The sequence below is a fragment of the Micromys minutus genome (assembly GCF_963924665.1).
Source record: "Micromys minutus genome assembly, chromosome: 6".
In the NCBI taxonomy this organism is placed as follows: domain Eukaryota; kingdom Metazoa; phylum Chordata; class Mammalia; order Rodentia; family Muridae; genus Micromys; species Micromys minutus.
Genome location: NC_137975.1, coordinates 39,893,742 through 40,182,099, shown reverse-complemented (window position 1 = coordinate 40,182,099; position 288,358 = coordinate 39,893,742). Strand labels below are relative to the sequence as shown.

General features: G+C 38.2%; 4 protein-coding genes and 4 pseudogenes across 17 annotated transcripts; 4 read left to right on the top strand and 4 right to left on the bottom strand.

Moving 5' to 3' along the window:
- Positions 1–13,019: 13,019 nt before the first annotated feature.
- ACBD5 (acyl-CoA binding domain containing 5) lies at positions 13,020–59,100 on the top strand (the record flags this gene model as incomplete). Of its 8 annotated transcripts, none has more annotated exons than XM_080918442.1 (13): positions 13,020–13,103; positions 14,248–14,416; positions 20,077–20,197; positions 22,561–22,633; positions 24,375–24,489; positions 30,740–30,874; positions 33,322–33,516; positions 34,418–34,524; positions 38,317–38,584; positions 42,026–42,228; positions 46,100–46,141; positions 46,712–46,821; positions 56,203–59,100. In XM_080918442.1, the coding sequence occupies exons 2-13, from the start codon at positions 14,341–14,343 to the stop codon at positions 56,213–56,215; spliced, it is 1,458 nt and encodes a 485-aa protein (XP_080774568.1). In that variant the 5' UTR covers positions 13,020–13,103; positions 14,248–14,340. The 8 variants fall into 8 exon arrangements, with proteins under 8 accessions (XP_080774568.1, XP_080774565.1, XP_080774562.1 ...); XM_080918439.1 differs by lacking the exon at positions 13,020–13,103 and adding an exon at positions 13,945–14,081 and having other exon boundaries at positions 38,356–38,584; XM_080918436.1 differs by lacking the exon at positions 13,020–13,103 and adding an exon at positions 13,945–14,081 and having other exon boundaries at positions 42,029–42,228.
- Positions 59,101–61,639: 2,539 nt separating this feature from the next.
- Positions 61,640–85,363, bottom strand: MASTL (microtubule associated serine/threonine kinase like; the record flags this gene model as incomplete). 3 transcript variants are annotated; one of them, XM_080918432.1, is made up of 12 exons in its annotated part: positions 61,640–61,797; positions 63,482–63,583; positions 63,929–64,042; positions 66,686–66,827; positions 67,769–68,884; positions 70,403–70,575; positions 72,824–72,971; positions 73,316–73,422; positions 77,251–77,339; positions 77,928–78,067; positions 80,041–80,178; positions 85,181–85,363. In XM_080918432.1, the coding sequence occupies 12 exons, from the start codon at positions 85,361–85,363 to the stop codon at positions 61,640–61,642; spliced, it is 2,610 nt and encodes an 869-aa protein (XP_080774558.1). The 3 variants fall into 3 exon arrangements, with proteins under 3 accessions (XP_080774558.1, XP_080774559.1, XP_080774560.1); XM_080918433.1 differs by having other exon boundaries at positions 66,686–66,824; XM_080918434.1 differs by lacking the exon at positions 63,929–64,042 and having other exon boundaries at positions 66,686–66,824.
- A 681-nt stretch (positions 85,364–86,044) lies between these two features.
- On the top strand, positions 86,045–128,876 carry YME1L1 (YME1 like 1 ATPase). The gene is made up of 19 exons (XM_080917618.1): positions 86,045–86,242; positions 89,648–89,779; positions 91,930–92,092; positions 93,299–93,397; positions 96,263–96,372; positions 99,795–99,945; positions 101,932–102,015; positions 105,006–105,088; positions 108,199–108,289; positions 110,919–111,071; positions 111,552–111,684; positions 112,437–112,499; positions 123,278–123,390; positions 124,428–124,583; positions 125,014–125,165; positions 125,765–125,891; positions 125,982–126,055; positions 126,518–126,604; positions 127,839–128,876. The coding sequence occupies exons 1-19, from the start codon at positions 86,210–86,212 to the stop codon at positions 127,980–127,982; spliced, it is 2,148 nt and encodes a 715-aa protein (XP_080773744.1). The 5' UTR covers positions 86,045–86,209; the 3' UTR covers positions 127,983–128,876.
- Positions 128,877–143,073: 14,197 nt separating this feature from the next.
- Positions 143,074–143,705, bottom strand: LOC308421932 (high mobility group protein B1-like; annotated as a pseudogene). The gene has a single exon. The product of its transcript is annotated as a high mobility group protein B1-like (transcript).
- Positions 143,706–149,912: 6,207 nt separating this feature from the next.
- On the top strand, positions 149,913–248,215 carry LOC308421986 (uncharacterized protein; the record flags this gene model as incomplete). Its single annotated transcript, XM_080918481.1, has 10 exons — positions 149,913–150,205; positions 153,923–154,037; positions 154,189–154,362; positions 170,947–171,053; positions 183,585–183,722; positions 202,301–202,512; positions 204,798–204,828; positions 209,009–209,057; positions 215,603–215,675; positions 248,178–248,215. 10 exons carry the CDS (start codon positions 149,913–149,915, stop codon positions 248,213–248,215), a joined length of 1,230 nt encoding a protein of 409 aa, XP_080774607.1.
- LOC308421661 (prohibitin 1-like) lies at positions 162,583–163,423 on the top strand (annotated as a pseudogene). Its single transcript has one exon. The product of its transcript is annotated as a prohibitin 1-like (transcript).
- A 41-nt stretch (positions 248,216–248,256) lies between the features above and the next one.
- Positions 248,257–249,291, bottom strand: LOC308421985 (EP300-interacting inhibitor of differentiation 1-like; annotated as a pseudogene). Its single transcript has 2 exons — positions 249,252–249,291; positions 248,257–248,742 (listed from the first exon to the last, which is right to left on the bottom strand). The product of its transcript is annotated as an EP300-interacting inhibitor of differentiation 1-like (transcript).
- A 441-nt stretch (positions 249,292–249,732) lies between these two features.
- LOC308421410 (SUMO-activating enzyme subunit 1-like) lies at positions 249,733–250,763 on the bottom strand (annotated as a pseudogene). The gene has a single exon. The product of its transcript is annotated as an SUMO-activating enzyme subunit 1-like (transcript).
- Positions 250,764–288,358: the final 37,595 nt, after the last annotated feature.

The window sequence follows — 288,358 nt, the reverse complement described above, 5'->3', positions numbered from 1 at the left end:
GGCTGTGCTTCTCCCCAAGACAATAATGGACTGAACCTCTAAAACTGTAAGCCAACCCCAATTAAATGTTTTCCTTTATAAGAGGTAACGTGGTTATGATGTCTCTTCACATCCAGGGAAACCCTAAGACCATGTTTTTTTTTTTTTTATAAATTTCATATTTATTTACTCTCTCTCTCTCTCTCTCTCTCTCTCTCTCTCTCTCTCTCTCTGTGTGTGTGTGTGTGTGTGTGTGTGTGTGTGTGTGTGTGTGTGTGTGTGTCTTGCATGCTGCATTTCCAGTGGCTATCAGAGGACAACTTACAGGAGTCAACTCTTCTTTTCCTCTTGTGGGACCCAGGATCAAATTCAAATTGTCAGGCTTTATAGCAGTCACCTACAAACCCTGTGACATCTCACTGGTAATCTGCATTTCCATGTCATTCATATTTGGTTAAGAATAAACTACGGTGGTACATGACTGTAACCTATCACTCAGGAGGTAGAAGCAGGAGGATCAGGACTTCAAGGTTGCTCATTAATGGTATACAACTTTAGTTCTAGCTCTCAGGAGGCAGAGGCAGGTGGATCTCTGTGAGTTCGAAACCAGCCTTGAAGTGGGAATGTAGTGCCAGGAAAATGTTATTGATTCCCCCAAAAAACCAGACAGGCACCAATCTGATGCAACTAACAGTGGGGTCTTTATTCTATTTGAACTAGCTCGCCCCCACCCCACCCAATGCACCACCATCACACATGATGCTTTTGTTGATGAGGAAGCCCCAAATGTCTATCAGGGAAAGGCTTTATAGTAAGCAGCAAGCAGGGAGTATGTGTGCAAGCATATAATTGGAAAGCTACGGTAGCCTTTAATATAACTGGCTGGTGCTGTGAGTCATATCATAAACAGTAACCAAAAAAATAAGAATATTATCGCAGATTCCCTTTGAGGTGAAAGCTATGTTTTGCAGGAACAACAGGAAGGTAGAAAGCTTGTGGTAATTAATTATATATAAAGTTACAATGTAATACATTATACACATGAATGTGTCACACTGAAGCTCATTACTTTGCATACTAACCAAAAAGAAATTACATCCTAGCATGGCTGCACATACCTGTTGCCCCAGCACTGGGGAGGCAGAGGCAGGAAGACCACTGAAAGCTTGAGGAAGGTCTGGCGCGTATAGCAAAGTCCAAGCCAGACAGTGTATGGGGAAATTATTGCTACAGCAGCAACAACAAAGAAAGAAAAACAACACAACCAAGAGAATGATGTGTGATTGAGAAGATTCACAGTCCGTTTTAATAAACAGTTCAGCACTCTTAGAAAACAAATAAAACCAAAAACAAAGAAAAGGGAGAAAATTATGTTCTATGGTAAATATGATCTATAATCAAGCAATACCATATGGGGACACCCTCCCCAAAAATGGTGCTGAAGGCTGGAGAGATGGCTCGGTGGCGAAGAACACTTACTGTTCTCTTCCAAAGGTCCTGAGTTCAATTCCCAGCAACCACATGGCAGCTCACAACCATCTGTAATGAGATCTGATGTCCTCTTCTGGTGTGTCTGAAGACAGCTACAGTGTACTCATATACACAAATAAATAATTCAAAAAATGGGGTTGAAGGGATGGGTCTGTCAGTGGATGGTTCCTAGTGTCCACACAGTAGCTCACAATTATTCCTAACTCCCAGTTCCAGGGGATCTGAAGCCCTCTTCTGATCTCTGCAGACACAAGACACAAGAAATTTCAAGGAGCTGAAGAGGTGGCCCAGTGGTTAAGAGCTCACACTGTGCTTGCAGAGAATCAAAGTTCAATTTTCAGCACCCACATCTAAGCTCACAGCCATCTTAACTCCAGTTCCAGGGAATCTGATGCCTTTTTCTGCCCTCTGTGTGTACCAGGCATGCACGAGGTATGCAGACCTAAATTTGGGCAAAACGAACAGTGAAATAAAATTGGGAAAAAAATTCCAACAGAATCCAAGCATTGAAGCCCATGATTGCAATCTCAACATTCAGGAGGATTATGATTTGCAGACTAGTCTGAGCTACTACATGGCAAAGAAAAAAAAAACAGTCAAAAAAATCCAAAAAAGGGCTATTAAGATGACTTGGTGGGTAAGAATGTTTCCTGTGTAAACATGAAGACCTAAGTTCAAGTCCCTGGGGCCCATGATGAACGCCAGCATGGTTGTGTAACCCCAGCATCAGAAGTCAGAGATAGACAGATTCCTTAAGTTTTTCAGCCAACCAGCCTTGTCTTAAACGGCCAGTATCAGTTTTAGTCAGAGACCTTGTCTAAATGAAACAAGGCGAAGAAGAATAAAGAAGGTCACTTGATGTGATGCTCTGGCCTCCCAATGTGTATACAAAGGCACAAGAGCTCTAATGCACTCCTGTGCATGCACCACACAGAGCGAGATGAGGATGGAGTAGAGAAGAGAAAAGGAATAAAAAGAAGAAAAAGAAAAGGAAAAAGGACTGCCATAGAGGACTGGGGAGAAAGCTCAGTGGGTAAAGAAACTGCTACAAGCATGAAGACGTTATCTCTAGATAAAAATATTTAACAGCAGCAAAGTGCCTGGGGGGAGGTGCTTGCTTATAATCTCAGTGCAGGGTGTTGGAACCAGAGAGATCTCTGAGCTCACTAGCCAAATGAACAACAAGGAAAAGTACAAACCAACAAAACTTCATGCCAAAAGGTGCCTGAAGTTCACCTCTGGCCTCCACTCATAGCAGGTATGTATGCACCCTAGGAGAATTTACCTACAAGTGCACACACATATACATACAGAAAATAAAAATAAAGGCTGGGGGTGGGGGAGGTCTCTGTGGATAGAGAGTTGATCCTGAAGAATGAGGACAGAGGTCTCAGTGGATAGAAAGTTGACCTTGGAGGTGTGAGGACAGAAGTCTCAGTCACCAGAACCTGCAGGAACCTGGGCCTCTTGTCAGCACAGCACAGTAAGACAAAGATAGGGAATCCCTGGGGCAAACTGACTGGCTAGAGCAGCTAGATTGGGGCCAGCAAGACAGCTTGGCAGGTCAAAGTGTTCACTGCCAAGCCTGCTGAGGTGGTCCATCTGATTCTCAGACCTATATGGTAGGTAGAGAGAAACAAAGTGTCTCTGACCTTCACATGTGCTGTGTGCACTCTCGAACGAACGAACGAATGAATGAATGAATAAATGAATAACAAGTAAATGTGATTTTCAAAAAGACAGGAAGAGCTTTTTCCTAATAAGTAAAATGGAATGTGATTGAGGAAGACATTCTACAGCCACTTCAGACCTCAACAGGGAAGAAAGTATACCTGTACATGTACCTACATATGATCACACACACACACACACACACACACACACACACACACACACACACCCCAGAATAAAAAAAATAAAAATAAAGAGTAACAGTGTTTGTGTTAAATTTAATGCCTTTTGCCAGTGTTCAACTTACAAATCCGAGCATTTATTTATTTACTTATTTAATGAGACAGTGTCTGCTATAGTCCAGACTAGCCTCAAACTTAGTACAAATCCAGCAGTAGCCTTGAACTGATCCTCCTGCTTCTATCTTCCTGGGACTGGGATTACAGATATGTGCCACCACATCTTCTTTCATGACGTGCTGGAGGCCAAAGCTAGGCTTTTATGCATATTAGGCAAGCAGTAACCCAGCTAAGCCAAATTCCCAGCACCTGTGCCCTTCTTTTAATAGACATAAGTAAATTAATTTGGTACTGAAAAAAGTTTGTCAAGTGCACATTCTGGGCATATGGGAGAAAACTTTACAGATTGAGTTTCAAGGCATTAAATTGCTGAAAATAGTTGCTTCAGAGAGATAGATACTTAATGTAGCTGAACCTGGTATAATTATATAATATATATACCATTATAATTCTAGCACTTGCGATGTTGAGCCAGTAGGACTGCCTGTTGGAAAGTCAGGCTGGGCTACAAAACAAGTGACTTCATCAAAAATCATGTCTATAAAAGAGATGTGAGATGTGATAGGCAAAAAGTATACTATTTGGTACATAAATTGATAGTATCATCTGGCATATTACACTGTGAAAACTTTAAAACATTTTTTAATTTCATAATTCTGTGTAGATAATTGACAGCACTGTGTACCAGGACACTAAGTAGGTGGTCAGCAAGCTAGAATACAGAATGGCAATGTGGTGTACTGGAAAGAAACTAGCAGTCAGGAAGCCAGAACCACTCCCCCATCTGTCCTTCACTCTTACAAATACTCCCACCATTCCCATTGCCAGCACCCCCATATGGCATAGTCTCTTGTACTAGGGAGGGTTATGTAGCGAAATAGACTCAGAGGTAATGTGTAGTGTGGTGTGGATCGCTGTCTATATGCAGGTGAGGGCAGGCAAAGGTAAGGCTAGAACCTAAGATTGGGCAGTGGAAAAGGAACGCGGGCTGAGAGTTTTAGGGATGGGATAGAGAGGAACAGAGGACAGAAGGACAGAGAAGATGGAGGAAGAGGACAAACCAGATTTGTGTGGCTTTAAATAGTCACAGGTAGCTATGAATATCATACAAGGGACAGAATAATATAGGACAATTTGTCCAATCTAGATGGGCAGCTTGTATCAATATCAATTGGCTCTGAGTTCATTGTGTGGGCATTTTGCAAATTGAGAATTCACTGATATAAATCTGACTGATAAGTTACAAGCCTCTAGTGTTTTGAGTTTACTAGGTTATGGGGATTTGTGACAGCTAACCACAGGGGGCAGATGGCTGGCAATATGAGTAGCAAGTGAACCTCTAGAAGTTGGGTTAGCCATGGGGGCAGGGAACCTTTCGGGGGCTGAAGAGTAGTCAACGAGAGGGTGGGTTGTTTTTTAATTATTACACGCTGCAGTGTGGTGTTTTGAATAAGAAGGCTCCCAGAGGCTTATATTTGAATGCTTAGTCACTGGGGAGTAGAACTGTTTGAAAGCATTAGAAAGATTAGGAGGCGTGGCCTTGTTGGAGGAAGTGTGTCACTTGAGTTGGGCTTTGATGTTTCAAAAGCCCAGACAAGGCCCAGACTCTCTCTCTGTACCTAAGGATTAGGATGTGTAGTTTTCAGCTACTCCTCCAGCACCATGCCTGTCTGCTGCCATGCTCCCTGCCTGTGAGGATAATGGACTAACTCTCCGAAGCTATAAGCAAGCCCTCAACTAAATGCTTTCTTTTCTAAGAGTTGCCATGGTCATGGTGTCTCTACACAGCAATGTAAGATTTGATTGACAGAGGACAGAAGTGGGGGTAGTGTAGCAACAGCTGTCCGTACAAAAGGGGAAGAGAACTCAGTAACTGCTCTGTCCACAAAGCTGAAGGCCTCGGCCCCAGTCTAGCCAGGAAGTTCCCTGGAAAACCACAAGGACTCAGTTCTTGTTGGAAGGCCAGAGAATCGAGTCTGAGGACAGCTTCAGTGATGCAGGCATTCACTCAGAGAGAAATGAGAGAGGCAGGTGACAGAAGTCTCCGGATTTTTTTCTATCTGAACCACACATTCTCCCCTCTGAAAATTAATCCTCTCTGGAAACACACCTGCAGTGATTCCAAACCCCAACAAGCTGACAAGACAAGCCATCACGTTTCTCTTCTATATGCACAGAAAGTGGACAAAATGGTATTGGTCATATGCTGATGGAAGGTAGCTCAGACAACAGAAAGGTGTCCCTCATAGTTCTGGGGGACACAAGTCCCGAACAAGCTTTCTCCGGAGGCTCTCACTTTGCATGACTATCTTCCCTCACATGACATTTGTTTTTTTTTTTTTTTACACATCCAACCCCTGTGTCTTTTCTTTTTTTTTTACAATGACACAAGACCTCAGCTGTATTTAACTAGGCGCTGGTCTAATTACTTCATTTTTACCTTACTTAGTTATCCTAAAGTCTAACTCCAAGTGTAGCCAAATGCAAAGTACACGAGGTGAGGTGTCCAAATATGAATTTGGGAAGGGTACTGTGGCAAGACACTTGAGAAAGATAATTTAAGGAGGGAAGGTTTATTCTGGCCCTCAGACTGAGAGGCTTTAGTCTGTGGCTTGTTTAGTTCCATTGATGTGAGCTTGTGTTGGGACAGAACAGCAAGGGGGAGAGCATGCCGAAAACAAATCAATTCCTCTTATGAGGCCAGGGCTGGGAATGTATGGGGGGGTCAGGGGATTGAGTAAGAGAGTAGGGAGGAGGGAGGGGAAAGGGGGGAAGGAGGGGTGAGAAGGGAGAGGGAGGGGGAGAGGGAAGATAGGAGAGAGAGAGAGAGAGAGAGAGAGAGAGAGAGAGAGAGAGAGAGAGAGAGAGAGAGAGAGAGTCACAATGGGGGAAGGATGGACATGGAAGGACTGGGACATGATTGTGATGGGGTACATGATGTGACCTTCCCGGAGAATCAATGAAAATGTTATGTTGGAAAAAAGTAGAAATGAGCTAAAAGTGTAATGTAGAATCATGTCTATGCAGAAAAATATATCTGTGAGTAAAATATTATTCTGTTTTTACTTCGATCCCAGGAGCCGCAATATTGGCAACATGGTTTGGATAAATTAATCTTGTTAATTTTGGAAGCTGCTCAAGCAATACATCCTCCTTCACCTCTCTTTCTCAACGTAGTAAGATGCGATTGATATTTGTGACAACTAGGCAGTTTCTGTGGCACTTGACCTGGATAGCCCAAACAAATACCTCATTCACTAAACTGGGAGCTATCCCAAAAAAGCCCTTAGCTCCAATCTTTTCAATGTTCTGTTTTGTGTTTTTATAAATCCCTTACTGTGTGAAGGTGCTAGTATAACTTCCCTTTTCCTGAGTGAACTCTGATAAAATTAACTAAGTCAGACTAAGATGTCGGTCCTGAGGTTGTCAGGGGATGTGCAGCGATGGAAAAGCATGTGCTTTGTATTCCTAAGGGTCTGGGCAGTGGGTTCAATACCCAGAACTAAAAAAAAAATGTTTTAAGGAAAAAATACAATCTGTGTAATATTTGTTAGCACTCAGGAGTCTGAGGGAGAAGGATCTTAAGTTCAAGAAGTTCAAGACCAACCTGGGTTTAGAGAGAAAGATACTGATAAAAAGAAAAAAAGGAAAGAAAATGGAAGCAAAACCACACAACAACAAAAACAGTGAAATAGGGTGAAGAGTTAAAAAAAAAACCCACAAAAATAGGGTTTTTGCTGTGAATTTCATTTCATATACAGAGCAAATCATTTTAAAGCATAGAAACTTGAGCACTACTCACAATTAATGTCTTTTAAAATCAAATTTGAAGATGTACCTAAAAGTCCCCGGTGGCCAGGTGTGGAAGCATGGGCCCTTAGTACCAGGATGGGAAATGTATTGGTACACTGGCGGAGAAGCAGCAGTGGGGAAGGTTTAGGATTATCAGCTCATTGGGTAAAATCTTTGTAGAAATGCCTATCAAGGTCTTTTTTTTATATGTTGGGAATGCCTTTTCCATTGTCGAATGTTAGGAAGGGGCTGTTTTGTTTTCAACTGTGATAGAGCGAGGTTGCCCCTGGGACCTCAAACTTCTGCTTTCAAGTGGTTCCTTTGCTGCAGCTCCTGGGCTCTTGGTGTCTTAACAAAATCTCAATCATTTGATTTTACCAACGAAGACTTGGGAGTCAGATGCTGGGGTAAAACCCTGCTAGCTCAGAGAAGCAGAGAAAGCACCCAGCTGAGCTTCTTACTCAACAGAAGGAGTCCCTCTCCTACTTCCCGTGTCTCTCTACCTGCCCTCCTGGCTCCTTTTTACTTAATATGCTCTTTTCTTAATGATCCTATCTCCACTTTCTGTCATTTGTTTACTTTCTCTGCCTCTCGAGCTATGGTTGACTTATCTTACTGTATGACCTCAAGCCCTACATTCTTGTCAGTGCAGTGAACCACAGGCCCGAGTGAGCCCCACAAAGGTTGAGATGAGATGGATGCCTTAGAATGGCCGTGAGCCTATACCAGCGCCCTGCCTCCGTCACTCCCTGGACTCTGTTTATGAATGCCTCCTTTATTATCCCATGAATATCTGCTTGTGGATCTATCCTTTAAAAGATTGCTTGAGTCCCTTTAAGGTTATTGTGTTAGCTCCAGAGAATGACTGAGACCCTAACCAATTACAAACTTTGGGTTTATTTCTGTCTCTGGTAGTCCTTTTCTCATTATCTTCGTGTCCCATGACCCCAACAAACACAGTCTTATGGTTCACAGTGTGATCAAATATCCTGCAACAGGCTGTAGGCTAACTAAAACTGTAGTTAGGTGTGCTATTACACCTACTTAAAAATAGTTTGTCTGTATATGCACCATGTGCAATCAGTGCTTGTGGAAGCAAAATAAGATGTGGAATTCTCTGGAGCTGGAGGGACAGGTGGTTGTGAGTTGCCCATTGTGGAGGCTGGGAATAGATTTTAGATCCCTCTGCAAGACCAGTAAGTGCTTTTAACCATTGAGCTGTCTTTCCAGGCCCTGAAACTAGCACTTTAAAAGGTATGAAGGATATCTATAATTTTCCAACTTGCCTCAAACAGCTTTTTATAACATGCTTTGTCTCATCTCTCATATCTGCGGTCTTAAACTTTGTTTCTCCAGCTTGGGTGCGTTTGTAGTTTTCCCCCTTTTCATAGAACGGTTCTTCTTCCCATACATTCTGCATGTAAATACCTTCCTGTTCTTAAAAAACTCACTCAACTGTGGCTTTAGCAGTGTGTCTTCCTAATCTATAACTTTAATCTAGCCATCCAGTTTCCATAACACTTTTACAAAATAAAATTTCAACATAAGCTTTTTATAGAATTACTTGTGTGTATGGGGCACATTCACCCACAGAATAAACGTCGAGGTCAGATCACGAGCTCAGGTGCCTTCAGATTTCACCTCATCTGGGACAGGTTATCTCTGATAGTGTTCTGCTGCATATGCAAAGTCACCTGGTCTGGAACCTCCAGATTCTCTCCTGACTCTGCTTCTCATCTACTTGTGAGTACGGTGGGATGCCGATTTGTACCATCTCAGCCAGCCTTACCTGATGATTCAAACTCAGATCCTCATGCTTGCATGGCAGGTGGCTAACCGAATGAGCTATCTCATCAGACCTCAATAGAAATGTAACAGAAACAGGACATTTTGACTGGGTTTCTATGCATAGGTCACTATGGCTGGCTTCCTGCCTCTATTCGAATACAGTTATTAAAACATCTTTTATGTTGGGATCATGTAATATTTTTATTTCAAATTTCACACATTTTTTTCTTGATTTTATGACTCAAATTATAATAGATACTTATAGTTTCAGTTCATTTGGTCTCCCTGTTCTTTATTAGTTCATATATGTCTATCCCACTGCTGATGGTGAAAGAGCTGTTTCTAGGTCTGGGCTTAGTTACTTGTGTTGGTACTGTAACAAAATACCTGACAAAAGAAAGAGAAGGAAGAAAAGATTTATTTTGGCTTATACTTCTAGGAGTTACAGTCCTTCATGGAGAGGAATGTACGGCTACATTAACAGAAGGTGGAAAAAGAGGCCATGAATTTTAAGGAGAGCAAGGGGTGGTATATGTGAGTGTGTAGAGGGAGGAAAGGGAAGGGAGAAATGATATAATATAATCTCAAAAATAAAAGGACCAATGAAAAGAAAACAAAAGAACCAAAAGTGCTCTCTCTGTCTCTGTCTCTCTCCCCCCTCTCTAAAATGAACTTATTTTATTTATGTATATGAGTCTATGTAGGGCTGTGTGCATGAGTGATGTGCAGGCTTAAAAATTTCAAAATCTACTTTAATAAGGGTTTAATGCTTTAACTTTCCTTCTAGTCCACACCCACCAGAAAAGAAAAGGTTATTAGGGCAAATGTGGACCTGTTTAAAAATAGTTCTTTTGGGTGTTTCCAGTCTTTCTTGTCAGGATATCAGCAGTTCAGATCACATGAATCAGCAGCAGTAGCTTAATCTACTCGCAAACACTATTTACGAATCAGCAATGGCAGTTTGATACAAAAGAAACCTCAAAGCTGTGCCTATTGGCCCGAGTCTGAAAAAAATAGCAACAAACAAACAATCCAACAGAAATATCATGAGAAGTTCTTTGGTGTATTTTTATTTATGAAGTCAGGACAAACAATGATCAGCGAAGAAGGCAAGGTGAACCAATGCCACACAGCATCATCTATAGTCTGCTGGGTTCTGTTTATACCCTTTCCAAACATCATACGTTCTCTCAAGTGTCTCTAGCAAAACAACATCACACGCACCTTTTCCAGGCTGCTTCCAGAAAAACACCACATCTGTTCTCAGCAAAACATCCTCTCCTAAGACAGTTTCCAGAAAAACATTACATGTTACAACCGAGTCTCTAAAAAAAATGCCAACATTTCCACTTCAGGGTTGGGAGCTTATAGAGGCCAGAGACGTTGGATTTCCTGGAGCTGGAATTACAGGCAGTTGTGAGCCACAGGACATGGGTAATAGGAATTGAACTCATGTCCTCTGGAAGAGCAGAGCACACTCTGAACTGCTGAGGCTTCTCTCCATCTGTCTTCTTTCTTTCCATCATTTCATAGAATTTGGCTGTTTCTATATCCTACAATATATTTATATATCTTCGTATTATTAGGACTACTACATTGTTTTAATTATCTTACATGCCTTGTTTACCACACTACAGTTTGCGTTTCTTGAGATTAATTAATTTTGTTTCTTTTTGGAAGAACAAAAAGCCCATTCTAGGGGCTCAGACATGTGGGAACACTCTGTCATAAGATACCCTCCACTCACATCAATTTTAAATCAAATACTTAAACATTATTAATAATTGTTTTTTAATGAGTATTAATGTTTTGGGTATGCCTATGTATCATGTGTGTACCTGGTGTCTAAGGAAGCAGGAAGAGGGTGTCAGATCCCATGAAACTGAAGTTACAGACATTGTAGGCCACCACATGGGTGCTGGGAATTGATCCTGGGTCTTCTGGAAGAGCAGTCAGTGCTCTTAACCAGAGCTATCTCTCTATTCTCTTGAATTATTTCTTTGTCATAAAAAAAAAAATCACACTTTGTTCTAGTTCTTTTTAATGTACCTCATATGATTGTCTAATATTTCTAACTTAGTATTATGAGTCAAATTCTCATACTTTTCTACCACTTTCTGCTCCATGCTTTGGTAATTACCCTGCTTGCAACTTCTCACAAGTAAGTAATAGGCAGCGGTGTTAAGGGTTCTTATTGCAGTGATGAAACACCATAACCAAAGCAACTTGGGGAGGAGAGGGTTTATTCGGCTTACACTTCACATCACTGCTCACCATCAGTGAAAGTCAGGACAAGAACTCAAATGGCGAGAACCTGGAGGCAGGATCTGATGCGAAGGCCATTGAGGAGTGCTGCTTACTGGCTTGCACACCTGCTTTCTCATAGAATCCAGGATCACCAGCTCAGGGATAGCACCACTCACAATGGGCTGGGCCCTCCCACATCAATCACTTAAAAAAAAAAAAATGTTCTGCAGGCTTGCTAAGAGTCTGATCTCATGGAAGCATTTTCTCAACTGGGGTTCCCTCCTCACAAATCACTGACTTTAACCTATGTCAAGTTGACATAAAATTATGTCAACCTCATTTAGTTTTTAAGACTGGACCATATCTTGTACCTTTAAGGTAGTATGTACATAAACTGCTTTCAACCTCTGAGATCAATGTTTTTTACATTCTATACGTGAGATCACGCAACACTTGTCTTCATATGCTCAACTTATTTGTTTAGTATAATCACCAGTTCCAGTAATACTGTCAGGAATAACAGGATCTGTGACTACCTAAGTGCTTTGTGGCTAAGAGAATTTGCTGCCAAGCCTGAGAGACAGACCACTTGAATTCAATCCTCAGGACTCCTGTTGTGGAAAGAGAGAACTAATTCTGTCAATTGTTTTCTGACCTGAGCATTTATGCCATACACCCTCCACCCTCTATACATACAAATAAATGTAATACAATTAAGGAATGGTTAGATTTCATTTTCTTAAAGATCACCAGTCTTCCATGTATATTTAAAAAAATCCATTTATCCATTTATACTTAGCTTGCTTCCACTTTTTGTTAAAAAAGCTACTTTAAAGGTATTTTACTCGACTAGACTAATTTTCCTTTATCCTTATGGTATTCCACAATCGGAAAGCCATAAACCGTTCAATAAAATTCAGTGCAATCAGTGGCAAAACATGCTTTCATTAGTACCTAAAGATCTACAGAAACCAGCAGGGTAGCTTATTACATAAGTCTAATTAACAGATGTCAAAATCGAGGCTTAAAAATAAACACCCAAAACTTTTTCATGAATATGCATAATAGTAAACTAGGAATGAGAAGCACCCAAGTTCAAAAAGAGCAGGTGAGGCGATGTAAACATACAAAGCATTCTCATGTTGAGAGAGTTGGAAAACTTGTGTCTTCATTCTACATGATTAGGATAAGTCTCACTTATAGCAGGTTTGATGATTTGACCGACACTTCACTTGCTGACTCATTACATTTTAGGACCTTGGGCAAGTCAACTATCATTTCCTCATTTATAAACACCTTACAGTGCTTTTGAAATAGGTCATACGTTTGCCAAATATCACAAAAATAAAGGTGGTGAGACACTTGGGAGCGGTTCTCTCTTGATGCCTGCGCTTCCTCTCTTCCAGTACGTTGTGTCTTTTCGATTACTTGATCAGGGCGTCCTGATTTTTTTTTTTTTTTTTTTTTCTGGGGTACTTTTGAGTACAGGCCGCATGAGCTCTGAAAGAACTCTTCAGGCGACACTGTCCGGAACACATAGGTGAACCTGCTATCAGGGTAGAAGCCAGTCAGAGGAACTAGGGAGATTCCTTTTTTTTTTTTTTTTTTTTTGCCCAAAGCTTACACAACCCGGAAAAAAGGAACTTCCGCCACACACAGGGAGGGTGGGCTATTCGGCGAAACTGAACCGGAACTAGAGGGAATGACGCCAGCCTACACTGGAAGGTGTCCGGAAGCGCTGGGGGACTACAGTTCCCATAAGCCCGCGGGGCAAGATGAGGGGCAGGCGTCGAGACAAAACCGGACAGGCCTTGCCAGTCATTTGGCTATAACAAGGTAAATGCCGACACCGCGGCTCCGAGGGAAGAGTGACTTATAGTTCACAACTAGATTTGTACGAGTAATCTTCCCAACCCATTCTAAACAGACAAAAATGATATCCCCAACGAGGCGTCCTTGAGATTTCCGGGCCACAGCACCCCACGCCCGCGGCGAGTCTTTTTAGTGCCTAGGACGCAGGCATTGCGCTCCTCACCGACCTTCTTCATCTCTAGCCTCCGGCGGTGCTGGAGGGGTGCAGTGCCTGACTCCTGGACGTGAAGAGTGGGTAGTGGAGGAGCTGAGCAGCGGGCGGCACTGCTCATCTTTGCTCGCTCCGCGGCTGCCCTTTGCGCCAGACAGTGAACGCTGTCCCAGACCTGGGTGCCAAGGCTAAGCCCTTCAGTCCTTGCCCTTAATTCCCCCTTCTACCCTTTAGTGTGGTATAAATCCACAGGAGAGGCTAAGCGATTTCACAGAGACTAAGTGTCAAACAGGACGTTTTGAAGGCAACTTTTTATGACTCAGTCCCTTCCACAGTTTAACCCCGAGGCCAGGCTAAGGACCACCGACTCTTGTGTTTTGTTTTTTTCCTTTAAACACTAGCGGTATCCAGGGGACACCTTTGGGACCTGGCATAGAATCCTAGCGCGTCATCAGGTTCGCTATCCTCAGCCCAAACATAAACAAGCACCCGGTTCTCCACAGACAGACCCCAGCCGAAGCGTCTCGCAGCCACTTTGCTCTGAGAACGCGCAGCCTGGGCACGTCACCGCGGCGGAGCGGGTGGGTGGGGTTTGCTGCACGGCGGCGGCGGCTAGTGGGTCCTCCGGTGACTCCGGGACGGGGTTGTGGGGACGGTGCCCGCCGACTGCTGGACTTCTCAGGAATGGGGGGTGTGGCTGGTCGGCCAGCATCTTCCGGGTGGGAGAAAGGGTCCGCTAGCACCGGCGGCGCAACCCCCAAGGCCTGGTGTTAGAGATGCTCTTCCTCTCGGTGAGTTGTTTGGCTGTTTTTGTTGGCTGGGATTTACTCTTAGACACGCCCCACGAAGGAGGAAGGAACCAGGCCACCTTGGTCGGTGTGGCCTTGATTGGGCAGGCAGAAGGGAATTGACCAGCTATGCTCCTGTCATTAATCCGCGGCTGCTCTCGGTGTTCAGTTTCATGCAGGCTCTTGGGAAAGCTGGTGCTGCTGCTGCTGTGTGATTCCCGCGGACAGACCTTGGGACCGGGGCCGGCGCTGGCAGCTGGAGATGGCGGACACACGATCAGTGTATGAAACCAGGTTTGAGGCGGCCGTGAAGGTGATCCAAAGTTTGCCGAAAAATGGTACGAGCAGTGGGCTCTCCGGTAAAAGACGATCAGTTGGTTCTAGTCTACCTTATTTGGCGCCCTTCCCATTCTGTCTTTAAAAGGAATGTAACTGAAAAAAAAAAATGATATTGAATGTTAATTACCGGCTGATTTTTGAGGCCAAAGGCGACATATTATCCAGGTTTTAAGTAGTTTCTATTCTTGAGGACAAGTCTTATTGGTTAAGTACTGTGGATTTGGGTAAGTTAACAGAAACAAAAACTAGGGAGAGATGTCTGGTGCTACCCAACTCAAAAGTGTAATGCAAACCTTCAGAAACTTTTGATATGAAGAGAAAGGAAATAACTATATTCACTTGTAAAATGATTATTTTGACTACCATGTGTCAAGTACAGTTTTCTTTGTATGTATCCTGGCAACAACTTTAAAACTTTCTGTAATTTTGTCTGACCAGTGCTAAGGAATTTTTTTTTTTTTACTGACACTGTTTTTTTTTTTTTTTTTTTTCTTTTCTTTTCTTTCAACGTTCTAAGTAGAGAAGCTTGGGAAGGGAGACTTTTACTTTGAAAATTTATATCCATTAATGTTGTGATTTACTTTTCATAATAAGATTAAAATTATCTTAAGCATTTTTATTGTATGCGCTGGATTTGTAGGCCAGGTCAAACCTAACTACTTTATCACTATAGTATTTATTGTCGTTCCACTTTTCATGTATCATCATTTGGCTAAGTAATGAATAGTCAGCATAGTTCATGTCAGTAAAAAGGTTTCAGGCGTAGTAGGGCATGTGTTACCATGTACAAAGCCCTGATTTCATTCCAGCAGCCCTTCAAAAACAGTGGCACAGGCTGTGATCCCAGCTTCTTTGGAGGATCAAGAGAGCTGGAGTTATGGCTTGGTAGGGGAGCACTTGCTCACTGTGTAGGAGCTCTAGGCTCAATGGTGATTTATATGTTTCACTTTGTATTGGAGAACACAGGGAAGACTAAAGGAAGGAAGGAATAAGACCAGAGTGTTGATGCACGCCTTTAATCTAAGCACTCTAGAGGCAAAGGCAGGTGGATATCTGTGAGTTCAAGGCCAGTCTGATCCGGATAATGAGAACCCATCTCAAAAAACAAAAGGAAATAATGTAGGGACTTAATTAGATATTTATTTAAAAGTGTATTAGATTTTATTTACAGTTATTCTGTCTCCATGTCTGTCTGTATTAGGGTGTCAGATCCCTTGGAACCGGAGTTACAGTTATAATTGTAAACTGCCATGTGGGTGTGGGATTTGAACCCATGTCCTTTGGAAGAGTGGCTTGTGCTCTTAAACCCTGAGCCACATCTCCAGCTTCAGATATTGAGATTTTTTTAAATGTTCAATTAAGAATATTTATAGGAAAGTATGATTTCAGAGTTTTAGGTGAGTATGTTCACTTTTCTAAGTTGTGCATTTTATAGGTCTTTGAAAATTGATAAGCTAGACTCAATCTTTCTATTCTTCCTACTTCATTATTTTACATTCTACGTATTAAGAAACCCATATATAATGGACTTCAGGCTAGCCAGTTTGGGCTATAAAGCAAGATCCATTTTTTTAAAGTATTGAGAAATTAAGATAAACATGTTAAATGGGCCTGTGACAGATGTGGTGTGCTATAGCTCAGTGACAGAGAGTACCTGGGACCCTGGGCTTAATCTTCAAAGAAAACGGGGTAGGGGGCAGGTATGGCTGGATGCCAGGGTAGGTATTTAGCAGGCACAAAGCTGTCAATAATAGACACAGTCCCCTCACCCCCAGGAAAAGGACAAAAAGACACTGTGTTAGACAACATTTAATGTACTGTCCCTAAAGCTAACCGATATATTTGAACAACATTTGGCACAATGAAATTGCATATTTTTGTAGCTTTTTTTGTTTATTTGTTTTTGTTTTTGAGACAAAAACTTGCTATGTAGGTCAAGCTGGCCTGAAATGTGGGAGATGCTCTTGCTCCTGCCTCTGAAGTACTAGGATTCTAAATACGCTCTACCATGCATGGCATATAATACTTTATTTAATTACTTGATTACATGTATTTATTTATTGACAGTATTGGGGATTGAACATTGGGCCTTCAATATCCTAAGCAAGTGCTCTACCATTGTGCTATATTTCCAGAGTTATTTTAAATTATTTGGTTGGCTTTGAATTATTTTGCAATGAGATCTTGAAACTTTTATTTATTGCCTAACTTTTATTTATAGTCTAAAATAATGAGGAGGTGGTTCCTTGGTTAAGAGTGCTTGCTGCTATTTTAGAGGACCCAAGTTTGTTTCCTTCCACCCATCCCACCTATATAACTTCAGCTCTGGGGGATGCAGTGCCCTCTTCTGGCCTCCTCCAGTACTGACATGCACATGGGTATATACAGGTTCACAAAAATAGTTACAAACAAATCTAAGTTAAATTATATAAGGTTTGATAGACTATTATTATTAGACATGTAAACTTAAACACATCTGTCGCATATGTTATAGGAGCATCTTTAGGTCAGAAGAAATGCTGTCTTACACTTAGTATATTTAATATATATTCTCAGTTGTTTATATACACTGTAATATGTATCATTTACCTAAGCCAATAAACTGTAAATTTTGTTAGCTTACTGAAGATATGAGATGACATTGTTTAATTAAAGTTTTTTTATTACATTTACATCTAGTGTGTGTGTGTGTGTGTGTGTGTGTATGTGTGTGTGTGTGTGTATCACTTGCGGATGTTAGAGGACAAGCTACAGGAGTTAATTTTCTCTTTCCATGATGGTTACAAGTGCCTTGGATGTGCTGAGTTGTCTCACCCACCCCCCTTTTACAGGTTTTGAACTTTTAAATTTAGATTTGTACTGTTAACTCATTTTAACTGTTTTACTTCTGTTTTTATTCTTTGCTGTATTGAAAATAATTATCTTGTTGGAATACTGTATCTAAGAAAAAACCCTAAATATTGATCTATTATATAGGTAGTTATTAAGGTAATTTTGGAATTAATTATATACTCTTGGCTAAACCTGAACTACTAGTTTTCAATTTGACTGTGTTGTAATTTTTAGTTAAAAAAAACCTATTTGCTTTTGATTACTGCATGTAATACTTGATATATAATATATTATAAACCATCTTTATAGTTACTGTTTTTATAGCAGTTTTTGCTTTCGAAAAACATTAAGTACTGGGATGAAGAGATGGCTCAGCAGTTAAGAGCGGTTGCTGCAGGGGCTGGAGAGATGGCTCTGGTTTAGAGCACTGACTGCTCTACCAAAGGTCCTGAGTTTAATTCCCAGCAACCACATACATGGTGGCTCACAACCATCTGTAATGGGATCTGATGCCTTTTTCTGGTGCATCTGAAGACAGCTACAGTGTACTCATACACATAAAATAAATAAATTAAAAAAAAAAAAAGAGTGGTTGCTGCTCTTCTGAGGACCTGAGTTCAGTTCCTAACATCAGGCAGCTTACAAATTCCTCGGAGTCTCTGGCTTCAGGGGAGTTTATGCCTCTGCCCTTCAGCAGGCACCTGCAGTCCCATGTAAATGCCCATGCAGATACACACTGTCTTAAGGTTTTGCTGTTGTGAACAGACACCATGACCAAGGCAATGCTTATAAAGGACAGTTTTTTGGAGGCTGTCTCACAGTTTCACAGGTTTTGTCCATTTTCATCAAGGCAGCATGCAGGGAGACATGGTCCTAGAGAAGGAGCTGAGAGTTCTCCATCTTGATTCATAGGCAGCAAAAGCCACTGAGTGCCACATTGGCATAGCTTGAGCATATTCTACCTCAAAGCCTGCTTCCACAGTGACACACTTCCTCGAACAAGGCCATACCTACTCCATCAAACTCACACCTCCTAATAATACCACCTAATAGGCCAAGTATTCAAACACATACTCAAACCACCGCACACACATATAATTAAAAAAAAAATCAAGTTTTAAACAGAAAAAGGAAAAATGAAGTAACAATCTCCATACTTACCTACTATCTCAGAAACATTTCCTCTTAACATTTTAATGCATATTGTGTTGTACTTGATAGGAGATAGAGTGTTGCTCAGTAGACTGTGCTAGCCTGGAACATATTCTGTAACGCTGCTGATCATCCTGTGATGGTCACCTACCTGTAATCCTCTTGCTTCTGTTTCCTGTGTGCTGAGATTATAGATAGATAATCCCACTTGGTATACTGTTTTATTTACACATGCACGAATACTTATTTAGGGGTAATTGCATATGGTGTTTTTTTTTTTTTTAAATGTGTGAATGTTCTGCCTGATTGTGTTCTTTTATGTGTCTAGTGCCCATGGCAGCTGAAAGAGGGTGTCCTATACCCTGGAGATGGAGTTGTAGATGGTGTGGGTTGTCATGTGGATGTTGGGAATCAAACCTAGGCTCTGCAAGAGCAGCCAGTGCTCTTAACTACTGAGCTGTCTCTGGAGCCTCTGCTTATAGCTTTTAAAGATGCTTCCTTCCTTCCCCCATTTATTATTAGGTCATGAAACTTCTTATGCTTTTATTTATATTTTTATGTAATATAGTTTTTAGAACTGTAATGAACAATTAGTCTTTTAAGAGGTATAGTAATTATACATTTTTAAAATATTAATATTTAAATTTATGGCTTTATTGAATATCTTAACTTACAGTACTTGCTTATATAATTTGAGAGTTTTAAATATAGAAACATTAGCTGGGTGGTAATGGTATATGCTTTTAATCCCAGAGCTTGGAAGGCAAAGGATCTCTGACTTTGATGCCAGTATGGTCTACAAATCTCATTCCAGGACAGCCAGGGATATAGAGAAAAACCCTGTCTCAAAAATCAGAACACACAAGCAAACAGAAACCATAAAAATATGATATTAGAAACATAAAAAAACAAAAAATTAAAATGCATAATAACATTTGGAAAGTAAAGCTGAAAGTGGGAATCTGAGTAGTAAAAAAAACTACATGGTTACACTGGTTATTAAATATCAATGTCTTGTCCAAATTTCAAGTTTTCACCAGATAAAGGACTTTGGGAGAGGTACTTAGTTTGGACACATTTCTTTTTTCTTTATTTGGGGGGGGGGGGTGGGAGACAAAGTTTCTCTGTGTAGCCTTGGCTGTTCTGGAACTCATTCTGTAGACCAGCCTGGCTTTGAACTCAGATCTATGTGCCTCTGCCTCCAGATTGCTGGGGTTAAAGGTTTGCACCACTGTTGGACCACCATTAATTTCTTTGAAAATAGTTTTATACATATTTTTTAATGTAACACTTGATGGTTATTTCAGTTACATCTTTAAAATGGTTACCATTTTTTTTTTTTTTTTTTTTTTTTTTTTATGAACTGATACTGTTGTTAAAAGTTTGAACTTCCAGAACTTTTTGAAATCAAAGGAGCTTTAGCCCAAGTGTGGTGGTTTCTGCTTTAATTCAGCATTCAGGAAGCTGATAATGGGACATTGCTGTGAATCTGAAGCCAGTTTGGGTTGCATAGCATGTCCAGGCATGTATTATATCTGAGCTACAGTGTATTATATCTGAATAAAACCAAACCAAACCAAAAAAATCACTAAGTGTGTGTGGCTTAGCTAATACAGGGCTGTATGTTATGAGTGATGGTCCCAAGTGACCTGTATTTAATATATGTTTCCTACAGGATCGTTCCAGCCAACAAATGAAATGATGCTTAAGTTCTATAGCTTCTACAAACAGGCAACTGAAGGACCCTGTAAACTTTCAAGGCCTGGATTCTGGGATCCTATTGGAAGATATAAATGGTAATTTCATTTATAGAGCTAAGAAAGACTTTTCATTTAAATGAGTTAATTATGTAGCTGTTACTTTATGTTTTGTGCATAGGTATTTCTCACAATTTTATTTTTAAAGTGTTCTTAATATACTTTTACATAATGAGGAAAATCTTGGGAAAGGTAGGAAAACAGCAAAATGTCATGAAGATAGAAAACTGAGTAAATGTTTGTACTTAGTTTTCTTTTTCTTTTATAGAGGTTCCTTCCTCTACTCCCGGATTAGTCCCCATACTAAGTGAGCAAGTTTGCCATGGGTAGGACAATTCAGTAATTCTAACAGTCTGAGGTAGAGGCAGAAGGATCAGGAGTTCAAAGCCACTCAACTTTGGCTACATAGTGAGTATAAGGTCAAAACCAAACAAAGAAACAAGCAAACAAACCCCAAACCAACCTTTTCTTATCTCTTTGAGCTGCCAAAGAAAATAGTGGCCTTTGTTTGTTAACTGAATTGTTTGCTTTGAGACTTGAAGGTAATGTGTAACAAGGTATGACTTGGGGACTGCCACATTAGCTTTGGTTTAAGATGACTTCTGACCCTTGAGAAGAATATTGGTTGTTAATGTTGTAGCTAAAAGAGTCATGAAATATCTAGATCCTCTTCTATTTTCTGAATCGACTAATACTTGTGAACAGCTTGATATGTCTAAATATTACTGTGGGTTTATAAATATCTGACAAAGATAAATTTTAGATTATTTTTTATCAATAAAGTATGGCGAATCATCAGATTCACAGATAAAGAAATTACTTCTTTTACTAAATTTGACCTTTGACACAGTTAACTGCTTCCAAGAAAAATGTATCAAGACAAGATTTGTGTTTTTTTTGAGACAGTCTCATCCTAAAACTCACATGTAGCTGAAGATGGCCTTGAATTTCTGCTTTCCCTCTCTGTCTTCCCAGATTTGGGGTTATAGGTGAGATTACAAACATTAACTACAATTGCTAATTTATTCTGTGCTTGGGATTGAACTCAGGGCCTTGTACATGCTAGTCAAGTAATTTACCACCTGAACTAGGTCCCTAGGTCCCTAGTCCTGTTCCATTCTTAGTTCTAGTACATAATTTGACTGCATATTTAAATCAATGGGGGAATTTGTTTACAACATGGCTGTCAGAGTTCTTATAATCTTCTAAACTATTTATTACTGATACTATTCTTTATAATGACATAAAACCTTTATTTTTTATTTTTATTTTTCTGCGGCTGGAGAGATGTGTCAGTGGTTAAGAGCACTTTGTACTCTTGTAAAGGTCTTGGGTTTGGTTCCCAGCACCCACACTAGATGTCTTACAACTGCCTGGGACTCCAGTTCCAGGGAATCTAATGCCTTTTTCTGGCCTGGGAGGGTAAATGCATGTAAATACATATGCATACACTCAGGCTCACATGTACACATCAATAAATACAGAAATGAAAAGAGATCTCTGGGGCTGGTGTTATGGTTCAGTGGTTAAGTGTGCTTACTTTTGCATAGGACCTAAGTTTAGTTCCCAGCACATATATTGTGGCTCATGGCTGCCTGTAACTCCCATTTCAGGAATTCAACAACCTCTTCTGGCTTCTATGAGTTCCTGCACACAAGTGGTACACATAAACTTCTGTAGATACATACACATGCAAATAAATTTAATAAAATTCCTAAAACCTTTGAGAGGGTCCTTAGGAAATATTTATGAATAGTTTATAGTCTTCTGTGCTCTACATATATGTTGATGGGTTAGTGCTTGATTATTATTATTTTTTTTTTACTATTTATATATTTTACTTATATGAGTACACTGTAGCTGTCTTCAGACAGACATGTCAGGAGAGGATATCAGATCCCTTTACAGATGGTTGTGAGCCACCATGTGGTTGCTGGGAATTAAACTTAGGACCCTCTGGAACAGCAATCAGTGCTCTTAACCACTGAGCCATATTGCCAGCCCAAAAATCTCTATTTTTTTTTATATATTTTCAAAAATTACTATAAAAGGTTCCATTTGGCCATTTGCATTCATATATGTAATGTACCTTGAGCACATTCCTCCCATACTCTGCTGGACTCCTCTCTCTCTTTTATTAGTTCCCTTGTTACTCATGTCACTTACCTTTGATGGCGTTGGCATAGACGTGAGCTTCTGTTCAAGCTTAAGATCTGTAAATGAGACAAAGCCTGTTGTGTCCTTTTGGGAGCTGTTTAATTCACTCCATAGGATTTTCTCTGCTCACGCTCATTTTCTGCACTTAGCACAACTGCATTCTCTAATGGCTTCAGGCATGAACTATGGTGCCTGAGTCAGAAACCAAGTACCTTTTGTTACTGTTCTTGTGTTTTCCTTTCTAGGGATGCTTGGAGTGCCCTGGGTGACATGACTAAAGAGGAAGCCATGATTGCATATGTTGAAGAAATGAAAAAGGTAGGGGAAATAATTTATAGCAGAGAGTAGAAACACTCAAAGGAGCTTGCATTTACTTGTCTCGTGTGTGATAGTAGCTGTGATTAAAAGCATGCTGTCAAGTCAGCTCCTGTCCCATCAAGCTGTATGTTCAGCACCTCTGCTTTTTTATTTTAGTTTCTTGAGACAAGGTCTTATGTAGCTTCAGCAGCCTCAACGTTGACAAGTGACATGCGATGGGTGACCTTATCGATGGGCACCACACAGCCCTGTTGTTTGTGGTATTGGAGGTACAGCCCCATGGCTTCATACATGTTGGGGAAATACTCTGTTGACTCAACTACATGCCCAGTCCAGTCTGATGATCTTAAAGAAATTGCTTTTGAACTTAAAGGAAATCTGTAATAGGGGAATTAGTCTCCCCAACCCCAGAGGGTTTTCAGCAGCTTCTATTGGAAAATTCAGATTTATTTATTTTTTTATATTTAGTCTTGTTCATGCTTCTCTTTCTGTGCCCTTTGTCACATTTCACAACTTCTATTTAGTGGACTTGGGCCCATAGGGCAGAGTTTAATTCGTCTGCGGTTAGCAGTATCAGGAGCATAAACACTAAGGAGCATTCAAAGCAGAGTGAATCAATGGCACTGCACTTTGATAACCGGTTTTAAAAACTTATATTTAGTTATTTGCGTGTGTGCGTGCGTGTGTGTGTGTGTGTGTGTGTGTGTGGTCATAGTGCATGGGAGACATTCAGGAGGCAACTTGTATGAATTGGCTCTCTTCTTCTGTTGTACGGGCGCTGAGTGTTGACCTCAGGTTGTCTGCCTTGGCAGCAAGTGCCTTTAGTCAGTGGGCCAGCTTGCTAATCTTTCTTACCTTAAATAATGTATAATTTTCAGGATACATTTATATGATTCAGTATAAAGTTGAACTGACAGTAATGTCTATTCATTTTTTTCTATCCAGTTTTATAGAGTAATGGTTTAGTTTAACGTGAGGAAGGGAGCAAGTAATTCCAGTTACTTGCACTTGCAATTGTGTTCAAGACCAGCCTGGCCTGCATAGGGAGTTCCAGCACAGTCAGGGCAACACAGTGAGATCTATGCACCTCCCACCCCAAACAAAAACAGCAACAACAAACCACAAACCCAAAACCAAACCAATGGATGATTCTAAATTTGAAGGTGTCAAAGTATTTATCAATTCCTGCTTTATGATCTCTTAGAAACTTCCTTAGTATCAAGCAGCGGATATGAGGGGATTTTGTTTTAGTGCCATGCCACACCTGTTTTTGATGTACAACTTAAAGGTTCCCACATAGTTTCATGTGAAGCCTGTGTAAAATAGTCTTTAAACAAGAATACTTTTAAAATAAGAAACGTTTTCTTTATGTGTATGTGTGTGCCTGAGTGTCTGTGGAGCATATACATGTAGGAGCCCTAAGGGGGTAGAGGTGGAGCTACAGATGCTTGTAAGCCACCATGTGGGTGCTGGGGTCTGGTCCCCTTTAAGAATATCAAGTTCTCTTTCAACAGGTGAGCCATCTCTCCAGCCCCAAGAAGACTTTTAGATTTTAGATCTTTGGTTTTCTTGAAAAAATGTAGTTTATATACATTTTATATACATTGTATTCCCTTTGGGATGTGTGCTAATGAATTTCAAGTCCAAAAATTATTGACAAACTTGAAAAAGTAGATTTTATACAACTACAAATCAATTTAACAGTTGGTGACTTTACGGTATTCTTTTCTCTTATGTACAGATTATTGAAACTATGCCCATGACTGAGAAAGTGGAGGAGTTGCTTCATGTTATAGGTCCATTTTATGAGATTGTAGAAGACAAAAAGGGCAGCAAGAATTCTGACTTGACCTCAGGTTGTATGATCTTTGTTCTTTTTAACACACACCATCTCATGAACAAGGGTTGGGACAGGCTGGTCTCTAACTCACTAACTTCCTGCCTCACTGCCTTATATCCTGGGATTACAGGCATGTTTAATCCATTTTATGATCCCTTACCTTAATTCAGCAGCTGATTATATATTAATTTTCTCTTTTACTTTCACATGCCAGTCCGATTGGAGAAAATCTCCAAGTACTTAGAAGGTAGGAATAATGAAATCCATGTAAAACTGTTGTTTAAAATTTGCAGGACAGGGGGGCTGGAGTGATGGCTCAGTAGTTAAGAACACTTCCTAGTTTGCAGAGGACCGAGTATGATTCCCAGCACCTGTGTCAAGCAGCCGACACGGCCTATTATCCTGGCTCTAAGGTATCACCAGATGCCATCTTGGCTTTGTGGCCATCCCCCCACACACATGGAATCCCCTCATATTCACGTACCCTCAAACAGATAAGTAATGGGGTTGAAGGGACAGCCACTGAGTGGTTAAGAGCACTGGCTACTCCTCCAGAGGTGCTGGGTTCCCTTCGTGGCACTGACACGTGGCTCGTGATTGTCTCTGACTCTAGTTCTACAGTCTTGTGCCCTCTTCCTGCCTCTGAGGGCACCAGGCACACAAATGGTGCACAGACATGTGCAGGCAAACCCCAAACATGAAGTAAAATTAAATAACTAAAAATACCAATAGAAAAAAATAAAAACACATATAAAATAAATTTATCATCTAGAAATTGATATCCAAAGCAAACATTGTATCAGGATTCTAAAATATTAAACTATATATTTTAGTCTTATTAAAATTTTCCAAGTGGTTCACTTTTATATTACAGAAATATAGATTTTATAGTTTTTTGTATTCCTAATTAAATTAGTAAACTTATGTTTCCAGTGCACTCATCCTGCTATGCCAAGGGCAGTGGTCAGAGGGCAAACTGTGGGACTTCATTGTCTATTTCTTCCTAGTAAGTCCTAGGGTCAGCCTCAGGCCCTCAGGCTTGGCAGCCTTTACCTACTGAGCCATCTCACTGCCCAGTTTTGTTTTTGTAAATGATATTGTCTTATGAAATATGTTATTTATAGCATGGATTAAATTGATTTTTAGCTTGTTTGTAAAATACTTATTTTATTTAGAAACGGTATCTTGTTACAGCCTTGGCTTTGAACTTATTATTTGGATGAGGATAGCCTTGATCCCTGGATGAGTCTGTTCCTCCTCAGGCTGTGGGGTTACAGGAGTGTGCGCCCATGCCACCTGCTCCTCTGCTCACTTACACGCTCATTTACTGTGACACAGTCTTGGCATAAATAGGTCCTGGTTGGCCCAAAACTACTGTGTAGAGGAGGCTGACTGGAACAGTTATCTTCTTTCTTCCACCTCCTAGTACTGGATTTTTCCCGAGACAGGGTTTCTCCGAGTAGCCCTTATCTATCCTGGAACTCCCTCTGTAGACCAGACAGTCCTCGAACTCAGAGATCCTCCTGCCTCTCTGCCTTGTGAGTACTGAGATAAAAGGCGTGTGTCACCACTACCCAGCATCATATTCTCTTAATAGTATTTTATACTTTTGTATTGTAAATTATTTTTTGTGTTATACGCTATGGTAGGTTGAATTATTTTTTAAAATTTACTTTTAGTTAAGTAATATCACTAAATATAGAATTGTTTTGGTTTATCAGTCTTATATGCTTCATTTGTATCTGCAATTTATTCTAATGGCTTTCTTTCTTTCCTTCCTTTCTTCTTTTCTTCCTTTACTTGTTTATTTAATGGCTGAGCCATCTCCCCTGCCTGTATGTATATATGTATGTATGTATGCATGTATGTATTTTTGAGATAGAGTTGTACTTTGTAGCTCTGGCTAGCCTAGAACTCATAAGAGATTCTGCCTCAGCCTCCTGAGTGCTGGGATTAAAAAATATGTGCCATTCATACCTGAAATTATTTTTTCTTCTTGTTTCTGGTATTGAGAATTTTCTGTACATATGAGCATGCCATGGATAGCAGATTGTTTTTACAAATTATTTTTTTTTATTTTGTGTATATGGATGTTTTGTCTGCAAGTGTTTGTGTACCATTTTTATGCCTGGTGTCCTTGGAGGCCAGAAGAGGGCATTCGATCCTCTGGAACTGGAGTTGTAGACAGATTGTGAGCCACTGTGTGGGGACTGGGAATTAAACCCATGTCCTTTTGAAGAGCAGGATATTGTTCTTACCAATGACCCATCTCTCCAGCTCCTAGATCATTTAGTGTAAAGATTTATGTATGGGTGTTTTGTCTGCACGTGTGCCTATGTACCACTTGTATGCCTAGTACCTTGGGAGGCAGAAGAGGGCATCAGACCCCTTGGGACCTCAGTTTGGGTGATTATCAGCAACCACATATGAGGGTTCTCAGCATAGTATCCAGATCCTAAGCAGCCAGTGGTATTAACAACGGTGCCCGTCTCTCAAGGTGTTTTGCTTTATGAGGTTAAGGAAGTTCTGTTGTATTCTTTGTTTCTTTACCATTTTTATTTTATTATTTTTTATTATTACTTTTACTTTTTTATAGTTCAGTCATTAGCCCCCCTCCCAGTCTGTTGTCCACTGACCCACAGTTCCTCATCTCATTCCTCCTCCCCCCATCTCAAAGAGGATGACACCCCTCACCCCCAGGCCTTCCCACTCCCTGGGACCTCAAGTCTCTGGAGGGTTAGGCAAGACTCCCACTGAGGCCAGACCAGGCAGTCCTCTGCTGTATATGTGTCAGGGGCCTTGGACCAGCTAGCATATGCTGTCTAGTTGGTGGCTCAGTGTCTAGGAGATCTTAGGTGTCCAGGTTAGTTGAGATTGCTGGTCTCCTTATGGGGTCACCCTCCTCCTCAGCTTCTTCCAGCTTTCCCTAATTCAACCACAGGGGCCTGAACATCAGTCCGTTGGTTGGGTGTAAGTATCTGCATCTCCAGCTGCTTATTGGGCCTCTCAGAGGACACAAGGGGCATCTTTTGGGTTTATGCCTAAGATTCCTTTACCATTTTTAAAAAATATTTATTTATTTTATATGAGTACATTGTTGCTATCAGAAGAGGGCATCAGATCCCATTGCATGTGGTTGCTGGGATTTGAACTCAGGACCTTTGGAAGAGCAGTCAGTGCTCTTAGCCACTGAGCCATCTCTCTAGCCCCTTCTTTACCATTTTTATAACAAAAAATAAAGTTGTGTTTTGTTTCTTCATCTTGTCTATGTGATAATCATGTGACTTCTATTTTAGTCTATTAATATAGTGTTTTACATAGATTTTTGAATGTTGAGTAGTATTCATAACATACCTGAATTGATGTTATGTTTTCTGCTGTCAGATGGTTCTGTTGCAAATGTCTATTTGATGGAGGTTTGTGGAGTTCTGATTACATTTGATGAAGATGTGCACTGATGTGAATTTCTCATGTGTGCATGTGTGCACTTTGTCCTCCCTCACACTTCTTTTTTATTATTTTAAAAATGAAAATGAAAAAGTGCTCTCATGCTTAGCATTTACGAGACCCTAGGAAGCTGGTGGCGGTGGCACATGTCTTTAATCCCAGCGCTTGAGACTAAGTTTTGTGGTTCTTAGTCTGTGTACCCTAAACCCTAAAGGTAACTAAAGGAAGGAAGAAAGAATGTGAATAGTGCCTGATCGAGCAGCATAGTGCTGATCTGAATTAGCACAGCTCCTGTGCAAGGATGGTGGTACAGGTTCCTGTAGTATTCTCTACAGAATGGAAAGAAATTAGCTGGGCTGTGTGCCTGTCATTCTAGCACTTTGGAAACAGAGGCAGGAGTACTACTACAACTTTGAGCCCAGTCTGATCTACGTTGTAAGTTCTAAACCAGCCACGGCTGTAGTGTGAGGCTTCATCTAACAAATGATTAAAATGGAGTCCAACTATATTATTTTTTTTTCAATTTTGTTGGATATTCTCTGTATTTACATTTCAAATGTTATGCCTTTTCCCCTCACACTCCCCTCCTTTCTCCCCCTCAACTTGCTTCCATCAAGGTGCTCCCTCTCCCAATCACCCACCCTCTCCACCTCAGTGACTTGGCTGGTTGATGATGTTGTTCTTCCCGTAAGGTTGGAAACCTTTCAGCTGCTTCAGTCCTTTCTCTAGCTCTTTCACTGGGGTCCCCGTGTTCAGTCTGATGTTTAGCTGCAAGCTTCCTCATCTGTATCTATATGACTCTAAGAGAGCCCTGAAGAGACATCCATATCTGTTTCCTGCCAGTAAACTCTTCTTGGCATCGACAATAGTGCTTGGGTTTGGTGGCTGCATATGGGGTGGTTCTTCAGGTGAGGCAGTCTCTGTAGATCTTTTCTTCAATCCCTGCTCCTCTATTTGGCTTTGTATTTCCTCCCCCTGAGTATTTTGTTCTCCCTTCTAAAAAGGACTGAGGCATCCACATTCTGGTCTTCCTTCTTTTTGAATTTCATATTAAGGGGACTGTTGCTAGGGCTAAAATAGTATATTGATGTTTTCAACAGGCTAGCAAATTGTTTTTCATTTACTATGTTTGAAGGTCATTTATCTCCAACTTTTTCAAGTGATGGCAATTTTAAAATTAAAATTTTCCCTTGCCTTTAAAATGGATAGTTAAGACAGTGTTATTATTTTTGCTATAAACTGGTAATTGAAGGAGTTTGTGTAGTTATAAGTGTATAGATTAAGAGAATACCATTATGTGTTGTGATAGTTTGTATATGCCTAGGGAGTGGCACTATTAGGAGGTGTAGCCTTGTTGGAATAGGTGTGTCATTGTGGGTGTAGGCTTAAGACCCTCATCCTAGCTGCCTGAAAATCAGTCTTCCACTAGCAGTCTTCAGATGAAGATGTAGACTTTCAGACCCTCCTGCACCATGCCTGCCTAGATGTTGCCATGTTCCCATATTGATGGTGGACTGAATCTCTGAACCTGTAAGCCAGCCCCAGTGAAATGTCTTTTATAAGACTTGACTTGGTCATGGTGTCTGTTCACAGCAGTAAAATCCTAACTAAGACAGAAGTTGGTACCAGGGACTTGGGTATTGATGTGATAGTCCCGACCATGCATTTGATTGGAAGTATGTGTATTTGGGGACTTTGGATTTGGAAAGCAGTGGAATGCTTTAAATGGGGATTAATGGGCTATCTTAGTAGGAATATGGAAGGCATCATTAATGAAATTGATTTGAATTGTGAGGACCTGGCCCAAGAGGTTTCAGTGGAAAAGAATTTCAGAATGTGTCCTAGAGACTGTTTTTATGGTATTTTGAAGAATATGGCTACTTTTTGCCCTTGTCTGAAACATCTGCCTGAGGCTAAGGTGAACAGACTTAATTACATTGACAAAGGAAGTCTCAGAAACGCCCATCACAGACTTTGTTCTCTGGTTAAGTCTTATGAAGAACATTTTAAGCAAGCATAGCAAGCTGAGAAAGAAAAAAATATAAAATATATAGTTCAAATATTAAAGGGGCACCAGGAAGTGAAATGAAGCTGAATCTTGGGGCAAGATCCCACCCAGCTAAATTTAGGTCCAAGCATGGCAGTACAAGCCTTTAATCCCAGGAAGCAATGAGAAGCAGATCTCTGAGTTCAAGGCCAGCCTGAGACAGAGCATGTTCTAGGTGAAGAAAAGCTTAAATCCAGCCTTGGTGGACCATACCTTTAATCCCAGTGCTTAGGAGACAGGCATGCAGAAATTCTGAGTTTAAAGTCAGTCTACAGAGCACGTTCCAGAACAGCCAAGCTTAGGCAGTGAAGGAGTTGGAAAACAGAAAGCAGGTGATAATGTAATAGAACAAGGGAGCCATGTTCCAGCCGCAGCAAGCAGCAGATCTGGGGAGCTTCGACCATGTGGCTTTGGCTTAAGAGTGAAAAATAGAAGGGACTACTGGGAAAATTGGTGTTGGTTAGCTGGAGCTAAGAAATTAGCTGTGATTAAGAAGAGACCAGCATTACTGAGGAGAAATTTTCTAGAAAGTTTTTTTAGAGCACACAGATAGCCAAGGTTGTACCATGTGCTGCAGCTGTACTGTGTAAGAGTCACCCAGGTGGTACTGTTGTCTACCTTATGTGTGTGAGTGTTTTGCTGGTGTGTAAGCAGAACTGGAGTTATGGACAGTTAGAAGCCACCATGTGGGCACTAAAAACTGAACCTGGGTCCCTTGGAAGGACAGCCAGTGCTCTTAACCTCTGACCCATGTCTTCGTTTTATGTTTTAGATCTTGGTAATGTTCTGACCTCTTCAAATGCCAAAGCTGTTAATGGTAAAGCGGAGAGCAGTGATAGTGGGGCTGAGTCTGAGGAAGAAGAGGCCCAAGAAGAGTTAAAAGGAGCAGAACAGAGCGGCAGGAATGGTAGGTGTTAGGTAAATGGTTAATGCAGTTAATCATTCATTTTGTACTTCATAAAAGGACAAGAGAACATTTGTGCTGATTTAAAAAAAAAAAGTTGTATATGATTAATGCATGTGGCAGCATTTGTGGTATTGACTTTACTATTAAGGTTTTCATGGATCAAAATGTTCTGCTATGGAATATATACGCAGCCAGCCTTAATCATAAATCACATAGGAGTTAACTGAGGGTGGACAAGAGTAGGCTACTCTTCCAAGTGTTCTGCATGCAACGATGTACTATTACAGAATTAAGAAAGGGGCATCTGCTTTTATTTTATTATGGGTATGGTTGTTTTGGCTGCATGTGTGTCTCTGTGTACTATGTGCATGTGGTACCCTCAGAGGCCAGAAAAGGGAATTTGGAACTGGATCACAGATGGTTGTGAGATGCTCTGTGGGTATAGGGAATAGAACCCAGGCCCCCTGAAAGAGCAGCCAGTGTTTTTAACTGCTGAGCCATCTCTGTATCCCAGTATTTATCATTTAAATGTTTTGGAAACACCACCTCAGTTATTCTAGGCTGGCCTTGAATATGTTCTGTAGCTGAGGATGGCCTTGAACTTCTGATCCTCCTACCTTCAGGCTCCCTGCTGGATTACAGGTCAGTGCCGTCACGCTCAGTTTGTGCACTGTTGACATCTAAGCCCTGGTTAACTATGTTTGGCAAGGAGCTACATCCCTAGCTCCCTACATATATTATTTAAGGTTTTATTTGTAGAATGGAATATGTATATGTACTCTAGCATTCTATCAGAATTCTTTAGCATTGTATGAAAAACAAAATGGAATTTGGAAAATAGAACATAGGCGTACACTTTTTTTTTTTTGCTTGCTGAGGATTGAGTGCAAAGCCTTGCATGTGCTAGTCAAACATTCTTCCACTGAGCTATGTGTGTGCTCAGTTCCAAGTATTTTGAGAGTGAGTTTTACTGTGTAGCTCAGGTTGATTCCAATCCTCCTGATTCTGACTCTAGGTTTCTAGAGCAGTTTATCCGAGATGTAAAAACATTATGACACTATTCTAGGGGCTAGAGAGGTGGCTCAGTGGTTAGGACCATTGGCTGCTTTTCCAGAGGAACTGTGTTCATAGCCCAGTACCCACATGGAGGCTCACAACCATCTGAATTCCCATCTTCAGGGGGGATCTAATACTCTTTCCTGGCTTCCTAGGACATCAGGCTTGCATGTGATGCACAGATGTACATGTAGGCAGAACACCCATATATATAAAATGAAAAGAGATTTCACTTTGGCATTTTAGAGACAGGTTATCTTGTGTAGTCCTGGCTGTCCAGGTAGGTGTGTGTGTGTGTGTGTGTGTGTGTGTGTGTGTGTGTGTGTGTGTGTGCGCGCGCATGCGCGCGCGTATTTTTAACAAATTTATTTATTTATTTTTGTATGGACATTTGTATGCACGTGCCCATGTATGCATGCATAGGTGTCTGTTTTTGTGTGTTATAGTGCACATAGGACATCAGATAACAGCATTTTGGGGTCAGATCTCTCCATCATATGGGACCTGGACACTGAATTCAGGTCATCAAACTTTACAGCAAGTACATTTACTTGTGAATTACTTATCTCCAGATCAAAAGATTATGTTTGAAGCCAGGTTTGTTGATTTAACCCTATAGGCTTGAAGCCAAGGCAGGATTGCTATGATTTCAATCCAGGCTAAATTACAAAGTGAATAATCGACCATTTAAAGCTACATAGTGAAACCCTTTCTCAGAAAAGTTAAAACTGGGGCTTTTCATGGTGGCGGATAACTTTAATTTCAATGGTTGGGAGGCAGTCTCTGTGAATAATGAGGTTATGTCTTAGCAAAACAAAATACCCACATACACCAAAGAAAAGAGCAAGATAATATTCTTTTAAATCTTTTTTTCTAATTTTGAGATTTATTTTATTTTTATGTGAGTCTGTGTGAGCATATTGTGTGAGCCAGCAGAAGGTACTGGATCCTCTGGAGCAGAAGATCTAGGCAGCTTTGAGTCTGACATGGTACTGGATAATCTCTGGAGCCCAAGATGATGAAGATGATGATGATAATGAGAAGGAGGTGGGGGAAGAGGGGTTTTTAAAGGATTTTAGAATAGTCCCAGGGAATGGGGGCATTTTGAAAAGTTAATGTGTATTTTGAGTGAGCTTTGGTCTATAGTAGTTCCTTTTGCAAGGAGCCACCCATTTCTCCTATGCAGATAAGAAACCATTCAGAGGATTGTAGTAGTTTGGGAATTAACTAGTGATTCTAGAAAAATATTTCTTTTTCTTTCTATGTAGACCAGGCTGGCCTTGAACTCAGAATCCACCTACTTCTGCCCCTTGAGTGCTGGGACTAAAGACTGAGTCATTATGCCTGGCTACTGGGCACCTTTGTACATCTCCTTCTTTTTTTCGTATAAGATAAGAAAATGATGAAGAAATCCACCGAGAAGAATTTGGAAATCATTGTTACCAACGGCTATAAAGATAGCAGTGCTCAGGATACACACAGTGACGTTCATACCGATTCTTCCCGGAGTGCCAGGAGCAGTGAAGACAAGCCGGAAGGTCAGAGCTCTCAGTGGACAGGAAACACCGCTGTCTGTGTTCACCAAGGTACTGTCCTCAGGCGCCCCTCTCTAATCTTTTCCTGACAGTTCAAGCACTCTTAAGAGTTCTAGAATGCTTAGGAATTACTAAAGAACTTAAAAATGTCATGTTTAGTAATGTCTTCTTAGGGTTTCTTAAAATTGTTAAGGTTAGTTACTTTGAAGCACAGTGAATTACAGTCAGAACATTTCCTTTTTTAAAAAAAAACATTTATTTATTTTATGTATATGAGTATTCTGTAGCTGTCTTCAGACATACTGGAAGATGGTACCAGATCCCATTACAGATGGTTGTGAGCCACCATATGCTTGCTTGGACTTAGGACCTCTGGAAGAGCTGTCAGTGCTCTTAACTCTGAGCCATCTCTCTAGCCCTGTCAGGACATTTTTTTTTTACATTTGTTCCTTTTTATTTTATTCATAGTGTGTGCTGTGTGTTCTATGGTAAGTCTGAGGAGGGTCTGTGGAGGTCAGGAAGGGCAACTTGAGTTTCTACCATGTGAGTTCCAGGGATTGAATTCAGGTTGGCAGGCTTGGTCACCAGTTTCCCTGGTCTCTGAGCCATGGTGTATTTTATTAGGACCAAGCTCTGTAGACCTGGTGACCTGAACTCCTGATCATTCTCCTGCCTTTACTGCCCAAGTCCAGCTGAAATTTGTTCAGTTAGGTAGATATAAAGTTTTGGAAGCTTATTTAAAAAAAAAAACCATGATTTGGAAACAGGTATAGTGGAATACCTGTAACTTCAGCACTTCAGAAGCAGAGGCAGAGGCAGGAACCTTATGGATTTGAGACCATCCTGGTAGACAGGTTTCTCTCCTAGAATGAGTATAATATAGGACTGTGGAGTTGTCTTTTTTCTTGTCTTAGAGTATAGTTATAGTGTCTGGACACTTGTTTGTATTTAGATACAAATGAAGATCCCAGTGAAGACACTTCAGGAATGCATCATCTGACAAGTGACTCAGATAGTGAAGTATACTGTGATTCTATGGAGCAGTTTGGACAAGAAGAGGTAAAGATGACATTTTCTATTAAGAAATCTTTAAAACAGTATTTCCAGTGCACAGAATATAGTATGACATTCAAACACGGAAATGCCTTAGTAAAACCCATTACTTTGTGTGTTAACAAAAACTAGCAAAGACAAGAAAAAACTCTAATGCATAACTTCAGTTAGTAGCTAATAAGCCTCTTCATTGCTTTGGAAACATGCCTGCTGTAGGGCAAAGTGATTGCTGTGCAAGCCTGCAGACTTCAGATCCTCAGAACCTGCATAAAGCTGGAGAATGTTTGTAATCTTAATACTCCAGGAGTGAGATGGGAAATGCTGATGGGGGAATCCCCAGAAGGTCACAGGCCAGCTAGACTGCTATATGTCTTGATGTAGGACGAAAGACCCTGTTTAGTGGAAAGCAAGGACAGATGTCTGAGTCTGTGGTCCTCTGACCACCACGGTGGGCTGTGGCACTTTAACTGCTAAAATGACAGCCATGAACACATTGAAGTACATATACATCTCACATGCAAACACCTCTCTCTCTCTTTCTCATATACACACGACTAAAAAAAAAAAACCTTGAAAATACTTAAACATATTGTGTGTGTGTGTGTGTGTGTGTGTGTGTGTGTGTGTGTGTGAATTAAGGCTGAACAAGTATGTGAGGACCTAAGTTTGAATTCTCATCTCAGCATCCATCTCAAAAGCCATGTGTAGAGGCCAGCATGGTGGTGCACAACTTTAATCCCTGAACTCAGGAAGCAGAGGCAGGCAGATTTCTGTGAGCTTAGTCTAGCCAGGGCTATATTGTAAAACTGTCTCAAAGGAGAAAAACCCATTAGTGGCTCTGTGTGGCTGCCCCAGTACTATGGGGAGCAGACAGGATGGCCACTGGGGTTTTCTGCTGTCGACTCTAGGTTCAGTGAGAGATCCTGTATTGAGGGAATAATATGCAGTACAGAGTAGGCTACCAGATACTGTCTGACCTCTGCATGTATGTGCATGGGAGTGCCTGCCTGCACTAATACATGGGCAGATCAAACACATGCTTTCACACACACAAAAGAAAAAATATACTACATAATTTTATCAGAATATTACAGTAGTAGAATACAAATTATTTTATTAGAATACATTAGAATTAGAATGCTAATATAAATAGTAGAATAATATAATAATCTAGCATTCCATTATAATTTACTACTTGTGTATTTTATAAATATTCTGTAGCCAGAAGAATGGAAGTGAAGAGGGTAAACTGTAGCCACGAGCTTTTCTGCCTGGCCTCTTTGTTTCCAGAATAATGACTCTGAAACTTAATTATGAATAAATGCCTAGGCCATAATCCCTGACTTATTTTCTGACTAGCTCATAACTTATATAACTCCTGTTTATTTTAGTCTGTGTCTGCCACATGGCTAGTTACTTCTCAGTTTCATTCGTCCATCTCTTCTGAGTCTGGACAGAGTCTCTCACTTCTCTCTAACTTCCAGAGTTCTAATCTCTCTCTACCAGAACTCCCATCTTTTATTTCCTGCCTCACTAATAGGCCATCAGCTTTTTATTGACAGGTGATGCTTCCACATAAGAGATTCTCATAAAGACTGTTAATGCTACTTACTGTCCCTGCTAAAACATTGAATATTGAAGAAAACTGAATGATCTTCAGACATACATTTTTCATACTGACTATATTCCAGTCAGTGAAAACTTTTAGTTCAAGGGCTGGGGAGCTGGTTCAGTAGTGAAGACTCAAGTTCTGGTCCTAACCTCCATGTCAAGACAACTCACAATTGCATATGAACCCAGCTGCAGGTGATCTGATGCCCTCTTCTGGGCTTCAAGGGCATTAACTCTTATTTGCAAAAACGTCCAAACAAACCCACATAGAAGATGTTTACTTACAGGCACACATGCACATGCACACACAGAACTAAAAATAGAAATTAAGCCTTTAAAGTAAAAAACTACTTTTAGTAAAACTAATATTCAGAGTTCAGTAAAGATTCAGTATTGGAAGAACAAATTAAAACAATGGTCTGTGGTTGGATGTGGTGGCCTACACCTTTAATTCCAGCAGTTGGGAGGCAGGGCAGTCATGTCCCCGAGTTTGAGGTCAGCCTGGTTTACATAGAAAGGTCCAGGCCAGCCAGGGCTACCTAGTAAAACCCCCAAAACAAAACAACAACAGAAAACCCATGCAAGTTGGTGATCAGTACCTTTACTCCCTTCGTCAAGATAAAGTTGTACTACGTAGCCCAGGCTGGCTCAGAACTCCATGTGTACTCATGGCTGCTGTTGATAGAGATTGACCTGTGATGGCACCTGCCTGTGCCTCCCTCATGCCTCCCCCGTGCACCACAGTGTACACACTTCATGCCTGTGCCTCCCTCATGCCTCCCCTGTGCACTACAGTGCACACTTCGTGCCTGTGCCTCCCTCATGCCTCCCCTGTGCACTACAGTGCACACTTCGTGCCTGTGCCTCCCTCATGCCTCCCCTGTGCACTACAGTGCACACTTCGTGCCTGTGCCTCCCTCATGCCTCCCCCGTGCACCACAGTGCACACTTCGTGGCAGTCACCCTTTTTCTGTTGACCCATGGATTTAATCTTCAGGAGTCCAGTCTTCGTACTGCTTCTTTGGTTTCATCCATGATATGGCCGAAAACTGTCAAAGACATAAGCTCAGTATTTTTGCTCTTTCTTTGCCTAGTATGCTGGCAGTAGTTTTATGTCAACTTGCCTGAAGCTAGAGTAACTTTGGGAAGGGGACCCTCAGTTGAGAAAATGTTCCCACTAAAATATTCATGTGGAGTCTTGAGACAGATGTACGTGGGCCCAGATTACTGTGGATAGAGCCACCATTGGGCATATGCTCCTGGATGGTGGAAGAAAGCAGGGATCAAGCTTTGAAGAGCCAGCCAGTACTCCACACCCCTTCATGGGTTCTTCCTGTCTTCCCTCAGCGATGACTTACACGATGACTCTTTTCTTCTCTGTGTTGGTCATGGTGTTTTTAGCACACAACAGAAACTCTGAGACACCCAGGGTTTCAGTTTTCACCTGCCTATACCTGAACCACTTTGTCTGTTCTCTAGTCTCATCTCCTGTGTGTATCTTATCTCCACACTGTCTAGTCTGCAGAGCTCTCCTGCTCTCCATTCTCAGCTTTTTCAAGACCAGTGTGATTCTGTTGGAAGTTTTTAAATCAGCTTCCATCCGACCACATTGCTGGCTGGCTGCCATTATGAAACCTTTGATTTGGCTTATACTTATTTGTTCTTTGTATCAGTGGCCGACTGTAGCTCTGGCTGCTCTGGAGCTTACTGCGTAGACCAGGCTATCCTGTGACTCACAGAGATCTGCCTGCTTCCGCTGCTGAGTGCTGGGATTTAAAGGCATGCACCACCACACCCAGCTTTGCTCATTTGTTCTCAGTTGAAACCTTTTCTGACCAAAGTCACTACTCAGCTCCAGGAAGGGTCAGGTACCAATTTGATTGACCTCTGACGTCTGTGCTGCATATTGTTTCTCAGGAATCTCAGCAGACAGTGGAGCAGTGATCTCTTCTGACTCCTTACTAAGTTTGTAAGTAAGGGCTCTCTTTCCTTGAAAAGGAAGTTCCCATCTCCATTATTTCTTGTCTATGGAAAGCCTCACATAAGTTGAAGAATTTTTTTAAACAAAGGAATATTTTCAGCAGGAACATAACAGGGCCCTTTTAGAAAAACGGTATTTATATTATTATGAAAACTTTGGTCTATCATTTATATTTTAAAGTTTTAACTGTCATTTTATATTTGTAGTCTTTAGACAGCTTTATGTCAAACAGTGGACACTTTCAGTATTACTTAGGTGGTGATCCTACTCAGCACTTGGAAACTTCTGGTTTTTGTGAAGATGCTCAACTTTCTCCTGGAAATGGCAGCATTGGGACAATGCAGATGGTGGCAGTCAAGGGAAAAGGTGAAGTGAAGCACGGAGGAGAAGATGGCCGAAGTAGCAGTGGAGCTCCACACCGTGAGAAGAGAGGCGGGGAGAGCGAGGACTTCTCCAGTGTCAGGAGAGGGAGAGGTGTGTCCTTCCTTCTTCACTGACTCCTCACACAGTCTAATTGTCTAGGCCCAGACATGGCCTGGGACTTGTGATCCCTTTGCCTCTGGTTGGCAAATACTGGTGTGACAATGCCCGGCTTTATTTTTTTAGTCTTCTGTGCTGAAAAACTGTGTGTGTGTGTGTGTGTGTGTGTGTGTGTGTTTGTACACTCTACATACACTGGCATGCATGTGGAACTCAGAGGACAACTTGTAGGAATTAGTCTTCTCCATGAGTGGCTCCCATGCATCAAAGCCAGGTCGTGGGCTAACAAGTATCCCCGTGTGCTGAGCCAGCACCCCATTATGGAGCATTTCTAAGGACTCGACTTTTCTTTTGAGCAACTACTGGCTCAGTGCTCTGTGCTGCCATGTTTGTTCCCTGTATAAGCCAGTCTGAATCTTCCATCTTTCCTTACAAATCATCTAGTGAGTATGAAGGGAAATGATTGGAGCACTGCGGGCTCGGCCAGGCCGTCAGCGGCAAAGTGTGCTCAGGGTTTGGTCCCTCCACTAAAGGGGATATAATTGACTTCCATTAAGATGTCCACTGACCTAATGCATGCCTTGGCATGAGCTTTCCTCTGACACACCTGACTCTAAGTAAATGTGAAAAGAAGTAATAGTGATGTGATAAGGGAGTAGACTAGATATGAATGAGAAAAATGTAAATTATTTCTGGTAAGAAATGAAGATACTGTTGAAAGATGATGAGAGAGAGGGGGGAGGAATGGGGGAAGAGAGAGGACATAAATAAATAGAATTGTAGTGTAGAACAAGAGGTATAGCTCAGTCATAGCTTGAGGTCAGTCCCACCACTGATGGAAAAAGGAAGGGAGAAAAAGAAGGACTGAGAATAAGCATTTGAACAAAGTATGGGCACTTCTCAAATTTCAGTAGGGCTGTGGCCCAGTACATCCCTTATAAATTGTGAATTTTATAAGCTAAATTGTCATAAAGCCTAACATTCGTCACTATACCATAAGTGTTCTTGTGTCAGCCCGCTCTTAGGCAGTCATCTAATACAAAGCCTGTTTATGTTTAAAAATATACTGTACTTTGGGGTTGAGTATTTGTTGCTCTTGCAAAGGACTTGGGTTCAGTTCCCAACACTCATATCAGAGGGTTCAGAACTGCTTGTAACCCCTGTTCTGGAAATCGAGCACCCTTTTCTGGCTCTGTAGCCATCTGCACAGACAAAGTTTTCTCTTTCTCTTACACACACACACACACACACACACACACACACACACACACACACACAGGGGGGGGGGGGGAGGACAAAAGGAACAAGATAAACCTCTTGTTAGCTGTCTGAAAAAAGTTGGCAGTACTAAGTAAGAACCTTGAACAGGTTGAAATCTTGTGTTTCAGTAGTATTATATTACAGTCTGTACTAAAGGCTGTGTGATGGTTAATAATTGGTTGTCTATCTGATAGTATTTAGTGTTGCCTAGGAGTCAAGCCACTGGGCAGGCTTATAAGGAGTGTCTAGTAGGTTAATTGACCTAGGAAGACTTTTCTAAACTGGGGTTCTAGATTCAGTAAAGAAGAGGAACTGAGAAGAGCAGTGGTATTCATTGCACTCGGCGTCCGAACTTCAGATCCACTGTGATCCATAGCCCCATGTTGAGTGCTGTGCCAGTCCTGCCAAGACGTACTTTTTTCCTTCCTTTTCACCCCTATTTCTCTCCCTCTCTTCCCCCATCTTCCTTCCTTCCTTTCTTTCTTTTTTGGAGACAGGGCCTTTCTGTGTAGTCATGGCTGTCCTGGAACTCACTCTATAGACCTCAAACTGACAGAGATCTGCTTTCTTCTGTTTCTCAAATGCTGAGATTAAGGGCACACACAATTACTACGTGGATGAAACTTTCCTTTCTTAAGTTGCTTTGATTAGGTACTTTGTTCAGCAACAAGGAAAGTAACTAAAATGAGAGTCCACAAAAGTTTAGAGATAGATTAGTATACAAAGACATTCATTGCAATATTATTGTATTAGCAAAAATTTGGTTTTGAAGTCTGAGATATGGTAAAATTGCTTGCTGAATACACCTGATAGTTCAGTCCCTGGAATCCACAGTGGAGGGAAAATGATAGTTGTCCTTGGACTTTCACATGTGTCACGGCACGCACAAACACATCACATCCATAGTTACACACACACATTTAAAAATAATTGTAGGGTTTTTTGATTTTGGTTGTTTTTGTTTTTTTGTTTTTTTTGTTTTTTTGTTTTTTTGAGACAGGCTCTCCATATATAGCCCCTGGCTATCCTTGACCTCTACATAGACTAGATTAGCCTTGAACTCAGAGATTGGCCTGTTTTTGACTCCTAAGTGTGCACTACCACACCCAGTCTTAAAATAATTGTATTCTGTTATTTTTTATTTTCGGCAGGGTCTCTTGTATTCTAGGCTAGCCATGACCCCTTTCTGTAGCCCAGGATGACCGTAAACTTCTGCTACTCCTGCATCTACCTCCCAAGTGCTAGGATTACTAGCATGTGTCACGCAGTGTACCTGGTTTCTGTGTTAATGAAAATTTATCATCTCTAGTCAGGTGTGCAGAATGGTCGGGTCAATAACTTCAGTGTTTATATTAAGAAATTGTGTGTTTTTAGTGCAAGAGTCAATGGTGGAGATAAATGTTTGTAATATGATTTAAGTAGTACATAATCATGAGGGTTAAAGCGATATTTTAAATCGGTGCATATGAAAAAATAAGTGGTAATATGTAAAAATCTTAGTAGATATTTTAATATGTATAAGGAGTATGCAGTTTATAATTAGAAAACCTATTTTTGCACTTACAATATATTGAAACCAAGAAGGAAAAATTTGCTATTGTAACTTTTAGTAGTTTAAAACAAGTTAAGTTTAAATTTTAGTTTAAATCAGTTTTAATTACAGTAATAAGCATTTACATTTGAAAAAAGATTTTTGTGTATGAATATTTTGCATGTATGTATTGTGGACCATGTGCATGCCTGGTGCCCACAGAGTTCAGAAGAGAGCATCAGAGTCTCTGGAACTGGAATTAAAAGGTTTTACGCACCCATGCAGGTGCTGGGAACTAAACTCTGCAAGAGCAATCTGTATTCTTAACTGCTGAGCCATCTCTCCAGCCACAGTAAAGAGTTTTTTTTTTTTAAACACCTACTCTGAACATGTATCTTCCTTGTGAATTATATAAACATGGTCATATATTAGTAAATTATATACAGCATTCCTTTAATAGAGGATAGAAGTTTATATCATTATTTATTTATTGCTAATGGTTTATTTTATGTACTTTATTGCTTTTATTTTACTTTGTACATCTATTTACATATCAAGGAATTAACAAGGAAAGTGAATAATAGATTATTTCTATTTGAAAAGGAAACCTTTATTTTTAGCTAACTTACTTTACTCTCTTAAAGTAGGGCATAGAATGCCACATTTGAGCGAAGGAACCAAGGGCCGGCAAGTAGGAAGTGGAGGTGATGGAGAACGCTGGGGCTCAGACCGAGGGTCCAGAGGCAGCCTCAACGAGCAGATCGCTCTTGTGCTCATTAGACTGCAGGAGGACATGCAGAATGTCCTGCAGAGACTTCATAAACTGGAGACACTAACTGCTTCGCAGGTAGGCTACTAAGTTTATCTATTATTATCTTCTGGTTTATTATTCTATAAAGCAGTGTAAAATCTGTCTTCATGAGATTTGCATAACATCTTTACATTCAGATTCATATAAATACACATTTTCATAAGTTGAGACAAATTTTAAAGTGTTTTGGTTAATAAAATCTCCTAGTTTTGAGCATATTGTTTAAGAAAAGACTGGCCTAAAAGATGGGTGGGATTTTCCATTAATAGAAAAATTTTTAGAGTGAAGTTGAACATTACAGAGGACAAAAGACCATATTTAAATGGCTTAGCATTCACAAGGCCCTGGGTTCAATCTGTAGCACTGCAGAGAATAAAAACCTAGTACATTGAAGTTATGGATTGGATACTTGGTATTAGAAGAAAATTTTTTACTAAACACTTAAGTTTAAGGAATTAATAGCAAAATCTTTATTAATATATAATAGTTATCATTAAAGAGTCATTTTTAGCCATGCATAGTGACACATTACTTTAATCCCAGCATGCAGGAGGCAGCCTGGTTTTCATAGACAGTTCCTGGACAGCCAGGGCTATGTAGAAAGATTGTTTCAAAAACAAAAAAGAAAGGTATTGTGCTAGCTAGAGAGAAGATATTAAATTGCTAATTATTTAGGGTAAGTTAGTTTTAATGTAAAAAAATTAAAACCAGAGACCAGAGATCAATGTAGAGTCGTAACATCTTGACCTTTACTATCTTCTGGCTCTGTATGATCCAAGGGTGTTAAATCCTTGAGATTCCTGAATGGGTCTCTAACTCTTCTGCCTTCTCTTTTTCTTCTTTTTCTTCTGCTTGTCTTGTCCAACTCTGATACAATTGTTTTTCTTTTGTCTTATATTTTGTTATATTTTTAATTTTTCTTTAGAAGCCCGTTCTCTTCTAATGAAACAGAAAGCTAATGGATCTGAAGAGAGGGGAGGGGAATGGAAAGGAGCTGGAAGGAGTGGAGGGAAGGGAAATTGTAATTAAGATATATTATGTTAGAAAAAATTTTATTTTCAATAGAAGAGAAAAAATTGAACCCTGTAAAACAAAGTACAGTAGAGACTCAAGGAACTGCTTGGTGTTGCAGTGTTTTCCTAGCATTTTCCAGGTCCTGTATCTAAATCCTAGACCACAAAAAAGAAGAAAAGACACTATCCAGTCACTTACAAAAGCCTAAGAAAAACACAGACATCCTAGGGTGTTGAACTTTTTCTTATACAAATTGCTATTCTTCTAATGAATAAACCTGATAAAGGTGCTTGAAGAGCAGAAACCATGGAGCCATTTCTCTGGCCCCTAACATTTCTTCTTTCTTTTTCATTTTTGGAGGGGTGTGGTTTTGAGATAGGATTTCTTTGTGTAGCTTTGGCTGTTCTGGAACTCATATGGATGTACCTGCCAAGTATCTCCCAAGTGCTGGGATTTAAAAGTATTTCCCACTATGCCTTAAGCTGCAGCCCAGGCTGTCCTCAAACTGTGGTCTCTCTGCTTGTGCTTCTCCAGCACCACCATGGCCTTCTTTCTATTTAAACATAGCTACTGGATCCAATTAGTGCTGTCTGTGTGCACAAGGGCATGGAGCCGTCATGAGTACTTACCACATCCTCAAAGAGCCCTTGAAGTATCAATTCCCTCTATGAAGTGGAAATCCACTAGCACCTCTCCCATTCATGCTAGAAATTTGGCTGGCTTAATCTTACCCAGGCATTGGGCATGTAACAGCCATTGTTGCTATGAGTTCATGAGTACAGCAGTCAAGTCTTATCTTGAAGACAGCAGTTCATAGCATTATTCTGACTCCTCTTGCATTCTTTTACTCAAAGAGACCCTGAGGAGTAAGGGGTGATATAGATGTGCCATTTAGGGATGAATTATTCTCAGTACTTTGAGTAGTTATTAGCATTTGTACCCTACCATAGAGGAAGTTTCTCTAGTTAAGATTGAGACCAGCACTAATCTATGTATAAAACAGATACTTAGAAATCATTTGGACAGTCCATTTAGTGAAACAACAGTACGATGTTCCTCCCTAGGTCTGTGACCTTCCCAGCTATGGGCTTTTGGCCAGGTTTATAGTATCAGATATAATTAGCCTCCTGTGTAATAGGCCTCAAATAGATTTAGGAAGTGTTTGTTACCTCTTGGCAGTCATGCTGCTATTGCATCAGAGGTTACGTCTTCCTGTCATGCCAGCATTGTGTATGCAGCATCCAGGATTGACGCTTTTCTCCCTTGTGGCTGGTATGTCATATGCTGGGACTGTGAAAGTTAGCCGGCAGGGAATAAGTTTCCAGGTCAGTTTCACATTGATTTCTCACCATGGTGTCTTCTCTTGAATGATCTCATTGATCTTTCTTTTTCTCTAAAATTATAGTAAATGGAGAAGGCGGAGTAATGTTTTTAGTTCATAATCTAATTGAACTTGTCTTTGAAATGAGCTAAATTGAAATCTCAATTTCCTAAATTAGTTAAAAAGTTTTTGCTTAATTTAGATCATATCTCTTAATGATATCTCTTAAATGTCATTTGTTTCTCATAGTACATATTGTGGGGTCACAGAGACAGCATGGGTATTATTTATAGTCATTTGATTGATATTAAGGCTGCAGTTCTCAGATATGCTTGCAAATTGATGGTTTGTATGGAAAGTAGATTAAGTAAAGTTAAAGAGCTGATAAGTCTAAAAGAAGAATTTAGATAAAAATACTATAAATATATGAAATTATATATACATATATAAAATAAAGTCATGGAAAGAATAAATTTTTAAAAAGAATAAAATTGAGAAAAGAATTTGGAAGTAGTGTCTCATATATCCTGTGATGACCTCAGTGTAGTCAAGGATGACCTTATCTGCTCATCCAGTCTTTATCTCCTGAGTTCAGGGATTAAAGGGGAATCAACTCTTGGTTTATGTGGTTCAGGGGATTAAATACAAGTGAATTTTACATTTCTGAGTAAAAACTTTACCAGTTGAACTGTATCTCAAACATAGATTTGAGGTTTTTATTTTTATAATTTTATATACTGTAAAGTATATAAAAAAATATAAGGTATTTGCAAGCCATACAGGTTGTTTAGGAACCACACTGTTCCTACAACTCCCAGTGTAACTGACCATGAACTTCTGACCCTTTCTGCCTCTACTTCTCTAACACTGTGATTACAGACATGAGACACCCTGTTGTACATCCAATCCCAACCCCGACACCTGTGGTCAGTGTAGGCTTTAGTGTAATCTAAATTTAGCACAAAAAAGAATGAGAAAACAAGCTATTTATTCTTACTTTAAAAATTGTAACTAGAAAAATGTTATATGGGACTACAGTTTTAGCTTAGTTGGTAGAGAGCTTGCTTGCCTAGCAAGCATGAAGTCCTGGGGTTTGATTACCAATACTGCATAAATAAGGTATATGTGTGTGTGTGGTGTCTGTGTTGTGTGTGTGTGTATGTGTGTGTGTCTGTTGTGTGTGTTGTCTGTGTTCTGTGAATATGTGTGTGTGTAGTGTGTGGTATCTGTTGTGTGTGTGTGTGTCTGTTGTGTGTGGTGTCTGTACTGTGTGTATGTGTGTCTGTGTCTGGTGTGTGTGGTGTCTGTGTGCTGTATGGGTGTGTACTTGGTGGTGTCTATGTGGTGTGTGTGTGTGTGGTGTGAGTGTATCTCTGTGGTGTGTGTGTCGGGGGGAGCTGGTAGACCAGCACAGGGAGGCAACGAGGATTAAAACGTCATTTTGACTTATATTGGGAGTTATAGAGCCAGCCTGGGTCAGAGATCCTTTCTCAAAATAGACACAAACGAAAACTCCAAAATTACACAGTTTTTCATTCCTTCAAAGCTGTTACTTTTTGTTTTTATTTCAAGGCAAAGTTATCATTGCAGACAAGTAATCAGCCTTCCTCACAGGTAAGAGGTCTTTTTTTTTTAATAGCACGATAGTTAGATTTAATAAAATGCAAATAAGCACAGAGAAAAATATCAGGCATACTAGACCAAGAATTGTATCTGTTTGTTTGTAGTAGAAAATTGTGGAATTTGATGTGTTTTCAAGTTGGGTTATCTCAGATCTTATTTCTCCATAGACGGATCCATTTTTCATAGTTTTTTTTTTGGCATAAAACTATATGAACTATAAGATATTTAGATTTTATGAGATACTTAAATCATTAATATGAAATCTATCCTTTAGAGTGTTGAAGCAAAAAATATATTTGGAGCTGTGGCCCCTTTAGCTTTTGCCCATTTTTTCCCTTGAAAATGTTTTACTTTATTCTGTAATAAATGTATTTCCTACAATTAAAAAATTGAATGTGTTTGTTTAAGTCTTAGAGGTCTGCTTAGTGAGCATAGAATAATGTCAGAGGAGAGGTTTGTTGTTATTAGTTTTAATTTTTTGAATTATATATTAAAAATGTTTTTCAAGTTTTTCCATGTGGTATTTAAGAGATAAATGACAAGCTTATCTTATTTTCTCAGAGACCATCTTGGTGGCCCTTTGAGATGTCCCCTGGTGCATTAGCCTTTGCTATTATATGGCCTTTTATTGCTCAGTGGTTGGTGCATTTGTATTATCAAAGAAGGAGAAGGTAACACTCTACTTTTCTACTTGGAATAGTGCATGCAGTCTTATAACTTGTAGTAGACATACTTTGCAGTGGTAATTAAAGAGATAGGTCCACTTTATAGCTGCATTTTGAATTTGAATATCTGCTAATCCTGACACCAGAACTACCTTGGAGAAGATATCTGTGCATTTCTAGATACTCAAAAAGATGAACAATTTTTCACTCAAATATGTGATGAATTTGTACACCTTTAATTTATATAACATGGCAATGACTATATGCTTTTTAAGTTTTATGACTAATGAAAATATGCTTTTAAAGGCTGTTTATTTAGAAATAGCTTTAGTAGAATTTCAGAAATAGCAGTTAGTGTTTTGATAGCACCTGCACCTCTATAATCTCTTCATAAGCGTGCTTTTTGAAGACACAGACAATAATTTGAATCACTTCTATAATACTCATATGAGTTCCACTCCTCCCTTTAGGTTTCTAAGATGGGGTTTCTCTGTGTAATAGCCCTGGCTGTCTTGGAATGCACTTTATAGACCAGCCTGGAACTCACAGAGATCCATCTGTCTCTGTTTCCTTAGTGTTGGGATTAAAGGCATGGGCCACCATACCCTGCTCAACTCTACTTTTTATTTTTTTATTTTTATTTTTATTTGGGGTATATTAGGTATTGAACCCTGGCACCTCATAGTAGGCAAACAGTCTACCGCTGAGATGTATCTTTAGCCCCCCAAAACTTCTTTTCATTTTCTTTCTTTTTTTTGGTAGAAAACCAGCAGTTAGGGGCTATGGATATATGAGTTAAAATTTCAGTACCTACAGAACATAGCTGGGCATGGCTGTTCATGCTTGTAGTGTCATTGGTAAAGAGGCTGATCCATGCTGATCAGGAGCCAGTCAGCCTGCCTACTTGAGTTTCACTGCTCTCCCTTTAAAATAATGATCCTCAAACCCCCTAATGCTCTGACCCTTTAATACAGTTCCTCCAAACCGTAATATTATTTTGTTGCTATTTCTGTACTTTTGCTGCTGTTATAAATCTTAGTATAAATATCTGTATTTTCCAATGGACTTAGGTGACCTCTGTGAAAGGATTGGTTGAACTTCAAAGGTGTTGTGACCTACAGGCTGAGAACCAGTGTTCTAAACCATGGAGAGCCACTAAGGCAGCAGTTCTCAATATGCCATAGCATTAGGAAGGCTGAGAACCAGTGCTTTAAGAATGACACCCGCAGTTGACCTATGGCTTCTACATGCCATCAGGATACACAACATGCACCTATATACATATGAACATATACACACATGCAGCTCCCCTCAATGTGCACACATATACAGAAAATAGAGAAAATGAAACTAGTTGAGAAGTTTGACATAGAACAATAATAATATTTTATTTAAGATTAAAGCAGCTTGTCAGGAAGGGCTAAGAAACAAATGACATATCCAGGCATGACAATCCATCTCAGCAGTTGTGGGGTGGACACAGGAGGAGCAGGAGTTCCAGGCAAGCCAGTTACATAAGGAAGAAAAATTGTTTTAGTAGTTATGGAAAATTGGAATATTTGGTTTTTTCTTTTCTTTAACCTAGGCTGGCTTGTGCTTAGGCTAACCTTGAACTTTCAGTAGTTCAGTAGTTGCCTTCCAAGTGCTGGGATTATAGGCCTGCACTACCAGACCCTTTTGGAGATTGGAGTATTTTTATAACATGAATTCAGCAATTCATTTGCCTTAGTATATCACTGCTAGCAGAACTCTGGTAAAGGAGGCTTACTGTTTCTTCTAAGTGCCCCTTTAATTGTTCAGAGATAGAGAAATAATAATAAAGTTTTCTGCCTTATTGAGTTTTTCATGTTAAGCTGTCTTTCTAATGCAGAGTGTTGAGTAATGTGTTTTAGTGAGGCATGTAAACAGTTTACTTATGTATGTGGCCAATGATCCTGGTGGGGGCAGAACTAAGTTTGATAACTAAATGAATCTCATGCTTGAGGGGATTTAGGTACCTTAACTGGGCATTATTTTTCTAAATTTTACTTTTTTTGAATTGAAAATAGATTTGTTTTTAATATCCTGATTATAGTTTCCCCTCCCTCTAATCCTCCCAACCTTCCCTCCCTTACAGATCCACTCCCTTTCTGCCTCTCCTTAGAAAAGAACAGGCTTCTAAGAGATAATACCAAACAGGAAGAAATAGAATATAATAAGATGAAGCAGAAAATGATCATATTGAAGTTGACATGACAACTCAACAGGAAGAAGAGTCCCTAAAGCAGGCACAAGAGTTAGAGACCCACTCATTCTCACAGTCAGGAGTCCCATAGGAAAACTAAGCTGAAGGGACCAGAGGACCTACTGGTGCAGACCCATGTAGACCCTGTGCTTGCTGCTTCAGTCTGTGAGCTCATATGCACCTCGCTTACTTCATTTATAGGACTTTTTTCTCCTGGTAACCCTGCCCTCTGTAGCTCTTATGGTCTTTCTGCCTTGTGATCTTCCACAGCATTCCTTGAGCTCAGAGGGAAGCGGTTGAGAGACCTCCAATATAGACTCTTTCTGAAAATCATGTCTGGCTGTGGGTCTTTGCATCTGTTCCTTCTGCTGCCAGAGGGAAGCCTCTCTGATGATGACTAGATAAGGCACTGAACTATTAGTATAGCAGAATCATTGGGAATTGTTATATTGGTTTTCTTTTCTCCTTGTAGACCATTAGTAGTATGTGGTTTTACTCTAGACTTCTGAGCTAACTAGTCTCTTGTACTTGTTACTGTTCTCTAAGCAGTGTCAAGTATGGATTCTTTTTTAAGGAGTAGGCCTTAGATCAAATCAGACATTGGTTACCTATTCCCCAACATTCTGTGCCACATTGCCCTAGGCCCCTAACCCCACATAGGGAACAGGTCTAAACAGAATTCTCAATAGAGGAATCTCGAATGAGAAACAAATAAATGTTCACTTTCTTTAGCCATTATGGAAATGCAAATCAAAACTACATTGAGATTATATTTTACACCTGATAAAATAGCTAAGATCAGAAACTTAAGTGGCAGCTCATGTTGGCAAGGATATGGAGCAAGGAGAACACTATTCCATTGCTGGTGGGAGTGCAGGCTTGTCCAGGCACTTGTAGATACAGTGCTGTGAACTTGTCTCTTAGAACCACTTTCACTATATCCCTTATGTTTGGTATGTTGTACCTTTATTTTTATTAAATTCTATAAATTTATTTTTTTCTGTCTTGACCCATTTTTTTTTAATTGAGTAGAAAGTTGTTCAGTTTCAATGAGTTTGTAAGCTTCCTGTTGTTTCTATTGTTGATATCCATCGTTACTCTGATATGAAACATGGAGTTATTTCAATTTTCTTGTATCTGTTGAGACTTGTTTTATGTATGAGTATGTGGTTAGTTTTGGAGGGAGTTATGTGAGGTGCTGAGAAGGTATAATCTTTTGGGTTTGGGTGAAATGATCTGTAAATATCTGTTAGGTTCATTTGGTTTATAACATCTGTTAGTTTCAGTATTTCTTTTTAGTTTAAGAGTTCTGTTAAGTATGTATGACCTGTTGAACATTAATGAAAGTTGGTTATTGAAGTATCCCAATATAAGTGTGAGTCAATATGTGATTTTAAGCTGTAGTGTTTTTTTTTTTTTAAACAAATGAGTGCCCTTGTATTGGAAGCATAGATATTAAAAATTAAAATGTCATATTGCTGAATTTTTCTTATGATGAGTATGTAGTGTCCTCTCCCATTTCTGATTAGTTTTGGTAGATATTAAAATGGTTACTTGCTTCTTAGGTCTATTTGTTTTGAACATCTTTTTCCAACCTTTTACTCAGAAGTAATGTCTATCTTTGATGTTAAGGTGTTTTTCTTATATGCAGCAGAAGGATGGATCCCGTTTCTGCATTCATTGTGTTAGTTTCTGTCTCTTTACATTTGGTAATTAGGACTATTAATGTTGAGAGATATCAGTGATTAATGATTGTTTATACTTATTTTGTTGTTGGTAGTGGTTGTTTTTGTTGTTGCTGGTATGTTGTTTCCCTTTTGATTTTGCTGGTATGCAATTATTTATTTCCTTTATGTACCTCCTTACATTAGAGTTTTCCTTCTAGCACCTTGTGTAAGGCTTGATTACTGTTTAAATTTGGCTTTATTGTATAATATCTAATTTTTTCCTTCTATGGTTACTAAAAGTTTTGCTGAGTATCGTAGTCTGAGCTGGTATCTGTGGTCATTTAGAGTTCTACAGCACAACTGTCCAGGCCCTCCTGGTTGTTAGAATTTCCATTGAGAAGTAAGGTGTAACTCTAATAGGCCTACATGTTACTTGGCCTTTATTTTCCCTTATAGTTTTTTTTTTTTTTTTTTTTAGCACTTGAATTTATCTTTTTATTTTTCTATTTATTTATTTTTTAATATTTTCTTTACTTACCTTTCAAATGTTATTACCTTTCCCAGTTTCCCCTCTGGAATCCCCCTATTCCATCCCCCCCTACCCCTGCCTCTATGAGAGTATTTCCACTCCCAACCACTCCCTCTAGTATCCCCACCATAACATTCCCCTACACTGGGGTATTGAGCCTTCACAGGGCCAAGGACCTTTCCTCTGCCTGATAAGGCCATCCTCTGCTACATATGCAGCCGGAGCCATGGGTCCTTCATGTGTGCTCTTTGGTTAGTGGTTTAGTCTCTGGGAGCTCTGGTTGATTGATATTGTTGTTCTTCCTGTGGGGTTGCAAACCCCTTCAGCTCCTTCAGTCCTTAATTCCTCCAATCGGGACCCCATTCTTAGTCCAGTGGTTGATTGAGAGCAGCATTTGACTCTGTATTTCTCAGGCCCTGTCAGTGTGCACTTCTTGGCACCACAATATTGTCTGGGTTTGGTGACACTATATGGGATGGATCTCTGCAGTCTTTGGATGGCCCTTCCTTCAGTCTCTGCTCCAAAATTTGTCTCTGTATTTCCTCATATGAATCCTTTGTTCCCCTTTTTAAGGACTGAAGTATTCCCTCTTTGGTTTTCCAACTTCTTGAGCTTCATGAGGTTTGTGGGTTGTATCTTGGGTAATCCAAGCTTTTGGGCTAATATTCACTTATTAGTGAGTGCGTACCATGTGTGTTCTTTTGTGATTGGGTTACTTTCCTCAGGATATTTTCTAGCTCCATCCATTTGCCTAAGAATTTCATAAAGTCATTGTTTTTAATAGCTGAGTAGTACTTTATTGTGTAAATGTACCACATTTTCTGTATCCATTCCTCAAACTGCAAAGCTTCTGTAAGACAAAGGACATTGTCAATAGGACAAAATGGCAAGCAACAGATTGGGAAAAGATTTTTACTAATCCTATATCCGATAGAGGGCTAATATCCAGTATATACAAAGAACTCAAGAAGTTATACCCAAGAGAGTCAAATAACCCTATTAAAAAATGGGGGACAGAGCTAGACAAAAAATTCTCAACTGAGGAATACTGAATGGCTCAGAAGCACCTAAAGAAATGTTCAACATCCTTAGTCATCATGGAAATGCAAATCAAAAGAACCCTGAGGTTCCAGTTCACACCAGTCAGAATGGCTAAGATCAAAACCTCAGGACAGAAGATACTGGTGAGCATGTGGAGAAAGAGGAACACTCCTTCATTGTTGGTAGGATTGCAAGCTGGTAGGACCACTCTGGAAACTAGACTGGCAGTTCCTCAGAAAATTGGATGTAGTACTGAGTATCCAGCTATACCACTCCTGGGCATATACCCAAAAGATGCTCCAATATATAACAGAGACACATGCTCCACCATGTTCATAGCAGCCTTGTTTGTAATAGCGAGAAGCTGGAAAAAACCTTGCAGCTTTGAATATTCGGTGTATTTGGTATTTTAATAATTATGTGGTGAGGGGACTTCCTTTTCTGGTCCAGTCTGTTTGGTGCTCTATATATTTCTTGTGCCTTCATAGATACCTTTAGGTTAGGAAAAAAAATTTATGATTTTGTTAAAAACATTTTCTGGGCCTTTGAGATAGGTTTTCTCTCCTTTCTCTGTTCCTATTATTATTAGGTTTTGTTACTCTTTTTATTAGTTTCCCATATTTCCTGGATGTTTTGTGTCAGGAACTTTTAGATTTAATAGTTTGATTGATCTATCCATTTCTTCTATAGTATCTTCAACACCCAAGATTCTTTCTTCTGTTCTCTTGGTAAAGCTTGCCTCTGTGGTTCCTGTTTGAAATATTAAATTTTTCATTTCCAGAATTACCCCAGTTTCTGTTTTCTTTATTGACTCTATTTCCGGGTCTTGAATAGTCCTATTTATTTCCTTCAACTGTTTGTATTTTCTTGGCTTTTTTTGAGGTATTTATTGATTTTCTTTAATTGTTTGTGTTTTCCTGGGTTTCTTTCAGGACCTTTTCTACTTTCACATAGTTGGTCTTAAGGTCTTTTTCTTTGTGTTTCACCTCTGCTGGAAGATTTAGGGTCTGGTATGGTAGGATAGCTGGGCTCTTGTGGAGACATTGATTGGACTGTTTTTGATTTTTGTTCAAAAAAATCATTTTTAGGATAGTATAAAAAGGTCTAGGTGCTGATTTCTGGATTTGTCTTGTTAGATGGGTCTTTTGTCCTTTGTTTTTATTCCCTCTGTGGGTTTGCAGACAGAGTAATGGCTATACATTGCATGTTTTCACAGCTTGTTTCTCTGGTGTGTTCATAGGGAATGGCTGTTCATTTGGAGCTATTATAAGAGGTATGAGTTGGGAGAAGGAAGGTTGGAGGAGGTCTTGTTATCCATTGTGGATGGAGTCAGAGTTGAAAGGGAGACCAAGGCAGACTTCTAGCCTCAGAGCTTCGGATGAGATATGGGGGATTGGATATGAGTTTAGGAGATGTGTGGCTCTGTCTTCTGCCCACTTATTGTCCTGGAAGGAGCTGACCTTGGGTTAGCAGGGTGTACCTGCTGGAGTCGGGATCAGGGACAAAGTAACCAGTCAAGAGAGATAGGTTAGGAAGGGATGGTCCAGGGGACCCGTAGGAGACGTGGAGAGGGGTAAGGGAAGGTTGCAGCTGGTGTTCTGTTGCACTGCCAGGGACAAGACTGGGGGAACAGAAAAGAGAATTTATGTGTCGGGGCAGCTGACTTGGTTTTTGGGCAGGCATGGCCTGGGGTTAAGTGTGGGAAGGGTACAGGGAGGGGGTCAGGTCTTAATCTGGTAATTTTTAATCTTATGGTGAAAAAAATAGTGACCATAGTTTGGAAAAGAATGTGTGAAAGAAAGGTGTCTAGGTCTTGTGATTTGCTGTTTTGCTTATTTTGGTAGAGAGTAAAAATTCAGAGGAAAAGAGTTGCAGTTACTTCTTGCATGTGATCTAAAGAGCGACAGCTATAGATTTCTTTTTTAACACATTTCCTAGAGTTCTTGCTTAGTCTCTGCTAGGAAAATAAAAATATTATTGAACAGACTCCATTAAAAACTTGAAGAACAGTCTGAAGTTTTGAAGGTCTTTATTGATATTTATTTAAACTTTGGAAGATTAGGAGTCCAGGGACTGAACTGTTTGCTGCTTTCCAAAAGGATCTTGTGTAGCAGTATACATCATGTGGTCCTTGGTAAGTGTGGGGGAACTGTTCGAGTATTTAGTTCCCACAGCCAACATCCCTGCTATGCCTTTTCAAGCAGTTTTCTTCAGAACCACCCACATGTCCTTGTCAGCATTTCAGTTTTCTTCCATGGGCATTTTGTTTCTGATACAGAAATTCTCTGTTACTTAAAACCTGATCAATTAAAATGTCACTCGTGCCAAGAAAATATATATAAAAGGTTTTCTACAGAAATTAAGGAATGAGTGCTTAAGATAGTACACCTTGGAGAGGTGATTCAGCTATTAAAAGCACATACCATCATACTAGAGGGCCCTAGTTTTGTTCCCAGTACCTAGTGGTGTGTCACAACTCTCTCAATCTCCAGGGGATCTGATGCCTCTTTCAGCTTCTGTGGACACCTGCGATCATATACACATTCCCACTCCCCTTTAACACATAGCTAAAAATAAATTAAAAAATATTTTGCCAATGAGCTGCATATGCGTATGTCTAGGGTAAGGAATAAATCCGTGATGAGCATTCCAGGTGTCTTGGCATCCTGAATCTGATATACATTCTTTCCAGTAGTGGAGTCTTTTACAAATCATGTATTGACTGTCATGCTCTGAACTAGCATGACCACCCTCATAAAACTGTTACACATATAGCCATATCTTGAGGTGTATGTTGCTCCTCCATCACTGACCTGAGCTAGGGGCCTGCTTTATTTAATCTCCGAATCCTTGATCCAGTATATGAAAAATATGGTTTTTAAAATTGTTTCATATTTTTATTTTCATAAAATTATGAATTAAATCCCCTAAGTATTAACTGTTGCAGTAAATATTAAAAAGTATAAGGGGTTTATCTCTTTACCAGCCCTGAGGTCTCACTCCTCAGGCCCGACTTTAGTTGGAGCCGCACACTCCTCTGGCTGGTCTGAGCTGCCCTACCACCCAACTCGTCCGTGTAACTTCCTTTTCTACCACCTATTCTCTGCCTCTGTCCTGGGGTGTTTCTCTATCCCAAAATCCCACAATAACTCTACAGCCTGATAGCTTTTCATACAGGTTTATATATTCAACTCTTAATCCACAAACCCTCTACACATCAAGATTGCATCAGATAGACAAAGATACAAACCGCCCTTCTACATGAGATATTAGATCTATAAAATCCTTAATGTTCATAGCTATTTAACACCAATAGATTCCACCTGGGTCTAGCTGGTCCTTGGGAAGCTCCATGCTGCGACAGCCTTCCCCTGACCTCTTTTCCTCTGACCTCTTAGACCTCCCTTCTCTTCACTTCCCCACCCAGTCACGGGATTTCCTTTATTTTACTAATTAAAATGGGAAGGTTCAGTTGGAGTCCCTAGACTAGGCAGCCCTTCTTGGGGAAGTGGAATTAACATTAAAATACAAACAGCTTCGGGACAATCTACAGTTAAATATATATCAGCCATTTAGAAAAGTCTGAGAATTGTAAGTTAAAAGGAGAGCTATAAATTGACATTATTTATCAGAAACTGCTTGAGGGCTATTATAGCTTGGTATACCGCATATCCTTGCATGTGAAAAGCCCTAGACTTAGTCCTACATCGGCAGTAAATAAATAAATACATTTGATAATTTGACTACCCGAAATTACATCTTTCCTACCAAGTCACATGAAGTAACCTTATAATGATCATTTGTAGTTTTACAGTTTTATTTTGAATTTGAATGCTGTTTGTTCTTAATTTTTTTGGTATGAATGTGCTTCATATTCAGGTTACATTTATACTTACAGGAAATTGGTTTTTACTTTCTTTTTAAAGAAAACTAAATTGAAGAAATGGCCTTTTACTCAAGAAGACTGCTGGACCTGGATGACCTAAGAGCTGGATTGGAAATGAAGTGGAATTCACAAGGAAATCTCAGTTTGTGATGACTACATTTCTTTTGTGTCCAGTAGTTTCGATTATATACATAAACATTCTTTGCACTATACAAATGGTAATATTTTAAGGACTAATATTGTTGATACTTGAAAAATCAAACTTAACTAGATTTTAAGTAGCATCTGTAGATTAACTCTTTTTGAGCCTGAAGGACTTTAAGTTATTAATTATTGTTCAGTAACTATTACCTAACTTTCTCCCATAAGAAATATAAGCTGCATCTCTAAGGCATAGCTACAATTATGAGATAAAATTTATAATTTTTACTTTTCTAAATTAAACACGAGAATGCAAAAACAAGAGTTGCTTTTAAATGAGGTTAAAATAATTTTGTAACAGTCACTAAACTGTCAGCTATGTAGTAGAAAACTGATAGAATTCTCTACATTCTTGTGGTCTGCACAGAAGACTGGGCTTTATTAAGTTGCTTGATTTCCCTGGCTTGCTCAGGGGAACCAGAAAATCATTGTCTTTGTCATGTGCTTACTCTCTACAAATGGTTCACTGAACAGCCTTAGCTTGATGATGGAAGTGAAGAATAATGTAGGTGTAAAAGTGGATCCCAGCCCTACAGACGGCTAATAAGATATTAATTCAACTATACACACTATGTAACCATTTTTCTTTAAGTGAGGATATCTACTGTCTGCTTCATAGGGTGCTTTGCAATAAAATGAAAATTTATTTATACTGTTTTAACTAACAAATGTAAACAACAGTCTGGATTCTTAACCTCTTAGTGCCTCAGTTCTCCTTGGGGTCAGAAGAACTCAGTCTACAGTCTCTATGTCCATGTAATTAAGGAATTCCTAACTAATGGAAACTTAAGTTCCTTCTAGCCATTAGAACAAAAGGAAGATTTAGATCCTGGGAGACTATATTTGAAAAATAATATTCCTTGCGTGCTTTCCAAAACCTGTGTTAGGTAATATACTTTATGCATTGAAGATTTAATTTAAAATCTTTTATAGCAAGTCCTTTTCTGCTTTCCCTTTTGAGACAGTGTTGGTAGCTCACTGTGTAGCTAAAGATGACCTTGAATACCTGATGTTCCTGTCTCTACTTTTCAGTTTCTGGGACCACAGGCATGTACCACCATGGCCAGCTTTGGATAGTAAAACATTTTAATTTGTTCTTGATTTGTATGATGCTAGAGCATTAGCATTAGGTATTGAATATTTTCAATAAGAGGGAAAAAAATCCATCTTCAGAATATAGGGTTCTTTGAAAAGCAAAAGTATGAGATTATAATTTGCTTGTCCTAGACTTTACAAATTTTTAAAAACTGTAACTTCATTTAAAAATTGTCTATCACAACTTGATTTGCCTAAAATGACCCACTATCTTTTGCTTCTAATCAAAAATTTTTTTTCAAATCTATCTTCTACTTTTTAGAAGAAAAAAAAAAACAAGAAAGTAACTGATTATAGAAAACTATAGACCTGTAGAGTTTTTTGTTTTAAATTACAAAAGAAGTTGGTATAATAAAGTGATGGCTTTTTTTCGCATATAAACAAAACGAAAATCAAAGATACAACCAGTTGTGATTCACTGCATTTAGCCAAGTGTAACTAACTCCTAAGGGCAACCATTTGTATCTCAGATATCAGAATTACTTTATAGTTTGATAGCACTTTGCACACACTTCTTGTATATAAAGGATGTAATTACAGGATATAGTGGTAATGCTTTAAAACATGAACCTCATTTTAAAAATCGACAGCTATGGTATTTTTTTAATGATCAGCTTTTCTGTTTATTGTAAAACTAAGTTAAAAATAAAAGGTGAATGAGAAATGAAATGGTTTTTAATGACTTGTGAACTGTACTGATTGTGTCCAGTGAGAATAGAGTAGGCGTTCTGGCAGGCAGGAGATACAACTCTCCCAAATGCCAAGCATGTGATGTCCTTAGGCTCAATTCCTAGTATCATGCACAAAGATAAGAAGTCCACGAGACTAAAGGCATATTACTATATATAACTTGATAAAAGGTGCAGAGATGAATGCAGTTTAAGTCATTTGTCATCTGATTAAGGATAATAGTAATACTGTAAAGTGCTGTCTCTTGGCTCATACTAGAGTTGTCTCCAGTGAAGGACAACCTATACCTACAAAAGGATAGAGATGATTTCCTAGTGTTTGCTATTTCAAACTGCCTTTAGCCCAAAGTTTATGCGAAAGAGGCATATTGGGGATTACATTCCTATTTCTTCAGATGAGTTGATTTCTGTGAGGAACAACCAAAATTGTTTATCTCATTGTTTTGGTTTTTCTTTAACATACAGTTTTTTGGCAGGTGCAAATTTAGGTGATAAATGACTTATTCCCAATAAATACCATTACACAGCAGTGCTTTATCTGGTGGCAGAATATTAGGTGATGACTGCATATGCCATGACATATCTGGGATATCAAACTAGTTTTTTATTCAAGGGCTCTGTTGGCTAGTTTGATCTTGAGTTGACAGGCTAGAGTTATCTGACAGGAGGGAACCTCAACTGAGGAAGTGCCTCCATAAAATCTGGCTGTAGGACATTTTCTTAATTAGTAACCAAAGGGGAAGGGTGCTGCCATTGTGAGTGGTACCATCCCTGGGCTGGTGGTCCTGACTTCTATAAGAAAGCAGGCCAAACAAGCCAGAAGCAAGCCAGTAAGCGGTACCCCTCTTTGGCCTCTATGTCTGCTCCCGTCTCCAGGTTCCTGCCCTTTTGAGTTTCTGTCCTGACTTTCTTTGCTGATGAACAGTGATATGGAAATGTAAGACAAATAAACCCTTTCCTCCACAACTTGCATTTTGGTCATGGTGTTTCTTCACAACTATAGAAACTCTTAAGACAAGAAATAAGTCTTAGTGTTTCTGAGAGTACATATGCCCATCTTACAACACATGACTGAAAGTCAAAAGGCAACCTTCAGTCCTCTCCTCACACTGTGTGGTTCCTGGAGACTGAACTCAGGTGGTCAAGATGGAAGACAGGCGCCTTTACCTGCTGAACCATTTGCTGGCCCTAGTTACTGTTTTACCTACAGAATGCTTTAACTACTTAATTCATGTATATACCATTTAATCACCCAAATATGTAAATGATCTATATTAGTTACTTTTCCATTGAGAATAATTAAGAAAACACAACCGAGGTAACTTATTCAAAAATAATTAGGGGCTGTTGAGATGGCTCAGTGGTTAAGACCATTGGCTACTCCAGAGGACCTGGGTTCAGCATCCACAGGCAGCTCACCATTGTTTGTAACTCCAGCCCCAGGAGTTCTGACACCTTCATAAATATACACATCCAGGCAAAACACCAATGCATATTAAAAAACAAAAACTTGTCAGGTAGGGATGGTGCACTTTATTATTTGTAGCACTGTAGATGCAGAGACAGCCAGATCTTTTGAGTTTGAGGCTGATCTGGTCTATATGACAACCAGGGCTACACAAAGAAAATCTTCTTGAAAAACAAAAGAGCGCGTTAAGAGTGACTTGAGTCTTTTGAAACTTCAAAGCTCACCTCCAGTGACACACCTAATCCTTTTCAAACAGTTCATCAAACGGGGCCATTCTCAATCAGTCACACAATAAAAGAAACAACACTGTTAGAATTAGGTTAAATAATCTTGAAGGGAGAAATAACTTTTTTAAATCACATTCTGTACAGACAAGTAAAAGGAAATCAAACAAATGTGCAACGTGTTGATTCACACTGTGAAAACAGGGAAAGTAGAAAAAAGCACTTTACAAAAACTATACATACTTACATATATAGCACATAAATAGTTTCCCTGTTTATTCAGCCATTCATTTACAGATTTTTTTTTATTTCAGTGATATATTCATGTAGTCCCAGGCATGCCAGGACCCCTTAATCATTAGCAGAATTTAATTTTACTACAACCAATTGTCCAATGATTTAACTTAAGAAGCCACTAGGGGTTTGCTTCTGCAGACTCATTTTTTAAAAAACCCCATAGCTGGGGTCCAGTGCTCTGGTAGGTTTATTTCTTAATATGGTTCTGCTTATCCTAATTCTACAAAGCAATTACTATTTGTGTGTGAGTGGGGACTGAACACAGGGTCCTTGGCACACTAAGCACTTGCTATCTCCAGCATCTTCATGCTCACTTTTAACCTGCCCACATCATTTCAGTTTGACAGCACAGTCATTAGGTACTTTTCTGATTCCAAATGCTCTTTTTTCTCTACTTCTTGAAAACACTCTAAGAGGATGATAGAGTAAACAGACTGCTGTCATCTGCAAGTGAGTCATAGTAAATGAAGTTTAATAAAAAAGGTGACTCGAACATTAAGTAGTCTTTACTGAAATAAGCACAGCAAGGATTCAGAACCCAGCACTGATTATGCATCTTTGCAAACTACATTCTATCTGGGCTATGACTAGATTTTGAAACCACTAAAACCAGTATGCAAAAAGGTACTAGCAAAAGCCTTACCTATGATAACATGTAAATATTAATTTTGCTCTTCTAGGGAAATATTGAAAGTCTCAGTTTAGGATAAGACTGCTGAGCTGAGTTTTAGTACATATTCTTTGAAAAGAACAATACTGAAATCACTAGTTACATTTAGTAAACAAACATAATTATTACTCTTTGTCTCACGATGTTTGAAACGATATGATGTAAAGTATAAATTTTTCTATTAAAAGTGAACAAGCTATTAAAATCACTTAAAGTACCACACCCAACCTTTCCACTACCCATTCAAACAAGAAGGGACAATAGAGGGAGGCACCAAGAGCATTCAAGGCAGTGAGACTCCATTACTAGTAAGGTGAGCTGGAACCTGAGCTCTTTGACTAGTCTACACTCTGCAGAGACACTGCTGAAGAATATAGGCCTTAGTTTTCAAACTGCAGTCATACTCCTGTGTTACATCTGTTCCTGAATATGGGGACTTCCACCATCATGTCTGGGTCAAATGACTTTCAGTCATGTTTGTCTTATATGACAGCCCTGAAACAAACAGCTTTGCATGTTGGCTATGTGCAAATAAAATTAAATTTAAATGAAAATGGTCCTTTTTGTTTGTCTGTTTGGTATTGACACCAAGATGAATAGAACTAAAGTCAGCAGACACATAAAAGCTATGGCTCATTCCCTCTGTTTAGAATGGTAGTGTTGTTTTAGATTATTGATACATTGCTCTTCATAAAGTGCAGTGAATAAATTAGATAAGATGAAAAAAAAACTATGATGATTTATATACAAGTCTAAGGTAAAAGGTTAATTACTGCTTATATTAAATACTATTATTCTATATCACAAGTTAGATTAAAAATGACATGCATGTGCTACAGGCTAAACCCAGATATGGTCAGATGCTGAGCATTATTCCTGGCGTCAAAATAGGATGTATCCGTTTCGTCGTCTGGTTGGGGTATGAAAGGCATAGTCTGATGCTGCAGGTTTTCCCAGTCCATGTCACTGAAGAGAGGATGATGTTTCAGTTCTTAAGAGGGAAACATAAAAAAGAAAAGAAAAGAAAAACAAACAAACAAACAAACAAAAAAAAACAACATGACACCATCACTGAAGCTCTGCCTTCAGGAATTTAAAAAGACACATCTTTGATGTATCTACTTTATTATGCCACGTTCAGTGATTCTTGTCTATTGTGTGTCTCCCTGATAAGCTCCAGACTTTCTACTGTCTCATTTTGCCCATTGCCTGGTGTTACAGGTACCTGGATTATACCTGTGGAGTGAGTGAATGAGTGGATGTTGCAGAAGTGCATCTTTCTCAATGCCAGCATCTTACACAGTCCGGCACTTGAAGAGTGTCTGGATTGCTTCCACGCTACCTCTGGAGCTCATAGTTAGTTCCAATCCTCATTCACCTCCTCAATCACCTGTCATATCATTGTAATCTCTAAGCACTGGTCTCTAAGCCCTACAACTGCCTCTGCTTTCTGTACTTCACCTTTCTTCATGCACATTCCACACACATTGATGATGATTTGCTGTATATTTAACTTGCTGCCCTTTTGCTTTGGTCTTTTTTGTTTATGTGTATGAAGTAAGTTTTCACAATGTAGCTCAAGTTGGGTTAGAACTCACTGTGTAGCTCAAGCTGAATGTTTTTAGTCTTTTTCCTTAGCCTCTTAAGTGCTGGCTTCAGAGGCATGTACCAGCATGTATAGCTTGGTTTTGGTCTTTGATGACATTCCACGCACATTCTCTCCACGTCTCTGACTTACTTGGTTCCACTGTTCCATCTTTGGAATTTAGTAGCTAGCACTATGGCTACATCTAGAATATTTCTATCACAGCACACACCTCTGTTTATAAGATGTCAGACTCTTCACTTTTTGTTGTTGTTTTATTTTGAGGCAGAGTCTTTATGTAATCCTGCCTGTCCTGGAATAGTCTCTAGGTAGACCTATTAAGTTGGCCTCAAACTGCCTGCCACCATGCTTGGGTCCTCTTAATATTTTTCCTACTCTACCTACTAAAATGAAAGCATGTTCACTGGCTGGACTACACTGTGATGTTTAGTTGCTAAAAAGAAGCACTCCTTTCTTGGATCCTTTACCATTTCTTATTTGCAGTGCTGGTGATTGAACTCAAGGCCTGGCACATGCTGTGTTATTGTCTACTGTGGGGCTACATCTCTAGTCCCAATTCCTCCTAATGTTTTTTTTAGACAGGCTTTATTTTATCTTATTTTATTTTATTTACTATGGAGCCAGGACTGGCATTGAACTCAAGGCAATTCTTCTGTGTCCTGCTCCTAAGTGCTTAGATTAAAGGTATGAGCCACATGTCCATCTTCCAACCCTTTACCTTTAAAAGCAACAATATAAATGTTAGTAAATAAAGAACTGACAAGGCGGTACGTAACCTGAACCGAACTTTTAAGGAGAATGCTGGAAGATGACAAATAGTTGTAGTGGGAATACTGATTTAGAATATTTATATGCCTATGAATTGTTTTTTTCTCTAAACTAAAAGATATGCTACAATATTGGTTATGGTACCTTATGGGGTTATAGAATTCAGTGTTGCAACTATACTGGGCCGAGTTTTAAATCGAGATAAAGACACATATATAAATGGGTATCCAGAGGAACTATCATTTTACCACTAAGTAGCTAAATTAGCAAGTATAAAGTAGGTTATCCACAACACCCTTACCTCTCATTCCAGCTCTCTTTGTATCATCAATGGTTAAAAGCATATCCACTGCACTTTGAGCATTATCAGATAGCTTTTCTTCACCTTCTGGCCATGGGATATCTATAAGTACAAATATGCAAGTTAAATTGTTTAATGTTACCTTGAGGAGCCACACTTTGGTATGTCTTACTTTCTGCAAACCTTGAAGAAATCAACACCCATTTTTCTGAATGTAGCTTACTTTCTTCTGACTGCCTTTATATCTCATACCCCTCTAACGCCATGCATAACTCTGTATTAAAATGTCTTTATTAAACAGATTTTTAAATCATTCTCAATAGGGATAAATGATTTTCTTTTCCCCCATGGATGCAATTAAGGGTCTTGTGTATGCCAGACAAGTGATCATCCATTGAGCTACATCCTCTAGCCCTGAATCTCTTAACAGCAAACAAAAAGAATCACCTCTTTTTAAAATGTTCTGGAATACTTGTTGTGGTGTTTCATCATTGAAAGGGGGAATTCCTGTTAGAAATTCAAACAAGCAAACTCCAAGTGCCCACCAGTCTACTGCAGGACCTGGAATGTAAAAGACAGGCTGAATTTGCAAGCATTTTTTACAAATAATCTACAACAGAAACATGCTTGGGCATTCTTGCTTTAGGGTTCTCTTCTGTTTCCATACAGTACAAAAACACAAACAACCTCCAGCCAGGCAATCAATAACTATTGTCTCAGCTTTCCAGAGGTTTAGATTAGCAATACTTTTTAAGGACACTTTTTGATAGATTAGAAGTTCTGATATTTTGAGTATTTGATGGATTCTAAATCTTAAAGTGCAATGAAGGAGTGAGTATATTTCATAAAATATTAAGTCATGAAATGACAACATAGCCAGGTAGTGCTGGCATAAGCCTTTAAATTTAGCATTTGGGAGGCAGAGGCAGGCAGATCTTGAGTTTGAGGCCAGCTTGACCTACAGAGTGAGTTCCAGGTCAGCCAAGGCTACCCAGTAACCCTGTCTTGAAAAAACAAAAAAACCAAAACAAACAAACAAACACTATATTTCACTTGTTTCACTCAAGGTATGACTAATATTTACACTAGCTGAAGGAAAGGTAATTACTGGATGCCCTAAATACTGTCTATGAGCGGGCCGCTTAGTCTGGAGTACACAGAGAAAAATCGTAGAGACCCTTTCTCAAACAAGGTGGAAAGCAGATGAGGACCAATACCTGTTTTCTGACTCATGTGCCTGCATTTACATATGTATATGTACATGTACACACAAGTACACACACAGACACATGTACATACATCTTTATTAAAGGTACAGATTTTGTTTTATAAATAATTTATTTACATTACAGTTGTTGCCTCTTCATCAGTCTCCTGTCCTACAGTTTCTCGTCCCATTCTTCCTCACCTTTGTCCCTGAGAGGGTACTCCTCCCTTCCTCCCATCAGGCCTCCCTCTTCCCTGAGACCTCAAATCTCTAGGGTTAAGTGCATCTTCTCCCATTGAGGCCAGACCAGGCAGACCTCTGCTATGTATGTACCAGGGTCTCTTGACCTTCTAGTGCATGCTCCTGGTTGACAGTTCAGTCTCTTGGAGCTCCCTGGGGTCTGGGTTAGTTGAGACTGTTGGTCTTCCTATGGGGTCACTTTTGCTTTTTTAGATTTATTTTGCATTATTTTTATTTATGTGTCTGTGTGAGTGAATGCCATGTGTATGCATGTGTCTGGAGGCCAGAAAATGTCCAACCTTTAGTTGTAGAGGACAATGGAAAACCACTTTGATACTTTTTTTTTGATCTATTTTGATCCTGTATTTATTTTATGTGTGTGTTGCATGCATGTATAGTATGTGTGTGTGTACTCATCTGTGCATGTGTGTGTGCATATGCTTATGTTTGAATGCTTACTCAATTTGAATGCATGGCACTATTTTAGAAGGATTAGGAGGTGTGGCTTCGTTGGAGGAAATGTATCACTGGGGGTAAGCTTTGAAGCTTCAAAGCTTAAGCTAAGCCTACTCCTCTCATCCTAGGAAAGGATGATCAGGATGCTTAGTAACCTCTCAGCTACTGTTCCAGTACCTGCCTTCCTGACACCATGTTGACAGTAATGATTACAATGGACTAAGCCTCTGAAACTGTAGGCAAGCCCCCAATTAAATGCTTCCTTTTATAAGAGTTGTTTTAGTCATGATTTCTCTTAATAGCAATTGAATAGTAACTAAGGTATTGGTATGTTCCTTTATTGATATGTACCTTATTTTTTTGAGACAGGATTTCTCACTGAATCTGGAGCTCAAAAATTTTCCCTTAAATTACAGACACATTGCACACACTACATTAATAAATGCAATAAAAAGTACACTGCAAGCTCTTATGCTTTTGTATAAAATGTCTGTATTTGTTGGTTTGATTCAGGGCAGTTCTGAATAGTCAAAAAACAATCTAAACTAAATTAGAGCTGGGGTTTGTGGATTATTGAGTGTATGTCAGACATGCTTAACAAGCCATACTCCAGGCTTGAATGGTATATGGGAAAGAAAATGACTGGAGCTTCACGGGGAGCTGCCTCCGTCTGCTCACCACTGGAGAACACTGTGCACACATGGAGAGGCCAAAAGTTTGTGTGGGCATCTTCCTCTATCAGTCTCTGCCTAACTTTTTGAAACAAAGTCTCTTGACTAAACCTAGAACTCACTGATTTGGAAAGACTGGCAGGCCAGCAAGCCCCCAGGATCCTCCTGTCTCCGCCTCCTCACTGCTAAGATTATAGGGACTGGCCAGCATACCACCCACCCTCCTATTTCATGACTCATTTTTAGTGTGAGTCCTTGTGTTTCCATGGCACACATTTTACTAACTAAGCTGGCTACCTCCACAGCCCCAGTTCTTTCCTCTTTCCCTTTCCCACTATACATGCTATATGACAAAGAGCTGCCATGTACTCCTTTCTAACTATCAAAGCCAGGTCTACATAGGAAAATGCTGTCTCAAACAGCAAAAGTAAAGTAGACCAACGACAACAGCAGCAACAACAACAACAAAACAAAACCCATATCCCTACAGTATGGATGTTAGACACTTATGGGAGAAGAGGAACAATATAGTCTCCAGGATTTGAATAGAGATCAAAGAAATTTCACATAAAAGGGTAATGCGGCCACTTATAAGAACATGAAACCCTAGACACAAAATGTATATCTTACCATGGGGAGTTCCCAGTAACAGCTCTGGTGCCAGGTAATCTGGAGTCCCTAGAATTCGCCCATCATCCACGGGAGGTGCCCCTCTTCTCACACTCTTTGGAGTTCTGTATGATGTTCCCAACTTGACCTGATTTGGAGTCTGCTAATTCAAGAGTTCAAGAGAATTTCTTTTAAATTTCTTTCTTTCAAATGAACAGAAGCATCGAGTCAGCAACAACAAACATTCTCTAGTTTGAAACATGCATTCAAATCCTTGATCAGGGACTTAAAAGCAAACTCAGGCAACTTATAAAAAGGTTCTTATGGGTAATAAAATTCAATAGCTCAGATAACAACTGTTTCAGTAAAAAAACAATTCTTTTGAGATAGTTTTATTATATACCTCACACTGACCTCAAACCCACGATCCCGCTTTACCCTCTGAAGAATTCAGATTAAAGGTTTATAAGGAGGTATTCCACCTAAGAAAAGTAGTTTGACAGCTTGGACTGACACAAATAAGAAAAGGTATGGCTGTCAAAATGGTTGAGTATGTAAGATGAACTAAGTATCTGCCATCTCTTATGCCAAGTCATCCTTAAGTGTTTTAATGTAATTGCTGCTTAACACCAGCCTGTGAAAGCAGTATGACAGGCTTTTGTACCTTACAGGCATTTGGAAAAGAGGCTGTGAGGTTAAGGGGCACATAGTCCTTAAAGGAAAACTGAAATCTCATGACCTAAATTTGGAGTGGAATCTTTTTATAATGCCCCTTCAAAGAAATAAAAGAAATGAAATTTTTGGTTTATATAAGTATAGAAAATCAAGACAAGTAATATCTGAAATATATATGTTGTTAGGATATTAAGATAAACTTCAATTTCATATCCAAGTATACTGAGATCAGTGAAATAAGCATTTTCTTAAAAGAGCATAGTTATACAACTATTAATAATAATAAACGTTACTGTTAGAATAATAAGTGTTCACTTTTATGTATGAAAAAATTTCAACAATTTGTAGAATCAAACTATAAACCTAGCTGAGAGGCAAGCATGTGTCTTATAGGTTATTATTCTATTATAAGAATAAATTAGAGCATACCTGATGTGACATATAGGCCCTTCCTTTCTCAGAAGGGGTCACAGCCATGGGATATGAACCACTGTAACCACAGGAAATGTCCATAGCATCTAAAGAAGTTATGCTCATTTTGGATGGCTCTGAATTACTGGATGCATTAATATGACTGTTATAACTTCGAAAAGCCACAACATTGGTTTTAGAGGTTAATGTTTTCGGCGCCTTTGAAGGAGGAGCTAACATCTGGTTATTGTCTTGGATAGAAGCATGCCAATCATCTTTTGTCAAGGAATTTTCTTGGCATTTTGGTAACATAGGTAGATCTTCAGTATTTGGTTCTTCAAAAGAGTAGTCTTTGATGCTTTTATCTGGCTCTAAGGGCTGAATTTCCAGTGAACTTTCCATCATAGACACTCCAGGAAAAGATGAGTCAGAATCTCCACAGACAGTTTTAAGAGCTCTATCCTCATCAGAACATACAGAATTAGAACCGAGGCAGTCCTTTTTACTGATCAGCTCACAGTCTTCATCTAGCTCAGACATAAGGTTCTTTGCTATGGTTGGTATATGCAGTTCTTCTGGGGTTTGTCTGTCAGTTAAATAGGTGACAGTGTTCTTATTAGCATAGTCATGTTGCTGACTTTCTAACACCCATAGCTTCAGGTTCTGGATGTCAGCTGTCAAGCCTGTATTGTGATTTGCACAGGAGGCTGTCCTTTCCTTATTGGCTTCATACTCTATACAGTTTTTTTTACTTTGTATAATTTCCTGACAAGGACTAGAGTCAACCAAGTGGAAATTTCTTTTACAGTTTCTTTTATCGAGGTGATCTTCAGATGTAACATTAGAACTTACAGCCCACTGACTAGACTGATGGAAACCAGACTGTCCCTCTTCAATGGTCATGTCCTCATTATTTATATCTGGTTCTCTTGCTTCCCAAGAGACTTCCCTAGACAAACATTTTCTGGGGAGGGTCGGGTGGTTGCTTCCAGTGGCAGGAATGGCACTGCTATCATGAATGGGAGAAAGTGCTAACTCCAGGTCTGTTTTTGTCTCGATGGCATTTGTAGATTTTACACACAGCATGTCACCTGCATTCCAGCTCATCACTGCACAGCCTGCTGAATGGGCACTCTAAGAGGAGATAAATGCTATCGTCAGTTATACACCTTAGATTCTTCAAAGCTTCTAATCTATAATTGCCCTCATACGATTAAGTAACCCGGTGAACTACTATGTTGTCTTTTCTTGTTTTTAGATAAAACAGAAGAATTAAAAACAATTATAGTATAAGCATACTATATAGTACATTGCTTATAATCACAGTTCCAAAGGTAACACCAGTTATAATTTAAATAAATTATGTCCCAATACTTATTTTGATAACATGCTACATAATATTAAACAAGAAAAATTTACAGAATATATTCAGTCAAATTTTGGGATAGGCTTATATTATACATAATCTGTTTTGCGATAGGAATATGGTGATTCTGTTTAAAATGGCAAAATATAAGAGCCTAAATCTGACTGAAAAATTACTGACCAAAAGTAGTTATTGTAAACATATGTCAATATATAAACAATAAAATAAAACCAGAAATATGTACGAATTAAAAACCATTGTTGGGGCTATGGTGTAACTCAGAGGTAGAGTATGCCAATGAACAAAAATAAATTAATAAAAAATTATCAAAAAGATCAATTGACACTGGATTGAAAACAGTGCTTTTCTTTTAAAAAAAGTATTTTATCCACTTTTCATCACACTCACTGCCCCCTCCCAGTCACAGCCTTCCACAACCGTCCTTTTCTTTTTGGAGACAGTCTCATGTATCTCAGACTTGACATTAACTAAACACGTAGCAACGATGACCTTGAACTCTGATGGAATTACAGTATGGGTCTGAGTTTTAGGATGTGAAGACTGATCCCAGGGTGCTGTGCCTGCTAGGCAAGCACCGTGCCAACCCCAGACTAGCAAAAATGCTTTCCCTGAAACTGAACTGAAAAAAATCTGAAGGTACTTGTTTCAGAATTTTGTAAATATGGTATATACAATATATTGTATCTTGTGTATATAGAGCAGACAGTGCTCTTGACTGCTGAACCATCTCTGCCTCCTGAGTGCAGGGTTTAAAGGCATGAACCACCACAGTCATTCATTTGACTGACTGCTCTGTAATAGACACTTTTAAGGAAACATCCCTATTAACTTTATGTCCTAAAAGTTATATCTGAAGAGTTTCTATTCCATTGAATGAGAAATTTGTCGTAAACAGTACAGAAAGAGGTTTTATAAGTTTTTAAATTATGCTGGGAAACAAACAACAAACCCTCACTTGTCTAATGTCTTTATCACAGAAGAAAATGAAAAAGTGCCTGGAAGTCAAACATTTTCTGTTGGTTTATTACAATACTTAGTCATCCATCATACATTAAGTAAGACCAGTATCACAACTAAACGAGAGATGAAATGAAGCTTTTACAAGAATCTGACAAAATGTCCAGAACTTTTTTTTTATAATACCTAAAGTGTACCCATGCAGCAATGTCATTCCTTATAGGTTTCTTATGGAAGTGTATGGTGTTGTTATCATGGTTTCGTGCGCATATTAGTATATATATTAGCTATGTATACTTCTTCCTAACCTGGCAGTCTCTTTCCCATTTGGGACTGCTGTGGCATTCTGACTCCACACTGGATACGAACGTATGAGACTGGCTACTAGTACTTGAGGTACCCAGTCTTTTCTTACACTGGAGTAGATTAGAAGTCAGACATTTCACAGGTATTTCTGGATTAGATGCAAGTGTTTCAAAACCTGTAGGAAAAAGAAAGTTGTTTATTTTCACAGCTACTAATTGTTTATGGAACTTGACTTCTTTCCAGGTGACTGTACGATATATTACGATATATTACATTGTGAACATTCCCTAGTCCCCAAGGATACTGGTATATCTGCTATGATTTTTATTATGTTTAGATTCAGAAATTATTTCAAATGCAGACAATGCTTTGAAGGTTATAACTAAGTGAAATCACTTTACATTTGTGAAATAAAAGCCAGGATCAGGAAATTAAAATGCAATTAGAAAGAAATTGATTTTGAGCTATATATGATTTATTATGGAGTTATCAACAATGCACCATTTACTGGTATGCATTATTAAGATAAGCTGTAACGTTAAAATGTTATTAAATTTACGTAGCTTGATTTATGTTTAATTAATGCTGTAGCAGTAGTGGTGATGTTTAAATTTATAACGCTTATTGATGTGGGAATTACAGAAAGCCACAGGCATTTCCTTGTTTTTTTTTCTTTTTTAGTGTTCAGGATTGAACCCATGACTGTGTGTGTGTGTGTGTGTATGTTTAGCAAACATTCTATCAGTAAGCTTTCTACCTGTGTCTCTTTATAAGGGCTTCTGTTGCTCTGATCTGATACGTCACGTGATAGAAAACTGAGCCACTGCAATAGAGTGCACAGCTCCTTTATCCCACAGAAATGACCTTGGTCGCTCCTTAGCTTTGTGTATGTTGTATGCATGTGAGTTGGAGGCCAGGATCAGTCTGGGGCAGAGTATCCCATGCACCATGCATCTTCTTTTTTAAAAATATGCATTTAGAAAAGGTTTCTAAATTTTATATGTATATGTAGATATAAATTTTAAGCTTGCATGTATGTTTGCACCATGTACATGCTGCAGATGTGTGGAGGCCAAAATCTGTGTTAGATCCCTGGAACTGGAGTTGTAGACAGTTGTGAGCTGCCATGTAGACACTGGGAATTGAACACAGGTTCTTTGGAAAAGCAGCCAGTGTCCTTAACTGCTGAGCCATCTCTCTAGCCCCAGCTTTGTTTTTTGAGATAAGGACCTTTTCTGGTCTACAGCTGGCTAAGCAGTCTAGGCCGGCTGGCTAGTCAGCCCAAGGGGTCCCTGTCCCTATCTTCAGTGTTGAAATTATAACAGTGCACCATCATCCGTCATGCTAGCTTTCTCAAGCGGTTTTGTAGACTGAATAAATGCCCTCACTTCGCTTCTCGATAGACCCAAGACAGTTACCCTTTACCGAATTATGTGAGGAGCTAAAGACTGTATGAGTATATAAAGGGTGCACACTGTGATAGCTTGAATGAGAATGGCCTGCAAGACTCATGTTTGACTGATTGGTCCCCAGTTGGTAAAACTGTTTGGGAAGGATTAGTTGTAGCCTTATATGAGGAGGCTTGTCATGGATACAGACCTGAGGTTATAAAAGACATCCCCAGTGTGCTCTTGGCCTCCTGCTTGTGGATCAAAATGTGAGCTCTCAGCTGTTCCTCAAACCACCCACTTCTGTGTCCTAGCTCTGCCATTATGACCTCTCACCTCTGGAACTGGAAGCCCAATTAAATTCTTAAATGCTTTCTTTTGTTAAGCTGCTTGGTCATGCAGTTTTATTATAGCAAGAGAGGTAAGACACATATATCTTTTTTCTTTCCCCAAAAAGGATGGACACGACATTAATCTCTAGGAAGTTAGGGCTTTGTAACATAGTAAGCATTACATTTTACAACTAGGAAGGAAATTTCATTTCAAAGCATATCTAATGTAACTGAATAACACAAATCTTTTAGGTAGATCAGGTTGGTCTTGAACTCAGCAACTAAACAAAATAAACCAACAAAAGCCCCCAAATGAAACCAAATTTCCACCCCAAAAACAAAGAATAACAAGAAAATGCAACCTTCACTTTGAGTTTTTAAACTACCTCAAAAAATTTTAAAATATGTTTACAAAGACATATAACACTGCAGTTACTTTATTCTCTTCATATAAAATTTCCATAGATCCAAGCATAGGGAAAACAATCACTTAGATAATTGAATATGATTATTAGCAAGATGTTTTATTCTATGCACTTATAATAAAAAACCTATTGGTTTGTCAGAAATGGTGCTTATATAATAAAATATAGGAGTGCCGCAGACTGAAGTTATTAAATTGCTATTAGAAATTTAAAGTTTTGAGGCATTCTTGTTCTTTAAAGCACATACTTAGTGGAATAAAATGCCCTTTTATACTCACATGATTTCAGTAGTTTGCTAGAAAAAGAAGCTGGCTCCTTGTGATCTATGGACATAGAACAAACTAATTCTTGAGAACGTTGTGCTTCAGACTTAGGGCCTGAAAACATGTTTGCAGAGTCTTGATGTTTTTCTCCAACTGGTGTGAACTATTAAAAAACAAAATTATTTGGGGTCAGTGAGATGGTCAAAGTAAAGGCACTTGCTGTCTGACGGCATGCCTTCAATCCCTAATTCTCCACGTGGAGGAAGGAGAACTGACTTGTGTCAGTGTCCTCCTCCACTAGTGTATACACTACACCTACGTGTGATGAAAACATTTTAAAAAGAAAAAAATGCCAACAGCAAAAATTAAACACAAGTACTAAGAGCTTTATCTTCAGATGAATAGAGCAGATCGATGTTCTACCTGAATACAAACTCTGCAGGCTTTACAATTCTCAGTGGTAATCATGTAAAGGTATTTCATGAGTTTTCCTTTTCAAATACTTACAAATCCCAAAGAACTGATGAGAGATAAGACTTGTCCTGGGGTTCTTGAATAATCTTGCTTAGGTTTAGACATTGATGGTGTTGTGAGAATATCCATCATATTGATGTCTATACATACAGAGGAAAATATATGAATAGATTTAAAAACTTTGCTCATCATTGAGTATATAAATAACCAAATGTTCTGAACTTTGTCTTTCTATGTTAGAAACTTTACCTACAGAACTGGCTGGCGTAGGATACATATATACAGAAGCAGCATTTATAAGTAATTAACCAACAGAAATCATTAAAATCTTGAGAAGTAGCTCAATGGTAGAGTGTCTTGCCCAGTAGCATAGCATGCATAAGGCCCAGGGTCTAAGTCTCTGGACTGGAAAACATTTTCTTTTTCTAGAACAGTTTTGTAGAACAGGTAGAAGATAGCGAAATAATTCAGAATGCTATCAGCTTTTCAGGAAACACTTGCTCACTAATTATCAATGGTCTCAGTGCAAGTAATTGCTACTGATGTTGACTATTCACCAAAATGAGATGGTCCGGCTTAGTGTTGAGCAAACCACACTCTCATTGTAAGATACAAATACACTACCACGGAATATAGCTAGGAGTTTCCTCTCTGCTGGCTAGCCATCTTAGTACCAGAGGTTGCTAGGGGACTGCCAGAAAGGTGCCATGAGGTGGGGAGGTGGTAATAAGGTCTCCCTTTTCCTGAGGATCTATATGAAGTTAATGATTTCTGGGGGAGGAAGAGACATTTCTTTCTCTGAGGTATCCACTGTTAATGGGCATACACTCTACTCCACTATAACTACCTGTGCTTTTAAGAAACACAAAAGACATGAAAGCATCAGAGGGGCTAACTGGGAAGAGGAAGGGAACAGTGGACGTGGGGTGATGGTAAAGTGTGTGTGTGAATATGACTAAAATACATTATAAACATGTATGAAAATTCACTGTTACCTGTTAAGACTTAAAAATTATAGGCTCTGAAGTTAGGTAAAATAATTTTTGTTATAAATTAAGAAAGGAAATGAGTTAACTCAACTATGGACCTTTCATATTAACTAATATGTTAAGCTTAGGTCAAGAGAGAAATTAATCTATTTTATTAGCATGTTTTAATGTATTTGAATGCTTAGTGACCAGGGAGCGGAATTGTTTGAAAGGATTAGAAGGATTAGAAAGTGTGGCCTTGTTGGAGATGTGACCTTGTTTGAGGAATTGTGTAACTGCAGGGTGGGTGCTGAGGTTTCAAAAGCCCATGCCAGGTCCAATCTCTCTCGCTCTGCCTGCGGATCAGGATGTACAAGCTCTGTTACTGTTCCAGTGTTTGCATGCAGCCAAGCTCTCTATGATGATAATGGACCAACCCCCTGAAACTAAGCCAGCCCCCAGTTAGATGCTTGCTTTTATAGAGTTGCCTTGATTGTGGTGTCTCTCATAGCAATAGAACAGTAATTAAGGAACTACTTTAAAATAAATCAACATTGAGTATAATACTTTATTATTTTACTTAGGTGAAAAAATAAAAGTCTGTTTTATTTGATGTAAGTCTTTAAGAAACGTATTCAACCTGAAACCAAGCTCTTGGAAGGGTAAAGCTGTGAGATTGCTATGAGTTCAAGGTCCAAGGAAGGCTGTCTCAAAGCAGAAGTCAGAACACACCAATTCTATTTGTTTCATACTGATGAAGCAGTTAAAAAAAAAAAAATCTTACATATCTCCTAGGCCTGCCTTACTTTATGACCAATACTGAATTAAACACACCAATACCATCCTTATCCATTTTTGCAAAAACTGATTAGGAGCTGGGTTTGCTGTTTACATTATAAGGAAGCTAATACGGTGAATATATTATATATTATAGAACATCCATAATGGAACCTCATATAGATTTCACAATCAGATATTACCTGTGGAATCAAGACACATGAATAATCACATGAAGTGGGATTAGGAAGACTATAAATACTTTCATATCAGTTTAGGTAAGACATTTACCTAATTTTAGGAATACTTGTAGACATAGGTATTGTCAAACAATTATAATTTAGAGTTTACAAATTTTAGTTCTAATTTTATATTACTCTTCATATATTAAACAAACCTTTTGAAAAAGCTGGGTGTGACAGCAGATACCTGTATACCTGTGTTCAGGTGCAGAGGTATAGAGACAGGAAGACTCATAAATTTAAGGTCAGCCTGGTCTATATAATGAATTCTAGGTTAGTCAGGGATATTGAACAAGAACATGTCTGAAAAGTCCAAAAACAAGGGTTAGTGAGGTGGCTTAGTGGGTGAAGGAATTCATTCCCCAAGCCTTTTCATACAACCCTTTTGGTGTGTGTATCTGTTTTAGTGGAATGCAGATTTAGGGCCCTGGGTATGCTAAGCAAGCACATTCCCGTGTAGCATTCTCTTCTACAGCTTTTGGCTTGTTGTTTAAGCCTTTAACTTAGTACACAAAGGACTGGATCTCATCATCAGCATCTTTATACACTGTGTTCTCATTCCTTACCCTCTGCCAGCATCTCTTTTCACCGCTTGCCAAGGTCCTTTCTCTTCTTCATCTATACTTCTTTTTCAAAAAGCTGTATTTATGTATACGTGCGTATTTGTGTGTGTGTGTGTGTGTGTGTGTGTGTGTAAGCCTAAATGTATGCGTGTGCCTGTGGAGGCTAGCAGAGAGCATCAGATTTCCTGAAGCTGGATTATAGGCAGTAGTAAGCCACTTGAAGTCAGTGCTTGAAACTGAATTCCGGTTCACTCCTTGTGCAGCAAATGCTTTTTGCTGCTGAGCCACTTCACAAGTCCCTCCTGTATACTTCTGAACAGAGAATCAGCTCTACTTTCCAATTTACCATCTTGCCATGATTCCATGATGCACTTGAGTCTTGCCTTGCTTCAATTCATTATACAGTGCTACTGCAAATCATTTTCCTCACTTACATGTTGATCTCTAGACACACTGCCTTCAAATGAATTTTAAAACATAAGATGGACAGACTAGGCATGTAGCTTAGTGTCAGAATGTGTGCTCAGCATACAAGAGGCCTTGAGTTCGGTCTCTGGGATTTCAAAATCTGAACATGAAAACTAGATATAGTCAGTGATGTACTTTTATAATCGCAACACTTGGGAGGGGAAACAAGAGTTCATGGCTATTTTCATATAAAGTCTGAGGACAACTAAGGCTACAAAAACCCTGTGTTACTCTACTTTCTTCCCCCCTACAAAACCCATATAAAATCAGAGAGAATTAAATATTTTATCTTCTCAAATATACAATTTTTCTTTTGACAGCTTTAAGCCAATATATAATCTCTTTAGAAAAATTTTATTTTTGTTGTTGTTTTGTTCACTGATCAGTGTTCCTTTGTGGTATTAGTAGTGTGAAATGGTTACTTTGTTATTTTTTTATGCTAGCATTTTTAAAATTCCTATTCAGAAATTAACTTATTTCCACACATATAGGAACAAATTGTACCTATCAAGGTCTTTGTGGTGGCAAGATGTATCTGCATAAGTGTTTTAGGAATCAGCTCTGGAGTATAATGTAGTTTAGTTATTTAGTTCATGATTAAATATTTATCCTGTTTCAGCATGGATAAAGAGAATGGTGGCTGCCAGCTCCGTTTTTAAGTATTTAAGGAATTTTAAGGACCTTTGAAGATCCAAGAATGATTTTTTATTTGTTTCTTCTTCCTGTTCTTCCTCTTCCTCTTTTGTTCTAGGATTGGATCCAGTTAAGTAAACATTCTGCCAACATACCTCAAGCCTCCTTTTTATGGGACAAAAACAACATCACACTCATTTCCAGCCTATCTCAGAACAAATAGCCATCACATTTTATCTAGTACATAACGAAAAAGTTAATGAAAGTGTCTCAAAGTCTGTGGGTTTTAAAAGGGACTTGCCTGCGATCACTCTTACCTCTATTCAGAGTAACTTTGGAAAGGCCAAAATCTGTCAGCTTAATATGACCCTCATTGGAAATAAGCAAGTTGTCCGGTTTCAAATCCCTGAACATACAAAAAGCAAACAGATACTGAGAAAATTAATCTTGATGGTAAAATACCAGGAAAAGTGGGGGAAATTACAAGAGACAACTGTAGTATTTCTTTTAAAATAAATGTACAGAAAACAGCTCTCAGAAATATGTTATATATTGTAATCTACAAAAATGTGTGTGGTTCAGCACTAGATCCTCTGGCATTATTTCTAGGAATCTCATCCTTCTGCCAGTGCGAATGTACGTCCACCTCTTTAAAGCAAGGCACGATTAAGCTTCTGCAGGGCAGAGCCACAACTTTTCTGTGAACAGACGAAAAGTGAGTGTGGCAGCTGGGACCATAAGCTCTGTTACTGTTGCATGGTGATTTGCGAGTGGAAAGAGATTAATAATCTTTATATTAAAATGTCATGTTTATGTTCAAAGCAACACTTAAATTATAAGGAGATTAAACAAGAGCTAGTGCAGGCTCTACGTACATATTACAATTGTACTGTAGGTAAACTAGGCATGCCCTGTAAGCAAGTAGTTTCTGCATACATTAAAGATTCAAGCACAATCCTCTTTAAATAATAACGTATAGAAAAGTCAGCCTTACCTATGGATGATTCCGTGTCTGTGCAGGTAGTCTAAGGCTAATGCTATTTCAGAAATATATTTTATAGCCATTTCTTCATCAAAATAACCATATATATGTAGGAGAGACTTGACATCTCCACCAATAAGATATTCCATTATCTATCAAAAAAATTAAAAATGATATTTTTGAAATATATAGTATTTAGGCACTACAGTTTTATTTTGTTTAGAATAATTACGCAATAAAAGTTACTTTTATTTTTGCTATCGCTCATGGGCCTGGTGATAACAAAACATTTTCTGTCCCAGCTTTCCAAGTACTAGGATAACAGGCACGCACCATTAATCCTGGCTTCTTCCTATTTTTCTGGTGAAAAGTTAAACTGGTCAGTTTAAACAAAAATCAGTTACATAAAAATTCTAAGACGGTTAGAATTACTTCCCACCTGCCAACATTTCAGTTCACAGATTTTTTTTAGCATGGGCCAGATCTGGTTTCTTCTCCAAACACATATTTAATGTTAGTATTATGAATTGTCCTGGCTAGTTTTTATGTTCACTTGACACAAACTAGAGAAATCTGAGAGGAGAGAACCTCATTTGAGAAAATGCCCCCTTTTAGTGATTGATGAGGGAGGGCCCAGCATATTGTGGGTGGTGCCATCTCTGGGCTGGAGATCCTGGGTCCTATAAGAAAGTAGGCTGAACAAGACCTGAAGAGCAAGTCAGTAAGTAGAACCCCTCCATGGCCTCTGTATCTGTTTTGTAGCTGAGGATAACCTGGAACTCCTAATTTTCTAGCCTCAGTGCTGGGATTAAATACTACCACACCCAGTTTATTTAGTGCTGGGGACTAACACCGCACCCAAAAAAAGAAATACAAATCATCTTCTTAGCTTATCAGAGTCAGACTTGGTAATGGGTCACAGTGGTTTGCAAACACTGGCTTAGAAGATGGAAATCAATTTCTTTTATATTTCATATTCCTTTTCTTATAGTGAATCACCCTAAAGAACAAAGTGCTATTTCACACTGTTTTATAACCTAGACATTCTGAAGGTGCCCTCCTTAACCTTGCTGATTTCTCTCTTTCTCTCTTTAGGTAGGGTCTTCTATATAGCTCCAGCTGGCCTAGAACTTGCAATCTTCCTGTTTCTGTCTTCCAAGTGCTGATATTATAGACTTGTGCCATTATGCACAGCTTTTAACTTGGAGGTGAATGCCCAAACTTTTATCAAAATTACGTCTCTAGAATCACCAGGTCTCATCTTCAGCAGCAGAGTTCATTACAAACCAGTACTGAAATTCACCTGACTACAGAACACAGAACCAGCCAAAGACCTGAAACAGTTTCATTAACAATATAATCACCGAAGGAATGGCCAAATTCATGACCAAATACTGGTATTGGATGTTGTCAAAAGGATTCTTTACTGTAGGATCCCAGTCAGCATTCATCTGAACTGTGGCTTGTTAAAAAACGAAAACAAAATTGCTTTGTTTGTAAATTCATCTTGATGCAGTAAAAAAGTGCTCAGCACTATGCTACAAAACTTTCTTCATTTCCAAAGTGTTCATCTTATTATATCTTTGTACCACATTTAACACCAGTCTAAATATACTTGAAGGTTTATTACAGATTGGAAATGGACTAAGTCATCAGGTACCAGGCCAGTTTTTAGAACAAGTATCATTTTTACAACTCACCTAGAGTATTTAGATGAGGTATAATTTAAATTAGTAGGCTTTGATAAAACATATGATCCCTGTAAATAATTAGTTGGAGGTTGTTAATAGGAGAAATGATTAGAATCCTCAAAGTAAAAGGAATCCTGCCTTCAGATGACTTGTACAAATAGCAGCATTAATCCTTCATCCGTCTCTAGAGTAACAATCTACCTTGCAGTTTGGATTTGCCACCTACTAACAGTTAATGGTCAGATTCCTTAAAAGCGGATCACTCTCTGTGTCTCTACATAAATACAACTACATCTTTTTTCTCAATAAAATAACAAGTTAGTCAAGGTCATTAAGCACCAAAGTAGGAAGGAATTCATATGCAAGTATGCTCAACACAAATACTGTGTTCTAGGTCACTGGGTTCAACAGGGAGTACAAAGCTGTTTACTCACCAAGTAGACATTGCTTGCTGACTGCAGTGAGTAATACAGATGCACAACAAAAGGACTTTTGCTCAGTGCCAGGGCATCTCTCTCCGCTTGTACCTGATGAGTCATATTTTTATTGATCATGTCTGCTTTTTTGACAACCTATGACAGATAACATGACAAGAGACACATTTACTCTCATAAAAACTTGTTCATACAAAAGAGCACTCATGGCATGCACTCATTTATAAGTGGATACTAGTCCCCCCCCCAAAAAAAAGAAAAGAAGCTCAACATACCCAAGAAACCATCCACAGAACTTATGAAGCTCAAAAAGAAGGAAGACCAGAATGTAGATGCTTCATGCCTTCTTAGAAAGAAGAACAAAATAGGGGAGGAAATACAATGTCAAATAGAGGAGCAGGGATTGAAGAAAAGATCTACAGAGACTGCCTCACCTGGAGAACCACCCCATATGCAGCCACCAAACCCAAGCACTATTGCCGATGCCAAGAAGAGTTTACTGGCAGATATGAATGTATCCTCAAAGGCTCTCCCAAAGTCATATAGATACAGATGAGGATGCTTGCAGCTAAACATCAGACTGAACACGGGGACCCCAGTGAAAGAGCTAGAGAAAGGACTGAAAGAACTGAAAAACCTCATGGGAAGAACCAGCCAAGGCACTGAGGTGGAGAGAGTGATTGGGAGAGGGAGCACCTTCATGGGAAGCAAGTTCAGGGGGAGGAGAGAGGTGAGGGGGGGGGTTATAACATTTGAAATGTAAATACAGAGAACAGCCAATAAATTTGAAAAAAAAAACTTGTTCAGAAATTTTGAAGTTGACATCATAAAACCCTAAGAAAGAGAAAAAATATACAGATGTCATTTAGATCTGATTGACATTGGGAAACTGCTAGAAAAATAGCTCAGATGGCGAAACAAGTTAAAAAACGTTGTTTTCAAGATAGCAATGCTTGTGTGTTGGGACTTGGCAAAGTACCATGCACTTGAGGAAGAAAAGGAAGTGACGCCTGACTGATCTCTATGCTTGTATGAAAGAAAGCTTATTATACGAAAGTCAACAGATAATAATCTTCCTAATTTGCCCATCCAATAACCAGTTAGCTTGTTAAATAAATACCAAAATATGTTTACATGTAAACATACACATAACATTTTAGCTTCTCATCGTTAAATAGAGAGGAACAGAATAAAATGTCAGGGGTTGGAAAGATGGGTCAGTGTTTAAGAGTGTGTATTAATCTCTACCAGAAGATTCAAGTTTTTCTTCTTAGCACCTATGTTAAGAGGCTAACTAACACGTGCCTGTGACTCCAGTTCCAAGAGATCTAGAACACCACGACCTCCACACATGTGGCACACACTGACATGCATAAGAGTATTCTTTGATAGAAGGGAATAGAGTAAAAATGTTGGGTTCAGACTGCTAAATGCTCTTACGGAGAACCTAAATTTAGTTTCCAACACCCAGATGGAGTCTCAAAACTATTTATAATTTCAGTTCCAGGGAATCCAACATCCTTTTAGAGCTTCCATGTGTACCAGACATACACATGGTGCATATACATATAGTCAGCCAAAATGCTCATATACCTAAAAAAAAAAAAAAAAAAACCTATTAGTTGGTTTAGTTCATGAACGATGAGGACTGGTCATGGTAGCACAAGCCTGTAATAACAGCATTTGGGAGGCTGAGGTAAGCCACAAAACAAGGTTCTAATCTTAAAAATACCCCAAATTAAATTCTGCCGTACAGAAAAATTTGAGCTATATCCCCAATCTTATGTATCTGAGGCTGGCCTTTGAATTCACTATATAGCTGAGGCTGCCCTTGTACTCCCAATTCAACCACATTTACCTCACAAGTATTGTGTGTTGCAGGTGTGTGCCATTATGTCTGGCCAAATCACACCTTTTAAATTTTAAGGTAAACCAGTGTAGAAACAAAATTATATGTTAAAATTGGAGCATTAAATGAAATATTCACACTGGGATCATATAATTCTCAAAGAATTAGTGAAAATACACTAGGCTCTTCATCCTCACCCATTGCCACCTATAATAAGCAGGAGTTGGTCCCAAGGCTATGAGACCCTGGTGGTGTGGGAAGGGTGAGCCAGCCCAGAAGGCATGAGAGTGAGAGAGCGGGCTTTGTTCTTTTGCCAGTCCCAGCAGTGGATGAATGATCCCCTACTCCAGTGCTGGAGAGTTTGCCCCGGTGGTGTGGGTGTGGGAGACCTGGTGGGCTGACCAGATGAGCTACCACCCAGGTCTGGATTTCAAGTTGGCCCACCCTAGCATCTACCCCATCTGTTAACTGCTGTGACATGTGAAGGGGTTGGTCTTACAAAAAGATGCAGAATTTCCTCACACAGGGCAACAACAGGATATCCAAATGGGATCCTGGTGAGGATCCAATATTGATTGTGTAGCAGAAGCCAGAGGCCTCTCAATACTGTGGGTCACACTACAGCTTCCACAATGAGATTTTGTTTGTTTCTTTTGGAGGGGTGGTTGCAGTGATGGAGGGTGGGTACAAACGGATCAAGAGAGGAATATGGGATTGGAGTAAATGATGTGAAACTCACAAAGAACCAATAAGAAAAAAAAATACTGGGGGCTGGAGAGATGGATCAGTGGTTAAGAGCACTGACTGCTCTTCCAGAGGTCCTGAGTTCAATTCCCAATAACCACATGGTGGCTCACAACCATCTATAATGAGCTCTGATGCCTTCTTCTGGTGTGTCTGAAGATAGCTACTGTGTACTCATATAAATAAAATAAATAATTAAAAAAATACTGGAATTAGTGCTTATACTACTATAAGAAAAAGGCACTCATTAAAATATTTAATAAAAGAGTTAATACATGACATATTTTAGCTTTATCTCCCTTAAGAAAATGGAGGCAAAGGCTAGGGATGTGGATCAGTGGTGGACCACTGACCTCACAGGGCTAAGGCTCTAGGTCTCTCTTTCCCAGCATTGAAGAAAGATTAACAAATCAAGCCAACAACATGATTCTACCCGTCATCTCACTGTCAGAAGCACTATAAAGTTCATGAGGTGGTGCCATGCCAAGGTACCCAAAATATTTACAGGAGAGATTAATTGCTGTTTTCATATGAACAATGACAGCTTGAGGTGTTAGAGAAGGAAAAGCAAGTATCTTGGCAACATATAAAGTAAGTACACTTTCATTGAGTTTGGAAGATCAGATAAAGCTTTAGAGGAATTAGGAAATCCTCAGAACAATGGATGAAAAACAAAGAAAGGTGGAACTAAAGCAGTTAAGGAACCAGAATAAACTTAAGTCTTGAGGTGTGAAAATAAGTCATGGCTTTGAGGGACCAGTCAGCTGCGTGGATGTTGCTTTAACATAGGTTATGTGGAAGATAAAGATTGAGGGCCAAAAAATGGGATATGGCTGACTTTTTAACGACTCTGGATTTTGGCCTGCATATCACAGCCTAAAGAATGGACTAAAAGTAAAGTTAATGATTCTAGTTAAGGAACTACTGCAACCAAGTATAAAAATTAAGGCTTGATGAACCTCAAACCACAAGGCAAATGAAGAAAAAACAAAACAAAACACACCAAAGGCCAAACATTCTATGAGTCCATTTATGTGAAATGTCTGGAAAGGCAACCTTGAAGAGATAGAAAGTGAGTTGGCGAACAGGGCATGTTGGTACATGTCTAAAATCTTTGCACTTAGGAAGTAGAACCAGAAGTATCAGTAGTTTAAGGTTATGCTCAGATACATCATAGGTCTGAGGCTATTCAGGACTGTCAGAGAGAAAGACAGAGGAGAGAGGGAGGAGGGTTAGTCGTTACCTGTTGACATATTAATGGAAGAGGTACTGTGTGAATAGGCAGAAAGATCATTTTCTTGGGGCCATAGAACTATTCCTTAAAACTGGTTTCAATGCTTGTTACACAATTCAAGTTACTAAAATCATCACTGAACTGTGCTTCTATGAAATGGGAAGAAATGATGACCTGAATTTTGTTATTCACGTGTGAATGAATAAAGCAAAACGAAACAAAAATAAACAAATGAAGGTTTTCCAGAGAATCGGAACCCTTAGAGGATATGTGGAAAGTAGATGAAATATGAGAGTGCCTCGAGTTTCTAGCCTGAAGGGTAGGGGTGATGTTGGTAGTCAGGTGAAGGGGCTGCATATCCTGGGTGCTATTCTCCAAGCACTCACTGTACACCACTCCATAGCCGCCTTTGTTATTTTCACTCACTACCACAATGTGAATAATCGGACGTGAAGAGAAGCAAGGTTGGATAGAACAATTTTAAGTGCAGACCGACTGTTCTTATGATCATATATAGATAAAGAAAGGCTTGATTTAGGACACACTTCTTTCAACTTGCTGGATAGCTTACATATTACTATGGAAAACTTGAAAAGCAAAAATGAGGTTTAATGAGATCTTTTGGTTTTATAGCACTTGCTCCTGCTTAGTAACCTTTTATCAAAGAGACAGAATTAAAACATAATTGGAAAGTGACTATTACAAACTTAAAATATCAAACTTAATCCAGGTGAAACTCAAGTAAAAAAAGCAAAATGAATCCAAAATCTAGGCGATACATAATACTACAATTAAAAATTTTCACAATATAAATTTCATCACAGAAAATGTGAATATAATGCAGCTGCTTCTTGGTAAGAGTGGGATTTGAAATCAGTGTCTACAAACCAATCTTGTTTGTGATAAAAAGATATCGGTTATTCTGTATGTCAAACAAGAAAAACATAACCAACGAGTAACTTAAGGCCTTTTGGATTTTGAAACATGACTCATGAATCATGGCTGTGGCTTCAAGTCTTTGCCTTCAGCCGCAGTTTTCTCCTGCGCAGTTTTAACACTGGCCGGGACACGGGTGGGTAAGTTTTGCTATTTTCACTAGGTAATGATTTTCACCACACAGAGAACGGCAGGGCAAGGGAAAGGACGGACACCTGCTCGCTCACGGCCCAAACGCCAACAGTCAACAGGACTGCAGACTTCTGGAAGTTGGGTATTCCAGGCTAGTGCTCCAGCAGCGCCAGACTTTGTTCAACAATACAAAAAGGAGGTTCGTGAGGGAGGACCATTTAAGACCTCGCTTCTAGAATGCCTACCTTCACTGCGTACAACTTGCCGGCTTTCTGTCCCAGGTACACTTTCCCGAATGCACCACGGCTAATGGGCTTCACTATAGTGAACTCCTCAATGGAGGGTGGTCGTGGTACCGGAACACTATTCGCACACTCCTCTATCGCCGCACCTTCTGCATTCTCCTCACTCCCGGAGGCGGACTCCATAGCGGTGCAGTTGGCACTGCAGCAGCAACTCCCGCCAAGTAGATTCAAAAGATTTCGCCTTGGCCGGACGCCTTCCGTGACGTCACTATGCGCCTGCGCTCTTCCGGCTCTCTTTAAGCCGGCATCAATGGGTGGGACAGGAGTCACTGCTGGGCGGGGTCTGCGGAGCGCTGGGTGTGGCCTGCGGAGCGCTGGGCGGGGTTTAGCTGCGGGTACACAGGCTGTTTGTGTGACGAGGCAGTGCATTCGCTGTCCAAAGAGCACGTTGTTTACTAAGACTTTAATGTAGCTCGAGTCTGGTGGGGTCCTTCCGAGTCCCAGTCAAGATCTTCAGTTTTCCCTTCCTCCGCGTGAGCCAGAAGCCAGGCCGACTGTAAAGTAAAGCAATGGCTAGGGCTGAGGTGTGGAAGCTAGCGGAGTCACAGAATGTGGAGAACCTGGGTGAGCGGCAAGCGCGCTTGACCCCGTATTGAATTCAGAGACCGATTAGGAGCGACTAGATGAACATCCAACTAATTGTTAGGGGTGTTAAAAAAAATTTAGAAAAACAACCTCAAAGTGAAATAGTACCCGGACGAGGCGGAGCGCTGACGGGTGTGGGCGGGGTGAACGTGGGGGCAGTCACTTGCTCCGGAAGTACTGTTTCAGTAGCCTCTGGTCTTCCGGGGCAGATGTCGTCGCAGCTGTTTGGAGGGGAAGCCATTTTTTGTTTCTGGGAGGAGTAAGACAGGAACTAGGCGAAAAGCGAAGGGAAATAAAGAGAAAATAAAAGGGCTCAGCCCCTTTCTTCTGAGCTGAAGATAAGAAGCAGTTTCGGCTGGCGGATAAGGTCCCGAGGTCCCGGAGATGTTCTCCCTCTCCAGCACTGTGCAGCCTCAGGTGAGCCCAGCTTTCTGCCGTTTTCCTGCGGCCCCTTTGCGACTGTTTTCCGGATGCTGTAGTAGAATCGGCGTTTCTGAAGCAAATTAGTGAAGGAAGCGACGAACCTAGTGTGAGTCGTGACCTGAAAAGTAGATCGGGGGACAATGCTGAGACTATGACTTGACACTAACCGGGGTGGATATCACATAGCTTATCCAGTAGCTTGCACAGAATTTCTGTTCAGAATTCAGGCATTGTTTAGTGTTGGACAGTCTGAGATGGGGATTTCTGAAGACAGTGTTCTTTCCATCCACCTCTTTCTAATCCCAGTTTTTCCTTTCAAGCCGAATTTAGTTCAAACATACTCAATTAATTTGAATAGCATCACGATTTTTTTCTTTCTGGCCAGAATTAACTTTTGCACATTTTTAAAATCATTAGACTCTTGCTATTACATGTTTAAATTTGATTTAAATTTCGTATTTATCAGAACTCAAGTTGTGTTCATTTTTTTACTTGTTCATTAATTTTTTTGGGGGGGATAACAGTGTTAATTATATTTTATTTTTTGAGGCAAGGTCTCACTCTATCTTTGCTGTGCTGGTTCTCACTATGTCCAGGCTGACCTGCGAAGTATTGGAATCATGGCTCCCACTACCATCACACCAGATGCACTGTCAACTTGTTTTGAGAATATGATTATTCCTTGGGAAGTAGAGGCAGGCAGAGAGTCTAGTGATGTTACTTAGTTAGAACTTGTTCAAAAGATTCCCCTCCGGAAGTAAAGATAAACAATAAATAGGGATTTCAGGCAGACAGAAAAACATAAATGAAAGATCCCGTGAGGAACAAAAGTCAGGCCAGTGTGGCAGGAGCACAGTGATTAAAAGGAACAGTGTCAGAGAGTTTGGAGAGGATCCTCATGGCAGTTAGGGAGTTTGATTCATTTGGTTTCTGTGACCAGGTTTTCATTTGGAGGGTTGCTCTGGCTTCTTGGTTGTGTGGAGAATCTGAGAGGGCAAAAGTCTAAGTGTTCTAGATTAAGGATGCTGTTGCCCTGACATAGAAAGGCATTCAATAATTATGGAAAAGAAATTGCTATGTCTAGTGTGGCACCTCTAATTCCAGACTTGGTGGGAGGGACAAAAGGATTAGGATTAGGAATTGGCAGCCAACCTGTCTCTGAGAGAAAAATTAAAGTAGAAAAGAAGTAGTAGGATTTCACTTGGGTGTTAGTGTGGTGATGGTGGAAAGTGGTGTTTCTGTGTTGGTCAGCTTGATGCAGGAAGACGCTGTTTTCTAAGATGGCAGTGTCTGGGGAAGTTTTAGTAATTAAGTCTGATAGAAGCCGTTGAATATAATATTAATTTATATCAAGAAAGCATGATCAAGTTACTATCATGGGGCAGACAAGTAAAATGGTAGAAAAGCAAAAGAGCAAGGGAGAAACCCACTGGTGGTGTAAGGACAGGACTTCCATGGCTTAAAATGTTTGGTTGTGGGTTTTGTACTACCCTATGTAGCATAGACAGTTGGCTCGTAGTGCTGTGTTATCCTTCCTAGCTAATCAACTCTTACTCCTGTTACAATGGAAACTGAAATAAGCATGAATTTTAAAGGGACTATGCCTTCAAACCACAACTAGAAATACAACACTGACTAATTTTAGTGTCAGGAATTAGTTAAATTATTAGACTTGGCTTATAATCAGAACCCATTATTTTATTTACTCAACAAAAATGCCTATTTAGCATTCTCTGTATTCACACATGTGCTGGGATGCAATATTGAATACTGAAATAGAGAAGATCCTTGCCATATGAAGTGTATCTTTTAGTTGGATAATATGCTATGACAAAAGAAATACTTAATTTTTGTAGTCTTCCTCGTACCAAGCTTCTGTTATATTCTTAGAATTTCTTGAGTTATGATTTCATAAGCTTCATGGAGTACATTTTTGTTTGTCCTAACTAGGTAACTTCAATCTGCAAATAGTCCTAGAATGGGACTTGTTCGACCAGATAATTTCACCATACTGTAATTCCCACTCCTGGGCGCAGTAATTGACTGAGTTGCTGGGTGGTGAATTCCTGTGTAGAAGTGTTTTACATCATAACTCTTGAGGAAGATTTCCTCCACTGGGTGTTTTTTTCAGGGCTTGCCCTGTGTACTTCTCTTCATATGTTCTTATAGACTGGTAAATGTAAATAAAGTGTTTTCATGTGTTCTTTGAGCCATTTCTAACAGAGGGAATGAAGGTGCACGTGATGAAGTGAGGCAATATAAAAACCAAACTGTAGAAGAGTTTTGAGTTGTGCAGGTGTTAGATTTTAAGCAGAAGCTTGATCAAGCAGACTTTCATTATGATTACTTTTATCTCTTGCTGTAGTATGTTTCAGCTAGGTAAGGGCAGGAACAGGAGATTAGGAGCAAGATGGGCGTAGTGAGGAAGTTCAAAAACCAGAAAGTTCTTGGTGTGAACTTTTTGTAATGTTTGTGAAGCCTTCGTGTGGTAGTGCCTTTTATTTTTATTTTTTAAAGACTTATTTATTTATTGTATATAAGTACACTGTAGCTGTCTTCAGAAACATCAGAAGAGGGTATCAGGTCTTATTACAGATGATTGTGAGCCACCATGTGGTTGTTGCTGGGATTTGAACTCAAGACCTCTGGAAGAGCAGTCAGTGCTCTTAACCACTGAGCCATCTCTCCAGCTCCTGGAAGTGCCTTTTATTTTATCACTTCCCTAATAGTCATTTTTTCCAGGTTTCCATTTGTTTTAAAGTTAGGTTGAAAAAATTGTCTTATTAGTGTATGTCATTTGTCAAATTATTTCCTTAGAATAGATCTTTAGAAAGGAGACTTTAGAGAATGAAAGTATATGTATTTCAAGTTAATTAATTTCTGAGACAGTGTCAATGTGTAGTTCTCCTGCCTTGAACTCTATGGATACCAAGCTAGCATTGAATTCAGAGAGATCTTCCTTGTCTTCCTCCCCATTGCTGTGATAAAAAGTATGTACCACCATGACTGGTTTCTAACATATCCAAGGTAGCATCATGAAAGAACAAACCAATTTTCTTCCTGTCACAGTAAATGAATATGGACAAGTTTTCGCACGTGTGTGTGTGTGTGTGTGTGTGTGTGTGTGTTTGTGTGTGTTTGTGTGTGTTTGTGTGTGTGTTTGTGTCTGTGCCAGTCTCTATCGTATGCATATGTGCTTGGGTACGTGGTGCTGGGGCTCAAACCAAGATCACATTCACACTGATCAGGGATGCTGGCACAGAGCTATATCTCAGCCTATTCATAATTTTGACATCTGGTGTATTTTTAACTTTTAACAGGTCTCAATTCTGACTAGAAAAAAATTGTTCTGTTTTTTTTTTTAAACAGACTTTTAAATTTGAACTTTTTTTTTTCTAGGTTACAGTTCCTCTCAGTCATCTCATCAATGCCTTTCATTCACCAAAAAATATATCTGTTTCTGTCAATACATCTGTTTCTGTAAAACAGCATCGAGATACAGTTCCTGAGCATGAAGCTCCCAGTAGCGAGGTAATAGTTAATCCGAATCTGAACTATATGAGAAAGCCTTTTGGTGGTGAATTTTAATCATATATTTGGTCAAATATTTTCATTTAAGCATTTATACCAATGTTTTCTGCTTTCATCTAATCTTTGTAATTAAAAGCAGCTAATTCTGGCTTTTGTTGTTTGCTGTGTATATATATTAGTTTATTTGGCTATTTTAAAACAGACATAAAGCATAAGGTATATTTGCTATGTACCTTCCATATTATTCCTTGTTGATACTAATTAGTTTTTTATGAAAAGGATATTAAATTTTTTAGTTATTTTTGTTCTTTGTGTATAAATGTTTGCTTATATGTATATCTGTGTAACATTCTGGTGTCCATGGAAGTTAGATTAAGGTGTCAGAGCCCCTGGAACCAGTTATCAGATGATTTTAAGCTACCATGTGGGTACTAGAACTGAGTGCTAGTCCTTTCTAACAACCGAAAAGGGGCTCTTTCCTGCTGAGCCAGTTTTCCAGCCTTCTTTCTTTCTTTTAAAAATGAAAATTAAAAATTGGCATTTTTATAGTTATATATGTTTGTCATTTTATTTCATTCTGAATTCTTCTGACAAGTTTCCCATTCATCCCCTCCCCAATGCTTTCCCTCCCCCATTTTTATGTCTTTGATTTTTCTGTGGTTTGGCATGCTTGGTTGTTAGTGACCGACTGAGTTTAACTAGGGTATCTTTTAGGAGTAGTGGGGTTACTTCTGGAGCATGGGCAATGTACTAGTGGCAATGTTCTTTAGGGAATTGATAACATTCCCACTGCAGTCATCAGTTGCCAGTAGCTCCTTGGGGGAAGAGTGGGACTGAGAACTCTCAGGTTAATGACAGTCATTACCTAAGTTTTAAGGAAGTCAGCAGCACAGTAGTACCATCCTTGTCTATGGCCTTGTAGGTAGATTAAATGGGCATGATGACATAGCTGGAATCTCAAGCCTGTGCTCTATCTCAAACAACCAATTCAGAAACAAAACAACAAAAATGATAGCGCATAATAAGTACTTGAAATTAAGATCTGTAAACCAGGAAACTACACTTTCAGTGTTTATATAATCATGAAGTCAGTGATATGTAGTGTGCAAGGATTCAGCAAGTTGTGAGCTAAGAACCTTTTCTATTTACAAATTTTATTAATAAGATAGTTAAAAGCTCAGAATATTCTTTCTTCCTTTCTTTTATTTCTCAAGATAGTTTCTCTGTATTTCCCAGGCTGACCTTGAACTCAGACATCTGCCTCCCTCTGCCTTCTGAGTGTTTTTTATTGAAGAAAAAGTGTGAAGTTTTTCAAAACCTTTAACCTATAAATACTGGAAGTTCTTAGTTTTGGTATCAGGACTTAGGGCAGAAGACAATAGAGGGAAAGTAGGAAAGAAGCTCACTTGAGGTGATGATGTCATTATGGGTCAGGATCGTGAACTCAGGGACCTTCTGTTAGGATTGCGTGTGTGCCCCACCATGTCCGGCATGATAACAGTGTATTTCGATTAGATGGAAAGTTGGTCTTGTCATATCTGTACTTCATTTTACCCTATTTGCCCAGTTCTTCTTGCTGCTTTTTGTAGGTGCTCCATTGCTTTTCTTCTCTTGGTAATCCTGCTTTCCAGTCATACAGTGAAAGCCTTACTACTGAAAATACTACGAAGTTGAATTTATAAGTTAATAAGATTAGTAACAATAATAAAAGAACAAATATACTACAATGAAAGTTATTGGTGTGTTCTGTTTCAACACAGTCTATTTTACTGTACTCCACCAAGCAAACAATTATTATTATGAATGACAAATGGTTGTTAGGTTGGTACCAGATCATAGTGCTTTATATGAAGAGAAGGAAAACAGTGTAAAGCCTTTCACTTCATTGAGACTCAGAATGCTTAACTTAACTGGTTCTTTTGGTTTTAGTGATGTCATTTATTTAAGGGCACTCTAGTTCCCTTAAATTGAGAGGGGTGGTCAAATATCATGACTAACCCTAGTAGAACCATTAAAATGTTGGTATTAACTTATTTTTAAGAATTAAAAAGAAATCAATACATGTTTATATTTTTAAAATCCTTATTGTTTTTGGTAAATATCCTTTAAATTTTTGGTTAATGTCAATTTAACTGACTTGTCTTTTTTAGCCTGTGCTTAATTTAAGGGACCTTGGATTATCTGAATTGAAAATTGGACAGATTGATAAACTGGTAGAAAATTTACTTCCTGGATTTTTTAAAGACAAAAGAGTTTCTTCCTGTTGGCATACATCTCATATCTCGGCACAGTCCTTTTTTGAAAACAAATATGGTATGTTAGTTGTCATTTCTATCTAAAATAATGCTATAATAGGTGCAGTGTATTAGCATTTACTATGGGCCAGTTCTTTTTTTGAGTTTTTAAAATTTATAACTTTTCTTACTGCTATGATTTAGATTTATAGAAAAATGTCATAAAGTACAGAGAATTTTTCTGTACTCCTTTGTTTCCTGTAATATTGACATCAGAGTTTGCTCTTGCTTTGCAAACCTTCTAGTACTGAGCTGCAGCCACTTCATGGGATTGAATCCTTAAGCTCTCTTGTGCTAGGGAAGTGCTTTATTAATGAGTTACATTCTTATTTTTTTGGCCAGAGTATTGGCAAGTTACCCAGACTGTTTATTCTATAGCCCTAGCAGATCTTGGAATTATGGTTTTCTTGTCTCAACCTTCTCAATAGCTGGAATTATATTTAGGCCTAGGTCACACATACATATTTGTTTTTGTTTTTAATGTCATAGTAGTAGACCCATTATTTGTTTTTCAAAACAGGGTATATCTATGTAGCCTTGGCTGTCCTAGAACACACTCTGTAGACCACACTGGCCTTAAACTCAGAGATCTGCCTGCGTCTGCCTAACTTAAAACCTTCTTAAAATATCAAAATATCAGTTTCATATTGATGGAAGAGCGTGTTCTAAAAGTCAGTTTAAACTGTAGGAGTACAAGAATGAAAAATTAAAAGAATGAAAGAGTGAGCAAAAAGTATAATTACTTTAGGTTTGAGTGCTCAGACTAGGATGCAGACGTCCTAAAGTGTTTGGCCCATAGTAAATCTTCAAAAAGACACATTTTTAATGTTATTTTTATTTTAATGTCATATTAGAAGCTGTGTTTGCACTGTTCTATGACATCATTAGAGCTTTGAAATGGTTCCTAAGCAATCACAATTCTTTATTAATTTATCCTAGTAATAAAAGAGGCTATTTTATATCTGCCGATTTTAATTTAGTTTCATGGGCAGATATAATCATATGCCAGAGAGAAATAGTGAGCCCAGCATAAGTGATAGCGAAGTGAGGAACTGTGAGCTATAAAGAAGTTATGTTAATGCATCGGATGTCTTTTTTAAAAGTAAAGTTATACTATGGACAAATACTATGTAAAACTCCTGTATTTATAAATTTATATTGTATGCAACTTTTATGTGTTTTTGCTTTTCACTTGACAGGCAATAACCTTGCAATTTCCTTCTAGGTCACTTAGATATGTTCAGTACCTTACGTTCCTCTAGCTTGTACAGGCAACATCCGAAAACTCTTCGAAGCATTTGTTCAGATCTTCAGTATTTTCCAGGTACAGAACAACTGCATTTATTTTGAAAAACACATTTAATAAGACTTGTTTTTATTATTGGTGGCAATTGAACTACCCATTTCTTGTATAATGGACTTGAAGTGTTGGAATTATTCATTTGGTTAGTTCTGTATTTTTTTGCTGTAGAAGCTTCACTACATTAGACTGCTTGAAACTTGTAGTCTTCCTCATCCTCTTATGTGTGAGAGGTTATAGATATGTGCCACCATGCCTAGCTTTCTTTGTAAACTTTTGAAGAGAAAAGTATTTCTTTCTTTGTATGTGTGTATGTTCCATCTGTATGTATGTATGTCTATGTACCATGTGTGCCTGGTTTCCCCTGAGGCCAGAAAAGGTTCTAAGAGCTCTTGAAAATCTTCGAGTACCATGTAGGTATTTGGAATTGAACCCAAGTCCTCTGGAAGACTTAGTCCTTTGTCTAGTCCTTTTTATAATCTCTGAGCTACAAAATAATAATAGAAGCCCAGCTGTGTGTGTGCTAAGTACCAAGGTAAATCAGACCTGGGAAGCTCATCTATACATGTTTCAAAATAATTGTCTAAGCATATTTGTTTACTTACCCTCACTGGAAAACATCAGAATGTTTTCATTAACATCCCAGAAATGTGAGGAGCTTAAATAAAGCTGTAAATACATGATATCAGATTGATAGCATTGTTTACTACTTTCATCCAATTTAGGATAGAACAGTGGTTCTCAACCTGGGGCTTGAATGATTCTTTCAGATATGTATATTATAATTCATAGCAATAGCAAGATTATACTGAATAAAATGGATTTATGGTTGGGGAGGTCACCACATCATGAGGAGCTATATTAAAGGGTCTCAGCAGCCAGAAGGTTGAGAACCACTAGGATAGGAGTGTTATGATGTGAAAGATTTTATTTCTAGAGCTTAGGGAAAATGCTAAACTTGGAGTCAGTAAGAATGGGCTTTGGAATCTGTCTTAGTTTGGCTTTTGTTGCTGTGATGAAACTCTGGCTAAAAGCAAGTTGGGGAGGAAATGGTTTATTTGGCTCACAGGTCCTAATCACAGTCCATCACCGAGGGGAACAACAGAAGCAGGAACTAAAGCAGAGGCCATGGAGAAATCCCATGGTTTCTTAGCTGTGTTTTTCATGCAACAGGGTATCATTTGCCTAGTGGGGTCAGCATCCCCACATCAGCTATTAAGATTTGCCTCCAGGCCAGTCTTATGAAGGCATATAAAGAACTAAATATAGGATTGTAGATGCAATAAACACTTGAAAGATTGCCAGGAATGGGCCAATCATAGAGCCAATGTAGGAATTAACTTTTAGGCTACAGTTAACACAAACACCTTTCTTTATCAGTACTATGTTTGTATATGTATTTTGGAGAATCTATTTTTTCAAGAGCTCTAGTTTGAGCCTTGATGCCAAAGAAGAAAGGCAAGCTTACTTTGGTTTTGAATTATATATATACTTGTCTTCATTCACATAATTCATGATTGTAGTTTCAGTACATTATTACTTTGTTAGTATTGGGGAAACATTTGCTATCAGTAGTGGCCACTCTATTTTTCTTTACAAATAGAAATGGGAGCCATCTATATGATACACGTTCATAATCCCAGCACTTGAGAGGCAAGGTAGGACCAACCTCAGCTATGTAGCAAGATGGTATTAAATTAAAAGTACTGGATACTAGGACCCTTCACATTACAGGAAAGTACTTATAGTATGCAAAAGAAGGAACCAAATTCAGCAAAGTCCAGTAATCCTTTGAAGAAATGGTTAGTGCTGAAGACAGAAGGGTAATTAAGGCAGATGATATGTGTGCTAAAAATTTATGGAATTCTGAAGTCAGGTTGACTCAAGCAGCAGAACTAAAATATAGTACAATGGCTAAGATAATCCCTGAGTACTGAGACTTTCTGTCAGTTTGCAATTACTATCTTATGGCTGGGGAAGTCATTACAGAAATTAGACCTTGAAGCCTCATATGAAAAATTTTCATAGAAAAATCTTTTAGAAAGTAGTTTTTTTATGTCACAATTTAAACTTAATTTTACTTTTAGGAATTTAGTCTTCATATGTTGAAAAAGCATGAAAATTTATTGTAGTATTATGTTTGGCAGTGAAATGATTGGGGAGCTGGAATTAGAGCTTAGTGTAGAGAACATGTTTGCAATGCTTGAGCTATGACTTCAACCCTCAGCACTAAAAAGCAAACAAAAACACAACACTCTTAAAACAGTCTTTAGTGTAAATTAGAAAGCTATAAATGGCCATTAAACTGAATGTACTCTGTTGTATTCTGAAATATTTCCATGGAGTTGAGCAAACTATATTTCTAGAATGTTTTATTTGACACCACGTCTCACTATGTAGCCTAAGGGACTTCATCATCTTCTTGAGCTCACGGTTTTCTTGTCTTATCTTTCTGGGTGTTGGGATTATAGGCACATGCTAACTTACTCCACTTGGAATACTTTTCTGCAGGAAGAGTATGTGTGTAGTCTTGTGTGTGCTCTTTGCATTAGAAAGGCTAGAAGATTGTAAACTCAGCCTAAAATATTGTGTGTGAGTAATTACAGAATTATAAGCTTTTGTTTTTTGGAAAGTGTCACAATTTGCTACTTGTTTTTTACGTTATATTATAAATCCTTTTTTTTTTTTTTTTTTTTTAAAACCTTTTTTCCTGTCAACATGAAATAAAATGTTCAAAGTTGTTGGAAAATGTAAATCATATGGAAATGTCAAGAGAATTAACTGTTTCTAGAACTTAGATACTAATTAGAATGAACAGTTGGGTCAGACTTTACACTTGATCATTTTCCTCTATTACAGCTACAAAGTAACTGGCACTGTTTTGTTCAGTTTTCATACAGTCTCGGGGTTTCAAAACTTTGAAATCAAGGACACGACGTTTGCAGTCTACCTCTGAAAGATTAGCAGAAGCACAGAATATAGCACCATCATTTGTGAAGGTAATTACTTCTTTGTAGTTTAGGAAGTAATAACTTTCAAGTTTTGAGAAAAAAAAAGCTTCATTTTTTTTTTCTGATTGATGGAGCCCTCACCCCGTTTCTCTACATCACTGATAATTATTTAATTAATTAATTGTGCCTATAAATCTTTAGACATAATTCTCTTCTTGAGAATTTCACACATGTATTTAATGAAATATGATATCTATCTCCTATTCTTGAGTTTCCCATATGTTTTCCCCTCAATGTGTCAGCCTCCCAATTTCATATCTTTAAAGTTCAAAAAAATTTTCTTAACCTACTTAGTCCCGTTGGTGCTGTTGACATATGCATCTGTGAGGGGTTATTCACTGGAGCATGGAAATTCTACCAGCTACCACATCCTTGTTTACTACGTCTATGTCAGAATTTTGGTTGGCTTGATCTTGTGCAGGTAATCTCTGTTGCTGTGAGGTCATGAAGGTTATAACTGTATCATACCCAGAAGACAGTATGTCAAAGCATTCCTTCCTGTGCGATAGCTCTTAAATTCTTCCTGCCTCTTTCTCATATTCTCTGAGTCTTGTTGGAGAGGGGTATTTGATATTGATGTCCTGTTTTGGGCTGAACACACTCATTCTTTTATTCTTAGTACTTTTACTAGTTTTGTATCTCTTCATTGGCTGTTGTACAGTGCAAAAAGAAATGGTTTGACCAAGGTTGAAAGCAGGCTAGGTCTATAAATATATATTTAAACATAAATATTTAGAAGGAAGGCACTTGCAAGTATTACTAGTTAGCGAAAATATAAACATTTTACCATAGGATCTATGACCATTACAGCCATGGGCTTTTTAATCTGGATTACAGTACCAGGCATGGAATTCCCTTCAGTGGAAGAGACTTTATTCCTTTCAGAAAGAGGTTAGGTACCTCAGTAACAGTCATGCTGTTATTGTACAAGTAGGCTTTTCTTGCTTGGCTGGTCAGTATTGGAGCATGCAGGGTGTAAAGCTGGTTAAGATCACTGCAGGGAGAAAAGTCCTCAGTCAGTTTTGAGATTGATTTCCTATGGACTATAACCACCAACATGTGGTGTCTTCAGCAGTTGAGGTTTACTGTGTAGGTTTGGTGGGTAGCAAGGATAAGGGCAGTAGCTGTGTTGTTTTGATGATCCGTAGTCTCTCATTCCTTGTATTGTGACTTAATGCTTATATATTTTGAGAACCACATTATCTGTGCGGAATAATTCCATTTGAACTATTTATTAGGTTGTATTTTAAAATTAGCATGCTATTAGTTTGTATAAGGCTTTTTGTTCACATCCTTAGTTTTGGTTAATCCCCATCTACCTGCACATATCTGCTTATGTCTGCATATGTCTCTGTAAGCATATAAAGTCCACTGGGTATATACCCATGGTACAGCTTAGCTATGTGGCTCTTCTATCTTCAGTTTTTGAGAAGTCTCTAGATTGAGCTACTCCACAGTGGCTGTACTAGTTTATACTTTGACTAACAGTGTATAAAAGTTCCCCTTCCCATACACCTACACCAGCATTTGTATTTATCTGTGTTCCTCAAACCTTAAAGTAGTTTTAATTTTCCTTTTCTTGAAAGCTAAGTATGCTGAACACTTTCTAAACAGTTTATTAAGCCATTTATATATCCTTTGAGAATTTTTTTTACAGTTCCATCACCCAGTTTTTAACTGAGCTGCTTATTTTCTTGATGGTTAGTATTTCATATTCTTTTGTATCTTCTAGATACTAACTCTGTCACGTCCATTGCTGGTAGGTCTCTTCTATTCTGTGGGCTACATCTTCACTGGCTTGATAGTCTCTTTTGCTGCACTGAAACGTTTTGAGATCCTATTTGTTTGTTATTCTTATTTCCTATACCACCGAAGTCTTATTCAGAACACTGAGTATATCTGCTAAGTGAAAATGTCAAAGTTTCAGGGTATTAGATCTTTAAGATCTTGATCCATTTGGGCTTGGATTATGTACAGGGTTAGAAACAGGAATTATTTACTTATTCTTTGCATTTTGGAGTCCTGATTTCCTAGCACTGTTTGTTAAGAAGGCGGTCCTTTCTTCAGTGTACACTTAGAAGTAACTTTGGTGGGAAGTGGTGGTCCTAGAGATTGAACCTAGGCTTCATATGTTCTAGCCAAGTGAGCTGCTGCTGATCAACACCACTAACCTGAAATGCTTCCGTTTTTGTTGTATGCATCTTGGTTTTTGTTGTTGTTGTTGTTGTTGTTTTGTTTTGTTTTGTTTTTTGAACAGGGTCTCAGTCTGTAGCCCAAGTTGTTCTAGATCTCACTATATAACCTAGTTTGGCCTCAGACTCAAGGCAATCATTCTGCCTCAGGTTCTCAAAGCTGGAATTACAAGTGTGAGCCAGTTTGCCCAGCTAACAAATTTTTTAAAAACTTTCCCTTCATCTTTGTTGCACTGCCATTCATAGACAGCTGTAACATTTTATTGCCTGGATTACTCAAGTACTCATCTGATCCTTTGTTTATACTTTTGCTACTTCAGTCTTGCCTCCAAACGTGTCATCCTTGCTTCTCATTAATTGCATTATTCTGCTTTATTACCCTACACAGCCTCACATAACAGAATGTTTTATTGGACTTTATTTACCATTTATCTTGAATGTAGTTATTAAATACCCTCATTCTCTTCTTGGCATTACATTTTACCAGATTATTAACAGTTTTTGGACATTATTTGATGCTGTTCTTTCAAATTGTTTGCTCATGATGTCTGTTTCCTGTGTATATATTTGTGTGTGTGTGTGTGTGTGTGTGTGTGTGTGTGTGTGTGTGTGTGTCTGTCTGTCTGTGATAGTTTTCTTCAGCCCATGCTGGCCTTGAACTCAATCCATCTTCTCAAGTCCTAAGATTATAGGCTTGTGACATGATGCCTTTGGCTATATGACAATTAGGGGAGGGGCCGAGAAGTTGGAAAGATGGTTTCATATAGCACATGACTCTGTGTACCATAGGGTTACCTTAAATTTCCAGTTCTCCTGCTTTTACCTCTCATGTGCTGGCGTTGCATATTTGTACTATGAAGTTCAGTTTATGTGCTTCTGTGGATCAGCCTTAAGGCCTCGTGTATTCTCAGCAAACACTGTCAACTAATCCAGCCTTCTGCCTCCAGTTTTGATGTCCCATTCTCTAGATGTTTTAATTACAAGCCTTGCCTTTAATGGTTGAGCTATCTCTCTAGCTCCAGGGTCCCATTCTCAGTAAGAGATTCTGCTTTCCATAGCTGGCAGTTGTTGTATTGCCATACCTATTGTTTCTAGCTGAATATCAAAATTATTTGTAAAATATACCTGTTTGTTTAACTTTGTCCAGTAGAATGATAATCTCCAGACACTGCCTTCTTTCTTTGTATCTTTCTGACACTTATTTTCTTACATTTTTAGGGGTTTCTTTTGCGAGACAGAGGAACAGATCTTGAGAGTTTGGACAAACTTATGAAAACTAAAAACATACCTGAAGCTCACCAAGATGCATTTAAAACTGGTTTTGCAGAGGGTTTTCTCAAAGCTCAAGCTCTTACACAGAAGACCAATGGTATGATGAATAGGAAGGAGAGTTGAAGAGACACTCAGTCCTCTGCTTAAAATGTTAATTTAGAACAGTCATCACAGTGTGTGATGTGAAAGAAGGTGGGCAGCTTGTGCCGCAGCACACGCGTGGAGATCTCATGGCTTTGGATGTCAGTTCTTTCCTTCTGCGTTCCTTCCTTTATGGATCCTGGCACTCAAACTCAGGTTGCAAGGCTTGCATGGCAAGCTGTTACCTGCCAAACGATCTCAGTGTCTCATAGAAACTTAAAAAATGAGTCTCAATATTGGTCATGATCCACAATAAAACTTAAGCTTGCTGAAGCCATGTTGGGATGGAACTAATAATGAAGGGGTGAACTGTGCCTTGATAAGTACAAGGCTCTAGGACATCATGGTAGCCATCTAGTTTTCAACAAAGGTAATGTTATGCATTAGAAAAAGGGAGAACCTCTTCAACTAGGGGTACTGGGAGAAATGGATAGAAAATGGATATGTATTTAATACAGTTAGATCCTTATCTTTCACTTTATATAAAAATGAAAATGGAACAAAAACCTAAATAAAAGACTCAAAATTAAAACTTCTGGAATAAAACACAAGTATAACACTTTAATAATAAGCATAGGAAAGGATTTTCTAAGATGGATTCTAGCAGCTCAAGAAGTAATTGTAAAAGGTGACAATAGGAGTATATGAAATTAAAGGCTTGCACACAGCAAAAGGAATCAGGAAAGTAGTGTTTTCTATAGTATATAATAGAAGAAAAATCTTTTCCAGCCTGATGAGATTAATGTCTTGAATCTATGAATACTTATCTAATTTTTATTCATCATAAAACTCAAATCATCTGATCAGTAAGTGGTTAAATGAATTGGACAACTTACTCAGACATTCAGGAAATTCAAATACAAACTCCTCTGAGATTATCTCCAGTCAGAATGGCTGTCACTAAGTCAACAACCACTGATGAGTGTAACAGAGGAACCTTTACACACTGCTGATGACAGTATTACTGGTGGAGCCCTTAGGAAGATCAACATGAAGATTCCCCAGGACACTGAAAAGTGAACTGAATATAGTCCAGCTATATTTACCATTTTTGAGATTGTAAACAAAGGAATCTCAAGCATGGCATAGAGATGTTTGTACAGTTGTGTTTACTTAGCTGTAGAGCCAAGATATCAGAGCCAGCCCAAATACCCATCAACAGAAGAATGTATGAAAATGTATTTATACATAGTGGGATTTTATTATTCAGCCATACTAAAGTATAAATGTCACTTGCAGGAAAATGGGTGGGATTGGATATCATCATCTTAAATAGAAAAGCCAGATTCTGAAGTGTTGTATGTTTATTTTTATACAGAATCTGTGTGAAGATTTGTGCACATGTATATATTTATTTGTATGCTAAGTTGGAGTGATGGAGCCTTAAAGAGAGCAGGAGGGACAAAAATTGCAAGTAGTTTTGCATGCAGAATCAAAGGTGAACTGTATGAGACACATGTATATAAATAATATGAAAGTAGGACAATTGTAGGGGAAGGAAGGTGACAGCAAAGAGAAAACACACACACACACACACACACACCGGGGAGGGGGCGGGGGGGAAAAATAAGTAGAAACCTTAGTCTGTGTGCTAACTGAAGATTGTCTCATACCAAGATTAAATCTTCATATAAATTACTCCAGATGGGACTGTATGAATAAACTTGCTAACAAGTTTACTGTATAAATGCATGTTGATGATCTGGGAGGGCAAGATGGGTGGTAAAAATATACTTCCAGCTTTTCTGTATACCTAAACTTTAAAAACAATTTGTTGTTGATCTTTTGAGGATTCAACCTTGAGCTTCAAGCATGATAAACATTCCACCAGTGAAAATATTCTCATCTTAAAGTCTTAATACATAAAATTCAAAGCATTCTTGGCCATAAAAGTGTCATATTTCATCAATGTCATTTAATTCAATCCCTTTTTCTCTTTCAGATTCTTTAAGGCGAACTCGTCTGATCCTTTTTGTTTTGCTTCTGTTTGGCATTTATGGACTCTTAAAAAATCCATTTTTATCTGGTAAAGACTTTCATATATCTGAGTTAATTTATTTCCTGCTTAAGCATTTGGCTTTTATATTCTTTACAGTTGTAACAAATACTTTACTGTCCTACCAAATTTTGTTGTTGTTGTTGTTGAACTTAGGGCTGTTGTTAATAGGGAAGAATATTTGAAAAGTAAGGTCCGTTTAGTTTGACTTAAAAAAATTAGTATAACATTTAGTTTTTGCTACATTTAAATTAATCTTTTCAAAGTTTTATCTGTGTGGCTAATTATATCAGAATAATAAGTTATTAAATGAATAATATTAGAAATTAAAACTATTACAGTGTTTTAAAAAATGCTGATTTCTAAGTGCTTTCCTGAATAAACAAACCATTAGTTTTTGGTATGGTTGGGACCTTCATTAATATGTTCCTCATAAGATTTTTATTCACAAAACTCTGAAAACAATTTATTTAAAGAAATTTTGTCCCCCATCCTTTTTATTTTTCGAAACAACATTGATGAAAACTGTTAAGTGCTGGGATACAGACATGTAGTTACTTGTGAGGCACTTGTGAGGCACTGGGGGTTAAGCCCAGCATGCTGGATGATCACCATAGTAACAGCTTCATCTCAGCTCTGAAGATTTTTGTGTTGGACACAAGATCTCTGTGACTTAGAACCCTGGCTGACTCTAAGTTCACTGTGTAACTAAGGATGACCTTGAGCTCCTGGTCCTCCTACTACCCCCTCCCTGTGTGCTAGGATTATGGGGTTTGCAGCCACAACTGCTTTGCTGGTTCTTGCATAGCAGAGTAAAAGCTAGGGAGTTGTCTGCAGAGTAGAGTAGAGAAGAGCATACTGGAAAGGGGTGCGTAGACAAGATTGTGATGTTAATCTACATTTCAGGCAATCTCCATTTCTAATGCTGTAAAAGACAGTGCTTCCTGTGGTACATTTTCCTGTCTAGGTGACTGAGATGCTCATTTGGGTTTACCTTTGCTGAGGAGATATTCTTGTTCTTTTCTAAGATTTGTGAGTGTTTTACCTATATGAATGGATGTGTGCACATGTGTGCTTCGTTCTCATGGAAGCCAAAGAAGGGCATTGAGTGCCCTGGAGCTGGAGTTTAAGGTAGTTGTGAGATATTTGTGGATGCTAGGACCTTAACCCAGGTACTCTTCAGGAGTAGCTAGCTAGTGCTCTTAACCACTAAGCCATCTCTCCAGCTTCCTTTATCTTTATGTTTCATCAGCCTCCAGCTAAATAGTAGTCTTGCCAAGTTTAGCTATTTAGTGATGACCTTCTGCATAGTTTAGAATAAGACATAGCTTCCTACTTTGACCAGTAGTAATCCTTCAGCTCAGTTCTTGGTTTTAAAAGCTGATTATGAATGAGGAGTCCATCTCTAGTGACCCTCAAGCCTGAAATACCTAACTCTCCAACTAGCTACTTAACAATACCTCCAGAAGAATTGAGACCCTAAAATCACTGGATTGGGTTATTCCATCTGGGGTATAGAGAGTTTTAAAGACACTTCATGCTTTTAAGACCTTAGAAATGAAAAGAACTTAGATGCATTGAGTTTACTACTACAGGGCTATCTGAGGGAGGAACAACAGTGAACTAGAAGAGTAACATTAAACAGCAGGTAAGAATGCAAAGTCTGGGATCATTGCATGCCTTTAAACCCAGCATTTGGGAGACAGGCATATAGATCTCTGAGTTCAAGGCCAGTCTTACAAATTGAGTTCTGGGACAGCCAAAGCTACACAGAGAAATCTTGCCTCAAAAAAAAAAAAAAAAAAAAAAAAAAGTAAAGTTCAAAGACTTTTGACCAGTGAGAACAGATATTTTCACCCTGAAAATCAAAATCAGTGATATTCAATTCCAAACATGATTTTATAAATCCCTGATAGCTGGGTTCTGTGGTGTACACATTTACTCTTAGCAAGAGGAAGGTAAATATCTAAGTTGATATCCTGATTTATATAGCAATTTCCATGCCAGCCAGAGCTGTATAGTGAGATCCTGTCTCCAATAACAAGAACAAAAGCTCACAAAACAACAACAGCAAAAACCAATAATAAAGTTTATGTTTGTTTCTGTATCAGAGGATTAGAGTCCATAATAGCCAGGATGCCATGGTAGCAGGAAGGTGGCTGATAATATTTTTAGTCATGCAGAAAGCAGAGTAAACTGGAAGTGGGGTAAGGCTACAAGCTCTCAAAGCCCACACTACCACCAGGAAGGCTTTTTGTCCTAAAGGTTCCATAACCTCCCTAAATAGCATCACCAACCAAGGACCAAATATTCACATACCTATGCCTACTTCAGTGTTCTAATTCAAACCATCCCAGCTCTCAGTCCCCAAGGTACTATAATCAGCCCTAGATGGCTTGGGTATGGATCGGTTGAAAGAGCTCTGTACTCTAGAGTTAAGATGTGTCTTTTGGGATAGTAGTTGGGCCTTGGGCTTAGAGACTCAGCCTTTGTCAAGAAGTATATCAGGTACGGTTCTTATTTTTGACACAAAATGTCTGACAACAGCAGCTTTAGAAAGGGATTATATATTTTGGCTCACAGTTCCAGGATACAGTGGTTGCAACAGCTTGAAGTAGCTGGTCACATTGCAGCTTCAGTCAGGAATCAGAGAGAAATGAAATGTTTGTGTTTGGTTCACTTTCTCCTTTTTATTCAGGACCGGGCCCTCAATGCAATTTAGAAACTCCCTTGTAGGCATGCCCAGAAGTTTTCCACCTAGATTCTATCGAATTGACAGTGATAAACATCACAGTCTTGAAGTCCTAATTATTCTAATTTTCTATTGCTGTGATAAAACACTTAAACAACTTGAGGAGGAACGGGTTGATGTGCTTTTCACTTCCATGTTAGAGTACTTTCTTGAGGAAAGTTAAGTAGTGTGCAGCCTTTTCTACACAGGTCAGGACTGCCTACCTGCCTATTGATGGCACTACCAAGACTTTGATATCAAATCTCTTCACATATTCTCTTCTTGTTAGTGCGCTTCCGGACAACCACAGGACTTGATTCTGCAGTAGACCCTGTCCAGATGAAAAATGTCACTTTTGAACATGTTAAAGGGGTAAGTTAAGATTTTTTTCGTTTCTTTTTTTTTTTTTTTTTTTGATTTCTTTGTATTTTGTCTGATACTCTGTGTTAGGCTTCCATCTGGTTATACTAAGCTGCCCCAAACTTTTTTTTTTGTGATTTAAAGTTATGAGCCCTGTTTGAATTACAGAAAGTGAATAATTTAGGAAAAGATTGGCATGATTGATATTTAAAACTTGAATCATTAATATGGAGCTGGGACCTTTTATTCTGACTGAGGTCTGCCGTCAAGCATAAATTGAATTTTGGGGGCAAGAGAGATGCTGTAGTGGTTAAGAGAACTTACTGGTCTTGACAAGACCTAAGTTCAGTTCCAGCTACCTACAGGTGACTGACAACTGCTTATACTTTAGTTCTAGGGAATTCCATTCATTCTCTGGCCTCCATAAGCACCTGTACTCAGCATGCACATATAATATTATAATGTGTGCATATGTATAATAATATAATAAAATAATATGATATAACACAAGCACACATAATATTAAAAACCATCCATCCATCCATCCATCCATCCATCCATCCATCCATCCATCCATCCATCCATCCATCCGCCTGCCTATTTGTCTATTTGTTCATTTATTTATTTAGGATTTTCAAGTTAGTCTTTCTAGGAACCAGGAACTCACTCTGTAGACTAGCCTGGCTGCAGACTCACAGAGATCCACCTGCCTTTACCTCCCGAGTGAAACCTTTAGAAACTTGAATTCTTATTCAAGCAGTTTTTGGTTGGAGTATACAAGTTTCTGGTTACAGTGGGGATGAGGCAAGTGTTTAAGTGTGAAACCAGAGACAGTCTGACAACTAAACACTATTGAGTAAATTCTGACAAAATTTAAATTCATGTGAGTAAAATAACTTGATTAAATTTACCATAATGGGTTTGCTATTACATAGTTTTGTCATGTCTTAAAACTTACATGACGATCATTTCTTGCCCAGAAGTTTTAAATATGCATATATGTATATATAGCGCTGCTTCTAAAATATAAGAACTGTTTAGAACATTATTATCTTGATGCTCTTAACCCTACCTCACCCAGTATCTTTTCTGTTGCTCAACTTAAGAGATACTTTTGCCACAGAGAGTGGGGGCATATAGTATTTATTTTGAGAAGTAAATGATATCTCATGTCTCTTGTTTTATTCTTAGAATTTAAAATTGCCATTTACCCATTTTTTTTATTGGATATTCTTTGTATTTACAATTCAGGTGTTATCCCCTTTCCACCAGTACCACCCTCCCTCCCCCTCTCATTGCCTCCATGAAGGTGCTCCCTCTCCCAACCTCCCTCTCCTACCTCAGCATTCCTCTGCGCTGGCTCAAAGTCCTCTCCTCTCATTGATGCCAGACAATGCTATCCTCTGCTGCATATGCACCTGGGGCTGTGGGTCTCTCCATGACAACTCATTGGTTGGTGTTTTAGTCTCTGGGAGCTGTGGTGGGTTTGATTATTTGATAATTTTGTTTTTCCCATGCAGTTGCAGACCCTTTCAGCTCCTTCAGTCTTTTCTCTAAACCCTTCATTGGAGTCCCCGTTTTTAGTCCGATGGTTAGCTGCAAGCATCCTCCTCTGTATCAGTATGACTCTGATAGAGCCTCTGAGGAGGCATCCATATCAGGTTCCTGCCAGTAAGCACTGCTTGGCGTCAGCAATAGTGCGTGGGTTTATTAGGTGAATACGGGGTGGATCCCCAGGTGAGGCAGTCTCTGGATGGTCTTTTCTCTAATCCCTGCTCCTCTGTCCCATTAGTTCCTCCCATGAGTGTTTTGTTCTCCCTTCTAAGAAGGACTGAGGCATCCACTTTCTGGCCTTCCATCTCTTTGAGCTTTCTAATTTTTGTGAATTGTTTCTTGGGTATTTAAGCTCTTTGGGCTAGTATCCACGTATAAGTGAGTACATACCATGAGTGTTCTTTTGTGACTGAGTTACCTCACTCAGGATGATAGCTTCAAGTTTTATCCATTTGCCTAAGAATTTCATGAAGTCATTGTATTTGTTAGCTGAGTAGTATTCCAGTGTGTAAATGTACCACAATTTTTGTATCCATTTCTCTGCTGAAGGACTTCTGGGTTCCTTCCAGCTTCTGGCTATTATAAATATGGCTGCCATGAACATTTTCTCATCATTTTAAGTAGATATATTTTAGTCTTTGACTGTGCTGTATCCTTGGTTTTTTTTTTTTTTTTTTTTTTTTGTTTTGTTTTTTTTCAGAAAAGTGTTCTTTTTAAGTAACTTTAAAAGGTTATTTTGAAATTCAAATTCAACATATTTGCTTAAAAGTACATAAATAGTAAATTTCAAGAATGAGCACGTTTTTGATCAGTTCTCAGCCCAACAAAGAACATTAAAACCTAACAGCCTCCTGTCTCTGCCAATGAAAAGAGTCACCCTTCTGTCAGACACTTTACTTCGCTTCTACTTTTCTGTCCTCTTAGCTGCAGTGCACACAGAATGTCTTGTTTTGTACCTTTCTTTGTTCAACATGATGTTCTTGGTTGGGATCTAGCCATATTGTGTGGAGTTGTAGTTCATATATCTGGACTATACAGTTTGCATTATGTGGCTGTTAGCATATACTTTTTATTCTAAATAACTTTTGGTTGTTTGTAACTTGGGACTCTAGTACTGTGAGTATGTACCCTGTGCATTTTGGTGAACATTTGTCTGTTCTCTTGAGGCTGGGAATGAATAGACGTTTATTTTTACTTATCATTACAAAAATTTTAGTAAAACGCTCCCTGTCTTCAATATTTTCTGGAAATACTTTTGGTAAATTTTCTAGAAATGTGTCAGCCTACACAGTTTAGATTTTCAGATTGCCCTTTGTCTCTAAGCTGTGATTTCTCTTATTTCAGTTTAACCCTGACCAATGTATTTGACTTGTTTTCCCTACTTAGTAAAGGACTTTTGTTGGCATAAGGATGCAATGTAATTGAAAACAGGGATAAAACAAGTTAAAAATACTTTTCACTGAAAATTGCCAAATTCACTCAAATCTACATTAAGTATATGATTACCAAAGAGGAAGCTTTGAAAATCTAACCATTATTTGATTATTTGGTAAATTGCACTGTCTAAGGTGGAGGAAGCCAAACAAGAATTACAGGAAGTGGTTGAATTCTTGAAAAATCCACAGAAGTTTACTGTTCTTGGAGGTAAACTTCCCAAAGGTAAGAGATTCTCCCTTTTATCATGATTTGGTATAAAACATAAAGTAATATTATAAAATTTATTTGATCATATTATAACTGATTGAAATTTAATTCCTAATTTTTGTTTTTATATGTGATTATTCCACACATAAAGTTCTATAACTACTTTTAAAATAAGAATAATGCTTCTTTAAATACTTGGCTGTATATTTACCAAGTAGGATTTTTTTTTTAATTAAAAAAAATTTAAAGTTTCTGTATATAGTGTTTTGCCTTTGTATATGTCTGCCTACCCTGTGTATGCCAGATGCTGGTAGAGGGATGAAGAGAGCATCAGATTTTCCCAGGACTAGAGTTACGGAGGTTGTGAGTTGCTATATAGGTGCAGGGAATTGAACCCAGGTAGTTGAGAAGAGAATCCATTTCTCTTAAATACTGGGCCATCTCTCTAACCTGACATAAAGATATTTTTTTCTCTAGCATTTGTATAGTTAAAACTAGCACTTTTACATAGATGTAAAATTGCTAACGTCCCTGTTTATACACAAAATTTGTCATTTGTTCTATCTCAATCTGTGTAATGTCACCCTCATCAAGGTCAGGCATGTATCCAGGGGCACATTAAATAACGATTTTTTTTTTTGATCTTTGTGTTATTTTGATCTTGTACTGGAGATCAAAGTCACTTACCTTGTGCATGGTTGGTAAGTGCCATACCACTGAACTACACCCAACTCCTCTGTTTGTTTGTTTGCTAATATGAGAAAAATTTTGAAGATTTTTGTTAAGTGGAACTATGGAAATTGTATTTAAGATCTTTGTAATTATGAAGACAAAATGGTAATTTTTAGCATCTGTACTTTTATGTAAACATGTGATTTTCTTTTTCTGCTAAAAATGTCAGTTTGATGACCATTCTAACCCAGATTTTGCCCTTCAGTCATATTATTACTTAGAACAAATTTGTAAGGGATAGGTGGGTCTATATCTCAGGATGTCTAGTGGTTATCCAGTATGTATGAAGCCCAAGATTTGATCCCCACTTGGTAGAAACTGAGCCTGTAAACCCAACATATGGGAGGTAAAGCGGGTGAACCAGAAATGCAAGGTTAGTCTGAAAAACAGGAGACACTTAAAGAAAAGGGAACACATTTGTAGGAATAGAATTTCTATGTTAAAGGCTATAATTTGTTTTTGCTTGCTGTCTTTAAAGGTTTATTTTAGGCTTGTGGTTTTAGAGGTTTCAATTCACAATCCTGATCCACCTTTGAAGTTTGAGGTGAGACTAAGTATTACAGTGCACAAAGCTCCTCATCTCACAGTAGAGAGCAGAGTGGAGAGGTTGCTAGGTGTACTAGACACAGCCTGTCCTTTGAAGGCATGCCTTCACATATGGCTCAGGGAAAAGACACGGCCTACCTTTTGAAGGCACAACTGTTCATGTGGCTCAGGATTGGAGCTAAAATCTACCCTTTAATGACTCACATCTTTCCACTAGGTTATGTCTCTTAAGTTTTGACAATCTTACAGCAGTAGCTTAGGCAGACTCTTAACTGGCAGGTGTCTGGTAGCTGTTTCTAATGATCCTAACTCACTGCCGTTTTAAGGCCAGATTTTAGAGTACTGGGGTCATTCTGCAAGTGGGACAGAGACAACCCCGAGGTTTCAAAGTACACAGTTTTTATATAGTTTTGAGGACAGATTTCAGCAACAGCATGGGGTGGTGGTGTTTCATTGGTGAGTTACAGTGACCCTCTGATCATTGGATGAGGGGGTTTAGGTTGATGATGATGCATATTTGGGACTTTTCCATGAGACCTCGTGGCTATCAGCCAGTAAATTCTGTCCTTGTTTTGTTTCTCAAAACTGGGTGTTTTGAAAAACTCTCAGAGCAGGGGCAACTTAACCTGGCTAAGAGCCTCATAACATTCTTGGGTGTTTTGGAAAGTCGGGGGGGGGGGGGGAGCGCAACTGCATCTTGTCCCTAGGTGGCCTGGCCAAGAGCCATACTGATGCTGCCCTAATCTTACCTAACTCAGCCTGTTAGTATTATTTGTTTAATATTGGCTTTTGCTTTGTTTTGTTTTTTAGTTTATACCATATGTCTCTAGAAAATTTTTTTTTTAGTCTTTTATGGAAATAATTTATCAAGATTCTTCCATTTATATTTGGCTACTTATTTTTTTAGTATAAATTTTATGTTGTTATAAATGAATCTGCATTTTTTTTCTTAGTACTCTTTTCTTGTCTTGCCTGTTACTGTGTGAATTTTACACCCCCTCCCCCAATTTGTTTGAGATAGATTATACAGTGTTCCCCCTGGCTGGCCTGAAACTAACAGTATAAACCAGGTTGGTTTTGAACTCACAGAGATCTATTTGCTTCTACCTTCCTAGTGCTGGGATTAAAGCGGTGTGCAACCTCTTCTTGCTCTAAATAATATTTAAATGGTACAAAAAAATTAGTTGTAGAGAAAAATTTCAAGGGAAACTTTATCAGAAACTTGTTTCTGGTTTTGTTTTTGTTTTGCCACGTTAGGCAATATTGAACGTTACTGTCATTTCTGTTATAGCAGTTAATATTTGTTAGAGGTTCTCATTGAGGAATTTAAAAAGTAATGCCTCATTCTTGTCTCTTTTTCTTCTAGGAATTCTTTTAGTTGGGCCGCCAGGAACAGGGAAGACGCTTCTTGCTCGGGCTGTGGCAGGAGAAGCGGATGTTCCTTTTTACTATGCTTCTGGATCAGAGTTCGATGAGATGTTCGTAGGCGTAGGGGCCAGCAGGATCAGAAATCTTTTTAGTATGTTTTCTTGTATATTGTAAAGTCTGTTAGAGCAACAGTAATGTTTTATTTACCCTTTCCTTGATAATTGGCTTTAGTTCCAGGTAACTTAATGGAGCTGTATGCTTCATTTAAGCAGTGTTACTTCGTATGTGTGAAATATGGGCAGTCAATTCTCTTCTACCTTCTTTTGGGTTCAGGAATTGAGTGCAAGCCCATTTTCTTTTGAGTTATCTTACAGGCCCTGCATTCTTTTCTAAAATAGGCTAAATAGTCATAAAGCCTGGTAGATGTGCTGGATGAAGCTAGGGACTGCTGATATGGTTTTTCATTTTATTTATATTTATTAGCTTCAATTCTGATTATTGTATTTGTGCAAAGAGGAAGAATGGAAAACCAGTTCTTAAATTTGGCTCTTCGATAGTCTTAAAGGTTTTAATATTTTTATGTTTAAAAGGTGTTGATTTCTTTCAAGTTGAATATTTTTTGTTTTCTTAGGAGAAGCAAAAGCAAATGCTCCTTGTGTTATATTCATTGATGAGTTAGATTCTGTCGGTGGGAAGAGGATTGAATCTCCAATGCATCCATATTCAAGGCAGACTATCAATCAGCTTCTTGCTGAAATGGATGGGTAATTGAGCCTTTATTAAATATGATGAACCATTTTGAAAATTAGGAATTTAGAGTATCAGGTACCTTCCAGTATTTGATATTTACAAACTTGGTTTTATGCAAATTTTTCTCATGGAAGATTTGGTAAACTTGTACAGATATAAATTATAAACATATAAATCTTATATGTTTAGATAACAGTCAAATGTAAGAAGTCAGATGTTTCTTTCAATATTGATGTAAGAAAAACATTCATTTATTCATTCATTTATTCATTCATTGTACTTATAAGTGGAAAACTGAAGTTCAAACTGATCTGTTTAAAGAAAGATATGGAGTATAGGTATAGCTCACTGATGAATTTTTTGCTGATAGTATATATGATTACCTGAATTAGGTCCCCAGCGCTGATTCATATACTCCTCTCCCCACACACATATAAGGGATAACACACTAGGTTCTATATAGTTGATGACTGAAAAGGAAGAAATGTTGCCTTGAATATCTTAATGTCAGTGTGAGTCATTTTGTCTAAATAGAAGTCTAGTACCAAATGATTTGAATTTGTAAAGTTAAAAATAACTTTTCAAAATTTAAAGAGGAACCTTGGCCTTTTATGTTGGTTTGTTTTAAGCACCAGATGGTTTGTGATTTATAACTAGTGGTTTATAATTGGCTAAGGTTAGCAATGGATAGTTCTGTATATTGGTATTGTTACATATAAGCCATATTTCAGTTTTCAGTGAAATGGTACTTTTTTTTTCTTTCTAGTTTCAAACCCAATGAAGGAGTAATTATTATAGGTGCTACAAATTTCCCAGAGGCATTAGATAAGTAAGTATGAAAAGAAAAATTCTGTGAAGAGTATGTGCTACAATATTGTACTACCACAAAATAATTTGCACAGTTTCATTTTAATTTGCAGCTCCATTTTATAAGAAATATTCAAAATAGGCAGTCCAGAAATAGATAGTGACTGCTAAAGGCTTGGAGAATGTGACCTAATTACCAGTAGACATAGAATTCTTAAGGAAGAAAGTAATTCTAAAATTACATCAAAGTGATGTTTGCAAAACCTAATATATTAAACCAAGGTTGATTATTTACTTTGAATTTAAAACTGTTAGAATTACTGCTCAATAATACTGAAGACATATGTCACATTTAAACCAAAAACATTTTTTAATTAAAATTTTTTATTGGATATTCTCTGTATTTACATTTCAAATGGTATCTCCTTCCCTCATACTGCTCCCATCCCCTTTCCCCCTCCACTTGCCTTCACAAAGGTGCACTTGCTCCTATTCAACCTCTCCACCCCATTGCCTTGCCATTTTCCTACACTAGAAAAACACACTTTCACTGGACCAAATGCCTCTCCTCCTGTTGATGCCAGACAATGCTATCTGCTACTTGTGTAACTGGAGCCATGGGCCTGTCCATACAAACACATTGGTTGGTGTTTTAGTCCCTGTGAGCTCTGAAGGGTTTGGTTGGTTGATAATGTTGTTCTTCCCATGGAGTTTCAACCTCTATCAACTTCTTCAGTCCTTTCTTTAGCACCTTCCTTGGGGTCCTTGTGTTCAGTCTAATGCAAGCATACTGAACTGTATCTGTATGACTCTGGCAGGGCCTTCAAGGAGGTATCTGTCTGGTTCCTGCCATTAAGTACTTCTTGGGATTGGCCATAGTGCTTGGGTTTGGTGACTGAATATGGGGTAGATCTCCAGGTGAGGTAGCCTCTGAATGATCTTCTCTTCAATCCCCGTTCCTCTATTTGACCTTGCATTTTCTGCCATGAGAGTTTTGTTCTTCCTTCTAAGAAGGACTGAGGCATCAACATTTTGGCCTTCCTTCTTTTTGAGCTTCATAAGGTTTGTGAATTGTTTCTTGGGTATTCAGAGCTTTCTAGGGCTAGTATCCACTTATCAATGAGTGTTCTTTTGTGACTAGGTTACCTCACTCAGGATGGTTGCTTCAAGTTCCATCCATTTGACGAGGAATTTCATAAAGTCGTTATTTCTAATAGCTGAGTAGTACTCCATTATGTAAATGTACTACACTTTCTGTTTTCATTCCTCTGTTGAAGGACATCTGGGTTCTTCCCAGCTTCTGGCTATTATAAATAAGGCTGCTATGAACATGGTGGAACATGTGTCCTTGTTATATGTTGGAACATTTTTGGGATATATGCCCCAGTAGTGGTATAGCTGGGTCCTCAGGTAGTACAATGTCTAATTTTCTGAGGAACCACCAGACTAATTTTCAGAGTGGTTGTACCAGCTTACAACCCCTCCAACAGATCTGTTGTCCCCTGAGTTTTTGATCTTTGCCATTCTGACTGGTGTGAGGAGGAATCTCAGGGTTGTTTTGATTTGCATTTCCCTGATGACTAGGGATGTTAAATATATCTTTAGGTGCTTCTTAGCCATTTGGTATTCCTCAGTTGAGAATTCTTTGTTTAGCTCTGTACTCCATTTTTTAATAGGATTCTTTGATTCTCTGGAATCTAATTTATTTATTTATTTTCCTGGAGTATCTTGGTCTCTCCATCTATGGTAATTTAGAGCTTTGCTGGATATAGTAACCTGGGCTGGCATTTGAGTTCTCCTATGGTCTGAGTGATATCTGTCCAGGATCTTCTACCTTTCATAGTCTCTGTTGAGAAGTCTGGTGTAATTCTGATCGGTCTGTTTTTAAATGTTCCATGTCCTTTTTATCTTTTAGCATTCTTTCTTTGTTTTGAACATTCGGTGTTTTATATGTTGGGAGGAGTTTCTTTTTTCGTACAATTTATTTGGAGTTCTGTACGCTTCTTGTATGTTCATGTTCATCTCATTCTTCAGGGTATGAAGTTTTCTTCCATGATTTTATTGAAGATATTTTTTTTACCTTTTAATTGGGAATCTTCGCTTTCTCTACACCTGTTATTCTTAGGTTTGGTCTCATTGTGTCTTGGATATCTTGGATATTTTGAGTTAGGAGTTATTTGATTTTTGCATTTTCTCTGACTGTTGTGTCAATGTTTTCTGTGTTGTCTTCTGTCCCTGAAATCCTGTCTTTCATCTCTTGTTGTCTGTTGGTGATTCTTGTGTCTTTGACTCCTGATTTCTTTCTTAGGTTTTCTATCTCCAGGGTTGTCTCTTTTTGTGATTTCTATATTTTTTCTATTTCCATTTTCAGTTCCTTCACCTTTTGGTTGTGTTTTTCTGTATTTCTTTGATTATTGTATAAATTAGCACTAGACCTAGGTGCCCACAGAAGTCAGCACTTGTCTTATCCATCTTTGAGGAGTGCATGCCTATTTCCCCCCCCCCCCCATGGGTTCTCTTAGGTTTGCAAGTACCCCCCCCCCCACCCCTGTTGGGCTTTCTTGTCCCTGGCTGCCTAATTTATTCATGCTCAACTGAGCTTGAGCTACAGGGTTGCTTACTACTAGTCTGCTCACTCACAGCTTGGCTCTTGTCTTTCCCTAAGCGACATAAGGCTGCTTTAAGGCTAATATGCCTATGGGTGTGGTACTAGCCCATTCTTAGGAGCCTTTTGGAACATAGCGAGTTGTTCCTGTAACACTGTCGTGTGTTAATTCAAATTTAATACTCTCAATTGAATGCATATCCAATTAAATGAATAATTTCAAATTAATTCAAGTGGTGAGGGTCTTAGCCGCTTCTCTAGAAAATTCCATTGTGCAGCTATGGCAATAAAGTGGGGAACGAAATCCCAAAAACCACAGCTATATAAGCAGCTGCTGAAACAGCACTAATAACAGCTGCAGTCAAAATTCATCTGCTATGGGCAAGAATCAGTTGATTCTCTCCAGTATGTTCCACAGATCCTGGGATCTTAATCACCACTGCAAGGTCTTCACTCCCTTAGAGGCGTCTCACATGACATTTCTGTTGAGAGCAATTGAGACTATCCCCTTTATTAATATTAGTAGTGCTATTGGATTGACAGGATGAACCCATTGCTCAGGAACCCAGACAGAATGATTCCACATTCTGAGGAAAAATACAAACAAAGCCTTGGGCCCTAGTCAAAATAGGATCTGGTCCTTGCCCCAGACCAGAGAAAAGATCTTTCCATTGCACCATTCCCTGCTGCTCTGGGCACACTCTCTAATGTCAATCAGCCACAGAGCAGCCTTCAAAATTTACTGTTAAAATGTTTAAATACATTAAATTAAGGATAAATGCCCATTAGGAAAGATATGCTACCCCATTTTTGTTTTAGACAAGTACATTTTTATGGTGCAATGAGTATGTTCGATGATGGCTTGTCCTTGAGGATTATAGGGAATTCTGGTCTTATGAATTATAGTATAATCTGAACAGAATTGTTCAAACCCTTTACTGGAATAGGCAGGACCATTATCTGTTTTAATTTTCTTGGGAACATTCATATATGCAAAGCCTTGCAAGTAGTGATTTTTGACATCTTTTAATTTCTCACCACTATGTGTGCAGATGCATATTTCTTTTCTGAATAAGAATCAATTGAAACATGCACAAATTGTAATTTCTCAAAAGTGGGGAACATGTGTAACATCCATTTGTCAAATATCACTGGGAGTCACTCTGCCAGCATTAACTCCCAAATTAGGTGCAGAAATGAATTCTGCACACATGGAACATTGGGTGACTATCTGTAGAGCTTGATCCTTTGTAATTTTGCAATGAAATCTTAAAGATCCTGCATTTTAATGAAATCTAGTATGCATCCTAATTACTTTATCCACATTAGATTTTTCTATAACCACCGCAAGAGGGCGATTGTACGCATCTGCAAGTCGATTTTCCCTTGAAAGAAGTCCTGGAAGGGCAGTATGAGCTCTAATGTGCCCTACTAATATAGGAATTTTCTTTGCCAAATTGAAGTCTGTAATTTCAATAATTGGTCAAGAACTGCTGTCACAGTGCAATATAACCAGCAGTTTCTAAAGGTGCTAAAAATTGAGCAACATAGACACTATTAGTATAAATATTTAATACTTTTTCAGGAAATGTCTGCAAAGCAAATTTTATAGCCATAATTTTGGCCATTTGGGCAGATTTAACTGCTACTTGATAGGTCTCATGAATCTCTTCAGATACCATACAAGCAAAGCCACTAGAAGATCCATCTGTAAAAACTAACCTAGCATGGGGAAGAGGAAAAGAGGAAACCACCTTAGGAAACACAATGTAATGTTTTTTAAAAAAAAAATAAGCCAATTTATTAGCAGGATAATGGTTATCAAGTTTGCTAATAGTATTACATAAAAATAAAGTCCCATCTGTATCTGGGTTTGTGCTAAAAAGCACACTTGCTCTTTAGTATAGAGTGTATTGATAATTTCTAGCTCTTTTCTAAAGGTCTGCACTGCTATTTTTTTGTGCTTTTCAAATTAAATTAATAACAGTTTGGGTGTAGGAAACAACAATTTTTTGAAGGTGAGGCTTGTAAATGTACCCATAAAATAGGTCCCTGCTGTCAAAATACTCTTGTTGGAGTATGATCAGATGGAAATACCAATAATTATAAAGGCATTGAACAATTTATACATTTCAAATGAACTCTTCCTAATTTTTTTTGGACCCTTTTATGAACAATCTCTGTCTTTAGTAGTAAGTTGTCTATCAGATATGGGCTCAGCTTTACTCTTAAGAATATCAAAGAGGATATACACTTTTAGCTGTTTCTCCAGTTATAGCAGTTGCAACCAGAAAGCCTGAAAAATGTGTTAGTATTTAAATAAATATTTTAATTTTCTAACATCAGAAATAAAAGTAATATCCATTTGCATAATTTGTTAGGTATAAGTTCTTGAGGGTGAACACCATTATGTGGTATATGAAGAAACTGAGGACATTTAGGACAAATCTTTACAATTTGATGTGCACATTCTTTAGAAATATCAAATTGTTGTTTCAGGCCATTACTATTTTGATGGTAAAGAATGAGATTTAATATGCCTGGTATACAAATCTATTGTGGCATTGCCTTTAGTACAGGATCCAGGCAACCCAGTATCTCTTAAATATCCTATAAAGTAAGGGACAGTGTGTTCTCTCAAATTAAGTTGTATTTACATAAACAATTGCAAAATTTGAGAATTAGCAGTATCTAATATAGGAACTGCAATTAAGCATTTGGAAACCATCAACTATACATTGGCTATCAGTATATAAATTTAAAGTTTAATTTTTCAACATTTAAAAACAGTGGCTACAACACATAATCCAATAATTTGTGCTGCAGCAGGGGGAAATTCAAAAGAATGAACTTGTGATCCAATTGTATATACTGCTTTCTCATAGGTGAACCATATATAAACAGCAAGTGCATTATGTATGGGCTGTGTGCATAAATTTGCAGGAAATAAAAAGCATGCATAGGGAAAAGAATTTTAACAACTTGTCTATTAGATAATAATTATCAATTTTGCCTAAAACATGCAATAGGCCAAGTATCGTACTTAGCAATAATCAATTTAGTTGCTGTTCGAAATAAGGAACAAATCTTTCAGCAGGTTAAGACATTCCTTTTTTTTTTTTTTTTTGAAATACCTTCTTGATTCTATCATACAGTTCTGTATTAACACAGCAAAGGCTACATAATAGGATGCCAGAACTTTACTTAGAGAGGAAGAAAGGTGAATTCACATTAATGGCTCCTTTTACCAAAAGGACTGTTGTGAGTGCAAAGCAAAAATACAGACAGCCAAAAATTAATCATAATCTATATAATATTTGTTGTTAACTGATTGCTTCTCCTATATTCCCTACAAAACCCTTCATCTCTCAGTTAACTGCAGAGGGGACTAGGTAAGACCTCCTGTGGTGAGTTTAGGGTGAATTTTTAGTCAGTTAACGTCTGATGACTTTTGAAAATCATATTAGATGAATAAATTATCTTTATGAATTTTCTATGCCACAATCTGACTAGGATGACTGGTAACTTAATTATTTGGATCCTTTTCTGCAGTAACAACCACTCCCAAAATTATGAAGCTCATTGTAAGAGCAAAAACTCCAGCTAAGAAAGCATCCGCAACAATAAATACTGAGGATTCTGAGTCCCAACTTTTTGACATTGAAGCAGCAGCAAATCTCTGACACAATATAGGACCATCAGCCATTCCCTGAGGCAAAACTTTTCAAAGACCTCTATTGCCTCAAGGGTTTTCAAAACTACAAGCAGACATGCCAAATGCAAACCCTTTACAATCATGAAGATGCAAAGAAATAGTATAAAAACAGTCTTTTAAATCTATGATAATTCTTTGAAATAGCAATTGAAGCAGGTAAGCTAGGCTGTAATGCTCCTATAAGTTCCACAGCCTCATCAACCCTAAAGCTGCAACAATCTCTACCTACTGGATGTTTTTTCTTAATGACAAGTATGTGAGTAAATTTACCCCACCGAGTTTGATTACAAGTTCTTACATATGAATGCATGATGAGGCAGCTTTCGGTACCTCATTATTTGAAGTCCTTACTTACAAGTCTATTTTTTTAGAACAAGAATTATGTAAAATATTATCCCGTTTGAGGTATCTGTAGAAAACTGTTTCCCTAGGTTTGCTCATGCCACATGTTGTTGTCCAGAATGACTTCAACCAAGTTACTAGTTTTAAACAAACTTTTTGTTACCAATGTTACAAATTTTTAAACTTACCCAATTGCCTATAAGCCAATAATCTACTCCAAGATGTGGGGAGCTTATTTATACATTATAAAACCAGTCAAAAGCAAACATGAAGTGACCACACCTCTTATATATTTAAACCAGATAAAATTCTCACTTTTTCTAGCTTTCATTTTAAGATATGAGCACCCTGTCCCTTGGTGAGCTCAATAAACACAGAGATTTTTCTGGAAGAAACAGCCATCAGCTCTAAGGTGAGAAGCTGCTGACACCTTTACAAATGGCTCAAATCAGCTCCTAGAAGGTCTCCAGCTGAGCTAGACTCCTAACTTTACTAAAAGCCTACTTTTCTCCCTGGAACCTCAAATTAACAGTGCCTGTACCACCAATCTATTCCAAATCCTGCGAAGGTCTGAGGATTTGTAAAGAAAAAGACATAATACAATTTGTTATCAGAAAATGTTGCTTTATTCTCTGGCTTCTGCTCTCAAGATGTACATCTACAAAGGCAGTATGCAAATTCCCTAGCTGCTGGTGGAAGTGACACCCCCTGGGGTGAGTCTGTAACCGGTGGCAGTAAAAACTACAAGAACACTGGTGTAAATCAGTTTGTGACTAGGCCCATCTAAACTTCAAAGGAGGGCATATCCTATTTCCAAAGTTTAGGCATACAAGTGGGCAGTTCAGCTGACCCTTGAGGGGGGATAAGCATGGCTCCCAACAGTGCTTCTCAGATATTTCCATATTCCTCAGTTGAGAATTAGTTGTTTAGCTCTGTACCCCATTTTTTAATAGGATTACTTGATTCTCTGGAGTCTAACTTTTTGAGTTCTTTGTGTATATTGCATATTAGCCCTCTGTCAGATGTAGGATTGGTAAAGATCCTTTCCCAATTTGTTGGCTGCCATTTTGTCCTCTTGACAGTGTCCTTAGCCTTACAGAAACTTTGCAGTTTCATGAGGTCTTGTTTGTTGATTCTTGATCTTAGAGCATAAGCCTAAAAGTAAACTTTATAGCATTAAAGGTTTGTCTTGGGAGTAAGGCTAGAGAGGCCTAATGGTTAAGAGAGCATATGGTCCTTGCCATGGATCTGAGTTTTGTTTCCATAACTCAGCCTCTCCAGCTTACAGCCACTATGTAACTCCAGCCCTAGGGGATTGAGCACTTTTTTTGGCCCCTGTAGGCACCTGCACTAAAATGCACATAACTGTGCCTCTTCCATATTTAAAAACAAGAAAGTTTAAATTAAACAGAACTTATACGAGTTATTTTTTATGATTAGTAGCTTGTTTTTTCTGATACAACACTCATTTCAGCACTCTAGCAATTAAGAGGGGACTGTGCATTTTTAAAGATAATTGTTTTATGTTTTTGAGATTATATCATTTTTCTTCTTCCCTTTCTTCAAGTCATCCCATGTAACCCCCACCCCCAACTATGCTCTTTTTAAATTTTATTGTATTTTTTCTTTAGTTTTTCTTTGTGTGTATATATTCCTAAATACATAATAAGTACAAAGTGTTTATAGTGTTACTTGTATATTTTCTAGCTGATTATTTGGGATGCTCTTCTCTGGTTAGGATTTATTCCTCAGCAGTTTTACTTGGAGTTCTTTGAGCTTTCCCCATCCACATTTGCATAGCATAGCCTCACCTGTTTGAGGTCACGTTTAGGCAGCCACATTAGCAAGACATATGAGTGTTGCTTCTGGCATTTCTAGGCAGTACAGTTTCCCAAAGTTGCCTCATTCTATGGCTCTTACAGTCTTACCATGATCCATGAGCCATAGGTGTAGTTGTGTTCTCGGTTTGTCGGTTGGCACTGGGCTCTACAGCTGCACTTCGACTGGGTGTAGTTTTCTGCAGTGCTCTGTCAGTTGCAGAGAAGTTTTCTCGATGAGGGGTGAAGTTGTTGTAAGACCACAAGGAGTTTTTAGCTCAGGAGCGCTACCCACAGAACACAATTAGATGATAGAGTGCTGTAATCACAAGAGGTTTTTATTCCATGTACATGGGGCTGCTCATCCTCGCAGGGAGAGTCAACCACAAACTCACAAAGCACACATCTTTTATACTTTTTTGTGGGGGAGGTGAACTATTTTACCATTGGTCAGCAGTATAATTTTCAGAAAGAATAGAGGAGGGGGGAGGGAAGAGGGAAACTGGCAGTAAGGTTGTTGACAGTTTGCATTCTCCTTGGAATTCAGTACAGGAAGGGGTAGGGGAACTGTTTCTAAAGCAGTCATTTTTGTTTTGCGTTAACTCAGCTTGGTCAGTATAGCTTGACCTGTTCACCAAAACTTTGTTTTTATATTTTCAGAAACTTGTTTATATATTTCAAAACTTTGAGGGGTTTTGTACTTGTTTTGTTTCTCGGAATTGGGTGATTAGAGCAGGAGTTAACTATGACATGCGTCAGGACCATATCTAGGGCTTTCTAGATGGCCAGGTGGCTATCAGTCAGTATATTCTGTGGTTTTTCTGAGATTTACTCTGGGCCATTGTTTTTATTTGTCAGGCACAGGTGGGATCTCATAGCATTGGGATGACTGGAAAAATCTCTGAGTCTGACTTTAACCATTTCTGTGTCTTTAGGGTCTCATATTCTAAGAATGGGGCGTTTTGGAAAAGTCTCAGAGCCCCTAAAAACTTTGTTTTTTACACCAATGTCTACTCTTTTATCAGTGGATATAAGGTCAAATATTTAGAATGTAATTGGGGATTGTGCTGGTTTAGCAAAATAGCAGTTATAAGTTCTCCTCTAAGATCCCTTACTATACCTGGGTAGCTGGCTAGGTTTCCAGTACCAGGGATGATATCTCTCTGTGGAGTAGGTTTTAAACCCAGTTAAAGAGCGGTCATATTTGGGTAGGACTGTTGGTTGCTTCTCTCTTTGGAATCTTGCATGGTGCCTTCTAATATCATAAAGCTGGTCTTCAGGGAAGAGGCATTCCAGTCATTTCCGGTTCAGAGTTCTCTAGGTCCTGTATCTGAAGTACATGCACCTTCTTCCTTGCAGACTTGTTTTCACCTCTGTGGGGGCAGGCAAGGACAATAGCAGTAGCCTATAATATTTGGAGAGTCTCCTGGACAACACTGACCAACAGTAATGCCCGGTGTTGAGTATTTTTGTTAGATGCTCTATGCTTCTTTGGGGAAGTATCACCAACCCAGAAGGGACACACACACACACACACACACACACACACACACACACACACACACACACACACACACACACACACTGACTTACACATATTGGAGATATTTTTTGGTACTCAGTTAAAATATGCTGGGCATCTTGCTACACCCCTTTAATCTCAGCATTTGGATGGAAGAGACAGGCAGATCTCTGAGAGTTTGAGCCTGGGCTATATATTAAGCTCAAGAACTATTGGGACTATATAGAAAACCAGTCTAAAAAAAAAATATCATTAGCCAAAAAAAAAAAAAAAAAAAAAAAAAAAAAAAAAAAAAAAAAAATTCTATGATAGAGTGATATTGAAACCATGCATCCAGTTTTAGGTTTTCAGGTGTAAGTACATAACCTGGAATAGCTGCACAAACTAGGAAAGTAAAAGGGACCACTGGGGAGGAGGTACAGCTGCAATAGAGAGAAACAGCAGCGAATGAGTGATCTGAAGGGGCTCTAGGTAGGGAGGAGAGGAGAGGAGAGATAATACTACCTTAGTGGCACATGTACTGTCCACACGAACCTTCCCCTTCTGTTCATTATTATTTCACAGCAGGCTATACTATGTAGTCCTGGGATTCCTTAGATTCGATTTCTGTGGCTATGGGTGTGCAGTTCCCATGAGCCTCAACTAATGGCTTTCAAACTTCTGAGGGAACTGTCTGAACATTTTTATTCAGAATTCTTTTCTTAGGTTGTCATTGTTTTCCCATCATGTGTTATGTATGCTAGCATCTTCGGCTTATTAATTTATCTATCTATATATATTCTTTTTATTTTTTTCCCAGTGCCTTAATACGTCCTGGTCGTTTTGATATGCAAGTTACTGTTCCAAGACCAGATGTGAAGGGTCGGACTGAAATTTTGAAGTGGTATCTTAATAAAATAAAGTTTGATAAATGTGAGTCCAATTTCTTAATTCAAATATTGTTATTTCAAGAAAATGGAAATATATCTAACAATTCTGTTTGGTCCCTAGTTGGACCTTTATAGTTCTTTATATTTCAGACCAGTTAATTTTTTGCTCCTCTTTATACTTATTTATATGTGTGCTCTTCAGTTTATGTATATATTCAGGATATTATTCTTGTATCCTGATTCCAAAGGAAATTTGGTTTGGGGTTTATAGACATGCGTGCGTGCGTGCGTGCGTGCGTGCGTGCGTGCGTGCGTGTGTGTGTGTGTGTGTTATGTGCATATATAAAGATGTGTGTATAGATTTTAAATCAAAATATAAAATACAAAAAAATAGGCTCCATTTAGGAATAAAGCACAGTATGAAAGAAGGCTTATAGAAATACAGAGCACTTGAAAAGAAGGACAGTAGCATAACCTGCAGGGATTTAGGGATATCTCCCATCACATGGAGAGACCAAGGTATTATAAAGTGAATTTAAGAGAAAAGAATTAGAACTGTGGGCTTGCTTTTTTCATTTGTGGTTAGGCTGGATAAATGTAGAGCATATTTAAGATATATTTATTTTTATCTTTTATATGTATAGCTGTTTTGTCTGCATGTATTTATTTACACCACATGTGTGCAGTGCCCTGTGGATGCTGAGAACCAGGGTTCCTCTGCTAGAGCCATCTTTAAAATGCTAGGCCATCTCTCCAGACCCAGCATTGGTTATATTTCAAGGTTCTAAATCCAATTTAATAACTGCTTTTTGTTTTCAGAAAGCTAGTAAAACTTAGAGCTTTTCTGGAAGTTTTATTATTGAAATAATAATAATTATTATTATTAATAATAATTAATAATTAATAGTAATTAGTAACATTAACTTAAAATGGTATATTTTGCTTAAGTTTTAGTAAGTTCAGTTTTAGTTTTAAGATACGTGTTTTAAGTTGTAATTCAGAATAATTGTGTTTTTTCTACCTTCAAAATGTGAGCTTATATTTAGTGATAGAAATTTATTATATTCTCTTTCTCTATAGCTGTTGATCCAGAAATCATAGCTCGAGGGACTGTTGGGTTTTCTGGAGCAGAGTTGGAGAATCTTGTGAATCAAGCTGCATTAAAGGCAGCAGTTGATGGAAAAGAAATGGTTACCATGAAAGAACTAGAGTTTTCTAAGGATAAAATTCTGATGGGTATGTCTTCCTTCTTCATATCTCCTACAGTTCATCTTTTTCTTTGTTTTTACCCTGCCTTACCTTTTAATTTTTGAGCCTGACTTTCATTCTATAATCTAAGCTGGTCAGTTGGCTCTCACTTTACTATGTATCTCAGGCTGGTCATCCTGCCTTAGCCTTCTAACTGCCATGTCTCCAACCTCCCTAAGAAGTGCTCGCTTGCACGCTCTCTCCCACCCCCACCCTCCACACCGTGTGTGTGTGTGTGTGTGTGTGTGTGTGTGTGTGTGTGTGTGTGTGTGTGTGTGTGGTTTGCTGGTTTGCTTTTCTCTTATCACAGAATCATGGGCTAACATGAAACTTATGATTTTCTTGCCTCTGGAGTGGTGGAATTATGGCTACCATATGCAGCAGTTAAGTATACTATTCTATATGTTCCTTATCTTAGGACCAGAAAGAAGAAGTGTGGAAATTGATAACAAAAACAAAACTATAACAGCCTATCATGAATCTGGTCATGCTATTATTGCATATTATACAAAAGATGCCATGCCGATCAATAAAGCTACAATCATGCCACGAGGGCCAACACTTGGACATGTAAGTTTTTTAGTCCTTCCTCGCTCTTCCTCCCATTATTGTGCTTGGGACTCAGAGACTCATATATAAGAGATTGCAAATTCCTAATGATTTTTATCACTTTTGATCTTGTGAACAACACTGAAATTAGATCCATTTGCTATAATTTCTTTATCAAAGTAGTTTTATTTATTTAGGTGTTACATATTTATACTGAAATGTAATGGAATAGTCACTATTAACTGTAATTTTTAGATATCTAAGTAAGCTACTACAATAAAGACACATATGCCATAGTTGCTGGTTTCATCGTTGTTCAAGTAATTTGTTAGTGCATGCTTCAGTCTTAAATCTGACATATTTTTGTGCAGCTGGAAAAAAGCTCTCTTGCAGCATTATGCACCTGTTTGTCAGATGCACTTTTATATAGAGGGTTTTCTTTCTTTTTCATGTTGGTTTTGTCATTGAGTTACTTGGTGACCATGTCTTTTGAATCTCTTGGCTTTCAGCATTGTTATACTGAGTACTGTCTGTTGGAAGAATTAAATAACGTTGGTTATGAATGTGTCACTATTTCAGAAGTGTGTCTGAATTCTTTCTGTTATTATTAAATTGTATAGGTGTCACTGTTGCCTGAGAATGACAGATGGAATGAAACTAGAGCCCAGCTGCTTGCACAGATGGATGTTAGTATGGGAGGAAGAGTGGCAGAGGAACTCATATTTGGAACTGATCATATTACAACTGGTTGGTTTTTGATGAGTATTTTCTTCAATTTTATGTTTATTTTTTTAAAGATATTTTCAAATTATGTCTTTTTTTGTTTTTTAAATCTAGGTGCTTCTAGTGATTTTGATAATGCAACAAAAATTGCAAAGAGGATGGTTACCAAATTTGGGATGAGTGAAAAGGTAGTTGAATTTACTGTGTGGTTCTTTGATAGGTTTATGAGTCGATAGCATTCCTTTCCTTGTCTGATTCCTAATTTGCTTGTGACTTATTCTGAGCACTGCTCTGACTAGTAATAGTTTTTTTTCTGCTTAAACATCATGAACTAAGAGCATATAAAATAAATTATTTAGCTCATCATTTCACATTCTTACTTTACCATTGCAGTCTATGGGGCACATGAACTGAATGGCTTGGTTTGGGTGAGCTGCCAGGGTTTTCTGAGAAGTCACGTAAAGGACTTAAAGCTCTTTTATCTTCTTCGAATTTTGTCTTCATGGTTCCCAAAGACGCTTCGTTGTGCTCAGCACTTTTGTTGCATCTTTTGTTTCACACGGCCACAAGTGATGCTTGTTTATATAAAGACTGGTACTGAATGGGCTCGATTTCTTGATAATTTGTGCCTTTATCTGTTTTGGTATTAGCTTGGAGTTATGACCTACAGTGATACAGGAAAGCTAAGTCCTGAAACTCAGTCGGCCATTGAACAAGAAATAAGAATTCTTCTACGGGTAATACTTTTCTGTTCTTGATTTTTTTTTTTTAATACAAAATGTGCCTAAGTATTTTTAAAAATGATAATAAGGAAAGTGTGGTTCAGTAGCAGAGAATGCTTGTCTAGCTTATGAAATGCCTTGGGGCTTAATTCCCAGCACTGCAAACAAAAAAGAGTGATAACTAAGGCTTTTAAATCCTACCCTGCAGAATGTAACAGGGGATGACACACTGAGTGAGCTTAAGAGATACTGATAAAGACTTGGGATGCGGCTCAGTTGGTGTGATTGCCTAGCATGTATGAAGCACTGGGTTCAATTCTTAGCACCACAGAGACTAGGGCTGTGAGCAAATGCCTGTAATTTTAGCACTTGGAAGGTAGAAGCAGGAAGGTTCAGAGTTCAGGGTCACCTGTGGCTTCATAGTACATTTGAAATCATCTTCAAAATGTAGACTTACAACATTATATGTCAGTTGTGGAAGGTAAGAGAGCAGCTGGAACCATGTTTTAGATTTCTGCCTCTGATAACTATATCATTTATGTCATTCACTTAAGAACATGGAGAACAAACTGGGATGTAAACTGTTGGTGTAGGTAGTTTTTTGCTTTTTTGTTTTTTTTTTTCTAATAAGTTATTGAATTTGGACACCATAATGAAGATTTTAAGCTAGAAATAGGTATGTTGATCTGGAGCTTACTGGAAAGGTTTTTTACATATTCTTAGATAATGAAGTTGCTCATCCCTTGGAATGAAGAAAAGATCTCATTGAGGTGCAGTGTCTATTGAATGAGGAATGTAATCAGTATTAATTAGATGGTGTGAAGGGGCTTTGGTAGGAATATTCAAATAGTTTACTCTTTGGGAGTAGTGTTTTCTGCAAGAGATAGGGTACTGATGATGGGGAAATGGTGGTGGGAACAGGGAAGCATTTAGGATGAGAGTAAGAACTTCAGGAAAGCAGACTTCCAAGGACACAGCCAGGCTTGAATTAACTGCTTTGGGGGGTAAAGAAATGCCCTAGTAGCAGTTAAACTGAGAAAGTGAACATTTTGGAAAGGCAAAGACTCTTTTGAAACATTTTGTTGAATTCTTCTGTTGTAATACATTGCATATACTGTTTATATTATGTACAAATGAGTTTTAAAGTATAAATCAACAGATATTTTGAAGCTACATTAGTTTTATATTTTTCTGACTTACAGTCTTTGCATCTCTACACTTTCCTGTATAACTTGCTTTTCTCTTTCAGGAGTCATATGAACGAGCAAAACATATCTTGAAAACACATGCAAAAGAACATAAGAACCTGGCAGAAGCGTTGCTGACATATGAGACTTTAGATGCCAAAGAGATTCAAATTGTTCTTGAGGGGAAGAAATTGGAAGTGAGATGATAACCCTGTTGATTTGCTGGTTTTATCACAAGAATCTACGTAGTCCTGCTATCTCCTTTGCACCTCCTTCCAACCCCCACTCTTGACTTGGTGTATAATTCAAGGATGTGAAATACTTTGTCAATCTTCTGCCCCACTGTTTGATTTTGGTTATTTTTGTCATGAAACCCATTGGATATTAGTACCCCATAGCAAATACATGAAAAGATAAATAAAGAGATGTCAGGATTAAAGTCAAATTGAAAAATGTCAATCATGTTGAAAGTAAGCAATCATTTTGTGGTTGATTACTCCAAGTGAGTAAAAATTGTGCCTTTATCTACTGGTAAATTTTTTGTTTTTTTGCAAGCTAAACTTGAAAATCTATCATCTTCTGATAGTAATACTTCTCTTTGGGGAAAACAAATGGTGTAGATAAATTATTTCTTCTAATATCAGTAGAAATGCCGTTAAGATGTACTTAATTATGTTCTTGATTGACCATGTAAAGTGGCCTTTAAAAGCTGTTTGAATTATAAAGATATACTCAGAATTTAAATGATTGTAATGGTTTAAAGATGCAGCATGAATGCCCATTTTCTTTTAGATAATTACTATTTCACTGACAAAATTTGTTTCAGAACAACAGTATTTTATGAAGTAAACAAGTAACAAATAATATTCTGAATATCTGTATAATTACATTTAATCTCAAAATCAAAATGAAACCAATTTTTTTTAAAAATGGTCTTTCAAATGTCACCTTGTCAGAATTGGAAGGCTTGTGCCATCTGCACATTACAGGATTTACAGGTAATTTCATATTCAAATCTGTAGACCATAGTGTGAGTACATTGTATTGGTGTTACAACCAAGCTTCGTTCTTGAAGGAACTATTAAAATTATATTCAGTTTTCTTATTGAGGATGTATATGGTTTTTATTAAAGAAGATAGGTATAATAATTAAAAGAACCTTGTTACATGATATATTTGACCTTTTTAAATAATGTTAAATTTTTGATACAATTTCAAAGTGAAAATATAGATAGAGCTCCTTTCTATTGAACTAGACTGACAGGCTTAATTTTTACTGCCTTTTGTTTTCTCCATTGTCATTCATGTTTATGTGTTCTCTCTTCCTTGTCCTTTCTTTCTCTACATATTCATGTCACAACATATGGGAAACATAGGCATTTTATCTAACCTGACTTCAGATATTTTTACAGTCACATTGAGTTGTAATTTTTATGTTATAAAACTTACCCATTATAAATATATATACCAAAGACCTTCCCCCCCCACCCCTGTGTAATCATTACTACAATTACATTTTAGGACAATTTTTTTTAAGCGTTCAAAGTCAAAGTGACTACACAGTTTTCCTTTGTAACTTGTGTTATGTGAGGTTTAATAAGTTTCATCACCAGTCAACATAAAATGGTGTTTCTCCATGGACATCCAAATTGAATTCCTCAAAATTCCAGTCTCAGTAAATTATATAGCAAGTTTACTGTGCCTTTAGAGTTTTAGTTGCTTCTACTTCATGTGTATGCAAAAATTTTGACAGTCAAGTGTGGATATAATTAGTTGGAGAATTTTCTGCTCTGTATGTCTGGTAAACATAGGATATTTCATGAAGTGATTATCAACTTCTGGGTTTTTCACATCACAGAAATACCACACTTAACGTGTTTCTTGCAGACCACCAACCTCTTCAGTCTAGTAAGCAGCTTATCGCTGAGATCATAGATTTAGTCAAAAGTACACCAAATCAGCTGAGTTCTCTTGTGAAAATGAGAATAAGTCTTTTTTATATTTTTCTTGGGTTGGGTTTTTTGTTGTTTGGTTGTTTTTTCTTGTTTTGTTTAGGGTCTTTTAGAGAAAGTTCTCTGTATGTATGTAGCCTAGGCTAGCCTCCAACTGACATTCTTTTACCTGAGCCTCCTGGGTGCTGGGAATGTAGGTGTGTTCCATCATTCTTGGCACACAAATGTTACTTACAGGGTCTTCTTTTACCCTGGTTATGAACTTCACTGAGTTGGCAGGACCACCAAAGAATTGTGTTCTTGGTTAAATTTAGTAGTTTTCATGAAGAAACAAGTCATACTTTGTTGTAGGTCTCTTATTAATCCCTGGAGTCATTGAGATCTGTAGTGGACTCTTTTCAAATAAAAACGAATTTACTGATATATTTTAAAAAATCACTTTCCACCTGAAGCATTTTAAGGAGAATGAATTTAAGAAAAGAGTTTCAAGCATTTCTGAGCCCATACTCAAAGTCTGGTTTGAATTATAGGAATTGGGCTCTCTAGCTTCTATCTCCCAGCATAAACACCCATTTAAATAATTTATTATATGTGAAAATACCTTGACTTGTACCGTGCAAACCTAGTTGCAGCATCAATGTAAGTTGGGTAGGATAGAAAAGACAGTTATATATTATGTAAGTTATACTTGTCCACATCTCAATCAGCAGAGCATGAAGATATAGTGTCTCTGGGGAAAAGGGACACAAGTACTGAATATGGCTTCAGAATCCAGTGCTAGGCTTGCACAGATTCCTGTGTCCACTCTCCTGTGGTGACAGTGAGATGATGGCTGACTGTAATGGCCATTGGCTCAGTGACCTATAGCAACAGGTCTGCCTCAGTCCTCAGCAGTTGTGCTTCTGTTTCCTCTGAATGCCACATCCAGTCATGGTGCTTCTGGGTTTAGAGTACATCTGCAGCTCCAGTGGTCTTGAGCGTAAGGACCCTAACAGAAGGGTTGGGGAGGCTTACTATTGAATGCCGCTTTTGAAATTCAGGCTACATAGGTTTCTCTCAGCTTAGCTTCAGTGTGCAGGCAGATTTTAACCATAAGGACTAGACACAATTACAAAAATAGCACCCTTCCGGTCTGAACTTGTGCTGTGAGCAGACCTTGGGTGCTGGTTCTGCATCCATACTGACAACACCCAGAGGAAGACTGTCTCCCAGGTGCTCTAACAGCATTTGCTCCAACCCCAGAATAACTGGGTCCCCCAGGATCCAGGGATGAAGGAACCCCCACCCAGCCAGTGGCACGGGTTCTTCCCAGTCTGAACCCGTGCCCTAAGCAGACCTTGGGCGCTGGTTTTGTACCCATTCCCACAACACACAAGAATAAGCCTGAATCCCAGGAGCTTTAGCACACCCAGGATCACAGATGAAGCTCACTTCTCAGGAGATGACACATCCAGGATCACTGGAGCTCTGACACACTCAGGTCACAGTTGAGACAACGTCTTTCCCAACACCCAGCATAACTGGGACCCCTCACAGGAACCAGGGAAACAAACCCATGCCCAGACAGAGGCATGGGTTCCTTCCAGCTTGTACCTGTGCCCAGAGCACATTCAGCTTCGTCCCTACCCACCTCCAACCACTCCTGCAAAACCCAGGGAAAGCTTGACTCCCAGGAGCTCTGACACAACAAGACCTCAGGACTTTAGTCACACCAGGATTTAAGTATCTCCCAGGCAGTTTGACTCCCAGGAACTTTGACACACCCAGTATCTCAGGAAACTAGGATGCCAGAATCAGTCAGATTCACAGAGACAGCTGTTCTCTGAGGAGTTCTTATACAACCAGGATTACAAGAGGGGCAGTCTCCAGTCAGAGACAGCAAGAGCAGGTAGCAATAGAGATAGATGGCAAGATGCAAGCACAAGAACATAAGAAACAGGATACTTGGCATCATCAGAACCCAGTTCTACTACAGCACGTCCTGGATACCCCATCACACCAGAAAAGCAAGATTGAGATTTAAAATCGCATTTCATGATGATAGTAGAGGACTTTAGGAAGGGCATAAATAAAAATACTGGAGAACATAGGTAGTAAGCAGAAGCCCTTAAAGTAGAAACACAGTAATCCCTTAAAGAATTAAAAGTAAAACCAAACAGGTGAAGGAATTAAAACCACTCAGGATCTAAAAATGAAAATACAATAAATCATAAAGCCTTGAGATAGCAAACCTAGGAAAGATCAGGAGTCATACATAGATGCCTATCATTAACAGAATACAAGAGTTAGAAGAGGTTTAGAAGATAACAGAAAACATTGACACAATAGTCAAAAGAAAATGCAGAAAGTTCCTACCCCCAAACATCCAGGACACAATGAGAAGACCAAAACTAAGGATAGTATGTATAGAGGAAAGTGAAGATTCTCAGCTTGAAGGGCCAGTAAATATCTTCAACAAAATTATAAAAAAAACAAAACAAAAAAACCTTCCCTAACCTAGAGAAAGATGCCCATGAACATTTAAGACGCCCACAGAACTACAAATAGAACGTACCAGAAAAGATATTTCTCCCCTCACATAATAGTCAAAAACCAAATGTACAAAACAAAGAATTTTGAAAGCAGTAAGGGGGGAAAAAATCAAGTAACATATAAAGGCTGACCTATCGGAACTACAGCAGATACTAAAAGAAGGAAGATCCTGGGCATATGTCATACAGATCCTAGGAAAACAAAAATGCCAGCCTAGACTATTATACCCAGAAAAACTCAATTACTACAGATGGAGAAACCAAGACATTCCATGACAAATACAAATGTACACAATATCTTTCCACAAATCCAGCCCTACAGAGGATAATAGATGGAAAACTATATCACAAGGAGGGAGACTCTAGGAAAATCAAGAAATAGACCCTAGGAAAATCAAGAAAATAATCTTTTAATAAACACAAAGGAAGAAAGCATCACAAACATAATTCTACTCTAAAAATAAAAATATCAGGAAAAAAATTACTATTCTTTAATCTCTTAAAATCAATGGACTCAGTTCCCCAATAAAAAGACATAGACAAAGAGACTGAATATGTAAACAGGATCCAGCATTTGGCTGCATACAGAAAACTCTTCTGAGTGACAAAGACAGACACTACCTCAGAGTAAAAGGCTGAAATTTTTTTTTTTCTAAGCAAATGGTCCCAAGATACAAGCTAGAGTAGCAATTCTAATATCGAATACAATTGACTTTCAACCAAAAAGCATAAGAAAGGACACTTTACACATCAAAGAAAAAAATCTACCAAGCTGAACTCTCAATTCAGATTATCTATGCTCCAAATGCAAGGTCACCCACATTCATTAAAAACAAACAAAACTTACTAAAGCTCAAAGCATATATTGCATCATACTCAATAGTAGTGGGAGACTTCAACACTCTACTCTCATCAACGGACAGATCATGGAAACAAACTAAACTGAGACACAGTGACACTAACAGAACAGATACTACAGAACATTTCATCCTAAAACAAAAGACTATACCTTCTCAGCACTTCATAGTACCTTCTCCACATTTGGCCATATAATCGGTCACAAAAGAGGCCTCAACAGAAACAAGAAGATTGAAATAATCCCATCCTATCAGATCACCAGAGACTAAGGTCGGTCTTTAATAACAGCAAAAAAACAACAGAAAGCCCACATACACATGGAAGCTGAACAATGCTCTACTCAATGATAACTTGGTCAAGAAAGAAATAAAGGAAGAAATTAATGGCTTTTTAGTATTTAATGAAAATGAAGTCCCAACATACCCAAATTTATAGGGCACAATGAAAGCAGTGCTAAGAGAAAAACTCATAGCTCTGAATGCCTCCAAAAAGACACTGGAGAGAACATACACTAGCAGCCTGACAGCACACCTAAAAGCTCTTGAAGCAGATACACCCAAGAGGAGTAGATGGCAGGACATAATCAAATTCAGTGCTGAAATCAACCAAGTAGAAACAAAAAGAACTATACGATGAATCAACAAAACCAGGAACTGGTTCTTTGAGAAAATAAAAAGATAGTTAAACCCTTAGCCAGACTAACCAGAAGGCACAGAGACAGTATCCAAATTAAGAAAATCAGAAATGAAAATGGAGACAACACTAGAAACCGAGGAAATTAAAAAAAAAAAAAAAAAAAAATCAGATCCTACTACAAAAGCCTATACTCAATTAAACTAGAACATCTGGATGAAATAGACAATTTCCTAGACAGATACCAGGTACCAAAGTTAAATCAGTATCAGATAAACCATCTAAACAGTCCCATAACCTCTGAAGAAATAGAAGCAGTCATTTAAAGTCTTTCAACCAGAAAAATCCCAGGACCAAATGGATTTAGCATAGAGTACTATTAGATCGTTTTTAGATATTAATCTTTTAAAATTTATTTTATGTTTTTAAATTATTGTATTTATTTACAACAAACATTGGTCCCTACTGGTTACCTCCTCACAGAGACACTCTCTGGTCCCCCTTCCCCTTCTTCTCTGAGTAGGTGGGCCCCCTATTCTGGTATATCAAGTCTCTGATAGTGTAAGCACATCTCTCACTGACATCTGTGAAGGCACTCCTTGTAAAACTGATAGAGCAGTCAGGCTGTAGTTTTAGGGCAAGTTTCTGCTCCACATGGAGATTAAGCTGCATGTCTGCTACATTGTGGGAAGACTTCACTGAAGCTCATGTGTGTTCTTTGGTTGGTGGCTCAATCTCTGTGTGCTTCCACGGGTCCAGGTAACTTAACACTTAGTTCTCCTGTGGTGTTCTGATCCCATTCAGGTTCTTCAATACTTATTCCAACTCTTCCATAAGGGCCCTTGACTTTTGTCTAGTGCATGGCTGTGGGTATCAGTAATTGGGATTAATCCTGGGATAGATTTCAAGTAAGTCTGAGTACTGGTTAGCCATTCCTCCAGTCTCTGTTTCATCTTTGACCCTGCAAGAAATAATTTTTTTTTCCATTTTTATTGGATGTTCTCTGTATTTACATTTTGAATGTTATCTCCTTTCTTTCCACCCTCATCCCCCATCCCCCATCCCTTGCTTCCATGAAGGTGCTCCCTCTTTCAATTACCCTCTTTCACCTCACAACCTTAGCGTTCCCCTACACTGGGAAAATGAACCTTCACTGGACCAAAGGCATCTCCTCCCACTGATGCCAGACAATGTCATAATCTGCTACATATAAAAATGAAGCCATGTGTACACATTGATTGGTGTTTTAGTCCCTGGAAGCTCTGGAGGGTTTGTTTGGTTGATAATGGTGTTCTTCCCATGGGGTTGCAAATCCTTTCAGCTCCTTCAGTCCTTTCTCTAGCTCCTTCATTGGAATCCCCATGATCAGGTTGGATCATCTTTGGATGATTTTTTCTTCAAACCATGCTCTTCTATTTGTCTCTATATTTCCTCCTTTGAGTGTTTTGTTCTCCCTTCCAAGAAGGACTGAGGAAACAACATTCTGGTCTTCCTTCTTAAGCTTTGTACGTTCTATGAATTGTTTCTTGGGTATTTTGAGCTTTTTCGCTAGTATCCCTGTAACAGTGAGTCCATACCATGTGTGTTCTTTTGTGACTGTGTTACTTCACTCAGAATAATAGCTTCTAGTTCTGTCCATTTGCCTAAAAATTTCATGAAGTCATTATTTTTTAAATTAAACAGCCTTATTTTAAAAAAACAGATAAATGTACAGATTTTAAAAGCATTTTTGCATAAAACTATATGAATATATTTTTGTCAGTACTTGATTTTTTTAAAGATTTGATAGTATGCATTGAAATCTTACTAGTTACAATGAGCAAAAAGTACATGTAAAACAAATCATAACATGGAAATAGTCAAAGTTTTTTTTTTTTTTTTTTGGTTTGTAAAGATTAAACACAATGATTTTTAAATACCAAGGATTGTCACAAGGTTGCATTCTTAGCTCTTATATTATTAATGATTTAAAGTCTAGGTGTATCATACTCTGAGAGGGTGCTATACACTTATTTCTTTTCTACGAAGGAGTGAGGCTTTCACATTTTGGCCCTCCTTTTTTTGAGCTTCATATGATCTGAGAGTTCTTTCTTGGGTATTCAGAGCTTTCTGGGGCTAGTATCCAATTATTAGTGACTGCATATCATGTCTGTTCTTTTGTGGCTGGGTTACTTCACTCAGGATGACAGCTTCAAGTTCCATCTACTTGCCTATAAATTTCATAAAATCATTGTTTCTAATAGCTGAGCAGTACTCCATTATGTAAATGTACCACAATTTCTGTATCCATTTTTCTACTGAAGGACATCTGGGCTCTTTTCAGCTTCTGGCTATTAAAAATAAGGTTGCTATAAACATGGTGGAACATGTGTTCTTCTTATATGTTGGAGCATCTTTGGCATATATGCTCAGAAGTGGAATAACTGGGTCCTCAGGTAGTACAATGTCCAATTTTCTAAGGAACCACCAGACTGATTTCCAGAGTGGTTGTACCAGCTTACAACTCCTACCACAGTGGAGGAGTGTTTCTCTTTCTCCGCATCCTCGCCAGCATCTGCTGTCATTTGAGTTTTTGATCTCAGCCATTCTGACTGGTGTGAGGTAGAATCTCATGGCTGTTTTGATTTACATTTCCCTGATAACTAGGGATGTCTTGCATTTCCTTAGGTGCTTCTCCGCCATTCAATATTCCTAGGTTGAGAATTCTTTGTTTAGCACTGTACCACATTTTAAAATAAGATTGTTTGATTCTCTGGGGTCTAACTTCTTGAGTTCTTTGTATATATTGGATATTAGACTTCTATCACATGTGGGATAGATCACTCCTTTCCCAGTCTGTTGGCTGCCGTTTTATTTTCTTGACAGTGTCCTTAGCCTTACACAAACTTTGCAATCTCATTAAGTCTCATTTATCGATTTTTGATCTTAGAGCATAAGCCATTGGTGTTCTGTTCAGAAAATTTCCTCTGTGCCTATGTATTCTAAGGTTTTTCCTATTTTCTCTTCCAATAGACTCAGTGTACCTGGTTTTATGTGGAGATCTTTGATCCACTTGCACTTGAGCTTTGTAGAAAGAGATAAGAAAGGATCGATTTGCATTCTTCTCCATGCTGACTGCTAGTTCAACCAACACAATTTGTTGAAGAGGCTGTCCATTTTCCACTGAATGTTTTTAACTCCATTGTCAAAGATCAAATGAGCAATTGTATGAAAGTTTTTTTCTGGATCTTTTATTCTGTTCCATTGATCTACCTGCCTATCTCTGTACCCATACCATATGGTTTTTAACACAATTGCTTTGTAATATAGCTCTAGGTCAGGGATGGTGATTCCCAAAGAAGTTCTCTTGTTGTTGAGAATAAATTTTTCTATTCTAGGTTTTTTGTTATTCCAGATGAATTTGTCCTTTCCAACTCTACAAAGAATTAAGTTGGAGTTTTGATGGGGATTGCATTGATTCTGTAGATTACTTTTGGTAAGATGGCCATTTTTACAATGTTGATCCTTCCAATTTTTGAGCATGGGAGATATTTCCATCTTCTGAGATCTTCTTAAATTTCCTTCTTCAGAGATTTGAGGTTCTTTTCATACAAATCTTTTACTTGCTTAGTTAGGGTCACAACAAGGTATTTAATATTATTTATGACTATTGCGAAGGTTATCTTTTCCCTAACTTCTTTCTCAGCATGTTTATCCTTTGAGTAGAGGAAGACTACTGATTTGTTTGAGTTAATTTTATATCCAGCCACTTTACTGAAGTTATTTATTAGCTGTAAAAGTTCTTTGGTAGGATTTTTAGGATCACTTAAGTATACTATCATGTCATCTGCAAATAGTGATAGTTTGACTTCTTCCTTTTTTATTTGTATCCCTTTGACTTTCTTTTGTTGTCTAACTGCTCTGGCCAGGACTTCCAGTACTATATTGAATAGGTAGGGGAAGAGTGGGCAGCCTGGTCTAGTCCCTGATTTTAGTGAGACTGCCTCAAGTTTCTCACTGTTTAGTTTTATGCTGGCTACCGGTTTGCTGTATATTGCTTTTACTATGTTTAGGTATGGACCTTGAAATCCTGATCTTTCCAAGACTTCTAATATGAAGGGGTGTTGAATTTTGTCAAATGTTTTCTCATCATCTAGTGAGATGATCATGTCTTTTTCTTTGACTTTATTTATATGATAGATTATGTTGATGGATTTCCATATATTGAACCATCCCTGCATCCCAGGGCTGAAGCCTACTTGATCATGGTGAATGATCATTTTGATATGTTCTTGGATTCAGTTTGCAACATTTTTTTGAGTATTTTCCCATCAATGTTTACGATGCATGAACTTATTCTGAAGTTCTCTTTTTTTTGTAGGGTCTTTGTGTGGTTTAGGAATGAGAATAATTGAAGTCTGAAAATGAGTTGGGTAGTGTTCCCTCTGTCTTTATTTTGTAGAATAGTTTGGAGTGTATTGGCATTAGCTCTTCTATGAAGATCTGATAGAATTATGCACTGAACCTATCTGTTCCTGGGCTTTTTTTGTTTGGGAGGCTTTTGATGACTGCTTCTAATTTTTTACATATTAAGGGATTTTTTAGATGGTTTCTGGTCTTAATTTAAATTTGGTATCTGTCTAGAAATTTGTCCATTTCCTCCAGATTTTCCAGTTTTGTTCAGTATAGACTTTTGTAGTAGTATCTAATGATTTATTAATTTTTATTTTTTAGTTTATTTTCAATTTTATTTGATATTCTTTTTATTTACATTTCAAATGTTATATCTTCCCCCCTCCCCTCACTCCTCCCCTTCAACTTAATTCCATGAAGGTGCTCCCTCTCCAAATCACCCTCTCCACCTCAGTGCCTTGGCTCATTATGATGTTGTTTTTTTGCATGAGGGTGCAAAGCTTTCACCTATTTCAGCTATACCACTCCTGGCCATATACCCAAAAGTAGCTCCAATATCTAACAAGGTCACATGCTCAACAATGTTCATAGCAGCCAGAAGCTGGAAAGAATGCAGATGTCCTTCAACATAGGAATGTATTCACAAATTGTGGTACATATACAAAATACAGTACCAGTCAGCTATTAAAAACGAGTTCACAAAATTCCTAGGCAAATGGATGGAACTTGAAGCTATCATCCTGAGTGAGGTAACCCAGTCACAAAAGAAAACTCATGGTATGTATTCACTTATATGCTAAACATCAGACTGAACCTAGGGACCCCAATGAAAGATCTAGAGAAAGAAGTGATGATTTCTTGAATTTCCTCAGTTTCTCTTGTTATGTCTCCCCTTTCATTTCCAATTTAGTTAATTTCAATACTCTCTCTTTGCCCTCTAGATAGTCTGGCTAACAGTTTATTGATCTTGAAAATTTTCTCAAAGAACCAGCTTCTGGATTTGTTGATTCTTTTTATGGTTCTTTTTGTTTCTACTTGGTTGATTTCTGCTGTTTGATTATTTCTTGCCATCTACTCCTCTTGGTTGTATCTGTTTCTTTTTGTTTTAGAGTTTTCAGTTGTGCTGTCAAGCTGCTAGTATATACTCATTCCAGTTTCTATTTGGAGGCACTCAGAGCTATGAATTTTTCTCTTAGTACTGCTTTCATTGCATCCTATAGGTTTGGGTATGTTGTGCTTTCATTTTCATTAAATTCTAAACAATCCTTAATTTTTTTCTTTATTTCTTCCTGGACTATGTTATTGTTGAGTAGTGCATTTCAGCTTTCATGAGTATGTGGGCTTTGTTGTCTTTGCTGTTATTAAAGAACAGCCTTAGTTCATGGTGATCTGACAGGATGCGTGGGAGTATTTTAATCTTCTTATATCTGTTGAGGCTTGTTTTGTGACCAACTCTACGTTCAGTTTTGGAGAAGGTGCTGTGAGGTGCTGAGCAGAAGGTATGCTCTTTTGTTTTAGGAAGAAATGTTCTGTAGATGTCTGTTAATTCCAATTGGTTCATAACCTCTGCTAGTTTTTCATTTTCTCTGTTCAGTTTCTGCTTCCATGATCTGTCCATTGATGAGAGTGGGGTGTTGAAGTCTCCCACTATTATTGTGTGTGGTGAAATATATGCTTTCAGTTTTAGTAAGGTTTCTTTTATGAATGTGGGTGCTCTTGTATTTGGAGCATAGTTGTTCAGGATTGAGAATTCATCTTGATAGATTTTTTCATGATGAATAAGAAGTGTTCCTCCTTATCTTTTTTGATAACTTTTGGTTGAAAAATATATTTTATTCAATATTAGAATGGGTACTTCAGCATGTTTCTTGGGGCCATTTGCTTGGATGTTTTTTTTCCCAGCCTTTTACTCTGAGGTTGTGTCTGTCTTTGTCTCTGAGATGAGTTTCCTTTATGCAGCAAAATGCCAGATCCTGTACATATCCTGTCTGATAGTCTATGTCCCTTTATTGTGGAATTGAGTCTATTGATGTTAAGAGATATTAAGGAACGGTGATTGTTGTTTCCTGATTTTTTTTTTTGTTGTTGATAGAAGTAGAATTATGTTTGTCTTTCTTCTTTTGATTTTTGCATGATTATTTTCTTGCTTTGTTAGGGTTTATTTTCCCTCTGTGTGTTGTGTTTTTTAATTATTATCCTTTGTAGGGCTGGATTTGAGGCAAGATATTGTGTAAATTTGGTTTTGTCCTGAAATATCTTGGTCTCTTTATCTATGGTAATTGAGAATTTTGCAGGATATAGTATCCTGGGCTGGCATTTGTGTTCTCTTAGAGTCTATATGATGTCTGTCCAGGATCTTCTAGCTTTTGTAGTCTCTGTTGAGAAATCGGGTGTGATTTTGATTGGTTTGCCTTTATTTGTTACTTGTCCCTTTTCCCTTAGTGCTTTTAGTATTCTTTCTTTGTTTTGAACATTTGGTGTTTTGACTATTATGTGTCAAGAAGAATTTCCTTTCTAGTCCAATCTATTTGGAGTTTTTTAGGCTTCTTGTATGTTCATGGATATCTCATTCTTAAGGGTAGGAAAGTTTTCTTCTATGATTTTGTTGAAGATATATACTGTACCTCTTAGTTGATATTCTTCACCTTCTTCTATTCCTATTATCCTTAGGTTTGGTCTTCTCATTGTGTCCTGGATCTCCTGGACATTTTTTAAAGGAGCCTTTTGGTTTTTGCATCTTCTCTGACTGTTTTTCTATGATTTTTATGTTTTCTTTGGACCCTGAGATCCTATCTTTCACCTCTTGTTGTCTGTTGGTGATGCTTATATCTATGACTCCTGATTTCTTTCTTAGGTTTTCTCTCTCTGTATTTATAGATCAATTGTGATAAAAAAAACTTTATGATATTTGTACAGAGAGAGGCAGTTAGATCAATGGAATAGAATTGAAGACTCTGAACTGAACCTACCCACCTGTGGCCACTTGATTTTTCACAAAGGAGTTAAAACCACCCAGTGGAAAATAGCATCTTCAACAAATTGTGCTGGTTCAACTGGAGGTCGGTATGTAGAACAATGCAAATTGACCCATTCTTACATTTTTGTACAAAGCTCAAGTCCAAGTGGGTCAAGGACCTCCACTTAAAACCAGATACACTGGAACTAATAGATGAGAAAGCTTCTGTAAGACAATGAAGATTGTCAATGGGACAAAATGGCAACCAACAGAGGCAGTATGGAAAACTTGAACACATGGGTACAGGAGAAAATTTTGTGAACAGAACACCAATGGTTTATGCACTAAGATCAAGAATTGACAAATATACCTCCTTAAAATCGAAAAGCTGCTATAATGCCATGTACACAAATTAGGAAACCCACAAATTAGGAAAATTTTTTTATTAACCCTATATTTGATGGAGGGCAAAGATCCAAAATATGCAAAGAACTCAGGAAGTTAGACTCCAGAGAATTAAATAATCCTATTAAAAATGAGGTACAGAGCTAAGCAAATAATCCACAACTGAGAAATACTGAATGGCTGAGAAGCACATAAAGAAATTTTCAACATGGCTAGTCATTAGGAAAATGCAAATCAAAACAACCCTGAGATTCTACTTCACACCAGTCAGAATGGCTATGTTCCAAAACTCAGGTGACAGTATATGCTTGTGAAGCTGTGGAAACCTACCAGCTTTGGTAGGATTGTAAGCTTTTACAACCACTCTGGAAATCAGTCTGGCAGTTCCTCAGAAAATTGGACATAGTACTACCTGAAGACTCAGTTATTCCACTTCTTGGCATATATCCAAAATATACTCTAACATATAACAAGGACACATACTCTGCTAAGTTCATAGCAACCTTATTTATAATAGCCAGAAGCCAGAAAAAACCCAGACACCTGTTAACACAGGAATGGATACAAAAAATGTATATTTACACATTTACACAATGGAGTTCTATTCAGCTATTAAAAACAACGACTTTATGTGATTCTTAGGCAATTGAATGGAAGTACAAAATATCCTGAGTGAGATAACACAATCATAGAACAACACACACGATATGTACTCACTGACAAGTGGATATTAGTCCAAAACCTGGGATAGCCAAGATACAATCCACAGACTACATGTAGCTCAAGAAGTAGGAAGATCAAAGTTGGATGCTTTAGTTCTTCTTAGTAGGGTGAACAAAATACTCACGGGAGAAAATACAGAGATTAAAGTATGGAGTAGAGACTGAAGGAAAGACCATCTAGAGACTGCCTCACCTGGGGATCTATCCCATATACAGTAACCAATCTCAGACAATATTGTAGATGCCAAGAAGTACATGCTGATAGGAGCCTAATATAGTTGTTTCCTGAAGGTTCTTTTTTTTTTTTTAAATAAAAAAATTGTATTTACTTAGAAGCATTCAGAATGTCAACAAAACAGCCGCATTTTTTTTTTTTTTTTTTTTTTTTTTTTTTTTTTTTTTTGCAATTACAGAATGGTATTCAGTTAACAGAACAATTATCTTTTTATAAGCTGCATCAGAGACAATTGAAGATGAAAAAAGAAAAAAAACCCAAAATAAAACCAAAAGAAAAAAAAACTGGAAAAAAAAAAAAAAACAAACTACTGTCCCCATATATAACTAATTTGTGCTGTGCACCAACAAGAACCTGCTTTAAATTTCCATGCCAATTTACAACCCCAGACTGTACCAGGCAAGGTTAGTGGCTACTGAAAATACCACCAGGACAGGGCTATCTAAAGACACATTCGGTAGTGTGTTAACTCTACAAAAAAAGACACTGTACAGTTTAAAAACAAATCTTACATAGCCTTACATTTCAATTTTTTTCTTTAAAAGGAGTGAGTTGTGTACAGGGGGGTTAAATGCTTTATAGACAAGAAAAAAAAAACTGTGCTAGAACCAACTTATTCATCATCATCATCTTCTTCATCTTCATCTTCCTCTTCTTCCTCCTCTTCCTCATCCTCTTCTCCTCCTCATCTTCTTCTTCCTTCTTTTTCTTACTGTTTTCAGCCTTGACCACCCCCTTTTTCGGTTTTCCTTTAGCTCTGTAGGCAGCAATGTCCTTCTCGTACTTCTCCTTCAGCTTTGCGGCCTTCTTCTCATAGTGCTGCTTGTCATCCACGGCAGTGTTGTTCCACATCTCTCCTAATTTCTTTGCGACATCACCAATGGATAAGCCAGGATGCTCACCTTTGATTTTTGGGCGGTACTCAGAACAGAACAAGAAGAAGGCTGAAGGAGGCCTCTTGGGTGCATTGGGGTCCTTGAACTTCTTTTTGGTCTCCCCTTTTGGGGGGATGTAGGTTTTCATTTCTCTTTCATAACGAGCCTTGTCAGCCTTTGCCATATTTTCAAATTTTCCCTTTTCTTTAGCAGACATGGTCTCCCACCTCTCTGAGCACTTCTTGGAGAACTCTGAGAAGTTGACAGAAGCATCCGGGTGCTTCTTCTTGTGCTCCTCCCGGCAGGTTTGCACAGAGAATGCATATAAGGACATCTTGCCTCTCGGCTTCTTAGGATCTCCTTTGCCCATGTTTAGTTGATTTTCCTCCGCGAGACACAGAGTCGCCCAGTGCCCGTCCGGCTCTCGCTCGCCCAGGCGCTGTCTCTATGGAGCTCAATGTACTGCAATGGCTGTTTCCTGAAGGTTCTTTCAGAGCCTGTCAAACACAGAGGTGGATGTTTTTACTCAACCATTGGACTGAGGACAGGGTTCACAATGGGAAGGGTTAGAGAATGACTGAAGGAGCTGAAGGTGTTTATCACCCCATAAGAAGAACAACAATATCAACCATCCCTCCCCCAGAGCTCCCAGAGTCTAAATACCAACCAAGGAGTACACATGGAGGAACCCATGGCTCCAGCCACATATGTAGCAGAGGATGGCCTTATTGGGCATCAATGGGCAGAGAGATCCTTGTTCCTGTGAATTCTCGATGCCCCAGTGCAGGGGAATGGCATGGTGGGGAGGTGGAACGGAGTGGGTGGAGGAACACTCTCATAGAGGATGGGGAAAAGTAATGGAGTGATTCTGGAGAGGAAACTGGGAAAAGGGATATCATTTGAGATATAAGTAAAGAAAGTATCCAATTAAAAAAAAAATCCCCGAAAAATAGCACTAGGTACAAATCAAGGTGTTACTAGATAATCCTGAAGAAAGGAGAAAATTTAACTGTAAGAGACGAAGAAATCACAGCATCTGTTTTGAAAAACTAAACCTCTAGAAATTAATTTTGAAATTAGATCAATTTAATAAATGGAATTAAGTTTTTATCCTTAAGAATATTGTGAATCAAATGTAAAATGGTAATAAATAGCAGCAACAAGTTTGTGAATACTCTTGTTAACTAATATCACAGCCACAAAATAGCCCCTAACATTTGAAAATGAAAACGTCGTGGACCAATGAATAGACTCAAGTGTGAAGCACTTGCTGCCGGGACTGATGATGTAAGCCGTATAATGGTGCATGCAGAGAGCCAGCTGTTCTTGTGGGGCGTGATTGTTTTTATCAACTTGACACAAACTAGGGTCAACTGGAAAGAAGGACCTCAGTTATAAAAATGTCTCCATCAGGTTTACTGACCTAAGGCAAGTCTGGAGTCTTTTTGTGATTAGTGACTCATGTGGGAGTACCCAGCCCGTTGCAGATGTTGACACCTTTGATGTGGTCCTGGTAAGCACAGGACAGGTTGCTGGATGTGAACCTGGAAAGCAGGCTCATGCAGCTCTCTTTTAGGTTTCTGCCTTTGCCCCTGAATGAGTTCCTGCCCAGACTTCCCTTAGCTGTTATGATTATGATAGTTGAGTCATTTTTTTTCCTCTTCAAGTTAGCTTTTGGAAGTTTTTGGTCATTGTTTTATGACACCAACAGAAAAGCCAAGACAACACCTCTACTGGTGCCCACACATATACAAATAATTAAATGAAAATGAAAAATAGACAATCAGAAAGAAGACAAGGAATAAAAATAGGATTTGGGACAAAACAAGGGAATGTACATCAGACCTGTTCAGTTAGGAAGAAAAAAGATGGGTTAGAATATTTAAAGAGTAAATGTCAAAACAACCTTTCCAACTTGTAGAAAGATATAAAAAGCAGTCTACAGAGTTAGCTGGTGATACAATGAAGTGAAGGTTAAGGACAAAAGATTCTGAAATCAAGAAAATAGCAGTTCACATGAAGAATATTCTGCGTGCTTAGCAGCAGATAGCAGAATCTAGGCAAACTAAGAAAAAAGTATAATGTATTCAAAGTGCTAAGTAAAACCCTGCCTGTCAAGAGCATTGCACCCAGTGACGCTGGCCGTCAGAAATAAAGCAGTCTCAGAGGACAGCCATGAGAAGACATCACCAGGCGTTACTTTCACACTTGTTGAAAAAATGCAAAACGGAGTTGTTCAAGCAAAAAGGAACATGCTAAGAGTATACTTGAAAGTCTTATAAAAGTACGTATACTTAAGTTTAGAGCACTCTGATGGATGTATTTAAATGCACACTTTTAGGATAGAACCATTGGTCTCAACCTTTGTAATGCTGTGACCCTCATGTTATCACCCTAGTGATTAAATTATTTTTTTTTGCTACTTTATAACTAATTTTGCCACTGTTATGAATTGTCAATATCTGTTTTCTGATGGTGTTAGGTGGTCCTGTGAAATGGTCATTGATCCCCAAAGGTATTGTGACTCAGAGCTTGAGCTCTGCTAGTGTAGATGTTAGAAGGAAAATAATTACAATAGTTCTTAGGGGACTGTGCCAACAAACTACAGATTCGGTGTAAGAAAGAGAGGATGATCTTTCCCTATGAAAGTTGTCATCTTAGTTCTTGTCTTGGCTTTCCTTAGTGATGGGTTGTAACACTTTCCTTGCCAAGTTGTTATTTTTCATGATTTTTATCACAGCAATAGAAAGCAAACTTGTAAATGCACAGCAAACCAGTTGAAAGGCTAAAAAGCTAATGGCAGATGATAGAAAGCAAAACCTTCAGCCAGGTGCACAAAACATCCAACAGAACTGTGGAATGCTCTTTAAGGCAGCAAAGTGGAGTTCCCAGTAGGGCCTCTGGGTAGAATGTAGTAGAATATTTCCTCAGGCTACCAAGTAAGAGAACAAAAAGCAGAGATGTCAACTCAGAACATCCTGCAGAAATGGACTCGGAAAGGAAAGTTGGAGCACTTGCTGGAATTTCGGGTTGAGAAGGTTCCCTCCACTCTGCACCAATTTCCTGTGGGTAAACTTTATGTGACTGAAGTTCTGAATTTTCCTCACTGTATGCACTTTGATCTTATAGAATAAACACTAGTAATGACTGGGATGGTTTAGCTTCAAGCTGATTTCGAAGGTTTTATTTCTCTTCTTCGGTTGATTTACCCTCCCTGTTACAATGGTGGGGAACTACCTCAATCTGCTGAAAGGGACCTTGGAGACACTTTTTGAGACAAACACTTGGGACTGAAATTGCAGTGGGAGGTAGCCTCACTTCCAGAGTCGGGTCAGTGAATTCTGACAGCATACCCAGTTTACCAATATAATGTACATTACATTTGGCTCTTAAATTGCTTATGTGTTGGGGTAGAATATTTCTACCTCAAGATATTTTTTTAGCATATAGGTTATTGATTTTATGTGTTTCAGGCCAAATGTAACAAAATTTTCATGACTATGATATTTGTTTTACATTTAAATCTCTGACTTTTATCTAGTTAATTAGTCTTCCTTGTAGCCAATTGTAAGACCATTTATATACCTTTAATTCTTATCATCTTAACATATTTAATTTATGCATTTTTATCACATCATTTTTCCCGTCAAGGATTTGGGAACTAAGCGTTTAGGATTTGAAGTAATGACCAGTCATGGCTGCTTGGGAGCTGAATAGGGATAACAATGAATGAGCTGCATTGGTCCTTCAGGGATTCAAGCTAAGAGTAGGTGAAATGCATGACATTATTTTGGATGATCTAACAGCCCTTGGTAGAAGGAGGAGAGGTCATGGTAGGGTGGGTAAGTGTGCAAGTGTGGAATTGTGAGTATGCAGAGTGTGAGAATGTGTTAATTTATGAGTGTGAACATGTCTGAGGATGCAGATAGTCATAAATAATTGTGAGTGAAAATGTGAGCAACCATGTGTTGTGTGTGAGATTGATTTTGTGTAGCTGTGTGATTGTGTATTTAAAGTTGTGCCAGTGTGAGTTTTCATTAGTGTGAAAGAATGTAGATTCTGTGTCCATGTGTAAATTTTAAGAAAAGGGATGGAATAGTATGTCTTCATGTTAGATGAACTAGACCAAGCTCAAGAAAAACACATTTCATCTTTCAGATAAAGTCTAGAAATTAAGAAATAAAATATATATTGAAGGAGGAGTATTGGGAAGAAAAATGGGACTAGGGGTAGAGTGGGGAGAAGGTTTTATGAGATGGTCATAGGGGATTAATATGTTCAAGTGCTTCATGGGTATATACATAAATGTTGAAATCAAGTCCATTTCAAAAAATAATATGTGCTAATTCTAATTCTAAGCATGAATAAATTTGTTATTAGGAGCAAGTCTTCTAGCACTGGGTTTTTATAGTAAGGGAAGTATCAGAAATAATACTTTGATATTTATGTAAATTATATACACCATTTAGCATAGTAAAGGTCAAGTAAATGTGAGCATTGACATTTTAAAATAAACCCCATCCTGTCATATTTTAAATATTTGGTGTAAAAGTTTTATTTTCTTGGTTTTATTTTTGAGTCTATCTTATTAGAAAATATCTTCAAACAGTTCAGGGGCATACGTCAGATCACGTGTTCCCGGATTACAAACTGCCATTCCAATTGCTTGGTGTAAAATGCTAAAATATGCTTACTACATTGCTTCTTGGAGGAAAACTACTTGGGAGAGGCTTTAAAAGGTGAAAATAGAAAAGATTGTTAAAGCCAACACAGTTAAGTTTTGCAGAGCGGATGAACCTATAGCACAGCTCACAACAATGCCCACAAGACAGTGTTCAGCAGCCCTCACACATGAATCACAGCATTGCACAGAACTGAGGGGAATTTCTGCCAACACAAGTATCCTGGAAGAAAGGTACCATTACCTGCTGCCTCAAAGGAATAAAGTACAGGAACTGCGAGCTCATGTGGTTCTCTATTGATGAACAGAGGTAATATTGGACAGAGGAGTTCTGAGGTTTGGAGGTCCTACTAGTTTATTGTACAGCTGCATGTTTGCAGAATTTGAAAATAAGGATATTGAAGCCTTTTCAGCATGTCACAAGACTGAATGACTGTCAAAACGGACAAATCCTGCAACCTCTAGCAAAGTGCTTTTTAAAAGGACTCTCTGATTAAGTTCCTTGGTCAGAGAGATTGACATTAATTGCTACTGGAGGGGATATGGTTCTGGGTGGATAGAAAGTGGGGCTTGGGGAAAGAAGAGGAGGAGCAGGAAATTAGCTGTCTTGGGAAGGGGAGAAGGAAGGCATGCAGGAGCTCAAGCCAGGTAGTTCTTGGGGGTTGAGAAAGCCACTGGATGGATGAATATATACATACACATGCACACACACACATGCACACACACACATATCCATTGTCACTTAGTGTGTTGGGGAAAGAAAATTGCCAATTAAAAAATTTAAATATGTTGCTCTCTAAAAAAAAAAACACCTTGGAATTATTGCAGGTGTTATAGGAGAAAATAAAATAAAAAGAAAAGAACATAAAAGTGTAGTCAGGGCAAACGAGGCTAGGAGGCTTGTTGGTGGATGCTCATTTTGCATGGAATGTGCATTAGTTTCTTTTCAAACTTTACCTCTGAAACCATGAAAACAGACTACTGTTAGTTCCACTGCTGAATTCTCATACCCTACTGGATGTGGAAAATAAACAATAGAAAGTAAGAGACCATTCTGTTAGGAGAGATTTTCCTGTAGAGCAGACCTTTGGCATTTAATGTCCACCTTCACTTTCAACAGACATGAACAAGAACTGCATTCCCATGGCTGCAAGTCAGTTTTGAACAAGTGACCAAAGGTCATCTAGCTCTCTTTGACTTTTGCCATTTAAAATGCTTATAATTTTTAATTACGCTCACACATGTGTGAGGGAATGTGCCTGTATGAGTATAGGTGCCTGAAACCCAAAAAAAGGTGTTAAACCCTCTGGAGCTACAGGACACTGTAAGCCAGCTATAGTGGCTATTGGAAACTGAGCTAGGTCCGTCTAAAAGAGCAATACATGCTCCTAAACACTGAGCTGTCCCTCCAGCCTCTTCTGACATTTGAGACAACACGTGAAACAACACGTGTCGATTCTGCAGAGATTTGACAAGCTGGATTCTTTCTGCACATGCGCATTGATCTTTATTGACTTCAGCCAGTCAAAGGTCAGAGGCACGCACAAGTTCACGCACACCCTTGCATACTTCCATCCACCAGCATGGCTTGACGAGAGCTGTTCTGCCAACTGTCGCTGCAGTTGATAGACACTAAACCAGAGAGCAGACTTGAGGGGACATGGAGGTTGGGAGAGACTTGGCTAGCCTATGACAAGAGATGATATTTGGATCAGAAGGGGTGGGATTATTACACCATTGATACTTAGATAAGGAATGATAGGCTAATTATAATACATGATATTAAAAACCGAAGGGGTGGACTTATAATTCGATACGAGATGGGGAGAGTCTGCTTACAATAACGTTGATACTGGGGCAGTTAACGGTTGGCTTGTGACATTAACCTTGCCTGACATGGGAGCAAATTGCAGCCGAGGGGGAGAGAGGAGGCCGTTGGGTTTCCCAGGTTTCTCTGCTCCGTGCTGCTGTCAGAAAAAGAGTAGGGAAGAGACGCCCTTGGGTTTCTGCGATATTAAGGCTCGGAGAAGCACCCCGTGCTTTGGAAGGGAGGATCCTACTTATTTAGACATGGCATACTTTCCTGACAATGACCTGCACATGGCAGCCTGTGCTGGCGATTTACCTTTTGTGCGGCTGTACTTCACTCTGGGTAAATACGAAGTCAATCACAGAGACAGGGAGAACAGGTAAGAGAGCCTTCGGTCCTGGGGAGGGCCAGTGTGGGAGAAGACACCTTTATTGGCTCCCAGGACGGGAACAGGAGCGGCGAGGGCCTAGCTCTGTTCACTGCCACCATACACAGGCTGTTTGAGCGCCTGTGATCAGCACACCTGGAATGGACCCCTGGCCGAGCCAACGCAAGGGCAGAAGTCTGGTTGCTTTTCCTTCCTCATGGCCCTCTAGAGCCTCAACAGACTTTTAAAAAGTGTTAATTAACAAAAACAAATCATCATTTTATCTTTGTGTACATATTAGGTATACAATGGTAAATACATTTTTAAAAGAAGAACAAAAGAAATATTTTTATAACGTATTTATTACCTTCAAGCCTAAAATTCAAGTAAAACCCAGTATTTCTTATATATGATATATATCAGAAAGTACATTAGTACACACACACACACACACACACACACACACACACACACACATACACACACATATTAAGCCAGATGTGTATTGTAAGGAACTGAACTGAGTATCCCTTTCCCCCTGCCTGTTGTACACACCTCTTCTCTTGGTTCCAGTAGGATGGAAAGAACGCCATAGTAGTTTATTCTAATCAGTCTAACAATTTAAAATGCCAAATTATTAAAAGAACACAGTTCTTAAAAATACAGTGCATCCATTGAATATCTCCCCTTGAAGGAGGCAAAGACAGACAGGAATATTAGCAGAGTCAGCTAGAACTTGTTATGCTAAGTGACAACCCCGTTTGAGTAAACATTGATTGTAGACTTGTCTTAGCAAACTGTATGTACAAATCTAATGTATTATTTTCAAGCATTTGAATTAGAAATGAAGTTTTCTCTTTTTTACTCCTTAAATCAGCAATGCTGCTACCTTTTAATACAGATCCTCATGTTATGGTGACCCCTAACCACAAAATTGTTTTTGTTGCTATTTCATAGTGCTAATTGGCTGTTCTTATAAACCATAATGTAAACATCCATGTTTTCTGATGGACTTAGGTCACCCCTGTGAAAGGGTCATTTGATCTCCCACAGGACAGTGACCACTGACTTGCATGTTTAATTTGAACATTTTCTGGTCCTTTTTTCTCCCTTTCTAGCTTATTTTCAGTGATAGAGAAGATAACCTACTTTAATGCAATGTGTTGGCATTGAGTCTCTCTTCGTCTCCTGTGTAGTTAGTTGGTAATGGTCCTCCATACGCTTCTACTATTCTTTCAAATAGTCATTTGAAGAGCAGGACTGTGTTCAGTTATAGCTGAAAATTTTTTAAAAATTGGTATGTGTGTATGTATGTATGTATGTATGTATGTATTGATATCTGTTGATACTTAGTCTGTTCTGAGAAGAACCTTTTTATTTGTGCTTATAGATTTTTATATTGCATAAATATTATTGAGCATGGTTTTGTTATATATGAACTTATGCAAATAATTGTGGACTGATTCTGTTGGATAGTTGTTTTTCATTATTTACTTTGCATCCCAATATTTCCTCTCATACAGGTATTTCCCCTCCATTTTTCCCTTCCTTTCTTCTCAGAGAAGGGGGATTACTCACCATACCATGGCACATCAAGTCACTGTAGGACTGTAGGACCAGGCACATCTTTTCCCACTGAGGCCAGACAAGGTAGTCCAGTTATGGGAATGGGCTCTATATGCAGCAACAGAGTTAGAGACAGCCCCTGTCTGTGCTGGATGGTTTTATGTTAACTTGACACAAGCTGAGAGGAGGGAACCTCAATAAAGAAAATGTTCCCATGTGGTTGGGCTGTAGGGAAGCTTGTAGGACATTTTCTTAGCTAATTATTGATAGGGCGGGCACAGCACACTGTGGGTGGTGCCATTTCTGGTCAGGCGGTTCTATGTTCTATAAGAAAGCAGGCTGAGCAAGTCATGAAGAGTAAATCGGTAAGCAGCACCCCTCCATGGCCACTGCATCAGTTCCAGCTCCAGGTTTCTGCTCTGTTTAAATCCCTGTCCTGTCTTCCTTTGGTGATGAACGGTGCTGTGGAAGTGGAAGCCAGGTTAACCCTTTCCTCCCCAAGTTGCTTTGGTCATGCTGTTTCATCACAGCAAAGGAATTCCAAGTTAAGATACTGATCATAAGCATGAAAATAAAAGATAGCAGATATACATGGCTATGAATATTGCACAGAAATTGTCTTACTTTGTCATAGTTCCCATATACAATCATGAATCTCCTCCCATTTTGTCAACCCACTTAGTCTCCAGATTTAACCAGAATATCACTATTTTTTCAGGATCCATTTCTCCTGGAAAACTTCATGATTTGGTTCCTTTTTTTTTTTCTTGCTAAGAGTAGCAATATTGACTAAAATTAAATAATACTTCCTCATTTGATTCTTGCAATTTCTTTCTTTGGCTTTTAAGTTTGAAAACCAAAGCCCTGGTTACTCGGTGCTTAACCTTTGCTATCATAATTGCTGTTCTGACTGCATTTGTAAGAAGTAAAATATATTAGGTGCAATTGGCATAACTATATTTCAAAGGATTCATTGTATTCTGATCCATTCTTTTGAGTATTAATAAAAACCTAAAAGCTTCTCTCATTTATAGCTCCAAAACTACAATAGGGCATTCCAGCCTCAGCATCTTAGCAGGAGGAGCATGCATGTGTGGCCATTCTGGACATGAAGATCCAGGCTCATTAAAAAAAAAAAGTCACCTTACAGGTGTTGAAATATAAAATCCTTGAAACATCTACAAAATGAATATAGTTGTATTTTTTACAAACCTGTTTAACCATGTGTGTTAAGTTGGGATAATATGATTAATATCTAGCATGTTATAAGTAAAACTTTCTTAAGCATTGTATATACGTTCTCAATTAAGCACCACAATGTTCCATTTTATTGGAACAGAAATGAAGCTCAGAAAGAGTAAGAAATAATTGTAGATAACAGAGCTGAGAGTAGGATTTAAATCTTCTAGAGTTCAAAGGTACCCCTCCCCAACTCATGTTTTTGAGAATTTGGTCCTCAGATGGTAATTCTGATTTGGGAGTTTTGGAACCATATGGACAGATGAAAGTCTTTTTGGGTACAGCTGTAGAGAGGGTATAGCCTGTTGTTGGTTGCAGTCCTTTTATGTTTCCTGAACACCACCTTAAGCATGCGGCAATAGACTTGCTGTGTGTTAGGAACTCGAGCAAGCTTGGAGTTGAGTGTCAAAGGAGAATGCCATGAACAGAGCTCAACGACAAGTGCAGAAGGCAGCACAGCAATCAACAGACAGGAAAAGACTGGCTCAGGAGGCTTGGAGACAAGGGGTCATGGGTGAACTGGGAGGAAAGTCGGTTGTGCTACATTCTGGCAAAGGATCTGTCTTCTATATCCTGAACTTTTAAATGAAGCTTAATTCGAATAAAGCAGATTGGTGTGTGTGTGTGTGTGTGTGTGTGTGTGTGTGTGTGTGTGTGTGTGTGTGTGTATGTGTGTGTGTGTATGTGTGTGTGTGTGTGTATGTGTGTGTATGTGTGTATGTGTATGTGTGTGTGTGTGTGTGTGTGTGTGTGTGTGTGTGTATGTGTGTGTGTGTTTGGAAGAAATTTCACAAGGGAAAACAAATTTCTTCAGAAGAGCATTGCATATTTGTTTAAAAGACACATGCACCATATGCTTTTTAACAGTTCCAGTTTCAAGAACACTTGCATATAGTGAGATAGTGCACCATGATTTCTCTACAGGAGTGCCATGCACTTTGCCTGCTTCTATGGACATTTACAACTGGTGACATACCTCTGGAGGCGTGGCTGTGAGATTAATGTGTGTGACAATCATAACATCACGCCCCTGATGAAGGTAGGCCATAGTCATCCTTTTAAGAATGAGATGATTTTGACTGAAGCAAAAATGAGTTCATCTCATGTAACTATAATTAATGGTGAAACCCATGAATTTGTATCGTAAATTCTTTGAGCCGACCGTGTGCTTCTTGTTACAATCCCTTAAGGCTGTCCAGAGCTGGGAGGACGAAATCGTGTGTTTTCTGCTAGAGCACCATGCCAACCTGCACATCAGAGACAGCAGGGGCAACACTGCTCTGCACTATGCTGTGTATGGTGGGAACTCAGAGACGGCCGCCAGGCTGCTGCAGTATGGAGCAAACATTGAGGAAAGGACAAAGGTAAGGTCACTGTTTAGAAACACGTGTGATCTATGCAGAGCTAGTCACCCATGTTAGGAGCAAACTCATTCTTGGGATAAAAATGCTTAGACATTTGGGAGGCAAATATTTTATGTATTGGTACTATGAAAAATATTTGTATTTAGAAAGTACAGTTTTCTTCTTTACACTAAAGACAATTGTATATGAAAACACATTTTTTTTCTTTTTTCTTTTTTTTTTTTTTTTATGGATCATTCCAATTGCTTACATCTCAAATGATATCCTACTTCCCAGTTACTCTTCCACAACTTTACCTCATCCTACATCTGCCTTTTCCTCCCACCTCTTTGCCTCTATGAGGGTGCTTCCCTCCCCTACCTGCCCCACAGCTCCAGCATTCCCCTACACTGGGGTATCAAACCTCCACAGGACCACGGGTCTCCCCTCCCATTGATGTCAAACAAGGCCATCCTCTGCTACCTATATATTTGAAGCTATTCCTCCCTGTACACTCCTTGGTTGGTGGTCTAGTGCTTGGGAGGACTGGGTGGTCCAGCCTAGATACATTCTTCCTATAGGGTTCAATTACCCTCTGCTCCTCCAATCCTTCCCCCAGGTTCCCAACTCGGGTCTCTGAGCTCAGTCTGATGATTGGCTCCAAGCATCCACATCTGCATTGGTTGGTTGCTGGCCAAACCTCCCAAGGAACAGCTTCCATCAGGTTTCTGTCAGCAAGCACCCCATGGCAGCAGCAACAGTATGGGGTTTGATGTCTGCAGACAGGATATATCTCCAGGTGGGGCAATCACCGGTTGCCTCTTCCTTCAGTCTTTGCTCCATTTTTTTGTCCTTGTTCTTCCTTTAAACAGGAACGTTTCCAGGTTAAAAACTTCGAGATGGTTGGGTGACCCCATCTCTCGACTGGGACTGTGCCTATCTACTGGAAGTGGTCTCTACATGTTCTATCTAACCTCCTCTGTGCATTTTGGCTAAAGTCACCCCCTTTTGGTCTTGTGAACCTCTCATTTCCCTGGTATCTGGGACCCTCCAGTGGCTATCCCCAGTTCCTCATCCCCCACTGCTACATATTTTTATTTGATTCCTGACCCTCTCTCTTATCCCATCCAGTACCTGATACTGTCCCACTTTTTCTTCCCCCTCCTCTCTCCCTCCTATGTCCTTCCTCCACCATTCTTGATCATTCTGTTTCCCCCTCAATGCAGGACTGAAGCATCCACATGGTGGTCTTCCTTCCTCCTAAGTGCCATATGGTCTCTGAGTTATATCAAGTACATTGTGATCTTTTGGGCTAATACTCACTTATCAGTGACTACATACCATGTGTCTGGGTTACCTCACTCAGGATGATATTTTCTAGTTCCAACCATTTTCCTGAAAATTACATGAAGTCATTCTTTTTTTTAAAGTACTTTGTTGTGTAAATGTGCCAGATTTTCTGTGTCCATTATTCTGTTGAGGGACATATAGGTTGTTTCCAGCTTCTGGCTATTATAAATAAGGCTGCTATAAACATAGTAGAGCATGTGTCCTTGTTTTATGTTGGAGCATCATTTGGGTATATACTCAGGAGTGGTGTAGGTGGGTCTTCAGGTAGAACTATTTAGTATTTTCTGAGGAACCACCAGATTGTTTTACAAAGTGGTTGTACCAGCTTGCAATGCCACCAAAAATGGAGGAGTGTTCCTCTTTATTCACATCCTCACCAGCATCTGCTGTCACCTGAGTTTTTGATCTAAGCCATTCTGACTGGTGTGAGGTAGATTCTTAGGGTCATTTTGATTTGTATCTCCCTGATAACTTAAAGATGTTGAGCACTTCTTTAAGTGCTTCTCAGTCATTTCAGATTCTTGATTGAGAATCCTGTTTAGGTCTGTACTCCATTTTCTAATAGGGTTATTTGGATTTTTGGAGTCTAACTTCTTGAGTTCTTTTTTATTTATCAATAGCTCTCTATCAGATGTAGGATTAGTAAATATCTTTTCCCAATCGGTTGGTGCTGTTTTGTCCTATTGACAGTGTCCTTTGCCTTACAGAAGCTTTGCAATTTTATGAGGTCATATTTGTCAATTCTTGATCTTAGAGCATAAGCTATTGGTGTTCTGTTCAGAAAAAAAATTTTTGTGCCAATGTTTTCAAGGCATTTTCCCACTTTCTCTTCTATTAGATTCAGTGTATCTGGTTTTATATGGAAGTCTTTGATCTACTTGGACTTGGGCTTTGAACAGGGAGATAAAAATGGATCAATTTGCATTCTTCTGCATGTTGACTGCCAGTTGAACCAACACAATTTGTTGAAGATGCTGTCTTTTGTCCACTGGATGGCTTTAGCTCCTTTGTGAAAGATCAAGTGACCATAAGTATGTGAATTCATTTCTGGGTCTTCTCCATTGATCTATCTGCTTGTCCCTATACCAATGCCATTTTTAAAGAACACTATTGCTCTGTAGTGCAGCTTGAAGTCAGGGATGGTGATTCCCCCAGAAGTTCTTTTATTATTGAGAATAGTTTTCACTATCCTGGATTTTTTGTCATTTCAAATGATTTTGCAAATTGACTTTCTCACTCTATGAAGAATTGAGATGAAATTTTGATGGGGATTGCATTGAATCTGTGGATTGGTTTTGGCAAGACGGCCATTTTTACTACATTAATCCTGCCAATCCATGAGCGTGGGGGATCTTTATATTTTCTGAGCTCTGCTTCGATTTCTTTCTCTAGAGACTTAATGTTCTTGTTTTATAGATCATTCACTTGTTTGGTTAGATTTACCCCAAGATATTATTTCTTATTTATGACTATTGTGAAGGGTGTTGTTTCTCTAATTTCTTTTTTTGCTAATTTATCATTTGAGTAGAGGAAAGCTACTGATTTGTTTGAGATTGAGTTAATTTTATAGCCAGCCACTTTGCTAAAGTTGTTTATCAGCTGTAGGAGTTCTCTGGTGGAATTTTTTGGGGGTCACTTAAGTATACTGTCATATCATCTGCAAATAGTGATATTTTGACATCTTCCTTTCCAAGTGGTATCCCTTTGACCTTTTGTTGTCTAATATTTCTGGCTATAACTTCAGGTACCATATTGAATAAATAGGGAGAGAGTGGGCAGCCTTGTCTCATCCCTGAATTTAGTGGGATTGCTTCAAGTTTCTCCCCACTTAGTTTGATGTTGGTTACTGGTTTGCTGTATATTGCTTTTACTTTGTTTACATATGGGCCTTGAATTCCTGATTTTTCTAAGACTTTTTTTTTTTTTTTTTTTTTTTTTTTTTCTTAACCATGAAGGCGCATTAAATTTTGTGAAATGCCTTTTCAGCACCTAGTCAGATCACCATGTGATTTTTATCTTTGAGCTTGTTTATGTGGTAGATTAGGTTGATGGATTTCTTTATATTGAACCATCCCTGCATCCCTAGGATGAAGCTTACTTGAAGATGATGAGTGATTGTTTTGATGTGTTCTTGGTTTGGTTTGCCGGAATTTTATTGAGTATTTTTGCATTTATATTCATAAGTGACATTGGTCTGAAGTTCTCTTTCTTTGTAGAGTCTTTGTGTAGTTTTGGTATTAGCATAACTGTGGCTTAATAGAGTGAATTGGATAGTGTTCCTTCTGTTTCTATTATTTCGAATAGCTTGAAGAATATTGGTATTAGGTCTGATAGAATTCTGCACTAAAACCATCTGGTTCTGGGCTTTTTTTTTTTTTTTTTTTTTTTTTTTTTTTTTGGGTGGGAGAGACTTCTAATGATTGCTTCTATATCCTGATGGGATTGTTTAGATGGTTTATCTGATCCTGATTTATCTGATCCTGATTTAATTTTGGTACTTGGTATTTGTCTAGAAAATTTTCCATTTCATCTAGATTTTCCAGTTTGTCGAGTATAGGCTTTTGTAGTAGAATATGATCTTCATTTCTGATTTTGTTTTTTTGAATACTGTCTCTGTGCTGTCTGGTTAGTATAACTAAGGGTTTATCTGTCTTGTTGATTTTCTTAAAGAACCAGCTCCCGATTTTGTTGATTCTTTGTATATATAGTTCTTTTTGTTTTTACTTGGTTGATTGCAGCCCTGAGTTTGATTATTTCCTGCCACTACTTCTCTTGAACGTATTTACTTCTTTTTGTTCTAGAGCTTTCAGGTGTTCTGTCAAGCTCTTAGTATATGGTCTCTCCAGTTTCTTTTTAGAGACACTCAGAGCTGTGAGTTTTCCTCTTAGCACTGCTTTCATTGTATTACATAAGTTTGGGTATATTTTGCCTTCCTTTTCATTAAATTCTAAAAGGTTTTTAATTTCTTTCTGTATTTCTTTCTTGACCAAGTTATCATTAAGCAGAGCATTGTTCAGCTTTCATGTGTATGTGGGCTTTCTGTTGTTTTTGGTGTTATTGAAGACTTAGTCCATGGTAATCTGATAGGATGAATGAGCTTATTTCAATCTTCTTGTTTCTGTTGAGGCCTCTTTTGTGACAGATTATATTGCCAAATTTGGAAAAGGTACAATGAAGTGCTGAGAAGAAGGTATATTCTATTGTTTTAGGATGAAATGTTCTTTAAATATCTGTTAATTGTATTTGGTTCATAACTTCGGTTAGTTTTACTGTGTCTGTTTAGTTTCCGTTTCCATGATCTGTCCATTGATGAGAGTGGAGTGTTGAAGGCTCTCCCTATTATTGTGTGGTATATGCTTTGAGCTTTAATTTGTTTTTTATGAATGTGGGTGACCTTGCATTTGGAGCATAGATGATCTGAATTGAGAGTTCATCTTGGTAGATTTTTCCTTTGATGAGTAAAAAGAGTCTTTTACAATCTTTTTTTTTTTGATAACTTTTGGTTGAAAGTCAATTGTATTTGATATTAGAATTGCTACTCTAGCTTGTTTCATGGGACCATTTGCTTGGAATTTTTTTTTTTTAGCCTTTTACGCTGAGGTAAAAGTCTTTGTTACTGAGATGAGTTTTCTGTATGCAGCCAAATGCTGGGTCTTGTTTACATATTCAGTCTCTTAGTCTATGTCTTTTAATTGGGGAATTGAGTCCATTGATTTAAGAGAGATCAAAGAATAGTGATTTTTCCTGTTATTTTTGTTGTTAGAGGTAGAATTATGTTTGTGATGCTTTCTTCTTTTGTGTTTATTAAAAAAGATTATTTTCTTGCTTTTCATAGGGTATAGTTTCCCTCCTTGTGTTATAGTTTTCCATCTATTATTCTTTGTAGAGCTGGATTTGTGGAAAGATATTGTGTAAATTTGTGTTTGTCTTGGAATATCTTGGTTTCTCCATCTATAGTAATTGAGAGTTTTGCTTGGTATAATAGCCCGGCCTGGAATTTTTGTTCTCTTATGTTTTGTATGACATCTGCTTAGGATCTTCTATCTTTCATAGTCTCTGTTGAGAAGTCTGGTGTAATTCTGATTGGTCTGCCTTTATATGTTACCTGACCTTTTTTCTTACTGCTTTTAGTATTCTTCCTTGTTTTGTGCATTTAGTGTTTTGACTATTATGTGAGGGGAGAAATTTTTTTTGTCCATTCTATTTGGAGTTCTGTAGGCTTCTTGCATGTTTATGGTCATATTTCTTTAGGTTAGGGAAGTTTTCTTTTATAATTTTGTTGAAGATATTTACTGGCCCTTTAAGTTGGGAGTCTTTGCTCTCTTCTACACTTATTATCCTTAGGTGTCTTAGCTTCTCCTTCTCCTTCTCCTTATCTTATCTTATTCTTATCTTCTCACTGTGCCCCAGATTTCCTGGATGTTTTGGGTTAGGAGCTTTTTGTATTTTCTTTGATGGTTGTGTCATTTCTATGGTGTCTTCTGCACCTGAGCTTCTCTCTTCCATCTCTTGTAATCTGTTGGTGATGCTGCATCTATGACTCCTTATTTCTTTTCTAGATCTTCTATTTCCAGTGTTGTCACCCCTTGTGATTTCTTTATTGCTTCTATTTTCATTTTTAGATCTTGGATGGTTTTGTTCAATTCCTTCACCTGTTTGTTTGTTTGTGTTTTCTTGTAATTCCTCAAGGGACTTTTGTGTTTCCTTTTTAAGGGCTTTTACCTTTTACCCGTGTTCACCTGTGTTTCTTTTTTTTTTTTAAAAAGATTTTATTTATTTTGTGTATGTGAGTTCACTGTAACTGTCTTCAAACATAGCAGAACAGGGTATCAGATTCCATTATCGATAGTTGTGAGCAATCTTGTGTTTGCTGGGAATTGAACTCAGGACCTCTGGAAGAGTAGCCTATGAGACATCTCCCCAGCCCATCTCCTGTATTACTTAAAGGCAGTGATTACTGTCCTTCTCAATGACCTCTATTATCATCATGAGATTTGAGTTTTAATCAGAATCATGCTTTTCTTGTGTGTTGGGATATCTAGGGCTTACTATGTTGGGAGAACTGGGTTCTGATGATGCCAAGTAGCCTTAGTTTCTGTTGCTTATATTCTTGCATTTGTCTCTATTCATTCTGTTATTTGTGGTGTTATCTGGTCTTTATGTTTCTGACTCTGGCTTGTCTCTCCTGTAAACCTGTGTGTCAGCACTCTTGGGAGACCAGCTCTCTCATGAGGGGATTTGGGTATGGAGAGCTGTGGCACAAGGTCAGCTCTGGGAACAGATGGAAACTAGAAGGATCCTAATCCAGGTTGCTCTTCAGTTCCTGTGTAGTGACAGCTTCTACCAGGTTCTTTTTGGTTTGAGCAGAAGTGGTGGTCTTACTTGTGTTCTTAGGTGCCTCAGCACTCCTGAAAGACCAGCTCTTTTCCAGTGAGATTTGCACATTGAAATCTGTGGCAGGGTCAGCTCTGGGCCATGTTAGAATTTTGGTTCAAAGGTTCAGTCCATCATTATCAAGACAGTAGTATGGCAGCATCCAAATGGGTATGGTGCAGGCAGAGCTGAGAGTTCTACATCTTCATCTGAAGGTTGCTAGTAGAATACTCTTAGATCTGAATCTTGCTTTATTCAAGCCTTGGGTATCCAGGGCTTGCTGTGGTGGGAAAACTGGGCTGTTGTTTCTGAGTAGTATTGGTTTCTGTTGCTTGTGTTCTAGCCCTTGCCACTCACCATCTGGTTATCACATCTCTGGTGTTAACTGGTCCTGCTATCTCTGACTGGAGCCTGTCCCTCTTGTGAATTTTTAATCCTATGATCCTGTGATCCTGGATGTGTCAGAACACCTGGAGGGTTGTGCTGCAACTAATGTGTATGTATGCATGCAGAGACCCATGGCTCCAGTTGCATATTATAGCAGAGGATGGCATTGTCTGGCATCAATGGGAGAAGGGGCCTTTGGTCCAGTGAAGGCGTGTTTTTCCCAGTGTAGGGGAACGCCAAGGTGCTGAGGTGGAGAGGATGATTGGGACACAGAGCACCTTCTTGAAGACAAGGGGAGAGGGAAGGGAGGTAACATTTGAAATGTAAATACAGAGAACATCCAATAAAAACAAAAAAGAAACAAAGACTAAAATAGCCCAATACAATTTTGCCTTTGGACCTGTAGCATTCTAATTCTCCACACTTAGAGATGTAACATTAATAAACATGAAGCTTGTGGAACTTTCAGCAAATGTAGCTACTTTTATAAACCTCAGCTTATGGTCCATGGCAACTCATGTCCAATGGCAGCTAGGAACTTATCTTGGAATCTGGAGAGACTACAACATCAGGAAGGCAGATCTTCAGGAAAATAAATCATTAGAAATTTCCAGATTCTACTATTAGTCATAATCCAGGTTTAATTAATTATTTTTGTCTTCTTTATGTGTTATCACATTTATATAACATAAATGTAGCTAGAATTAAAATAATTAGTAGCATATTTCTGCAAGGAGCAAAGATAACAGATAGGCAAGACTGATGGTTTAATTTGAGCTTGGTAAGTACCTTCCAACTATACTAAATGGAGTTAAAGCTAGACAAGTGGCAATCTAATTGATTTAACCCCTTTAATACCTATAACTATGAGTTTAGCTCAGGCATTAAATATGGGTTTAAGGTATAGGTGTTCCCAAAACTGAGGTTTTGTTGTTGTTGTTAGTTTAGCATTATTTCTCTTTCACCAAAATTTTACTGAATAAGAAAATTATTTTACAAAGATGGTGAGAAAATACTTATGGTTTTAAACATCTGATCTTAATAAGGCAGGGGGTCTGGGTAAGTTAACAATTATATCAAACATTATTAAAGTAAGAACATGGGGGAATTCATGTGGAGGTCAGAGTGAAAGCAGGTGTGAGTGGAAGCAACAGAAGGAGTCATGGCTGCCAAAGTATTTGAGTCCATCGGAAAGTTCGGCCTGGCCTTAGCAGTTGCAGGAGGCGTGGTGAACTCTGCTTTATATAACGTGAATGCTGGACACAGAGCCGTCATCTTTGACCGATTCCGTGGCATACAGGACATTGTGGTAGGGGAAGCGACTCACTTTCTCATCCCTTGGGTACAGAAACCAGTTATCTCTGACTGCCGCTCTCAACCACGGAATGTGCTGGTCATCACTGGTAGCAAAGACTTGCAGAACGTCAACATCACACTACGCATCCTTTTCCGGCCGGTGGCCAGCCAGCTTCCTCGAATCTACACCAGCATTGGCTAGGACTATGTTGAGCGGGTGCTGCCGTCTATCACCACCGAGATCCTCAAGTCGAAGGTGGCTCGATTCAATGCTGGAGAATTGATTACCCAGAGAGAGCTGGTCTCCAGGCAGGTGAGCGATGACCTCACGGAGCGAGCAGCAACATTTGGGCTCATCCTGGATGACGTGTCCCTGACACATCTGACCTTCGGGAAGGAGTTCACAGAGGCAGTAGAAGCCAAACAGGTGGCTCAGCAGGAAGCAGAGAGAGAGTCAGATTTGTGGTGGAAAAGGCTGAACAGCAGAAGGCAGCCATCATCTCTGCTGAGGGGGACTCCAAGGCAGCTGAGCTGATCGCCAACTCCTGGTCACAGCGGCCTGATTGAGCTGCGGAAGCTGGAAGCTGCTGAGGACATTGCCTACCAGCTCTCCCGCTCTCGGAACATCAGCTACCTGCCAGCAGGGCAGTCCGTGCTCCTCCAGCTACCTCTTTGAGGCCAACCAGGCCACGGCCTCCATCATTCTGGATGATGCCTTCCTTCTGCCCCACCCCAGAAATCACTGTGAAATTGAATGATTGGCTTAAAGTGAAGGAAATAAAGGTAAAATCACTTCAGATCTCTTAAAAAAAAGTAAGAACATGGTATCACTTTCACTTGTACCAAAGTGGCAAACTGAGAGAAGCTTGGAGACAGAGAGATGGGAGTGTGGACACATCAGCTATTCCTTGAAGGGTTTTGTTGTAGAGTAAAAGAATAGTTGTAACACTTTTATTTGAAAGCCACTTGCATATATACTGATCTATGACTGAGCACTTTGTGGTGCAGGGGTGGGGTGAAGTCCAGGAGAGCATTGTGGCTGTTCCCCAAAATGCAAAATGGTTCGAGCAACAGTACTGGACTGGACATGAAAGCATGACTTCAGCATGGGATTTTCTTGATTCAGAAATGAATAGGTTCCCAAAGATGCAAAAGACTCACTAGATCAAGGCAGGGGACCTATGCTGGATATAGAGGCAGCAGCAAGAAAAGGGGAAGGTCCCTAAAGGGTTATGCATTTCAGTAGAGGATCTGAGACTCTTAGTTTTGAGAGGGATAATGTCTCAGGGTTCTAGTCCTGCAACAAAACACTATGACCAAAAGCTAGCTGGGGAGGGAAGGGTTTATTTGGCTTACATTTTTCTTTTATTGGATACTTTATTATTTACATTTCAAATGTTATCCCCTTTCCCAGTTTCCCTCTGGAGACCCCTTATCCACTCCACCCCTCTTCTCCCCACCCACCTACCCACTCTATCCTGCCTCTCCACCATGGAATTCTTCTACTCTGGGGCATCAAGCCTTCCAAGAAACAAGGGCCTCTCCTTCCATTGATACCTGACAAGGCCATCCTCTGCTACATGTGCAGCTGGAGTGTGGCATACTCCATGTGTACTCTTTGGTTGGTGGTTTAGTTTCTGGGAGCTCTGGGGGTCTGATTAGTTGATATTGTTGTTCTTCCTATGGGGTTGCAAACCCCTTCAGCTCCTATAGTCTTTTCTTTAACTCCTCCATTGGTGATTCTGTTCTCAGTTCAATGGTTGGCTGCAAGCATCTGCCTCTGTGTTTCACAGATTCTGGCAGTGCCTCTTAGGAGGCAGCTATATCAGACTCCTGTCAGGATGCATTTCTTGGCATCTGCAATATTGTCTGGGTTTGGTTACTGTATATGGGATGGATCACCAGGCAGGGCAAACTCTGAATGGCTCTTTCTTCAATATCTGCTCCATACTTTGTCTTCATATTTCCTCCTATGATTATTTTGTTCTCCCTTCCAAGAAGGACTGAAGCATCCACACTTTGGTCTTTTTTCTTCTTGAGCTTCATGTGGTCTTTGGATTGTATTATGGTTATTCCAAGATTTTGGGCCAATATACACTTATCAGTGAGTGCATACTATGTGTGTTCTTTTGTGACGGGGTTACCTCACTCAGGATCGTATTTTCTAGTTTCATCCATTTGCCTAAGAATTTCATGGAGTCATTGTTTTTAATAACTGAGTAGTACTCCATCGTGTAAGAGTACCACATTTTCTGTAGCCATTCCTCTGTTGAAGGACATCTGGTTGTTTCCAGCTTCTGTCTATTATAAATAAGGCTGCTATGAACATGGTAGAACATGCGTTCTTGTTATATGTTGGAACATCTTTTGGGTATATGCCCAGAAGTGGTATAGCTGGGTCTTCAGGTAGTACTCTGTCCAATTTTCTGAGGAACTGCTAAACTGATTTCCAGAGTGGTTGTAGCAGTTTGCAATCCCACCAAAAATAGAGGAGTGTTCCTGTTTCTCCACATCCTTGCCAGCATCTGCTGTCATCTGAGTTTTTAAACTTAGCCATCTGACTGGTGTGAGGTGGAATCTCAGAGTTGTTTTGTTTTGCATTTTCCAGAAGACTAAGGATGTTGAGCATTATTTTAGGTGCTTTGCAACCATTTGATATTTCTCAGTTGAGAATCTTTTGTTTAGCTTTGTACCCTATTTTTTAATAGGGTTATTTGATTCTCTGGAGTCTAACTTCTTATTTGTCATTAAAGCCAGGAAAGAAACTCAAATAGATCAGGAACCTGGGGGAAGGAGCTGATGCAGAGGCCACAGAGCAGTTCTGTTTACAGACTTGCTTATTGTGGGTCATTCAACCTGCTTTCTTACAGAACTCAGGACTTCCAGTCCAGTGATAGGACTACTCAGAATGGGCTGAGCCCTCCCCCTTCAATCACTAATTATGACAGTGTTTTACAGGCTGACTCACAGCCTGGAGGAGGCATTTTCTCATTTGAGATTTCATCCTTCTGAGGCAACTATAATTTGTGTCAAGTTGACACAAATCCAGCCAGCACAGCCAGAGTTCAAAAGATGCTGCAATTGATGACTCTGGAGGAGAGATTTCTTAGAATTAATGCCATGACAGAGAGGAAACCACTTGACTAGCATGGAGGACAAGAGGCACATGGGTCCAGAGAGAGAAGTCAGGTCCAGCACCAAGCTTAGCCCTGGGGGTTTCTGTGTGACAGTTGAAGGGTCTTTAAAGCTTTCTGAGGGTGTATTCACAATGTATGTATACATCCAGGCTTTCTGATTCCCAATGCTGGGAGGGAATGAAGGGCAGCAATACCCAGAGTGGTGTGAACTCACTCTCTAGGGGAAAGAGCTTCGCACTGGGAAGGGCTGTTAGTTCAGTAACTGTAGTTGTAAATCCGGAAAACTTCAGGATAAGAATAGTGATAAGATTCCCTCCAACAATTTAGCTTTAGCTGTCCTGTGCAACAAATAATTCACTGGCAGAATTGAATATGTAGAGTATAAATCAAGTACCAGAACATTTTAAAAATGGGCAATTTTAATTTCAAATTAAATATTTCACATGCAAATGGTCTTAAAATAGTTATTTATTGGTAAACACACCATCAATAAAAGTGCAAATACTTCACAATTTAACTTTAGAATTCTGCTGAGATCCAGACTTTGAGGTCTCCTAGAAAATCAAATCCAGTCTTTTGTGATTTCATCTGACTGGTTTGTGCCTGTGCAGAGAGCACATTCATTATCTGTGATCCCAGTCTGCGCCAGCCTGCAAGGGATCTATTTGAGTATTTCTTTCTTTATATCATGCAGTTGTTCTATGTTAGTATTTAAATCTACAGCCCTTTACGTATGGTATATTGTGATATAAGTTTCTGAGTTTTTAACATATATTAAACCAGCATGTTGAAATTTTCCATGGCCCATGCTTGAGAGATAGCTTGGCACCATTGCTGCTCTTCCACAGGTCCAGAATTCAGGTTGAAGCATCCAAGTTAGGCGGCTTACCACCACCTGTAACCCGGCACCAGGGAAATCTGACACCCTCTTCTGGTTTTCACAGGCACCCACACGCACATGCCAATACTTACATGTGAACAAACAGACATACTAGTGAATAAGAATTTAAAAAATCTTAAACAAATCTTTAAACCAATTCTTTGGCTGGGAATGTAGTTTCATTGCAGAGTGCTTGCTGCACATGCTCATAACCCTGTGTTTCATCTCTAGTATGAACAATGTTTCTCTTGTTTATACTATAAATAATGAAACTCTCATTGGAATGTCTGCAAGTCTTGTTTGGTTAGTTACACTAACTAGACAGACAAGAGACATATTTCAAAGAACATTTTTGTTTTCTCTTTTACATTACCCTTTGAATAGTATAAGCTAGTTAGTGGCCTTTGTTATATTATAAATTATATAGCTATGTATCTATATCACAATTGGAATTTCAATGAGAAGTGATTGGCTTTTAATTTATGACTTATATTTTGACTACAATGAAAATAACTATAGATAGTAATTAAAATCGAGCCATAATAAACATGAATCAAGAATATTAAATAATCCAGGATAAGTGCACATACCTGTGATCTCAGCACTTAGGAAGCTTTAACAGGTGGAGCATGAGTTTAGGCACCTTAGGCTACAATTGGGAGCCTGAACCCCTCAAAAAGAATAGTGATACCAAGGTCTCACTATTATTATTAACAGTGAGAAGACATTTTGTCCTGAGCTTTCTAATAGCTACGACAGTCTTCAACTTACAATATCACAAAAGCCACAGACCACTTAGTAAGAAGCATTTAAGGACCTTTTGAAGATGCTAGATCTAATTACAAGTCAGGTTTTGTAATGAACCATGAGTGTGAGACTAAGGTTGATTTCTGGGCGTCTGTGCTGATATAGAATACAAGTTTTCTAAAACTCCAACCAAAGAGTTGTGGAGGAACTCATGGCTCCAGCTGCTTATGTAGCACATATGTAGCAGAGGATGGCCTTATCTGGCATCAATGGGAAGAGAAGCTCCTGGTCCTGTGAAGGCTTGATGCTCCAGCATAGGGGAATGCTAGTGTGGTGAGGCAGAGGTGGATGTGTGGCAGAGTACCGTCATAGAAGCAAGGGGCGTGGGGAATGGGATAGGGAGTTTGGGGAGGGCAAACCGGGAAGGGGGACAACATTTGAAATATAAATAAATGCAATAACTAATAAGGGAAAAAAAGCTAAATAAAGATATTCTTTGAGTAGAGAAAGGCTACTGATTTGTTTGAGTAAATTTTATATTCAGCTATTTTACTGAAATCGTTTATCAGCTATAGGAGTTCTTCAGTGGAATTCTTTGAAATCACTTAAGTATACTATCATATGATCTCCAAATAGTGATATTTTGACTTTGTTCTTTCCAATTTGCATCCCTTTGACCTACTTTTGTTGTCTAATTGCTCTGGTTAGAACTTCAAATACTATATTGAATAGGTAGGGAAGGGGTAGGAAGCTTTGTCTGGTCCCTGATTTTAGTGGGATTGCTTCAAGTTTCTCACCATTTAGTTTAATGTTGGTTATTGGCTTGCTGTATAATGCTTTTAGGTATGGGCCTTGAATTCCTGATCTTTCCAAGATCTTTAACACGAAGGGTGTTGAATATTGTAAAATGCTTTTTCAGCATCTAATGAGATGATCGTATGTTTTTTTTTTTTGAGTTTGTTTATATAGTGGATTACATTGATGGATTTTCTTATATTAAACCATCCCTACATCCTTTGGATGAAGCCTACTTGGTCATGGTGAATGATCGTTTTGATGTGTTCCTGGATTCGGTTTGCAAGGATTTTGTTGAGTATTTTTGTGTCAATATTCAAAAAGGAAATTGGTGTGAGGTTCTTTTTCTTTGTAGAGTCTTTGTGTGATTTAGGTATAAGCATAATTATGGCTTTATAGAATGAATTGGTTTTTGTTCCTTCTCTTTCTATTTTGTGGAATAGTTTGAAGAATATTGGTATTAGGTTTTTTTTGAAGGTCTGAGAGAAGCAGGGGAATGGGGGATGAAATAAGTGGTTTTCAGAGGGAAAACTGGGAAAAGGGATAACATTTGAAATGTAAATAAAGAAAATATCCAATAAAAGAAAAGAAAAAATTAAAACAATAAAGATGTACTAAAAAAAGAATACAACCCTTACATTAAAAGGCTAAAGAGATAATTTATTCTAGATTGAAATATAAATGACCATGGTTCAGGAACAAAAATTTAATTCACCCTAGGTTCCTTCCCTAAATATTCCAAAATTAAAGCAGTTTCATGAAATGTTTATCGTAATAGGATAAAGACAGAATAAATAAAGATGTTTTTCATATTCACGCATAGAAACAGCAGGAGAATGGTTAAAATGAAGTGAGGAGATCTTGCTATGGGCCTCATACACTATCTGATGATGCTCTTAGCTTCTGGGTTGATGTGAGATAGATGTTTGTTTGTAATGGGCCTTTACCTAATGATCAAAATATGTTAGTTTCCGCACAGGGGAGGAAAATACATGTCCATTATGAGAGATGAAGATGACCTAAAATAATTTGGCTCTGAACTGTGGCATTCAAAACTATTTACAATTTTTTGGGTTTCTAATTAGTTAATAAGCCTTGAAGAAGGTTGAGCAGAAGGCACAGTTTCTGTCTGAGAACTTGTTTTTACATCTGCAAGGTGACCTCATGGCTTGAATGTAGTGTCTATGTTTGTAGAAAAGTCTCAACACTTTCTTCGACTGACTTCTTCAAATGCTAATGGTTGGCCCAATATGTATTGCCAAATGAAAATTAAGACAAAACCAAAGTTATATAAAATGCATGGCGTTCTCACAGTCTGTAATAGCTAATTATTGGAACTTGTTTCAATATAAAATTATGTGAGAATTCTTAATGCTTGTGAGAAAACTTCATGAAAATAAGAGTTTTGTGATATCCATTTCTCCAGTATTCTTGTGATATATTTTGTGCTTCTTCAAGTGTAACAAATAGGCATGAATTTTCTTCAGCTTTTGTTATTCATATATTTCTATGGAAAAATGTATAATTTGTTCATATGGTTGGCCACTTTACTCATGTGACTCTTCTTAACCCTCAGAATACAAATTGTCTGTTGCTCTGAATAAAGTTGACAATTGCATGAGACTTTAGTTGCCTCATTTTTAGGTCTTGCTCTCCTAGGTTCATGGCACAGACTAGAGTTGTAAAACAGCTGATCATAAAGACTTTGTATTGCAGCATGATACTTCTGCAAGGGAACTTTTTTTTGGCTCTAGATATGACGATAAGTTTAGTTTATTAATTCAATAAAGCAATGAAACTTTATTGACTGTGTTTGTGATTGGGTGTTTGAGATAAAGATACCGCCCCTGCTGTCAAGAACACTGAAATTTAGATAGGCGCAATGACAAGATCCTAAAATGCTGAGACAAATGCAATAAGGGGAGCAAAATTTTATAGAAGCAAAACTCTTTCAAAGTGAGCATTGAAGAGGATGGGGCTTCAAGTTACAACTGTAGACAAGAAGTGACATTTCAAGAATGTGCGGCATACATAAAATCATAGTAGGGCAAGACAGGAAGGATAGCTTTTAAAGTCCTCTCCTTTATCCCTTATGTCTATAGACCATATCTTCACTCTTTTTTGTCTGTTTCGTATGTTTATTGTTGTGTTTTATAAAAATATAAGGAAGAAAAGGAATATATTAGGTGGATATGCAGTCATGTATGTGGGAAGGTGGTGACTCTATGGGTCCATTCTGAAGCATCCCTTCCCCCCGAGGGACCAGTCACATAGTATAGTGTAGAATAAAGTTTTTTCAGGGCAGAGAGAGGGAGAAAGATAGAGGCACAGAGAGACACACACACAGACAGAGAGACAGAGAGACACACAGAGACACATAGAGACAGAGAGGTAGAATAGAGGATTAGAGGCTATCCACGAGCACATGGAGAGAGGGGGGGAGAGTAATGGGAAGAGAGAGTGGAGAGGGTAAGGAAACAAGAGCAAGAGAGCAAAAGAGAGAGGAGGGGGCAAGTAGCCCTTTAGAGAGTCAGGCATTCCTGGCTGTCCAGGTAACTGTGGGGCTGAGCCTAGACTAAATGCCAACATTTATGCCTATTGGGTCTTTGTAAAATATAAGTTTATTTTGTTGTTTTACAGGATAACCTCACACCACTCTTGCTTGCTCTCAGGGAGAACAGACTGAAGATGGCACAATTCTTAGTAAGGATGGAAGCAAGTGTGCATGCAGTTGACTCACAGAGAAGGTAGAGTTGATTGATTCGTAGAAACCTTTCAATGGATGCAGTCATGCATGTAAAAATATTACGCGAATAGAAACATTAAGATTAACTTGCAGAAATATACTGGAAAGCAGCATATATTATCTGTTAGGTAGAATTACTTTCCTTTTCTTTCTTTTTTTTTTTTAAAATGATTCTTGCCAGTGATGAGGCCGAAGCAGATTTATTATTTTCCAATCTGTTTTTATATCACATTAATTACCTGCAGAATAATAAGATCAGTTCTGAGTCAAGGAACAGTCAAGGCAATAGAGAAAATTCTGTAAACACCTTTCTAGGGGTTAATCATAATGACCAAGACAAAAGGACTGCCACACATGCTTATGTTGAGCCTGCTCTGAACTTTTCATTAACTAAAATGTAAATGTTCTTAATCTGGGCCTATTTCCTGAGTCCAGGCCCAAAGTCAGATTTTTCTTTTGTCCTGGTAATGTCAAATTCCCACCAAGTATCTAGAAGCAAATGTCCCCCAAAGACTTTCCACATGTCCCCCTTATTTATTTCAGAAACAAGACTGATCCTGTCTTAGATTGTTCTGATCAGAATGCCTTTTTTACCCATCATGGAATGGGCATTATCAAAAGCAATGCATTTCTGTCTTAGGTTGGTAAGGTTCTGTGCAGAATCATACCCGTCCTTGGCTTGCCAGGCTGTTAAATTAATAACTCTGTATGAGGTTCCATTTTTAGTTTCAAGCCATGTATTTTGGCAGCTAACATATTGATGTTATTAAAGACTAGCTTCTTCACAATGGGCAAGAATAAAAGTATTCCCAGGACAAGAAGGGCTAATATAATCAAGCTATATATGCCATCCTTGAAGCTTGACCAAAATGGAATTTAGGCCAGAAATATTTTTATCAGCAATATCTGCAGCAAAACTCAGCAGAGCGGCATTCTTTAAATTCATAATCTCTATATGCTAAGTTAAAACATCTAGAGAAGTATTAGAATTATGCCAAACACCCTGCAAGTGTCTTGTAACCTTTTTCCAGTTATAGTGACTATCACTGAAAATTTTAGAAGTAACACAAATTCATTGATATTTAGCATGACACTCGAGATGGCCTCTTACTCTTAAACTCAGAACCTCTTCTCCAAAAATTTGAATAGCATCATAAATTAATCCTTTGTTCCAACTGCCTATCTAAATCCTCTTGAGTACTCAAAACATTACTAACTTTTTTTTTTTTTTGCTAAATGATTAACAAAAGTAGTTGTCTCAATTTCTTGTGTCAAAGCAATTGCAGAAGCAGTGGTACTAGTTATTAATGTAATTAAAGCTGCTATATCAGCAATAATGAAGCCCACTCCACTCTTGCTTCTGACCAATTCAATTCTTCCAATATTTGCAAGCTTTTTTCAAAATATCAAAGTCTTGTAATACCTATAGGCAATAAAACAAAAGCTCGTTGATAAACCACCATAACAGATGTCATATATCAATACACTAACACAATTAGAAAGTGTGCAGTCAATACAACTTACATTAAATACTGAGGAAGAAATAGAAGTAATTTTAATATTACCAATTAATGAAAGATTAGTAGCCTTAATTCATGTACTAACATTTGTCTCCCAATTTTATTCTCTGCAAATGTTACTTCATACAAGGTAATAGTGAATTTTTAAATGTTTCCGAAAAATTCTAGAACCAGACTTCCAAAAGACTGTCATTTGCAACATGGAATTGATTTATACACCAGTCCATGATTGAGTCAGAATAACTGGTCACATTAAAGGAAAGAGAACAGTCATTACAACAACTTCTCTATTTGATTAACCCTTCTAAGTCAGTTTACACAGTCTTCATGTTCTCTATCCCATAAGGTCTAAAAGCTTGAGGCAAGGCAGTTTGTCCAATATGGGTTAAAGGCAAGCCAGGAACAAATGTCCAATACAGCTTCCTAGTTACCATTGTAGGGTACCAACATGCTCATAGGTTAGCGCCATTCTTTTTCCCAACATCAGCATGTCTCACCCGTAACTCTGGAAGCTAGTACGCTCCTTCAGCACCATGTGGGAAAAAACACAAACATGCCATCTTCTCCATATTAATACCTGATTGGGACCCTGCCATATGCTAGTAAGTGGATCCCTCCATTTCACCTAGGCATAAGTGTGCCTAGTTGTAGGATGCCATAGAAACTCAGCAGAGAGTTTCTTGGCATACAAATTTAAAAAATTTAAAATAAAAGAGCATGATTTAAATAAGTGTGTAGTGTATGGGGATATAACTCCACCTTTTGTTTTATGACAATATTGTTTTAAAGGTCCACAATGCCTGTTTCACAATATCTTGTCCTTGAAGATTATAAGGAATCCCAGAAATATGGGCAGTATTACATTTGACAGAGCATCTCAAATGCTTGACTACAATAGCCAGTTCCATTATCTGTTTTAATCTGATTTGAAACTCACGCCTACATAGAAAAACAATGTAGGCAATGAGTAGCTACATTTCAGTGGCTTCTCCTATTAAAGCAATTGTAATGAGGAAGTCTGAAAAGGTGTCAACACTCACATGTACTAATTTTATTGTTTCAAAATCAGAAATATGAGTAATATCCATTTGTCATAATTGATTAAGTCCTGGAGGATTAACACAATTATATGCTACAGGACAAAATGGAGGACATTGAGGACAAGTCTGCAAAATTTAACATGCATTCTCTAGAAATAGCAATTTATTGTTTTAAGCTATTGCTATTTTGATGATATAAAGAATGAAATTGGGCACCAGGAACAGTGTGAGATCCAGGGACATAGGCCTAGTGGGACTGCACTCTGAGTAAACAAAGCATAGAATGGGCTAAGCGGAGCACATGAAAAATGAGGCCCTCTGCTTCAGTGGAGCCGGAACTCTGGCATAAGTACTCAGGATCCACCCGGAAAGCCCTTGGGTATGGATCAAACGCTCAGGCCATTTGGCACCTGGAAGAGTGGAGATCCAGGGACACAGGACTGGTGAGACTGTGCTGTGAGTAAAAAAAGTGCAGAGAGGGCTAAGCACAGCACACGAAAAACACGGCCCTCCAGTTCAGTAGAGCCGGAACTCTGGCATAGGTACTCAGGATCCACCCGAAAAGCCCTGGCTCAAAGCCTAGACACACAGGCCCACAGTAAAGCACAGGCCCTTGTCAGTGGGAGCCAGGGTTTGCCAGGGAAAGGCAGTGCTTGAAGTTCAACTCTACAGACCCTCTTAACCTGGAACAAAGGGGAGTCTGACACATAGGCCCAGGGACATATTGAGAGCCCCCAGACTTTAGAGCATAAAGTACTGTTCTATCAGGAAAAGGGTCTGTTATGGCCTAGAGAAAGAGCAAGGTCCCTGCCAGTAGTAGACAGGACCTGTGGGCACAGGGGTTAGTTACCAGAACAGCCTCACAAAAGCTCCCACATCTGAGCCCACAAAGACAGAGCTGAGTCACTGCTACCAGAACTCACTCCTTGCCCACCAAAAGACAAACACTCAGAAGCAGTTTTCTTCCTGAACCCACGAGCCCTTAGGTTCACAGGAGAGACGGGTACCAATCACTGACAAGATGACAGAGGAAAACGAAAGAACTTAAGCAATGGAAACCAAGACAACTTGGCATCATCAGAACCCAGCTCTCCCATCACAGCAAGCAGTGGAATGCCAAACACTCCAGAAAAAGAAGACTCAGACCTGAAATCATACCTCAAGATGATGATGGAGATCGTTGAGAAGATCATGAATAACTCCCTTAAACAAGTATGGGAAAACAACCATAAAACAAATAGAAGCTTTTAAAGAGAAAATACGAAAAACACTCAAAGAAATCAAAGAACTAGAGGAAAACAGAACCAAAGAGATGAAGGAATTGAAAATGGAAATAGAAACAATAGAGTAAACACTAAAAGAGAAAACCCTGTAGATGGAAACCTAAAAAAGAAATCAGGAGTCACAGATGTAAGCATCTCCTACAGACTACAAGAGATGGAAGAGAGAATCTCAGGGGCCGAAGACAACATTGAAAACAGAAAAAGCATTTACAGAAGATGCAAAAACCAAAAATATCCTAACCCAAAAATATCCAGGAGATTCAGGACACAATGAGAAAAACAAACCTAAGGATGATAGGAATAGAAGAGGGCAAAGAATATCCACTAAGAGGCACAGTAAATATCTTCAAAAACATCATAGAAGAAAACTTCCCTCTGTTAAGAATGAGATGACCATGAGCATAAAAGATGCCTACAGAACTCCAAATAGATTGGACCAGAAAAGAAATTCTTCCCGAAACATAATAGTCAAAACGCCAAGTGTTCAAAGCAAAGAAAGAATACTAAAAGCAGTAAGGAAAAAAGGTCAGATAACATATAAAGGCAAACCAATCAGAATCACACCCGATTTCTCAACAGAGACGATGAAAGCTAGAAGATCCTGGACAGACATCATACAGACCTTAAGAGAACACAAATGTCAGCCCAGGCTGCTCTACCCAGCAAAACTATCAATCACCATAGATGGAGAGACCAAGATATTCCAGGACAAAATTAAATTTATACAATATCTGACCACAAATACAGCCCTACAAAAAATAATAGATGGAAAACCCAACACAAGGAGGGAAACTACATTCTAACAAAACCAAGAAAATAACTAAGCAAGAAAACCAAAAGAAGAAAGACACACAGACATAATTTTGCCTCTAAAAGCAAAAATAGCAGGAAACAGCAACCACTATTCCTTAATATCTGTTAACATAAATAGACTCATTTCCCCAATAAAGAGACCTAGGCTATCAGACTGGATACATAAACAGAATTCAGCCTTTTGCTGCATACAGGAAACTCATCTCAGAGACAAACACAGACACTATCTCAGAGTAAAAGGGTGGGGAAAAAATATTCCAAGCAAATGGCCCCAAGAAACAAGCTGGAGTTGCCATTCTAATATTGAATAAAGTAGATTTTCAAACAAAAGTTATCAAAAAAGATAAGCAAGGACACTTTTTACTCATTACAGGGAAAGTTTGTCAGGAGGAACTCTCAATCCTTAACATATATGCTCCAAATACAAGAGCACCCATATTCATAAAAGAAACCCTACTGAAGCTCAACAAATACATTTCACCCCACACAATAATAGTGGAAGACTTCAACACCCCACTCTCACCAATGGACAGATCATGGAAGCAGAAACTGAACAAGGGCACAGTGAAACTAGTAGAGGTTATGAACCAATGGGAATTAATAGACATGTAGAGAACATTTCACCAAAAAACAAAAGAATACACCTTCTTCTCAGCACCTCATGGCATCTTCTTCAAGATTGACCACACAGTTGAGCACAAAACAAGCCTCAATAGATATAAGAAGATTGAAATACTCCCATGCATCCTATCAGATCACCATGGATTAAGGCTGGTCTTTAATAACAACAAAGACACAAAAAGCCCATATACACATGGAAACTGAACAATGCTCTATTAAACTATAGTATGGTCAAAGAAGAAATAAAGAAAGAAATTAAGGATTTTCTAGAATTTAATGAAAATGAAAGCACAACATACCAAAACCTATGGGATGCAATGAAGACAGTACTGAGAGGAAAACTCATAGCTCTGAGTACCACTAAAAAGAAACTGCAGACAGCATACACTAGCAACTTGACAGCACAGTTTGAAAACTCTAGAACAAAAGGAAGCAAAATCACCCAAGAGGAGTAGATAGCAGAAAATAATCAATCTCAGAGCTGAAATCAACCATGTAGAAACAAAGAGAACTATACAAAGATTCAAAAATACCAAAAGCTAGTTCTTTGAAAAAATCAACATGATTGATAAATCCTTAGCCAGCCTAACTAGAATGTTCAGAGAGTATATCCAAATCCACAAGACCAGAAATGTAAGGGGAGACATGACAGAAACTGAGGAAATTTAAGAAATTATCAAATTCTACTACAAAAGCCTGTATTCAAACAAACTGAAAAATTTAGAAGAAATGGTCAATTTTTTAGACAAATACCAGGTACCAACATTTAATCAGGATCAGCTAGAACATCTAAATTGCTACATAACCCTAAAGAAATAGAAGCAATCATCAAAAGCCTCACAAAACAACAGCAACAATAACAAAAAAGTCCAGGAGCAGATGGGTTTAGTGCAGAATTCTCTCAGAAATTTAGAGAAGACCTAATATCAATACTATCCAAACTATTCCACAACATAAAAGCAGAAAAAAAAAACACTACTTAACTTGTTCTTTGAAGCCATAATTATGCTCATACCTAAGTCATACAAAGACCCTATAAACAAAAAGAACTTCAGACAAATTTTTTCTCATGAACACCAATGGAGGAATAGTCAAAAAATTCTTGCAAACCAAATCTGTGAAGACATCAAAACAATCATTCACCATGATCACCATATCCTTTTTCCCAGGGATGCAGGGATAGTTCAATACACAGAAATCCATCAATGTAGTCAACTATATAAACAAACTCAAAGAAAAAAATATCATATGACCATCTTATTAGATGTTGAGAAAGCATTTGACAAATTTCAACACCCCTTCATGTTAAAAGTCTAGGAAAGCAGGAACTCTAGGCCTATACTTAAACATAGTAAAAAGCAATGTACAACACACCAACATCAAACTAAATGGTGAGAAACTTGAACCAATCCCATTACAATCAGAAACTATACAAGGCTGCCCACTCTTCCCCAGCCTATTCAATATAGTACTGGAAGTCCTAACCCGAACAATTAGTCAGCAAAAGGAGGTCACTGTGATATAATTTGGAAAGGAAGAAGTCAAAATATTACTTTTTCAGATGATATAATAGTATACTTAAATGACCCCAAACATTCCACCAGAGAAAAATTACAGCTGATAAACAACTTTAGCAAAGTGGCTGGATATAAAATTAACTCAAACAAATCAGTAACCTTCTTCTACTCAAAGGATAAGCAGGCTGAGAAAAAATTTAGGGAATTGATATTTGTCACAATTGTTACAAAGAGTATAAAATACCTTGGAGTGACTCTAAGCAAGCAAGTAAAAAAATGTGTATGACAATAACTTCAAGTCTCTGAAGAATAAAATTGAGGAACATCTCAGAAAATAGAAAGATCTCCCATGCTCATGGATTGGAAGGATCAACATAGTAAAAATGGACATCTTTCCAAAAACAATCTACAGATTCAATGCAATCTCCATCAAAATTCCAACTCAGTTCTCCATAAAGTTAGAAAGAGCAATTTTCAAAATTGTTTGCAATAACAAAAACCCATGAATAGCAAAAACTATTCTCAATAATAAAAGAACTTCTGGGGGACTCACCATCTCTGACATCAAGGTGTAGTATAGAGCAAAGTGATAAGCACTGCATTGTATTGGTACTGAGATATACAGGTAGATCAGTGGAATAAAACTTAAGACCCAGAAATGAACCCACACACCTATATGGTCACTTGATCTTTGACAAAGGAGCTAAAAAACATTCGATGGAAAGAGGACAGCCTCTTCAACAAATGTTTCTGTTTCAACTGGAAGTCAGCATGCAGAAGAATGCAAACTAGTCCATTCTTATTTCCCTGTACAAAGCTCATGTCCAAGTGGATCAAAGGTCTTCAAATGAAACCAGGTACACTGAAACTAATAGAAGAGAAAGCAGGGAAGAGCTTTGTTTTTTGCATTGGCACAGGGGAAAGTTTTCTGAACAGAACACCAATGGATTATGTGCTAAGATAAAGAATTAATAAATGGGACCTCATGAAATGTCAAAACTTCTGTAAGGCAAAGATTGCTGTCAATAGGACAAAAGGCAACCAAGCAATTGGAAAAAGATCTTTAACAATCCTACATCTGATAGAGGGCTAATATCCAACATATACAAAGACTCCAAGAAGTTAGACTCCAGAGAATCAAACAATCCAATTAAAAAGTGGGGTACAGAGCTAAACAAAGAATTCTCAACTGAGGAATACTGAATGGCAGAGAAGCACCTAAAGAAGTATTCAATATCCTTAATCATTAGGGAAATGCAAATCAAAACAACCCTGATTTCACACCCACACAAGTTAGAATGGCTAAGATCAAATGTCCGCTGCCAGCAGATGCTGGTTAGGATGTGGAGAAAGAGGAACACTCCTCTACTCTTGGTGAGGTTGCAAACTGGTATAAACATTCTGGAAATCTTTCTGGCCATTTCACAGAAAACTGGACATAGTACTAATTGAGAACCCAGCTATCCCACTTTGGCCATATACCCAAAAGACATTCCCACATATAAAAAGGAGATATGCTCTACAATGTTCATATTTATTTATAATATCCAGAATGTGGAAAGAACCCAGATGTCCTTCAACAGAGGAGTAGATACAGAAATTGTGATACATATGCAGAATTGAGTATTCTCTACTCTTAAAAATGACTTCATGAAATTCCTAGGCAAATTGATAGAACTAGAAGTTTTCATCCTGAGTGAGTTAATCCAGTCACAAAAACCACTCATTGTATGCATTCACTGTTAAGCAGGTACTAGCCCAAAAAGCTCAGAATACCAAAGAAACAATTCACAGACCTTATGAAGCTCAAAAAGAAGGAAGATCAGAAGGTGGATGCCTTAGTCCTTCTTAGAAGGTAGAAAACACTCATGGGAGGAAATAGGGGGACAAATAGGGGATCGGAGATTGAAGAAAAGGTTATCCAAAGATTTCCTCACCTAGGGATCCATCTCACATGCTGCCATCAAATCCAAGCACTATTGCTGATGCCAAGAAGTGCTTACTCACAGGATCCTGATATAGATGCTTCCTCAGAGGCTCTGCCAGAGTCGTACTGATACAGTTGATGCTTGCAGCTAACCATCAGACTGAACACAGGAACTCCAATGAAGAAGCTGGAGATAAGACTGGAGGAGGCTGAAATGGTTTGAAACTCCATGGGAAGAACATTATCCTCCAACCAAACCCTTCAAAGTTTGCAGGGACTAAACCAAACACCAGTGAGTACACATGGAGAGACCCATGGCTCCAGTTGCATATGTAGCAGAGGTTAGCATTGTCTGACATCAATGGGAGGAGAGGACTTTGGACCAGTGAAGGCTCATTTTCCCAGTGTGGGGTAATGCCAAGGCACTGAGGTAGGAGAGATTGGTTGGGATAGGGAGCACCTTCGTGGATGCAAGTGGAGTAGAATGGGGGTGGACAGTGGGAAGGATATTGTGGGGAAAGGGGGTAGCATTTGAAACGTAAATACAGAGAATAACCAATAAATTACAAGTATGTGTGAGTTAGAGTCCTGAGCCTGTGATAGAACAGCAAACTGTTGCCAATGGAACACTGGCAGTTTAACCATAATCTTAAAGTTTCCCTTGCAACGAATGCCAGAGTGCAATTACAACTTTTGAAAGGAAAACTCAACCTCCAACAAATAGTCTAGTCTCTCCAAAATCATCACCAAGAGCATCACATTCATGCTATGAATTTGGCTGCCAATTCCTGTACAGAAACACACAACATTTCAGCCTCCAATTCCTTGCCAGACACTGCCCTAAATTTTATTACCTAACATATAACCCAATTTGGAGTTATTTTAGAGACCCATTTCCATGGGTTGTCTCATGCCATATGTTGTTGTCTCGAATGACTCCAACCTTGCGTTACTAGTAATGTTACTGGTACTTTCTGTTACCACTGTTATAAAATGTTAATCATATTCAATAACTTATAAGCCAATATCTATAATCAAGACGTGCAGAGCATATTTATACTTTAAAAACCCATCAAACAAAAATGAAGTGGCTGCACACATCTTATTTTTAGTCTAGACAAAATTCTTACCTTCTCTAGGTGTAATTTCAAGAGAGGAGCACCTTGTTACCTGCTGAACCCAATAAGGACCATCATGGAGATTTTGCTGGGAGAAACAGCCATTAGCTCTTAGCATAGAAGCTGAGAAGCTGCTGGCACCTTTAAGAGCAGGGAGAACTGCTTTTCTCAAAATCATTCTCTCAAGTCTGTCGACTAAACTATCTCTAATCGAGGTACAAAGACTTAAAGCATTTATGAGAATTATCTTTTTACTCTAGATTTTTAGCACATCTCTAAATGCATACACAAAACCATTTTACCATTACCTTATCCCTTTTTACAAGGTTTATTCACTGTTGTCTCAAGTCATCTTAATTTCCTTTGCACGTGCCTTCATTTCCTGTGGTGTCCTTCACAGTATCCTGTTTACTGGAGCTCCACCATCGAGGCACCATTTGAGCAAAACAGCTCAGTCAATCAACAGGTTCTCTAGGGCAGGAATGAGGATAAAAAGAAAAAGGACAATTAGACAACATTAAAATACGACTCCAGCCAGTGCTGAGGCTGAAACCTTTTTTCTTTTGAGACATGATTTTACTGTGTCGCTCTGAATGTCCTACAACTTGTTCTGTACTCAGAGATCTGCCTGCCACATAGTGAATATTGAGTTCCTGTTTGAAAAAACTTTCCCTCCCAAGGGCTGGGATTAAAGGTATGGGCCACCACTCCCAGATTAGAATATCAGTAACTTAGAGTGTCGATGTATAAGGTTCATACTTTTCTTATTAATATTGGCTGATTTCTTTAGTTTTTTAATCTGATATTAGTCAATATAATACTGTATTAGAAAAATGTATTAATCTTGTTTTAATACACTTTTATTTAGAAAATAGTATATTAAGCATAAAAGTAAAAAAATGTCATTGTATATTAGCTACCTTTCATAGAGGCAAGCATGACAGAAGCAAATTACTGGAGGGAAGATTTATTTATTAATTTATTTTATGTGAGTACACTGTTGCTCTCTTCAGACACACCAGAAGAGGGTGTGTGATACCATTACTGATGGTTGTGTACAGCCATGTGGGTTGCTTGGAATTAAATTTAGGACCTTTGGAAGAGCAGTCAGTGCTCTTAACCAGTGAACCATCTCTCCAGCCCCTGGGAAGATTTAATTTGGCTCAAGACCTCAGAATGTATTCTCTGTCTTGGCAGGGAAAGCATCCCATATTATCTCCATGGTTGGGAGAATGTGGGAGAATTCCCCAACAGAGTCCTGTGTACCTAATCTCCTAACACCCCAAGGTCTCCATTGTAAGTTTATTCCCATTCACAACTCAGCGGAAAATTCAATTAGGAGATCTATGCAAGAAATTCCAACCTACTCCTATTGCCTGGCGTCATAGCTCTATTTTGTTTTCTCCCGAAACCTTGGTGTATATCTCCACAATCCTATAACTTTTGCATTCTTTATGTCACAAACCAGAACCACATGAATGATGTCATTTTCTGCTTCCATACTGATAGCAAGCTTCCTGTAGGTCCTGGCTAGTATCACTTGCCAGTGCTGTACGGCTAAGCCAGGACAAACACATCTCTAAAATATTAAAATGTAATAATATGTATGAAGAGTGGTTGTAAGACCATTTATGTGTAAAAAAGACTATTTATGTGGAAACTTGATGGGGTTTCCCTCTGGAGACAGAGGCATAGGTATCTCTGAGTTTGAGGTCAGCCTGATCAATAGAGTGAATATTGAGTCCTTGTTTGAAAAAAAATATTAATATATGTTTTACCTCAGTGCCCATCATGCAGTAATCAGCTTCATTAAGTGAATTGCTAATTAATTCCAAAAGACCACTAAGGAGTCAATTCTGATGCAACTCCATTAGCATCTTTTTATTACAAGCTCCAGCTTGGGCTCCCTGCCAACTCTGACATAGCAGAATGGGAAGGTGGAAGCTCAAGCCTAGTTAAAGGCAAGCAAACAAGCAAGGGGGGGTTCTAACCTGGCAGACATTTGACTGGTGGGGGGGGTGCACTATGACCTTTAACATAATTGGCTGGTGCTGGGAGCCAAACCATAAATAAAACTTCTGCTTTTCTCCTGATTTGTGGTTGTTAGGAAGTGAGGTGCAGGGGCAGGCTTGTAACCTGGAGGTATAGCTTTGTTGGGGGTAACCTGAAAACTGTTGCTAGGTGCCAGTTTGTTAGTTAACTAGAGTTCAACCCTGGAGTGTCAGGTTCTCTAGGATGGAGTCAGAACCCAATATATGTCCTCTCATTGTAACTATCTTTGCCACTATTATCAATATAATTATATATTGTTACTGTTATTATATCAATCACATAAATAACATAACTTACTTGACATGAGTATAAATTGCAATATATCACATTAAGCCATGGAAGTCCTGGAGAAGTCTCCTAAATCTTAATGTATTTCAGATAAATTTTCTTTAGTACCATAGTTGTCCTTCAAAGAATATTGATTTAGGAATTCTCCTATGTAATAGACTGGGAAAGGAGTCTACTAGTGTTATGTCTTTTTAGCTTTGAAGGTAACATGGTGTTAAATACTATATCTTACGAAATAGTTATGTCTAGTAATAATTCTATACAGTTGAGCAAGCTATTTGGCAAAGTGTATCCAAAACTTTTAAAATTTAAATTACTATTAAGGGTTGTAACTGAAGGTATTTTTATTTTAGAAATTCTCTCATGTATGCCGTAAGATGTGACTCGCCAGTTATGGTCAACCTTATTCTTCAACAAGGTGTTGACATAAATTTGAAAGATTTATTTGGATGGACTGCTTTACGTTATGCTATTGAAGGTGATCGGGATGTGTAAGTAATTCTAGTTAATGTTAATTGTTTTGAATAATCATACATATGAGAGTTCATTTTCAGTTTCAGTAGTTTTGAAATGGAAGTGGGTGAATCCATTTCATCATCTAGAAATGAAGAAAAATGATGGATTATTTAGAAGTAGAGATGGGTGCCGGATATCTTAATCTCAAGACAAGTTTGATTTTTAAGAAGATTGGGATTGAAAACGGCCTGATGGTAAGCTACCTTCATAATCCTTTTCATCGGGAGTCTGAAGATCTTCATACTTAGGGATTCCAGAATGCTCCATTGCATTCCAAACATAACCCTTATGCACATTGTCACATCTTTATTTAATTGCTTACTTTAGTCTTATAATGTCCATTTTAGCAGAAAATCTACAAAAGCTGTCTTCTAACACTGTAATTTGAAATTCTGTGACACAAAACTAGTTCTGAAATTACAAGGGAGTCAATACTTCCTCACAAGTCAGAGAGAGAGAGAAAAGGAAGAAATTCTAGTCTTGTCCTTTTTTTCCTTGTTGATTCTGTTGTTATAGCTTTGCTATTAAAGTGAATCCTATAGTATTTTAAGGATTATAACTGCTATTCATTAGTCACCCTTTATTGATTCAGATTCCCGAGCTTTTGTGGTAACATTCACATAATTATTAGAACAGTTTCTTTATTTTATATGGAGATTATTCCAAAAGTGTTCTCTTTCCATCTTTTCAAAATATTTATTTGCAGTCAAAATGTGACCCTAGACCTTTACGAATAACACTAAGAGGATTATGGCTATTTTGCTATTACATATATGTTATGACCACTCTAAAATATCAGATAGTATCCAATAGTTTTAAGAAAAAATCAGAGTCTGCTCTTTTTTGATACTAAATTTTATTCAGAAACTTCTTATAGTTTGAATAACCCCATTTCCAAGTGTGGATTGTTCTAAATCATTCTATTCAGGAAAGGTTCCAATTCTTTTTTTTTCCTTTTAATATTCTCTCATACATTACATTTCAACTGCAGTTTTCCCTCCCTCCACTTTTCCCAGTCCCCCTCCCTTCTCTTCCAGATATACTCCTCTTCCATTTCCCTTAAAGAATAGCAGGCTTCCCAGGGATATCCACCAAACATGGCCTAACTGGATGAGGCAACCTAGTAAGGAGAACCCAAAACACAGGCAAAAGAATCAGAAACACCCTCACTTTTATTGTTGGGAGTCCTACAAAAACACCAAGCTACACAACCATGCAGAGGACCTAGTGAAGACCCATACAGAGTCTGTGACTATTGCTTCAGTCTCTGTGAGCTCCACTGAGCCCTGCTTAGTTGATTCTATGGGCCATGTTCTCATGGTGTCCTTGACCCCTCTGGCTCCTACATTCTTCCTCCCTGTCTGCTCTGGGATTCCCCTGTCTCTGCCTAGAGTTTGGCTGTGGGTCTCTGCATCTGCCCCCAACAGTTGCTGGATGATGGCCTTCTGATGGCAATTGTGCTAGGCATGGATCTATGAGAATAGTAGAACGTCATTAGGAACTATTTTATTGATTTTTTGCCAGTGTCTTAGGTTTTTCTTGCTGTGAAGAGACACTAAGACCACAACAATTAAAAAAAAAAACATTTAATTGGGGCTGACCTACAGCTGAGAAGTTTAATCCATTATCATCATGGTGAGAAGCATGGTGGCATGCTTGCAGACATGGTGTTGGAGTAGTAGCTGAGAATTCTACACTCAGATTATCAGGCAGCAGGAAGACTGTGAGCCACTAGGCCTGAGACATCAAAGCATCCCCCCCCCAGAGACACACACCCAACAAAGCCACACTTACTCTAACAAGGCCACGCCTCCTAATACTGCCACTCTCTACAGACCTGAGGGGGAACATTTTTATTCAGACCACCATACCAGTCATGCTAGGTTCTGTCCTAGGCTATTTTGACTCTACTTCCTGGCCATCTAGGCAGTTCCAGGCATGGGATCCCTATTGCAGCATGAGTCTCTAGTTGAAACAGTCATTGCTTAACCACTCACAAGTTTTGTACCACCATTGCCCCAGCATATCTTGCAGGAAGGACAAGATTGTAGGTTGAAGGTTTGAGGCTGGGTTAATTAATGTTCCAGTCTCACTGCTGGACATCTTGCCTGGTTACAGAAGATGGTGGTTCAGGCTTTATATTCTCCAGTACTAAGAGACTTCACTAGGGTCATTTCCATGTATTCCAGGGAGTTTCCACTGCACTAGGTTTCTACATCAGCCCCAAATGCTCCCCACCCCCAGTCCCAGTTGTTTCTTTCAGTATTCTCTTCATTCCTCCCACCTCCCACCCTAACTGATTCCTTATGTTTCTATTCCCATCTTCCAGTTCATCCACAAAAATCTATTTCCCCAGGTTCCAATTCTTAATTAGTCACTCAAGTGACTTTTTTTCATATTCATGAAAACCTTCCAAGCTACATAAATCTCTCCTCCAAGATTTCAGTATATTTTCAAAATTTACCTCAGAAGTCATTGAACAAATTACCTGTTTTTGGCAAATGTAAGTCCCATAATATATAAAAAGACTCCATCTTCCAAATCTGTTGGTGATTGTAGTGATTTGAATTAGAAATGTCTTTCTTAGTCTTAGACATCTGAACACTTGGTCCATAGTTTGTAGCATAGTTTAGGGTGCCTAAAGTGATGCAGCCTTGCTGGACGAAGTATGTCACTGGGTCAGGCTTTGAGATTAAACCTGCATGAGAATTCTAGTTCACCTTGTCTTTTTCATATCTTTATTTGAAGATGTGGGATCTCAGCTTCCTGCTCTCTTGCCCCTTTGTCTGCTACTTGCTTCCATGCTTCCCTACTATGAAGGACTCTTTTATTTTATTTTTTTAGGGTTGGGTGGAGGGTTAGATTTGGTGAGTTTTTTTTTTTTGGGTATACTTTTTTTTTTTTATATTGAAAATAGATTCTTGTCAGGAAGAGACTAGGGGAGGGGATGGAGGGCTAAGATGTAATATATGAGAAAAGAATAAAAAACAAAATCAACCAAACAAAAACTGTCATACAGATACAATGGATGGCCAAGCCAGATTCCAACATACGTTATCAGAATTCCAGTTCTACACTTTTAGCTTTTTTACTATAACACCTGTGTTTTCTAAATACTGATATTGCGTTTATTTACACACCAAAATGCACTTCAGCTTCTACATGGTTTTGTGTGCATATTATCACATAATGAAAAAAACCTGCTAATTTTCTACAGTTTATATCCACCATTTTCTTCTCTTATTGCACATACCAAAATGTCAAAATAATTTTGATCAGTAATTATGAGATTAGGTGGACTGTTTATATACTCCTGTTTTTAAATGTAATTCTCACTATTTAGAGTGCTGCTTTAATGTTTCAAAGATTATTTTATATATGACATATTTTTGTATATATATATATTTAATGTGTTCTTTCTTGTTTTGACTTAGTTTTATTTTAAAAAGAATCACTATTAAATTTTATTGAAAACTTTTCCATCATCTATTAATAACATTGTTTTTTTCTATTTTGATTTATTAAACTTATGTTAACAGATTTCTGACACTTGAAAAAGCCTTGAATTTTGCCTATAAGATTAATAACACTTGGTTATTGATTTGAAAAAGGAAAAAGAAAATAGATTCTTTTCTCATGTAATATATCCTGATTATAGTTTTCTTTCCCTCTACTCCTCCCAGTTCCTCCCTCTTCCCTTTCTCCATGGATCCACCCTTTTTTTGTCTTTCATTAAGATAAAAACAGGCTTCTCAGAGATAAGAACCAAATGTGACAAAATAAAATATAACGAGATGAAGCAAAAGCAATCATAGTAATGTTGGACATGGCAACTGAACAGGAGGAAAAGTGTCCCAAGATGAGGCACAAGAGTCCGAGACCCAGTCTTTCTCAGTCAAGAGTCCCATAGAAATACCAAGTTAATAGTTATAATATATGCAGAGGACCTGGTACAGACCATGTAGGCCCTGGGCTTGATGTTTTGTCTCTGTGAGCTCATATGTGTCTTGTTTAGTTGATTGAGAAATCCTTATTTTTCCAGTGTCCTCCATCCACTCAGGCTCTTAGAGTTTTTTTTTTTTTTTTTTTCTTTTCTTAACCTTCTCTTCCATGGGATTCCCTGAACTCTGAGGGGAGGAGGGCATTGATAGAGACCTCCCATTTAGATAATCTCCACATAATGTTTGGGTCTAATCTACACTATGTATATCTGATCCCACCATGATGAACTCTCACCCCTTTGTATCTATAAGCCATAATCAACCTTTCCTTCTATCAGTTGCCTTGGCTGTAGCATTTTATTACATCATAACTAATACAATGATAACCATAAAAATTAGGCATCATTATAACAATGGTCTAAGGGTTAAGATTTTATTAGGTAAAGGAGAAATATTTATGCTTTATAACTTAATAGTTAAAAAATGTTGGTATGATTCATTAGTTTAGTAATAATGAATAAGTATTTTACTAATTTAAGGGCATTATATGTTAACACAAATTTAAAAATATTCAATAAGTATTCTTCTCTAAACTACAAACCACAAATAACAGAGCAGCTACTAAACATATTAGTACTTCATATTTGCTGAAAGCTGTAATATCGGGGCATTAGTTTCTCTGAAAAAAATAATACATAGGGTTTCATTTGGGTTTTTAAAGCAATTTTCCTTAAGATACAAATCATTCCATGGCTTATCTATTTACCTCTTAATTTTTCTTTTTGTTAAACATTTCTGTTGTTTACATCTCAAATGATATCCTACTTCCTGGTTACCTCTCCACAACCCTCCAAATTCCAGCTGTGCTCTCTCCCTCCTTCCCTTTGCTTCTATGAGGGTGCTCCCCACATACCAACCCACACCTGTCCGACCAACTCAGCATCCTCCATACAGTGGAGCATCAGCCCTCCATAGGACCAAGAACCTTCCCTCCCATTGTTGTTATACAAGGCTATTCTCTGCTACATATATATCTGGAGCCCTAGATCCTTCACTGTACACTCCTTGATTAGTGGTCTAGACCCTGGGAGCATGGTTGGTCTGGCCAGCTGACATTGTTCTTTTTATGGGGTTGCTATTCCTGTCTGCTCCTTCAGTCCTTCTGCCAGCTTCCCCACTGCTGAGCTAATGGTTGGCTGTGAGCATCCTCATCTGTATTGTTCAGGTGCTGGCTGAACCTCCTAGGGAACAGCTACACCAGGTTCCTCTCAGAACGTGCCCCTTGGCAATAGCAACAGTGTCAGGTTTGGTGTCTGCAGACAGGATGAATCCCCAGTTGGGGAAGTCCATGGATGACCCTTCTTTCAGTCTGCTCCATTTTTGTCTCTGTTTTATTCTTTGGACAGCAACGTTTCTGGGTTAAAAATTTTGAGATGGGTAGGTGACTCCATCGCTTGACTGGGGGCTGAGCCTACTGGAGGTGGTCTCTACAGGTTTTATCTCCCCTTTGTTGCAGTAAACCCCCCAGGGGGTCCTTGGAGCCTCTTGCTTCCCTGGAGCCTCTTGCTTTTCTGGAGTCTGGGACCCTTCAATGACTACCCCAAGTTCCTCATCTCCCAAGCTATATATTTCCATTTGATTTCCTGACCCTCTGTACCTCTTTCCCATCCTTTCAAGTACATGATCCTGGAATTTTCTACATGATAATTGCCAGTTGAACAGGCACAATTTGTTGAAAATATTGTCTTTTTTCCATTGGATGGTTTTAGCTTCTTTGTCAAAGGTTAAATAGATTTGTGAGTTCATTTTTGGGTCTTCATTTCTATTCCATTGATCTCCTTGCCTATCTCTGTACCAATACCATGCAATTATTTTTTTTTTATCACTGTTGCTTTGTAGTACAGGTTGAGGTCAGGGATGGTGATTCCCCCAGAAGTTCTTCTATTGTTGAGAATAGTTTTCACTATCCTGGGTTTTTTGTTATTCCAAATGAATTTGGAAATTGCTCTTTCTAACTCTGTGAAGAGTTGAGTTGGAATTTTGATGAGGATTGCATTGAATCTGTAGACTGCTTTTGGTAAGATGGCTGTTTTTACTCTTTTAATCCTGCCTATCCATGAGCATGGGAGATCTTTCTATCTTCTGAGGTCTTTTTTTGATTTCTTTCTTCAGGGACTTGAAGTACTTGTCATACAGATCTTTTACTTGCTTGGTTAGAGTAACACTAAGATACTTTGTATTATTTGTGATTATTGTGAATGGTGTCATTTCCCTAATTTCTTTCTCAGTCTGTTTATCCTTAGAGTAATGAAGGCTACTGATTTGTTATAATTAATTTTATATCCAGCCACTTTGTTGAGGTTGTGTATCAGGTTTAGGAGCTCTCTGGTAGAATTATTGGTGTTGGTTATGCATACTATCATATCATCTGCTAATAGTGATATCCTGACTTTCTCCTTCCCAAGTTGTATCCCTTTGATCTCTGTTTGTTGTCTAATTGCTATTACTAGAACTTCAAGTACCATATTGAATAGGTAGGGAGAGAGTGGGTAGCCTTGTCTTGTCCCTGATTTTAATGGAATTGCTTTGAGTTTCTCTCCATTTAGTTTGATGTTGGCTATTAGTTTACTGTATATTGCTTTTATTATATTTAGGTATAACCCTTGAATTCCTGATCTCCCCAACTCTTCAATACTTTTAACATGAAGGGGTGTTGTGCTTTGTCAAAGGCTTTTTCAGCATCTAATGAAATGATCATGTCATTTTTTTCTTTGAGTTTGTTTATCTCATAGATTACATTGACGTATTTCCTCATATTGAACCACTCAAGCATTCCTGGGATGAAGCCTACTTGATCATGGTGAATGATTGTTTTGATGTGTTCTTAGATTTGGTTTGCAGAAATTTAATTGAGTATATTTGCACTAATATTTAGAAGAGATGTTGGTTTGAAGTTCTCTTTCTTTGTTGGGTCTTTGTGTGGTGTAGGGATCAGTGTAACCTTGGCTTCATAGAAAAAAATTGGGTTGTGTTTCTTCTGTTTCTACTTTGTAGAATAGTTTGGAGAGTATTAGTATTAGGTCTTCTTTGCAGGTCTGAGAGAATTCTGCACTAAAACCATCTGGTCTTAGGCTTATTTTGGTTAATAGACTTCTAATGACTACTTCCATTTCCTTAGGGGTTATGGGACAGTTTAGATGTTTTATCTGATTCTGATTTAACTTTGGTCCCTTGTACCTGTCTAGAAAACCATCCATTGTGTCTAGATTTTCCAGTTTTGTTGAGTACAGACTTCTGTAGTAGGATCTGAGAATTTTTTTTTGAATTTCCCCATTATCTGTTGTTAAGTCTCAGTTTTCATTCCTGATTTTGTTAGTTTGGACACTGTCTCTGTGCCCTCTGGTTAGTTTGGTTAAGTATTTATCTATCTTGTTGATTTTCTCAAAGAACAAGTTTCCAGTTTTGTCAATCCTATGTATAATTCTCTTTGTTTCAACTTGGTTGATTTCAGTTTCTAATTTGATTATTTCCTGCTATCTACTCATCTTAAGTGTGCTTGCTTTTTTTTTTTTTTTTTTTTTTGTTCAAGAGTGTTCAGATGTGCGGTTAAGTTGCTAGTGCATGATCTCTCCAATTTCTTTACAAGGTCACTTAGTACTATGAGTTTTTCTCTTAGTGCTGCTTTCATTGTATTTCACAAATCTGGATATGCTGTGCCTTCATTTTCATTTAATTCTAAAAATTCTTTGGTTTCTTTTTATATTTCTTTTCTGACAAAATTATTATTGATTAGAGAGTTGTTCAGCTTCCATGTGTATGTGGGTTTCTGTTGTTATTGAAGACCTGCTTTAGTCTGTGGGGGGTCTGATAGAATACCTGGGACTAATTTAATGCTCTTTTATCTGTTGAAGGTTGTTTTGTGTTGGATTATATGGTCGATTTGTGAGAAGGTACTATGGGGTACCGAGAGGAAGGTATAGTCTTTAGTTTTGGGTTAAAATGTTATGTAGGTACCTGTTAAATCCATTTGCTTCATAACTTTTGTTAGTTTCACTGTGTCTCTGTTTAGTTTCTGTTTCCATGATCTGTCCATTGGTGCCAGTGAGATGTTGAATTTTCCTACTATTATTGTTGGAGATGCAGTAATGTTTCTTTTAAATATTTGGGTACTTTTGCATTGAGGCATAGGTATTCAGAATTTAGAGTTTATTTTAGTGAATTTTTCTTTGATAAGTATGTAGTGTCTTTCCCCATGTTTTTCCTAACTTTTTTGTTGAATGTCAATTTTATTGGATATTAGAATGGCTATTCCACCTTGTATCTTAAGTCATTTTTATGGAAAACTTTTTCTATCCTTTTATTTTGAGGTAGTGTTTGTCTTTGTCACTGACGTGTGTTTCTAGTATGCAGCAAAATGTTGGGACTTATTTACATATCCAGTCTGTTAGTCTATATATTTTTATTGGAGAGTTGAGTCCAATGATCTTGAGAGATATTAGCAACCAATCATTGTTTCTTTTAGCTATTTTTGTTGCTAGAGGTTGAATAACGTTTGTGTGGCTCTCTTCTTTTGGATTTTTTGTGGGAAGATTTATTTCTTACTTTTTCTAGGGTATGGTTTCTCTCTTATTGTTGGAGCTTTCATTCTATTACTTTCTGTAGGGCTGGATTATTGCAAAATATTGTTTAAATTTGGTTTTGTTTCACAATACCTTGTTTTTTTAAAAATCTATGGTAATTGAGAGTTTTGCTAGGTATAGCAGCCTGGGCTGGCATTTGTGTTTTCATAGGGTCTGTATTACATCTGCCCAAGATCTTCTGGCTTTTAGAGTCTCTGTTGAGAAGTCTGGTGTAATTCTGATAGATATTCCTTTACATGTTAATTGACTTTTTTCTCTTACTACTTTCAATAGTCTTTTTCTGTTCCATGCATTTGGTGTTTTGATTATGTGATGAGAGGAATTTCTTTTTTGTTCCCATATGTTTGGTGTTCTGTAGACTTTTTGTATGTTTATAGGTATCTCTTTCTTCAGGTTAGTGAACTTTTCTTATATAATTTTGTTAAAGATGTTTGCTGACCCTTTGAGTTGGGAATCTTTACCCAATTCTATACTTACTACTTTTAGATTTGGTCTTTTCATCATGTCATGAATTTCTTGAATGTTTTGAGTTAGGAGCTTTTAAGCTTTTGTATTTTTTTAGACTTTGTGCCAATGTCTTTTACGGTATTTTCTAGGCCTAAGATACTCTTCTGTCTCTTTTATTCTGCTGGCAATGCTTGAATATGTGACTCCTGCTCCCTCTGAGAAAATTTTCATCTCCAGGGTTGTCTCCTTTTATGCTTTTTAAAAATGTTTTTGTTTTCATTTTTAAGGTCTAAATGGTTTTTTCAATTTATTCACCTGTTTGTGTTTTCCTGTATTTCTTTAAGAGATTCATGTGTTTCCTCTTTAAGTCTTGCTACTTCTTTACCTATGTTCTTCTGTATTTCTTTAAAAGGAGTTATTTATGTCCCCTTTAAAGTCCCCTATCCTACTCATGAGATGGGATTTTAGATCTGAATCTTTTTTTAAAGATGTGTTGAGGTATCTAAAGATTGCTATTGTGGGAGAACTTGGTTCTGGTGTTTCCAAATAGTATTAGTTTCTGTTGCTTATGCTCTTGCACTTGCCTCTCACCATTTGGTTATCTCTGATGTTAACTGCCCTTACTATCTCTGCTGGAGCCTGTCCCACCTGCTAGCTTGTCCTTTCTGTTATCCTCTGATCCTGGATGTGTCTGAACACCTGGGGGGAGTCAAGATGCAACTGAATGTGGGGTGAGTGGGTGTGGATTCAGAGCACATACTCTACTTTAGGCACAGGTACAAACAGGAAGTGGCGTGGGACTCTGTCTGGGCAGAGTCCCTGTGTCCTCACCTCTTCATATTTTTATATTGCTAACTCTTCATATTAAGTTAAGCTAAAGCAGTAAAGCATTTTTAGAAGTCTAAGAATTTTACTGTAAGAAAAATGGTATCTAGCAGTAGCTGAAGTCCATGTAGTGTAGACTGTCTCAGTGGTTATATTACTTTCTGATGTGTTAGGATAACTTGGCTGTGAATCTGTGCATCTGTTCTCACCATGATGGACTCTTATTCCTTTGTATCTATAAGCCATAATCTACCTTCCCTCTGTCAGTTTCTTTGGCTGTAGTATTTTATTACAACAACATGAAAGTAGCTAATATAACATGTGCTGCCTTTATTCATCACCATTTTTTTTTTTTTGTAATTTCCTTATCTAAGTAAAAGCTTAATAAGGATATGCTCAAGTCCACAGTTCTGAAGAGTGCACCAAAACTGCCCGATGCACTCTTATTAAGTTAGTGTGTCTGGCATGGTTTTCTTACCAATATTAAAGTAATGATTACGAGTACTACTTTTTTGTGTGGCAGGAGGACAATACTTTTGGAGTATGATCATGCCCTGATACAAAGCTTAAGAGAGAGAAATAGAGGTAAGATCTCTTGGTAATTGTATTCCAGAAGTAACGCCAGAGTAAGAAAGTTCTAATTCTAAATGTTTTCAAAACCAACTGTAAGTTGCCTTTATTTTTTTCTTTCTAGTTTAGAGTTCAAAGTAATGAAGAAATTAATTATATTAAATTTTCAATCTAAAATGGTATTCTTTGAAAAGAAAAGTGGACTAATTTTGACACTTAAAATAATATATGTCTTTGTACGTATAAAAATATTCTTAAAATTTTTATGTCATAATAATCATCACATTGTAGCAAATTGGGCATGTTATAAAATAAATTTAATTTTTAAAAAGAACAGATTTAATCAAATAGTTGAATATTATTTACTTAGTAATAAGTGTCACTAAATGCGAATGGTGTTAATTCATTTTGTTGTTTTTTTTCCCCTGTGTTGTTAGTCAAAAAACTTGACTTTCTGAGTTTTCAAACTCTTCAGTCAAGACTATAACACTCATTTACTACTTCTGTGACTTTATATAATTTTTCTAATAGTTGTACATGAATGTATTGTCTTTTTATCAGTCATACTTCCATTTTTTTCACTCCAATTCCTCACCTGTAACATCCATAATTTTCCTTTTTCCTTCTTTCAATATCCAATGAGTTAATTTAATGCTGCTGTACCTGCATGGTTGTGGTACCATCTACTATAAATGTGTAGCTTTTCAGAGCCAACATCTTTGAGGAAAACTGACTCTTCCTCCAAAAGAAGCCATAAATGCCAGTAGCTCTTCAGGTAGGAGTGGGACCTTCATAGGATCAAGTGTGTGATTTTTAAATGTCCCCACTTCAGGTGACTGCTTCTTGTGATAATACACAGGAATACTAGGCTGACTACATCTATATTATATTAAAACATCATTAATTTTGACAGGGGGTTTAATCCAGGGCCCCATTGTAGGTAAGTGCTGTAATCCATTAGCTATTCAAAGCAATCTCATTAAAATCAGGAATGAGATAGGGCTGTCCATTATCCCCACATATTTTCAGATAGTGCTTAAAAAACTAGTAAGTATAATAAAATAAGAAAAAGAAATGAAAGGGATACAAGTAGGAAAAGAAGTTAAATAGTTCCTATGTGAAGACAACATGATATTATATATAAGTGATTCCCAACCAGAAAACTTCTAGAAATAATCTACAATTCCAGCAAAGTGATGGGATACAAAAATTTACTTACAAAAATTAGTAGCTTTTTTATATGCCAACAACAAATCACTCTGAGAAAGAAAGCATGGTGACACTCCCATTTGCAATAGCCTCAAAAACCTGAAGTGTCTAAGAATAAATTCAACTAAGAAAGTAAAGACATTTCCAATGAAAACTTTAAATCTTTGAAGAAAACTTTTAAGAAAGAAACTAAAAAATAGAAAGTCATTTTATGCTAATGGTTTGATAGAATTAGTATTCTAAAACAGACCATTCAACCTAATGCAATTTGCAGATTTGATGCAATCCCAATAAAATTCCTATCTCATTCTTCCAAAAAACCCCCCACTAACATTCATTTTGAATCACAAAAGGCCCAGATAACCAAAGTTATCCTGATTCAAGCTTTTTTTTTCCCATTTAGGGTAATTTGCCTTTTTCATTTAGGATAATATAGGTTTAGGTAGAATATAATGGACCAAGTCACATATAAGGGAAAACTCACCTGAATGACAACAGCTGATTTCCCAGTTGAAACTTTAATAGCTAGAAGAGTCTTGAACAGTATACTCAAAGATCTAAAAGACGAAGAATGCTAATATAGATTACTGTTCCCAGTCAAACTATCTACCACAGTTGAAGAGAATGAGAAATCTTCCATGACATAAACAAACTGAAATATTTTATGCCCACCAAATCAACTTTATACAGAAGACTGGAAACAATATTTCAGACTCAAAGGGAAATGCACATAGCCACAAGAATATAGAAATAAAACAAATGAAACTCATGGAGATTAAACACTCATCACTGAATGAGGAAAGACCAAAGTAAAAATCAAGACAAATTAAAAAATATCTTGAAGTAAATAAAAATTAAGACACAATACAACCAAGCTGCTGGGACACACTGAATGTAGTACTATAAGGGAAATTCATAGAGGTGGGTGTCTTCAGCCAATAATCAGAAGGAGCATAAATAAAAAACTTAACGGTACAACTCTAGAATTTGGAAAACCCAAAAGATACCAAGCTCAGGTCTAGTAGACTCCAAAAAGAAATAAAATTAGAATAGAAATTAATGAAACACAAATGAAGAGCAAAAAATATGTTGTGGTTTGAATAAAGATGGCCCTCTTAGGCACACACACACACACACACACACACACACACACACACACACACACACTCATATATACACATGAATGCTTAAGATGGAGTTTTCAAATACTCAACCAGGCACAGTCTCTCTCATCCTTTACCAGGATTGTCAGGATGATATTGCTGCAGGATCTCTTTGCAGTTTTGCATATTCCCAGCCATGGTGATAATGAACTAAACCTCTGATCTTATAAGCAATTCCCTAATTAAATGCTTCTCTCTATAAGTGTTTTCTTAGTCAAGGTGTGTCTTCAACACATAGAAAAGTGACTAAGACCAAAGTTGGTACCAGTGATTGGTATATTGCTATGATAGGCCTGACCACCTGTTTGTTGGAAGACTGTGGAGGATTTGAGGACTTTGGATGCTTTATGTGAAAGCTTTCTGGGCCATCCTCTTAGGAGCATAGACAGTGTTGCTGAGGCAGTGTGGACTCTAAGAATTATCACAAGACATCCCAGAGGGAATGAATATTAGTAAATGCCCTAGAGACTGTTCTTGGGATAGTTTGGTGAAAAAAAAAGTGGCTGTTTTTATGCTATTGTTTTAAAATTTGCTCGAGGCTAAATTGAAGGGTTTCAGATTATGATTTTGGCAAAGGAGATTTTATGACAGAATAGCATTGAATGTGTCATGCAGTTATTAGAAATCCCTCATGTAGATCTATATGGAAAAGAAGTAACCTGGATGAAGAGAAATATAATGTGACCAGTTGTAGGAGAAAAAGAGCACCAGGAAGTATAATTGAGCTAAATTCAGTGCTCAAGGAGATAAAGCATTTAAAGAAATACAGGAGGTTACATGGAAGAAAGAGTGGTGACTAGGGTGAGATTCCTCACCCCCACCTCTAGTTAAACTTCCAAGTTGAAAAAGAAATTTAAGAAAATCTTCAGCAATGAAGAAAACCATCAATAGCAGAAAGCTGATGTAAATGTAATTGATGGATGGGGCCAAGATCCAGCCCCATGAAGCAGCAAACCTTGAACAATATCAGCTATGTTGTACCAGTTTTAGAATCAAGGATATAAAAAGGGGGACTGTAGGCTAAGGAAAGCTGAAGAAGTCAGAGTTGTCCGTGGATGGAGGCTCTGTGGGCCATTGTGTGAAGCTGTGAAGGGTGAAGCCTAGATTGTGTTGGAGACTACTATATGCTGGAGTTGCCATAGTCATGGCATATAGCATACTTGCAGAGGAAAGCTGTGGACTGGGTATAGAATCAACTCAAGAAAAAGAAGGTCTGTTGCAGTCAATAAAGTTGAAAGGAGTTAGAGATCTGAAAAACGTTTTGACATGAGACATGGAGATGTAGAATTAGGCAGCTTGTAGACATACCATAATGGGGGCCAGGAATGAACAAAATCTAAGTTGTAGTTCTTTGAGAAGATAATTCAGATTGTAAAACAGAAGTCCAGTTAACTGAAAGAAAGAAAGGGATGACTCTATTTAACATAGTCAGAAGTGAACAGAGAAATATTACAACAGGTATCAAAGAAATTCATAATACAAGGAATTACCTTTACAACGTATATTCCCTTGAATTGGAAAACCTAAAAGAAATGTATACATTTCACTAAAGTTAAACCAAGAAGTGACCAACAACTGAAAATAGACCTGGTGTTCTTACTGAGGATGTTCTCCACATATCGATTTGTTTGAACTTAGTCACAAGTTGGTGGTTGTATTGGGGATGTTTAGGGAATATGACTTGTTGAAGGAAGTATGCCACTGGAGGCAGGTTTTGAGATCTTTGCAGATAGTCCACATTTCCAGTTTGCTGTTTCTCTTTCACTCTAGTGAGTCAAAATATGAGATTATAGTTTATGACTCCAGCCTCCATACTTCCCCATTGCTATGCCTCCCTGGTATGATGGTCATGAGTCCTTATCCATTTGGGATTGTAAGCCCTAAAACCCCTTCTTTTGCTCTCAGTCCCATATTGAACTTGAGTTGGAAGAAGCTGGTCTCAAAATGGAGGGCCATGATCCAAAGGAACTAGAGCAGCTGAGAAAGCTGTTCATTGGTGGGCTGAACATCGAAACCACAGATGACAGCTTAAGAGGACATTTTGAGAAAGGGGCACACTTACAGACTGTGTGGTTATGAGAGATCCTCAAACAAAACATTCCAGAAGCTTTGGTTTTGTGACCTACTCTTGTGTTGAAGACGTGGATGCTGCAATGTGTGATTGGCTACACAAGGTTGATGGATATTTGGTGGAAGAAAAGATATGTTTCTAGATAGGATTCTGTGAAGCCTGGTGCCCACTTATGGTGAAGAAAATTTTTGTTGGTGGTATTAAAAGGATACTGAAGAATAAAATCTGAGAGACTACTTTGAAAAGTATGGCAAGATTAAAACCATCGAAGTTATGGAAGATTGGCAGAGTGGGAAAAAGAGAGGATTTGCTTTTGGATAATCATGACACAGTTGATGAAAATGTTGTTCAGAATTTGTGCCTAGAGCCACAGGCAGAGCCACCATTCAACCATCAGGACTAGTGGTCTGCCTGCAGAAAGCTGTACACCCAGAGAAGACCCAGGAATGCTCTCCTTCCTGAGCCCATGGGCCTCCTTCTGCACCTAGAGTTAGAGCCAGCCCATCACCATCATCAGGACTCACAGCCTGCCCATAGAGAGCTGAACACCCAGGACCAATCTACCTCTGGAGCCCAGTGACCCACAGACACACAGGAGAGACAAGCTCAATTCAGAGACAAAAATATCAACTAACATCAAAGATAAGACGATGGCAAGAGGCACGTGCAAGAATCTAAGCAACTGAAACCAAGACAACCTGGCAACATCAGAATCCAGTTCTCCTACTGCAGCAAGTAGTAGATATACCAACTTACCAGAAGAATAAACTTAAAATTGTGCCTCATGTTGATGATAGAGGGTGTCAAAAAAGAAAAACCCACATGACCATCTCTTTAGATACTTAGAAAGCATTTTAAAAAATTCAATACCTCTTGATGTTAAAAGTCTTGGAAAGAGCAGGAATACAAGACCCATACATAAACACAGTAAAAGTAATATAGAGTAAACCAATAGCCAGCATCAAACTAAACAGTGAGAAACTTGAAGCAATCCCACTAAAATCAGGAACTAGACAAGACTGCTCACTCTCTCTCTACCTATTTAATATAGATCTGGAAGTACTAACCAGAGCAATCAGACAGCAAAAAGAGGTCAAAGGGATACAAACTGGAAAAGAAGAAGTAAAAATATCACTATTTGCAGATGATAGGATTGTATACTTAGGTGACCCTCAAAATTTTACCAAGAACTGTTACAGCTAATAAACAACTTCAGTAAATTAGCTGGATGTAAAATTAACATGAAAAAAATCAGTAGCCTTCCTCTACTCAAAGGATAAACAGGCCTAGAAAGAAATTAGAGAATTGTCCCCCTTCACAATAGTCACAAAGAACAAAAAATACCTTGGGGTGACCCTAAGCAAGCAAGTGAAATATCTGTATGACAAGAACTTCAAGTCTATAAAAAAAAAAAAAAAAAAAAAAAAAAAAACTCAGAAGGTCAAATGGTCTCCCATGCTCATTGATTGGAAGGATCAACATAGGAAAAAATGGCCATCTTACCAAAAGCAATCTACAGATCTAATGTTATCCCCATCATTATTCCAACTCAGTTATTTATAGAGTTAGAAAGAGCTATTTGCAAATTCTTTTGGAATAATAAAAAACCAGGATTGCAAAAACTATTGTCAACAACACCAAAAAAACCTTCCAGTAGAATCACCATTTTTGACCTCAAGGTGTATTACAAATCACTAGTGATAAAAACTGAATGATATTAGTACAGAGACAGGAACATAGATCAATTGAACAGAATTGAAGACTCAGTAATGAATTCTCACACATATGGTCACTTGATCTTTGGCAAAGGCACTAAAAACATTCAATGGAAAAACGACAGCCTCTTGAACAAATGGTGTTGGTTCAACTCACAGTCAGCATGCAGAAGAATGAAAATAGACCCTTTCTTATGTCCTTGTACATACCTCAAGTCCAAGTGGATGAAAGTCCTCCACATAAAACCAGGTACACTGAAACTAACAGAACAGAAAGTGGAAAAAAGCTTAGAACACATAGGCACAGGGGAACATTTCCTGAACAGAACACCAATGACTTATGCTCTAAAAGCAAGAATTGACAAATGGGACCTCATGAAATTGAAAAGTTTCTGTAAGGCAAAGGTCACTCTCAAGAGGACAAAGTGGCAACCAATAGATTGGGAAGAGATCTTTATCAAGCCTACATATTATAGAGGGCTCATGTCCAATATATGCAAAGTACTCAAAAAGTTAGACTCTTGAGAATCAAGCAATCCTATTTAAAAATGGAGTTCACAGCTATAAAAATAAAACAAACAAACAAACAAACCTCTTTACTGAGGACTATCGAGTGGCTGAGAAGCACCTAAAAATGTTCAACATCCTTAGTCATCAGGAAAATGCAAATCAAAACAACCCTGAGATTCCACCTCACACCAATCAGAATGGCTAAGATCAAATTCAGTTGATAGCAGATGTTGGTGAGGATGTAGAGAAAAAGAAACACTCCTCCACTTGTTGATAGGAATGTAAACTGGTACAACTGCTCTCGAAATCAGTTTGGTGGTTCCTCAGAAAATTGGACATAGTACTACCTGAGGACTCAGCTATACCACTCCTGGGCATATACCCAAAAGAAGCTCCAACCTATAACAAGGACAAATGTTCCACCATGTTTATAGCAACCTTATTTATAATAGCCAGAAGCTGGAAAGAACCCAGATGTCCTCCAACAGAGGAATGGATACAGAAATTGTGGTTCGTATACACAATGGAGTACTACTCAGCTATTAAAAATGAGTTCGTGAAATTCCAAGGCAAATGAATGAAACTTGGAGCTATCATCCTGAATGAGGTAACCTAGTCACAAAAGAACACTCATTTTATGTACTCACTTATAAGTGGAAACTAGCCCCCCAAACTTGGAATAACCAAGAAAGAATTTACAGGATTTATAAAGCACAAAGAGAAGGTAGGCCAGAAGATGGATGTCTCATTCCTTTTTACAAGGGAGAACAACAACAACAGCAACAACAACAAAACACTCATGGGAGGAAATAATGGGACAAATTCAGGAGTAAGGATTGGAGAAAAGATCATGCATAGATTGCCTCACCTGGGGATTTCTCCCATGTGCAGCCACTAAATTGAAGCACTATTGCTGATGCCAATTAGTGCTTACTGGCAGGGGTCTAATGTGGATGCCTCCTCAGAATGCCATACTGAATCAGAGGAGGATGCTTGCAGCTAACCATCAGACTGAACACGGGGACCTCAATGAGGGAGCTAGAGAAAGGACTGAAGGAACTCAAAGGGTCCAAACTCACAACAACTCCCAGGGACTAAAACACCAACCAATGAGCATGCATGGAGAGACTTATCTCTCCAGGTACATATATGCAGCAGAGGATAGCATTCTCTGGCATCAATTAGAGGAGAGGTCTTTGGTCCATCGAAGACTTGTTTTCCCAGTGTAGGGGAATGCTAAGGTCCTGAGGTGGGAGAGGGTGGTTGGGAGAGGAAGCACCTGCATAGAGGCAATAGGAAGAGGTGTGGGAATGGTATTCAGGAAAAGGGATTAACATATGAAATATAAATACAGAGAATATGCAATAAAAATGTTGTTCAGAAATAGCATACTATTAGTGTACATAATTGCAAAGTGAAAAAGGTCTTTTCTAAACAAGAGATGCAGTTTGCTGGATCACAGAAATGTCTTGGAGGTGGATCTGGCAGCTTTGGTTGTGGAAGGAACTTCGGTGGAAGAGGAGGCTATAGTAGTGAAGATGGCAGCAGAGGTGGTTATGGAGGTGGTGATGCTGGACATAATAGATTTGGAGGTGATGGTGGCAACTATGGTGGTGAGCCTAGTTACAGTAGTAGAGAAGGTTATGGTGCTGGTGGACCAGGATATGGAAGGTGGTAGGCGGAGGAGGATATGATGCTTCCCATAAAGGAGGAAATTTTGGTGGAGGTTATTATGGTGGTGGTGGGAACTAAAATGACTTTGGAATGATCGTTTTAATGTGTCCTTGGATTCAGTTTGCAAGAATTTCATTGAGGATAAGGAGCCTCAGCAGCATTCTACCAGACTTTCCCGAGAGTATTTATGACAAATAGTTCTTATTTAAAAAACTAAAAACTAAACTAAACTAAACTAAACTAAACGAGCATTTCCACTCCACTTTTAGGAAGCCAGTATTACTCTAACACCAAAACCATGTAAAGACACAGCAATGATGTATAGTCCAATATCTCCACTGGACCTAGATGAAAAAATACTTAATAAAACACAAATACAGGTACATAGCAAAAAGATTATCCAACATGACAACATTTGAATTATAAAGAAGATGTTGGGATAGTTCAAAACACCTAAGTCAACAAACAGAGTAAACCTATGAATTGTCTTATGGACAAAAGTCACATGATAATCTCAAAAGATCCAGAAAAGATCTGTGGAAAAAATACAAAATGCCTTCATGGTAAAACTATGACTTCAGGTAATGTAACTCAAAGGGTGTACTTTTAAAATTAGTCACCATAACTTTGTTTTGGTATGGATCTTGCTATATAAAAACATTAGAGTGTGAATATCCAAGAGGAAGCCATGATATCAATTTCTTTTTATGGGCAAGTACAAACATGTCTTCACATGGCTGATTTAATGTTTCCCACTATTATTTTGTGATGCTGAACATTAAATATTCAACTGGGGGGGGGAGGCTTACAAATACTAAGCAAGTACTCACCTGTTGATCTTCAATCTCAAGTTATATATATAAAAGCGTTCACATCTAACTTTAACTTTTCCCTGGGATAGCCAAGTCTGGGCACACTGTGAAAACTTGAGAGAGTTAGTCAGTTGGTATATGTGTAATTTCACATCCGATTGTCCATGTCCTTCGTCCTTGGTAGTTGCTCAGAGCCCATTTCCTCAGGACTTGTTTGTAAACGATCCTCTTACTATTAGCTCTGATTTGGGGGCAGATATAGTCCTAGAAAAGCTGGACAATCAGTCATTTTATTTTATGTATATTGGTGTTTTGGCTAAATTCACTGTGTGTATGCAGTTCTTACATAGGCAAGAAGAAGGCATCAGGTCCCATGGACCTGGCTTCATAGACAGCTGTGGATTCTGGGAATTGGACCTGGGTCTTCTGGAAGAGAATCCAGTGCTCTGAGGCATATCTCCAGCCCCAAATAAACTCTTAATGGTTCTATCACTCCAGTAGTTCTTTCTATGAGAGAAAAACACCCAGTAACATTCAATGATATTTGCACCAAAGGGAAGAATGAGATAATAGTGAGAACTGAGTGATGCTGAATTTGAGCAGGACTGAGGAGGATTAGCAAGATGCAGGCACACATTTCTTCTCCACTAGCAGTCAGAAAAATGTTTGACAGTGTCTTAGTTAAAGTTTTTATTGCTGTGAAGAGACACTATAGCCATGGAAACTCTTATAAAACAAAGCATTTAATTGGGGCTGACTTGCAGTTCAGAAGTTTAGTCTATTATCATGGTGGGAAGCACGACCGCATGCAGGCAGACATGGTGCTGGAGAAGGTCTGAGAGTTTCACATATTGAGCATCTGAGACCTCAAAGCCTGCTCCCACAGTGACATACTTCCTCCAACAACCATACTTGCTCTAACAACGCACACCTCCTACTATTGTCACTTCATCTGGGACTATGTGGGCCATTTTTTAAAACCACATTTGATGGGCTCTTGTCCCTGGACTGTTTCTGTGGTTTTCTGTACTACACAGTATAATGACCAGATGGTGGGCTTGCTTGTGATAGGAGCATTTTACCTTCAACTAAATAGTTTGGGTAAATTTTTAAAGAGGTTCAGTTGTGTCAAGGCAAAAAAGGATTTCGTCTTCAAATTTTTGCTCCTGTAATTAATTTTTCTAGTGTAATTATCAAAAATTAAGCAGTCTGTTGTGCTCAGCTGGGATTGTGCTTGTGATACTTGACAATCTACTGTACGGCATCACATTTCGACATATTTTATTTTTCCTTGTATACAATAAAGGCAAGGAGAAATAACCTGTTCACAAGTAGAAATTTGTAGTGGTGGTAGTATATTTCATATTGATGGTAAAATTTTCTCATAGTTAATACTACACTTTTAATACTTAACAGCATTATTTAATACTTAACAGTAACTACACAAAGTAACTTGTGTCTTTTTTTTGTTAGCATTTCAGAGTTCTGAAAACTCTTCAATCAGGTAGGACTTGTACATTTAAGAAAAAATGTCAACTGATTATAGAATGGGCTGAAAGAAAACTTTGTGTTGCTGTACTTTGTTTTTGATTTCATGTTGTATGTTTAAAACATGTTCTTTACTATATTTATTGTAATACTTATTCAGAAGGAACTGTGCTCTTATGGCATTTTTTAACTAAGCAATCACCATTCAGAGTTTGATTAGCTGTTCTATTAAGTCACAATTAACAAGTATTCAGCTTATGATGTAAATGTCAGACTAGTTCATTCTATAATGAATTATCTTGTTTCTCTTCATAGACTGAAAAGTTCCTGCATAGCACAGGGGCAAGAAATAAATAGATACATATAAAGTCAATTCAGAAAATCAATTATGATTTTTGTTAAATATGCTTTAGAGTTTGCCTAAGAAATACAGATATAATCCAAGAATGTATCTTAATGCTTTAAAAATACTGTTAAATAGTTTTTTATCACACTAAAGGTTGTCAGGCAGATCTCACTTAAGCATGGGTATGAAATCACATGTGGTACATAGCACTTTGGAGAAATACTGTGTGAGGAATGCTTTACTGGGAGTGCAGAGTGCAGTGTGCGTGTGAAGTGTGCATCTAGATCAAGGAGATTTATACTTTAGACACTTAATTCTTTAGTTGGCTTTTGTTGCAAACAATTATCTCAGACTAGGAAAATAAAGTCTTACTTTCCTTATTTTGTTTTTCTACACTGCACTCTTTTCTGATTTTGTACTTCCCCTCATGTTTTGCTTGTTTTCAAGACAGGGTTTCTCTGTGTAGCCATGGCTGTCCTGGAACTCACCAGGCTGGCCTCAAACCCACAGAAGTCCCACCCAACTCTGCCTCCTGAATGCTGGGATTAAAGTGTGCACTACCACTGCTTAGCTTATTTTTACTTTGGTTCATGACTCCTTTTCATGCTCATGGAGGGGAAAAAAAGCACATAAATTTCCAGATTTCAAGTAATATTTGAAAACTAACAAACTGGCCATAGCCCATCAACCTGAGCTTATATCACAAAACAAGTATCGGTTGTGATGAAGGGTCATGGACTTAAAGATACTAAACTAGTATATCTGGGAATAGTAAACACGAATCTCATATTAACTTATTCTAAGGCCAGTTCACTAAGTTTATGGGTGAGTGTTTTATAATAGAATGGATCAATGAGATCAAAAAGGCAGGGGATGGAATAAAGAGGGTAAGGCAGTTTGGAAAGGAACAATATTAGATTTGATTCCAAGGAACAGGAATTTAGAGCAGACATCAGGATCCTGGTTTTATGTATGATAGCCTGACAAAGATAACACAAAAATACAGACAGCAGGTATTGAATGGTTCCATATAAAGGCATGTGAACATCAGTAGTTCAAAGGGATTCTGCCAAATGTGTTCCTTTTGTTTACTTAGTACTGGTAATGGGTGAAGTTCCCTTTGAAAGTTGTTAAGATTACGGAAGACACTGGGGAATGTCTCTATAGAAACTTGAGACGCTGCATCATTTACTTGATTTGGATTAGAGTCTCTTATGTACCCTGGGCAGGTGTCCCCACAATGACATTTCTTTTCCAACTCACTGCTATACTTCTTATGAACATTCTTGGTCAAGGTTTATATTTATATTAAACAGTTGGCACCAGGCTGTTTTGAGTTCATTAGTTCAATGGCCTTCTCATGGCCACCAGACACTGTTGGCTGTAGTTCTCAATAACCTCTGGCTTTTACAGTCTCTCTGTGCCATCTTGTTCCTTATTCCCTGCACCTTTGGGATAGGGACTGTGATTAAGATATCCCATTTGAGTCTGAGCACTCCACAGATACATGCACTCTGCAGTTTGAACATGTGTGAGTCACTATATCAACCACTGTCTTCTGCAAATAGACACCTTTCCGATGGGAACTGAGAAATGCATTTTTCTATGGTACCAGCGACAAATATTTACAAGGAAGTCTGATATAAGGTGTTCTTAGCAAAATAAAAGTAGTTGGTTCTCCTTTAGGGCCTATGAGCTTCCTAGCAATGGATCGTTCTCTGGATTTACAAATATATTTTTTTTCCTGTGAGGAGAGCCTTTAATACAATCAGAAAGCAGTTGGTTTACCCATAGTATTTACCCAGAGTTTTCACATCTGGGTAAGGTTTTTACTGTTCGTACCTTTCTGCCTGCATAGCTTCTTCTAGTACTATGAAATCTCATGAGAAAGAAAGAAGTTTCCTAATAAGTACCAGCTTGATTTCTTCATTTCCTGGGACCACACTATGTGGTGTTCCCTGTGAGCATAGTTTGTGATGTCTTGAGCAATGAAGTCTTACATCCAGTTCTGGTGGGCAACCGAGATTAATTGCAATAGCTGTATTGCAGTTTTTGGTGTGGGTCTCTGGAATTCCACACACAGAACTGAGATTTTTGTCTTGATAATTTTTAGCCTGTATACAAGTCCATTAAAATCCCCCCCCCACATACACATAAAAGCACAAATCAAAAGATAAATCAACGTAAGCAGCGGCTCGGCCGCCCTGCCAAAATGGCGCCGACATATGGCTTGGTTAGAAATAAACAACCTGACTGCGCATGTACATAACCACTTCTGGCACCAAACACACCTGCACGGCATTATGCTAATAAGGTGATCCCCGCTCCGCCAATCCCCAGAGGACAAGTCACATAACCTCAGTCTGAGAAGGATAAAAGGAGGGTGCTCTCGGCACTCGGGGTCCCTGTATCAGCATTGAGGTGTTCCTGAATAAAGGCTGTTGAGAAGAGTCCGGAGTGTCGTGTCTTCCTTGCCAGTCTAGAAATCAAGAAATCAGTGGGGTTGACAAAAAAATTCTCTATCAATAGAAAGGCAACAAAATGTTACAAAATCCTAGATTAAGGTCATAGTTCAGTGGTAACTTGCTTAACACACACAGAAATTAGGCACACACACTCACACATACACTCTCACACACACACTCACACACACACATTCACACACAGATAGAAAAAGTTTTATGGTAGAGGGATAGGTCAGTAGTTAAGATCATATACTGCTGTTACAGAGGAGCAGAGTTTATTTTCCTTGAGGCTTCCATGTGAGATGGCTCACAGCTGCCTGTAATGCCAGCTCGAGAGCATCGGTCACTCTCTTTTGACCTCTGCTGGCACCTGTACTCATGTTCACATGCCAACACAAAGTTACTCATACCCACACATAAACAAAACAGATAAAATAAATCTTTAATATATGTATCCATATTTAAGAAGCTAATTAAAGAAAGGTTGGGCTTCTGTATGGTGTTCAAACATGCTTCGTGTTAGTTATCAATCTTTCCAGCCACCCCCCCCCCGTTCATTCTCTTCTCCCCTACTTAAACCTATGGCTTCAGTTTTTTCCTCTTTCTCTTTGTATCTTTTGTGTTCTAGTACTATAATTTTTAATGTTTCATCTTTCTGTGAAAAACACTTTTATTAAATGTCTCAGGGGAATTCCTCTACTTTTTTTCAGGCAAAGAGGTTTAAAATTGTTTTTAAAGACTGTGTGTGTGTGTGTGTGTGTGTGTGTGTTTATGTATGTGCACATTTGTGCAGGTCTGATGGATGCCAGAGGACCCCTGTAGAGGTGGAATCTCATATCATTCTGAGCTACCTGTCATTAGAACTAAGAACAAAATTAGAGTCCCTCAAAAGAGCAGCAAGTGCTCTAAATAACCATGCCATCTTCTCAGCCCCGCTATGGGTTTTTTTTTTTTTTTCAATAGGTGTATTCCATAATGAAGGAAAAAGTTACCACACTTGAATAATAAAGCTTGGTGTTTGGTCCAAGATTAGAGGATGGAGAGGGATTCATTGCAATGTATATTAAGCTGTCACACTTCTTACACTTCTATGAACCATTGATAGGAAGGTTAGCTCTTTTCATACATGATAGGCAGTGTTTAAATGCAAAGTATTTCCAAGGTACTGCCAAAATATTGTCATGATATGAAATTATAAGTAACAAGTCATCGAGCAGTTCTTAGATCAGGATAGGTGTATGTGGGAATGGTTAACTTAGGGTGGTGTAGACACTCAAGTCAAATTATAGTAGCAAAGTAAAGAAGTATAATTTACTCTATAGAGAGCAAATCCTTTAATTTAAAGATTCATACTTACACACCTTACTGTACTTTCTGCGTTACAGGCCTATCAACAAAGCTGATGCTGAAGCGACCTCACCTATGGTAATTGAGGTTTGCAATGTTGGTCCTGGGGATACATTCTTATCGCTGAACTTAATTTCTTACTTAGAATTTTTAATAACCGTAACTTCTTTTCTCATATAATTACTCTTAGAGAATTTCATACAGTGAATTTTAATCATATTTATCCTCCTCCCTAAACTCCCCTCAGGTCTTTTCCCACTTTTCTACCCTATCATTTATCTTTTCTTATCTTAAAAATTAAATTTATTTATTTATATTGGTCGGTGTGTGTGTGTGTGTGTGTGTGTGTGTGTGTGCACCTTCTTGAGGAGGGCAGAGGATAATTTGCTAGACTCAGTTCTTTTCTTCATCATGTAACCCTTAGGCATCAAAGGAAGGCCCATGGATTTAACTCAGATTGTCATGCTTGACAGCAGGTGCTTTTTACTTGCAGAAGTATTCCCATCCTTCATTCCCATTCCCTTATCCCTCATGCCTTGTTCTTTTTTAAACACATAGTGTCCAGTTTGTGTTGCCCATATATTATCAGTATTTCTTACAAAAACAATTTATGTAAACCCTCTTCACCTACCTGACACAAATTCCAAAATATTCTCTTTGTATGTAATAACATACATGGGTTCCCTTCTACACCCAGCATCTTCATATGAAATTCATGTCCTTACAATAGAAATCTTTGAGGTTTTCATGACTTATTATGCTAAGTTTAGATATACATACTGCCAGGCATGGTGGTGCATACCTTTAATCTCAGAACTTGGGAGAAGGAGGAGGATCTCTGAGTTTGAGGATAGTCTGGTTAGCAGAGTAAATTTGAAGCCAGGGCTACACAAAGAAACTCTCTTGAAAATATAAAACAAAAGATATAAGTACTAATTTAAATGTTTGTTAGAAAGTTCATCTTAGTTTTGGTATAAAATTAAGTAGCATACCTTGTAAAGCTAACTCTCTGTTGAAATGTGTACATGAGCATTTGACTATGAGTGGTTTTTCTCTGCTTCTGTGTTTAATGCAGTCAGTTCTAATGCTTAAGCTTAATCTAGAGAATGTATATAAGGTTATGCATTGAAATATTTTAATTTTAGCAATTCTCCTCTTGAAGTTTAATTACATTCAAAGTACAAAATTGACATTTCTTATAGAAACTCTATTGAAATCAATTTTATCAGGAATCTCTGAGATTCTCCATATATATGTGTTGATGATTTATTTGGGGCTGAGTATCATAAAAGTAAACATATAGTAAATAAATAAGTGGAAGGTAATGGTTACATTCCATTTGAATGTCTTTGTTCCATCATTTTTATTAGTTTTTTGAGAATATTATATAATATTAATATATTTGATCATTTTTACCTCCTCACCTAATTCATTTCAGTTCCATCTTCACTAACTATCCAACTTTAGGTCCTCTAAAAACAAACCACCAAACAAAACAAAAAACTCTATCAAGTATGGTTGATGCTACCTAGATACTCTAGAGTGTGGCTTTACTTTCCCTCTCAAAACTTATCAGTTGCCAATAGCTCCTTAGCTGTGGATGGGACTTTATGCTGGCTTTCCCTCAACATGCTGAGACATTTTGTGGCTTGAGGTTATCCAGACTGTGTATTCTGTTTCAACTACTGTAAGTTCATATGTGCAACTGCCCTGCTGTGTCTAAAAAACAGTTTCCTTATAATAATACATTACTTTTTGCCCTTACAATATTTCTGCCACTTCTTCCACAAAGATCCCTGAGGCCGAGGGGACACCTGTGATACAGAAGTCCTGGTTAGGCCTGATGATTCTGCCATCTTGTATTCTCTGGAACTTGGCCAGCAGTAGGTCTCTGTATTAATTACTATTTATAGAAAAAGAAGCTTTTTTGTGAGCACCAAGAGATGCAATGTGGTGGGTTTATTAATATACTTGGCCTATGGGAAGTGACAGTATTAGTGACACGTATTGGAATAAGTATGGCCTTGTTGGAGGAAGTATGTCACTGTGTAGGCAGGCTTTGAGGGCTCCTAGTGTTCAAAATCTGCCCAGTGCAGCAGAAAGGGCTTCCTCCTTCCTGTCTGTAGAGGCCAGTCTCTTTCTGGCTGCCTTTGCATCAAGATATAGGACTCCCAATTCCTTCGATGGCATCGTGTCAATGTGGACACTGCCATGCTTCTTGCCATGATGACAATGGACTGAACCTCTGTAACTCTAAGCCAGCCCCAATTAAATGTTGTTCCTTGTAAGAGTAACCTTGGTTATGGTGTGTTTCTTCACAGCAATGGAAATCCTAACTAACACATGCACTAATTTATGTATGTAATGATAAATCAGTAGCCATTGGTTTAATACTATACCCATCTAGCTGAGAAATAGTATTAGTTGATTCTTTATGAACAATCTAGTTACAGGTTCTTGGCCAAATATTGGTACCAGGTAAGGGTTTTAACATGTGGTGGGCCTTACATCTAATCATCCAGTGATTGATTCCTTATATGATTTTCATGTTACTATTATACCAACGGGCATGTTTTGCCAGTTTGGTTGTGTTGTAGCTCACAGAGTTAACATATATCAGTGTATATATTTTAGCTGGCTTCTACTCTAGTAGGTTTTCATATGACTTTCTTAAAATTTTAGCTACCCTACCTCCATAATCCCTTGCCATTTTGTCTTCACATCTTCCACAATAATTTATTTCCTCTTTCTCTATTACTTTCCTTTAACATTCTATACCACTGTGTTCTATCTACCCTTTCCTGAGGTCTTCCACAACCATGCTTCCAAACTAAGTTTTTGACATCTATGAATACTACAAATGGAATGCAACTAAAGAGTCAATGTTAGAGTTAACACATGAGAGAAGACATGTACTATTTGTCTTTCTGGGTCTGGGTTACCTCTCAAAGATCAATTGTTTACATCTCTGTTTATTTTCTTGTGGATTTCACATTTTTAAAAACAACAGTTAAACAATATCTAATTGTTTAAATGTACCATGTAGATTTACGTTAAAGTGATACAAGATTGGACAGGAGAGAGATATGTGGGAAAAGGTCTAGGAAGGAGGAAGAGGAGGAGAGTAGGAGAGATTCTGGTAGGAACGGAGATGGGGGCAGATTTATATGTTTCTCTCTGTGCATGTCTAGCTTGATGAGGTTGTTATTATTATTTCTAAGGGTTTCTATGGGTCTTTTTTTCTCATATAGAAGGGCAGTTTGTATCTTTGTTCGTTGGTTGTAAGCTTATTGTGTAGAGGGTTTTCAGATTGAGAATTTAATATATAAAACTGCTTGATAAGTTACTGGGCTTTGGAGTCATGTTTGTGCCAGGTGGTGGAGGAAAGGAACAGGCTTAGACAGTTGTATCCACCCAGGACAGAAGCAACAGTACAGGTGGAGTGAATCGCCTGGGAAGGGAACTGTGTGGAGAGGGCATCTCCATGGGTCCATGCATTCAGCTCCATACTTGAGCGGCGTCACGGAGTGAGACCCTAGGGGCCAATGAAAGGTTAAGACATCTATTTAATATTTACTGCAACAGTACCACAGTCTTACTATCCATTCATTAGTTGATAGACACCTTGGGTATTTTCATTTCCTGACTATTATAGATATTCTACTTAGGAATACTATATATTCCTAAATAGAGCAGCAATAAACATGAATGAGCTAGTATCTCTATAGTAGCATAGAAACTTTTGAATCTATGCTCAAGAGTCATATAGTGGAATAATGTGGTGGATCTGTTTCTAGCATTTTAAAAAACTGCCATGGTGGTTTTTAGAAAATATCAGTATATCAGCAGTGAAGTTGTGTTCCTCTTTTCCACCCCTACACCAGCATGTGGCATCATTTGTGTTTTGGATCTTAGGCTTTCTGATTGTAGTAAGATAAATTCATGGAGTAGTTTTTATTTGCATTTCCCTGATAGTTAAACATGTTGGGCAATTAAAGTATTTTATAGCCATTTTTATTTCATCTTTTGAGAATGTTTTGTTTAAATTTATGTCTCATTTCTTATTTTGTAAAATATTTACTGAATATTTTATGTATTTACATTTCATAAGTTATCCCTTTTTACCCCTCTTCCATTCCCCCTCCACTCTCCCCTTGCTTCCATGAAGATGCTCCCACTCCGAACCACTCACTGTCACCTCATCACCTTGGTATTCCCCTACACTGAAGAAATGAGTCTTCACTAGACCAATGGCCTCTCCTCTCATGAATGCCAAACAATGCTTTCTCTGCTACAAATGCATCTGAAGCCATGGGTCTCTCCATGTATACCTATTGGTTGGTGTTTTACTTCCTGGGAGTTCTGGAGGGGGCATTGGTTGGTTGATAATGTTGTTCTTCCCATGGGATTGCAAACCCTTTTAGTTCCTGCAGTCCTTTCTCTAACTCCTTCATTGGGGTCCTCGAACTCAGTAGAATGGTTAGCTGCAAGAATTCTCATCTGTATCAGTATTGCTCTGGGCAGGGCCTCTGAGAAGACATCCAAATCAGATTCCTGTCAGTAAGCACATCTTATCATCAGCAATAGTTACCAGGTTTGGTAATTGCATATGGGATGGATCCCCATGAAAGGTAGTCTCTGCATAGTCTTTTCTCAGTCCTTGCTCTACTCATTGTTCCTGTATTTTCTCCCATGAGTATTTTGTTTTCTCTTCTAAAAAGGACTGAAACATCCACAGTTTGGTCTTCCTTCTTTTTGAGCTTCATAAGGTCTGTGAATTGTTTCTTGGGTATTCCAAGCTTTTTAGGCTAGTATCCACTTATCAGTGAGTACTAACATGTATTTTTTGTAGCTGGGTTAGCTCACTCAGGATGATAATTTCTAGTTCCATCCATTTGCCTAAGAATTTTAGGAAGACATTATTTTTAATAGCTGAGTAGCACTCCATTGTGTAAGTGTACCACATTTTCTGTATCCATTCCTCTGTTGATGAATATCTGGGTTCTTTCCAGCTTCTGGTTATTATAAATAAGGCTGCTATGAACATGGTGAAGCATATGTCCTTGTTATATGTTGAAACTTCCTTTGCAAAAATGCCCAAGAGTGGTATAACTGGGTCAAGTTTTCTAGTACTATGTCCAATTTTCTGAGGAACCGCCAGACTGATTTCAAAATTTGGTTGTACCAGCTTGCAATCCCACAAACAAAGGAGGAGTGTTTCTCTTTCTCCACATCCTCGCCAGCATCTGCTATTACCTGAGTTTTGATCTTAGCATTCTGACTGATGTGAGTTGGAATCTTAGGGTTGTATTGATTTGCATTTCTCTGATAACTAAGGATGTTGACCATTTTTTAAGGTGAATATAAGCCATTCAGCATTCCTCACTGAGAATTCTTTGTTTAGCTCTGTACCTCATTTTTAATTGGATTCTTTGATTCTTTGGTGTCTAACTTCTTGAGTTCTTGGTATATGTTGGATACTAGTCCTTTATCAGATGTAGGATTGGTAATGATCTTTTCCCAATCTGTTGGTTGCCTTTTTGGCCTATTGACAGTATCCTTTGCTTACAGAAGCTTTGCAATTTAAGAGGTTCCATTAGTCAATTCTTGGTCTTAGAGCATAAGTGATTGGTGTTCTGTTCAGGAAAAATTTCCCTGTGCCTATGTGTTCTAAGTTTTTCCACATTTTCTCTTCTATTAGTTTCAGTATACCTGGTTTTATGTGTAGGTCTTTAAGCCACTTGGACTTGAGCTTTATATAAGGATGGATAAGATCAAAAACTCAGGTGAGAGCACATGCAGGCAAGGATGTGGAGAAAGAACACTCTTCCACTGTTGGTGGAACTGGAAGTTGGTACAACCACTCTGGAAATCAGTCTGGTGGTTCCTCAGAAAAGTGGACATAGTACTACCTGACGACCCAGCTATATCACTACTGGAAATATACCCAAGGACGCTCCAACCGATAGAAGGGAGAACAAAACACTTATGGGAAGAAATAATAGGACAAGTAGAGGAGCAGGGATTGGAGAAAAGATCCATCAACTACCCGAACTCACCACAGCTCCCAGGGAGTAAAACAACAACCAATGAGTTTGCATGGAGAGACCCTTTTGGTTTTTAAACAATGAGCTAGTAATAAAAGCCTTAGGTAAAGGTGAGGGCATGAGACAGCAAGGATGCTAGTAGTTTTCTAAATGCTTTTTAAGAGATATAGAGAAAATTATGGATATGAAACATTCATCATGGTTTGCTGTTCACTACTGATTAGGTTTCTTAGAGCTTTGACAATCTGATAATTATTATGTATAATTTTTCAAATGTTATTTTATATGTAAAGTAAAGCAGATTTTTGTTCCTCTGTATCATCTAAGAGTATATTATAAAGACCTAAATAAATGTTGCAAGTTATTATTGTAAAAAAATTAAGTGGTTATTTTGGTAAAGTTAGAGGTGAGAACTACGTTTATCCTAACTTTTCTTGGTTGTATATATGTGTTACCTTTTGCTTTTTAGCAAGGGACAAGAAATGTCCACACTGGAAGGTAATGCGTTATAATTCTTAACTTTATATTACTAAGTATTTTATTAATTATACAAATCATAAATATCTTATTTCAAACTATATTTAGAAAGTGATTCAAATGCAAGACCCTTTTACAACCAATGAAGCAAGCACGAGGAAGATACAAACCTGCAGATCAGGTAAATTTAGAAACACAAAATCCTCTGAAAGGAAGTTGTATAGAATATTGGAGACAAGCTATTCCAATCACCCATTAGCTTTAGGACTTCATTATTAGATTTGATGTAATAGATGCAGGTGCCACTGCCAGCATCCACATTGCACAGTAAGTTGTATATGAGCATTAGAAAATATTTTTAAATTGTCATTTTCTGTTCATATTTATTATTTCTCCCTCCTGTTTTTTCTGTTCCATACCCTCTACTGTCTCTGCCCCTTCCCCTTACCTCTCATCTTTATGCCTTTTCTTTAATTATTATTATTATATACATGCATCATTCACACATACACAAATACATATTAGTGCAATTTCTGAGCCTATTCAGTGTTGCACCTATGCATATATTTTAAGGCTGGACCACTTGGTACTAGATAATGAATTATGGGCTCATCTCTAAGGAAGACTGATTCTCTCTCTCTCATTAGCCATTAACTGCTGGTGGTTTTTCATCTGGGGTGGGGATTTGTGAGGTTTGGCCCATCCACATTGGCATGTCTGCAGCTACTGCCTTTGTTGATGCTTTATTTAGACAATTGTATTGTTAAGATTTTATGGGTGCACATGCCTGGTCCTTTGACTTGCAAGTCTCTACCTCCCTTTCCATGATGTTTTTGAGTCTTAGATACTATATGTGCATCAACTGGGAACGGCCGTCCACTTTGAAGGCATTTTCTGTGTTTTGGTCAATTGTGGGTTGATGGTCTCCAGTAGCTGCAAAGAAGCTTCTTTGACAAGGGGCTGGAACCACACTTAACTGGCTGTATAGGGGCAAACATTTAGAATAATGTATGGGCTTGGCTAGGTTTTGGTCAGCTTTGTATAACCAGAGAGGAGCAAACCTCAGTTGAGGAAAAGTCTGTGGGCCATTTCTTCATTATTGCCCATTGTGTTTAGTGCAACCCTTAGGCAGGTCTTGGATGGCATAAGAGAGCAGGCTGAGAAAGCAAGGCAGGAAGCAGCACCCCTTTATGGCCTCTGTTTCAGTTCCTGCCTCTAGGTTCCTGCCTTGAGTTCCTACCCTGGCATCCCTCAATGATGGACACCGACCTGAAGCTGTAAAAAATGATTTCCTCTAAAGTTTCATTAATAGTGTCTTATCACAGCCCTTAAGTCCCACTAACACAGTTAAGAAAGTGACAGTAGTAGGTTTACCTGTAGATCCTGTGATATCACCAGCCATGGGTTCACAGTTCCATGCATGCATTTCCTCCTACTGTGGAGACTTTAAATTCAATTAGATAAATGTTGGTTAACTCCTTACATGAGTAACACTATTCCACCTTTGGGGGAAATCCTGCCATGCTAGTCACAGCTGGGTAGGACTAGTGAGTGTATTTCTTTCTTGGCAGTTGGCATCACACCCTTTGTTGTTGTGTGAGCTGTTCTTCTTGAAAGAGGCTTATGGGTCAGAGCCAACTTGATGATGCAAAGGTCTATGTCCAAAGTGTGTGTTAATTTCAGAAAAAGTGAAATTTTAAGAGGAAATAAAGGCTACGAGCAATAGCTTATGTTATTTGGGGATCTCTCACACTACTCTGTTTAAAACCTCAAAGCAGATTTCTCATGCATCATTCTGCAAGTTTTGTTAGATAGTCTATGGCTTTTGGAGGGAGTATTATCACCAAAATGGCATAGCTTCATTAAAAACGTATGTGTGTGTGTGTGTGTGTGTGTGTGTATGTCTGTATGTACATGTCCATGAATACATATACACTCATATGTAATTTTAGGTAAACATAAAGTGATGCTTCCCTATGGAATTTTATATCACTCATAGCATTATTTATTCATCCTTTATTTTTCTACCTCTATGCAGTCTTCCAGCTCCTTTCCATGTTACACCCACCTCAACATTTCACGTTCCTTTTTAAAAACACCTGTTTCCTACTACCCTCCCCAGTTAGAGCTTCTTTCCCATGTCCCTCCCTGCCATAGTCCCTTTTAACCTGCCTGGTTCTTGCAGTTTCTCCAGGTTATATATTCCTCCAAGATAGGAATAAAAACAAAATGGCCTTGGTCTTTGTAGGTCTAGCTCACTTCGCTTGACATATTTTTAGTTCCATCTATTTTATGTGACTTCATTTTTGTTTTTGAATTTTATTTGTATTGGGTACTTTATCTACATTTCAAATGTTTTCCCCCTTCAAAGTTTCCCCTCCACAAACCTCCTATCCCCTTCCCTCTCTCTCTGCCTTTATGAGGTGCTCCCCCACCCAACCACCCACTCCTGCCTCAGCACCCTAGCATTCCTCTACATTGTTTCATTGAGCCTTCACAGGACCAAAGGCTTCCCCTTCCTCTGATGTCCAATAAGGTCACCCTCTGCCACATATGCAGCTGGAGCCATGGGTCCTGCTATGTGTATTCTTTGGCTGATGGTTTAATCCCTGGGAGCTCTGGTTGGTTGATAAACTTTATTTTTTCTTTACATCTGGATGGAATTCTGTATTATATGTATCACATATTTGTTACCGATTATCAGTTGAACAATATGTAAGTAGTTTCTATTTCCTAGCTACTGTGAATGGAGAGGCAGTGAACATGATTGAGTAAACATATGCAAAATAGGGGTGAGTGCTTTGGCCACGTTTGAGGGGTGGAATAGCTGCATCACATGATAAGTCTATGTTTAGCTTCTTGCTTACTCACCACACCAATTTCCAGAACGACTGTACCAGTTTGTAACCCCACAGAGAAGGGATGGAGGTTCCCTTTCCACCAAATCCTTTTCAGTAATCATCACTTGTTTCCTTTTGTAAGAGAAACGTTTATTTGAAAAATTTTACCTTTGCCTAGAAACAGTCTCCTGAGAAGGAGATGATGTCTGAAAGTCTCAATAAAACCACATTTACAAAAGGTTCTTTCTAAGAAGAATATGAGAGTTTTGCATGAAGCGACTGGGAAACTATTCATCAGAAAATAGAGCAGGCATTGTTCCAGACTTTGTCAAAATACAAGCTTTATTCATGTTTTTTTTTTCTAATTTGTCAGGCCCCAAATAATTTTGTCTTTTATGTTCCTTATTATATAAGAATTTAAAGAGAAAAATTTAAAAAGCTAATTATGTAGACCCCTTTCAAGTTCAGTTTTATAATAAAACTGTTTGAATAACTAGACTTTTGTATTTTTTATTATTCTTTAATAATGTTTTTTACAGTGCAGTCTTTATAGTCCTACCAGTCTGGTCTCTGACTGTTCCATATTCCATACCTCCTCCCCACAAGTCTCAAAGAGAATGTCCCCACACCCTACCCTAGCCCCCCAGACAGCCCAATTCCCTGGGTTCTCAAGTCTCCCGAGGGTTACATGAATCTTCTCTGACTGAGTCAAGACCTTGCAGTTCTCTGCTGTATATGTGTTGGGGGCCTCATATCAGCAGGTGTATGCTGCCTGGTTGGTGACCATGGGGTCAATGTGAGTTGAGACTGCTGGTCTTCCTAGAAGACCCCCACCTCCATCTGCTTTGCAGCTTCTTCTGGCTTTTCCCGAATTCAGCCACAGAGGTCACCAGCTTTTGTTCATTGGTTGGGTGTAAAGATCTGCATCTGACTATTTCAGTTGTTTGTTGGGCCTCTCAGATGGCAGCCATGCTAGGCTCCTGTTTGTAAGCACACAATAGTATCAGTAACAGTGTCAGGCCTTGGGGACTCTTCTTGAGCTAGATCCCAATTTGGGCCTGTCACTGGACCTTTTTTTCTTCAGGCTCTTCTCCATTTTTGACTTTGCAGGTCTTACAGAGAGGATCAATTCTGGGTCAGATTTTTTGACTATAGGGTGGCAACCCCAGTCCTCCACTTGATGCCCTGTCTTTCAAATGGTCTCAACAAGTTCCTTCTTCTCACTGTAGGGCATTTTATCTGAGGTCCGTTTTTTTAAGTTTTGGGAGTCTTTCACCTCCCAGGTCCCTGGTACATTCTGGAGGGTCTTCTTACATGGTACCTCCTGAGGTTGCATATTTCCATTCTTTTTTTTATTTTACATTTAATTATATTCTTAATAAAGGTCAAACATACATAATAAGACATTATTTACTATGTTACAATATGAGAGCTATTTTCATGGTCATAGCATCAAAAATTGATATTCTTTTTTTTGTTTTTTGTTTTGAACAATTTTATTTTAAAAAACAAAGATAAACGTACAAATTTTAAGGATTTTTGCATAAAAGTTTATGAATACATTTTTGTCAATGTTTGGCATTTTTTATCAAAGGTTTGATAGTGTGCATTAAGGTCTCACTAGTTACAATGAGCATAAAGTACATGTAAATCAGGATGTAACCCGGAATTAGTCAAAGTTTTCTTGGTGTGTAAAGATTGAGCATAATGATTTTTTTCTTTTCTTTCTTTTCTTTCTTTTTTTTTTTCTCTTGAGCTTCACACAGTCTGTGAGTTATTTCTAGAGTGTTCAGTGTTTTCTGGGGTTAGTATCCCATTATAAGTGACTGCATATTATGTCTGTTCTTTTGTGACTGGGTTATCTCACTCAGGATGATATTCTCTAGATGTATCCATTTTCTTAAGAATTTTGTTAAGTCATTGTTTCTGATAGCTGAGTAGTACTCCATTGTGTAAATGTACCACAATGTTTGTATCCATTCACCTTCTGAAGGACATCTGGGTTCTTTCCAACTTCTGGCTATTATAAATAGCTCTGCTATGAACATTGTGGTGCATATATCTTTGTTGTGTACTAAAGTGTCTCTGGGGTATATGCCCAGAAGTGGAAGAGCTGCGTCTTCAGGTAGTACTATGTCCAATTTTCTGAGGTATCGCCAGACTGATTTCCAGAGTGGTTGTATTAGTTTGCAACCCCACCAACAGTGGAGAAGTGTTCCTCTTTCTCTGCAACCTCACCAGCATCTGTTGTCATCTGAGTTTTGGATCTTGGCCAATCTGACTGGTGTGAGGTGGAATCTCAGGGTTGTTTTGATTTGCATTTCCCTGATGGCTAAGTATGTCGAGCACTTCCTCAGATGTTTCTCAGCCATTCGATATTCCTCAACTGAGAACGTTTTGTTTAGCTCTGTACCACATTTTTTAATAGGGTTATTTGATTCTCTGGTGTCTAGCTTTTTGAGTTCTTTGTATGCCTTGGATATTAGGCCTCTATCAGATGTGGAGTTGGTAAAATTTTTTTCCCATTCTGTTGGCTGCCGTTTTGGTTTCTTGACAATGTCCTTAGCCTTACAGACACTTTGCAATCTCATTAAGTCCCATTTGTTAATCATTGACCTTAGAGCTTGAGCCAGTGGTGTTTTGTTCAGAAAATTTTCTCCTGTGCCTGCCTATGTGTTCTAAGGTTTTTCCTACTTTCTCATCCAATAGTTTCAGTGTATCTGGTTTAATGTGGAGATCTTTAATCCACTTACACTTGAGCTTTGTACAAGGAGATAAGAAAGGGTCTAATTTCATACTTTTGCATGCTGAGTGCCAGTTGGACCAGCACCATTTGTTGAATAGGCTGTCCTTTTTCCATTGAATGTTTATGGCTCCTTTGTCAAAAATCAGGTAACCATATACATGAGGGCTCATTTCTGGATCTTCTATTCTATTCCATTGATCCACATGCCTATTTCTGTACCAGTACCATGCAGTTTTCAGCACAATTGCCTTGTAATATAGCTTGAGGTCAGGGATACTGATTCCCGCAGATGTTTTCTTGTTGTTGAGGATGGATTTTGCTATTCTAGGTCTTTTATTATTCCATATGAAATTGCACATTGACCTTTCCAATTCCAATAAGAACTGAGTTGGAATTTTGATGGGGATTGCATTGAATCTGTAGATTGCTTTTGGTAGGATGGCCATTTTTAAAAAGTTGATCTTTCCAATCCATGAGGATGGGAGATCTTTCCATTTTCCGAGATCCTCCTCAATTTCTTTATTTAGAAGTTTGAAGTTCTTGTCAAACAGGTCCTTCACTTGCTTAGTTAGAGTCACACAAATGTATTTCATAGTTTTTGTGACAATTGTGAAGGGTACCTTTTCCCTAATTTCTTTCTCCACATGTTTGTCCTTTGGATATAGGAAGGCTACTGATTTGTTTGAGTTAATTTTGTATCCAGCCACTTTGCTGAACTTGTTTATCAGCTGTAGGAGTTCTCTGGTGGAATTTTTGGGGTCACTTAAGTACACTATCATGTCATCGGCAAAGAGTGATTTTTTTATCTCTTCTTTTCTGATTTGTATCCACTTGATCTCCTTTTGCTGTCTAATTGCTCCAGCCAGGACTTCCAGTACTATGTTGAGTAGGTAGGGGGAGAGTGGGCAGCCTTGTCGAGTCCCTGATTTTAGTGGGATTGCTTCAAGTTTCCCACCGTTAAGTTTGATGTTGGCTGTTGGTTTGCTGTATATTGCTTTTATATTGCTTAATTATTGACCTTGGATTTCTGTTCTTTCCAGGACTTTTAACATGAAGGGGTTTTGAATTTTGTCAAATGCTTTCTCAGCATCTGGTGAGATGACCATGTGATTTTGTTCTTTGAGTTTGTTTATATGGTGGATTACATTGATGGATTTCCTTATATTAAACCATCCCTGCATCCCAGGGATGAAGCCTACTTGGTCATGATGAATGATTGTTTTGATGTGTTCTTGGATTCAGTTTGCAAGGATTTTGTTGAGTATTTTTGCATCAATGTTCATAAGTGAGATTGGTCTGGAGTTCTCTTTCCTTGTAGGGTCTTTGTGTGGTTTGGGTACGAAGGTTATTGTAGCCTCAAAAAATGAGTTAGGTAGTATTCCATCTGATTCTATATTGTGGAATAGTTTGGAGAGTATTGGTGTTATATCCTCAATAAATGTCTGATAAAATTCTGCACTGAACCTGTCTGGACCTGGGCTTTTTTTGGTTGGGAGGCTTTTGATGACTTCTTCTATTTCTTTAGGTGTTATAGGGTTATTTAGATGGTTTACTTGGTCCTGGTTTTACTTTAGGATCTTGTATCTGTCTAGGAATTCGTCCATTTCCTCCAGATTTTCTAATTTTGTTGAGTATAAGTTTTTGTAGTAGGATCTGATGATTTCTTGAATTTACTCAGTTTCCGTTGTTGTCTCCACTTTCCTTTTTGATTTTGTTAATTTGTATACTCTCTCTTTGCCCTCTAGTTAATCTGGCTAGGGGTTTATCAAGCCTGTTGATTTTCTCAAGAACCAACACTTGGTTTTGTTGATTTTTTTCAATGGTTCTTTTTGTTTCTATTTGGTCTATTTCTGCCCTAATTTTGATTATTTATTTTCGTCTATTCTTCTTGGGTATATCTGTTTCCTTTTGCTCTAGGGCTTTTAGCTGTGCTGTCAGGTTGCTGATGTGAGCTCTCTCCAGTTTCTTTTTGGAAGCACATAGGGCTATGAGTTTTCCTCTCAGTACTGCTTTTATTGCATCCCATAGGATTGGGTATGTTGTGTTTTCGTTTTCTTTGAATTCTAGAAAATCCTTAATTTCTTTCTTTATTTCTTCTTTGACCTTGCTATCGTTTAACAGAGCGTTGTTTAGTTTCCATGTGTATGTGGGCTTTTTTTTTTTTTTTTTTTTGTCTTTGTTGTTGTTAAAGAACAGCCATAGACCATGGTGATCTGAGAGGATGCATGGGAGTATTTCAATCTTCTTATATCGATTGAGGCTCGTTCTCTGTCCAATTATGTGGTCAATTTTTGAGAAGGTGCCATGGGGTGCTGAGAAGAAGGTGTATTCTTTTACTTTAGGATGATATGTTCTGTAGATATCTATTAATTCCAGTTTGTTCAAAGTCTCTGCTAGTTTTACAGTGTCCTTGTTCAGTTTCTGTTTCCGTGATCTGTCCATTGGAGAGAGTGGGGTATTAAAGTCTCCCACTATTAATGTGTGGGGTGAAATGTATTTTTTGAACTTTAGTAGGGTTTCTTTTATGAATGTGGGTGCTTTTTTATTTGGAGCATATATGTTAAGGATTGAGAGTTCCTCCTGACAGATTTCCCCGGTGATGAGTAAAAAGTGTCCTTCCTTATCTTTTTTGATAACTTTTGGTTGGAAATTTACTTTATTCGATATTAGAATAGCCACTCCAGCTTGCTTCTTGGGGCTGTTTGCTTGGAAGTTTTATTCCCATCCTTTTACTCTGAGATAGTGTCTGTCTTTGTCTCTGAGATGAGTTTCCTGTATGCAGCAAAAGGCTGGATTTTGCTTATGTATCCAGTCTGATAGCCTATGTCTCTTCATTGGGGAGTTGAGTCCATTTATGTTAATAGATATCAAGGAATAGTTGTTTCTGTTTTTTGCTATTATTGCTTTTGTGGGTTGAGTTGTGTCTGTGTCTTTTTCTTCTATTGGTTTTCTTGTTTTTACTAGGCTGTATTTTCCCTCATTGTATTGGGTTTTCCACCTAAAATTAGTTGTAGTGCTGGGTTTGTGGTCAGATATTGTGTAAATTCAGATTTGTCTTGAAATATCTTAATCTCTCCATCTATGGTGATTGATAGTTTTGCTGGGTATAGCAGCTTGGGCTGGCACTTGTGCTCTCTCAGGGTGTACATGATGTCTGTCCAGGGTCTTCTAGTTTTCATAGTCTCTGTTGCGAAATCGGGTGTGATTCTGATTGGCCTGCCTTTATATGTTACCTGACCTTTTTCCCTTACTGCTTTTAGTATTCTTTCTTTGCTTTGGGCACTTGGTGTTTTGACTATTATGTGTTGGGAGGTATTTCTTTTCTGGTCCAACCTATTTGGAGTTCTGAAGGCTTCTTTTATGCTCGTAGTCATCTCATTCTTGAGTGTAGGGAAGTTTTCTTCTACAATTTTGTTGAAGATATTTACTGTGCCTGTTAGTTGATTCCCTTCTCCCTCTTCTATTCCTATTATCCTTAGGTTCGGTCTTCTCATTGTGTCCTGGATCTCCTGGACATTTTGGGTTAGGAGCTTTTTGGTTTTTTCATGTTCTCTGGCTGTTTTGTCTATGTTTGCAATGTTGTCTTCTGCCCCCAAGATTCTCTCTTTCATCTCTTGGCATCTATTGGAAATGCTTGCTTCTGTGATTCCTGATTTCTTTTTTAGGTTTCTACCTCTAGGGTTATCTCTTTTAGTGTTTTCTTTATTGTGTCAATTTCCGTTTTAAATTCCCTCTTCCATTCCTTCATCTCTTTGGTTCTGTTTTCCTCTAGTTCTTGGAGTTTTTTGAGTGTTTTTCTTGTTTCCTCTTTAAAAGCTTCTGAATCTTTTTTCTTTTCCTCCCGTTCTTGTTTAAGTATCTCTATCAGCATCTTGAGGTATGATTTCAGGTCTGTGTCTTCTTTTTCTGGAGTGTTTGGCATTCCGATGTTTGCTGTGATTGGGAGCTGTGTTCTGGTGTTGCCAGGTTGTCTTGGTTTCCTTGGGATATGCTCTTTCGCCTTCTCTTGCCATTTTGTTGTCAGTGATATGTTCTTGCCTTTCCCTTGTATCTATCTGGTCTGTGTCCCTGGATCTCCACTTGTCCAGGTGGCAGATGGGCGGAGCCCTGTTCTGTGCCTCAGAGTCGCAGGGTGGAAACAGAAGTTCCAAAGTTGCGATCCTTGTCCCTGGATCGGGCAGGTTGGGGGGTGTGCTTTCTGTGCACACTCCGCAGAAATCTCTCTGCTCCCTGACTACCTAGATCTCCTACTCACCAGTTTTTAAACCTTTAGTCGATGTCAGTCTTAAAAAGTCAATATTCTATTCAAATGACTTTTAATTTAATTGGGTAAAGTTATCTCTGATTTTAAAATGAATTCTATTTGTGGTAATAGAGATAATTGTTTTAAGTAATTGGTATTCATAATTTATTATAATTAGCAGAATCTGAAGTAGAGGTGATCTCTTTGGAAGATGAAGTCAATTCCTAAAAGAATATAAATAACCCACAACAGGTATGTAAATATTTAAAGTTAAATTGACAATAATACTGTTTTGCTTTAAGACTTTAGCATAGGTTAAAAGAAACTAATCCAGCATTCTTCTAGCTATATAGTTATAAATGCCCTACTCATTTTTATCTGGTTGGTTAAGAATATAGTTTCTAACTTGTTCTTTTTCTTCTGGATCCAAAAAATCCCGTACTGATATTGGCATAATATATCTATAGAGTCTTAAATTTTTACTGATTTTTTTCAAATAAGTCTATTGGTCTGATTAACAAATTGTTGTGTCCTATGAATACAGTTGGGTTTCATAATTAAGTAAGTGTAATTGAACATAGACTACAATACACACACACACACACACACACACACACATATATATATACATATATATATGTTATTACTAGAATACCAAATTCTATTTTATATACTTTAATTTACACAAAGTTCAACTTTTCAGCTGGGTCACTTTAAGCAAGCTAGACTGGACATTTTTGTTGAACAGTAGATCTTTTGATATAAAAATATAGTATGTGGGAGCCATGAGACAAACACTAAAATATATCATATGCATTCAGATCCACTTAAGAAGGGCTAGGGTTTGTCTTGAGAAAGTTCTCCTTCTCAAAGGGTTATTCTGGCCAACCTATATTCCTATTTTCATGGCCCCTCCAGTGATAATACTATCCTGGTATAACAATTTGCAAGTGTTTGTATCTTTTCATATTTCATATGGGTCATAGGTTCACCCACACATTATTAATTTTCTTAATTTTACCAATGTTGAAAGTTCTAGTTCAAGAGAATTTAATATTTTACCAAGTCTACCTTGGTGTACAGGAGACATAAGAAACTTTTTCAACTGCATAAATCATTGGGGGAAACTTATAAAGTTGGATTGTGAACCCCATACATTTGCCTTCCTTTTTAAATTCGTCAATTAATCTCTTTTCCTTTACTCAGGTAATCTGTTTATTTAAAATGATTGGGTAGCTACTAGGCACTGTTTGGTAAGAATAGTAATACTCATGAGTGAGTCCATGGTTTAGTAATGGTGTTGTTATAGAGACAGATTTTTGTTCTGAAATATAACAAAGATAACATCATAGTCAGGTATGTGGCAGAAGGTCTGAATCAAGCACCTCTTATGAAGCCTGCACAGAATTCAGGAGCCTAAGAAAGTGCAGCTGATTTGAGCCAAATAGAACCCAGCTGTGTGAAAGAGGAGATTCTCCAGAAGTGTAAGAAGACTAGTAGGAGGTGACACTAACAGGAAACATCACAGTGTGCAATGGTGTTAGCAATTAAAATAATTTAACTTTTGGTAAGCTAACTTACTTTGCCTTAAATTTGTTATCTGTGATGTCAAGATAACATTGGGCTATTAAGTGGAATAAGTCATGTAATGTTTTACTTATGTATATAATATTAAAACTTTGTTATAACACCTTACATTTTATCCAGAATTCTGCTATATGGTCTGTGTTACTATCCAAGCCATCTCATTCCAAAGTCTTCTATTTCAAACCCTGGATAAATTTAACTAGCATTTTATAACAGCTCTATTTTAAGGAAATTGTTTCTTCAAAAAAAGATATTGTACACAAGGAGTTAATACTGATGTGTAAGTGAGCAATACGTCAAAATGAATTAAACAGATTACAAACACCTCTGAGGGCCTGACAAGATTAAATCTTACATACTGCAAATATTTTGCCATGATGGTGTCATAAAATACATTAAAAATATTATCATCTGTAATTTATGTAATATGGTCTTGGGAAAAATTAGACAACATTGACAATATGCTGGTTAACTTATTGAAAACCATTTAATAATTGATTTTCTTTCAGTTTTAATGGCACTATTAAAATGCAAAAAAAGTGGTTGTGTCATATTATTTATGACAAATGTGACTTAGGTTTATCTTGTGTCAGAAAACTATTACAAAAGCATCTCTATAAGGAAATGATTTATTTTAGCTTCCAGCTGTGTTATAGCTCATCACCAAAGGAAGTCAAGGCAGGATCTCAAAGCAGGGACCAGGAGGCAGGAACTGAAGCAGAGGCCATGGAGGAATGATGCTTACTGGCTTTCTCTCCCTGGCTTTCTCAACCTGGTATTATTATATCACCCAGGACCACCTGCCCAAGGGTGGCACCACTCAACAGTAGGCTGTGCATACCCACAACAATCACCAATCAAAAAAAGCAATACCTCCACAGACTTGGTCATGATCCCAAATAGAAGCAATTCCCCCATAGGAACTCTTTTTCCAGGGAAACTAGCCTGTTTCAAGTTGATAAAAATACTTACCAAAACACAGAGTTTCTTCCCATTATTGTTATTCTAGGTAGGGTTTATTGTTAATAAAGTTGTTAAAATGTATCTGCACAGACTCTTGTATTCTTAATCTGCAGGTTACTATTTTTTTTTTTTTTTTTTTTTACATTTTAAACACTCGAGTAGATTTAGAAACTGTAAGGATGCAGTCTCTTCTAGACATCTGAAATTCAACTTCTCTCTCACAGTGTTTATCTATAAGACAGTAATTTCTATAAGGATTAACCATCCCTGTTTTTAGGTTTTGAGTAGCTCTTCAAGTGTCTTTCAATGGTAAGCTTAAGTAGACCCCAACAATTTTGTGGCCATTTCCACTGTCCTTGTGGTGAAGTCACCAGTTTGAGAATATTACTAGAAAGGAATGAAAGGAATCTCATCAAGTGAGACTGCTTCATAGCACAGTCAAGGTGGACATGACTGTGAACATAGGGATGCTCGATGGTAAATAAGACACAAAATGACAGCAGTGTCGTAGTTAGTTCATTCTGTAAAAACCATACATCTCTCTTTTCTGACTAACAGAGCCCGAGACAAGGATGTGCACAGACAGATGCTGCCACTGCAAATAGAAGCCCATAGCTGCCGTGACTCCTGAAAGCATGAAGTTGGCACCTGAAAACAGCCGAAAGAGAAAAGATATAAACATATGATTATAAAATATCTACTTTAAACAAGCTTCAAAGACATGACCAGGATCTTAGGGATGATCTGTGAGATATATCAAGGAACTCTTTCAATGTTGGTGCTGCCCTTGTGGCAGAGAGGAATTCTGAACCTGGTTGGAATACTGGCTCTGGACATACTGTGAGATACATTAACTGCCTTCGTCCTTCAGTCTTAGTTTCATAAAGTCAAAAACAAACCCACATATATCACGGAATACTTGTATTTTTTAATTTTTATTGGGTAGTCTCTGTATTTACATTTCAAATGTTATTCCTTTCCCCCACAGTCCCATTCCCTATCCCCCTTTTCTTGTTTCCACAAAGGTAAACCCTCTCCCAACCACCCTCTTTCACCTCAGCACCTTGGCATTCCCCTATACTGGGAAAACAAGTCTTCACTGGAACAAAGGCTGTTCCTCCCATTGATGCCAGACAATCCAATCCTCTGGTGCGTATACACCTGGAGCCATGGGGTCTCTCCATGTGTACTCATTGGTTGGTGTTTTAGTTCCTGGGAGCTCTGGAGGATTTGGTTGGTTGATAATGATTGCTTCCCATAGGGTTGCAAACTCTTTCATTTCCTTAAATCCTTTCTTGAGCTCCTTCACTGAGTTCTCTGTGTCCAGTCCAATGGTTAGCTGCTAGCATCCTCATCTGTATCAGTATGCCACTAGCCTAGTCTCCGAGGAGGAATCCATATCAGGCTCCTGCCAAAAGCACATCTTGACTTCAGCAATAGTGCCTGGGGTTAGTGGCTGCATATGGGGTGGATACTCAGCTGAGACAGTATTTGGATAATCTTTTCTCCATTTTTTTCTCCACTATTTGTCCCTGTATGTGTTTGTCCTCCCATGAGTGTTTTGTTCTCCATTCTAAGAAGTACTGAGGCATCCACATTCTAGTCTTCTTTCTTTTTGAGCTTCATAAGGTTTGTGAGTTATTTCTTGGGTATCCAGAGCTTTTGGGCTAGTATCCCCTTATCAGTGAGTGCATACCATGTGTGTTCTTTTGTGACTTGGTTACCTCACTCAGGATGATATTCTCTAGATGCATCCACTTGCCTAGGGATTTCATGAAGTCATTATTTTTACATATAGCTGAGTAGTGCTCCATTGTGTATATGTACCACATTTGCTGTATTGATTTATCTGTTGAAGGACATCTGGGTCCTTTCCAGCTTCTGGCTATTATGTATAAGGCTGCTATGAACATAATGGAGCCTGTGTCTTTGTTATATGTTGGAATGTCTTTGGATATATGCCCAGGAGTGAAATAGTTTGGTACACAGGTAGTAATATGTCCAATTTCTGATGATTCGCCAGACTGATTTCCAGAGTTGGTTATACCAGCTTGCAATTTCACCAAAAATGGCTGAGACAAGGTTTCTCTGTAAGGTTCTGGCTATCCTGAAAGTTGCATTTCAAACCAGGCTGTCTTGGAACTCAGAGAAATTCACTTGCCTCTCCCTGCAGAGGGCTAGGATTAAAGGCCAGCACCACCACTGCCCAGCAAAACCTATTTTTTAAACCCAGAAGGGCAAGCATGTCACTAACTGGGCCATTTCTTTACCCCCACACTTAATTTTCTTTATTGTATTTTGTCTTGAGACAGTGTCTCATCTAGCCCAGCTGACTATAAAATTTGGGAAGCTTCACATTTCCTATAGCAGGCAGAAGACATTTTCCTAAAATGCAAATAAAAATTACAAAGTTTGTTATAATGTGTGTGTGTGTGTGTGTGTGTGTGTGTGTGTGTGTGCTTGCGCTTGCTTGCTTTGAGTATCTGTGTTCACCACTCACATGCAGTACTTGCAGAATCCAGCAGAGGACAGAATATCCTGTGTAACTGAAGTCACAATGATTGTGAGATGCCATTTTGGTTCTGGGACTCAATACCCCTCAGTTCTCTGCAAGGTCAGCAAATGTTGTTAACAGAAAGCCATTTATCTCTCAAATCTATACACTCAAATTTTAATGGGGATTTGAACTCAGGTCCTCATGCTTGTAGAATAAGCACTTTACCAACTGAGCTCTAACCCAGGGATTTTGGGAAACCATGTAAGCCCAGCAAAGTGTCACCAGATAATTTATCAGAGAGCTAAGAGGAGGTACTCTAATATGAAGAAAAGCAAGGTTGTCCTGAACCCACTTCTCTGGGCTTAAGATGACAAAGGTCATACCTGATCCTTAGTTGGCTCAAGTCTAAGTGGATCAAGGACGTTCACATAAAACCAGATACACTGAAACTAATAGAAGAGAAAGTGGGGAAGAGCCTTGACCACATGGGCCCAGGGAAAAATTTTGTGAACAGAACACCAATGGCTTATGCTCTAAGATCAAGAATTGACAAATGGGATTACAAGCTGGTACAACCGCTCTGAAAATCAGTCTGGTGGTTCATCAGAAAATTGGACATAGTACTACCTGAGGATCCAGTTTTACCACTCCTAGGCATATACACAAAAGATGATCCAGCATATAACAAGGATACATGTGGGCCTGAGTTCTGGAGGCCTCACACAGAGATCTCTGGTCTGGGTAGTTTAGGGGGGGGGTTCAGGCGAAGGGGAGAGAACTCAAGTAGTGAGGGGGAACCATTTTCACCACTTCTGTTGCTGGTGCTTCCCTGGATCTGTTTCCATAGCTGCTGCAGGACTGAGCCCGCTGGAGACTCTGGTGGATGTGGGGGTGTGGTGCAGGGGAGTTTCGGGCTGCGATTTTGGGAGAGCAGATCTCTTCCCCAAATAGTTGTATTACAGCTCTTATGACAGAGGCTCTTAGATAATGGAATAATTCTTTCACACCTTTATATAAGAATCTCACAACATGTATGCCACTTCTGTTCACACTGATCCACCTATACCGACGTTTTCTTGAGGGTTGGAGAGCTAGTCAATGAGTATTGATCCACAAAGCCCAACACACAGCAGAGAGCACAGACTAGTGAGTGCTTTGATTTCCACTTCTACCCTTTTGCTTACCTGGCAGAGATGTGAATAGGTCCCTGCTTCAGTTGCAAGCTCTTTTGATAGTGTCTCTGTGGCCCTTGGCCTGCTGTGATACAGACTCACAGCCAGCATGCTTTTGGGGAAGAAGAGTAAGGGTCCATGAAGGAAGTGTTGAGAGATCTGGTGCATGTGCTATCCCCAGTCATGGGTTAGAAGTTCCACAAGGCACTGGTCTACAGTCAGCCTCTTGGCACACCTATGAGAAGGAGCATACAGTTCCCAACCATCACAAATAACAGAAAAAACAACTCAGCACTGCTCTGCATCTGCTTGTTAAAAGAACCTGATAATCCCACTAAAATCAGAGACTCGACAAGGCTGCTCACTCTCCCCCTACCTATTCAACGTAGTACTGGAAGTCCTGGCCAGAGCAATTAGACAGCAAAAGGAAATCAAAGGGATACAAATCAGAAAGGTAGAAATAAAAACATCACTGTTTGCAGATGACATGATAGTGTATGTAAGTGATCCTAAAAATTCCACCAGAGAAATTTTACAGCAGATAAACAAGTTCAGCAAAGTGGCTGGATATAAAATTAACTCAAACAAATCAGTAGCCTTCCTATATTCAAAGGACAAACATGCTGAGAAAGAAATTAGGGAAAAGTAACCTCCACAATAGTCACAAACAATATGAAATACCTTGGTGTTACCCTAATTAAGCAAGTGAAGGACCTGTATGACAAGAACTTCATATCTCTGAAGAAGCAAATTGAGGAAGATCTCAGAAGATGAAATGATCTCCCATGCTCATGGATTGGAAGAATCAACGTTGTAAAAATGGCCATCTCTCCAAAAGCAATCTGCAGATTCAATGCAATCCCCATCAAAATTCCAACCCAATTTTTCAGAGTTGGAAAGAGAAATTTACAAATTCATTGGAATAACACAAAAACCTAGAATATCTAAACCCATCCTCAACAAAAAGAAAACATCTGTGGGAATCACCGTCCCTGACCTCAAGCTATATTACAAGGCAATTGAGTTAAAAACCACATGATACTGGTACAGAGAGATAGGCAGGTTGATCAATGGGACAGAATAGAAGATTGAGAAATGAACCCTCACACATATGGTCACTTGAGTTTTGACAAAGGACAGCCTCTTTAACAAATGGTGTTGGATCAACTGGCATTCAGTATGGGGAAGAATGGAAATAGATCCTTTCTTATCTTCTTGTACAAAGCTCAAGGGCAAGTGGATCAAAAATCTCCACATTAAACCAGGTACACTGAAACTATTAGAAGAGAAAGTAGGGAAAAACCTTAGAACGCATTGGCACAGGGGAAACTTTCCTGAACAGTACACCAATGGCTCATGCTCTAAGGTCAAAGATCAACAAATGGGACTAATGAGATTGCCAAGTTTCTGTAAGGCTAAGGACACTGTCAAGAAAACAAAACGGCAGCCAACAGATTGGGAAAAGTTCTTTACCAACCCCACATCTGGTAGAGACCTATATCCAAGGTATACAAAGAACTCAAGAAGTTAGAAACCAGAGAATCAAACAGTCTTATTAAAACATGGGGTACAGAACTAAACAAAACGTTCTCAATTGAGGAATATCAAATAGTTGAGAAGCAGCTAAGGAAGTGCTAGACATCCTTAGTCATCAAAACAATGCAAATCAAAACAACTCTGAGATTCCACCTCACACCAGTCAGAATGGCTAAGATGACAGCAGATGCTGGTGAGGATGCAGAGAAAGAGGAACACTTCTTTACTGTTGTTGGGGTTGTAAACTGGTACAACCACTCTGAAAATAAGTCTGGTGGTCCCACAGAAAATTGCCCATAGTCCTACCTGAAGACCCAGTTATTCCACTTCTGGGCATATACCCCAGAGAAGCTCCCACATACAACAAAGACACATGCACCACAATGTTCATAGCAGCCCTATTCATAATAGCCAGAACCTGGAAAGCACCCAGATGTCCTTCAGTAGATGAATGGATACAAAAATTGTGGTATATTTAAACAATGGAGTACTACTCTGCAATCAGAAACAATGACTTCATGAAATTCTTAAGAAAATGGATGCATCTAGAGAATATCATCCTGAGTGAGGTAACCCAGTCACAAAAGAACAGACATAATATGCAGTCACTGATAATTGGACACTAACCCCAGAAAGCTCTGAACACCCCAGAAATAACTCACAGACTATATGAAGTTAAAGAAAAACAAAGGCCAAAAAAAGAAAGAAAAAAAAAAAAAAAAAAAAAAAAAAAAAAAAAAAAAAAAAAGAAAGAAAGGCTCACTCCCTCCTAGCGGAAAAAAAATGTATAGCACCCTCTCAGAGTGTGGTAAGCCTGGACGTCAAATCATTAATAACTCAAGAGCTAAGATAATAGCTTTGTGGCAATTTTTGGTATTTACAGATCATTATGCTTAATCTATACCCAACAAAAAATCTGTTTCCATGTTACATTCTGTCCTACATGTACTTCATGCTTATGGTAACTAGTGGGATTTCTATGCATGCTATCAAATCACTAAAAGAATTAAATACTTACCAAATTTTTCACATAATGTTATGCCAAAATGCCTTTAAAAATCTGTAAATTTATCCCTCTTTAAAAAAAAAAGTGGTAAGGTTTTCTTGCTTAGATATTTTCTTGTTCTCTTGGCCTCACAATGTCAAATGTCCTTGATCTTCTGATCCTCTTCCATCTACCCAGAGTTCTGGGGTCATAGGCATGTACAACCATACCAGTCTTATGAAGTGGTGGGGATAGATGCTAGATGGAAGTGTGTAAGCACTCTCCATTGAACTGCATTCCTACCTCCACTACTGGCTCACACACCACACACACAGCCTTCTTTCTAAGGGACTGGGTATTCCGCCCTTGCTGATCTGTGGCAAGGTCTCTCACACACTGCACTGGCCCTGTGTCAGGCTCTTCAGGGTGACTGAGTTTCTATCTGGATAGCTTGTCTCAGATCGGTAGGAGAACAATGTTGTGCGCTGCCCTGGTGCTGTTTGTATTCTGATGTCTATTCTGCTTCCTCAAGGAGGGCTGCCCCAGAGGAGGGTAGATCACATACTCAGGTGATGCCACTGAATGTTCTCCTCATTCTGACTGATCAAATAAAGGTTAGAGAGTACGATTAGGAAGGGGAAGAAAAAGAGGACAGGAGGTCTCAGAAAACTAGAAAAGAGGCCGTGGAAGGAAGATGGAGAAGAAAAACATGGCTTGTAATAGCTGCAAGTAGCCAGGGTTCTCATAGCTGAGGAATAAATTGGTAGAGTGATCTATCTGCCCAATCTAGGCATATAGGTTATAAATATAATAATTGAGTTGTGTGTTTTTATACAGGATTATTGGAGTAAAAAATTACTGGACCATTTGGCCCACCAACCTGTCCTTTAGAACTCAACTAACCTGAGATAAAAGATCACCCCAAACCTACCCCCTGAATAAACAGCAGGGCCTGTGATCTAGGTTTGCGGTAGTGTGTGGATTGAAAGCTAAGTGGGTATGAGGGGTCTGGGCAGAGCTGCCGAGAGGCTCCCTTTTCAAGTCCTTGGCAGAGTGCAGTATTCAGGACAGGACCCCAGCCTCAGCATCCCTGTCACCTCATAGTTGAAGGTTCTTGGAGCCTAAAAGAAGGACCAAGGATTCTGGGGTGTGGCTGACTGCAAAAAGGCCATCACAGCTAATAAAAAGCTTGCAGGGCCAATGCTTTTACACACTGAATCATTTCACTGACACCCTAAGACTATTTTGGGCTTCTCTTCAGTCTGCTTCCTAGTAATTTCTTTCTGTGTCCATCCCTGACTTGTGGAATGTGCTATACACATCTATGACACCTGAATACGGTCCTCAGTTATTTTGGCTGCTTATCATGTGGGATCTGAGGATGATCTTGGCCCTCGAGTCTGTATTGCCTGAAAAATGGGGACCTCAGTCTGTGAGCCTGTAGATTTTAATGGTTGCTTCTATTTTGTTAGGAGTTATAGGGTTATTTAATTAATTTACCTGATCACAATTTTAACTTGGTAAGTGTCTACCTAAAGAATCATCCATTTAATTTAGACTTTTCAATTTTGTGGAGTGTAGGCTTTTCAGGCAAGACTGAATTTCCCCAGTATTTGTTTTTATGCTTCCCTTTGACTTCTGATTTTGATAAGAATATTATCTTTCTGCCTTTTATTAAATTTGGATAAGGGCTTCTCTATCATGTTGACTTCCTGAAAGAACCAGCTCCTGGTTTTGTTGATCCTTTGTCTTTTATTGTTTCTAATTAATTGGTAACAGTCCTGAGCTTGATTATTTTCTCTGTTTACTCTATTGGGTGTGTTTGCTTCTTTTTTCTAAAATTTACATGTCCATTTAAATTGTTATTATGAGAAATCTCCAATACTTTTATGAAGGCGCATATGAACTTTCCTCTTAGCATGGATTTCATTCTTTTCTATAAGTTTGTCTACATTGTTCCTTCAATTTCAATGAATTCTATAAAGTCTTTGATTTCTTTATCTCTTCTTTGGCCTACTGTCTATTAAATAGAGAAAAACAAAACAAACAAACAAACAAACAAACAAACAAAAAAGGAAATGTGATGCTCTTGTCACTGTGTGGAGAAGAAATGTGGAGTCATCAAAGTCACCTTCCTTGCCTGGTGACTTCAGCTAAATCCCCATAGACAGTAGTTTGGCCTTAGTGGCTTTTTTCCTTAGAAATGAAGGCAAAGGACTGGGTTACTGACATATTTTAGAAAAAATATTCTTGGAAACTTAACCAGTGTAGGCTTGAGAGGTCTCCAACAAAGGCCTGGCCTCTCAGGGCCAAGGCCATGATAGACTGAGCTTGTAAGCAAAATAACCAGATCAGGTCTTGTGCATGCCCAGCAAGTGTGCGGAGAACCCCTATCATAGCTGTTGGACTTTCCCATTGGAGTGCGCATGCCTGTGTCTAGATGTGTTGCTTGGCAACAGTGGAATGGGCTTCAGTTAACGGGAGTACTTGTGCTGCCTGGACTCTATTCTGAGCTTGCCTGAGGATGCTTTGTCCTGGTGTTGTTGGCAGTGGGGAAAATACCTCTTTCAGATCTATATCAGTGTCTTGCTTCTGAGGATGACCAACAGCTAAGAGGGAGGGGAGGGTTTGGGGTGACTCGGGGTGGGTGGGTAGAGAGCTCCACTATGAACAAATTCTTGTGCTGCTGGAATCGAAGGCACTCTTTCTCTGGATCCTCCACTGGCCCAGGGAAACCATGTTGGGGTGCTTCTAGCCTCTGTTCCCACAGACAGCTCAAAAACTACAAAGCCTTCAGAAAGATCCATAAGGCTGCTAGCCTGGGTGATGTTGCCATGGTTCAGAGAAGACTGAAACTTGGAAGGAATGGCAGCAATGACCAAGACAGGAATGACAGGTGACTGGGCCTGGCCATCAGGGGTAAGGGACAGGCTGGGAGGCAGGTGGAGAAAGAAAATTGTCAGCTAACTTAAATAGCTCCAAGGACTAGGATGAGGAGAGACCTGCCAATGCCTTCAGTGTTGGTAACTAGTATGTTGACCTATGTAGCTAAGATGTCTTGGTTATCAATGGTGGTCATCTCTGTACTTGGCAGTTATTCTGATGTTTCATGAAGTGGGAGGTGGGGGGCACTACTGACCTAGAGCTGTTAACCAAGCAACTCCCTTTGTTTTTGAATTTATTAATGTTTTGATATCTTACCCTTCTCTTTTCTGTGATTGTCTGATTTACCTGTTTTTCTCCCAGGGACTATAGTAGGTCGATCTCATTTTCAGCCGTGCTGTCAAGCTGCTAGTGTATGCTCTCTCCAGTTTCTTTTTGGAGGCACTCAGCATTATGAGTTTTCTTCTTAGTACTGCTTTCATTGTATCCAATAAGGTTGCATATGTTGTCTCTTCAATTTCGATAAATTTTAAAAAGTCCTTAGTTTATGTTTTATTTCTTCCTTGACATAGCTGTCATTGAGTAGAAGAACATTGTTTGTGGGCTTTTTGTTGTTGTTGTTGTCATTGAAGACCAGCTTTAGTCCATGGTGATCTGATAGAATGTATAGGATTATTTCGATCTTGTATCTGTTGAGATCTATTTGAGTAGGTACCATGAGGTACTGAGAACGTATATTCTTTTGTTTTAGGATGAAATATTCTATAGATGTCTCTTAATTTCAATTGATTCATAACCTCTGTTAGTTTCACTGTGTGTCTGTTCAGTTCTGCATCCATGATCTGTCTGTTGATGAGAGTAGGGTGCTAAAGTTTCCCACTATTACTGTGTGTGGTGTAATATATGCTTTGAGCTTTGGTAGAGGTTTTTATGAATGTTTGTGCTCTTGTATTTGGAGCATAGATGTTCAGAATTGAGAGTTCATCTTGATAGATTTTTTTCCTTTGATGAGTAAAAAGTGTCCATCCTTGTCTTTTCTTGATGACTTATGGTTGAAAATCTATTTTATTCGATATTAAGATTGCTACTCTAGCTTGGTTCTTGGGACCATTTGCTTGGAAAGTTTTTTTCCAACCTTTTACTCTGAGGTAGTATTTGTCTTTTTTTATTGAGATGAGTTTTCTGTAATCAGCAAAATGCTGAATTCTGTTTATGTATCCAGTCTGATAGTCTTTGTCTTTTTATTGGAGAATTGAGTTCATTAATATTAAGGGATATTGAGGAATAGTGATTGTTGTTTCCTGCTATTTTTGTTGCTAGAGGTAGACTTATGTTTGTGTACTTTTCTTCTTTTGGTTTTCTTGCATGATTATATTTTTGCTTTTCTTTTGGTGTAGTTTCCCTTCTTCTGTCTGATTTTTCCATATGTTATCCTCTTAGGGCTTGATTTTTAGACAGAAATTGTGTAAAATTGTTTTTGTCCTGGAATATCTTGTTTTCTTCATCTATGGTAATTGAGAATTTTTCTGGATATAGTAACCTGGGCTGGCATTTGCGTTTTCTTAGGGTCTTTATGATGTCTGTCAAGGATTTTCTAGCTTTCATAGTCTCTGTTTAGAAGTCTGGTGTAATTCTGATCACTTTGCCTTTATATTTTATTTGTCCTTTTTTCCTTACTACTCTTAGTATTCTTTGTTTTGAACATTTGGTATTGTGACTATTATGTGTTGGGAGAATTTCTTCTCTAGTCCAATCTTTTTGGAGTTCTGTATGATTCTTATATGTTCATGGTCATCTTCTTCAGGTTATAGAAGTTTTCTTCTGTAATTTTGTTGAAGATATTTTCTGTGCCTTTTAGTTGATATTCTTCACCCTCTTCTTTTTTTATTGAACAACTTTATTTTAAAAAACAAAGATAAATGTACAAATTTTAAGCATTTTTGCAAAAAAGTGTACAAATATATTTTTGTCAGTGCTTGGCTTTTTTTTAAGGTTTGATAGTGTGCATTAAAATCTTTTTTAAAAATTATTATTGTTTATTATTATAAGATAATTTATATGAAAACTTAAGACAATATCAAGCTATAGACTTAGTGTAGCTTCACCCTTTCTTCCAGCCTCATATCTTTTTTTTAACTTTATTTAAAAAAACAAAGATAAAAGAAAAAAATTTAAACAGTTTTTGCATAAATGTATACAAATACAATTGTGTCAGTGCTTGGCTTTTTTCTTTCTTTTTTTTAGGTTTGATACTCTGCATTAAGGTCTTACTATTTACAATGAGCAAAAAGTACATGTAAAACAGGGTGTAACCCGGAATTAGTCAATGTGTTCTTTGTGTGTAAGGATTGAGCATGATGGTTTTTGTTTTGTTTTGTTTTGTTTTTTTCTTGAACTTCACACAGTCTGTGAGTTGTTTCTGGGGCAGCCTGAGCCTCTGGGGTTAGCATCCAACTATCAGTGACTGCATATTATGTCTGTTCTTTTGTGACAGGGTTGCCTCACTCAGGATGATATTCTCTAGATGCAGCCATTTTCTTAAGAACTTGGTTAAGTCATTGTTTCTGATAGCTGAGTAGTACTCCATTGTGTACATGTACCACAATTTTTGTATCCACTCATCTAATGAAGGACATCTGGGTTCCTTCCAGCTTCTGGCTATTATAAATAGAGCTGGCATGAACATTGTGGTGCATGTATCTTTGTTGTATATTAAAGTGTCTCTGGGGTATATGCCCAGAAGTGGAAGAGCTGGGTCTTCAGGTAGTACTATGTCCAATTTTCTGAGGAATCACCAGACTGATTTCCAGAGTGGTTGTATCAGTTTACAACCCCACCAACAGTGGAGAAGTGTTCCTCTTTCTCCACAACCTCGCCAGCATCTGCTGTCATCTGAGTTTTGGATCTTGTCCAATCTGACTGGTGTGAGGTGGAATCTCAGGGTTGTTTTGATTTGCATTTTCCTGATGGCTAAGGATGTCAAGCACTTCCTTAGATGTTTCTCAGCCATTTGTTATTCCTCAGTTGAGAACGTTTTGTTTAGCTCTATACCCCATTTTTTAATAGGGTTGTTTGATTCTCTGGTGTCTAGCTTTTTGAGTTCCTTGTACACCTTGGATATTAGGCCTCTATCTGATGTGGAGTTGGTAAATATCTTTTCCCATTCTGTTGGCTGCCATTTTATTTTCTTGATAATGTCCTTAGCCTTACAAAAACTTTACAATCTCATTAAGTCCCATTTGTTAATCTTTGACCTTAGAGCTTGAGCCATTGGTGTTTTGGTCAGAAAATTTTCTCCTGTGCCTATGTGTTCTAAGGTTTTCCCTACTTTCTCATCTAATAGTTTCAGTGTATCTGGTTTAATGTGCAGATCTTTGATCCACTTACACTTGAGCTTTGTACAAGAAAATAAGAAAGGGTCTATTTTTATTCTTTTGCATGCTGAGTGCCAGTTGGACCAGCACCATTTGTTGAATAGGCTGTCCTTTTTCCATTGAATGTTTACGGCTCCTTTGTCAAAAATCAGGTGACCATATGTGTGAGGGCTCATTTCTGGATCTTCTATTCTATTCCATTTATCCACGTGCCTATTTCGGTACCAGTACCAGTGTGCATTAAAATCTTACTAGTTACAATGAGCATAAAGTACATGTAAAAGAGGATGTAACCCGGAATTAGTCAAAGCTTTCTTGGTGTGTAAGGATTAAGCATAATGTTTTTTTCTTTTCTTTTTTTCCTCTTTTTCTTTTCTTGAACTTCACACAGTCTGTGAGTTGTTTCTGGGGTTAGTATGCAATTATCAGTGACTGCATATTATGTCTGTTTTTTTGTGACTGGGTTATCTCACTCAGGATGATATTCTCTAGACACATCCATTTTCTTAAGAATTTCATAAAGTCATTGTTTCTGATAGCTGAGTAGTACTCTGTTGTGTAAATGTACCACAATTTTTGTATCTATTCATCTACTGAAGGACATCTGGGCTCTTTTCAGCTTTTGGCTATTATAAATAGAGCTGCTATAAATATTGTGTTGCACGTGTCTTTGTTGTTTGTTGAAGTTTCTCTGGGGTATATGCCCAGAAGTGGAATAGCTGGGTCTTCAGGTAGTACTATGTCCAATTTTCTGAGGAATCACCAGACTGATTTCCAGAGTGGTTGTATCAGTTTTCAACCCCACCAGCAGTGGCGAAGTGTTCTTCTTTCTCCACAATCTTGCCAGCATCTGCTGTCATCTGAGTTTTGGATCTTGGTCAATCTGACTGTCTTCACTCTCTTCTTCACCTATTATTCTTAGGTTTGATCTTCTCATTCTGTCCTGGATCTCCTAGGTATTTTGAGTTAGTATCTTTTTGGATTTTGAATTTTCTCTGACTTTTGTGTCAATATTTTCTACATTGTTTTCTGCCCCTGAGATCCTCTCCTCCATCTCTAGTATTCTGTTGTTGATGCTTGTGTTTATGACTCCTGATTTCTTTCCTAGGCTTTCTCTCTCCTGTGTTGTCTTTTTTTGTGATTTCTTTATTGTTTCTATTTCCGTTTCTTTTCCTTTACCTGTTTGGTTGAGTTTATCGGTAGCTCTTTGAGTGATTTTTGTGTTTCCTCTTTAAGGGTTTTTATTTGTTTATGTCTGTTATCTTGGTTCTCTTGTAATAGTTTGAGGAAGTTATTCATGTGCTTCTAGGACATCTCTATCATCATCATGAAGTATGATTTTTAAGTCTTTATCTTGTTTTTCTGGTGTGTAGGGAAATCTACTACTTGTCGTGAGAGAGCTGGGTTCTGATATTGCCAGGTTGTCCTAGTTTCCATTTCTTAGGTTCTTGCACTTTCCTCTTGCCATCTTCTTGTCTGTAATTATAGATGGTCTTATTGCCTCTTACTGGAGCTTGTCTCTACTGTGTGTCTGACGGCTTGTGGTCTCATGAAGAAGATTGTTCCTGGGTGTTTTGCTCTTTGTGGGCAGGCAGTGAGTTCTGATGGCAGTGACTAGGTTCTGTCTCAGTGGGTTCAGGTGGGAAAGCACCTGTGAGGTTGTTCTGGGATTTCAGCCATATGCTGGCAGGTCCTGAGTCCTGGTGGTGGTCACCAGGCCCTCTCTCTTGGCTGGAAAACCCTTCAGTCCTTTCTCTAGCTCCTTCATTGGGGTCATCATGTCCAGTCTGATGCTTAGCTGCAAGTATCCTCCTCAGTATCAGTATGGTTCTGGCAGAGCCTCTGAGGAGGCATTCATATCATGTTCCTGCCAGCACACTACCTGGAATTAGCAATAGTGCTTGGGTTAGTGGCTTCATATGGCTGTATCCCCTGGTGAGGCAGTTTCTAGAGAATCTTTTATCCAATCCCTGCTCCTCTATTTGTCCCTTTATTTCCTCCCTTGAAAGTTTAGTTCTTCTTTCTAAGAAGGACTGAGGCATCTGCCTTCTGGCCTTCTTTCTATTTGAGCCTCATAAGTTGTATAAATTGATTCTTGAGTATTTAAGCTCTTTGGGTTAGTATCCACTTATAAGTGAGTACATACCATGAGTATTCCTTTGTTAGCTCACTCAGGATGATAGCTTCAAGTTTCATCTATTTGCCTAGGGTTTTATGAAATTATTGTTTTTATAGCTGAGTAGTACTCCATTGTGTATATGTACTACAATTTTTGTATCCATTCCTCTGTTGAAGGACATCTGGGTTCTTTCCAGCTTTTGACTATTATATATAAGCCTGCTATGAACATGGTGAAGCATGTGTCCTTGGTAGATGTTGGAGTTTGTTTTGGGTATATGATCAGTAGTGGTATAGCTGGGTCCTCAGTTAGTACTATGTCCAATTTTCTAAGAAACCTTCAGATTGATTTTCAGAGTGGTTGTACAAGTTTACAATCCCACCAACAATGAAGGAGTGTTCTTTTTCCTCCACATCTTCACCAGCATCTGCTGTCACCTGAGTTTTTGATGTTAGTTATTCTGACTGGTGTGAGGTGTAATCTTAGGGTGGTTTTGATTTGTATTTCCCTGATGACTAGGGATGTTGAAAATTTCATCTTATTTTTTTCAGTTAAATATTTTACTTCTTTTTTATTTTTTTAAATTAAAAATCTTATTAGATATTCTTTGTATTTATATTTGAAATATTTTTTCCTTTACCCACCATGTTCTCATCTCCCCTCCTTCTCTACTTGTCTTCACAAGGTACACTAGCTCTCAATCACTCTTTTCACCTCAGTTCCTTGTCATTCCTCTTTTGGAAAAACATGTCCTCCCTGGACCAAAGGAATCTTCTCACATTGATGCCAGACAATGCTATTCTTTGCTTCATATGCAACTGGAGCCATTGACTTCTCAATGCATACTCAATGGTTTGTGTTCTAGTCCATGTGAGTTGTGGAGGATTTGGTTGGTTGACAATGTTGTTTTTCTTATGAGGCCTCACCACCTTCAGCTCTTTCATCCTCTACCCCCAGCACTTTCACTGCAGTCCCTATACTCAGTCTGATGGTTGGCTGCAAGCATGTTTAGCTGCATGACTTTGGCAAAGCCTCTGAAGAGGCACCCCTATATTGTTACTTATCAAGCATCTCCAAGCAATAGCTATTCTGCTTGAGCCTGCTGGCTGCACATGGGGTGGATCCTCAAGTAAGTCAGTCCCTGAATCATCCCCTCTTAATTGCTGCTCTTCCACTTGATCTTGTACCTCCTCATGTGAGTGTTTTGTTCTCCTTTCTAAAGAAAAACTGAGGATTCCCCATTTTGGCCTCCTTTCTTTTTGAGCTTCATAAGGTCTGTGATTTGTTTTTTGGGTATCAGAGCTTTCTGAGGCTAGTATCGAATTATCAGTGACTGCATATCATGTGTGTTCTTTTGTGACTGGGTTACTTCACTCAAAATCATAGTTTCTAGCTTCATCCATTTGCCTAGCAATTTTGTAAAGTTGTTGTTTCTAATAGCTGAGTAGTACCCTTTGTGTAAATGTACCACACTTTCTGTATCCATTCCTCTGTTGAAGGACATCTGGATTCTTTCCATCTTCTCACTATTATAAATAAGCCTGCTATGAATATGGTGGAGCATGTTTTCTTATTATATGTTGGAGCATCTTTGAGGTATATGCCCAGGAGTGGAATAGCTGGTCTTCAGATAGTACAATGTTCAATTTTCTGAGGAACCACCAGACTGATTTCCAGAATGGTTGTACCAGCTTACAACCCAACCAACAGTGGAGAAGTGTTCCTCTTTCTTCATATCCTCACCAGCATCAGCTGTCATATGAGTTTTTGATCTTAGTCATTCTGACTGATGTGAAGTGGAATCTCAGAGTTGTTTTGATTTGCATTTCTCTGATGACTGGGGATGTTGAGCATTTCTTTAGGTGCTTCTTGGCTATTCAGTATTCCTCAGATGAGAATCTTTTGTTTAACTCTGTACCCCATTTCTTAATAGGAGTGTTTGATTCTCTGGAGTCTAATTACTTGAGTTCTTTGTATATATGGGATACTAGCTTTCTGTCAGATATTGGATCCTTTCCCAGTTTGTTGGTTGGTGGTTTGCCTTTTGGACAGTGTCCTTTGCCTTACAGAAGCTTTGGAATTTCATGAGGTCCCATTTGTTGAATCTGGATGTTAGAGCATTGACCATTGGTGCTCTGTTCAGAAACTTTCCCCCTGTGCCTATGTGTTTTAAGCATTTTCCCCAGTTTCGTTTTTAATAGTTTCAGTGTACTTGGTTTTATGTGGAGGTCTTTGATCTACTTGGACTTGATCTTTGTACTAGGAGATCAGAAAGAATCAATTAGCATTCTTCGGCATGCTGACTGCCAGCTGAACCAACCCCATTTGTTGAAGAGGTTGTCCTTTTTCCATTGAATATTTTTAGCTTCTTTGTAAAAGATCAAGTTACCAAATGTATGAGGGTTCATTTCTGGGTCTTCAATTCTGTTTCATTGAGCTACCTGCCTACCTTTGTACTAATACCATGCAGTTTTTATTACAATTGCTTCGTAATATAGCTTGATTAAGGGATGGTGATTCCCGCTGAAATTTTCTTGTTGAGAATACATTTCGCTTTTCTAGTCATTTGTTATTCCAGATGAATTTGAAAATTTCTCTTTCTAACTCTATAAAGAATCGAGTTGGGATTTTGATAGGGATTGCATCGAATCTGTAGAAATATTGCCTTAGACAAGATATACATTTTTACTATATTGATCCTTCCAATCCATGTGCATTAGAGCTCTTTCCACCTTCTGAGGTCTTCTTGAATTTCCGTTTCCAGAGACTTGAAGTTCATCTCATACAGATCTTTCACTTACTTGGTTAGGGTCACACCAATGTATTATATATTATTTGTGACTATTGTGAAGGGTATTCTCTAGTTTTTTTTTCTTCAACCTGTTTATCTATTGAGAAGAGGAAGGCTACAAATTTGTTTGAGTTAATTTTATATCCAGCAAATTTACTGAAGTTTTTATGAGTTGTAGAAGTTTTCTGGTGGAATTTTTGGGGTCACTTAAGTATACTGACATATCATCTGCAAATAGTGATATTTTGACTTCTTTCTTTCCAATTTATATCCCTTTGACCATTTTTATTGTCTAATTGTTCCGGCCAGGACTTCCAGTACTATACTGTATAGGTAGGGAGATAGTAGGCAGCCTTATCTAGTCCCTGATTTTAGTGGGATTGTGTCAAGTTTCTCACCATTTAGTTTGATGTTGACTACTGGTTTGCTGTATATTGCTTTTACTATGTTTAAGTATGAGCCTTGATATGCTGATCCTTTCAAGACTTTTAACATAAAGAGTTGGTGAATTCTTCTTGATAGGTAGATTTTTCTTTGATGAGTAAAAAGTGTCCTCCCTTATCTTTTTTGATGACTTTTGGTTGAAAATCTATTTTATTCAATATGAGGATGGCTACTCTAGCGTGTTTCTTGAGACCATTTCCTTGGAAAGATTTTTCTCAACCTTTTACTCTGTGGTGTTACCAGTCTTTGTTGCTGAGATGAGTTTTCTGTATGCAGCAAAATGCTGGGTCCTATTGAAGCATCCAGTCTGATAGTCTATGTTATTTTTTTTAATTGGGGAATTGAGTCTATTGATGATAAGAGATATTAAAAGATAGCGATTGCCATTTCCTGCTATTTTTGTTGTTAGAGGTTGAATTATGTTTCTGTGTTTTTCCTCTTTTGATTTTGTTGCAAGAAGGTTGATTTCTTGATATTTCTAGGGTAAAGTTTTTCTGTTTGTGGTGGATTTTTCTTTCTACTATCCTTTGTAGTGCTGAATTTGTGGACACACATTATGTAAATTTGCTTTTGTCCTGGAATATTTTGGTTTCTCCATTGTGTTAATTGAGAGTTTTCCTGGATATAACCTGGGCTGGAATTTTTGTTCTTCTAGGGTCTGTTTGACGTCTGTCCAGGATCTTCTAGCTTTCATAGTCTATGTTGAAAAACCTGGTGGAATTTTTATTGGTCTGCCTTTGTATGTTACCAGTCCTGTTTCTGTTACTGCTTTTAGTATTATTTCTTTGTTTTGAATGTTTGGTGTTTTGAGTATTATGTGTCAAGAAGAATTTCTTTTCTGGTTCAGTCTAATTGGGGTTCTGTAGGCTTCTTGTATGTTCATGGTCATCTGGTTCTTAAGGGTAGGGAAATTGTCTTCTATAATTTTGCTGAAGAATAAATATAAAATAATGAAAAGCTGTTTTGAATTTGCTCATTAGATTTTTAACCTTCAAAAGAAAGAAGTAATTTAAACCCGAGACACACCAATGATATATAAGGCTTTATCCTAGAATAAGGGAAAGGAAAAAAAAACTTATGTTGTAGATAAGCTGAATGGAAAATCAGAGGTATTAATGGAAAATGGTAAAGTGGATTCACAAAGTTAGGAAAATGTATATATAGTAACAAGAGTTTAACTATGAGCCTCGCAAAATTGTGTGCATTTGCATGTTGAAAAATTTTGGATAGGATGGTCATTTACTGCTGGGTAAACACTGAATGATTGTTTAAGTCCATATATGAATACCAGTAATTTGAAAATCCAATTGGTATAACCTATTACAACTTTATTCTCTCTTAGAAAGTATATACAATATACAGGATTGTATATATTACTCATTGGCCATTGCCCTACTCATATTTCTAGTACATTTTGAATTTTATCTGTAAGATTAGTTAGTGATCATGTAACTTTAAAAAAGTTAACTATTGCTATAGCTTCTTTTCTTTCTTTCTTTTATTTTTTACAAAGAAAAAGAAAATTTATTATCGCCAAGCATAATTAGGAGGGGGAGGGGGAGAGAGGGGCAGAGAGGGAGAGAGGGAGATGAGGAGAGAGAATACAAACATCAGGCACCCAGGTGGACTTCTGGGTAGGTTTAAAACCTTCAAGTTTGACAGCATAATAGCTCATAAACCTTATACAGATACAGGTAGGGTTTCTTTTTACTTGACAATTTTTGCAAACAGTTCTTACAATATGAACTTCAGTTATAGTCTTACCACCTGTCGAGGTAAAAAAACACCAAGCAAAATTTCTCTAGTATAAAAGGGTATTCAAAAGTTTGTCTTTGAGCTTTCCTATACATTTTATCTAATGCATTAACATAAAACCTTAAAAAGACATCCTGTTTTTTTCTTTACTTTGAAAATCATTACAATTGATTAGAGATCACAGTAGCTTTATGAATCATGAAAATACATGTGCAGTCAAAATTCCAGAAACTTTTATAACACATTTTAAGATGATAGTACACATGATAACACGTCCGCATTTATTCACACATTGACTTTGATTTAACCTTTGGGGTTGATGAATACTAATCTTAAACCTCAAAATTTAGCTTTTGATAACTAGATGTGTATAAATCACAAAAAAGAATTTGCAAAGTCTTTTTTTTCTCCAATAGTCTTTTAGTTCGAATCAAGGATATCCTGTGGACGTATTTTTCCTCATTCTTTCATTAGATTCTTGTACCAGGCAGTCACAATGTACTCTTTCAAAACATTTTCAAAAGCTCAACACAAGAAAGTTCTCCAACGTAAGGAAAATCATCTCGATTAACAGTTTGAACCTGAGGTTTTTGCTGAGCCTCTGTGAGACCAAACAAGGAGTAATTTGCTCTTTTCTCCTCGCGATCCTCAGGTTTAACACTTCTTCCTTTCCACAACGCACGGTCATTCACTGTCCTGTCTTCTATTCCGAGAAACAAAAACCAACTGTTTATATTTTTTTGCACAGAACTATTTGGAATGAACCCCAAAACAGCAGAGTGTTGAATCTCTCCCTCTCAGGTAGTTTCCTCCTCTTTAGTCAGCCTTTAGTCTCCATCAATGATCTCACCACAACCGAGCTCTTCGGTCAGTCGATTGACAACCATCAGCGAAAACAGCTCTTCCATAAAAGGTAGCTGGTCAAAAGGGCTCTTCTTGCTCTGCCTGAAACCCGCCATCCAGGGCATCATCCGCTCGTTCTCAGGAACACCTTGTTGGCTTTCTCCAGCGTGGCGGACGCCCTGTGCATCACGCCACTCCAGCCCTCCTCTTCAGGGAAGTCTTAGTCGTCCTCCCAATCATCAAACTCCAGGTCCCCGCCAGCCTCGGGGAAGAGGCCGTGCTGGGCGCGGGCGGCGGATGGCCCGGTCTCCTCCTCCATGGGGCCCTCCTCCGGGGCCTGCCCGCGGACCCCGTCGCCTACCTCCTTATCTCCATTTACAGCTGGTTGATTTCCTCGTACAGCTCACAAAGCTCGGCCATCTCCGCTTCTTTTCTGTTACTGTGATCAAATTTCTCGACAAAGCAACATACTGTAGGAAAGGAAATTGTCTTACAGTTCTAGGTTATAGTTCCTCATAGTGGGGAAATCAGAGACAGGATCTGGTTACACCGAATCCACTCAAGAACTGGAACCTACTTTCTTTTTTTATTGGTTATTTTATTTATTTCCTTTCCTTTCTTTCTTTCTTTCTTTCTTTCTTTCTTTCTTTCTTTCTTTCTTTTTTTTTTTTTTTTGAGAGGAATGCTCTTTATTCTCATTCCTTATCAAAGGACCAAGGGAATCTACAAATTATACAAAGTGCCCCCTACCCAGAAGAAGACCAGACCAGCTCGGCTTTCCCTCCCCTCAGAAAGAACCAGGAGACACAGCGACAGTGCCCCACCCTAACTCTGGAACACACCTTTTGTGATATTTTGAGAAAGGTTCTTGGCATTATGTAGACCAGCTTGGCCTTGAAATTTACAGCAATCCTCCTGCCCCAGCACCCTAATTTCTAGGATTACAAGCCTGCATAACAGCTCCTAGCATTAAACCTACCTTTTAGAAATAAACTGTTTGGGCTGAAAAGATGGCTCATCCACTTAAAGCTGACAACCAAAAAGTCATGACAACTGGGTGACAGTCTCTCCCTTCCAAAATCCAGCTAAAGCCTGAGGAAGGGCCAATAACAGAGGGCTGTTCTCAGTTCTCCAGGCAGAAGTTTCAGAGGCTCTGGGCCTCAGATCGCTGCTGACTTCCTGCTCCTCTCTGTTGACCTATAGAAAGAAATTAACTCCAAAAGGTGACAAGAAACTGACATCACAAAGTATGATGCTCTTACCAGGCGCTGTCAGTCCCCAGTGACAGCACTAGGCTGCAATGCCAGCAGGGTGCCACGTGCTCAGACTCAGGAGCCCGCAGGTCCCTGACAGCTGCTAGGACAAACGCAGGGTGACGTCTTCTTGTTCTAGGAAAACAATCCCGATGTGCCTTCATGGAGAGGGTAGTGACGCGGTGGCTTGCTCACCCAGGCTCAGCCTCACTGGGGACCAAGGCACTCCACAACTCCACTGCCCTTCATGCCATCGAAGAAGAAGTTGTGAGGAGGGTCCCTTTGAGACAGGGCCTTCACAACTTCCTGTGCCAAGATCCCTCCAACCACAGCACATACTGGGGCCATCTCAGAGAAGCAGAACCTGACAAAGTCATCGGGAAGCAGGTCAGGACTAACGCCCAGTGAGCACATCATTCCGTATCGGCAGCAGTAGCTCCAAATTCTCATTGTAGCTATCAGAAGTAAGGTCTCTCCCTTTATATGTGCGGAATTTCAGCAGCACTTGCAGCAGAAAGTAGCCTGGGGCAGTATGCTTCAGGGCAGCCTTGGCTTTCTCTCCACTCCAGTCCACTTCCAGCGCTTCTTTTACAGGGCAGAAAAGCACTTTCTTTTTGACCATGGTTGTCTCAGATGAGTCAAGCTTCGCTCTCTTGGCATCAGGTCCGTCTTCCACTCCTTGGCCAACTTTGGCAACTTTGGTTTTCTCTTCTACAAATTCATGCTCTCCAAGATTTGCAAAGGTGTACCCATGGTACCCAAAGACATCGCCTGTGAAGAACTTGATGCTGTTTCTGTGACAGATCTGGTCGACTTTAATGATGACATCTCTGGAGCAGCAAGTCAGGCACACCGCATCAAACTTTGTGAAGAAGGACTCTGGCTTCTTCTCTATATGCTCGGTGTTCACCTTTACATCCACCACGGGGTTGAGGTTCTGGGCTCGTTCCAAAGAGGCCTCGGCCCTATTTGGGCCCACAGACCCAGTTCAAATCAAGAACTGAGCTCCAGGGTCTTCTGGAGAAACCTGCTCGTGGTCCATCATGGTGAGCTCTTTCACTCCTGCCAGGATAAGATTCTTAGCAATTTCAGCCCCAAGTCCTCTCATGCCGACAATCAGCACCCGGGAAGCTCGAAGCCGCTCTGGGTCTCCAGTCCCCACAGGCGGATCTGTCCGTCATACTGCGCCGCCTCCTCCTGATGCCGACGCTGCCACTGGCCTCCTCCTTCTCCACCATGGCGCCGGCTTTCAGCTGTCCCGCTCTGCTCTCGCTAACCACCAGCAGAGAGCCCCATTTATTTACTTTTCAAATGTCGTCCTCCTTTTTGATTTCCCCTCCACAAACTCCATATCCCATGGGGAGCTTTCCTACTACCCAACCTACTCTCACCTCACCAGTATACCGTCACCCTATGCTGCTACATTGAGCTCTTACATTTTCAAAGGCTTCTCCTCTCTTTGATGGCAGATAAGGCAATCTTCTTCTACACGTGCAACTGGAATCAGGAGCCCTTCTATGGGTAAGAGACAAAGAATGGAGCAGATACTGAAGGAAAGGCCATCCCGAGAAGGACCCATCTAGGATCCATGCCATCTACAGACTCCAAACCCAGACATCATTACTGGTGTCAAGAAGGGCTTGCTGACAGGAGCCTGGTAAAAACATTCCCATGCCTCTGCCAGAGTCTTACCAATACAGATGTGGAAGGAAGCTCGAAGCCAACCACCAGACTGAATGTGGGGACCCCAATGGAGGAGTGAAGGGAAGAACTGAAGGAGCTGATGGGGTTTGCAACCCCATAGGAAGAACAATGATATCAACAAACCAGACATCTCGGAGCTCCTAGGAACGAAACCACCAACCAAAAGAGCATCTTGTTTGTTCAGTGTTAGTCTCATTACTCATCCCATGGGACACTGGTACCCATAATGTGTATTTCTACTACAATTAAGAAGAAAATACCACACAGACATCTCCAATAGCAAACCTGATGAGAATCCCACAGTTAAGGCTCTGGTTACAGGTGATTTGTGGCAAGTTGTCATTTAAAACAACTCAACAAAGCTTCCTGGATGTTGAAATATATGTTTCATGAATTTATTGTAACTATATAAATGAAAAACTTCACATAACTGTGTGTCTTGATGTGTGAAGATAATTAAAGAGAAATTTAAAGATCAGCTAACATCATTCATCCAGAACATACATAGGTGCAAACACACACACCACACAGAGACACGTGTGAACCTACACCCCCCCCCACACACTACATACATGCAAACATACTCAGACACTGCATGCATACACAGACATACAAACACATGCACACACAAAGAGATAAAGACTCACACACTCACACGTCCACAATATACCCAGGTATACACACTTACACATATATGCACACACAGATATTTACATACACTATCATTCTCGAATGCACACAGACAAATATATAGGCACAAACCCACACACTCACACACATGTATTTCCCCCATGTGAACACACATACACACCACACACAGGCACACACATTAACACACACCTCACACATGCACATACAATTGGACATACACATACACACAGACACACACGAATACATATACTCATTTACACTCATACATACAATGGAAAAGGTACACACACACTGACATATATACCCTCATATACATGTAAAAACTCACAGAGACACACACAACACAAAAATGATTTAAGTTCAAAGAGTCAAACTAGAGTAGAACCAAATGCTAACATAAAGAAAGGTTTCGCATTAAAATTCATGTGCTATTTTGTTAATGTCATTTCCTCATGTTTGGGAAGAGAATGATTACAGAAAGTATGTTAATTTATACCTCATATAGCTGCTGATAAAACAGTTGTAAGTACAGTCTTACCTATTGCTGGATTTATGAATTGTGAGTGATAATTAATAAAATTGTTAATTAAATTTATTAAAATGCTCACAATTTTAAATATAAATCATTTGAAATGTCAAACTTTACCTGTTCTTTTACTTAGTAGTTTACTGCATTCACTTTGATTCTTTTGTATGTAGCACACTTAGTTGATGACCTGTAAATGACTCCCTAAAGTGTGCAGATTTTCCTGTATTGAGTAGGAAGTTTAGAGAAATGGCACTCAAATCTAATTGAAACTTTGCCTTTTCCTCTCAGGTAACAACATTTCTGAAATTAGGAGATTGTAAAAAGTAGCTATTTAAAAAATTATACTACTATAAGAAATTACTATCAATTAATTGAGAATATTAATTAATTGAAAATTTTCATTTCTAAACATTTTGTAAATCTAAATAAATAAAATTATTCATACTTTTTTATTTGAATACTGTTTTTCTTTACCTAAAGATTTAGAAAGATAGAGTTATTTTTCATATATAATATACTATCATTATGGGGAACAGCGGAGATCTAGGGACATAGGCCTGGCAAGACTGCACTGTGAGTAGGTGGGGCTCATAGAAGGCTAGGCCTAGCCCACAGTAGGTGAGTCCCTCTGGTTGGTCCATGAGGAGCAGGAACTCTGCCGTAGGGACTTGGTGTTCACCTGGAAGGCCCTTGCGTGTGGACAAATGCTCAAGCCATTTGCCACTCAGAACAGAGGAGATCCAGGGACACAGATCTGGTAAGACTGCACCGTGAGTGGCCAGGACGCGGAGAGGTATGGGTTGAACGTGTGGAAAGCATGCACCTCCCCATTGGTTCAGGGGAGCAGGAACCCTGGAATAGGGACTTGGAATCTGCCTGAAAAGCCATTGCATGCTGACCAAATGCTCAGGCCATTTGCCACCAGGAACAGCAGAGATCCAGGAACATAGGCCTGGAGAGACTTTGCTGTGAGTAGCTGGGGCACAGAGAGGGCTAGGCCTAGCCCACGGTAGGCTCAGCCCTCCAGTTGGTCCAGGAAAGCCTTAGGGACTCCATGTTCGCCCAGAAGGCCCTTGCATGAGGACCAAACACTCAAGCCATTTGCTCCCTAAAACAGCGGAGATCCAGGGACTCAGGCCAGGACCATGGGAGAGATGGGAACCAATCACTGACAACAAGACCACATATAATCACAGACAATACGATGGCAAGAGGAAAGCAAAAGAACTTACGTAATGGAAACCAAAACAACCTGGCAACATTAGAACCCAAATATCCCATCACAGCAAGCAGTGGATTGCCAAACACTCCTGAAAAAGAAGACTCAGACCTGAAATCACACCTCAAGATGATGATGGAGATCTCTGAGAAGAGTATGAATAACACATTTAAACAAGAACAGGAGACAAACCATAAACAAATAGAAGCTTTTAAAGAGGAAACATAAAAAACACTCAAAGAAATCAAAGAACAACAGGTAAAGAGAACCAAATAGATGAAGGAATTGAAGAAGGAATTGAAAATGAAAATGGAAACAATAAAGAAAACACTAAAAGAGACAACCCTGGAGATGGAAAACTGAAAAAAAGAAATCAGGAGTCACAGATGCAAGCATCTCCAACAGACTACAAGAGATGGAAGAGAGAATCTAAGGGGCCGAAGACAACATTGAAAACATAGACAAAACAGTCAGAGAAGATGCAAAAGCCAAAAAGCTCCTAACCCAAAATGTCCAGGAGATCCAGAACACAATGAGAAGACCAAACTTAAGGTTAATAGGAATAGAAGAGGGCAAAGAATACCAACTAATAGGCACAGTAAATATCTTCAAAAAAATCGTAGAAGAAAACTTCCCTACCCTTAAGAATGAGATGACCATGAGCATAAAACAAGCCTACAGAACTCCAAATAGGTTGGACCAGAAAAGAAACTCCTCCAAACACATAATAGTCAAAACACCAAGTGCCCAAAGCAAAGAAAGAATACTAAAAGCAGTAAGGGAAAAAGGTCAGGTAACATATAAAGGCAGACCAATCAGAATCACACCCGACTTCTCAACAGAGATTATGAAAGCTAGAAAAGCCTGGACAGACATCATGCAGACACTAAGAGAAGAAAAGTGTCAGCCCAAGCTGCTATACCTAGCAAAGATGGAGAGACAAAGATATTCCAAAACAAAACTAAATTTACAAAATAACTGACCACAAACCCAGCACTACAAGAAATTATAGGTGGAAAACCCAATAAAAGGAAGGAAACCACATCCTAGTAAAAATAAGAAAATAGCTAATCAAGAAAACCAAAAGAAGAAAGACACATAGGCACAATTCTACATCTAAAAGCAAAAATAGCAGAAAACAGCAACCACTATTCTTTAATATCTGTTAACATAAATGGACTCAATTCCCCAATAAAAAGACATAGGCTATCAGATTGGATATATAAACATAATTCAGCATTTTGCTGCATACAGGAAACTCATCTCAGAGACAAACACAGACACTATCTCAGAGTAAAAGGTTGGGAAAAAAAATCTTCCAAGCAAACGGCCCCAAGAAACCAGGTGGAGTAGCCATTCTAATATTGAATAAAGTAGATTTTCAACCAAAAGTTATCAAAAAAGATAAGGAAGGACACTTTTTACTCATTACAGGGAAAATTTATCAGGAGGAACTCTCAAACTTTTACATATATGCTCCAAATACAAAAGTACCCATATTCATAGAAGAAACCCTATTAAAGCTCAAAAAATACATTGTACCCCACACAATAATAGTCGGAGATCTCAACACCCCACTCTCATCAATGGACACATCATGGAAGCAGAAACTGAACAAGGACACAGTGAAACTAGCAGAGGTTATGTACTAATTGGAATTAATAGACATCTACAGAACATTTAATCCTAAAACAAAAGAATACACTTTCTCAGCACCTCATGGCACCTTCTCCAAAATTGACCATATAATTGGTCATAAAATGAGCCTCAAGAGATATAAGAAGATTGAAATGCTCCCACGCATCCTATCAGATCAACATGGACTAAGGCTGGTCTTTAATAACAACAAAGACACCAAAAAGGCCATATAAACATGCAAACTGAGATTCCACCTCACACCTTTCAGAATGGCTAAGATTCAAAATTCAGATGACAGCAGATTCTGGCGAGGATGTGGAGAAAGGGGAACACTTCTCCACTGTTGGTGGGGTTGTAAACTGATACAACCACTCTGGAAATCAGTCTGGCGGTTACTCAGAAAATTGGACATATTACTACCTGAAGACCCAGTTATTCCACTTCTGGGCCTATACCCCAGAGAAGCTCCAACATACAACAAAGACACATGCACCACAATGTTCATGGAAGCTCTATTTATAATAGCCAGTAGCTGGAAAGAACCCAGATGTCCTTCAGTAGATGAATGGATACAAAAATTGTGGTATATTTACACAATGGAGTACTACTTAACTATCAGAAACCATGACTTTATGAAATTCTTAAGAAAATGGCTGCATCTAGAGAATATCATCCTGAGTGAGATAACCCAGTCACAAAAGAACAGACATAATATGCAGTCACTGATAATTGGATACTAACCTCAGAAATCTCTGAACACAGGAGAAACAGCTTACAGACTATATGAAGTTCAAGAAAAACAAAGGCTGGAAACAAAAGAAAAGAACAGAAAAGAAAAATCATTATGCTTAATCTTTACACACCAAGAATAGGTCGACTATTTCCAGGTTACATCTTGTTTTACATGTACTTTATGCTCATTGTAAGCAGTAAGATTTTAAGTGATACTATCAAACCTTTAAAAAAATCAAGTACTGACAAAAACATATTCATATACTTTTATGCAAAAATGCTTTTAGAATCTGTACATTTATCTTTGTTTTTTAAAATAAAGTTGTTCTATTAAAAAATAAAAAGAGGAATCAACTAATCATATCTCGCATTTATATGGATTTAAGAATAAAATAATTATAGAAAATATATTTGCCCCAAGTTGTGTGAGGTTATTTGATTTGTTTTTTAGTCTCCTTGTTTGTTTGTGCTAGAAACTCACTATTTAAATGAGGGCATTCTTTCTGCCTCCTCATATTGAATGCTGAGATTACAGGCATGAATGCCTATGTTCAATTTAAGACATTTTTAAAGGTCTTTAAATCTATAAAATAAACATGAAATGTTATTTTTGTCTCATCCCTAAAAAAAAAAAAAAAAAACCTTGAAGACCAAGAGTGGTGTATGCATTTCCTTTATCCTATGTGACTCTTACACTTTGAATAAATGAAAACCCATTTCTTTCTTGTGTGGGATTAGGGTTAAATTGATTGTTCCAGGGAATAACCTGATTAGAAAGAGGAATGAATTAATTGAACTATATGATACTTTAGTACTTCAATACCCTTTTCATAAATAGGAAGGACAAGGCCCAAGAACATCCCACTAAGCACAGAATCTCTGTGCTTCTACAGAGAGGAGTCAGATAAAACTTTCTTTATTGTTTTGTAATGTAAACTAGATGCATTTTGTCACAGGTTTGTATTCCTACAAGCTGAAATATGTTAAGTCCTCAAAAAATAAAGAGTGCTATTACCTAGTAAGAGGCCTTTAAAATAAAAAATTACTATTATTACATCTTCATTACCTACCATATTTCACATGTTGAATGTATTTAGATATAATGACTAGGATTCCCAGAAATCTTTATAGTACATCATGTGTGATTTAATGTAAGCACAATTGGTGGTGATTTCTACCAATTTTATGCATTATGAAATATAAAACCTGGTATCAAGTAAAGCTCAATATGTCCTGAATTATAAACCACAACCTAAAGTAAAGTGGGCAGAGTGGGAGAAGAACGGAATCATAAGTCAGGCAGAGCATGATAACAACAATAATAACCAAGCAGACTCCCCTCAAATCTCCCAGGGACTAAAACACCAACCAAAGAGTACACATGGGGGGACCCATGCGTCTATTTGCATATGTAACAGAGACTGGCATTGTGTGGCATTAATAGTTGGAGACCTCTTTGGTCCTGTGAAAGCTCATTTCCCCAGTGTAGAGGAATTCCAGGGTGTGGTGGGACTGGGTGGCATGGGAAGTATCCTCACAGAAGCAGGGGAAGGGGGATGGGAGAGGGGAGAATCAGGAAAGGGGATAACATTTGAAATGGAAATAATAAAATATCCAATAAAAATGTAAAAAAAAATTAAAGACTCTATCAGAGCCATTTCATTTGTTTTTCTGATTCTGCTTTGTCATCTTGTTTTATTGAAGCAATGGAAACCTAATTAGACATCAGTCATTCAGCTTAGTGGTAGCAACTTTGCTTCTGATCCAGGGATGGATGTGCCATGTTTCCAACTTTGGAAGCAAAATAATTTCTCTAAATTGGCTGCCCTAGCTAATGATAATTACATGAATAATTGTGTGATTTTGACCTACCTTTGTAAAATTTCTTAAAATGTCTTCATTTTCATAGAACTATTTTGCACTATGCCTGTGCACATGGCCATCCCAATGTAGTTGCCCTCCTTATAGATTGGAATTGTGACATTGATCTTCGTGACAGTGACAACAGCACAGCACTAATTAAGGTAGGTAGCACCAAACATTTTCAATGTGACACATATATGATGGGAATTCTGGGAATAAACATGATCTCAGCTAAACATAAATAATTGGTGAAATTTATAAAACTTGTTTTTCTCATTTTTCCAAACCATTTCTTGATTTAATTGCTACAGGCTTCACAGTATGAGCATGAAGAATGTGCAGCCCTTTTATTAGAACATGGTGCTGATCCAAATGCTATGGACAACAGTGGAAACACAGCACTACATTATGCTGTTTGGCATAACAACACCTCCATGGCAGCCAAACTGCTGGCACATCATGCTGACATCAGTATAAGGAACGAGGTAGAGAATACACAGATTTAATTTACAGATTATGTGCACTAAGTGTGTTTTAAATGACTTATTTGCATATATATGTATGGCTTGCACATAGATACTTTAAAATATTTTATTGGGATACTGATACAGATTTGACATAAGAATTTATCAAATGATAAATGTTATAATTGAATTTTATAAATCTCATAAAGTTAAGATTTCTTTAGATGAGTCAGATTTGATGGAAACCCCTTCCTCCCTAGCTTTTGTTTCTAAAGACACTGCCCTCTCTGTTATTTTTTTTACTCCCCTGAGGAACATTATTGCTTCCACGCAAGTTAATTCTGATGCTATTTTCAATTTCCTCATGGGTACTCTCTTAACTGTAGCCTTTCCATGCATCAGATGAACAAGCATCAATAAGACACAGGGTGTCTTATAAGTCTCTAAATTATGAATCTTGTCATTTTAGCTGCATGGTATCCATTTCAGCATGTGAGTTCATTTCATAGAGCTCCAACAATACTGGCCTTTCAATTGTAATTAGATAACCACAGAGTTCCTTTGTCCTGTAGTTTATGAGACACAATCTTATACAATCAAGGCTGGTTTTGAACTGTTTATGTAGATGAGGATGACAATGAACTTGTATCTACCTTCACATCTGAAGTGCTGGGGTTTTGGACATTATCCACCATGCTTAGTCTATGGAACCTCATAATTCACGTTGATATTCGGTTCCAACTAAAGACCTATTTCAGTGACAAGACAGTAAAAGTGAAGTAAAAACAAGCATTGGAGAAGTTTTCCAATGACATATTGTCATTTTCTTCATTTTATGCTGATTTTCATTAGCCATTTATTGTAAATAACTTGCAAAAAAAACCTCTTATGTCCCAAATATACATTATAGTAGAAAAGTTTGTAGCATTTTCTTTGAGAGATTAGTTAAATTGTATCTCTCCTGCAGGGTTTAATCTTTCTTATTTGAGTGAATATTATTTTTCCAGAATATGAAGGCCCGATTGCAAGCATTCTGCCATTAGGACTAGCCCACTCAGAGGAGTGTTGTCCCCTCTGAGCCCATGGGTGACTCCACACTTTTTCTCCACTGACTATCTGGGAGAGACCTCTGGGAACTTTCAGGGTGCAGGTATCAAGCAATTGCTTGGTTCTGTGCCCTTCAGGCCTCCATCTGTATCCAGAGCTAGAGCTGGTCAATAAACATTGGAACTCACAGACAGCACATGGAGAGCTGAACACCCAGGACTGATCTTTCTCTGAAGATCTCAGCTCACCTACTCAGAAAAGACAAGCTCCATTCAGAGACAACAAGTTCAACTAACCTCAAAGATAATATGATGGCAAGAGGCAAGCATAAAAATCTAAGCAACAGCAACCAAGACAACCTTACAACATTGGAACCTAGTTCTAACACCACAGCAAGTAGTGTATATCTCAACTCACCAGAAAAACAAAATTTGGACTTAAAATCGTGTCTCATGTAGATGATAGAGGGCTTAAGATAGCATATGAATAGCTACCTTAAAGAAATACAGGAGAACATAGAAAAACAAGTACAAGTCTTTAGAGAAACATAAGAACACACAGCAAGTAGATGAAGGAATTGAACAAAAGGCAGTACCTAAAAACAGAAATGAAAACAATAAAGAAAACACAAAGAGAGACAACCCTGGAGATAGAAAACCTAGGAAAGAGGTCAGGCATCATAGACAAAAGTATCATCAACAAAATACAAGAGATGGAAAAAAAATCTGAGGGGAAGAAGAGAACATAGAAAGCATTGACACAAGAGAGAGAGAAAATATAAAAATTAAAAAGGTCCTAACCCACAACATCCAGGCAGTTCAGGACACAATGAGAAGACCAAACCTAAGGATAATAGATGTAGAAGAGATCAAAGACCTCCAACTGAAAGGCCGGGTAAATATCTTTAACAAAACTATAGAAGAAAACTTCCCTAACCTAAAGAAAGTGATAATCATGAACATAAAAGAAGCATACAGGGCTCCAAAATCATTAGAACAAAAAGGAATTTCTCCTGACATATAACAGTCAAAACAAAAATTGTACAAAACAAAGAAAGTATACTAAATAAGTGAGGGGAAAGGACAAATAACATATAAAGACAGAACAAAGAGAATTACAACAGAATTCAAAACAGAAACTATGTGAGTTAGAAGATCCTGAGCAGACATTATACAGACCCCAAGAGAACACAAATGACAGCCCATGTTACTATATCCAGCAAAACTCTCAGTTACCATTAGAAGGAGAAACCAAGATATTCCAGGACAAGACCAAATTTGCACAATATGTGTTCACAAATTTATATATACAGAGGATAATATATGGAAAACTCAACCACAAAGAGGGAAACTTCACCCTAGAAAAATTAAGAATCTAATTTTCTTGCAACAAATCCCAAAGAAGAAAAGCACACAAACATAATTATAAATCTAATAACAAAAATAGCAGGAAAGAACAATAACTATTTTTTAATATCTCTTAACATCAATGGACTCAATTCTCTAATAAAAATACACAGACTATTAGACTGGATAATTAAACAGGATCTAGCATTTTGCTGCATATGGGAAGTTCATCTCAGCAATAAAGACAGACACTACCTCAGAGTAAAGGGTTGAGAAAAAACTTTACAAGCAAACGGTCCCAAGAAATGAGCTGGAGTAGCCATTCTAATATGGAATAAAGAAGATTTTCAACCAAAAGTTATCAAAAAAGATAAAAAAGCACTTTTTACTCATCATAGGAAAATTTTATCAGGATTCATTCTCAATCCTAAACATACATGCTCCAAATACGAGAGCACCCATATTCATAAAAGAAACCCTACTAAAACTCAAAACATACATTCTACCACACAGAATAATAGAGGGAGACTTGAACATCCCACTCTCAAAATTGGACAGGTCATGAAAGCAGAAAATGAACAGAGGTGCAGTGAAATTAGCAGAGGTTATGAACCGATTGGAATTAACATACATCTACGGAACATTTCACCCGAAAACAAAAGAATACACCTTCTTCTCAGCACCTCTCGGCACCTTCTCCAAAATTTACCATATACTTGGCCACAAAACAAGCATCAATAGATATAAGGAGATTGAAATACTCCGATGCATCCTATCAGATCACCATGGAAAAAGGCTGGTATTTAATAACAACAAAAACAACAAAAAGCCCGTATGTATGTGGGAACTGAACAATGCTCTACTCTACAATAGCATGGTCAAAAAAGAAATAAAAAAATTAAGGATTTTCTAGAATTTAATAATAATGAAAGCACAACATACTCAAACCTATGGGATGCAATGAAAGCAGTACTGAGAGGAAAACTCATAGCTCTGAGTGCTTCCAAAAAGAAACTGAGGAGAGCATACACTAGCAACTTGGCAGCACAGTTGAAAGCTCTAGAACAAAAAGAAGCAGATACACCCATGAGGAGTAGGAAATAATCAAACTCAGAGCAGAATCAAACAAGTAGAAACAAAAAGAACCATTCAAAGAATCAACAAATCCATGAGCATGTTCTTTAAGAAAATCAAGAAAATTGATAAACTCTTAGTCAGACTAAATAGAGGGCTCAAAGAGAGTGTCCAAATTAACAGAATCAGAAATGAAATTGGAGACATAACAACTGAAACTGAGGAAATTCAGGAAATCATTGATAAATATCAAGTCCTCACAGTTAATAAATTATTATTTTTATAGGATGGCTTTACACCAGTTATACTGGCTCTAATAAAGAACAACAACAACCTGGCAAAATTTTTAGAAGACCAGAGAAGAAAGATACAGGAACTTGATGAATCAGACAGGTAAAATAGTTAATTCTTTCATTTTTATATTCTATAGTGGGCAAAATCCCTGGAGCCCTGTTTCTGGAGTTCCCAATACCATTAAATTGGTATAAAACCCCCACATAATTTAGATATTATAATTATAAGCTATATGGTTGTATTTGGCAGTCTAGCACTGTACTAACTTATTCACAGGCTATGAGACTCCTTGCTTCTTGTAGTTTCCTCTGACCAGGAGGTTCTGGTTCATCCTGTCTTCTCCTCCTTACTCCATCTTCTCTTCTCTCAGCTTTCTCCTCTCCTCTTACCTCCCCCCCCCCACTTGAGTCTCCCTTTCCACCTTTCTCCTCCACTACCCAATAACTGGGTTAGCCATTTTTTGAAGTATAGAATTTGAAGTCTATATTTTAATATTTGATTGAAAATGAATAGCTTAATCAGTTCTTTTTAAAAATCTCGGTCTCATATTCTGCTCAAATATATGTCAAAGTACTATAGTAAATGAAAGTGATTTTTGAAAAAAAGTCTTCTTTTTATTAACCATTTTCTTGAAAGATTTTTCTTTGTTTTTGTTTAATAGTGTATTTCCTAACATTTTCAACACTCATAAACTTGGCAAATAAGGATCACCTTAAGATTTTGATCAGTCTGAGGGAGTAGTATAATAGCCTCAGACAAGGCTAAATAGAAAACACAAATAGATCTTCACACACACACACACACACACACACACACACACACACACACACACGGGGCCATAAAATCATGTGCATCCACATACAAACACCCAAGTGCACACATACACATGTACACACACACATCCTATCGTTCACTAAACCTATCCTTATTTCAGTAATGTATCTCTTAATACATTGTGCATGCTGAGCATTTAAATGTGAAAGCCATTGAAGAAACATAGGTTAAAAAAGCAGCAGACTCTGGTTCTTTTCCAACTATTTCCACTTCATTGAAGACGCATAGAAGTTTTCGTGTTTGCTAATTTATATGGACTGGAATTAGTAGGACGTATATAGAAAACCTAAAAGCAGTTTGTATATGTCATGCTTTTATAGCCTCTGGAACTCCTCCCAGAAAAATAACATCTCCATTTATTATTAAATTTTCTACATTTTATCTTGCAAACTTTTCAGCTGTTTCATGGGACTCATGTACCATTTTGGACAAAGTGAACCTATGTGTTATTTATGATTTAAAAATGATGAGGGCTAATTCTGTGCTGCAAAACTTAGTTTTACATCAGAGACCGGTGGTTTATCTCTCTGCCTTCTGTATGATTCTTTGACTATTTTCAGCTCAGTTAGCAAAATTATGTGAGTCAGTAACTGGGCATCAGTGCAGCCTACAGGGTGGTGCTTTTTGGAAACCTGCCAGTGGTTAGACAATGGCCATAGGCACCCTCCTGTTTCCATCTCCCTGGTGCTGGATTCCTAGTGCACCCCACGTCACCACATTTGGCTTTTAGTTTTTGTTCCTCAACACTTTTGGCAAATATAACTCAGGCCCTCACACCTCACACTTGAAATTTAGGGAGCTAACAACCGAACTGTTGTGTTAGTCCAAGTCTTTTTAAATTTTGAATAGATAAGTTCTTCTTACCAGTTTCCTCAACACTGAAGAGGCTGAGGTAGAAGAATTGGGAATTTTGGCTGTGAGATACTTTCTAAAGAAAAACTAGTTGAAATTCTCACATTATTAGATACAGTTTTTACTAAAGTGTGACGATAATTTATGTTCATCTTCTAGTACTTTATTGAAATCTACTTGAAGATGAAAAGCAATTTTCCTAGAGTAGTACGGAATAAGTTATTGCTCAGCATTTCTGAGTATAAATTCAAAAATCTTCCACGTATTCACCTGGTCTTTCTGTGTGTAATTCTTACAATTATAGAATATGGAATATATTGTCTTTAGAATTAAAATAGGTTTAAAGCAATTACAATGCTTAGAACAATGTAATTACTATTCATTGTATAGGGCCTAAGAGCAGCTAAGCCTTTTCATTCTTAATAGGTATTTGACTTATAAAAGAAGCCCAGTAAGTTTTACTAAATGAGTCTTATTTTTACTAAAAATGACAATGAAAATGGCATATTTACTTCTTTCTAACAAAGCATAGAATATTGTTTCCCCTATCTTGTCAATTATAATACTTAATCAAAAATTATTATTTTAAAAATTATTATTATAATAATAATTATTATGATTATATGAACATGTTTGTGTTTGAGGCTAAGTGTGAAGCCATGAGTGGAGGTGGCTGTGGAAGCCACGGGTGTTAGATGTCCCTGGAGCTTGAGTTAGAGTTGATTGTGAACCACACAGCATGGGTTCTACACAGTGAATTCAATTCCTGTGCAGAAGAAATGCTTGCTGTTAACTGGAGCTCTGTTCCAGTCTTAATTTCAATCTTTTAAGGATTTCAGTAATGGTATCAACTGTATATTAATGTCCCTCTTCTTTCAACTGCATATGACTTTTGTAGAAAATTACTTTATTAGTAATTCCCGCTAAATTATTTGGATAGGAGACATAAACATTTTTTGTGTTTTATTTTACATATTTAATATTCATTTGAAGTGATTTTATGTTTTTGTAGGTCTTCAAAGAAAACTTCCAATGAAAATGATGAGGTATGGAAAATTTAAATAAAATCATAGTTGTTAATATGCAGTAGAGAAGACAAAGTAATACATAAGAGGCTTAGAAATACAGTATGAAATAAAACAAAAATTAAGATTCCTTTGTTGTATTCAAATATTTCTTTTCAAAACATTTAAAAAAGTCACCAAATAATAAAGTTTCTTTCTTGTCAAATAAGGTCTTTCAGAAGCATCTGCCTTGTTACTTATGTAAAACGTGGGTATTTATCTCTTGTGTATACTTAGTGTATGCGTACATAATGTGAAGATATCTGAAATTGCTACTATTCATTTTATAGCTTAAAGAACAAGGAAATCATATGTTTGACATTAACCAACTAATATCATCATGTGAGCGGAACTCGGGGGACTGTGAGATATTCACTTATGACACTATTTTGTGTCTTATTGAACAGCTCAGGAGGCAGAGCAAAGGTAGGAGTTTTGCATGCAGCCTCCGTGTGCCATAGAGAAGCGTGAATTGGAGTATTGCTCATGACACAGGCATGACCGATGCCAAAGAACAAAAAACTAGTCTCAGCAGGAGCCGCCACCAAGCCTTTGAGCTTCAGTGAGAGAGCATGACACTGTGGCCTTGGGGTTGTTACATTAGACTGACGTGCTACAACAACATGGAAAAGGACAGTTAGCTAATACATTAAGTTGGTGGACTGTGCCTTTTTGTTACATCTTCATGTGGCTGGAGGATTGGAGCAGCTCTCTGGAGTCACTTCGGTAAATGATGCTGAATTTTCCATGATGGCACTGCCATATGATATTTTGAGGGGATACTCTCAGACCTAAGATGACAACTGTTGTTTTATTGGCTCCTCTTTTTTACTTAGCCTATGTCAACTTTGTCTTCTATAATTTTAAAAAGATATTTTATTTTTATTAAGTGTGTGTATGCATGCATGTGTGTGTGTGTGTGTGCACGTGGGTGTGATCATCTGTTTGAATGCAGTCTAGAGGAGAGGTTCAGGCACCCTGTTCTATCATTACCATGCTTATTCATTAGATGGTGTCTCTCTGAGGTTATAGGTAGGTTGGCACGTCAGCACCAATACTATTGAAGCAACTCTCACATGTTAGGTTTACGGGCACATGTGAAATCATATGTGCTTTTTGTATGGAGATTGGAACTCAAGTCTTACTCATGTTTGCACAGCAGACACCCATATACACTGTGCTAGCTCCCTTAAGGCTAATTGTATCTAAGTTTTATCCACTCATATGGTTTACAATATTTGGAGTATGGGTGTTAATGTGTTTGTGTGCACACATGTGTTTATGCATATTTGTATCTGTGCCTGTTATGCATCTTTCTCAGTTGTTCCCAAATACATTTCGGTGAGCAGCTCTCACCGAAGCCACAACTCACCAATTCAGTTAGTTTGGCAGTCCAGTGAGCTCCAGTGCCCTCCTGTCTAAGCCTGCCGTGCACTAAGATGACAGGAGGTACCACAGTGCACAGCTTAAAAAAAGAAAACAACAGCAACAGCAACAACAAACAAACAAACAAAAAACCATGAAAACCATCACGTTTTGGGTGCTGCGATTCAAGGTCAAATTAGAATAACTTGCATAGAAAACACTTTAATGACTGAGAAATCCTGCCAGACCTTATCCTTTCAAATGATGTCACTTAGTTTGTAGGCTTAGATTTTTTAATACATTCTTTAATAAGGGTTATCAAGTGCTTCAGTCACTTTTTTACCCTGTGGGGAGAAACATCTGAAAACAAGACAAGTGGGTGTGCACCTGTTTAGAAGTAGTTCTTGGGGAGTGATTCCAATCCCCACTGTCAGGACACCTCCAGTCCAGTTCAGTATTCTCAGGATACCAACTGTCTAGTACAAAAGTGTCATCTAACATGAGTCAGCAATGGTAGCATGATCCAGCAGAAAATAGCAGGCCTCCCTTGAATTGGCATGAGTCAGCAGGAGCTACCAGGATGAGCTGGAATATCAGGAGTCTTCTGTCATGTGTCTTTCAGTGAAGTGAAGGTCAGCAAAGAGACCGAGGCAGAGTTGCACAGCTAGCTCTGCAAACCCCCTGTCACTGTTATTTGAGTATCACTTACAATCTCTACAAACATGACTTGTTCTCTCTTGGGTCTTGCTTCAGCAAAATACCACGTGAGATTGCATTATATGAAAAACCCAGAAATTTGCACTTTAACATTTAAATTTTATATACAGATCGATATTTTTTTTCATCCATGAAGAAAATGCATGCTAAAATATACACAAATGTTTGCATTCTCTAAAACCACACCTTTTCAACACAGTGGTAAGTGGACGTAGTACTAATACTCTACAGAGTTGCTAAGACAGATTATGTATGTTTAATGTACCATATATATTATGAAAGACACTTGAAAATTATGAGAAGCCACTTAATATAGAGAGAATTTTATTGAAAAGAGAAGCTGCCCCGATAGGAATTATCCACACAATGTGGCATTTTCTTTATAGTCTCATACACCTTGAACTTACCATAGTGGCAAATTGAAATGTCCATGAAATTTGATCAGTTTTGTATTATGCATCTTAGCATTTATTTACATTATTGTCTTATGCAGTCTTTTAATGAGTTCTATTAATTTAAATGAAAACCTGTATCTGTAAATCCTCATTGTAGTAAATGATACAATATTTAATTATGACTCATGCACTTATGATATATTCACATATTTTTTATTAATTTTTAATATTTTATATTTACAAACTTTTATATACAACTTAAAATATAATTAATATAATATCATAGTTAATTTTATTTATTTTGTTTTATCTTTTTTGATAAAAAACTTGGTTTTATTTCATTATCTGATGAGTCTGTAATGTTTGTTTTATGTCTTTTTCCCTTCATTCCATTCTATTTTTTGAATTCTTTATGTGAATTTTATATTGCTTATCAACCATTTATTCTTTCTTTGTTGTTTGTATAATTGTTAGGTAAATCACAACAGTTGTTATTTTTGCTATACCTTAGATTAACTTAGGGTATATCTCATTCTTCATTACTAAAGCATGCCATTGCTTTTTGCTAAGTATGATCTTGTGAATTATTTCTTGCTCAATCTGGCATATGGGAAGAGATGCCCTCTTTTTGGCACTGTGTGAACACCAGATTTAATTGTGTGAGATTTTGAGCCTTTCAGCCCCAGGAACTATCCTGGAGCACCCATGTTGTTGTGTGCTCTGTACTATGTTCTAGGTGGTCTAGTGAGGTGCCCAGTACACCCCCTCTTTGTGTGGTTTTTCTCCCCCAGAGTTCTTCCTGTGATTTCTGGCTGCCCAACGTACAAAATAGCTTGTCAGCTCAGCTCCAGGAGTCTGTAAGTGTCAGAACAGCTTTATACTCATCATGGTCTAAACTACTCTGAACTATCTCATAGCACAGAGATAGAAAAATGCAGTAATATTATCTATTTTAGTGCCTATTAGCTAACATTTCTTTCATTTCTGAAGTATATAATCTTCACTTTTTTTAAAAAATTAATCAATAATGTTTATTTTATTTATGTGAGTACACTGCAGCTGTCTTCAGACACACCAGAAGAGGACATTGAATCCCATTAGAGATGTTTATCAGCCACCATGTGGTTGCTGGGAATTGAACTCGGGAATTCCATCTTCAGTTTTTAAAACATATATTTTCTGATTTGTTTTGTTTGAGGTAGGAATAAAACTCAGTACCTTTAACTTGACCTTGGTTAGAATTGGAGGGCAGTAGCTTATGGACACCTGCTGTATACTATTGGCCTTGTACCTCTTTTCACACTCTCACCAACTGTTTCTTGTTCTAATGTCATGCCTATGCATCTCTTCCATTAGATCATATTTCTGCATGCTTATATGACATTAAAACTTTGTTTGATTTCAGTATCTCCTGAATCTGTAATGTTTGTTTTTATGTCTTTCATCTCTTCTTCACTAGGTTTAGTCTACACCTTAATTGTCTTTTTTTTTTAGATTTATTTATTTATTCTATATAAGTACACTGTAGCTCTCTTGAGACACACCAAAAGAGGGCATCAGATCCCATTACAAAAAAGTTGTGAGCCACCATGTGGTTGCTGGAATTTGAACTCAGGACCTCTAGAAGAGCAGTCAGTGCTCCTAACCACTGAGCCGTCTCTCCAGCCCCTGTCTTTCCTTTTTATGCACATATTATACCATGTATTCCACTGTGTGGGTCCTCAGGATATGATTCTGCAGTGCATCATAAGTTTATATGAATCTCTAGTCCGTTTTATGAATGAAGATGCTGCTGTACTTCAATTGTGCTTTTTCTTCAATACAGAGTCTGAGAGCCTCGTGAAAATCTGGTGTGCAGTTTGTTCATATAAAAGATCAATGGAGTTTAAAAAACATAGTTGTGAACTAATCACAGAAGAAAACAAAAGTTTAAGAAATGATATTATTGCACTACAAAATGAAAGGTCTCAAGTAGAGATTGAAAAGACTAAACTGAGAGTAGAGCTTTGCAACATGAGGTATGATGTCCCAATTTAGAGAAATATTTTAACTTTATATTAGATAATAAACAGAACACTTACAGTTTGTCACTAACTTTTTAAAGTGTCTGGAGGGGACGAGACTTTTCAGATTTAGGTTTTATTATTATTTTTTTGGACAGATATTTATGTAGTATAGGCAAAGCCTCAAGTTTGTGACTTTCTCATCCTAGTTGTTTGATTTTTGGGGTGACTGGTTGGATGCCTCTATGGGTACAAGAGAGAATTGTTGTTCTTCTGGAATGTGAAAACAATGTCATTAACAACCATTACTAATTATGACTATTTTCCTTGCTGCTTTGTATTGAACATAGAATTTTACATAAAGTAGTTAGATATGACTCTTCCATAGAGATAAAATTAGGTATTATTTTATTCTCACAGACACATAATAAAAATGATTTCCAAATAGATTATTTAATATACATAAAATGATTCAATTTTGATTTTGAAAGACATTAGATACTTTGTAATTAATTAGTACATTAGTCAAGGAATTTTAAGGCTCTTTAAAAATTATATGATAATTCACAGATTAAATTGAAAATGATAAAAGAGTGATATAAAGATTTGGATAACATAGTTGATCTTGTCTAGGGAATTTTTGGAATTTAATAATGTATAAAAGGCTTGGAAAATATTTGAGTGTGCTTCATTACTCTGCCCATCCAGAGATCCAAGACCTTTCCAGTTGGCAACTGTGCCCAACACAGAACCTTAGCTCTGGTTCCACACCCACTCATTCCACTCCCAGATGCACCCTGATTCCTAAGGAGTTATGATACATTCAGGATCCCAGAATCACAATATCACAGGCTTCATGAGGAACAGTAAGAGACAGTGAGATCAATTAAAACTAGAGATAACCAGATAGCAGCAGAAAAGCACATGCAACAGGAATCAATTTTCCTTCGTAACATCAAAACCCAGTTCGCCCACCACAGTAAGACCTGCATATCCCAACTCACCTGAAAAGAAAATTCAGATCTAAATTCTCATTTTTGTCCACTCTACACCCCATTTCATACTCAACTGCATACTTTCCAACCTACTTGTTTTCCCTTTTTACCCTTAAATATCTCTGTCGGCACAGCTAAGACCAAGAGCATTAATAATGTGACAGCCCAAAGTATAACAATTTTTGGAATAGTTCCTCCACTAAATAAACCAGTCAACTACTTTTAAATTCCATAGCGTTGAGAATTTCTGCATCAATCCAGACTTCAGAACAGAATATGATGTGTATGGCCTATGGCCAACTTTGTAGAAGAGTAATTTATTCCACCTGAAAGCTCACGATCTGCTTTTTATAAATGAGCGCTCTGGTCCTAGGAACTCATGCAAGAATGTTTTATTAGTCCAGCCTCATTTTGAGCCAACTGTAAACCATGCTTGCAAGTTTTCCAAATTTCCACAAATCAAGTTTCCAAAGTCTACAAAGCACATGGGCAGTTTCATCACAGAAGGGATGATGTGGCACCAACATCCTTTTTGTTCATTTTTTCTCACTGCTGAGGTGATAGCTCACAAGTCAGATTGATAGATAAAAATAATATTGGCTCAGCATTTTTGAGAATCTTTAGTCTATCAAGACAGCAAACACCTGATGGCAGTGTTCTGTCTTTGGCAGAAGAGACACAGGGCATTTTCAAGCTACTACTTCCTTTGATTGCATGAGGCACATATGAACACACAGACACTGCATCATGAGCTTTGGTCATGAGGGTCCCTGACAGAGGTCTAAAATGAAAGCATTGTGGGTGAATAACTCTATTGTTTTCAAGCAAGCAGTGAAGAAAGAGAAATAGTGACAGAGCTTGGACCATCTGCCACCAGGAACAGTAGAAACCCAGAGACACAGACCTGGTAAGAAGGGGTTCCGAACAGCCAGGGGGCAGAGAGATCTCTGCTGAGCATACGAAAAGTGAGCCTCTGCCCTGCTTAATCCAGAAACAGCAGAGATCCAGGAACACAGGCCAGGTATAAGGGAAAGGTGAGAACCAATCACTGACAACAAGATGACAAGAGGAAAGAGAAAGAAAGTACCCCAGGGAAACCAAGACAACCTGGCAACACTAGAACCCAGCTCTCCCATCACAGCAAACAGCAGAATGCCAAACACTCCAGAAAAAGAAGACTCAGACCCAAAATTCTACCTCAAGATGATGATAGATATTCTTAAACAAGAACGAGGGGAAAAGCATAAAGAATCAGAAGCTTTTATAGAAGAAACAAGAAAAACACTCAAAGAACTCAAAAAACTAGAAGAAAATAAAACCAAAGAGATGAAGGAATGGAAGAAGGAATTTAAAATGGAAATGGACACAATAAAGAAAACACTAAAAAAGACAAGCGTTGAGGTTGAAATCCTAAAAAAAAAAAATCAGGAGTCACAGAGCAAGCATTTCCAACAGACTACAAAATATGAAGAGAAAATCTTGGGGGCTAAAGACAACACTGAAAACATAGACAAAACAGTCAGAGAAGATGCAGAAACCTAAAAGCTCCTAACCGAAATGTCCAGGAGATCCAGGACACAATGAGAAAACCAAACCTATGGATAACAGGAATAGAAGAGGGCAAAGAATATCAACTAAGAGGCACAGTAAACATCTTCAACAAAATTTTAGAAGAAAAGTTCCCTACCCTTAAGAATGAGATGACCATGAGAATAAAAGAAGCCTACAGAACTCCAAATAGGTTGGACCAGAAAAGAAATTCCTCCTGACACATAATAGTCAAAACACCAAGTGCTCAAAGCAAAGAAAGAATACTAAAAGCAGTAAGAGAAAAAGGTCAGGTAATATATAAAGGCAGACCAATCAGAATCACACCCAAATTCTCAACAGAGAATATGAAAGCTAGAAGAGCCAGGACAGACATCATGCAGACCCTAAGAGAGCACAAGTGCCAGCCCAAGCTGCTATACCCAGCAAAACTATCAATCACCATCGATGGAGAGATGAAGATATTACAAGACAAAACTAAATATACGTAATATCTGACCACAAACCCAGCACTACAATGAATTGTAAGTGGAAAAACCGAATACAATAAGGGGAAGTACATCCTAGTATCAATAAAAAACAAACAAACAAACAAAAAAAAAACTCCTTAGCAAGAAAACCAAAAGGAGAAAGAGACACAGGTGCAATTCACTTACACACCTACAAAAGCAATAATAGCAGAAACAGTAACCACTATTCCTTGATATCTGTTAAGATAAATGGACTCAACTCCCCAATAAAAAGATATAGGCTATCACTGGATACATTAAAAAAAAAACCCCAGCATCTTGCTGCATACAGGAAACTCATCTCAGAGATAAGGACAGAAACTATCTATATCAGAGTAAAAGGTTGGGAAAAAACCTTCCAAGCAAACGGCCCGAAGAAGCAAGCTGGACTGGCTAGTCTAATATCAAATAAATTAAATTTTCAACTAAAAGTTATCAAATAAGATAAGGAAGGACACTTTTTACTCATTACAGGGGAAATCTGTCAGGAGGAACTCTCAATCCTTAACATACATGCTCCATATACAAAAGTACCCATATTCATAAAAGAAACCCTACTAGAGCTCAAAAAATATATTTCACCCCACACAATAATAGTGGGAGACTTTAATACCCCACTCTCAACAATGGACAGATCATGGAAACAGAAACTGAACAAGGACACTGCAAAACTAGCAGAGACTATGAACCAACTGGAATTAATAGATATCTACAGAACATATCATCCTAAAACAAAAAAATACACCTTTTTCTCAGCACCTCATGGCACCTTCTCAAAAATTGACCACATAATTGGACACAGAATGAGCCTCAGTTGATATAAGAAGAATGAAATTCTCCCATGAATCTTTTCAGATCACCATGGTCTAAGACTTGTCTTTAATAACAACAAAGACAACAAAAAGCCCATATACACATGGAAACTAAACAATGCTCTATTAAACGATAGCAGGGTCAAAGAAGAAATATAGAAAGAAATTATGGATGTTCTAGAATTTAATGAAAATGAAAACACAACATACCCAAATCTATGGGGTGCAATGAAAGCAGTACAAAGAGGAAAACTCAGAGCTCTGAATGTTTCCAAAAAGAAACTGGACAGAGCATACATTAACAATCTGACAGCACAATTGAAAGCTGTAGAACAAAAGGAAGCAGATACACCCAAGAGGAGTAGATGGCAAGAAATAATGAAACTTAGGGCAGAAATAGACCAAATAGAAGCAAAAAGAACCATCCAAAGAGGGAACATAACCAAGAGCTCTTTCTTTGAGAAAATTAACAAGATTGATAAACCCTTAGCCAGACTAACTAGAGGGTAAATAGAGAGTATCCAAATTAACAAAATCCGAAGGAAAGTGGAGAAATAACGACTGGAACAGAGGAATTCAAAAAATCATCATATCCTACTACAAAAGCCTATTCTCAACAAAGCTGGAAAATCTAAAGGAAAGGGATGAATTCCTAATCAGATACATGATACTAAAGTTAAACCAGGACCAGGTAAACCATCTAAATAATCCCATAACACCTAAAGAAATGGAAGCATCATCAAAAGCCTCCCAACCAAAAAAAAGCTCAGGTCCAGATTGGTTCAGTGCAGAATTTTATCAGATATTTATTGATGACATAATACCAATACTCTCCAAACTATTCCACAAGATAGAATCAGATGGAATACTACCTAACTCATTTTTGAGGCTACAATAACCCTCATTCCTAAACCACACAGAGACCCTACAAGAAAAGAGAACCTCAGACCAATCTCACTTATGAACATTGATGCAAAAATACTCAACAAAATCCTTGCAAACCGAATCCAAGAACACATCCAAACTATCATTCACCATGATCAAGTAGGTTTCATCCCTGATATGCAGGGATGGTTTAATATACGGAAATCCATCAATGTAATCCACCATATAAACAAACTCAAAGAAAAAAACCCCACATGGTCATCTCACAAAATGCGGAGAAAGCATTTGACAAAATTCAACACCCCTTCATGTTAAAAGTCCTGGAAAAAACAGGAATTCAAGGCCCATACCTACACATAATAAAAACAATATACAGCAAACCAACAGCCAACATCAAACTTAATGGTGGGAATCTTAAAGCAATCCCACTAAAATCAGGGACTTGACAAGGCTGCCTATTCTTCCCCTAGCTATTCAACATAGTACTGGAAGTCCTAGCTGGAGCAATTAGACAGCAAAACAAAATCAAAGGGATACAAATTGGAAAGGAAGAAGTAAAAACATCATTATTTGCAGATGACATGATAGTGTACTTAGGTGACCCCACAAATTCCATCAGAGAACTTCTACAGCTGATAAACAAGTTCAGCAAAGTGACTGGATATAAAATTAACTCAAACAAATCAGTAGCCTTCATATATAAAATGGACAAACGTGGAGAAAGAAATTAGGGAAAAGATACCCTTCAGAAATGTCATAAAAACTATGAAATACTATGGTGTGACTCTAATTAAGCAAGGGAATGACCTGTATGACACAAACTTCAAACCTCTAAAGAAGGAAACCGAGGAAGATTTCAGAAAATGGAAAGATCTCCCATGCTCATGGATAGGAAGGATCAACATTTTAAAAATGGCCACCCTACCAAAAGCAATCTACAGATTCAAATCAATCCCCATCAAAATTTCAACCCAATTCTTCATTGAGTAGGAAATGTGCAATTTCATCTGGAATAATAAAAGACCTAGAATAGCGAAATCCAACCTCAACAACAAGAAAAAAATCTGCGTGAATCACTATTCCTGACCTCAAGCTATATTACAAGGCAATTGTTCTAAAAATTGCATGGTACTGGTACAGAAATAGGCTTGTGGATCAATGGAATAGTATAGAAGATCCAGAAATGAGCCCTCACATATATGGTCACCTGATTTTTGACAAAGGAACTGTACACATTCAATGGAAAAAGGACAACCTATTCAACAAATGGTGCTGGTCCAACTGGCACTCAGCATGCAAAAGAATGAAAATAGACCCGTTTTTATCTCCTTGTACAAAGCTCAAGTGTAAGTTGATCAAGGGTCTCCACATTAAACCAGGTACACTGAAACTATTGAATGAGAAAATAGGGAAAACCTTAGAAAACATAGGCACAGGAGAACATTTTTTGAACAGAACACCAATGGCTCGTTCTCTAAGGTCAAAGATTGACAAATGGAACTTGATGAGATTGCAAAGTTTCTGTAAGGCCAAGTTCAACAAAATGGCAGCCAACAGAGTGGGAAAAGATATTTACCAACCCCATATCAGATAGAGGCCTAATATTCAAGGTATACAAAGAACTCAAAAAGCTAGACACCAGACAATCAAACAACCCAATCAAAAAATGGAGTACAGAGCTAAACAGAAAGTTCTCAGATGAGGAATATCGAATGGCTGAGAAACATTTAAGGAACTGCTTGACATTCTTAGCTATCAGGGAAATGCAAATCAAAACAACGCTGAGATTCCATCTCACACCAGTCAGATTTGCACAGATCAAAATCTCAGATGACAGCTGATGTTGGCAAGGCTGTAGAGAAAGAGGAAAACTTGTCCACTCTGGTGGGGTTATTAACTGATACAACCACTCTGGAAATCAGTCTGGCAATTCCTCACAAAATTGGACATAGTACTCCATGAAGATCACTTCTGGGCATATATCTTACAGACACTCCAATATACAACAAAGACACATGCACCACAATGTTTATAGCAGCTCTATTTTAATAGCCAGAAGCTGGAAAGAACCAAGATGTCCTTTAGTAGCTGAATGGATACAAAAATTTTGGTTCATTTATACAAAGGAGTACTACTCAGTTCTCAGAAACAATGACTTAACAAAATTTTTAAGAAAATGGTTACATCTAGAGACTATCATCCTGAATGAGATAACCCAGTCACAAAAGAACAGACATAATATGCAGTCACTAATAATGGGATAATAACCCCAGAAAGCTCTGAATACCCTAGAAACAACTCACAGACTGTGTGAAATTCAAGAAAAAAAAAAAAAAGAAATGAAAAAACCTTTATGCTTAATCTTTGCGCACCAAGAAAACTTTGACTAATCCCAGGTTACATCCTGTTTTAGATGTACTTTTTGCTCATTGTAACTAGCAATACTTTAATGCACACTATCAAACCTTTGCGAAAAAAAAAAAAAAAGCCAAGCACTGACAAAAATATATTCATATACGTTTATGCAAAAATGCTTAAAATTTGTTTCTTTATCTTTGTTTTTTAAAATAAAGTTGTTCAAAAAAAAAAAAAAAAAAAAAGAAAGAAAGAAAGAAAGAGAAATAGCACCATTCACAGTAATTACACTCTTTTGGTTTTTGCATCTTCTCTGGCTGTTTTGTCTATGTTTACAATGTTGTCTTGGGCCCCCGAGATTCTCTCTTCCATCTCTTTTAGTATATTGGAAATACTTGCTTCTGTGACTCCTGATTTTTTTTTTTAGGTGCTCTACCTCTAGGATTATCTCTTTTAGTGTTTTCTTTATTGTGTCAATAACCGTTTTAAATTCCTTCTTCCATTACTTCATCTGTTTGGTTCTGTTTTCCTTTAGTTCTTTGAGTTATTTGAGTGATTTTCTTGTTTCCTCTTCAAAGGCTTCTCATTCTTTTTGCCTTTCCTCCCGTTCTTGTTTAAGGATCTCTATCATCGTCTTGAGGTATGATTTTAGGTCTGTGTCTTCTTTTCTGGAGTATTTGGCATTCCAATGTTTGCTGTGATGGGAGGCCTGGGTACTGGTGTTGCCAGGTTGTCTTGGTTTCCTTGGGATATGCTCTTTTGCTTTCCTCTTGCTATCTTGTTGTCAGTGATATGTTCTTGCCTTTCCCTTGTACCTGGTCTGTGTCCCTGGATCTCCACTGGTCCAAGTGGTGGATGGTCCAAGCCCTGTTCTGCGCCCCAAAGTCGCCGGGTGGGAACAGAGGTCCCAATGCTGGGTTCCTGGTCCCTGGATCAGGCAGGGCAGGGGCGCGCTTTCTGTGCGCACTCGGCAGAGATCTCTCTGCTCCCTCCTGACTGATGTTTGTAGTTTACATTGATAGATGGTACTCCACGTGTGTGTATTTTTTGTATTCTTGGAAGTTTGATACTCACTAAGACAAAAAAGAAAGTGTATATTTGTTCAAATTCCCTCTAAAATTTATACAGACAAAGGGCCACACAAAGAGTGATACAGTTTCCAAACCACCATCTTTCAAACTTTTCAGAATTCCTATAATCATTCATGCTGTCTTTAGAAACTAATTTAGTATTTTCAGACATGTCCAGTTAAGCACATTCATTGTAAAACATATTTCTAGACTTACAGCTGAAAATTCAGACTTGAAAGCTGCAATAAGACTCCAAGCAAAGGAGAATGGACAGCTTCCAAGAACCTCAGTAAGTACACACTTATGAAGTCCATGTTGTATTTATTTCTGTATGATTCAAAAGAAATCTTTCTCCATCCAGCAGTAGCATGTAACCATGTTTTAGGAGTTATGAATATTCTTCCTATTCAGATAGTTGATACATCTATATTGTTACTATTTATTAGTAGTCAGGGGTTCAGTTTAATTCTCTGTCCATGTATCAGTACACAAGTAGTAGGTTCTCCACTAAGTATATGATCTATTTAGTCACAGTTTCTTGGCTCTGACAATGTTTTCAAGTATGATTTCACATATAGAATGGACCTTATGTCCAATTAGACAATTGTTGATTGTTTTCGTGATATTCAAGATTTTTTTTACCACCATCTATCTCTGGCAAGTCGTAGTTGCAGGCAGCAGGGTTCACATCTGCATTAGATCAGTGATTTTTTTCTCTGATCGAGCAATATGCATTGCAGTTTCTAGCACTTGAATGCTAGCTAGTGGATATGTTATTCTTTCCTCATGTTGTATGAATAAAGGTATGAGGTCTCTGGGAATAAGTTCTTATCTTCATGTTCTAGTGTGTAGCCTAGACATTAGTAATTACCTGGATATTTGGGTTTCTATGTCCTCACTTGTCATCAACTGCATTAGAAGCAACCCATTCCTGGAACAGCATATTTTATCCCCATAATATAGAATAGGGCCATCATTACTCCATTATGGCATATTTCTGTTTTCATTCTCTTTGTCCATGTGTAAATATATATACTATAGGAAGATACTATAGTACCAGGTTTTCATATGACATTTATAGCCTTGTGATAATTTTTGATATTCAAAGATTATTATGTTTAATCTATACACACCAAGAAAACTCTGACTGTTTCCATGTTATGTTCTGTTCTACATGTACTTTATGCTTATGGTAACTAGTGGGATTTCAATGTATGCTATCAAACCTTTAAAAGAATTGCCAAAATGCTTTTAAAAATCTGTACATGTATCTCTCTTCTTCAAATAGAGTTGTAAGAAAAAAAGGTATTTAATATTTGTTGTCCCACTCTTTTTATTTTATATTCACTCACATATCAAATGTTATCACCCTTCCCAGTACTCCTCCATCTCTTTCCTCTCCCCTTTGCTTATAAAAGTGTGCTCCCCCACCCTCCAGCCTATCCCTATCTCACTTCTCTAGCATTCTCCTTTTTAAGGCATCAAACTTCCACAGGTCCAAAGGCATCCCTAACCCTGAGGCCAGATAAGACAATCCTGTCGCAGAATCAATGGACCAGCCCATGTATGCTCTTTGATTGGTGGCTTAGTCCTTGAAAGCTCTGAGGTGTTCAGTTAATTGATAATGTTGTTCCTATAGAGTTGCAATCCCCTTCAGAGCTTCTTAGAATACACCCATGCCAGGCTCCTCTCTGCATGTACATCTTGGCATTAACAATAATGTCAGACTTTGGTGTCTGTGTATGAAATGGATCTCAAGTTGTGGTGGTCTCTTGATTTTTTTACATTCAGTCTCTACTCTAATTTTGTCCCCATATTTCAGTTAGACAGGAATAATTCTGAGTCAAAATTTTTGAGATGGGTGCATGGCCAATTCCCTCATCTCAGAGACATATCTATCTACTGTAGTTGCTCTCTTCACGTTCCATTTTCCCACTGTTGGGCATATCATATAAAGACCTTTCCACTGGGTCCTGGAGACTCTCACATCCCTGCTGTCTGGGATTTTCTATGAGACATAAAAGAGAAAGGAGACAACGACAGAGAGACGAGATAGGATATGGCACAAAATGTAGATTGGCTTTAAGTTCACATTTGGAGCCACTCTTGCCAATTTTGAACAGAAACCCAAGTGATACTTGTTCTGCCAGAAAAAGGAATGGCTTATGAGCTAACCACTAGGTGCTATTGGAGGGGACTTTGATTAGAATGTATCATGATGAAATGAATAAGGCACCAAGAAGAATGTTGGCAAAACCAATTTCTGCATGTCTTAGATGAGTTTTCTATTAATGGGCACAAATACCATGACCACAGCAACTTTTAAAATTAGGAGAAAATTTATTTGTCACTAGTTTACAGGTTCAGAGGTTTAGTTTAATTCCAAGGCTGGAAGCATGGTAGTGTATAGTGCTGAAGAATGAACTGAGAGTCCTACATCTTGAACTGAAGTCTTCAAGAAGCCTGACATCCTCAGGGAGCTAGGAGAAAGCTCTCTTTTGAAATGAGTGGAGCTTCAAAACTCTCCCCTGCAGTAAGGCACTTCATTTAACAAGGCAAAACCTAGCCCCAATAAGCTGTACTTACTAAGAGTGCCTGCCTCTCCCTAAGAGCCAAGCATCTCCCAACCATCACACTGCAAGTCAAGGGATACTCCAAAAAGTCCTCAAATGTCAGGTGTAGAGTGTATTAGTGATGGGAAACAAGGGACTGACTAGACAAACAGAGCAAGTTGGCACTGCCAGAGGTCATAAGTTAGTTATCTCAAAGTAGCATAGGGATGGGAGTATGAATATTCTTTCTGCAGAGGGAGAGAGGCTATGCATGTATGTCCACAGATGAAGGGGTGGGAAACACAGTAAAATTCAAAAACATGGGAAAGCAGGAAGATGAGTTCTGCCAAGTGAGTGCCAAAAGCCCTGGGATGGCGAGGAATGAAAGTTTGAGATCTCCAATTAAGATGGTGAGTAGCAGTGAGACTTGCAATATGGATGATAATGGTCCGGGAGACTTGGTAGGCTTGGGGTACCTGAGGGAGGGGGAGAAAATAGGACCACTAATTATAATAGCAACAAGGGTGGAGGTGGTCTTTAAGTATGAGAGTTAGGGTACCCAAATAAAGGTAGTGTTCAGGCTGCTACTGGCCACACTTTGGGTCATGGAACAGCTCTTTCAGTGACTCAAAAGATGGTTCCATGGTTTGACTCTAACAGGTCAGAGTGGAGAGTAGTTTTCTTTTTTTTTTTTTAACTGGGGAGGGAATATGGAGACTTGGAACATTAGTTAGAGTTCAGTGTGTGTATGTGTGTGTGTGTGTGTGTGTGTGTGTGTGTGTGTGTGTGTGTATGTGTAGACTTTATTTATGGAGCTGGAATAGGGAACTAGGATGGAATGTTACTGTAGCAAGCATGGAAGTGTGAAACTTTAATACTAGAATCCTGGTGAGTTCTGTAGGAGAAAGGATTAGAGTGGAAAGAGAGGTGACTACAACCCAGGAGGTTCTGTGAGAATCCTAGAAAGGAAGGGTATAGTAGAGAGTAAAGGAACAAGGAGTCCTTGGCCAAGGAAGAGCCAGAATAGTCCAGTATGAGGGATGTATTTGTGAGCTAGAAAAAAAAACTTTTTATATTTAACAAAAAAATTTGTAAATTTACATTTCAGAAAATGTCATATATCTGAGCTCCTCTATAATAGGTTATTATTGAGGATCAGATAGTTGACTCAATGTGTAAGAGCATTTGCTGCTCTTGCAGAGGACCTCATTTGAGTTCCCAGCATCCACAGGGCAACTCCTAGTTGTTTGAAACTCTAGCTCTTTTGGGCTCTGATAACCTCTTCTGGTCAGAGATGGTAGTAGCTAGGCTGTAACCTACAGAAATGCATTCTTAGAAAACGCTCTACTCATAAGACAATTTAAAAAATTGTCATTATATTGAATTTATGGTCAGAGATCAATTTCATAAATTATTTTTTTGAAAATATTTATGTATTTTACTCATGGTAAGTGAAAAGTTGATCTCTACATTTATTTATTTATTTTTTTAACAACTTTATTTTACAAAACAAAGATAAATGTACAGATTTTAAGCATTTTTTTGGATAAAATTATACAATACATTTTTTACAGTACTTTTTTTTTTTTTTAAGGTTTGATAGTGTGATAAAGATCCCACCAGTAACAATGAGAATAGAGTACACATAAAACAAGATGTAACCTGGAAATAGTCAAAGTTTTCTCGGTGTGTATAGATTTTTTTTTTTTTTTTTTTTTTTTTTTTTTTTTTTTTTTTTTACAATGAGCAGACAGTACATGTAATACAGGGTATACCCGGAATTTGTCAATGTGTTCTTGGTGGGTAAGGATTGAGCATGGCTATTTTTTTTGTTTTGTTTTTTTTTCTTTATTTTTTGGACTTCATACAGTCTGTGAGTTGTTTCTGGTGCAGTGCGAGCCTCTGGGGTTGGGTTAGCATCCCACTATCAGTGACTGCATATTATGTCTGTCCTTTTGTGACTTCGTTATCTCACTCAGGATGATGTTCTCTAGATGCAGCCATTTTCTTAAGAATTTGGTTAAATCATTGTTTCTGGTGGCTGAGTAGTATTCCATTGTGTATATGTACCACAATTTTTGTATCCATTCATCTTCTGAAGGACATCTGGGTTCCTTCCAGCTTCTGGCTATTATAAATAGAGCCGCTATGAACATTGTGGTGCATATATCTTTGTTGTGTATTAAAGTGTCTCTGGGGTATATGCCCAGAAGTGGAATAGCTGGGTCTTCAGGTAGTACTATATCCAATTTTCTGAGGTATCGTCGTCAGACAGATTTCCAGAGTGGTTGTATTAGCTTGCAACCCCACCAACAGTGGAGAAGTGTTCCTCTTTCTCCTCAGCCTCACCAGCATCTGCTGTCATCTGAGTTTTGGATCTTGGCCAATCTGACTGGTGTGAGGTGGAATCTTAGGGTTGTTTTGATTTGCATTTCCCTGATGGCTAAGGATGTCGAGCACTTCCTCAGATGTTTTTCGGCCATTCGGTGTTCCTCAACTGAAAACGTTTTATTTAGCTCTATACCCCATTTTTTTAACAGGGTTATTTGATTCTCTGGTGTCTAACTTTTTGAGTTCCTTGTACACCTTGGATATTAGGCCTCTATCTGATGTGGTGTTGGTAAAGATCTTTTCCCATTCTGTTGGTTGCCGTTTTGTTTTTTTGACGATGTCCTTAGCCTTACAGAAACTTTGCAATCTCATTAAGTCCCATTTGTTAATCTTTGATCTTAGAGCTTGAGCCATTGGTGTTTTGTTGAGAAAATTTTCTCCTGTGCCTATGTGTTCTAAGGGTTTCCCTACTTTCTCATCTAATAGTTTCAGTGTTTCAGGTTTAATGTGCAGATCTTTGATCCACTTACACTTGAGCTTTGTACAAGGAGATAAGAAAGGGTCTATTTTCATTCTTTTGCATGCTGAGTGCCAGTTGGACCAGCACCATTTGTTGAATAGGCTATCTATCCTTTTTCCATTGAATTTTTACGGATACTTTATCAAAAATCAGGTGACCATATACATGAGGGCTCATTTCTGGATCTTCTATACTATTCCATTGATCCACATGCCTATTTCTGTACCAGTCCCAAGCAGTTTTCAGAACAATTGCCTTGTAATATAGCTTGAGGTCATGGATAGTGATTCCCGCAGATGTTTTCTTGTTGTTGAGGATGGATTTTGCTATTCTGGGTCTTTTGTTGTTCCATATGAAATTGCACATTGATCTTTCCAATTCCATGAACAACTGTGATGGAATTTTGATGGGGATTGCGTTGAATCTGTAGATTGTTTTTGGTAGGATGGCCATTTATAAATGTTGACCTTTCCAATGCATGAGCATAGGAGATCTTTCCATTTTCTGAGATCCTCCTCAATTTCCTTCTTTAGAGGTGTGAAGTTCTTGTCATACAGGTCCTTCACTTGCTTAGTTAGTCACACCAAGGTACTTCATAGTTTTTGTGACGATTGTGAAGGGTACCTTTTCTCTAATCTCTTTCTCCACATGTTTTTCCTTTGAGTATAGGAAGGCTACTAATTTGTTTGAGTTAATTTTGTATCCAGCCACTTTGCTGAACTTGTTTATCAGCTGTAGGAGTTCTCTGGTGGAATTTTTGGGGTCACTTAAGTACACTACCATGTAACTGGCAAAGAGCGATGTGTTTATCTCTTCCTTTCCGATTTGATCCCCTTGATCTCCTTTTGCTGTCTAATTGCTCCAGCCAGGACTTCCAGTACTATGTTGAATAGGTAGGGGAAGAGTGGGCAGCCTTGTCGAGTCCCTGATTTTAGTGGGCTTGCTTCAAGTTTCCCAACGTTAAGTTTGATGTTGGCTGTTGGTTTGCTGTATATTGCTTTTATTATGTTTAAGTATGGACCTTGGATCCTGTTCTTTCCAGGACTTTTAACATGAAGGGGTGTTTAATTTTGTCAAATGCTTTCTCAGCATCTAGTGATATGACCATGCTTATTTTGTTCTTTGAGTTTGTTTATATGGTCGATTACATTGATGGATTTCCTTATCTTAAACCATCCTTGCATCCCAGGGATGAAGCCTACTTGGTCATTATGAATGATCGTTTTGATGTGTTCTTGAATTCAGTTTGCAAGGATTTTGTTGAGTATTTTTGCATCAATGTTCATAAGTGAGATTGGTTTGAAGTTCTCTTTTCTTGTAGGGTCTTTGAGTGGTTTAGGTACTAGGGTTACTGTAGCCTCAAAAATGAGTTAGGTAGTATTCTATCTGATTCTATCTTCTGGAATAGTTTGGAGAGTATTGGTGTTATATCCGCAATGAATGTCTGATAAAATTCTGCACTGAACCCGTCTGGACCAGGGCTTTTTTTGGTTGGGAGGATTTGATGACTTCTTCTATTTCTTTAGGTGTTATAGGGTTATTTAGATGGTTTACTTGGTCCTGGTTTAACTTGGGATCTTGCATCTGTCTAGGAATTCGTCCATTTCCTTCAGATTTTCCAATTTTGTGGAGTATAAGTTTTTGTAGTAGGATAGAATCTGATGATTTCTTGACTTTCCTCAGTTTCAGTTATGTCTCCACTTTCCTTTCTGATTTTGTTAATTTGTATACTCTCTCTTTGCCCTCTAGTTAGTCTGGCTAGGGGTTTATCAATCTTGTTGATTTTCTCAAAGAACCAACTCTTGGTTTTGTTGGTATTTTCAACGGTTCTTTTTGTTTCTATTTGGTCTTTTTCTGCCCTAATTTTGATTATTTCTTGCCGTCTACTCTTCTTGGTTATATCTGATTCCTTTTGTTCTAGGGCTTTTAGTTGTGCTGTCAGGTTGCTAATGTAAGCTCTCTCCAGTTTCTTTTTGGAAGCACTTAGGGCTATGAGTTTTACTCTCAGTACTTCTTTCATTGCATCCCATAGTTTTGGGTATGTTGTGTATTTGTTTTCGTTGAATTCTAGAAAATCCTTAATTACTTTCTTTATTTCTTTTTTGACCCTGCTATCGTTTAACAGAGTGTTGTTTAGTTTCCATGTATATGTGGGCTTTTTGTTGTCTTTGTTGTTGTTAAAGACCATCCATAGACCATGGTGATCTGAGAGGATGCATGGGAGTATTTCAATCTTCTTATATTGATTGAGGCTCGCTCTGTGTCCAATTATGTGGTCAATTTTTGAGGAGGTGCCATGGGGTGGTGAGAAAAAGGTGTATTCTTTTAGTTTAGAATGATATGTTGAGTAGATATCTATTAATTCTAGTTGGTTAGTTAAGTCTCTGCTAGTTTTGCAGTTTCCTTGTTCAGTTTCTGTTTTTATAATCTGTCCATTGGTGAGAGTGGGGTATTAAAGTCTCCCACTATTATTGTGTGGGGTGAAATGTATTTTTTGAGCTTTAGTAGGGTTTCTTTTATGAATGTGGGTGATTTTTTATTTGGAGAATATATGTTAAGGATTGAGAGTTCCTCCTGACAGATTTCCCCGGTAATGAGTAAAAAGAGTCCTTCCTTATCTTTTTTGATAACTTTTGGTTGGAAATTTACTTTATTCGTTATTAGAATAGCCACTCCAGCTTGCTTCTTGGAGCTGTTTGCTTGGAAGTTTTTTTTCCCACCCTTTTACTCTGAGATAGTGTCTGTCTTTGTCTCTGAGATGAGTTACCTGTATGCAGCAAAAGGCTGGATTTTGTTTATGTATCCAGTCTGATAGTCTATGTCTCTTTATTGGGGAGTTGAGACTATTTATGTTAATAGATATCAAGGAATAGTTGTTTCTGTTTCCTGCTATTATTGCTTTTTTGGGTTGAGTTGTGTCTGTGTTTTTTTTTTTTTTTTTTAGTTTTCTTGTTTAGGAGTTTTCTTGTTCTTACTAGGCTGTATTTTCCCTCATTGTATTGGGTTTTCCACCTATAATTCGTTGTAGTGCTGGGTTTGTGGTCAGATATTGTGTAAATTTTGATTTGTCTTGAAATATCTTCATTTTTCTATCTATGGTGATTGATAGTTTTGCTGGGTATTGCAGCTTGGGCTGGCACTTGTGCTCTCTTTGCTTTCTTTCTAGATTTCATAGTCTCTGTTGAGAAATCGGGTGTGATTCTCATTGGCCTTTTTTTATATGTTACCTGACCTTTTTCCCTTACTGCTTTTAGTATTCTTTCTTTGCTTTGGCCACTAGGTGTTTTGACTATTATGTGTTGGGAGGTATTTCTTTTCTGGTCCAACCTATTTGGAGTTCTGAAGGCTTCTTTTATGCCTGTGGTCATCTCATTCTTGAGCGTAGGGAAGTTTTCTTCTACGATTTTGTTGAAGATATTTACTGTGCCTCTTAGTTGATACTCTTCTCCCTCTTCTATTCCTATTATCCTTAGGTTCGGTCTTCTCATTGTGTCCTGGATTTTCTGGACATTTTGGTTTAGGAGCTTTTTGTTTTTTGCATCTTCTTTGACTGTTTTGTCTATGTTTACAATGTTGTCTTCTGCCCTCGAGATTCTCTCTTCCATCTCTTCTAATCTATTCAAAATGCTTACATCTGTGATTCCTGTTTTCTTTTAGGTGTTCTACCTCTAGGGTTATCTCTTTTAGTGTTTTCTTATTGTGTCAATTTCCAGTTTAAATTCCCCCTTCCATTTCTTCATCTCTTTGGTTCTGTTTTCCTCTAGTTCTTTGAGTGTTTTTCTTGTTTCCTCTCTACAAGCTTCTGAATCTTTTTTCTTTTCCTTCCGTTCTTGTTTAAGTATCTCTATCAGCATCTTGAGGTGTGATTTCAGGTCTGCATCTTCTTTTTCTGGAGTGTTTTGTATTCCAATGTTTGCTGTTATGGGAGGTATGGGTTCTTGTGTTGCCAGTTTGTCTTGGTTTCCTTGGGATATACTCTTTAGCTTTCCTCTTGCCATTTAGTTGTCAGTGATATGTTTTCGCCTTTCCCTTGTATCTGGTCTCTGTCCCTGGATCTCCACTGGTCCAGGTGGCAGATGGGCTGAGCCCTGTTCTGTGCCTCAGAGTTGCCGGGTGGGAACAGAAGTTCCAAAGTTGTGTTCTTGGTACCTGGATCAGGCAGGGCAGGGCGGGGGGTGCGCTTTCTCTGCGCACTCCGCAGAGATCTCTCTGCTCCCTGGCTGCCTAGATCTCCTATTCACCAGTTTTTGTGAACTCTACATTTAAAATGTTATTTATATATTTTTTTTCAAGTATGACAAGGTTAAAGAAGAAATAAAGAAACAGCTAAAGTTGAACCAGTCACTGACACAGCGTTTGGATGAAGTGAAAATGAGAAATAGTGAATTAGAAAAAGAAATAACCAGGTAAGACATTTATTTATCAAAGCATTCACCCACAACTGAAGATTAATTTTACAAAACCTAAATTCCTACCTTGTCTGCATGTTTAAAATAAACAAATAGGCCTATTTCAAATCCATATGAGAACTTAATACATAATTTAATAATTTGGAAGACGAAGAGTAATTATTCATACCTGTAATGACTGAAGCCAAAATGAGTGACAGTGAACATGTACTCTGATGTCTACTGGGAATTTCCTAATATATATTGGATTTTTATTTTGAAATATGTTTTTTCCTTCTATATTTCAGCATGTTAATATCTAAATCTTATTTGTGTGCTTATTATAAAAGATCAAAATTACATGGCTGAAATTTGGATTTTCTTCAAATTTAAAATTTTTAGCCATATGTTATTAAGATAGTCTCATAAAAACACACTAATTTGCATGTTCACAATCCATTTATACATAAAGTATAAACATTGAGTTTACTTTAAGAAATATACATGTAGGTTTATATAAACTAAGTAACATACAAATGTCTTATCTTCAATATAGAAACTGTTTCATGATATCCAACAGAGATCAAAACCCACAAGTATTAAATTTTCATGTAAAGCAACTAATGCACATCCTTTTGTGTTTTAAGGCATCTTTTAGTTATTTATAAGATCACTAATTGTGCTTTTTGGTTTTTGTCAATTGTCACCATCCTAGACATAAATGAGAAGAACCACAATGGGAAAAATGCCTCTACAAAGCTTTGCCTATAGAGAAGCCTGTGCAGATGTTTTCTAATTAGTGTTGAGTGTGGTGGGAACCAGATCATTGCAGAGAGCTCCTACCACTGGGAGGTTGTTCTGGGGTGTATGAGAAATCAGATCATGCAATCTAATAACCAGCCTTCCTCTGTGCCACCTTACTTTATGTGTACTTGAGACACATTGAGTCATCTAAGAAAAAGGAGCCTCAATTGAGAACATGCTTCAATAAGATTTAGTTATAAATAAGCTTGCAGGGGACTCTTTTAGTTAGTGGTGGATGTGGGAAAGCCCATCTGATTGTGGGAAGGCCTATCC

What these genes read in the sequence shown, in the direction of transcription:
- YME1L1 (XM_080917618.1), top strand. Translation starts at nt 86,210, where the DNA reads ATGTTCTCCCTCTCCAGCACTGTGCAGCCTCAG. An exon ending in AGATCTTCAGTATTTTCCAG is followed by an intron (nt 93,398 to 96,262) that starts GTACAGAACAAC and finishes TGTTTTGTTCAG; the next exon opens with TTTTCATACAGTCTCGGGGT. An exon ending in CTTCTTGCTGAAATGGATGG is followed by an intron (nt 111,685 to 112,436) that starts GTAATTGAGCCT and finishes TTTTCTTTCTAG; the next exon opens with TTTCAAACCCAATGAAGGAG.